Source organism: Erinaceus europaeus, chromosome 2 (assembly GCF_950295315.1).
Source record: "Erinaceus europaeus chromosome 2, mEriEur2.1, whole genome shotgun sequence".
Taxonomy (NCBI): domain Eukaryota; kingdom Metazoa; phylum Chordata; class Mammalia; order Eulipotyphla; family Erinaceidae; genus Erinaceus; species Erinaceus europaeus.
In genome coordinates, this window is record NC_080163.1 from 191,377,104 (window position 1) to 191,665,461 (window position 288,358).

A 288,358-nucleotide genomic window follows, 5' to 3' on the forward strand; every position below is an offset into this window, starting at 1 on the left:
CATTAATATCAGTCGTTAATATTCTCATCAGTTAATTTTTTTCTTCTTCTTCAGAGAATTGAGAGAGATTGTGTGTGGGGGGTGGAGAGTCCAAAAGAGAGATAGCTATAGCACTGCTTCACTGCTTGTGAATCTTCCCCGCTGAAGGTGGGGACCTGGAGGTTTGAACTTGAGTCCTTGCACATGGTCATGTGTGTGTCAGCCTGGTACATCACAACCTTGCACTTCTGAACAGGTTTTTAAACATACCTGCTTTTTGGTGAATGACATGCAGACACACTGTAAGCAGATTATTTGTTCATTTACTGATTCCACACCACTGCAGCACTCACTGAGTTCCTCCTCCCTTCATAATCTCCTTGTCAGATCTCTCTACTCAGGTACAAACAGAATCCTCTTTCCATGCTTAGAGCCCTGTCTCCCCAGCTCCTATCCCAGTGTCGGTTCTCCATCCTCACTGACCCCAGAAACTGCACCCTCTTACCTGCCAACAGGAGCCTCTCCCTGGATACACAGCCTCTGTGGACAGGGACCAAGTGTGCCTCCATGTGGGCTGCTGGCTGCTATGTCTTCCCTCTGAGAAAAGAGCTTGGGCTCCAGAAATGCTCCCAGCACAGCTGCTCCTGAGGTGTCAGCCCCTGGGTGCTTCCTCCCTCTGTGCTGAGCTTCCTTCTAGGGCAGAAGAACTTATGATGGTCAAGGGTGGGGTCATGGTGTTGGGAGGGGTCTCTGTTAGGACCTTATGTCTCCACCCCACTAATTTTCCTTTCTGTGTTCCTGTATCTCCTTCTTCTGTCTGAATGTTTGACTCTAGAAACTGTTTAGGCCTTCACCTGTGATTTTTCCATTACACACATACCACTATCAGCACGACCACATACCCCTGTTTACGTGGGTTCAAGCCAGGGTGACAGGTCACTGTCATTCCTCATGTATTATTAAGGTTCTCTTACTCCTCTGATTTTTCCCTTCTGTGCAGGAGCCTTAGTTCTACACTGGGAGGTCATAATACAGAGAAATCATCTCTGAGGAACTTAATAAAGATTGTTAATATACAAGAGACACCTTAGAAATGCAGTTCATTGGGGGTCGGGCCGTAGCGCTGTGGGTAAAGCACACATGGCACCAAGTGAGAGACTGGCATAGAATCCTGGTTCAAGCCTATGGCTCCCCACCTAAAGGGGAGTCGCTTCAAAGGCAGTGAAGCAGGACTGCAGGTATCTATCTTTCTCTCCCCCTCTCTGTCTTCCCCTCCTCTCCATTTCTCTCTGTCCTCTCAACTACGATATCAATAACAACAACAATATCTACGACAACAATAAAAAATAAGGGCAACAAAAGGGAAAAAATGCAGCTCAGCCGTTGCCCAGGTGGCAAGGGTGCCAAGCTAGGGGAGAACCCCTCATGTGGATGGGGAGCCCCCTGGCCCCATCCTCAGAATGGGGAGGGTCTACAGACCCTGGGAATTGCAGATTCTGCCCAGGCAGGTGTGAGGGAACCCAGAGTTTTCCCCCAACTCTCAGGGGGTGCTGGTCACACTGGATGTGAAACTCACTCTCACTGCAGGCTGATGACCCCCTCTTCCATGAGAAGGTGACCTGCTCTCCTCATGGTTACCCTCTGCTCTATCCTGGCCTGAAGTCTGTCAGCGCCACACAGAGACCTTGAGGTCTCTGAGCCTAGGGGATTGTTACCCTTTGTGACTCAGAAATTCAGCTGTGCATGGGGTCCCCTGAAAGTTCTCAGATACTCTGGGGAGGTTGGATTTTTTTCCCAACCAAAAGGTTCTACAGAAGACTTTGGGGTGAGACAGGGAAGGTGAGTGATGGCTGGTGTACAGAGAGCCGAGACTGAGTGTCTCAGGCAGTTGCTTGTGTGAGTGTATGTGTGAGTGTATGTCTTCTTTGTTTTTATAAGAGTGAACGGTAGAGATGGGAGCCTGAAGGCCTGAGATTCTGCTTCTTGGGTCATTGTTCAGGAAGATAGCCTCTCACTACATCTGTTGACTAAGCTGAGTCTTGATTCTGTTCATGTTTCTTCTGGATTGTCCCTGGATGAATTGGGAGGTCCTGCTCCCTGCACTGTAGTCACTCCTGCACTCCCCATGTGTGTCACAGAGGGAGCAGGAGCTGCACAGCCTGGGACCCTTCCGGGAACCTGCTCCTCAGGACAGCAGATTGAATAAAGCAGACCCCTGGGTGGGGGTCAAAGGGTCTGTATGATGTCAAGATGGAAATTAGGTTCGTCTTTCACCTAACCACCAAGTCAGGACTATGTTAACTTCCTGTGTGTTGCCACTGTTTCTTGATGTCACTCTCTGGAAGCCAAGAGGAGATCTGTACTTGGTGTCAGAGTTCCATGTACCAGGGAAGCTGGTCAGACTCCAAAGTAGGGAGCTGGCTGTGATGTGGGAACTGACCCCCAGGCTGAGGGTTATTGAACACATTTCCTGTCACAGTGATTACATGCACAGGGCTCGGCTTTAGAAGACGGGTATCATTTATAAGTCTGTTTCAGAGGTATTTCTACCTGAGGAGGAGGTCTTCATTCCTGAGTATATGAGTAGGGCTAGAGAGATGGGAAAAGGGTTCTACTATGTGTGGTCTTTAAAGACCAGAATCCTTTTTGTTCTTCATGTGTAGGATCTTCTGGGTCCAGAATGGCAGTTTTAGATGACTGACTGATGAGTCTAAACACACCCAGTCATCTTTTTTCTTTCTTTATTTTATTACCTTTATTTATTAGATAGAAACAGACAAAAATCAAGATGGGAGGGAGTGGTAGAGAGGGATAGAGAAAAAAAGATACCTTCAGCACTGCTTTACCACTTGCAAAGCTTCCCCCCTCCAGGCAGGTACTAAGGGCTCAAGTCCAGGTCCTTGTGCAAATCAACCAGGTGTGTCACCACCAGCTGGCCCCCCAGGCCCAGTGATCTTGCTCCATATTTTCATGGAGGTATTCAGATTCCAGAACTTCCAGTGTCTGTGGGCATGTTTAGAAATTGGTGCAGATCCTGATGGTGCAGATACTGAGTCACTAAGAGAAGTTTACTCTCAGACTATTGGCCCCACCAAGTGGACACTAGAACTTCAGGGCCTAGGAACACCATAGTTCTCTTTTGTGTCACATTCATTGGGTTGGTGCCCTGCAGTTGAATATGTCTGGGTTGCTCTGTAGTGACAATAGGCATCCGGATCTGTCTTCCTGGTAATGTACTTATTATTATTATTACTTATCATTTTATTGGAAGGTTAATGGTTTCCCATACAGTTGTTGGCATATTGGTACAGTTTCTCATCTTACCAAGATAAGTGTCTGCAATATAGTTTCACTCCCATATTAAGACTTTTTCCATCATCGTGTATTATATGGGAGTCATTTTTTAAATTTTATTTTATTAGTGACTTAATAATGATCGACAAGATTGTGGTATAAGAGGAGTGTAATTCCATACACCAAAGTTCTGTATCTCATCCCCTCCACTGGAAGGTTTCCTATTCTTTATCCCTCTGGGAGTATAGACCAAAGATCTTTATGGGGTATAGAAGGCAGGAGGTCTGGCTTCTGTGATTGCTTCTCTGCTGGACATGATCATTGACTGGTTGATCCATACCCCCAGCCTGTTTTTATCTTTCCCTAGTTGGGTAAGGCTCTTGGGAGGTGAGGTCCAGGATACATTGGTGAGGTCATCTGCCCAGGGAATTCAGGTCTGTGTCATAGTAGCAACTGCCACTTGGTGGCTGAAAAGCATTAAGATATAAAGCAAAGTAAACTTTAATAATTAGGAACCTAAAGGTAAGAATAGAGCAGACATGGGGTCTTTATGTTGGAAGAAGCTAGGAAGTCTATTTTAGGTTTATTCCAAGGGGCCTATGACTTTACCAATTTTTGCCAGGGGAGGACAGGAAACATGCTGCAGGTGGGCTAAAAGTATTGTCTGGTTGGCAGCATGGTAGCATCTGGAACCTGGTTGCAGAGTGATAAAGCTGGTGGGTTCACATTCCATGCCTGACGTCTCTGGATGCAGTCCAAAGTGAAACATACCGTTAACCGTAAACCTCAGCTATCTCACCTATGGCCCATGTCTACACGTAGTTAGCACAGGAACCTACAAGAGTCTTAATGGTTTTATTTTGGGTGCAATTCCACATTTACCTATTTAACAGAACAAGGGAATACTTTGATAAGAAATTCCTTGGGGAGCTGAGGAGATAGCATAATGGTAATGCAAAAAGACTACCATGCCTGAGGCACCCAAGGTCCCAGGTTCAATTCCCAGCACTACCATAAGCCAGAGCTGAGCAGTTCTCTGTTATAAAGCATAAGGACCCAGGTTGAGCCCCTAGTCCCCTCCTGCAATGGGGAAGCTTCATAAGTGGTGAACCGGTGCAACAGGTGTCTCTCTGTCTCTTACAGTCTCTATCCCTCCCTTCCCTCAATTTCTGACTGTCTGTATGCAATAAATAAATAAAGATAATAAAAACAAACAAAAAAGAAAATCTATCCTGAAATTGATTATTTAGAGACATGTGATGTAATAAATAAACAAATGTTGTGCAAGTGGTATTTTCACTTCTTCTAGAGGGAAATTTCTGGTTTTGTATTGGAAAGATTTTTTGGGGGGATATTTTGTTTAGAGAAGAAAGTCAGAAAAAATAGTCTTATAAGTTCCTAAAGGTCAGTATTTTAAAAAGCTAGATTGTGACCTTTGTATTATCTGAAATTCTTTCAGCTAGCTTGCAGGGTTTCATTTGAGACTAACAAGACACTATCTCTAGAAGAATCCAGCAATCCCGGAAGCATCCATTAAGAGCTTTACTTGTAAATTATTAACTCAAGATGTAGAGCTACCCCTATTCATAGGAATACACAGAGAATCTTAGATAATTCCCCAAGGGGAAAAATAGCCTCTGGGAGTAGTGGATTCATGGTGTAGGCACCCAGCTCCAGCAATAGCCCTGGAGGAAAAAAAAAAAGATTTGGGGTCTCTGTTTTAGAGATAGCTAGTAGGCCTATTTTAGTTATATTCCATTTATTTATAGACCATGACTCTACTAGTTTTCTCCTGAGACTGATATCTGATAATGCTGGTGGCCCCAAGTCATTGTCTGGGGAGAGGATGTCATGGCTGAAGGGTTAGAAAGCTGGATTGGGGAGGAAGAGTAGCTCTCAAATATGGGAAAGGTATATAAATATTGTTGACTGTAAACCCCATAGAATTCATCTGGGGCTCATATTCAGCATAGGAGTCTATGTAACCTCGGCATCTCTGTAGGTTTGAGCTCGCTTTCTGTGGTCATGAGTAGGAACATTTCAGCCTGCCCCTATATCAGGACCCATCTTCCTTAGGTGGTAGATAGAGTATGTTGTCTAGCCTCCCTTTGGAGGGTGGAACAATCTCTATTGTTGTTGATCCACATTGAGGGCAAGGTCCCTTGGGGGCCTACAAAGGGGTCTGTTGTGTTGTTCCTGATGTAGATGACCAGTGACAATGGAGAAAGGGATCTAGACTAGGTCTAGACCCATCATGTCTGTTTGACATTCTCAGGACTCTCTGAATAGGGGCCCAGATGCTAGGGTGGCCTGATAGTAACTGAAGAGTCATCATTAATGTATGCCAGTCTCTTGCCCTTATTCAGCTTTTGTAGTCCTTACTTTGATGAGGTTAGCTTTGGAGTGAGCAAGGGAAGTATAATAGGAAGTAGGTGAGGAGGGTATCTAGATCTAAGCAGAGGCTATTTCCCTAGGAACTTTATGGTGTCTTTGTAGGTCTTTCTATTTGCTTGCTTTATTTATTGACCCACTGCAGACTATTGTGCACCTTTGCTTTCAGGTATATATTTTGCCCTAATTTATGGATACATGTGAACATATGCCCTATCTCCTGGGACCTGGTCTATCTCTAATTTGGGACTTTGTTAGGAAGTGAACCACCCAAAATGGAATTAGAGAATCCAATGAGAAAGGAAAGGTCTCACTGGAGTAATGAGACTGAAGGGTTGAGAATCCATGCCTGACGTCTCTGGACACAGTCTGAAGTGAAGCATGCCGAGGTGGTACTCATTGCATTGATTAGGTTGGGATCAGCAGATGCAGTATCAGTTGGTATGAATTGAGAGAAGCGTGCAGGAAAGTGAGCCCCACCCTAGAGGTTCCAGGACTGGGGGAAATCTGAGTTTTATAGAGGAAGTGGGCGGATATAGTTATTGCTATAATCAATTATTTTCCCATTGGGTTAACTTTGACAATCCCATTTTTTAGGATTTGCTGTATCATACATGACATCACTATAATTTATATCCTTTGACATTCATTAACTTTCACATGCTATTCCAACACTTTATTTTTAATTTTCTTATTATCTTTATTTGTTGGATAGAGACTACCAGAAATTGAGTGTTTACGGGGCAATAGAGAGTGAGGGTGACAGAGAGACACCAGCAGCCCTGTTTCATCATTTGTGAATCTTTTTTCCTTGCAGGTGGGGACCCGAGTCTTGAACCCGGGTCCTTGCACATTGGAACATGTATGCTTAATCTGGTAAACCACCACCCAGCCCCCCAACACTTTATTTTTGACTCATTTATTTAGTCACTTTTTTATGACTCACTTTATTTTGACTCATTAGTGTATTGTCTTTTCCTCCTTCACATGTTATTCATTCTATCCAGTTTTAGAAAGACCACCATAATCCTTATCACTGCTCTTGGGCCTGACTGCAGCTGCTTTCTGCCTTGAGTCCAGATCCCATTTGTCAGCAGAGTCCCTGTCTCCCTAAATACTCACACACGATAGAGATCTGGAAAGTATCTGAGAGAGAGCAAGAAAGAGGAAATGAGATACTACTTCTATCTGGGATGATGGTGGATGTTAACAAATCTTTGGTGAAGATTTGGGAAGGTGGAGAAGAAAGGCAGAGGAAGATCCAGTACCATTTCTGGACAGAGCAAGAACCTTACTGTGGCTCACATATCTGAGGTCCTCCTGGGACAGTGTTCTTCAGGTCAAGTAGTGGCCCATCGAGCAGAGTCAATGATGGTTGCATCTTCTGACAGTGTCTGTCCTCTGTGCACACTCTCTGTCTGGAATGTGCTGTCTTGCCTGTAGATCCCAGACCTAATGCAGCACTCTGGCTCCAGAGAAATAAGTAAGAACCCTATGCTGATAAATGAGGAAATCTAGGAAACTCAGCCTTATCCCTTCCTACTGCCATGTGAGTCCTGAACCCTTTATCAGTCCTGGGAGGAGAGCTGCTGTTTTAAGTGTTCTTCAGAGTGTTGTAGGACTTGGCTCTTCCAAACATACTTCACAGTGAAACTTGGGCCTGGCAGGGTTGGAGGACTGGGACAGTAGTCTGTTCAGGCCACAGAGAAGTTAGTGCCTGCCAACCCAAGATGGACCATAGGGTCCTCATATTTTACAGTGTCCCATGGGCATTCCTGCCGGGCTAGCTTTGTGGGCGGGAGGCAGATGACCAGAGACTCATGGCTGAGCTGGGAAGCAGTATCTCTTTATTCATTTGGAAGGCAGGGCAATCTAAGCTATCTCTAATCACAATCCTGTCCTTATATATACTCGCCAAGTAGGGTGGAAACAGGATGTGACATAGAGAGGGTGGAGCGAAAAAAGACTGGTGGAAATCAGGGTATACTAGGAGAGGGGGCATCAAGAAAAAAAAAGACATCAAGAACCAGTGGGGATTAAACCAATGCCCTGCAGGCAGGGCGGTGCTTAGTTAACAGTGGTTATGTAAGTAGAATACAGTGTTAAGCAGAGGGGATTAAACCAATGAAACAGAAGCAGAATTAGAAGCATACCAACACATACCCTTGGGAAAGAGGGTCAACAGGAACTCACCTGCACCTTATAGTCACTTTCCTCAGAGTTTACTGCATTCATCTCCCTGGATGATATGGACATAGCTTCCTTCTGACCTCTTTTCCCCTTCTCCCTGTTTGTTCCAGTGCATTCCTCAATCCAGGTGGTTCCCTGGCCCTAGGTCTCTTTCCCCCAGATCCTCCATCCTACCAGCACATTCCACAGTAAGCTTCCAGAATTACACCACTGAGACCTCATGTCGCTGTCCCAAGAACCCACTTCAAAGATGTGAGCAGACTTCCTCTCTCTTCCATGTCCTGAGGGACTCAGTGAACTCTGTTGGGGGGAGGGGGGCTTTGAGTTCATCTCCAGTCTCCCTGCTAAGTGACCATTCTCTTGGTTCCCTAATTGTCACCTCTATGAATGTGGCATTGTCAGATAACTATGGGAAGGATCCACCCTGTGCTTTCCTGTGACTGTGGGGTGACCGTGTGGTGCCTAGGCGACAGTGTGGACAGAGAGATGGGCTCCTGGGGAAGGTTGGTTGGTGGAACTGTCGTGGGCTGGGGAGTTGAGGGAAAATCAGAGCCAGAGGACAGCCCAGGTGCTCACAGCCCACAGGCACTGGGAGGTAGATTCTAGGTCTGAGTGCCCCATGTTTTTGTTCAGTCCGTGGTCTGAGTGAGCAGTCACCGTAGACTCAGGACGAGTTTTGTAGCTGGGCTTTATGGCACACAGTTCATTTTTCTTGGAAAGGGTTCAGTATGAGTGACCAGTCACACAACAGACCTGTATGCCTCAGGTTCCAGAGGTCCCAGGTTGAATCCTCAGCACCATAAGTCAGAATTGAGCAGTCTGGTTAAAAAATAATAATAGGGGGTCGGGTTGTAGTGCAGTGGGTTAAGTACACATGGTGTGAAGCAGAAGGACTGGCATAAGGATCCCAGTTTGAGCCCTCGGATCCCCACCTGCAGGGTTGCTTCACAAGTAGTGAAGCAGGTCTGCAGGTGTCTATCTTTCTCTCCCCCTCTCTGTCTTCCATTTCTCTCTCCATTTCTCTCTGTCCTATCCAACAACAACGATATCAAGAACAACAATATTAACCACAACAAGGATAAAACAATGGCAACAAAAGGGAAAAATAATAATAAAATGGGGACTGGCAAAATACCTCACCTGGATAGTGTGCCAGATCTACCATCTATATAACACTGCAGAAACCTTTGGTGCTGTGGTGTATTTTTTCCTTTCTCTGTGTGTCTATAAAAGAAAATCTGTATAGGTGAAGTCCTGTTATAAACACCCATGGGAACATGCACACACACACATGCACACATACTACTCTTGAAGAGAAACGTGAGCCCCGATACTTGGAGGAGTTAATGTTGAGAATAAGACAGTCACTGAGACCCTAATTCAGTGACTTCTAGTATTTGGAGTTTCTATGTAGAATCCATCCATTGGGTCAAGGAATAGGCCAGAGTTCCTGGCCATGAAGGTGAGGCCTGCAGGGGGTGGAGAAGGTCACACAAGCCAGGCCTTGGGGGACCCCTCTAGTGTGATTCAGCCTCGCACCCCTAGAGAAGATGCATGGGCACATCTCTCTGGCGATGGCAGAACATCCTACAGAGGACCTTGCCCAGTGTGTTCCTCTGTGTTGGGCATCAGTGCAGGGGTTTGCTCCCCCTCCATTAGACTTAGGACCCTGATTATCATTGCCTTCAGGGTGCTGTCACCCAGGTGGGTTGAGGTGGGCTGGGCTCTGTAGATATTCCTGGAGCCTCCTTAAGTTCTATTGCTTCACTCAGTTTAGTGCCTTTTCCTGAAGACTCAGCTTGAACTAGGTCTTTTCCGACAGTTCTTCTTATTTTATTTTAGTATTTTATTTATCTACTTTGCTAGCTGGAAGCAGAGAGGTGTAGAGGGAGTGAAATAGATGACAGCCCAGTAGGTTCCTTCAGTGCCATAGGGGCAGGGCCTGAACCTGGGTTGAGCACATGTCAAAGTGACACAATATCCAGCCCTCAAATCTATCTTATCACTTCTTCATCAGGTTGATTTGGGACGATTATATATTTTAAGTGCATTTCTTCCTTGTGTTGTCACCCATATTCATGTTTTTGGTACCATCTATTCATCCCCCTGGAGGAGTGACAGAATTGTGATTCCTCGCTTCTTACCCACACTTGACGCACAACCCTTCCCCATCCAAGGGAGTCACATTGGCATCAATTTGCATATGGAGTAGATGTGTGACCTTAGTGAACAATAACCACAGTGTCTTGCATGTTGGTGCATTGACTTAACAAAAGTCTTCCCTCCTTCAACATATTGCTTACAGGCAGTTCTTTTAATTATTTATCCCATGACCAATATTTTGGACATAAAAGGATTTATTTCAGAGCTTGAGAATAGATGGGGAAGGAGGAGCATGATTTAGTACACATTCAACTTTACAGGCTCACTCTTGCTGGAAGTGACTTGGTTGGAGATCGTACAATGATATTCCCCAGCATCCTCCTTCCTGACGGGGTTGATGGTGAGGACGTGGTCATCCCACATCAACTTCATTCTCTCTGTGAGCTTCAACCTCTTGTTATTGTGGAACCATCGGAAGGAGACCTGTGATTTATCTGTGGTGCAGACCAGGACCACAGTTTCATTTTCTTTGGCTGTAGTCTTGCTGGCTCGGATGGAGGGTGCTGACACAGGCTCTATGGAGGCATAAATGAGGTGACTAAGAGTGGACCTTTGGTCATACTATTTACCCTGAGACCCAAATCCTTTATAAGAACCCAGCTCATCTACCAAGGTCACACAGACAATGGCCATGAGCCTCTCTGGGGGGTCAAGTGTCTTTTTCATGGGATGCTTTATAACATCATGACCTTTATAAAGCCTGCAAAATCAGTTGGCCTTACTCCCACTTCTATGGACATCTAATCTTTGATTAAGGGGGCCCAAAGTATTAGGTGGAAGAAGGAGGCTCTCTTCAATAAATGGTGCTGGGAAAACTGGGTTAAAACATGCAGAAGAATGAAACTGAACCTCCTTATCTCACCAGAAACAAAAATCAAGTCCAAATGGATGAAGGACATGGATGTTAGATCAGAAACTATCAAATACTTTGAGGAAAACATTGGTGGAACACTTTCCCACCTAAACTTTAAGGACATCTTTGATGAAACAAACCCAATTACAAGGAAGACTAATGCAAAAACAAACCAATGGGACTACATCAAATTGAAAAGCTTCTGCACAACCAAAGAATCTGTCACACATATAAAGAGACCCCTCACAGAATGGGAGAAGATCTTCACATGCCATATATCAGATGAGAGACTAATAACCAAAATATACAAAGAGCTCAGCAAACTTAGCACCAAAAAAGGAAATGACACCATCCAAAAATGGGCAGAGGATATGAACAGAACATTCACTACAGAAGAGATCCAAAAGGCTAACAAACACATGAAAAATTGCTCCAGGTCGCTGATTGTCATAGAAATGCAAATAAAGACAACATTGAGATACCACCTCACCCCTGTGAGAATGGCATACATCAAAAAGACCAGCAGCAATGAATGCTAGAAAGGCTGTGGGGACAGAGGAACCCTCCTGCACACTGGTGGGAATGTAAACTGGTAAAGTCTCTGTGGAGAACAGTCTGGAGAACTCTCACAACGCCCAATCAATACAATGAGTAACCTAATCAATGCAATGAGTAACATCTCAGCATGCCTCCCTTCAGACTGTGTCCAGAGACATCAGGTATGGAAAGCCAACCCTTCAACCTCATTACTTGGGTGAGACCTTTCCTTTCACGGTATACTCTAATTCCATTCCAGGAGGTTTACTTCCTAACAAAGTCCCTAAACCTAGATATAGATCAGGTCCTGTAAGATAGAGCATAGTTTCACATATATCCATAAATTAGGGCAAAATATATACCTGAAAGCAAAAATACACCATAGTCTGTAGTGAGTCAGTATAAAGTTCATAATGAAATAGTGTCTACTTAGACTTAGAAACCCTCCTCATCCACTTCCTACTACAGTTCTTTCACTCACTCCAAAGCTAACCTATCAAAGCAAGGACTGCAAAAGCTGATAAGGGCAAGAGACTGGCACACTTTAACCATGACTCTTTAGTCACTATCAGGCCATTCCATCAGCTGGGGCCCTAATAGGGAATTCTGAGATTCCCAAACAGACTTGATGGGCCTAGAACTCGAATAAATCCCTCTCTCTCATGTTACCAGTCATTTCTATCTGGAACAACAAAGTAGACCCCTTTGTGGGCCCCAGAGGACCTTGTCCTCAACTTGGATCAACAATGATAGAGAATGTTCCCTCGTCTGAACGGACAATGGACAACATAATCTATGCTACACCTGAGGAAGATGGGTCTATATTGGGGCAGCATGGAATGTTCCTACTCATGACTACAGAATGTGAGGTCCGATGTAGAGTGATCCAGAGGTCACACAGGCTCCTAAGCTAACTATGGGCCCCAGATCACATCAAATCAGTGGGGTTTACAGTCAACAATATTTATACCCCTTTCCCATATTAGGGAGCTACTCTCTTCCCTGATCCTTCTTTCTGGTCCTTTTTCAAGCCATGACATCATCTTCCCAGACTATAACTTGGATCCACCTGTATATCAGATTTCAGGACCAGAGGAAAAAAGAAAAAGGAAAAAAAAAAAAAAAAAACCAAAACTAGTATAGCCACTGGGATTTAACTAAAATATGCCTAGTAGCTATCTACAAAATGGAGGACCTCCCAACTCTTCATCTGCACTATTCCGGCCCTTAGGTCCATGATTGGTCAACAATTATTTTGGATTTGTATGTTAACTCTCTTGTCAACCACCAGATTGCAGATCCTAGCCTGATACCGATCAGACTTCCCTGGACATACAACCCCACCAGTGTGTCCTGTAGCCCCGCTTTCCCAGAGCCCTTACCCACTAGGGACAGAGAGAGACAGGCTGGGAGTATGGATCGACCTGTCAATGCCCATGTTCAGCGGGGAAGCAATTACAGAAGCCAGACCTTCCACCTTCTGCATCCCACAATGACCTTGGGTCCTCACTCCCAGAGGGTTAAAGAATAGCAAAGCTATGAGGGGAGGGGATGGCATACAGAGTTCTGGTGGTGGGAATTGTGTGGAGTTGTACCCCTCTTATCCTATGGTTTTGTCAGTGTTTCCTTTTTATAAATAAAAACTTAGAAAAAAAAGAAAAGTAAACAACTTCTTTTTCTACTTAAAAACAATCATTTGGCCTTGCCTTGCCAAGGATATCAGAGCTTTTATTCATAACAGCATTAAGTGCTAATTTTTTTAAGTTTATAATTTCTATCTTTGAGGAGTGCTGCTATATATCATAGGGCCCTTGGCAATAAAGATGTTACCCTCCCACCCCCAGTCTATAGAGACATGAAAACTAGCTATATGTGAATATATATATATATATATATATATATATATATATATATATATATATATATATTTCTATTGTGGGGCCAGCTAGTGGTGCACTAGGTTGATTGCACATGTTTGAGTACAAAAGATTCTGGTTCCGACATTCATGAAAGTTATCCCTCTATCCAGGTTCCACCACTCCTCCCCGTCCACCCCTGCCATAACCACCATAGTTCCTTTTGAAAATGTTTTAATTTTCTTTTTACTTCTTTGTGATTAATAGTATGTTACAAGATTGTAACATTATGGGACTGGGTGGTCGTGCACCTGGGTGAGTTCACATGCTCAACAACCCAGGTTTGAGCCCCTGGCCCCCACCTACAGTTGAAAAGTTTTGCAAGTGGTGAAGCAAGGTTGCAGGTGTCTCTCTGTCTCTTTCCCTCTCTGTTCCCTCTTCCTCTAGATTTCTGGCAGTGGGAACAGTGCGGAGTTGTACCTCTCTTAACTTGTAATTTTGTAAATCAATATCTAATCACTAGTAAAATTAAAAAAAATAATACAGTGCACACTAAATCTCAATGCACTGTTTTGCTCACGGCAATGTTTCCAGCACTGCATTTGCAACTCCAGGGAGCATGGATCAGCAAAGTTATCTCATGAAAGAACAAAGTGGGGGAACTTGTCCTGTTTGGTTTAATAGGTGACTACACAGTGATATCATCAATATGATAAAGATGTGATATAGACAAACTTTAGACCAATGGAATAGATAAAAATTCGTGAGTCAGGTATAGTTGTTATGGTCAAATATTGTTGACCAGGCTTCTAAGACTCTTCAATAGGGAAACTATCTTTAACAAATGTTATTGGGAAAGCTAGATAATCTGCATGCAAATGAATATAGACTAAGCCTTAGTTAAGCCCTTTTAGCATAATATTGATTCCATGTGGATCAATATAAAAAAAGAGTCAAAAGCACAAAAGCAATTGACAGAATCATAGAGAAAAATTATTCAAAATGGATTTGACAAATCACTTCTTAACATTTTTTAAGTTATTTGATAATGATTTACAAAATTACATGTCAATGAGGGTATAATTCCACACCATTCCCACCACCAGAGCTCTGAATCCCAAGTTCTTCCATTGCAAGCCACGATGGTTCTCCCAAGGTTGCAGATAGGGGTGACCTGTCATCTCTACAACTATCCTTCTATATTTGTACATATTTTCCCCTTTTTCTTCCAGTTCCAGTCCTCTCTTCCCCTCCAAGCCATACATCACCCTATTACTACATCCAAATATTTCTCTCTTTTTTGTCCCCTCTCTCTGATAGAGCTGGAGTTCAGAGCTGCATCACAAAGACAAGTCATTTCTTAAATATGACTTCTAGAGCACAGACAAAAGGAAATACTGCTTAATTGGGTTAGATCAGAATATTCGTATTTTCTTCTGTGCATCAAAGGTCAAAACCTTACAAGAATCAAGTCACTATCACAAGTATAATGATGCTCAAGGACTGTGAGAAAAAGTGTAAATCATATCTGACATGTTCATGTATCTACAAAGACCTTCTGTAATTTAATGATGACAGAAGGAAACTTGAAAATCAATACCCATTTTCCTTACCCAGAACAAAACCCCCTCCTCTAGATGGAACTTTTGGAAACTGAGACACTCCCTCTTCAAATACCAGGTTAGACCCACCTGTACCATGAGAAAACTGAAATCAAGAGGAGGAAGGGTCTGCAGTGCTGTAGTCTGAAGGCTCAGGATCACATTTGGCATTTGCTTGTGCCTGTGCAGGAGGAAACTTGTTGCAGACTGTTTCCAGAAAAGCAATAGACTGTATCCTAGAGCTTGGTATCCATCATCTTGGGAGGCACTTACCCTTGACTGCAAAAGTCTTGACTGCAGTCCTGTGTAAACGAGTGACAGAGTTGTAAACATAGCAGGTATAGGATTGATCCACACTCTTAGAAATGTTGGGGATAAAGAGCTCCCTGCTGAGTGTTTGAACTTTCCCATTGACCAGCCAGGTATACTCAGCAGGTGGGTCAGAGTCTGCATAGCAGGAGAGGTTGACTGATGCCCCTGGTGGGTAAAAGACGTATGAGGGGCTTATGAAGGGGGTGTCCGGGCCATCTGGAGAAAGAGAATAAAGTCACATGTGAAAGTTGACAGAGAAAAGGAAACTCCTGGTCTGTACAAGGAAATTCTGTCCCTCTGAACTGTTTTCACCCGTCTTAAAAATATCCTAATCAGGCAGTCAGTCAGTAGCTCAGCTGGTTAAATGCCAATTGGCACAGAACTCAAGGACCAGCATCAGGATCCCTGTTTGAACCCCCGGCTCCCCACCTGCAGAGGAGTCAATTCACAGGTGGTGAAGCAGGTCTGCAGGTGTCTGTCTTTCTCTTCCCCCTCTCTGTCTTCCCCTCTCTCCATTTCTCTCTGTCCTAGCCAACAACAAAAAATATCAACAGTGGTAATAATAGTAACCACAATGAGGCTACGACAACAAGGGCAACAAAAGGGGGAAAAAATGGCTTCCAGGAGCGGTGGATTCATGGTGCAGGCACCGAGCCCAGCAATAACCCTGGAGGAAAAAAAAAAAAAAGGATAGCATTGGTATAATCATGTACCATTCTCACCACCACCATTCTGAATCCCCATTTCCTCAACTGGTAGCTATAACAGTTCTTCCAAGGTTACAATTTTGGGTCCACTACTGTTTCTACAACTATATGTCTATATTTGTATATATTTGTAGGGCCTGAGTGTTTGGGACAAAGAATCCCATCCCTCCTTTTAGTCTTTACTCAAGACAGGGACACAGGGCTGGTGGACTCATAACCTCTCTTGGTTCATCACTGACCAGTCTGTCCTCAGAATCACACAAGGTGGAGACCTGGAGAAATTGTGGAGGTCACTCATTCCAGGCTGCAGGTTTTTGATGGGACATTTCTATTAGGTGATTGTGACTGACATGAGACAGTCACCCTCAGATGATAGATCCCATTCAAAACAAAAAAGGACCAGAAACAGGGGAGTTATGAGCTGCTGGTTGTGGCTGAACCCATGCTGCTGCCCTTGGAACATAAAAGTCTGTTCTCCCACTGCTGAGCACCATGAGTGTTTGTCCTGAATGCATGTAACTGATTTCAAATGATAACAGAGGACCAGTGGATCAGGGCTGATCTGTGGGGGGCACAGAGTGATTAATAATTTATTTAAATATACAGTCTACATTTGAGAGTAAGTAGATAAAAATTTGGGGAGAATAAGGTGTTTATTTTTTGAAAAGGGTTATAAACCCATAAATATGTAAGAAAAGTTTCTAGACAAAATACACAGTAGATGTTTAGGTGATTCAGTTATATATATATATATATATATATATATATATATATATATATATATATATATATATGGAAGCTAACAAATTTGTAGAGATGATATGAGACTTACAGTTTAACTTAGAGGTATCTAATAGTGCATGCTTAATAATCCATTGATTGATTAATCTAGGTACAAGTTGATGAGAATCTGTTGTTGTTCCACTTGTATTAACCATCACTACTAATCATTACTTTGAAAGACAGAACATTATGAAACTAAATCTTTGGAGGTTCAGGTAAATAGGGAGGGATGAACTAGTCATGTGACATGATTTCTTCGTTTCCATGTCAAGTATTCACATAAAGTGTATCGTATATATCTACATGAGTATTGTCTAAGTGAAAGGGCAGGGGCTGGTGGATCTCAGCATTAGAAGCTCCTCACCCTGTGGGGAAGGTGTCACCATGAGCACCATGTGTGTGAAACAGGCTGTAAGCAAGTTTGAGGGCTGAGCATCCTCACTTGGGAAGGTGCCAGAGCCCCTGGGAGGACAGGAGCTTCACAGCAGTGGGTCCAGAGTGTGAGAGGTGATGTGACACTTGGGGTTGGAGACCCTGTCCATCTGCCTCCTGCTTCCTGGTAGAATCTTGCAGATAAAGGGAAGCTAAGGAAGGGTTCTTATTCTGTGTCAGATGGGGTTTCTGCTGAATTTGGTTTCAGCGTAGAGGGGGCATGAATGGGAACACAGTAGGAACTTATGAATGAAACAAAAAGAAAAACCTGTCTTGTAATGGAGCTTCTAGTAGCCTGAGGGTGGCCCTGAAGCAGGAGTCTGTTTGAAGGGGATAGGACAGTCAGCCAATAGGAGGAGGTTCTGGGGAAGATTCAGGCAGAGCAGGCTGTGCAGAGTTGGGGATTTATGTTTAGAATGAAGGAGGAGCAGAAGAGAATGGACTGGGCAGATTTATCCCAAAACCCAAAGCCACAAGTAGGAGAGGTTACAGATGCCTCAAAGCCCTCATGCACAAGAGCCAGTGGCTGTCCAGATGCTGAACCAGTCTAACCCTGCCTAATAAGCAGATGCCAAGCCTGCCCCAGGCTCCTGAGTCACTGTGTCTGTCACAGGGGTCTTGGTAGTGAGCTCCTCTGGGAGGTTGGTCCTGAACCCAGTCTGCTGAGTCTTTGTCATGGTGACTGGGTTCAGAGGCCTGGAATGAGACTGCTGTGTCTTTGCTGCATCACCTTTTTACATGTGGAGGCTTCTTCTCCTCCTGCCAGTCCTACTAAGAACATTGCTCTGTGTCATTTCTCTCTACCACATGTGACATGCACTAAATAGTCAGTTCCATCCTGGGGACAGAGTATGGAGGGAGACAGAGGCAGATTCCAGGCCACCCAGTCCCATGTGTACAAGTTAGCCTCACCTACAAGTACTCAGAGGTCAGGGATGGATACTCACAGTGTACTCGCAGCCATGTGAGTACCTCTTCTGTTTGATAAAATGGCTTCATGACCTGGAAGATGTAGTATCCTGTGTGCTTCCGGGTGATGTTTCTGATCAGCAGAGAACTACTATGGCTGATTGTCTCCCGGCCAGTAAATGCAGGCCCTGGGAAGTTTTTTTTTGTATCTTTTTCATATGCCACGATCAGCTGTCTGAAGATTGAAGATCTTCCGATGTACCAAAAGTGGACAGTTGTGTCAATAGGCAGATTGCGGACAATTATATTCACATCATTTCCCTCAACAGGATTGGGTGGTGTCACTTCAATGGTCATCTCAGCAGCAGCAGATGACATCCAGATGGTTAAGAGTGAGACTAGGAGGGAAACAGAAATTGTTCAATATTGTATTTTGTGCACGGGGTGGAGACCTGCAGATCTGATAATCAATGAATGGGCTTAGAGGTAGCTCACCAGGTAATGAGCAAGTGTTGCCATGCTCATGGTTCAGTTCTAGGACCTGGCATCACATAATTGTGCCATGACCATGAGGAAGCCCAGTGCTCTGATTTCTCTCTCTCTCTCTCTCTCTCTCCTTCTGTTTCTCTCATTCTATGTGATTGAAAATTTTACTTCAGGGGTGATGAAATCACAAAAGCATCCACAACTGACTGTGAATCATGCTGTGCTTTTGTGTGAATGTCTGTCTTACAGGTTCAGGTCAGTTCATGATAATTAGAACACAGCCTCTGAACTTGTCCTTTCCTTTTCCCTGAGGTCTTTCCTCACCCCTCACAGCCCTTAGATTCCTGCTCACATTTGGGCATCCTCAGGGCTGCCTTGCCCTTGTCCACCTACTCTAAGGACCCTCGGTCTCATGTGGGGGACCTTTCCCGACTTTGCTCCCTTCACAATACGTGCCAGCTCGTGACCTCACATTCTGGAGTCTTTCATGTCTGCTTCCTCTCCTTAGAGTGTGAGCTCTGTCAGGGCAGACACTTGTCTCATCTTGTTGCCCTCCCTATTGGTGGAGGTGTGGGGGTGGGGGCTGTAACCATTTGTTGATGAATGAATGAGTGATGTTTTCAGGGTATCCATGTCCTTGTTTTTATTTGCTGTGTTCAGAGTTGGTTGAAAGGGCAATTTATTGACCCTTGCTGAAATTTTATTATTAGTACATTAATATCAGTCGTTAATATTCTCATCAGTTAATTTTTTTCTTCTTCTTCAGAGAATTGAGAGAGATTGTGTGTGGGGGGTGGAGAGTCCAAAAGAGAGATAGCTATAGCACTGCTTCACTGCTTGTGAATCTTCCCCGCTGAAGGTGGGGACCTGGAGGTTTGAACTTGAGTCCTTGCACATGGTCATGTGTGTGTCAGCCTGGTACATCACAACCTTGCACTTCTGAACAGGTTTTTAAACATACCAGCTTTTTGGTGAATGACATGCAGACACACTGTAAGCAGATTATTTGTTCATTTACTGATTCCATACCACTGCAGCACTCACTGAGTTCCTCCTCCCTTCATAATCTCCTTGTCAGATCTCTCTACTCAGGTACAAACAGAATCCTCTTTCCATGCTTAGAGCCCTGTCTCCCCAGCTCCTATCCCAGTGTCGGTTCTCCATCCTCACTGACCCCAGAAACTGCACCCTCTTACCTGCCAACAGGAGCCTCTCCCTGGATACACAGCCTCTGTGGACAGGGACCAAGTGTGCCTCCATGTGGGCTGCTGGCTGCTATGTCTTCCCTCTGAGAAAAGAGCTTGGGCTCCAGAAATGCTCCCAGCACAGCTGCTCCTGAGGTGTCAGCCCCTGGGTGCTTCCTCCCTCTGTGCTGAGCTTCCTTCTAGGGCAGAAGAACTTATGATGGTCAAGGGTGGGGTCATGGTGTTGGGAGGGGTCTCTGTTAGGACCTTATGTCTCCACCCCACTAATTTTCCTTTCTGTGTTCCTGTATCTCCTTCTTCTGTCTGAATGTTTGACTCTAGAAACTGTTTAGGCCTTCACCTGTGATTTTTCCATTACACACATACCACTATCAGCACGACCACATACCCCTGTTTACGTGGGTTCAAGCCAGGGTGACAGGTCACTGTCATTCCTCATGTATTATTAAGGTTCTCTTACTCCTCTGATTTTTCCCTTCTGTGCAGGAGCCTTAGTTCTACACTGGGAGGTCATAATACAGAGAAATCATCTCTGAGGAACTTAATAAAGATTGTTAATATACAAGAGACACCTTAGAAATGCAGTTCATTGGGGGTCGGGCCGTAGCGCTGTGGGTAAAGCACACATGGCACCAAGTGAGAGACTGGCATAGAATCCTGGTTCAAGCCTATGGCTCCCCACCTAAAGGGGAGTCGCTTCAAAGGCAGTGAAGCAGGACTGCAGGTATCTATCTTTCTCTCCCCCTCTCTGTCTTCCCCTCCTCTCCATTTCTCTCTGTCCTCTCAACTACGATATCAATAACAACAACAATATCTACGACAACAATAAAAAATAAGGGCAACAAAAGGGAAAAAATGCAGCTCAGCCGTTGCCCAGGTGGCAAGGGTGCCAAGCTAGGGGAGAACCCCTCATGTGGATGGGGAGCCCCCTGGCCCCATCCTCAGAATGGGGAGGGTCTACAGACCCTGGGAATTGCAGATTCTGCCCAGGCAGGTGTGAGGGAACCCAGAGTTTTCCCCCAACTCTCAGGGGGTGCTGGTCACACTGGATGTGAAACTCACTCTCACTGCAGGCTGATGACCCCCTCTTCCATGAGAAGGTGACCTGCTCTCCTCATGGTTACCCTCTGCTCTATCCTGGCCTGAAGTCTGTCAGCGCCACACAGAGACCTTGAGGTCTCTGAGCCTAGGGGATTGTTACCCTTTGTGACTCAGAAATTCAGCTGTGCATGGGGTCCCCTGAAAGTTCTCAGATACTCTGGGGAGGTTGGATTTTTTTCCCAACCAAAAGGTTCTACAGAAGACTTTGGGGTGAGACAGGGAAGGTGAGTGATGGCTGGTGTACAGAGAGCCGAGACTGAGTGTCTCAGGCAGTTGCTTGTGTGAGTGTATGTGTGAGTGTATGTCTTCTTTGTTTTTATAAGAGTGAACGGTAGAGATGGGAGCCTGAAGGCCTGAGATTCTGCTTCTTGGGTCATTGTTCAGGAAGATAGCCTCTCACTACATCTGTTGACTAAGCTGAGTCTTGATTCTGTTCATGTTTCTTCTGGATTGTCCCTGGATGAATTGGGAGGTCCTGCTCCCTGCACTGTAGTCACTCCTGCACTCCCCATGTGTGTCACAGAGGGAGCAGGAGCTGCACAGCCTGGGACCCTTCCGGGAACCTGCTCCTCAGGACAGCAGATTGAATAAAGCAGACCCCTGGGTGGGGGTCAAAGGGTCTGTATGATGTCAAGATGGAAATTAGGTTCGTCTTTCACCTAACCACCAAGTCAGGACTATGTTAACTTCCTGTGTGTTGCCACTGTTTCTTGATGTCACTCTCTGGAAGCCAAGAGGAGATCTGTACTTGGTGTCAGAGTTCCATGTACCAGGGAAGCTGGTCAGACTCCAAAGTAGGGAGCTGGCTGTGATGTGGGAACTGACCCCCAGGCTGAGGGTTATTGAACACATTTCCTGTCACAGTGATTACATGCACAGGGCTCGGCTTTAGAAGACGGGTATCATTTATAAGTCTGTTTCAGAGGTATTTCTACCTGAGGAGGAGGTCTTCATTCCTGAGTATATGAGTAGGGCTAGAGAGATGGGAAAAGGGTTCTACTATGTGTGGTCTTTAAAGACCAGAATCCTTTTTGTTCTTCATGTGTAGGATCTTCTGGGTCCAGAATGGCAGTTTTAGATGACTGACTGATGAGTCTAAACACACCCAGTCATCTTTTTTCTTTCTTTATTTTATTACCTTTATTTATTAGATAGAAACAGACAAAAATCAAGATGGGAGGGAGTGGTAGAGAGGGATAGAGAAAAAAAGATACCTTCAGCACTGCTTTACCACTTGCAAAGCTTCCCCCCTCCAGGCAGGTACTAAGGGCTCAAGTCCAGGTCCTTGTGCAAATCAACCAGGTGTGTCACCACCAGCTGGCCCCCCAGGCCCAGTGATCTTGCTCCATATTTTCATGGAGGTATTCAGATTCCAGAACTTCCAGTGTCTGTGGGCATGTTTAGAAATTGGTGCAGATCCTGATGGTGCAGATACTGAGTCACTAAGAGAAGTTTACTCTCAGACTATTGGCCCCACCAAGTGGACACTAGAACTTCAGGGCCTAGGAACACCATAGTTCTCTTTTGTGTCACATTCATTGGGTTGGTGCCCTGCAGTTGAATATGTCTGGGTTGCTCTGTAGTGACAATAGGCATCCGGATCTGTCTTCCTGGTAATGTACTTATTATTATTATTACTTATCATTTTATTGGAAGGTTAATGGTTTCCCATACAGTTGTTGGCATATTGGTACAGTTTCTCATCTTACCAAGATAAGTGTCTGCAATATAGTTTCACTCCCATATTAAGACTTTTTCCATCATCGTGTATCATATGGGAGTCATTTTTTAAATTTTATTTTATTAGTGACTTAATAATGATCGACAAGATTGTGGTATAAGAGGAGTGTAATTCCATACACCAAAGTTCTGTATCTCATCCCCTCCACTGGAAGGTTTCCTATTCTTTATCCCTCTGGGAGTATAGACCAAAGATCTTTATGGGGTATAGAAGGCAGGAGGTCTGGCTTCTGTGATTGCTTCTCTGCTGGACATGATCATTGACTGGTTGATCCATACCCCCAGCCTGTTTTTATCTTTCCCTAGTTGGGTAAGGCTCTTGGGAGGTGAGGTCCAGGATACATTGGTGAGGTCATCTGCCCAGGGAATTCAGGTCTGTGTCATAGTAGCAACTGCCACTTGGTGGCTGAAAAGCATTAAGATATAAAGCAAAGTAAACTTTAATAATTAGGAACCTAAAGGTAAGAATAGAGCAGACATGGGGTCTTTATGTTGGAAGAAGCTAGGAAGTCTATTTTAGGTTTATTCCAAGGGGCCTATGACTTTACCAATTTTTGCCAGGGGAGGACAGGAAACATGCTGCAGGTGGGCTAAAAGTATTGTCTGGTTGGCAGCATGGTAGCATCTGGAACCTGGTTGCAGAGTGATAAAGCTGGTGGGTTCACATTCCATGCCTGACGTCTCTGGATGCAGTCCAAAGTGAAACATACCGTTAACCGTAAACCTCAGCTATCTCACCTATGGCCCATGTCTACACGTAGTTAGCACAGGAACCTACAAGAGTCTTAATGGTTTTATTTTGGGTGCAATTCCACATTTACCTATTTAACAGAACAAGGGAATACTTTGATAAGAAATTCCTTGGGGAGCTGAGGAGATAGCATAATGGTAATGCAAAAAGACTACCATGCCTGAGGCACCCAAGGTCCCAGGTTCAATTCCCAGCACTACCATAAGCCAGAGCTGAGCAGTTCTCTGTTATAAAGCATAAGGACCCAGGTTGAGCCCCTAGTCCCCTCCTGCAATGGGGAAGCTTCATAAGTGGTGAACCGGTGCAACAGGTGTCTCTCTGTCTCTTACAGTCTCTATCCCTCCCTTCCCTCAATTTCTGACTGTCTGTATGCAATAAATAAATAAAGATAATAAAAACAAACAAAAAAGAAAATCTATCCTGAAATTGATTATTTAGAGACATGTGATGTAATAAATAAACAAATGTTGTGCAAGTGGTATTTTCACTTCTTCTAGAGGGAAATTTCTGGTTTTGTATTGGAAAGATTTTTTGGGGGGATATTTTGTTTAGAGAAGAAAGTCAGAAAAAATAGTCTTATAAGTTCCTAAAGGTCAGTATTTTAAAAAGCTAGATTGTGACCTTTGTATTATCTGAAATTCTTTCAGCTAGCTTGCAGGGTTTCATTTGAGACTAACAAGACACTATCTCTAGAAGAATCCAGCAATCCCGGAAGCATCCATTAAGAGCTTTACTTGTAAATTATTAACTCAAGATGTAGAGCTACCCCTATTCATAGGAATACACAGAGAATCTTAGATAATTCCCCAAGGGGAAAAATAGCCTCTGGGAGTAGTGGATTCATGGTGTAGGCACCCAGCTCCAGCAATAGCCCTGGAGGAAAAAAAAAAAGATTTGGGGTCTCTGTTTTAGAGATAGCTAGTAGGCCTATTTTAGTTATATTCCATTTATTTATAGACCATGACTCTACTAGTTTTCTCCTGAGACTGATATCTGATAATGCTGGTGGCCCCAAGTCATTGTCTGGGGAGAGGATGTCATGGCTGAAGGGTTAGAAAGCTGGATTGGGGAGGAAGAGTAGCTCTCAAATATGGGAAAGGTATATAAATATTGTTGACTGTAAACCCCATAGAATTCATCTGGGGCTCATATTCAGCATAGGAGTCTATGTAACCTCGGCATCTCTGTAGGTTTGAGCTCGCTTTCTGTGGTCATGAGTAGGAACATTTCAGCCTGCCCCTATATCAGGACCCATCTTCCTTAGGTGGTAGATAGAGTATGTTGTCTAGCCTCCCTTTGGAGGGTGGAACAATCTCTATTGTTGTTGATCCACATTGAGGGCAAGGTCCCTTGGGGGCCTACAAAGGGGTCTGTTGTGTTGTTCCTGATGTAGATGACCAGTGACAATGGAGAAAGGGATCTAGACTAGGTCTAGACCCATCATGTCTGTTTGACATTCTCAGGACTCTCTGAATAGGGGCCCAGATGCTAGGGTGGCCTGATAGTAACTGAAGAGTCATCATTAATGTATGCCAGTCTCTTGCCCTTATTCAGCTTTTGTAGTCCTTACTTTGATGAGGTTAGCTTTGGAGTGAGCAAGGGAAGTATAATAGGAAGTAGGTGAGGAGGGTATCTAGATCTAAGCAGAGGCTATTTCCCTAGGAACTTTATGGTGTCTTTGTAGGTCTTTCTATTTGCTTGCTTTATTTATTGACCCACTGCAGACTATTGTGCACCTTTGCTTTCAGGTATATATTTTGCCCTAATTTATGGATACATGTGAACATATGCCCTATCTCCTGGGACCTGGTCTATCTCTAATTTGGGACTTTGTTAGGAAGTGAACCACCCAAAATGGAATTAGAGAATCCAATGAGAAAGGAAAGGTCTCACTGGAGTAATGAGACTGAAGGGTTGAGAATCCATGCCTGACGTCTCTGGACACAGTCTGAAGTGAAGCATGCCGAGGTGGTACTCATTGCATTGATTAGGTTGGGATCAGCAGATGCAGTATCAGTTGGTATGAATTGAGAGAAGCGTGCAGGAAAGTGAGCCCCACCCTAGAGGTTCCAGGACTGGGGGAAATCTGAGTTTTATAGAGGAAGTGGGCGGATATAGTTATTGCTATAATCAATTATTTTCCCATTGGGTTAACTTTGACAATCCCATTTTTTAGGATTTGCTGTATCATACATGACATCACTATAATTTATATCCTTTGACATTCATTAACTTTCACATGCTATTCCAACACTTTATTTTTAATTTTCTTATTATCTTTATTTGTTGGATAGAGACTACCAGAAATTGAGTGTTTACGGGGCAATAGAGAGTGAGGGTGACAGAGAGACACCAGCAGCCCTGTTTCATCATTTGTGAATCTTTTTTCCTTGCAGGTGGGGACCCGAGTCTTGAACCCGGGTCCTTGCACATTGGAACATGTATGCTTAATCTGGTAAACCACCACCCAGCCCCCCAACACTTTATTTTTGACTCATTTATTTAGTCACTTTTTTATGACTCACTTTATTTTGACTCATTAGTGTATTGTCTTTTCCTCCTTCACATGTTATTCATTCTATCCAGTTTTAGAAAGACCACCATAATCCTTATCACTGCTCTTGGGCCTGACTGCAGCTGCTTTCTGCCTTGAGTCCAGATCCCATTTGTCAGCAGAGTCCCTGTCTCCCTAAATACTCACACACGATAGAGATCTGGAAAGTATCTGAGAGAGAGCAAGAAAGAGGAAATGAGATACTACTTCTATCTGGGATGATGGTGGATGTTAACAAATCTTTGGTGAAGATTTGGGAAGGTGGAGAAGAAAGGCAGAGGAAGATCCAGTACCATTTCTGGACAGAGCAAGAACCTTACTGTGGCTCACATATCTGAGGTCCTCCTGGGACAGTGTTCTTCAGGTCAAGTAGTGGCCCATCGAGCAGAGTCAATGATGGTTGCATCTTCTGACAGTGTCTGTCCTCTGTGCACACTCTCTGTCTGGAATGTGCTGTCTTGCCTGTAGATCCCAGACCTAATGCAGCACTCTGGCTCCAGAGAAATAAGTAAGAACCCTATGCTGATAAATGAGGAAATCTAGGAAACTCAGCCTTATCCCTTCCTACTGCCATGTGAGTCCTGAACCCTTTATCAGTCCTGGGAGGAGAGCTGCTGTTTTAAGTGTTCTTCAGAGTGTTGTAGGACTTGGCTCTTCCAAACATACTTCACAGTGAAACTTGGGCCTGGCAGGGTTGGAGGACTGGGACAGTAGTCTGTTCAGGCCACAGAGAAGTTAGTGCCTGCCAACCCAAGATGGACCATAGGGTCCTCATATTTTACAGTGTCCCATGGGCATTCCTGCCGGGCTAGCTTTGTGGGCGGGAGGCAGATGACCAGAGACTCATGGCTGAGCTGGGAAGCAGTATCTCTTTATTCATTTGGAAGGCAGGGCAATCTAAGCTATCTCTAATCACAATCCTGTCCTTATATATACTCGCCAAGTAGGGTGGAAACAGGATGTGACATAGAGAGGGTGGAGCGAAAAAAGACTGGTGGAAATCAGGGTATACTAGGAGAGGGGGCATCAAGAAAAAAAAAGACATCAAGAACCAGTGGGGATTAAACCAATGCCCTGCAGGCAGGGCGGTGCTTAGTTAACAGTGGTTATGTAAGTAGAATACAGTGTTAAGCAGAGGGGATTAAACCAATGAAACAGAAGCAGAATTAGAAGCATACCAACACATACCCTTGGGAAAGAGGGTCAACAGGAACTCACCTGCACCTTATAGTCACTTTCCTCAGAGTTTACTGCATTCATCTCCCTGGATGATATGGACATAGCTTCCTTCTGACCTCTTTTCCCCTTCTCCCTGTTTGTTCCAGTGCATTCCTCAATCCAGGTGGTTCCCTGGCCCTAGGTCTCTTTCCCCCAGATCCTCCATCCTACCAGCACATTCCACAGTAAGCTTCCAGAATTACACCACTGAGACCTCATGTCGCTGTCCCAAGAACCCACTTCAAAGATGTGAGCAGACTTCCTCTCTCTTCCATGTCCTGAGGGACTCAGTGAACTCTGTTGGGGGGAGGGGGGCTTTGAGTTCATCTCCAGTCTCCCTGCTAAGTGACCATTCTCTTGGTTCCCTAATTGTCACCTCTATGAATGTGGCATTGTCAGATAACTATGGGAAGGATCCACCCTGTGCTTTCCTGTGACTGTGGGGTGACCGTGTGGTGCCTAGGCGACAGTGTGGACAGAGAGATGGGCTCCTGGGGAAGGTTGGTTGGTGGAACTGTCGTGGGCTGGGGAGTTGAGGGAAAATCAGAGCCAGAGGACAGCCCAGGTGCTCACAGCCCACAGGCACTGGGAGGTAGATTCTAGGTCTGAGTGCCCCATGTTTTTGTTCAGTCCGTGGTCTGAGTGAGCAGTCACCGTAGACTCAGGACGAGTTTTGTAGCTGGGCTTTATGGCACACAGTTCATTTTTCTTGGAAAGGGTTCAGTATGAGTGACCAGTCACACAACAGACCTGTATGCCTCAGGTTCCAGAGGTCCCAGGTTGAATCCTCAGCACCATAAGTCAGAATTGAGCAGTCTGGTTAAAAAATAATAATAGGGGGTCGGGTTGTAGTGCAGTGGGTTAAGTACACATGGTGTGAAGCAGAAGGACTGGCATAAGGATCCCAGTTTGAGCCCTCGGATCCCCACCTGCAGGGTTGCTTCACAAGTAGTGAAGCAGGTCTGCAGGTGTCTATCTTTCTCTCCCCCTCTCTGTCTTCCATTTCTCTCTCCATTTCTCTCTGTCCTATCCAACAACAACGATATCAAGAACAACAATATTAACCACAACAAGGATAAAACAATGGCAACAAAAGGGAAAAATAATAATAAAATGGGGACTGGCAAAATACCTCACCTGGATAGTGTGCCAGATCTACCATCTATATAACACTGCAGAAACCTTTGGTGCTGTGGTGTATTTTTTCCTTTCTCTGTGTGTCTATAAAAGAAAATCTGTATAGGTGAAGTCCTGTTATAAACACCCATGGGAACATGCACACACACACATGCACACATACTACTCTTGAAGAGAAACGTGAGCCCCGATACTTGGAGGAGTTAATGTTGAGAATAAGACAGTCACTGAGACCCTAATTCAGTGACTTCTAGTATTTGGAGTTTCTATGTAGAATCCATCCATTGGGTCAAGGAATAGGCCAGAGTTCCTGGCCATGAAGGTGAGGCCTGCAGGGGGTGGAGAAGGTCACACAAGCCAGGCCTTGGGGGACCCCTCTAGTGTGATTCAGCCTCGCACCCCTAGAGAAGATGCATGGGCACATCTCTCTGGCGATGGCAGAACATCCTACAGAGGACCTTGCCCAGTGTGTTCCTCTGTGTTGGGCATCAGTGCAGGGGTTTGCTCCCCCTCCATTAGACTTAGGACCCTGATTATCATTGCCTTCAGGGTGCTGTCACCCAGGTGGGTTGAGGTGGGCTGGGCTCTGTAGATATTCCTGGAGCCTCCTTAAGTTGTATTGCTTCACTCAGTTTAGTGCCTTTTCCTGAAGACTCAGCTTGAACTAGGTCTTTTCCGACAGTTCTTCTTATTTTATTTTAGTATTTTATTTATCTACTTTGCTAGCTGGAAGCAGAGAGGTGTAGAGGGAGTGAAATAGATGACAGCCCAGTAGGTTCCTTCAGTGCCATAGGGGCAGGGCCTGAACCTGGGTTGAGCACATGTCAAAGTGACACAATATCCAGCCCTCAAATCTATCTTATCACTTCTTCATCAGGATGATTTGGGACGATTATATATTTTAAGTGCATTTCTTCCTGGTGTTGTCACCCATATGCATGTTTTTGGTACCATCTATTCATCCCCCTGGAGGAGTGACAGAATTGTGATTCCTTGGTTCTTACCCACACTTGACGCACAACCCTTCCCCATCCAAGGGAGTCACATTGGCATCACTTTGCATATGGAGTAGATGTGTGACCTTAGTGAACAATAACCACAGTGTCTTGCATGTTGGTGCATTGACTTAACAAAAGCCTTCCCTCCTTCAACATATTGCTTACAGGCAGTTCTTTTAATTATTTATCCCATGACCAATATTTTGGACATAAAAGGATTTATTTCAGAGCTTGAGAATAGATGGGGAAGGAGGAGCAAGATTTAGTACACATTCAACTTTACAGGCTCACTCTTGATGGAAGTGACTTGGTTGGAGATCGTACAATGATATTCCCCAGCATCCTCCTTCCTGACGGAGTTGATGGTGAGGATGTGGTCATCCCACATCAACTTCATTCTCTCTGTGAGCTTCAACCTCTTGTTATTGTGGAACCATCTGAAGGAGACCTGTGATTTATCTGTGGTGCAGACCAGGACCACAGTTTCATTTTCTTTGGCTGTAGTCTTGCTGGCTCGGATGGAGGGTGTTGACACAGGCTCTATGGAGACATAAATGAGGTGACTAAGAGTGGACCTTTGGTCATACTATTTACCCTGAGACCCAAATCCTTTATAAGAACCCAGCTCATCTACCAAGGTCACACAGACAATGGCCATGAGCCTCTCTGGGAGGTCAAGTGTCTTTTTCATGGGATGCTTTATAACATCATGACCTTTATAAAGCCTGCAAAATCAGTTGGCCTTACTCCCACTCCTATGGACATCTAATCTTTGATTAAGGGGGCCCAAAGTATTAGGTGGAAGAAGGAGGCTCTCTTCAATAAATGGTGCTGGGAAAACTGGGTTAAAACATGCAGAAGAATGAAACTGAACCTCCTTATCTCACCAGAAACAAAAATCAAGTCCAAATGGATGAAGGACATGGATGTTAGATCAGAAACTATCAAATACTTTGAGGAAAACATTGGTGGAACACTTTCCCACCTAAACTTTAAGGACATCTTTGATGAAACAAACCCAATTACAAGGAAGACTAATGCAAAAACAAACCAATGGGACTACATCAAGTTGAAAAGCTTCTGCACAACCAATGAATCTGTCACACATATAAAGAGACCCCTCACAGAATGGGAGAAGATCTTCACATGCCATACATCAGATGAGAGACTAATAACCAAAATATACAAAGAGCTCAGCAAACTTAGCACCAAAAAAGGAAATGACACCATCCAAAAATGGGCAGAGGATATGAACAGAACATTCACTACAGAAGAGATCCAAAAGGCTAACAAACACATGAAAAATTGCTCCAGGTCGCTGATTTTCATAGAAATGCAAATAAAGAGAACACTGAGATACCACCTCACCCCTGTGAGAATGGCATACATCAAAAAGACCAGCAGCAATGAATGCTAGAAAGGCTGTGGGGACAGAGGAACCCTCCTGCACACTGGTGGGAATGTAAACTGGTAAAGTCTCTGTGGAGAACAGTCTGGAGAACTCTCACAAGGCCTAATCAATACAATGAGTAACCTAATCAATGCAATGAGTAACATCTCAGCATGCCTCCCTTCAGACTGTGTCCAGAGACATCAGGTATGGAAAGCCAACCCTTCAACCTCATTACTTGGGTGAGACCTTTCCTTTCACGGTATACTCTAATTCCATTCCAGGAGGTTTACTTCCTAACAAAGTCCCTAAACCTAGATATAGATCAGGTCCTGTAAGATAGAGCATAGTTTCACATATATCCATAAATTAGGGCAAAGTATATACCTGAAAGCAAAAATACACCATAGTCTGTAGTGAGTCAGTATAAAGTTCATAATGAAATAGTGTCTACTTAGACTTAGAAACCCTCCTCATCCACTTCCTATTACAGTTCTTTCACTCACTCCAAAGCTAACCTATCAAAGCAAGGACTGCAAAAGCTGATAAGGGCAAGAGACTGGCACACTTTAACCATGACTCTTTAGTCACTATCAGGCCATTCCATCAGCTGGGGCCCTAATAGGGAATTCTGAGATTCCCAAACAGACTTGATGGGCCTAGAACTCGAATAAATCCCTCTCTCTCATGTTACCAGTCATTTCTATCTGGAACAACAAAGTAGACCCCTTTGTGGGCCCCAGAGGACCTTGTCCTCAACTTGGATCAACAATGATAGAGAATGTTCCCTCGTCTGAAAGGACGATGGACAACATAATCTATGCTACACCTGAGGAAGATGGGTCTATATTGGGGCAGCATGGAATGTTCCTACTCATGACTACAGAATGTGAGGTCAGATGTAGAGTGATCCAGAGGTCACACAGGCTCCTAAGCTAACTATGGGCCCCAGATCACATCAAATCAGTGGGGTTTACAGTCAACAATATTTATACCTCTTTCCCATATTAGGGAGCTACTCTCTTCCCTGATCCTTTTTTCTGGTCCTTTTTCAAGCCATGACATCATCTTCCCAGACAATAACTTGGATCCACCTGTATATCAGATTTCAGGACCAGAGGAAAAAAGAAAAAGGAAAAAAAAAAAAAAAAAAACCAAAACTAGTATAGCCACTGGGATTTAACTAAAATATGCCTAGTAGCTATCTACAAAATGGAGGACCTCCCAACTCTTCATCTGCACTATTCTGGCCCTTAGGTCCATGATTGGTCAACAATTATTTTGGATTTGTATGTTAACTCTCTTGTCAACCACCAGATTGCAGATCCTAGCCTGATACCGATCAGACTTCCCTGGACATACAACCCCACCAGTGTGTCCTGTAGCCCCGCTTCCCCAGAGCCCTTACCCACTAGGGACAGAGAGAGACAGGCTGGGAGTATGGATCGACCTGTCAATGCCCATGTTCAGCGGGGAAGCAATTACAGAAGCCAGACCTTCCACCTTCTGCATCCCACAATGACCTTGGGTCCTCACTCCCAGAGGGTTAAAGAATAGCAAAGCTATGAGGGGAGGGGATGGCATACAGAGTTCTGGTGGTGGGAATTGTGTGGAGTTGTACCCCTCTTATCCTATGGTTTTGTCAGTGTTTCCTTTTTATAAATAAAAACTTAGAAAAAAAAGAAAAGTAAACAACTTCTTTTTCTACTTAAAAACAATCATTTGGCCTTGCCTTGCCAAGGATATCAGAGCTTTTATTCATAACAGCATTAAGTGCTAATTTTTTTAAGTTTATAATTTCTATCTTTGAGGAGTGCTGCTATATATCATAGGGCCCTTGGCAATAAAGATGTTACCCTCCCACCCCCAGTCTATAGAGACATGAAAACTAGCTATATGTGAATATATATATATATATATATATATATATATATATATATATATATATTTCTATTGTGGGGCCAGCTAGTGGTGCACTAGGTTGATTGCACATGTTTGAGTACAAAAGATTCTGGTTCCGACATTCATGAAAGTTATCCCTCTATCCAGGTTCCACCACTCCTCCCCGTCCACCCCTGCCATAACCACCATAGTTCCTTTTGAAAATGTTTTAATTTTCTTTTTACTTCTTTGTGATTAATAGTATGTTACAAGATTGTAACATTATGGGACTGGGTGGTCGTGCACCTGGGTGAGTTCACATGCTCAACAACCCAGGTTTGAGCCCCTGGCCCCCACCTACAGTTGAAAAGTTTTGCAAGTGGTGAAGCAAGGTTGCAGGTGTCTCTCTGTCTCTTTCCCTCTCTGTTCCCTCTTCCTCTAGATTTCTGGCAGTGGGAACAGTGCGGAGTTGTACCTCTCTTAACTTGTAATTTTGTAAATCAATATCTAATCACTAGTAAAATTAAAAAAAATAATACAGTGCACACTAAATCTCAATGCACTGTTTTGCTCACGGCAATGTTTCCAGCACTGCATTTGCAACTCCAGGGAGCATGGATCAGCAAAGTTATCTCATGAAAGAACAAAGTGGGGGAACTTGTCCTGTTTGGTTTAATAGGTGACTACACAGTGATATCATCAATATGATAAAGATGTGATATAGACAAACTTTAGACCAATGGAATAGATAAAAATTCGTGAGTCAGGTATAGTTGTTATGGTCAAATATTGTTGACCAGGCTTCTAAGACTCTTCAATAGGGAAACTATCTTTAACAAATGTTATTGGGAAAGCTAGATAATCTGCATGCAAATGAATATAGACTAAGCCTTAGTTAAGCCCTTTTAGCATAATATTGATTCCATGTGGATCAATATAAAAAAAGAGTCAAAAGCACAAAAGCAATTGACAGAATCATAGAGAAAAATTATTCAAAATGGATTTGACAAATCACTTCTTAACATTTTTTAAGTTATTTGATAATGATTTACAAAATTACATGTCAACGAGGGTATAATTCCACACCATTCCCACCACCAGGGCTCTGAATCCCAAGTTCTTCCATTGCAAGCCATGATGGTTCTCCCAAGGTTGCAGATAGGGGTGACCTGTCATCTCTACAACTATCCTTCTATATTTGTACATATTTTCCCCTTTTTCTTCCAGTTCCAGTCCTCTCTTCCCCTCCAAGCCATACATCACCCTATTACTACATCCAAATATTTCTCTCTTTTTTGTCCCCTCTCTCTGATAGAGCTGGAGTTCAGAGCTGCATCACAAAGACAAGTCATTTCTTAAATATGACTTCTAGAGCACAGACAAAAGGAAATACTGCTTAATTGGGTTAGATCAGAATATTCATATTTTCTTCTGTGCATCAAAGGTCAAAACCTTACAAGAATCAAGTCACTATCACAAGTATAATGATGCTCAAGGACTGTGAGAAAAAGTGTAAATCATATCTGACATGTTCATGTATCTACAAAGACCTTCTGTAATTTAATGATGACAGAAGGAAACTTGAAAATCAATACCCATTTTCCTTACCCAGAACAAAACCCCCTCCTCTAGATGGAACTTTTGGAATCTGAGACACTCCCTCTTCAAATACCAGGTTAGACCCACCTGTACCATGAGAAAACTGAAATCAAGAGGAGGAAGGGTCTGCAGTGCTGTAGTCTGAAGGCTCAGGATCACATTTGGCATTTGCTTGTGCCTGTGCAGGAGGAAACTTGTTGCAGACTGTTTCCAGAAAAGCAATAGACTGTATCCTAGAGCTTGGTATCCATCATCTTGGGAGGCACTTACCCTTGACTGCAAAAGTCTTGTCTGCAGTCCTGTGTAAACGAGTGACAGAGTTGTAGACATAGCAGGTATATGATTGATCCACACTCTGAGAAATGTTGGGGATAAAGAGCTCCCTGCTGGGTTTTTGCACTTTCCCATTGACCAGCCAGGTATACTCAGCAGGTGGGTCAGAGTCTGCATAGCAGGAGAGGTTGACTGATGCTCCTGGTGGGTAAAAGACGTATGATGGGCTAATCAAGGGGGTGTCCGGGCCATCTGGAGAAAGAGAATGAAATCACATGTGGATGTTAACAGAGGAGAGAAAAATTCCTGGTGTATATAAAGACCAAAGTGTCCCTGTGAGACTGTCATCTAACTTTGAAAGTCCCGACTATAATATCTCACTCATTTTTTCTTTTGATATTTATTTATTCCCTTTTGTTGCCCTTTTTGTTTTACTGTTGTAGTTATTCTTTTTGTTGTTATTGATTTTGTTGTTGTTTGATAGGACAGAGAGAAATGGAGAGGGGGGTGAAGACAGAGAGGGAGGGAGAAAGACACCTGCAGACCTTCTTCACCACCTATCACGCAACTCCCCTACATGTGGGGAGCTGGGGGCTTGAACCGGGATCCTTACAGCCGTCCTTGTGCTTTGTACTACCTGTGCTTAACCCACTGCACTGACACCCAACTCCTTAGTCCAAGACTCTTACTTGCTCCTTTCATCACAGGTTGTTGAGCCTAAATCTTTGGGACAAATAACCCTGTCCCTCTTCTTAGTCATTACTCAAGACTGGGACATAGGGGTGATGGTCTCAGAACCTATCCTGGGTCTTCACTGACCAGTCTGTCCTCAGAATCAACACAAGGTAGAGACCTGGGGCAATGTTGGAGGTCACTCAGTCAAGACTTCTGGTTCTGGATAGGGCAGATCTGTTAAGTGACTGTGACTGACATGAGGCAGTGACCCTCAGATGATAGATCTGAATAAAAATTAAAAAAGGGCCAGAAACAGTGAGGGTAGTCATGAACTGCTGGTTGTGGCTAAAACCATGATGCTTCCCTGGGAACATAAAAGTCTGTTCTCCCACTGATGAATACCTTGAGTGTTTGTCCTGAAGGCATGTAGTTGTTTTCAAATGCACAACAGAGAACCAGTGGATCAGGGGCAGAGATAGGGGGGCAGAAGATTCGTAAAAGTTGACTTTCATGTACTAGCTACAATAGGTAATGAGTAGATAAATTTTGAGAAGTTAAAGTGTTTCTTTTTTGAAAATCATTATAACTGCATTAAAGATGTATGAGGAGTTTCTAGTAATAATACACTAATACACAATACATGTTTAGGTGTTTCAATAATATATATATATATATGAAAAACCAAATTTGTAGAAAAAATATGAAATTTGTAATTTATCTTAGAGCTATCTCTGTCACCAAATATAGAGACATTTGGGGAGATGGGGAGGTGTTCCAGTCAGTCTTGTGAAATTTCTTCTCCCTTTTTATATCTAGTAACTCATGTAGAGGGTATCATACGCGTCTACATGAGTATTGTCTAAGTGAAAGGGCAGGGGCTGGTGGATCTTAGCATTAGAAGCGCCTCACCCTGTGGGGAAGGTGTCCCCATGAGCACCATGTGTGTGAAACAGGCTGTAAGCAAGTTTGAGGGCTGAGCAGCCTCACCTGGGAAGGTTTCAGAGCCCCTGGGAGGACAGGAGCTTCATAGCAATGGGTCCAGAGTGTGAGAGGTGATGTGACACTTGGGGTTGGAGACCCGTCCATCTGCCTCCTGCTTCCTGGTAGAATCTTGCAGATAAAGAGAAGCTAAAGAAGGGTTCTTATTCTGTGTCAGATGGGATTTCTGCTGAATTTGGCTTCAGCATAGAGGGGGCATGAATGGGAGCACAGCAGGAACTTAGTCTCTTTATGACCTAAAAAAACCCTGTCTTGTAACGGATCTTCCAGTAGCCTGGTGATAAGCCTGGAGCAGGAGTTTGTAGAAAGGGAACAGAACAATCAGCCACCAGTTTCTGGGATGATTTGGGGGGATCAGGTTGTGCAGAGCAGGGATAGTACTGGGTGAATGAAGGAGGAGCAAAAGAAGAAAATGGACTGAACTGATTCATCCAAAAATCCCAACGTCACAAGCAGGGGAGGTTACAGGTGCCTCAAAGCCCTCAGCACCAGCCAGTGGCTGTCCAGATGCTGAACCAGTCTAACCCTGCCTAGTAAGCCAGAGCCATGCCTGCCCCAGGCTCCTGAGTCACTGTGTCTGTGCTGCAGGACAGGGGTCTTGGTAGTGAGCTCCTCTGGGAAGTTGGTCCTGAACCCAGTCTGCTGAGCCTTTGTCATGGTGACTGGGTTCAGAGGCCTGGAATGAGACTGCTGTGTCTTTGCTGCATCACCCCTTTATGTGTGGAGGCTGCTATTCCTCCCATCAGGGAATGTGATATCCTGACAATTCTAATAAGGACATTGCTCTGTGTCATTTCTCTCTACCACATGTGACCTGCACTAAATGATCAGATGCATCCTGGGGACAGAGTGTGGAGGAAGATGGAGGCAGATTCCAGGCCTCTGTCCCATGTGTGTGAGGTAGCCTCACCCATAAGCAATCAAAGGTCAGGGATGGATACTCACAGTGTACTCGCAGCCATGTGAATACCTCTTCTGTTTGATAAAATGGCTTCATGACCTGGAAGATGTAGTATCCTGTGTGCTTCCGGGTGATGTTTCTGATCAGCAGAGAACTACTATGGATGATTGTCTCCTGGCCAGTAAATGCAGGCCCTGGGAAGTTTTTTTTTGTATCTTTTTCATATGCCACGATCAGCTGTCTGAAGATTGAAGATCTTCCGATGTACCAAAAGTGGACAGTTGTGTCAATAGGCAGATTGCGGACAATTATATTCACATCATTTCCCTCAACAGGATTGGGTGGTGTCACTTCAATGGTCATCTCAGCAGCAGCGGATGACATCCAGATGGTTAAGAGTGAGACTAGGAGGGAAACAGAAATTGTTCAATATTGTATTTTGTGCACGGGTGGAGACCTGCAGATTTGATAATCAATGAATGGGCTTAGAGGTAGCTCACCAGGTAATGAGTAAGTGTTGCCATGCTCATGGTTCAGTTCTAGGACCTGGCATCACATAATTGTGCCATGACCACGAGGAAGCCCAGTGCTGTGCTGTGATTTCTCTCTCTCTCTCTCTGTCTTCCTCTCTCTCTCTCTGTCCTCTCCTTTCTTCTTTCTTTCTCTCTCTCCTCTCTTCTTCTTCTTCCTTTCCTCTCTCTCCTCTCCTTCATCTTCTTCCTCTTCCTTTCCTCTCTCTCTCTCTCTCTCTCTCTCTCTCTCTTTTTCTCTCTCTTTCCCCCTCCCTCCCTGTATTTTTCTAATCTTATCTGAATGAAAATAATCATCTTGTTGGTGATTAAATCCCAGAAGCATCCACAGCTGACTGTATATTATGTTGTGCTTGTGTGTGAATGTTTGTCCTACAGATTTAGAATCTTACCCTTATCATAGTTACAAAATCCTCCCTAAATGTTCCTCTTCCCCAGGCGTCTTTTTCACTCACCTCTCATGGCCCTCAAACCCCTGCTCATACTCAGGTGTCCTGGGAGCTGCCTTCCCTTCCCTCCTTTTCTAATGACCCTCTGTCTCCACTGTGGGACCTTTCCCTGCTCTGTTCCCTGCATGACACCTATCAGACCTGACCTTACCGTCTAGACATTTTGTCTGTTTTCCTCCCTAGGAGTGTGAGCTCTTTGAGGGCAGACACTTGCCTAATCTTGTTTCCCTCCCCATTGCTGGGAGAAGCTGTACAGATTTGTGGATGAATGCAAATCTGACTGACTGACTGATTTACCAAGACCAACTGACAGAGTAAATGAATGATGGCCTCATGTCCTACATGTTCTGGTGTTTATTTGCTATGTTCTGATGTTGTTTATAAGGAAAATTTCATACCTCCCCAGTTGAAAGTTTTGTTATTATTATTATATTCATATAAGTTACTATTTTCAGCAGTTAAAAAAAGTTTTTTACAGGACATAGAAATTGAGATGGAGGCTGGAGATATATAGAAAGAGAGACTGAAAGACACCTGCAGCACTGTTTCACTGCTTGTGAAACCTTCCCCCTGAAGTTGGGGTCCAGGGAGCTTGAACCTATATCCTTGCACATGATAACATGTGCTCAACCAGGAGTGCCCTCCTTATTTTATAGACATACCTGTTTTGTGGTGAATGATGTGCAGACACACAGTAAGCAGTTTATTTGCTCATTTACTGATTCCACATCACTAAAGCACTCACCGAGTTCCTCCTCACTCCATCTTCTCCTCATCTCATCTCTCTACTCAGGTACAAACAGAATCCTCTTTCCATGCTCAGAGCCCTGTCTCCCCAGCTCCCATCCCAGTGTCTGTTCTCCATCCTCACTGACCCCAGAAACTATGCCCTCTTACCTGCCAGCAGGAGCCTCTGCCTGGATACACAGCCTCTGTGGGCAGGGACCAAGTGTGCCTCCATGTTGGCTGCTGGCTGCTGTGTCCTCCCTCTGATAGTAGAGCTTGGGCTCCAGAAATGCTCCCAGCACAGCTGCTCCTGAGGTGTCAGCCCCTGGGTGCTTCCTCCCTCTGTGCTGAGCTTCCTACTAGGGCAGAAGAATTTATAATGATCTGGGCGGGGGACTTGGTCTTGGGAGGGGCCTCTGTTAGGACCCTCCCTCTTCACCCCACTAATTTTTCTTTCCTTGTTCCTTCTGCTTCTCTCTTTATGTTCTAGGAACAACATAGACCTTCAGCTGTTATTTTCCCATTCACATACCACTACCACCACATATTCCTGTTTATATGGGCTCAAACCTGGGGTGACAGGTCACTGTCATTCCCCATATACTATCTCAAGGTTCTCTTAGCCCTTTCACATTACCCCTCAGAGTAGGATCCTAAGACCTCAATAGATCTTATCACACAGAATTCATCTCTGAAGAACTTAATTAATATACAGGATTGTTAATATACAGGTGACTCCTTCAAAATCAGCTTCAGCAACTGCCCAATTGCTGGGGTGCCCAGCCAGGCAAGACCCCTCATGTGGGTGGGGATCCTCCCCCCCCCCCTCCGTCCTGTGCACAGGGCGGGTCTGCAGATTCAGGGAAGGTGCAGATTCTGCCTCGCTAGGTAGGTGTCGGGGACCTGAACATCTTGTCTTCCCAGCTCTCAGGAGCTGTGGTTCACACTGGGTCTGGAGCTCACTTTTTTTTTTTTTTTTAAAGATTTTATTTATTTATGAGAAAGATAGGAGAAGAGAGAGAAAGATCCAGATATCACTCTGGCACATGTGCTGCCGGATCGAACTCAGGACCACTGGAGCTCACTTCTAATGCAGAGCCGATGGTCCCCCTGTCCCAAGTGGGTGACCTGCCCTCCCCATGGTTGGACCTCGGCTGTTTACTGTAAGAGGACATCTCAGCACCTAACAGAGTAACTAAGGGGTTCTTAAACCCAGGAGACTATTACTCTTTGTCATAGTTGTAGATAATTAGTTGATGAGTGTAGATGGATCCAGTGGTCTTTCTTTCAAACCTTCCTGTAGGAATTCTGACTCGATAATGTTAAATTTCCTGGGCATGTCTGGAGATTTGTACACACTGTGCTGACTCAAAGTCAATAAGACTGTACCCTCCAACTATAGGCCCAAGCTTCCAGTTACCACGAAGCAGACACTGGAGCATTAGGGCGTAGGAACCATAGTTCCTCTGCCTTTAGAATAAAATATGACAGAGCATCAGATTATCCTGCTGATTCTTGCTGCTGCAGCCTATTGATCTTGGAGGTGACCCAACAACTATCCTCTTCCTGTTTGTGAAATTACTTGTTTCATTCATTCAAATTGTTGTCCTGTAGTTGCGTAGGCCATGTGGAAACAATAGGAGGCCTGTCCTGTTTCCTTCTTCTCTCTAGCTCTGCTACAAAAAAAAAGAGGTTCTGGTGGACACTTTTCTCTGGTACACTGAGGAAGCATGCTGTAAGTCAGACACCTGATGTCATTTTATTGTCTGTGACTCTCCTAGGTCAGAGCTGTGGCATGGCTCTTAGTCGAGGGACACCATCCTACCTTAGATCTTGGTCACTGAGAATCCTCTGACCTCAAAGTGGGTTCTTTTCTTTCTTTCTTTTTTTTTTTTTTAACTTTCTTTACTCCCATTTTGTTGCCCTTGTTCTTTTTATTTTGTTGTAGTTATTATTGTTGTTGTTGTTGTTATTGATGTTGATCATTGTTGGATAGGACAGAGGGAAATGGAGAGAGGAGGGGAAGACAGAGATGGGAGAGAAAGATAGACATCTCAGACCTGCTTCACTGCCTGTGAAGCAACTCCCCTGCAGTGGGGACCCCGGGGCTCGAACCGGGATCCTTATGCCAGTCCTTGCACTTCATACCACATGCACTTAACTTGCTGCACTACCGTCCTAACGCCAAAGTGGGTTCTTTTTTTAAATTTTATTTATTTTCCCTTTTGTTGTCCTTGTTGTTTTATTGTTGTGGTTATTATTGTTGCTCTTGATGTCATCGTTGTTGGATAGGACAGAAAGAAATGGATAGAGGAGGGGAAGACAGAGAGGGGAGAGAAAGATAGACACCTGAAGACCTGCTTCACTGCCTGTGAAGTGACTCCCCTACAGGTGGGGAGCCAGGGGCTCAAAGCGGAATACTTACGCCGGTCCTTGTGCTTTGCACTGCATGCGCTTAACCCGCTGCTCCACCGCCTGACTCCCCCAAAGTGGGTTCTTTTCACCAAAGTTGTGTCATTGTGTCTCTGTTGTTACACTATTCCATGGGTGCGGCACAGGGCATCTTCAGTAGGAGGGTTAAGGCACAGACTCAGAGTCAGGTGTGATCACAGGCTTCCCTTAATCCTCATGTAGGTGATGTTTTTAGTGAATCTGAGGAAAGAGTGGTGCTGCTACAGGTTTGTAGACAACTTGCCTGCTAAGGATCTCCCTTCTTCTCAGGGAGAATCCTTGCTGACCATATATAAATGGATGTGGAATCTTATTGCAGAATATTTTACTTTATTCACATCATTATCAGTTTTTCTACTTTCAGTGTGTGTGCTCTGAAAAGTAGTGATTGCACATTATAACATGTCTGTTTTACTGAGTGTGCTCGATGCCTGAACCCTCCTGAATATTACACGGCGCTGTTTTATGGTAGGTATAAGTCTATATACATTGTCACTACACAAAAGACATTCAGAACTGTTGTACATGGTGGATACCTAGGAGAAATCAACACTTGTGAATTCTTAACCTTATAAACTCAGTAGGTAAAGTCCCAATAGATATTTCACAGCCCCACAAAAATCTCTTCATGATAATGCATCACAAGCCCTTTCTTGTCCTGGGTAAATGAATGGCCACTAAGTGATGTAACCTAAACTGAACCAGCTTGTAGTAAATTCCGGAATTTTTTCATGGCACTTACCTTCTTACCCTTTTCTTTAATGAGGTCAAATCTCTCTCTCTTGATATAGTGTTTGAAATAAGAATTGTTACCTTGTTAAAAATTAAAAATAGTGATTAGCATTTTATTTATTTTTATTTTCCAAGCCTTTAAACAGTTTCAATTATCTTTATTTATTAGATAGAAACAGTCAAAAGTCAAGAGGGAAGGAGAGATAGAGAGGGAGAGAGACAGAGAAATAGTAGTGCTGCTTCACCACTCTCAAAGCTTTCCCTTGTAGGTGGGGAGCGGGAACTCAAAGCCTGGTCCTTACACATTGTAACACATGCACTCAACCAGGTGTGCCGCCACCCAGCCCTGTGATTATTATTTTAAAAAGAGGAATAAAGTTAATGGAAGAGAGAGGCCAAAGTAACATTCCATCATTAATATGTCTTGAATACCTTCCATTGCCTCAAGCATGAAAGGTAGTGGTACACCATCAAGCTACCTCCCCTATCTCAGTAATCACTTTTGAATGATCAAGACTCCTCACATTTGAGGAACAAAGTCAACTTTGTGGCTCTGGATTCATTTTGGTAGCATTTTTTAAAGGAACATTTCATCTATATTCTGAAAATGCCTATACTTTTACTCCTTTTTTTATTCGGATACAAAACATATTGCTACATAAAATGAATTAAAGTAAATATGTTGTTCTTCCTGTTCTCAGGAATGATTGTGTAAGGCTGGAATGAGTTGATGTTGGGGAAAAGAGGGCATTTCTAAACAACCCTCAGGTTATATCTCGGGCTGGCTCAATAATCAAATTATTGTGAGATATATATGTGGTGAAAAAGCATTTACTTGTGTCCTTTGCTTTGTGTAAATAAAGCCTAAAGCAGAATGCAGGTTTATATTCTGAAGTATTCACTGGGCCAACGGTCCTGATTTTCTACATTGGCCTATTTGTCTGAACACATCAAAAATAGCATGTAGCCAGATAGACTCTTCAGTTTTTTTTATTGAAACCTTTTGTAATGAATCTCATGTAGAATATCTAGTAGCATCTTAAGGATAAGTAATCACACCAACACCATGCCTTGACTTTCGTCTACAAAACTTGGGTTGGTTCATCTCTGCTTAATTGCCTCAGGTATTTTGTACTACTGAGCCTGACTGGAGACAACAACAACAACAACTACTACTACTACTGTTACTTCTTCTTCTTCTTCCTCTTCTTTTTTCTTTATTAGAGGGGATTAATGGTTTACAGTTGACAGTAAAATACAGTAATTTGTTCATGTGCAACAGTTCTCAGTTTTCCACATAGGAATTTAACCTCGTCAAAGTCCTCCTCTGGCATTATGTTCCTAGACCTGAACCCCCGCCCTCCACTAAGAGTGTTTCACTTTGGTGCAATACACCAAAGTATATACTCCAGTCCAAGAGCAGCCTTATGTTTTCCCTTGTGATCTTATTTCTCAGCTTCTGTTAACGAGTGGGATCATCTCACACTGATCCTTCTCTTTCTGTTTTATCTCACTTAAAATGAATCCTTCAAGCTTCACCCATGATGAGGCAAAAAAGGTGAATTTGTCATTTTTCATGTTGTTTTTTTTTAAGTTTTAAAAATTTATTAATAAAATAAAAATATGTTGACAAGACCATAGAATAAGAGGGAAACAATTCCCACTACCAGAGTTACCTATCCCATTCCTCCCTTGAAAGATTTCCTATTCTTTATCCCCGTGGGAGCATGGACCCAGGATCGTTATGGGGTACAGAAGATAGAAGGTCTGGCTTCTGTAATTGCCGCTCCGCTGAACACGGGCATTGGCAGCTGAGGAGCATTGCGTTGTGTATATATACCACAGCTTTCTCAGCCACTCATCTGATGTTGGACACTTGGGTTGCTTCTAGGATTTGGAATTGTGGAGCTGTGAACATAGGTATACACAGATATTTTTGGATGGGTGTGCTTGGTTCCAAAGGATATATCCCTAGAAGAGGAATTGCAGGGTTATTGACTTCTGAGAGTTCTCCAGACTGCTCTTCTCTGGGGTTGGACCAATTTGCATTCCCACCATCAGTTCAGGAGGGCTCCTTTGTTCCCATAACCTCTCCAGCATTTGTTGCTGCTACATTTTCTGATGTGTGACACTCTCGCAGGAGTGAAGTGGCATCATTGTTGTTTTTATTTTCATTTCTTCTGACAATCAATGACTTGGAACATTTTTCCTATGTCTGATGGCCTTTTGGATCTCTTTGGTGAATATTTTGTTCATATCCTCACCTTATTTTTGGTTGGGGTCATTTTGTTGTTGTTGTTGTTGCTGAATTTGGTGATCTCTTTATATATGTGTTGGTTATTAGCCTCTTGTCTGATATATGGCATGTAAAGATCTTCAAGGCTATAAGAATTCTCTTTGGGTGGTGGTTTCTTTTGATGTGCAGAAGTTTCTCAATTTGACGCAGTCCCATTGGTTTATTTTGTTTCAGTCTTCCTTGCAATTGGATTCATATCATTGAAGACGCCTATAAAGTTTATACAGAAAAGAGCTCTTCCAGTATTTTCCTCTAAATATTTGGCAGTTTCTTGTCTAACATCTAAGTCTCTGATCCATTTGGAATTTACTTTTATGTCTGGTGAAATGTAGTGGCTCAGTTTCATTTTTCTGCTTGTTTCAACCCAATTTTTCCAACACCATTTGTTGAAGGGACTCCTTGGGGATAACTTCTTTATAGGGTTGTTTAGGTGTAACTTATGAGGAAGGTATCATCAGGCTGATTTTTAATTGACTTGGAAAGTCAGTATTAGTTTCTTCAAAGAGTCTGGTCACTTCCAATGGAGGGGATAGGATATGGAACTCTGGTGGTGGGAATTGTGTGGAATTGTACCCCTCTTATCCTATGATCTTGTTAATCTATCTTGGCGTTACTCTGTCATTTCATGAACATCTCATAAAAACTGCAGCAAAGGTGGGCGCGAGGAATAACATCATTGCAAGACTGGCCAGCTCCTCATGGGGCGCGAGCGCTTCCACACTACGACCGATCATCATCTCTGGCATTATGCTATTCCACTGCAGAATACTGTGCCCCAGTATGGTTCCGTAGCCCCCATGTCCACTTGGTCGATTCCAAATTATATTCCTCCATGAGGATAATTTCTGGAACCATCCGTTCCATCCCGGTTCCATGGCTGCCAGTTCTTAGCAACATCGCCCGCCAGATATTCGTCGGGATGCAGCATCATCTAAGTTCATTTCCCACATCTACGCTCGACCGGACCTGCTAATATACCCGGATATCTTCGCCCACCCTGTCCAGCGCTTGACGTCTCGTCACCCAATCTGGTCCCCTACGCCTACACTGAACTTCTCTGTTCCAGACTCTTGGAAACAGAGTTGGCAGTCAGCTGAGGTAAAGAACAAACACCTCATCACAGACCCCTGCAAGCGTCAACCCAGCTTTGACCTAGCACGTTATGATCGGGCCCTCCTCAATTTGCTATCGAACAGGCCATGGCCGGTGCGCCGCTATGTTCCATCGCTGGGGATCCAGAGACGACCTGAACTGCCCCTGCGGCTCCAGACAGACTATGACCCACATAGTCAACGACTGCCACCTCTCCAGATTCAAAGGAGGTCTCGAAACTTTACATCAGGCTCAACCTGACGCTGTTGACTGGCTACGGAAGAAGGGCAAATGCTAGAAGAAGAATTATTAGATTAATTAAAAAATAAATAAAAAATTAAGTGTCTGGTCACATTTATACCTAGCATATTCTCAAATAAAATATTCCATTCAAAACCATACCAACAATGTCTTCCTTTAAGATGTACTCTTTTTGCAAAAGAGCAACTTTTATTGAATATGTTAAGTACATTACCATTCTTGTTTCTTAAGTTCCACCTAAGATTGAGATCACCCTATTGTCCCAGCAGCAGCGGCGGAGAGAGGATGATAGAGAAAAGCACATGGTGTGGTGATTTGCTCATTCGTGAATAAAGATTAAACTGCGTTCTCAGCCCAGCCATGTGTCTCTGGTCGTCTCTGTTATCCGCCCGTGAAGCCAGCCCGGATAAAACAACATCACCCCATATTCATCCTTCTCTTTTTGGCTTATCTCACATAACATGGTTCCTTCAAGCTCAGATCAAGATGATGAACAATATTGGCTGACTATTTTTTTCCCCAAACTAATGTTTCAATTCTCTATATACTGATTATGAATTTAATCATAAGGTAGTTGTACTTCACTTCCTTTCTTCACTACACACAGTCACCGCCAGTTCCATCAACCCTATCAAAGACCTTCAGAGAATTATGGTGGTTATCACTAGGGATGAGGAGCTGGGAGTACAGAGCATTGGTGGGAATAGTGTGGAATTATGCCCCTATTATCTTGTAAATTACTACTAAATCACTAATTAAATGTAAAGAATATGAAATTATCAATTAAAAAAGATTAGATGAAGAAGACGACTTTATCATTCTTAAAAGCTGATGACAAACCTGGACTGGGTCTCATTACTGTACCAAAGCAATGAACTCTGGAGAAAGAGAACAGGGTGGGGATTTGCAAAGGGTAGTTTTGGGATCCTGGTTCACAATGGTGTAAAATGACCCAAGTTGGAGATAGATAGTGCTTTGCTGACACCTATCATTGTGAGATGAGACATTTTACCCATGGGTTAACAACTGTCCTGTAAACCACTAACCCCACAGTAAAATGATTTTTAAAAGTACATTAAAAGGGCTGGGTGGAGGAGCAACTGGTTGAGTGCACATGTTACGATGAGCAAGGACCCAGGTTCAAACCGCTGGTCCCCACTGACAGAGGGAAAGCTTTGTGAGTGGTGAAACAGGGCTTCAGGTGTCTCTCTGTCTCTGTTACTCTCTATCTCTCCTTCCCTCCTGTATTCTGGCTGTCTCTATCAAATAAATAAAGAAAATTTTTTAAAAGTGTCAGCTGGGGGGCTAATCAGGAATTCTGAGATTCCCAAACAAACTTGATGGGCCTAGACCTCAAATAAATCCCTCTCTCCGGGGGAAAATTAATTGTATGTCTCGAAGTTTTTCAAAACACAAACTGAATCTTTTCAATATATAGGCTGTGTAATTGATATGCAGACTCTCTCAAAAGCCTAGACCAAGTAGATCAGAAGCAACCAATAGCACAGCTATATACAAGATACTGGGTACTGTACAGCAAACCCTAACAAAAGGACTTTTCAAAGTTAACCCAATTACCAAATAATGTGATGATAACATTAACTATCGATTGTCTTTTTGAACCCTAAGACAGCAGGAACCTCACATCTCCACTATAGAGTCTCCACTTCCCCCAGTCCTGGAACCCTTGGGTAGGGTCCACTTTCCCGTATGCCTCTCCCAATGCATATCAAATAATATTGCATCTGCCCATCACAACCTAACCAACACGATTGCCACCTCAACATGCTTCACTTCAGACTACGTCCAGAGACTTCACATGTGGAATGACAACCCTTCAGCTTCATTACTCGGGTAAGACCTTTCCTTTCATAGTATACTCGAATTCCATCTCAGTTGGTTCACTTTCTAACAAAGTCCCAAAACCTAGATATACACCAGGTTCTGTGAGAGAGAGCATATGTTCACATGTATCCATAAACTACTGCAAAATATATACCTGAAAGCAGAAGTACACTAGAGTTTGCAGTGAGTACCCCCCTAACACTTCCTCTCCACTATTCCAAGCTTTGGATCCATGATTGCTCAACAATTTGTTTGGCTTTGTATGTTAACTCTCTTTTCAGTCACCAGGTTCCAGATGTCATCAGGATGCCAGCCAGGCTTCCCTAGACTGAAGACCCCACCAATATGTCCTGGAGCTCCACTTCCCCAGAGACCCATCCTACTAGGGAAAGAGAGAGGCAGACTAGGAGTATGGACTCATCAGTCAACGCCCATGTTCAGCGGGGAAGCAATTACAGAAGCCAGACCTTCTACCTTCTGCAACCCACAATGACCCTGGGTCCATGCTCCCAGAGGGATAGAGAATGGGAAAGCTATCAGGGGAGGGGGGGATATGGAGACTGGGTGGTGGGAATTGTGTGGAATTGTAAATTCCACACAATTGTAAAGAATTGTAAAGAATTGTACCCCTCCTACCCTATGGTTTTGTTAATTAATCCTTTCTTTAAAAAAAAATCCCTCTCTACATTGTTACTGGTCATTTCTATCAGGAACAACAAAATAGACCCCTTTGTGGGCCCCCATAGGACCTTGTCCTCAACTTGAATCAACAATGATAGAGAATGTTCCATCGTCTGAAGGGAGGATGGACAACATACTCTATGCTACACCTGAGGAAGATGGGTCGATATTGGGGCAGCATGGAATGTTCCTACTCATGACCACAGAATGTGAACTCAGATGTAGAGGCATGCAGAGGTCACACAGGCTCCTAAGCTAATTATGGGCCCCAGATCACATCAAATCAATGGGGTTTACAGTCAGCAATATTTATACCCCTTTCTCATATTAGGGAGCTACTCTCTTCCCTGATCCTTCTTTCTGGTCCTTTTTCCAGCCATGACATCATCTTCCCAGACAATAACTTGAATCCACTTGCATATCAGATTTCAGGATCAGGCAAAACAAAACAAAACACAAAACACTAGTATGACGTCACACTAGTATAGCTACAGGACCTTTGAAATATAACTAAAATATGCCTACTATCTGTCTACAAAATGGAGGACCCCCCAACACTTCATTTGCATTATTGCAGCCTTTAGATTGTTCGACAATTTGTTTAGCTTTGTATATTAACTCTCTTTTCAGCCACCAGGCTCCCAGATGTTAGCAGGATGCAGCCAGACTTCTCTGGACAGACAACCCCACCAATGTGCATTGGAGTCCCACTTCCCCAGAGCCCTTCCTCACTAGGGAAAGAGAGAGACAGGCTGGGAGTATGGATCGACCTGTCAATGCCCGTGTTCAGTGGGGAAGCAATTACAGAAGCCAGACCTTCTACCTTTTGCATCCCACAATGACCTTGGGTCCATATTCCCAGAGGGTTAAAGAATAGGAAAGCTATCAGAGGAAGGGATGGGATATGGAGGTCTGGTGGTGGGAATTGTGTGAAGTTGTACCCCTCTTATCCTATGATTTTGTCAGTTTCCTTTTTATAAATAAAAAAAAATTTTAAAGGGTCATAAGACTAAAAAAAATTTTTTAAAGTACATTACTGGAAATAGAACATTTACTAAGAGTTTCCTAAATCTGGACGGAGCTATAGGGGAAAATGAATGTTATATTTGTATTCATGAAGTTATATTTATCTTCATTTACCTACAGAAATATTTTAAATATTTATTTTATTTTATTAGTAATTTAATATTGGTTTACAGAATTATGAGATAACAGGGACACAATTTCTTTATTTAATTTAATTTAATTTAATTTATTTAAGAAAGGAGACATTAACAAAACCATAGGATAGGAGGGGTACAACTCCACACAGTTCCCACCACCAGGTCTCCATATCCCATCCCCTCTCCCGATAGCTTTCCCATTCTCTATCCTTCTGGGAGTATGGACCCAGGGTCATTGTGGGTTGCAGAAGGTGGAGGTCTGACTTCTGTAATTGCTTCCCCGCTGAACACGGGCATTGACTGGTCTATCCATACTCCCAGTCTGCCTCTCTCTTTCCCTAATAGGGTGGGGCTCTGGGGAAGCAGAGCTCCAGGACACATTGGTGGGGTCGTCAGTCCAGGGAAGTCTGGTCGGCATCATGTTGGCATCCGGAACCTGGTGGCTGAAAAGAGAGTTAATATACAAAGCCAAACAAATTGTTCAACAATCATGGACCTAAAGGCTGGAATAGTGTGAATGAAGTGTGGGGAGGCACTCTGTGCAGACTTTTGTGTACTTCTGCTTTCAGGTATACATTTTTTCCCTGGTTTATGGACACGTGTGAACACGTGTTGTATTTCAGGGGACCTGGTCTATACCTAGGTTTGGGGACTTTACTGGGGAGTGGGACACCTGGAATGAGATTAGAGAATACTATGAAAGGAAAGGTCTCACCCGAGTGATGAAGCTGAAAGGTTGTCATTCCACACCTGAAGTCTCTGGACACAGTCTGAAGTGAAGCATGTTGGGGTGGCACTCATTGTGTTGATTAGGTTGTGATCAGCAGATGCAGTATTATTTGATATGAATTGAGAGAAGCATGCAGGAAAGTGGGCCCCACCCTAAGTTCCAGGACTGGGGGAAATATGGCTCTATAGTGGAAATGTGAGGTTCCTGCTGTTTTAGGATTCAAGAAGACAATGGATAGTTATTGTTATCATCACATTATTTGGTAATTGGGTTAACTTTGAAAAGTCCCTTTGTTAGGGTTTGCTGTATAATACCCAGCATCTTGTATATAGCAGTGCCACCAGCTGCTTCTATTCTCCCTGGTCTAGGCTTTTGAGAGAGTTCACATATCAAAGACTCAGCCTATGTATTAAAAAGCCTCAGTTTGTGTTTTAAAAAGTTCGAGACATATGGTCAATTTTTCTCCTCTCATATTAATTGAATAGTGGTTTTTCAATGACTACACTTTAATAGGAGTGTAGATAAACACCATTCCCACCACCAAAAGACTGTGTCCCATCCCATCCTCCCCACCCCCCCATTGCCTGGGAAGCTGAATGTCCACCCTCCCCCTCACCACAGGGGTACAATTTCATGCTGTTCCCCATTTACCCCACTGGAAACTGCAATTGTTCTCACATGGTCACAGATATGGATTGACAATTATTTCTATAACTATATTTATATATTTTTCTATTTTTATGATACTATCTTTTCCTTTATTTTTAAAAAATTTTTATTTATAAAATGGAAATAGTGACAAGACTTATAGGATAAGAGGGGTATAATTCCACACAATTCCCACCACTAGAACTCCGTATCATATCTCCCTTGAAAGCTTTCCTACTCTTTAACCCTCTGGGAGTATGGATCCATGATCGTTATGGGGTGCAGAAGGTGGAAGGCCTGGTTTCTGTAATTGCTTCCCCACTGAACCTGGGCATTGGCAGGTAGATCCATCTCCCAGCCTGTCTCTCTCCATATTGGGGTAGGGGTCTGTGAAGGTGGGTCTCCAGGACACATTAGTGGGGTTGTATGCCTAGGGATGACAGGTTGGCATCATGGTAGCATCTGGAACCTGGTGGCTGAAAAAGAGTTAAGATATAAAGCAGAACAAATTGTTGACTAATCATGAACCTAAAGGCAAGAATATTTCAGATGAAGATTTGGAGTATCCGTTTTGGAAAAAGTTCTATTTTAGGTATATTCCAAGAGGCCCATGACTTTACTAGTTTTTGCCTGAGCATGACATCTAATATGCAGGTGGATCCAAGTTATTGTCTGAGGAGAGAATGTCTTAGTTGGAGAAAGGACTAGAAAGCTGCATCAGGGAAGAGAGTAGCTCTAAAATAGTGTATAAATTGACTGTGAGCCCCATTGATTTGTTCTGGGACCCATATTCAGCATAGGAGCCTATGTAACTAACCTCTGTATCACCTTCTGTGGTCATGGCTAGGATCATTCCAGGCTGCACTAATCTCAGGATTCACCTTCCTCGAGTGATAGGTAGAGTATGTTATCTAACCTCCCTTTAGAGAATGGAACATTCCCTACCATTATTGATCCATATCAAGGGCCAGGTCCTGTAGGGGCCCACGAAGGGGTTCATTATGTTGTTCCTGATGGAGATGCCAGTGACAGTAGAAAGAGGAATCTGTTAGAGGTCTAGGCCCATCATGTCTGTGTGAAAATCTCAGGACTCCCTGATTAGGGCCCCAGACAATGGGGTGGCTTGGCAGTGACTAAAGAGTCATCATTTAAGTATGCTGGTCTCTTGCCCTTATTCAGCTTTTGTAGTCCTTACTTCTAAATGTCCTTCCTTTTTTCCTCTTCTCTCTCTCTGTCTTGATGGGATTGGAGTTCAGAGCCTTCTGGTCATCTTCCCCTATCATTTCTCCCCTTTTGGGGATGTGGACCAAAATTCTATATGGGGTGCAGAAAGTGAGAGTTCTGGCTTTGGTAATTGCTTTTCCACTGGACATGAGTGTTTACAGGTGGATCCATATCCCCAGCCACCTACAGAAATCTTATTGCTTGTATTTAATTCTTTAACTGTGAGTTTTCATTTTAATGCTTTAACCTGTTCAAGAGAATAACTGAATTTTGATAAGAAATTCTATGGTGACTTTGAGGTAGAGTTTTCAGTGTATGAAGTACAACCAAGTCTTTATTGGGAGATTTTGTAAATATAAGGGAAATATTTCCATAATATCTATGTGTAATAAAAAAAGTTTTATTTTGACACATTCTTTTTCTTTTAAACATCTGCCCATGAAGTTGATTTCTCAGACGCGTGGTGTGGCTAACACCTGAAATACAAAGGCAGTGTGAGTGGCATTTGCACTGCTCAAGATAGAAATTTCTGGATTTGTAAAGAGGAATAATTTATTTTCTTTTTGGGTACATTTTGCTTAGGGAAGAGAGTCATAAAAGTAATCTTATACATTCTTAAAGGTCAGTTTTCAATTAGGCCAAATTAGAACTTTTAATTTGGTGACTTGCCTACTATCATGTCTCCCAGTCATAAGCTTAATGACCTGTGACTCTCTCCATCCTTCCTGCTTCACTTATTTCCACTCTGGAGAGGAGGCACAGGTGGACATGAGGATATTAAGAGGATTTGTGTCTGTGGAAAAGAGAGTGAGGATGTGGGGGGTTGAGGAGGACCCCAGAGTGGGAAAGCAGTGGTACTGGAGAAGGAGTTCCGAGCAGTTCACCCTTGGAAGTGTTTGCTGTGCAGGAGTGGGTCACGTGAGGAGTGATTCTGTGAGGAACTTGGAGGCCCTGATGTTCTCTGAAATACTGAGAAGTCCTTGGACTCACTGGCATTGTGACACTCTGCTCCATCCCGATTTACAATGAAGAAATGAAGAAATAGTTGATTCTTTGGTTTTTCTGGAACTGAGAACAATCATATCAGCCATACATGGACTCTTCAATTTAACCACTTCCTTTTGGGATTCAAATACCTTTTAAGGAAAGTCTGAGCCCAGGGTCTTAAGATCATCGTGGGCTGCTTGCATGACTCTTTGCTGTTGTGTCCTCACAGGGAAGCTGTGTTTTCTGAGCAGGAAACTTGACTGTCTCCTTGAGCCAGGTCTCAGATTCCTGAAGCTTCTGTCAAGGACCTAGATCTGGGGCCAAGGGTGGGGATATCTTTAACTCTTGGCTCTGGGTCTGCTAGCAACCACTTTCCCTTAAGACCCAACAGGAACACTATTTTTTAAAATTAATTCATTAAGTGGCCCAGGAGGTAGTGCAGTGAATAAAGCATTGGACCCTCAAGCATGAGGTCCTGAGTTCGATCACCAACAGCACATGTGCCAGAGTGATGTCTGGTTCTTTTATTCCTATACCTCTCATAAATAAATAAAATATTTTTTAAAATAATTTATTAATTAATTTAAATACTAGAAAGGTTGAAGAAAAAGGAGAAGACAGCCAGTCCATCACTCTGGCACATGCAATATGCTAGAGATTGAACTCAGGACCTCATGTTTGAGATATCCTTTGCTTTATTCATTGTGCCACCTCCAGGGCTACCCATCATGATACAGTTTTACTTGTGTGCAAAGTCTCTGTGTCTGCCAAAAACCGAAGTGTGTTGGAGAGAAGGGTCTGAAAGAAGTCTGAGAAGATGAGGAAATGATACCCAAATTCCTTTTGAGATGGTGGTGAAATGTGATACATATATCCCTTGGTGAATTTTTGGGATTAATGAAGAGTTCAGAGGAACAGGAAAAACCCATTTCTACTACTGGGTAGAGAACATCTCTGTGTGAGTAAGAGTTTCCTAACTCTTAGTAACTCTTGGGATTCCAAAGACCAGATGGTGCTGTGCTCACCTCCTGCCACCCCTCAAGTAGAGTCAGGAGGTGTTCCATCTGCCCCATATGACAGAGCCCTGAACACGGCTTCTGTCTGTGATGCCCCACATAATAGCTCTCCAGCCTGAGGTCTCAGTGAATTTTCAGGATAGAAAAAAACAGGCTGCTCCCTGATGGATGATATAGTCTGGGCATAAAAGGTCAGTGGTTCTTGTAAACCAGGGGGATTTAGGAACTCCCAACTCCATGTTTTCTACCTGAGGAAGGATTATTTTCTGATATGTCCTTCATACATGTGTTCCAGTACTCAGTTCTTAAAAACATCTTTCATAATGGGTCCTGTACAGGTCAACGTTGAGTATGGACCCAGATAATGGCCTTGTAAAGGCAGAAAGAAGCTATCAATGCAGATAAGACAGGCAGAAACAGGGGCACTGCCTCTTAAATAGTGGCCCCAAGACATGGTTTGGGAAGGAGCATGATAGAGCCCCAAAGGAATCCTGTTTATTCGCTTTCGTCAGTTACTGTGTCACTGAAGGGCAAAATTCCCAAAATTCCCTTTCTTCTTTCTGCCTCTGTGCATTCCTCAGACCCAGGTCCTGCTCTGTCCCCAGGCTTCTCTCTCCTGCCCCTCTATCCTACCAGCACATTCCACAGCCACCTCTCAGTATCACAGCTTCCTTGTACTTCCTTTCAGGGTCCAGTTGTACAGAGTAAGACTCAGTTCAGAAAGGGCCTATAAATTGATTCCTAGTCACCTTCCTGAATAGATATTTTGAGGGTTCTGTACCTGGGTTGTCAGTTGTTGCCTGCTGTTTGTAGCCCCTCAGATGCCCTGTGAATAGAACCTTTCTTGTACTACATGTGGATACGTGGTACCTAGGGGCAAGTGTAGAAAAAGGGGTGCACATCAACAAGACGGTGGATTGGCAGGAAAAGGTGTGGTCTAAGGGATAGAAAGAGGGCTAGTACCACATGACAGGGTGATGACAATCTTCTAGGCACAGGGTCTCTATTCTAGTTGAAAGTGCCCAAGGAGGGAGTTGTTTAGCCTCCAGTGTCACAACTTAACATATATTTAGCACGTGCTTTCAGGTTGCTATTTTAGTTCAGTTCAGTTTAGTTTAGTTTAGTTTAGTTTAGTTTAGTTTAGTTTAGTTTAGTTTAGTTTAGCTGAGCTGGGAGCTCATCCATTTGAGATTTCACCGGTCTGTCTTTTTTTTTTTTTTCTTCACACAGAGAAGGACAGAGAGACTACAGCACTGCAGGTTCCTCTGATACCACAGAGTCTCCCAAGTAGCATCAGGGCTCAGATCTGGGCTGAACTCCTGGTACAACATCTGCATTACCTGGTGGGCTATCTTTCTGGACCTGACTGTTTTTTCTAAATGAATTTTAAGGCTGCAAAATCTGAGGGTTCTTAGGATAGGGGATAGTATTTCTAGCTCTAGGATTTGAAGGAGTTAATGGTAGAGATGAGGCTGTACCCCAGATGGTCAACCACTAAGACCCTCTTTTGGGGGATCTCCTAGAGTCCTGGTTCCCTGTGCAAAGTGTTCAATGAACCCAGAGAGGTGGTGTTGTTGATTACCCAGGAGCATGAGGCCAGTGGACAAGAGGATTGTGGGATGTCCCAGGGATTTGTGGTTCTCCCCTAGTGTCTATTACTCAGCCTCATCTCCACCTTCAATAGGTGCCTGAGTGCCATCTTCTAGATGATCACAAACCTCTGGTCTTGGTCTGAATTTGCCTCTATATTTCTGGGATATTAACCAAAAGGGTTCCTTTCCTTTCACAGACTCATGTCCCTGGCTTACATCAGGGATTAGCCACCCTGGTAGGATGGGTTGGGTTGCGGTATTAAGTATGGGTGAACCTCCCTTAAGAGTGTGCCCTCACTCAGTGCTATACCTTGTCCCAGGGTCTTGACTTAAACCTGGGTTCTCCAAAATCTTCTCCTCCCACCTCTGATCACATGACTGGATGAATCACTTGGTTTAGCCAGCCTCAAGCTTGACTTTCCCTTAATTGAGTCTAAGACCTGGTGCCATTGCCACCTGGCACTGGAGGATGGAAAGAGTTGTGATCACTGAAAGCTTGTCATATGTCATTGCCTTGTCATAAGACCACTACCCAGCCACTGAGAGCTCTGTGTTTACTGTGGATACTGTGAAACTGTGATCAATAAGAGGTGGCATCTATAGTGGATGTCACCTTCAATATATATATATTATTCACTCAGTGAAAGTCTTCCCAAGACACTTCAGTTTCATTCTGTTGCTTATACTTAACTATTTGAATAGAACTTACTATACACAGAATTTTATATATAAGAAAAAAAGATTCACAAAAGAGTTTAACAAGGATAGGAGGTGAGGAGTATGAATGATTTCCCATTCAACTCTAGTAGCTCACTTTTGCTGGAACTAATTATGTTGGAGACTGCACATTGATATTCCTGGGTGTCCCCAGTCTGGGTGAGGTCTATGGTGTGGGTACTCATCCAGGGATAGTATTGTCCTTTCTGTGAGCATGGACTCTGTTCATTGAAGAACCAGTGGATAGAGATTCTGGGTCATTAGTGAAGCAGATGAGGAACATGAGGTCATTTTCTGTGACTGTTGTTTTGCTGACTCAGATGAAGGACAGTATTATTGACTCTGTGGAGAAAGAGAAGAAATGGCTGACTGAGTGTGGCTGCATTCTGGGGCCTGGGGTCATGACCTTTCCTACAAGATTCCACAGGTGTTCAGTGAGTCTATAAAGGCCCCCCAGAAAATGGATGTGAATCTCTGTAGGAGGTCAAGTGTTTTTGTTCAGATCATGAGCTATATGGAGAGGGCAACAGATGATCTGATAAAACAATTCCAATGATAGTGACATCAATTGAATACAATATTTGGGGATAACGGGAAACAAACAAACAGCAGCAACAACAAAAAATATCCCAGTGAACTTGTACATAGAAATTTACAAAATGGGTGCTGGGCTGTGGTGCCCCTGGTAGATAGCACATGGTAGCAAGTGTGAAAATTTGAGTTGAAGTTTCCTGTCCCCACCAGCAGGGAGGAGCTCCTTATGTGGTGGAGCAGTGCTGGAGATGCCTCTTTTTTTTCCTTTTTCTCAGTCTTCTTCTCTCTCACCTTCTCTCTCTGTCTCTCATAAATGTATGGCCACTAGGAACAGTAGAGTTGTTGTCCAGGTACCAGCCTCAGTGATAACTGTGGTGGCAAATAATAATAATAACACTAATAATTAACAAATTAAATAATAATGTCTCAAAATGTTTATCAGAGACATTAAAATGCCACAAAATAAATGGATGAACACATGGATTCTTTCATAGCATTTTAAGATGAACATCTAAAGAGTTAGTTCACTCTCCATAAAATCTCAATGAAAGTCTGTAAATTGTATATGTTCAGCAATTCATATGCAATCTCAAACAGTACAGATTAGCAAAATAATCTCATAAAAGAAACAAACTGGAGGACTCATTCTTTGATTGAAAACTGATAGGAAAAACACTTATTCCTATTAACATGGACTATATATATATATAGTCCTTTTGTTAGGGTTTGCTGTATAGTACCTAGTATCTTGTATATAGCTGTGCTATTGGTTGCTTCTGATCTACTTGGTCTAGGCTTTTGAGAGAATCTGCATATCAATTACACAGCCTATATATTAAAAAGATTCAGTTTGTATTTTGAAAAACTTCGAGACATACAATTAATTTTCCCCCTCTCATATTAATTAACTAGTGATTTATATGACTATATTTTACTAGGAGTGTGCATAAACACCATTCCCACCACCAAAAGACTGTGACCCATCCCTCCCACCCACTCCCACCCCCACTGGCCCAGGAAGCTGCATGTCTACCCTTCACCACAGGGCTTTTACTTTGGTGCCCTACTTATAATTTGGTCAGGTCCTGCTTTTAGTTTCCCTTTCAGATCTTCTTACTCAACTTCTGTTGATGAGTGGGATCATCCCATACTCATCTTTATCTTTCTGACTTAGCTCACTTAATATAATTCCTTCTAGCTCTGTACAAGATGGTCAGAGAAGGTGGGTTCATTGTTCTTGATAGCTGCATAGTATTCCATTGTGTATATATACCACAGCTTTCTCAGCCACTCATCTGTTGTTGGGCACCTGGGTTGCTTCCAGGTTTTAGCTATTATGAATTGTGCTGCTATGAACATAGGAGTACACACCTCTTTTTGGTTGGGTGTTATGGAGTCTTTGGGGTATAACCCCAGGAGAGGACTTACTGGATCATATGGAAGTTCCATGTCTAGCCTTGTGAGAGTTTTCCAGACTGCTCTCCACAGAGGGTGCACCAATTTACATTCCCACCAGCAATGTAAAAGGGTTCCTCTGTCCCCACAACCTCTCCACCATTTGTTGCTGCTGTCCTTTTTGATGTATGCCATTCTTACAGGTGTGAGGTGGTATCTTAGTGTTGTCTTAATTTGCATTTCTCTGACAATCAGTGACCTAGAGCAATTTTTCATATTTTTGTTAGCCTTTTGGATCTCCTCTGTAGTGAATGTTTTGTTCATATCCTCTGCCCATTTTTGGATGGGGTCATTTGCTTTTTTGGTGTAAGTTTGCTGAGCTCTTTGTATATTTTGGTGATTAGTTTCTTGTCTGGTGTATTCTGTGAGGGGTCTCTTTGTTTGTTTAATAGTTTCTTTGGATGTGCAGAAGCTTTTCAATTTGATGTAGTCCCATTGGTTTGTTTTCTGCTTCAGTCTTCCTTGCAATTGGGTTTGATTAATCAAAGATGTCCTTTAGGTGTAGGTGGGAAACTGTTTTACCAATGTTTTCCTCTAAGTATTTGATTGTTTCTGGTCTGACATCTAGGTCTTTGATCCATTTGGAGTTGATTTTTGTTTCTGGTGAGATAAAGTGGTTCAATTTCATTCTTCTGCATGTTACAACCCAGTTTTCCCAGCACCATATATTGAAGAGAGCCTCCTTCTTCCATTGAATCCTTTGGGCCCCTTATCCAAGATTGGATGTCCATAGGTGTGGGGATTTATTTCTGGGCTTTCAATTCTGTTCTACTGGTCTGTGTGCCTATTTTTGTTCCAGTACCATGCTGTTTTGATGATGATGGCTTTATAATATAGTTTAAGGTCTGGGAGTGTGATGCCTCCATTTCTGTTTCTTTTCCTTAAGATGGTTTTGGCAATTCTAGGTGTTTTCAGGTTCCAGATAAATGATTGTGGTGTTTGTTCTATTCTCTTAAAGAAGCTTGGTGGAACTTTGATGGGTATTGCATTAAATTTGTATATGGCTCTGGGGAGAATATTCATTTTGATGATATTTATTCTTCCAATCCATGAGCATGGGATATCTTTCCATTTCTTGGTATCAGTTTCTATTTCCTTGAGTAGCGACTCATAGTTTTCAGCATACAAGTCTTTCACTTCTTTGGTCAACTTTATTTCTAGGTATTTGATTGATTTTGCTGAAACAGTAAAGGGGAGGTGAGGTGGGGGGGGGGTTGGCTACTTAGAAAGAAAAAAGGCCAGAGGTTTCAGAAGGGTATAGACTGGTATAGACTTAGAATGAATGATACTCCCTGGTGGGACAGGAATCTTGGTAGAGAAAGAAAGAGGCTCAGCAGGGGAGCCTGCTAGGAGCTGGTCCCCAGGGACTGGTTATGGGGGGGAATGGGAAGGAGGTGTGCTTAATAATTTAAAAGAAAGAAAATTTTTCCCCTTTTTTCTACTCTAATTTTTAATCCAAATTAAGTTATAGTCACCACCTTGGTGTCACCGCTAGGAACCCTTATTGACTGGCCTACTAAAGGCAGAAAAATCCTACCGTTTCCAGAAGATGTGGTCAGAGTTCAAGCCACTAGAAGCTTCTCAGTCTGCCATCTTCCAGGAACCCCCTGTAGATTTATTTTTGTCTGTCTTTGTCCTTATAAAATATTATTCCATAAAAGCAGGTACTTGTCAGATCTTATTGTCCCCTTGGTGGAGGGGAAGGTAGCAAACACCTGTGTGATGTCCCCAGGGCCTCCATCACTTGGTGTTTGTTTGCTGTGTCCTGAGGTTGGTTGTTAATGGCAATTTTAGATTCCCTAGTTAAAAATATTGTATTGTTTTATTTATACCATTTGTATTATCATCACTGATTTTGAAATATGCTTGCATTGTGATGAAGAATTTGTACAGTGCCAGCATATAAATTATCATCTCCTTGTCAATCCTTATCAACTGAGAATTTTCTCTCTGTGCCCATTATAGTCTGCTCCTAAAACTTTCCCCTCAGGTGAAGACAGAATCTGCTGTCTCCTTCTGTTCTCTGTCCTACCCAAGATGCCCAGAATTATCCCTTCTCACCTGCCAACAGGAGCCTCTGCCAGGGGACACACCCTCTGTGGACAGGGGCTGAGCGGGGCTCCATGGGGGCTGCTGCCTGCTGTGTCCTCCCTCTGAGAGAAGAGCTTGGGCTTCAGAAATGCTCCCAGCACAGCTGCTCCTGAGTGTCAGCTCTGAGGAGCCTCCTCCCTCTGTGCTCAGCCTCCTCCTGGAGAGCTTTGACCTGTGTGTACAAGACAAGGGGCAGAATCTGCCAGGACCTTTCTCCTGGGGCTATATCCAAAGACACAAACACACCAATCCAAAGAGATCTCTATATACCTGTGTTCATAGAAGCACAGTTTGTAACATTCCAGCTTGGAAGCAACCCAGGTATTCAATAACAGATGTGTGACTAAGAAAGTTGCAGTCTATATACACAATGGAGTACTACTCAGCTGTTAACTATGATGAAGTTGTCTCCACCTCATCTCAGATGGAGCTTTAAAGAATCGTGATCAGTGAGATAAGCCAGAAAGAGAAGAATGAATACTGAACTATCTCACTCATGGGCAGAACTTCAGCAACAAGATCAGAAAGGGGAAACACAAAGTAAAGTTAAACTTGGAGTGGGTGTGATGTATATTGCAGCAAAGTCAAGGGCTCTGGGGAGGTAGGGCAGTGAGAGTTCTGCAGGACAGGAGGCATTGGGGTTCTGGTTTGTGATGGTGGAAAAGGACCTGAGTTTGGGGTAAGAGTTGTGCAGACACCTGTCATGTTGAGATGAGAAATTTTACCTATGTTTCAACAACTGTACTGTAGGCCATCCCCACCTAATAAATTGATAAAAAATAAAGAAGAAAACCTAAAATTATAATATATCCAAGAATGTTTCTTGAAAACATATTTTGTTATACCTACATGGTAAAGATTATTCTTTGTGGAGCATTTTATTTACTTAACTTTAACAAGAGAGACACAGAGAGAAACACCAGAGCACTCACTGTTCAAATCTTGCCTATGGTAGTGCTGGGGATTGAACCTGGGACCTCAGAGCCTCAAGCATGAAAGGCATTTGCAGAATCATTATGCTTTTTTCCCAGCCCCATAAATATTATTCTTAATTTCTTTTTTATTTGTATTTATTTATTGGGGAGAGAGAGAAATTGAGAGGGAAAGGAGAGAGAGAGTAGAATAAGGAAAGTCATCTGCAGCACTATTTCACCTGCAGCTTATTCCCTACAGGTGGAGAGCAAGGGCTTGAACCTGGGTCTTGTGCATGTTGATATATGTACCTTAATGAGATGCATCACTGCTCAGTCCCCTATTCTTAATTTATTAAAATGTAATAACTATTATTCTGAAAACTACAATATGTTTGGTGCCACTTTGGGGGGGGTTAGTGTACAGTGTAGCAAATACTGATAGTATTTTTCATTTATTTGCCTTTAGGACTGTAGAGAAAGCAAATATATTTGTAAAAAAAATGAGTGTAAAAATTGAAATGTACCATCATACTACTTTTCCAGTTGACTCCATAAAATCAGCCTTAGTTCTTTTCAACTGTCTAGTCATGTTTAAATCTTAGTATATAGGACATTCCAGTCATAACCTTGATAATATTATCCTAGTTCTAGATGTAATCTCTTACAAGAAGAGTAGTTTTTTTTTTGTGTGTGTGTAAATAAATTCACTGCTGTGAAAAAAATTCTTGTTATGTTTTCTAGTTCTATATTGATTAAATAAGGAGAAAACTGAAATGCTTAATTTGTTTCATTAATTATCTTTTACCTACATTTACATATAAAAAATTAGGGATTTCATTTAATATTTTAGCTACAATCTCAACTCATGTTTATGAATGAACAACTGAATCCTTTGACAAAGTTATACAGAGGAGGCCTGGAACAGAGGGAGGGACGATAGATATTTCTGGGCAAGAACCAACCTTTGGCACTGAAACTCACTTTTAAAAAAAATTGATTTAATAACGATCAACAATACTATAGGATAAAAGGCGTACACTTCCCCATAATTACTACCATCAGAGTTCTGCATCCCATCCCCTCCACTGGAAACTTCTCTGTTCTTTATCCCTCTGGGAGTATGGACCCAGGATCATTATGAGGCATAGAAAGTGGAAGGTCTGGCTTCTGTAATTGCTTCTCCACTGAACATGGGTGTTGGTAGGTCATTCCATACTCCCAGACTGTCTTTCTCTTTCCCTAGTGAGATAGGGCTCTTGGGAGGTGGGGTTCCAGAAAACTTTGATGAGGTCATCTGCCCAGGGAAGTCAGGTTGGTGTCATCTGCAACTTGATTACTGAAAATCATTAGGATATAGAGCCGAACAAATTGTTTAATAATCAGGAACTGAAACCCACCTTTATGGCAATTTCCTGATCAAGGTTTTTAAAGACTAGCAGGGGCTTCTTGACTATCTCCTCAGTACTATCTCCACACAGGAGAATCCAGATGGTCTTCTCCCCAAGTTATCACCCAGCTTCTTGGAACCATTCCTCCTAGCAGAGACCTCCAGACCCCTTTATCTTCTGCTATTCCTTCTGGGCCTGATAGAAATAACTTCTACTTCCCTGAATGGCTCAGAGGATACTCTCCCATTTGTGGGCAGAGCTCTGGTTCCTCCAAACACTTACAAATGTGGGAGGGAAGGAACTGGAAGAAGGTGTCTGAGAAGGAGAAAGAGGAAATGGAACCCTGTTTCTTTCAGGGATGATATCCTTATTGGTATCAGAATAGAAGAGGTTAAGGGGGGGCTGGGTTGCACTTGGTTGAGCATACATGTTTTAAGCCCCTGGTCCCCACCCTCCACCTGGGGAAAGCTTCACGAGTGGTGAAGCAGGTCTGCAGGTGTTTCTCTGTTTCTCTCCCTTTCTATCTCCCTGTCCCTCTCAAAATCTGGCTGTATCTACCAAATAAATAAATACAGTAACATTTTTTAAAAAGATTAAGGGAACAGGGAGAACCCATTTCCTTTTCTGGGCAGATAGAACCTCACCGTGGGTCACAGAGGTAAGGGTCTTCTTGGGTTGTGTTCTGAAGACCAGACTAGCAAAGTCTAGTTTCCCGTCTCCTGGACAATCAGGCTCCTAGGTATCTATCTGTCAGAGATGTACTTCCCAGCAGCTCCTAGGCTTGATGTCTCCTGGGGGATTCAGGGCAAATGTACAGACCTTGTGCTGATAGATGATATAGTCTGTGATATCAGGATTCAGCAAGCACCTTTTGTAAAACATTAGGATCCAGTGCCACCAATACTGTTTCTTAGTCCTGGGGCTGGGGGGTTGCTTTCTGATGTGCTCTTCAGACATGTGCCCAAAACTCCTCCCAACATGCCTCCTCGTGAGGTATGGGCATTTGTGGGCTAGAGCAAGACAGAGCAGGACTGGCAGGATAATCAGTGGTAATGATGGTAGGCTTGGGCATAGGCACTTGCTATCGGGAAATGTCCCCAGACATGCCTTTGGGGAGGAGACTAGTCATATCTCAGAGAGACCCCATGCAAATCACTCTCCTCACTCATCACTTTTCCCCATCTCCTGGCTGATGACTGATGTCTTTCCCCTGTACTTCCTGTCTCCTCTCTGTGCTCTTGTGCATTCCTCAGACTCAACGTCCTTCTTGGTGCAGAAGTTCCTCTCTGCTGGCACCCCATTCTATCAGCACATGCCACAGTCATTTCCTAGAATCACAACCTCCTGACCTCACACTGTCTCTGTTATTCCCAGATCCCTGGGTCTTCTCTAAGGGGCTGAGAAACAGAGTGAGGCTCATTCAGGACAGTGATGGACCTATGATGGATGCATTTGCATCACCTCTCCTTATTCCCCAGTCATCTCTTTGCCAGGTGCTCTTCCTCAGATGTACTTTAGACAGGACATAATCTGAGTCACCTAGGAATATGGACATGGCCATGAGTTCTGTGGGTGAAGTTTTGACAGATTCACGGTCAGCCAAATGGTCAAGTGGTGGGAGCATCTGTGGCCTAGGTAGTAGAGAGAGGGCTACCTCCACAGACCATATTCAGGGTACTGAAAACTCCATAGAGACCAGATGCTTTTTTTTCTTTATTTTCTTTATTTTTTATTTATAAGAAGGAAAATTTGACAAAACCACAGGATAAGAGGCATACAACTCCACATAATTCCCACCATCAGAATTCAGATGTTTTATTCTTATTGAAAGTGCCCCTTGTATTTAATTCTGTGCCCTGCTGTGTCAGTTGTCAGAAAATATACAGGGTGTACTTTGTGAGTGCTCTTTCCAAAAGGGTCTTGGGGCAGTTATATAATTCCAGTGCTGCTGAGAGAAGAATCCAGAGAGAAAGAGAGAATGAAGGAGAGGAAAAGGGAGAAGAAAAGGGAGAGGGAGAGGGAGGAGGAGAAGGAGAGGGGGATAGAGAGGGAGAGAGAGAGAGAGAGAGAGAATACTTCAGTGCCCTAGGTTAGAGAGAAGCAGAAATGAGACCAGCTTCTACATGGATAACCACTGGGGCTCCCTCAGGGGACATCTTAGTGTCCTGGATACCTGTGGGAAGACTATTCTCTAAAGCAAAATATTTGGGGTGTCTTTTGCCTATAGAAGAGTAGATCTTCAGGAGATGGTGCAGCAAGGAGGAGGTGAGATATCCCAGGACTTTGGGGTTCACCTCCAATGTAGTTCAGTTTTGCTTCACCCATCAACATGCTTGAGTAAATGATGCCTGAGTGTGTCTTTCTGGGTGATAGTGGAACTGGATTTGGAGGTGGTCTTGTCCTGATGTGCTCCTGCCATTTTGGCTATGAGCTAAAGAGTAACTCTCCTAAGAGAAGACTTATTTCCCTGGTTCCCATCTGCCCTTTATGTAGATGCCACTCAGGTGTACTGAAGGGGGTGGGATCTGTAGAGTAGGTGAAACCCCCCACATTCTGCCCCCCACTCAACTGTGTCTTTTTCTAGGATCTTAACTTGAATCTGGGTTATTCAAAATCTCCTCCTTCCAACACTGACTGTGAATTTGGGCAGACTTCATTTTGTAACGTGCATTGCATCTTGGTGTTTTTGAACATAAGGGTGTTTTGCGTTTGTTTTCTTTTAAAAATATTACTTACTTATTTGTTTATTATTGGGTAAAGACAGAGAGAAATTGAGAGGGGAAGGGGCAATAGAGAGGGGAAAAAGACAGAGAGACACCTGACGCCCTGCTTCACTACTTGTGAAGCTTTCCCCTTGTAGATGGGGACCAGAAGCTTGAACCTGGTTCCATGTGCACTGTAGTGTGTGCACTTAAGCAGGTATACCATCACCTGGCCCCTGTCTGTTTACTTAAATAGATATGAGTCCAGGTACCCTCCACACCTTCCTTCTGGTAGAGGGACAGAACTGTGATTCCTGAGAGCTCATGTGCTCCTTCCTGTCACATGACCTCTGTCCATCCTCTGAGACACTCTCTGTCCCCTCCACTGTGAAGATGGTGCAACTGAGAGGTGGGGTATGGTGTGGGTTTGACATTATTCAATAATAATGACATTTATTTCACACTTTTTGTACATTTATTGACTCAGTGAAAATCTTTCCAGGACTCTCAGTCTCATTCCATTTTTTTTATTCACAAAAATTTCCCCAAAAGCACTGCTCAGCTCTGGCTTATGGTGATGTAGGGGATTGAACTGGAGACCTCTGGCTCCTCAGACATGGAAGTCGTTTGCATAAGCATTATGCTGTCTCCCCCACCCCATTCACAATTCTTCTAATAAAGAATATTGTAACTATAATTTTGTATTGAAAATTGTTTTATTTGGGGTTTAACAGGAGACAGAAAAAGAGGGATATGACTCATAACACAGTCAACTTTAAGGGGCCACTTTTGCAGGGACTGAGCAGGTTGCAGACCTCATGCTAGTAATTCTTGGACTCTTGTCCTGGGGAAGCTTCTTCCCCAGGACAAGAGTGAGCAGTAGGCTCTGCATGAAGTACTGGATGTATCTTTTGATCCCAGTCATCACCACTGTATCATCTTTTTTCTTTTTCTTTTTTTTTTTTTTAGCTATTTAATAATGATTAACAAGATTGTAGGATAAGAGGGGTACAATTCCATACAGTCCCACCACCAGGGTTCCATATCCCATCTCCTCCATTGGAAGTTCTCCTATTCTTTATCCCTCTGGGAATATGGACCATAATTATTTATGGGGTGCAGGAGGTGGAAGGTCTGGTTTCTGTAACTGCTTCTCAGCTGAACATGGATGTTGGCAGGTTTTTCCATATCTCCAGCCTGTCTCTATCTTTCCCTAGTAGGATAGGGCACTGGAGAGGTGAGGTTACTAGACACGTTGGCGAGGTCATCTGCCCAAGTCTGTGGCTTTTCTGTACTGATTGGAGGCTTGAACCATGGAACTGTGGAGAAAGAGAAAAGGTGATGACTAACTGCTTCCTCAATTCTGAGCAGGCAACTGTTACTGACATGAGACAGAGACCCTGTGAAGAGTAGAATAGATAGGAAATGACATAGAGAACATTGATAGGAGCTATTTATTGGTTTGAAAGCAGAACCATGGAATTTTCCCTTGAAACTTAAATCTCTGTTCTTGACATGAATGTTTTAAAACACAGAACAACTGGTGGGAAGTGGGGGTCAAGAACTTCTGAAAAATCTACTTCACATACTGTTTGTGTTAGGCAATAGAATGATAAAACCCACAGGTTAGAAGTGATACTCACAGTGTACTTGGACCTGCTCAATTACTTCTTCTGTCTGGAAAAACTTCTTAATCACTTGGAAAGTGTAGTATCCTGAGTCCCTCCGGGTGATATTCTCAAGCAGCAAAGATCCATTGTGATATATTGTCTCTCGACCACTGTAAGCAGGCCCTGGGTTCACTTTTCTCTTGCTCTTTTTGTATGCTGCAATTTGACGCCTTGTAATCAAACTATCTCCAGTGTACCAAAGATAGAGAAAAGCATCCTTGGGCACATTTTTAACATCTAGGAAAATACTCATTCCTTGAATGGGATAGGGTGGCATTATTTCTATAGTGAGCTGAGCTGTGGTCATTGATATCCAAAGAGTGACGAGTGAGGCTGAGAAAGAAAAGAGAGAAATTGTTCAGTATTAGTTTTTATGTATAGGGATGAAGAAAGGCAGCATTGACTTACTTTGTAAAAGAAGGGACATTTGACTATGATGGTCTTTAAATTTAGTTGGATGGGTAGCAGGGTGTGTTTATGCCTGTGTGAGATAGACATACACAAGTTTGGCAGTAAGACCACTGTTTCAACAGCCTCTCTGAATGTGTTGTCCATTCTCTTCTTCAGGTGTCTGCTATTCTCACCCCTCAGGCCCTCAGATCCCTACTAAAACTCAGATTTCCCAGAAGATGCCCCCCCCCCGCCCACCTGCTGGCCACCTGATGATGGCCTGTCATCACTGTGAGCCTTTCCTCTCTTGTCTTTGCTCTTTTCTTGAAGATTGCAAATACCTAATCTCACAATCTTGATTCTTTATTGTCTGGCTTTGCTTGTGAGCTTGTATGTGAGCTTCATGAAGATAAGTGCAGTTTGATCTTGTTGTCCCTTCACTGATGGGACAGAATGCAAAAGCCTCTCAGGAATGAGTGATAGTTAACTCCCCCACCCCGGACCTTCTATGTATTATTGCTTATTTTCCAAGTTCTGAGATTGACAGTTAAGGACAATTTTAGTTCCCCTGGCTTATAATCTTCTGTGCTAGACTCACACCAGTTGTTACTATTATCATCAGCTTTCAAATAGACTTCCATCATACTTAATAACCTGGAAAATTATAGTGAATGTATTATTTTCTCTTTATCCGTTCCATGTCACTAAGAATTTCCTTTCTGAGGCCCTGCGTCAGTAACACCCTGCTCCTTTGTCATCTCCCCTCAGATGCAAACAGAATCCTCTGTCCCTCTCAATGCCCTGTCCTCCCCAGGACACCTCATCCAGTCTCTGTTCTTCATCCTCCCACTCCCAAGGATGGTCCCTCTCACCTGCCAGTAGGAGCCCCTGCCAGGGGACACGCCCTCTGTGGGCAGGGGCTAAGCAGGGCTCCATGGGGGCTGCTGCCTGCTGTGTCCTCCCTCTGAGAAAAGAGTTGAGGCTCCAGAAATGCTCCCAGCACAGCTGCTCCTGAGTGTCAGCTCTGAGGAGCCTCCTCCCTCTGTGCTCAGTCTCCTCCTGGATCATATGGGATTTCTACATTACATGGTTAGGGGCGGTGTCTCTGCCAGGAACTCCCTCTCCTCCCCTCTTATGTCTCATTTGTGTTTTCTTTCCTTCTTCTGTCTATATTTAAGTATCTAGAAACTGTGTTCCTCATCTGTGACTCTGCTATACATGTGCATGGACACACACACACACACACACACACACACACACACACACACATTTCAGTTACCCTGTTTATAAAAGCATAAAAATGGGGTAGAGTAAACTAAGAATTCTCTACATTTTATAGTACGATGCTCTCTTCCCTCTGATTTTTTTTCCTTCACACAGGAACTCAGAGACTACCTCAGGAGATCCTGTCACAGAGATGTCACCCGTTTGGCTCATCAGTATTTCCTATGGAATTTTATCAAAGTGTTATTGTCCAGATGACACCTTAGAAATTCTGCTGCAGAGCCCTGCCCCACTAGGGAAAGCTAGATACAGACTGGGGGTATGGGTTAACCTGCCAATGCCCATGTCCAGTGGAGAAGCAATTACAGAAGCCAGATCTTCCACCTTCTGCACCCCATAATGAACCTGGGTCCATACTCCCAGACGGATAAAGAACAGGAAATCTTCCAGCGGAGGGAATGGGATATAGAACTCTGGTGGTGGGAATTGTGTGAGATAGTACCCTTCTTATCCAATGAGCTTGTCTATCATAATTAAATCAGTTAAAAAAAAAAGGAAGAAGAAATTCTGCTGCAGCAGCTGCCCAAGCAGTACAGAAACATCAAGTGGTCTTTATCACACAAGAGCAAGGAGTGAACAAATCTTCCAACTCTTCTGACAACAGGGCCAAGGGACAGGTGACAGGAGGGGTCAGATCTGGCTTGTGTGGTAAAGTGTCTTAAGCCTGTGTGCCCTCCATTTGTATGAGCTGATGGGTACTACGGGGACAGGATCTCACTAGAATTGGAGTGATTTAAACAGATTTGGTATTTTCAGTTCTTGGGTTGCCTGGGAAATGCTATTGAGCTAGATCATTCCTTCTACCAGTTGTAGTATCTCTGGAAGAAAAAAGAAGAAAAAGCAAATATATATATATACTATTTTTGTTTGTTTGTTTTTATTTTTGCTTTTTATTACCGCCAGGTTTATCACTGGGGCTCTGTGCCTGTACAGCAAATCTGCTGCTTCTAGTGATCATTTCCTGCCCTGCCCCCAATTCCATCTTCCCATCTCTCTCTCTCTCTCTTCTCTCTCTCGTATTTCCAGTGAATTCTTTTACTTTAGTGCATGCAGAAAGTCTTATTTATGTCATATACTTGATATCATCACAGTCACTTTAGTAAAGGCCTAGGAACCAGCTCATGTTTGTATCATGTCTGTAGTATGAGATTAGATCAGTGGGACTGGTCCTCTGGCCTAAGGGAGCAGGTTTCTTCAGAATCCTGTATCCCTATCAAGGGCATCTGTTTACCACTCCTGATTATGGCTCTTTCTCTGCCCTTGAGCTGTCCCCATGGGTGTGGTCCAGAAGCCTCAGTAGGAAGTTTGGGATACAGAGGCTCAAAACCCAGGTGATAATCATGGCCTTGCCTTGCTTCTGATACTTTTTTTTTTGCCACCAGGGTTATTGCTAGAGATCAGTACCTGCATGGTGAATCTACTGCTTCCTTTGGCCATCTTTTCCTTTTTTATTTTTCTTTCTGTTTTATTTGATAGAACAGAGAGACTTTGAATTGTACTTCTCATATCCTACACTCTTGTCTATCATTATTAAATCAATACAGTTAATTAATTAATTTAAAATAACAGAATTTGAGAGGGGAGGATGAAATAGAGAGGAAGAAAGAGGGATACCTGTAGATCTGCTTCACTGCTTGTGAAGCTGTCCCTCTTGCAGATAGGAAGGGGAGCTTGAACCTGGGTGCTTGCACATGGGTAATGTAATGTGTATGCTCAGCTGGGGTGCTCCTGATACAATGATGTTTGCCGTGGTTCTGTAGAGTATGGTGCTGCCAGTTTGTAGACTCCTTCATCAGCTAACACTCTCCCTTCTTAAGTTTGTCATTGGTTCCCAAGTTGACCAAACGTGAGTGCTGACATTTGTCATACGCAATTACTATTACTGTCAATTTTCTCATTACTATCATTTGTTTTTAGTCAGCGTGTCTCTGTTATAAAAATTAATGACTAAATTTTGGAGTCTTCTAGTTATTTTGAGAGAGAGAATTGGGGTTATTTAGGTACACTTTATAATTTTAGTACTTGGGTTGCCTAGGGGCTGCCTTTGGGACAGGTTGTTTCCTCTAGTAGGGAGGATTCAGACAGAAACCTACCAGTATCTGTGGATGAGGCTGAGCATGAAAGCATGACTGTGACCTTTGATGCTGAATCACTAAGAGGAGTGGACCCTGACACATGGCCCAGCATGTGGACACTGGGACACCAGGGTGAAGGGCAGCTATGTGCCTTCTGCTAACCCCCCCCCCCTTTCAAAGAATTTATTTATTTATTCATGAGAAAGATAGGCAGAGAGAGAAAGAACCAGACATCACTCTGGTACATGTGCTGCTGGGGATTGAACTCAGGACCTCATGGTTGAGAATCCAGCACTTTATCCACTGCACCACCTCCCAGACCGTCCTTCCGCTAACTTGATAGCAGAAGAGGCTCTCAGAATATCATGCTGCTGGTGTAGTCTGCTGATATTGGAGAGGACCAGAAGCTCCTCTGTTCTTTTTTTATTTTATTATTGTTTTTTAACTTTACTGCCACTAGGGTTATTGCTGGGTTATTTGGTGCCAGTACAATGACCCTTCTGCTTTTTTCCATTTCCCTTTCTTTTTTTAATAGGATATATAGAAATTGAGAGTGGAGGGGGATAGAGAGCAAAGAGAGATACCTGTAGACCTGCTTCACTGCTTGTGAAGTTCCCCTCTTGCAGGTGAGGAGTAGGGACTTGAACCTGGGTAACTGTGCACTTAACTGAGTATACCAGCACCTGGCCCTGCCCCTCTCTTTTTATTTCTGAGGCTTCCATGGACACTCACTGCAGCTGATAAGAGTCAGGTGCAGAGGTCTAGTCACTTCTGGGAACACCAAAAGAGGCCTGGAATGATTTCCTTATTCTCTTCAGGCCTACCACAGGAAGAACATTTCCAGTGACCCTTTTTATCCTCTGGTGCATTCAGGAAACCTAACTTGTGTTTCATACCTAATGTCACTTCTGAGTCATCTTAGGCTTAGTTTTTTGAAATTAAGTGGTCAAGTTTGCATTACTTCATTTTATTCTCTAAGACATCCCCATCAGAGCCTTACCACATTTACATGATCTTTCTTTTCACAATACATCCTGAGGTTTGTAGCTGAATGAGACAAGGTTCAGATAAGAAAATATCTGAGGCACATGGCAGTGTGAGTAGTATTTACAATGTCTATAGACAGACATACCCTGCTTTTTCTGAAGTGGAAACTATTTATTTTCCTTTTTGTACAGTTTCATTAGGGAAGAGCATCAGAAAAATATTCCTATCAGGCTGTGAAAGACAGTACTCAATTCTAACAAATGTTGGCCTTTTAGTCAACAACTTGTTTGGCTTTATATGTTAACTCTCTTTTCAGCCACCAGGTTACAGATGCCAACCAGACTTCCCTGGACAGACAGCCCTACCAATGTGTCCTGGAGCTCAGATTCCCCAGAACTCTGGCCCACTAGGAAAAGAGAGAGGCAAGCTGGGAATATGGACCGACCTGTCAACGCCCATGTTCAGCAGGGAAGCAATTACAGAAGCCAGACCTTCCACCTTCTGCAACCCTCAATGACCCTGGGTCCATGCTCCCAGAGGGATAAAGAATAGGAAAGCTATCAGGGGAGGAGATGGAATATGGAGTGCTTGTGGTGGGAGTGCTGGCATTGAGTTGTACCCCTCTTATCCTATGGTTTTTTCAGTGTTTCCGTTTTATAAATAAAAGAAAAAAGTGAAGGAAAGCAGAAGAAAACATAGATAGAAGTAAATCTCCACGATCAGAGATTTGGTAGTGGATTCTTAGATTAGACACTGAAAGCATGAACAATAAAGATAAAGGATCAATAGCAACATAACTACAACAATAGGACAACAAGGGCAACAAAAGGGAATAAATAATAAAATATTTTTTAAGAAAGTGAGTCGGGCGGCAGCGCAGCGGGTTAAGCGCAGGTGGCACAAAGCGCAAGGACCGGCTTAAAGAGCCTGGTTTGAGCCCCTGGCTCCCCACCTGCAGGGGAGTCGATTCACAGATGGTGAAGCAGGTCTGCAGGTGTCTATCTTTCTCTCCCCCTCTCTGTCTCCCTCTCCTCTCTCCATTTCTGTCTGTCCTATCCAACGACGACGACATCAATAACAGCAATGGCTACAACAATAGGACAACAAGGACAACAAAAGGGAATGAATAAATAATAAATATTTTAAAAAGAGAGAAAGGACACTGGGGTGCTACATAACTAGAAACTTTTGTGCATTATAGAGTGTTATTAAGAAAGTAAAAAGGCAACCAACAACAACAACAACAACAAAATGATTGTAGGGAGACAGGCAACACTAGCAGGGGAGGTTAGGAAACAGATGCTGCTATTGGACTCTGTCCCTAGACATGTCGTTGTGAAGGATAGTAGGCACAGCTTCAGAGAGGATGAACCCCAGCAACTATTTCCTTCAGTGCTCACTGAGTCATCTTCTGGCTGGTGAAGCTATATATTTCTCTAATATCTGCTCTGTGGATTTTTTTAATGGGGAGGGATTAGTGATTTACAGTCAACAGTAAATACAACTGTTGGTACCTGTGTAAAGTTTCTCAGTTTTCTGCAAAACACTCTAACTCCTGCCTAGGTCCTCCTTCACCATCATGCTCCAGGACCTGATCCTCCCGCCCTCAAGATTCCTTTGCTTTGCTGTAATACACCAAACTCAGTCCAAGTTCTGTTTTATGTTTACCTTTCTGTTCTTACTTTTCAATTTCTACGAGTGAGACCATCCCATATTTATCTTTTTGACTTATCTCACTTAACATTATTTATTTAAGCTCTATCCAAAATGAGGTGAAGAAGGTGAATTTGTCATTTTTAATAGCTGAGTAGTATTCCATTGTGCATATATATACCACAACATTCTCTGCCACCCATCTGTTGTTGGACATCTGGGTTGCTTCCAGGTTTTGGCTATGTCAAGTTGTGCTGCTATGAACATAGGTATACAGAAATATTTTAGAATGGATATGTTTGGTTTCTTTCTTTCTTTCTTTCTTTCTTTCTTTCTTTCTTTCTTCTTTTTTTTTTTGACCCCAGGGTTATTGCTGGGGCTCATTGCCTGCACTACGAGAATCCACTGCTCCTGGAGGCTATTTTTTCCCATTTTGTTGCCCTTGTTGTGCTTGTTGTAGTTGTTATTGTTTTCATAGCTGTTGTTGTTGTTGTTGGATAGGACAGAAAAAAATGGAGAGAGGAGGGGAAGACAGAGAGGAGAGAAAGATAGACACCTACAGACCTGCTTCACTGCTTGTGAAGCGACCTCCTGTAGGTGGGGAGCCAGGGGCTTGAAGGATGTGTCTGGTTTCCTAGGCTATATCCCCAGGAGAGGGATAGCAGGGTCATAGGGTTAGTCCATTTCTAGACTTCTGGGAATTCTCCAGACTGCTCTCCAAAGGGGTTGGACCAATTTACATTCCTACCAGCAGTTCAGAAAGGTTCCTTTGTTCCCACAACCTCTCCATCATTTTTTATTGCTATCGTTTCTGATGTATAGCATTCTCACAGAAGTGAAGTGGTATCTCATTGTTGTTTTTATTTTCATTTCTCTGACTATGACTTGAAGCATTTTTTTCCATATGTTCACAGTCACTTCCCAGAATCATATTTACCTGAGCTCATACTGCCTTACTGACAGCCTCCCTCAAAAAGTGGTGAAACACCTGGTTCTTCTCTGAGGATTTAGAGACAGAGAAAAACTCTTATCAGGTGTAGTCTGTGAGTCACCTTCTCAGACAGGTACACTGAGGGCACCTCTCATGGGTTCACATTGGTATCCTTTTTGAGTATGTCTCCTCAGGTAAACTATGGAAACGACCTACTTGTTCCATAGACCTACTTATGCTCACCTGGAGATGCTGAGGTAGCCACATGGTACTTTGGGGCAGTGTAGACAGAGGAGTAGGGCTCAACTTAGAGGGACAAATGATGAGAGCATATGTGGCCTGGATTTAGAGAGTCAGTGCCACAGACCAGACACAGAATGCTGGCATGGCGTGGATACAAGGTGTTTTATTTTATTTTTCTTATTTTCTATATAAGGGCACTCCTTGAAGTTGTTCTTTCTGTGTCATACTATGTCAGTTGTCAACATAGAATGAGGACAAGTTTAATGTCCTTCCAAATTAGTTTTAAGAGTTCACAGTTTCCTATCTCCCCAGAGGAGGAATTCCCATAGAGTGTGCCCCAGTACTCTAGGTGAGTGATTGTAGAACTGAAACCAACCTCCAAATGGCCAAGTACTAGGGCTCCATCTGGTGGATATCCTGGTGTCCAGAATTCCTCAGTAAAGACAATTCCCTGGAGTCAGGTGATGAACAGTGTTTCCTGGCTCAGAATAATAAGACCTGCTGGGACAAGAAGGCTTAAGATGATGTTCCTGATGGAAGTGACCAGTGATGGTGAATAGAAGGACCTATTAATGGCCTAGGCTTATCATATCTATATGGGAATCCAACAATTCCCCGACTAGAGCCCCAGATGATAGGGTGGTCTATCATTAAAGTGAGCCAGTCTCTTGTTCTTATCCTGATTTTGTAGTCCTTTCTTTATCTGACAGGGTTAGACTTTTTCCAAGTTATTAAGTCATTGAGTATCATTTGTGGTATACAAATTGGTTTTGCACATCAAGAGACTCCTCACATAATGGGAGACGATCTTTACATGCCATACATCAGACAAGAGGCTAATAACCAAAATATATAAAGAGCTTGCCAAACTCAAAAACAAGAAAACAAATAACCCCATCAAAAATGGGGAGAGGACACGGACAGAATATTCACCACGGAAGAGATCCAAAAGGCCAAGAAACACATGAAAAAATGCTCCAAGTCTTTGATTGTCAGAGAAATGCAAATAAAGACAACAATGAGATATCACTTCACTCCTGTGAGAATGTCATACATCAGAAAAGGTAACAGCAGCAAATGCTGGAGAGGTTGTGGGGTCAAAGGAACCCACCTGCACTGCTAGTGGGAATGTCAATTGGTCCAACCTCTGTGGAGAACAGTCTGAAGAACTTTCAGAAGGCTAGAAATGGACCTACCCTTTTTTTCCCCTGTATTAGCCCTTTTTTAAAATAGATTTAAAATTTTTTTTTGTACTTTTTAAATTTATTTACCTTCCCTTTTGTTGCCCTTGTTGTCTTTTTATTGTTGTTGTAGTTGATGTCGTTGTTGTTGGATAGGACAGAGAGAAATGGAGAGAGGAGGGGAAGACAGAGAGGAGGAGAGAAAGACAGACACCTGCAGATCTGCTTCACCGCCTGTGAAGCAACTCCCCTGCAGGTGGGGAGCTGGGGGCTCGAACCGGGATGCTCATGCCGGTCCTTGCACTTAGCGCCACCTGCGCTTAACCCGCTGCGCTACCGCCCGGCTCCCTGGACCTACCCTTTGATCCTGCAATTCCTCTTCTGGGGATACATCCTAAGGAACCCAACACACCCATCCAAAAAGATCTGTGTACACATATATTCTTAGCAGCACAATGTGTAATAGCCAAAACCTGGAAGCAACCCAGGTGTCCAACAACAGATGAGTAGCTGAGAGAGGAGGGGAAGACAGAAAGGGGGGGAGAAAGATAGACAGCTGCAGACCTGCTTCACCACCTGTGAAGCAACTCCCCTGCAGGTGGGAGGCTGGGGGCTGGAATTGGGATCCTTATGCCAGATCCTTGAGCTTTGCGCCACCTGTGCTTAACCTGCTGAACTATACCGCCCGACTCCCAGAATGAGGGTTTTATAACCCATCTTCCTCCTGCCTCTGACCAGGTAGACTCAGGCAGATCACATATTGTAAAGTTATTTTTGTCCATTGATGCACCTGAGAATCTTCTGTACATTCTTGTAACCACATCAGAGTTCAGGTACCATCTTGAGGAGTCTGGAGCTGTGATTCTGAGACCTTATCATGTGTCCCTCCCTTGTCAGAAGACCATTGACCATCCTCTGATGTAATTGAAGCCAACAAAAGATGAGACTTAGAGTAGATATGACCTTAAATCAACAATAATAACACTGTCAGTTTATGCTTTGGGGCATTTATGGACTCTGAAAAATTTTCTGGGAGTCTCCACTTTCATTTCGTTGCTAATTCACAATTCTTTAAAGTATTTAGTTACCACAGCTTTGCATCTAAGAAAATAATTCTAGGAGAGGACGAGCATGACTCCTCATATTCAACTTTAGGGAGTCACTTCTGCTGGTGCTGATCAGGTTAGAGACCTTCTGCTGATAAGCTCTGGTATTCTCTCTATTGCCATGCCCTATGGTGAGGGTGTGTGGTCCTAGGGCATCTTCATCCTCTCTGTGAGCCACACTCTGCTGATTGAAGAACCATTGATAGAGATCCTAGTGTCATTAGTGAGACAGCTCAGGACCATAGAGTTATTTTGTGACTCATTTATCTGGATGGAATGAAGAGATGCACCTTGGTCCTGTAGAGAAACAAGAGAGGTAAATTATTGAGAGTTAGCCTGAGACCTGGAACCATGCCCACTTCTCAGAGATCTCATCCCCTCAGAGGATGGCAGCGAGTCTGGGATGGTCACTCAGAAAATGTTCAGCCACCAGGTTCCAGATGCTACCATGATGCCAACCAGCTGTCCCTGGGCACACGACTCCACCAGTGTGTCCTGGAGCCCCATTTCCCCAGATCCCCGCCCCACTAGGGAAAGAGAGACAGACTGGGAGTATGGATCGACCTGCTAATGCCCATGTTTAGTGGGGAAGCAATTATAAGCCTGACCTTCTACCTTCTGTACCCAATAATGACCCTAAAGGGCCCATAATCCTAGAGGAATAAAGAATAGGAAAGCTATCGGGGAGGGGAGGGGATATGGAGTTCTGGTGGTGGTAATTGTGTAGAGCTATACCCCTCTTATCCTATGATTTTGTCAGTACTTCCTTTTTATAAATAAAAATTAAAGAAAAAGAAATTGTGCCATGTGAAATTGAGTAGAATATAGATTTGAACATACATCTGAAACCTGATAATTCTATAAAACAATGTGACATACAGAAAAAAATATATATCTAAAAAAGAACATCAAACTTACTCTCTGTGCAAGGTCGTATTTCTTTATTCAGTTGATGCATAAGAAGAGGCTAACAAACTAAAAAAAATAAAAAAACTGATTTCATTTATAGTAGCAATGCCTCAATAAATCACCTAGGAGTAACTGAAACAAAGAGACAATTGATTTGTATATGGAACTATACAATATATGCCAAAGGATATAAAGACAACACAAGTAAATAGCAAGAGAGTTGGGTTCTACCTTACGAAGACTTAATACAGGACATTTTGTCTGTTTGTGTTTCTAGACCCTGCTATTTTCAGACTGACTTTTCTTCAGTCTTTTAATTTCAGACATAATAGACATGGCAAAAAAAAATACACTACAGTTGTGTTTCACCCACTGGCGAGCTTCCCCCGGTGCTGTGATGCTTCCATGTGGTCCTGTAGTTAAACCTGGGGTGTGTGTGTGTGTGTGTGTGTGTGTGTCTGTGTGTGTGTGTGTGTGTGTCTGTGTGTGTGTGTGTGTGTGTGTGTGTGTGTTTGCCTCCATGATTATTGCTGGGGCTTGGTACCTGTACTATGAATCCACTGCTCCTGGAGGCCATTTTTCCCATTTTGTTGCCTTTGTTCTTACCCTTGTTGTTGTCATTGTTGCCACTCCTGCTGCTGCTGCTGCTGCTGCTGCTGTTAAATAAGACAGAGAGAAATGGAGAGAGGAGGGGAAGGCAGAGAGGGGGAGAGAAATATAGACACCTGCAGACCTGCTTCACTGCCTGTGAAACAACCCCCATGCAGGTGGAGGACTGAGGGTTCTAACTGGTATCCTTATGCTGGTCCTTGTACTTTGTGCCATGTGCTTTTAACCTGCTGTGCTACCACCTGGACCCCTGAACCTGGGTTTTGTGCATGGTAAGGTGCACATGCTGTATTATGAGCTATTTCCTGGCTCTTAAGTGTTATCTCTACTAATTTAATGCAATATTTTGCAGAAAAAGAAACTTAAAATAATTAATAGTCATATAGCACAAATTGGCAAACTAATCTTATCCAGTAACAAAGTTGGAGAACCCAAACTCTTTAATTTAAAAACTGATGCAGAGCTACACTCACAAAAAAAATATGTTAAGCATATGATATTGGGAAAGCTGGTTTGTCTACATGATAGTGAGTAAATGTAAATCTTTACCTTACATTATAAAAATTGACTTTCTATGTGTCAGAAATCAAACAGTATTCTAAAGTATAAGAATATTTAGAAGAAACCATTGAATGAAAATATTTTGGGGCATGGTCATGCCGATTATGTCTTAGATATGACAACAAGAGTAGAAACAAGTAAAGAAAAAGTAGATATGTTAGATTGCATAAAAATAGTTCTACTTTATTCTCTGTGTTAAAAGCCATAGTTAGAGGGCTGAGTGGTGGCACAGCTGGTACAGAGTACATGTTACAGTGCTCAAGGGCCTGGGTTCAAGCCCTTGGTCCCCACCTAAGGAGAAGAAAGCTTTACAAGAGGTGAAACAGTGCTGCAGGTGTCTTTCCCTCTCCCATTCTCTATTTTCCCCTTTCCTCTTTAATCTCTCCAGGTCTCTATTCAGGATTTATTTTTTATTAATGGTTTAATATTGATTTACAAAATTATAAGACAAAGGGATATAATTCTTTTTTTTATTTAAGAAAGTATTAATTAACAAAACCATAGGGTAGGAGGGGTACAATTCCACACAATTCCCACCACCCAATCTCCATATCCCAACCCCTCCCCTGATAGCTTTCCCATTCTCTATCCCTCTGGGAGCATGGACCCAGGGTCATTGTGGGTTGCAGAAGGTAGAAGGTCTGGCTTCTGTAATTGCTTCCCCGCTGAACATGGGCGTTGACTGGTCCATCCATACTCCCAGTCTGCCTCTCTCTTTCCCTAGTAGGGTGGGTCTCTGGGGAAGCGGAGCTCCAGGACACATTGGTGGGGTCTTCAGTCCAGGGAATCCTGGCCGGCATCCTGATGACATCTGGAACCTGGTGACTGAAAAGAGAGTTAACATACGAAGCCAAACAAGTTGTTGAGCAATCATGGACCCAAAAGGGGGTATAATTCTACACTGTTTCCACCAGCAGAATTCTGTGTCCCCATTCCCTCAATTGGAAACTGTGGTAGTTCTCTCAAGGTCACAGACATGAGTTTACTATTATTTTTATATCTATATCTCTCTATATATTTCCCACTTAAAAAATTTCCTCATTCTTATAATTTTCTATTGAGTAAACAGGCCTTAGTAGGTGGTATCAGACTTGCCATATTCTTTTTTTATTTTTTAAAAATATTTCCTTACGGGAGTCGGGCTGTAGCGCAGAGGGTTAAGCGCAGGTGGCGCAAAGCACAAGGACCGGCATAAGGATCCCGGTTCGAACCCTGGTTCCCCACCTGCAGGGGAGTCGCTTCACAGGCGGTGAAGCAGGTCTGCAGGTGTCTATCTTTCTCTCCTCCTCTCTGTCTTCCCCTCCTCTCTCCATTTCTCTCTGTCCTATCCAACAACGACAACAACAGTAATAACTACAACAATAAAACAACAAGGGCAACAAAAGGGAATAAATAAATAAAATAAATATTTAAAAAAAATTTCCTTACTTATTCCCTTTTGTTGCCCTTGTTGTTTTTTATTGTAGTTATTATTGATGTTGTTGTTGTTGGATAGGACTGAGAGAAATGGATAGAAGAGGGGAAGACAGAGAGGGGAGAGAGAAAGATTTTATTATTTTTATCCTCACCACTTGTGAAGCGAGCCCCTACAGGTGTGAAGCCGGGGGCTCGAACCAGGATCCTTACACCAGTCCCTGCGATTTGCACTACATGTGCTTAACCCACTGTGCTACCGCCCAACTTCCCAGACTTGCCATATTATATGATAATTTTAATTTGTTGCAGATTAATTGCTCAGACTTTTTGGAGAGGAGATGTCCAAGTGATCCGTACCTATTACTGTTTGCCTCCATGAGTCTCTCTCTGGTCTCATCCCTGGTGAATGATAATCTGTTAGGATTGTGTTCTCTGCTCTGTTTCTCTCTGGGGACACTGACCTTCTGGAGTTTCCTAAATTCAGATCATTAGATCATAGGTCTCAGAACCTCATCCTCGTGTATCTCCACACTGAGTCTCAGGTGAAACACCAGACTTATCCATGACCAGAAGTGGCTCTTAGTTCTGAGTCCTTCCTGGTCTAATTTAGGAACCTCACAACCTGGGTGTATGTGGGCCCTGCTCAGGAGGTCTAAGCATCCCAGTGTCACTGGAGTTAGGAGCCCTGAAAAAGGTTCCAAGCAGTGTCTTCCTGGGCCAGAACATCCAGTGAAATGTCAGGGTCCCCTCAGTCCAGGTTTGAATTAGTTTCTGAGGTTCTTTCTTATCAATGTCATGGAGAAGTGCTCAGGAAGCTGAGTAAAACTGATCTCAGTTTCCTGAGTTACCTTTCAGGTTCCTTCTTCTTCTTCTTCTTCTTCTTCTTCTTCTTCTTCTTCTTCTTCTTCTTCTTCTTCTTCTTCTTCTTCTTCTTCTTCTTCTTCTTCTCTCTCACTTTATCTCCCTCTCTCTCTCTCCCCCTCTCTCTGCCTCTCTTCCCTCCTCCTTCCCTCCCCCTCTTTTTTGTGTGCATGCATGAGAGACTGCTAGTCTACATTTTAATAAAGAATTTGTTCCTATGAGCTATGTCCCCACTGTGTGTGATTGGCACTAAATTCACAAACTTCAAGGTGGAGACAGAATCTGTGGAGAGGGATGAGGCAAAGACAAAGTCTGTCAACCCTGTCTGTGTAGTAGAATTCACCCAGCCACACCCAGAATTGGAGAGAAACATTCACATTACACACAAGATGAACAGTTATTTCTTCTGTTTGAGAGAATCTCCTCAGGACTTGGAAGGTGTAGTATCCTGTGTCATTCTGGGTGGCATTCTGTATTATCAGGGATCCATCAGGAAATACTCCCTGTCTTGCACTTTAGGCAGGCCCTGGGTAAGTCTTATATTTGTGTTTTTCATATGCTACAAGAGGTGTCTTGAGAGCAAGCTTTCCCCATAGTACCAAAAATAGACAGACACACGCCTAGGCAGATAGTGGACAAGAAGAAGAATGTTGTTTTCTTTGGCAGGATTGTTTGATATTCCATCAATACTGAGTTGTGCAGTGGAGGATGACATCCAGAAGATTAAGAGTGAGACTAGGAGGGAAGCAGAAAATGTTCGATGTTGGCCTGTATACATTGTAGTGGGACTTTGCACTATTGACATAATAATAATAATAATAATACAGATAGGGACTTCAGTTATGAGGTTTTTGGTTTTTTTTTTTCCCTCCAGGGTTAATGCTGGGGCTCAGTGTCTACACTGCTAATCCACTGCTCCTGTAGGCTTTTTTTTCTCTTTTGTTGCCCTTGTTTATCGTTGTTATAATTATTGTTGGACAGGACAGAGAGAGGAAGAGAAGACAGAGAGGGGGAGAGAAAGATAAGACACCTACAGACCTGCTTCACTGCATGTGAAGCGACCTCCCTGCAGGTGGGGAGCCAGGGGCTCGAACCAGGATCCTTATGCCGTCCTTGTGCTTCGCACCATGTGCGTTTAACCTGTTGTGCTACTGCCGACCCACAGTTCTATGTTCTTAACCTTCAGTTAGCTATGTATTAGGATGTATTTGCTTGTGTGTAAATGTTGGCCCTGTAGGTTCAGCATACCACCATGACGAAGATCTTTGTGAACTTTTCACACTCCAGTCCCCTTCCCCTGGTGTCTGCCTGGCTCAGTCCTCCTGACCCTCAGATCCCTGGGAGCTGCCTTCTCTGCCTACCTACTCCAAAGACCCTCTGTCACCACTGGAGGACCTTTCCCTGCTCTGTTGCCTTCGTGACACTTGTAAGTCCTAATCTCACAACCTCAAGCTTTTGTTATCTTTCTCCCCATGGAGTGTGAGCTCTGTGGGGGTGGACACTTGTCTGATATTGTTCCTCCTGCTCCTCCACAATGGTGGGCAGGACCTTATACACCTGTGAATGAATGAGTAATGTTCCAGGGTCTCCATGTCCTGTTGTTTCTTTCCCATGACCTGAGGTTGGATATTAAGGCAATCATATGCCCCTCATTGAAAGTGATCATTATTACCAATTGCTATTATTATCATCATAGTTTAAAATATGCAAGCCTTGTGATAAATAAAGAAGTTGTAGTAACTAGACTATTCTCTTACCAATTCTATGTCACTGAGAGCTTCCTAACTAGGATCCTCGGCCCATCTCACCCTGTTCTTAAGTCCTTTACCCTCAGGCACAAAGAGAAGCTTCTGTGTCTCTGAAATCTGATATGCAGGTGGATCCAAGTTATTTTCTGGGGAGTTGATATCATGGCCGGAAAAGGAATAGAAAGCTAGGTCAGGGAAGAGAGTAGCTCCTTAATATGGGAATGGAGTATAAATATTGTTGACTGTAAAGCCCATCGATTTGATTTAGTCTGGGGCCCATATTCAGCTTAGGAGCCTGTGTGACCTCTGCATCCCTCTAGATCTGAGCTCACATTCTGTGGTTATGAGTAGGAACATTCCATGCTGCCCCAATATCGACCCATCTTCCTCAGGTGTAGCATAAAGTATGTTGTCCCTCTTCCCTTCAGAGGATAGAACATTCTGTACCATTGTTAATACAAGTTGTGGGCAAGGTCCTATGGGGGCGCACAAAGGGGTCTATTTTGTTGTTCCTATAGAAATGACTGGTAATAATGAAGAGAGGGATTTATTCGAGGTCTAGGCCCATCAAGCCTGTTTGGGGATCTCAGGACTCCCCGATTAGGGCCCCAGCTGATAGGATGGCCTGATAGTGACTAAAGAGTCATCGTTAAAGTATGCCAGTCTCTTACCCTTATTCAGCTTTTGCAGTCTTTGCTTGCTAAGGTTACTTGTGTTATTTCTTTTCCCTTTTTTCTCTATGTGCCATTTTGTCCTACTAGTACATCCCACAGTCACCTCCCAGAATCAAACCTCCTGGCCTGACCTGACTCTGGATTCCTGGGATCTCATAGGTGTGAGCTCAGCTACCTGTGAGATGGAGTGTGTGTTGGGGGAGGGGATGTTCTCCTGGGTCTTTAGTTATTTCATACCTGGAGGTGGACCTAGAAGTGGCCCATATGTGCTCACAGGAGATATTGTCATCACAGCAAGGCTACAACAACAAAAGGGGAAAAAAAAAGGCCCCCAGGAACATTGGATTCATGGTGCAGGCACTGAGCCCTCGCAATAACCCTGGAGGTAAAAAACAAAAAAACAAAACAAAACAAAAAAAAAGGAGATACTGTCATGTGTTCCCTGAGACAGATTAGGCAGAATGAGTGAGCTCACCAAGAATGAAATGAAGGAAGCCGCTGTGGGCTGGGGTGGAGAGAGACCATCACTGCCACGGACCAGCTCAGGGTATTTGCAGTGTCACAGGCACTGGGTGACTCCTCTAGGTGATGCTGCCTTCTGGTGTTGTTGATTGTCTGACTGCCTGTATCAGCACATATTGAGGATAAGTTTAGGAGCTGCTTTTTCCAAATGGACTTAAAGGTACACCATCCGATTACTCCTGGGGGGAGGAGTTGCCAGTGAGTGTTAGCGTCTTGGAGAAAGTTAATGCTGTGAATATGCCCAGGACCCACCAGAGTCCTCTCTTAGAATGTCCTCCTCTCTCAGGATGTCCCCAGTATGGTTCCGTAGCCCCCATGTCCACTTGGTCGATTCCAAATTATATTCCTCCATGAGGATAATTTCTGGAACCATCCGTTCCACCCCGGTTCCATGGCTGCCAGTTCTTAGCAACATCGCCCCGCCAGATATTCGTCGGGATGCGGCATCATCTAAGTTCATTTCCCACGTTCTACGCTCGACCGGACCTGCCAATATACGCGGATATCTTCACCCACCCTGTCCAACGCTTGACGTCTCGTCACCCAATCTGGTCCCCTATGCCTACACTGAACTTCTCTGTTCCAGACTCTTGGAAACAGAGTTGGCAGTCAGCTGAGGTAAAGAACAAACACCTCATCACAGACCCCTGCAAGTGTCAACCCGGCTTTGACCTAGCACGTTATGATTGGGCCCTCCTCAATCGGTATCGAACAGGCCACGGCCGGTGCGCCGCTATGTTCCATTGCTGGGGAGCCAGAGACGACCCGAACTGCCCCTGCGGCTCCAGACAGACTATGACCCACATAGTCAACGACTGCCACCTCTCCAGATTCAAAGGAGGTCTCGAAACTTTACATCAGGCTCAACCTGACGCTGTTGACTGGCTACGGAAGAAGGGCAAACGCTAGAAGAAGAAGGATGTCCTAGTGGCCAGAGTCCCAGTGTCAAAGGTGTTTCCCAGTGATTTGGGCTTCCTTCTAGCATGATTCAAGCCCCCCATCAGCAGGTGCCTGAGTGCCTCTTTATGAGTGATGGAGGGACCTCAACTGAATGAGCCTCTTGTGTTGGCTGTTAACCAGGGGGACTGTCTGCAGAAGATCCATCTCTCTGATTCACTCCCTGCCCTTCACGGAGATGCCATCCAGATGGGCTGGGGTGAAGTGGAGTCTGTACATATGGATGGGGCCTCACACCATACCTTCAGTCAGCTTGCACTTTTCCCCAGAGTCTGAGCTTAAGCGTGTACTCTTCAAAACCTTCTCCCAATTCTCACCAAGTGGATCCTGGAAGATCACATTTTGTAAAGTACATTTTGACTTGGTGTTGTCACCCTCATGAGTGCTTTTATTTCTTTTTAATTTTTTTGGTATTATTTTTACTTATTTACTTAATAAAGACAGCCAGACATCAAAAGGGAAAGTGGTAATAGAGAGGAAGAAAGACAGAGACACCTAAAACATTGCTTAACCACTCATGAAGTTTTACCCTTGTATGTGGGTACTGGGAGGCTCAAACCTGGGTCCTTGCATATTATAATGTGTGCGCTCAACCAGGTGCACCACCACCCGGCCCCTACCCTCATGAGTGTTTTGGTCCATTCTTATAACCATGTCTGAATTCAGGTATCACCCACACCTCCCCATTGAGGAGAAACACAGTTTCTCCTGAAACCCAGTCATGTGCCCCACTCTCATCACATGACCACAGCTTATCCTCTCAGGGAATCCGTGTCCCTTCTACTGTGGAAATGGTGTAGTTGTTACCAACAAGAGGTAGGATCTGGAGTGATGAGACATTTGTCAATAATAACAACAATTGCCATTTCAGTTTTTTTGTGTGAATTTGTTGAGACCAACTGTCTTTCCAAAATGCTCCATCTTTATTCCATTGCTTACAACTCTTAGAATAAAGCATTATCCTCTCTAATTTCACATATAAGAGCTTTTCTTCAGGGTTTACTTATAGATAAAAGAGGAGGATCATGGTTCATCTCAACTCTAATTCCACTTTTGTTGGGACTGATGGGGTTGGAGGTTTCACTCTGATGATTTCCAGCATGCTCCCTCCTGAAGAGCCTATGGGAGGGTGTTGCTGACTCAGCACAGCTTCATCCTCTCTGTGAACCACAGACTCACTGAAGAAACATGGGAAGGAAGGAGGTCCTAGTGTCACTAGTGAGGAAGGTCATGGACAGGTCGCCATTTTCTGTCATTGTGGTTATACTGGCTTGACTGGAGACTTGAATCATGGTTCTGTGGAGAAACAGGACAAGTGATAGATTGAGAATGCCTCTTGGTCCTGCTTTCAAGCTACTTCCTGGGAGATCTTATACCCTCCCAGCACCTCCGAGAGTCTATAAAGATCACTCAGACTATGGCCAGGACCCTTTCTAGTAGGTCCTGGGTCTTTTTGCAGGGGAACATCTGTAGGATGAGGACAGCAAATTAATTTAAAAATATTAAGAAAATGATTCTATAATAGTAAGACCATTTGAGTAAGCCTGGAGACAGAAAAAAAATTATGCTAGGAAGTAAAATTGTTTTGTTTTTGAAAGTTATTATTCTCCATAGATCTAAGAAAGGTTCTGGAAGATCTACCACTAGGTAGTCACTTGATTAAAAAAAAAAAAAACAAAACTAAGAAATACCAAATTTATAGATACATACTTGGATCGTAATTTTAAAGAAGTTGTCCCTGGACAGTCAGGTGGTCATGCACTGGGTTAAGCACACATATACTAAGCACAGGGCCTTGCACAAGGATCCGGGTTTGAGCCTCCGGCTTCCCATCTGCAGGGGTACACTTCACAAGCAGTGAAGCAGATATGTAGATGCCTCTCTTTTCCTCTTTCTACCTCCCCCTCCCCCCTCCTCTCTCAATTTCACTCTATCCTATTCAATAAAATGAAGAAAGAAAAAAAAAGGCCACCAGGAGCAGTGGATTCATAGTACCGGCACTGAGCCCCAGCAATAACCCTGGAGGAAAAACAAAATCAGTGCCCTACCCCAAGAGAGAAAGATAGAAATGGGCTGGGGGTATGTCAAGGTCCATGTCAGAGGAGAGGCAATTACAGAAGCCAGACCTCTCACCTTCTGCTGCCCTTTAAGATCTTTGGTCCATACTCCCAGAGGGATAAGGAATAGGGAAACTTCTAAGTGGGTTGGGGGTGGGGGATATGGAGCTCTGGTGGTGGGAATTGAATTGTATGGATACTACCCCTCTTATCCCATAATTTTGACAATAATTATTATATCATTAATAAAAATATTAAAAAATAATAGAAGGAGCAGAGAGGTTCAGAAAAAGCCAGGGCCATAGAAGTGAAGCTTTTAAGTGATTAATATGTTCCAGATACGAAGAGCCGACTGAAAAACTACCAATGGCCAAGTAATTCCACAGTTACCATAGATGCCCCTTGTTAAAGGACTATAGTCAAAAGTTGCAACCCTGGTCTCTGTTTATGTGAAGAAAGAAAAGAGTCTTCTAGAACTCGGCCCCATCTTTGGTCTCCAAAGACTGGATCACCTGTTCATTCATTTATATGCCACTCACTCCTGCCTACTTCCTAATGGAGACACTGTGACTGGTACAGAGTGGGGAGTGAAATGGCCAATTTTCATAGCCATGATACCTCACATAAGAAAACAAGTAGACAGTAGCACAGCAGGTTAAGTGCACGTGGAGGAAAGCACGAGAACCAGCGTAAAGATCCCAGTTTGAGCCCCCTGCTCCCCACCTGTAGGAGAGTCGCTTCATAGGAAATGAAGCAGGTCTTGATTTCTCCCTTCTCTCTGTCTTGCCCTCCTCTCTCTATTTCTCTCTGTACTATCCAACAACAACAACACTAATAACTACAACAATAAAACAACAGGGCAATGAAAGGGAATAAATAAATATTTAGAAAAAAAAGAAAAGAAAACAAGTAGGTGACTTGTACAGGGAGAGGTGGACTATCCACTGGAAGGAAGGCCCTGGTTCTGATTCTCAGTGCAAGAAATTTAGTTTTCAAATCTTATAAGTTAATTTGCTGACACCCCCTGGGAGTCTTGGATAGCTAACAGGAAGCTCTGAACTGATGGCCTGTGCCAGTGTCCACATGAACTTCCTAGGACCCTGGCAGGGGACATGAGAGGGAATGTGTGTGCAGACAGACATCTGATCTGCCACCAGTGTTGTGAGGTTCAGAATTAGAGTATCTCTTTGTGCCTTAGTTTCCCCCGAATAAAACGTCTCTGTGACAAATGGTCTTGGACTAGCCTTGTTGTCTGTGACCAACCTTTAGTCATGTGTAATCACTTAAGTCTTTGTAGAAATGCTTTTTGATGGAACACTATCTGCTACTATTTGTTTCCATGAGAATCACTCCCTGGTCTGATTCCCAATTGGTAGGAGCTTTCAGGTTCATCTTCTTTCCTCTGTTAACCCCTGGGAAACCCCACTTTCCTCTGTAGTTTCCTAAGTCCAGAGCATTTGGTTAAATATCTGGGGTCCTTGTCTGTGTCCCCACGCTGACTTGCGCATTAAGGACCTGGCTCTATCTATGTCCGTATGTAGCTTTGAGTCTCATCTTTGGCTGGTATGTTGCTCAGGATCCTCAAAATTTGGACAACTGGAAAATCTCTATTCATAGTCATGTCCAGCTCAGGAGATCAAACCAATCCCTGACAGTCTTCCCCAGTGTCACTGCAGTCAGGAGTGCTTAGACAGGGGTCTGGACATGTGGCTGCCTTATATAACTTCTATGTGTGGATCTTTAGGTTAATTCAGGTCATGTCCTAATCAAGATCTAAATAGTCTTCTCAGAAGCCTTATAATGGGGAGAGACTCAAGCAGTTGGACACAGACTGATACCTTCTTTAATTTCCTCATCAGATTGGTCCTTTTTTCTACTAGAAATGTGACGCAGTGTGAATTTTAGTAAGGAATTTATTCCTGTGATTTTCTTTTTCTACTGTGTTTAGACTGCATGATGCTTGAACACTATCTTGGGATAAAATGCAGAGTGGCATGGAGTCATGGTCCAGGCTGGTGTGTGTGTGTGTGTGTGTGTGTGTGTGTGTGTGTGTATACAATACTAGCAGCAGTAGTTATGAAGTAATTCACCCACTAGTACCCATACTTAGAGAGAAATACTTACAGTAGACTCGGACATGCCTAGTTAATTCTTCTGTTTGATAGTGTCTCTTCATAACACGGAAGGTAAAGTATCCTGTGTCCTTCGCTGTGAGATTGAGAATTCCCAGGGAGCCATTGTCAAGTAGTTCCATTCGACTGCTGTAAGCAGGCCCATAGTATGTTCTTTTCTTGCGATATGAATGTGCTAAAATTAGTTTCCTTGAGTAGATACTTTCCCCCATGTACCAGAAATAGACAGATGCATCCGTAGATATGTTATTCACATATAGCAGAACACCTCCTCCAACATTGGGAGCTTTGGGGGCTACTTGAAAAATGAGCTGGGTAGTATAGTTTGGCATCCAGATGGTTAAGAGTAACACTAGTAGGGAAACAGAAATTTCATTATTAGTCTGTTATGTATAGAACTGGAAAGATGCAGCACTAACTTAATTTACAGAAAATATTATAAATTAATTTCTGAGTATATCATAATATTCCGTTGTTATGTATTAGGAAGTGTGTGTGTGTGTGTGTGTGTGTGTGTGTGTGTGTGTTGTCATACAAGCTTAAGATCAGCAGCATGACCTCCTTTAAATATTTATTTTGGTTAGAGACTGAGAGAAATTGAGAGGGAAGGAGGATATAAGAAGAGAGATAAACCTGTAGCACTGTAGGTAGGGCTGAGAGATGATCATTGTCATCACAGCAGATACTCCACCAACTTGCTCTGTTCCTTCACGCTAGGACACTGGGTTTTAACCCTCCTTTGCAGGTCCTTCCCCCCCTTCCTACTTTAGAGTCCTTCTGCAACAAATCATATCTGACTGAGTTTTACCCTGTATTTTTTTTCTTTCTTTGTTTCTTAAGTCACACCTGTGACACCATTTGGTATGTGTCCTTTTTCTGGATTATTTTCCTTAAAAAATTTCCTTCATGGCCCATCCAAGTTGTAACAAAAGAGAAAATTCCATCATTTCTTGATGAAGTAGTATTCCAGTACATATTACAACTTCCCTGTCATTAATTTTTAAACATATTTACTTTATAATAAATAACTTGGAAAGACACAGTCACTACATTATTCACTTAGTTATCAATTCTGTGCCATTGAGAACTGCCTGTCTGAGTCCAAATCCCATCATAAACTGTCCCTGCGTACTCTCCCTCCTGGAATAATCAGAACCCTCTATTCCATCATCCTTTTGAAGAGGCCCCAGAATCTCATTTCTGTTCTCTAACTACCCTCCCCACCCCAGGAATGGCCCCCTCTCACCTGCCAGCAGGAGCCCTTGCCAGTGAACACGCCCTCTGTGGATAGGGGCTGAACTGGGCTCCATGAGGACTGATGTCTGCTGTGTCCTGGTGTCCTCCCTCTGAGAGAAGAGCTTGGGCTCCAGAAATGCTCCCAGCACAGCTGCTTCTGACTGTCAGCTCTGAGGAGTCTCCTCCCTCTGTGCACAGCCTCCTCTCAAAGTGGCAGGTCTTTATAGGGTCACACAGTAAGGGGTGGAGTCTGGACCTTCCCTCTCCGCCGCCCTCCTCCACTCTCATTCTATCATATGTCCCTTGTCATCTTCTCTCCTTCTTCTATCAATAATTGGGTCTCTGGAACTTCTGGAGTCTCTACTTCCTCATCTATAATTCTCCTACATACATATGCATACATTTACATACCCCTGTTTGCAAACACAGACCTAGCATTACAATAAACCAGGCATTCCCTATCATTTGTTTCTGGAATTTTTCCTTCATATGAAGTTTACCTTCGTATAGGATCCAGAGTTGCTATAAGAAGATATTGTCAAAGAGAATTCACATCTACTGTCCACTACTCTCCACCAGTGTCTCCTGTGGATCATTAAAATCTTTTTTAATTTTTTAAATTATCTTTATTTATTGGATAGAGGCAGTCAGAAATTCAGAGTGTGGGGGGAGACAGAGAGGGAGAAAGAGAGGCACCTGCAGCAATGCTTCACCACTCAAAAAGCTTTCCCCCTGCAGGTGGGGGCCAGCGGTTTGAGTGTGGGTTCTTGCACATTATAATATGTGCACTAAACCAGGTGCACCACTACCCAGCCCCCATTAAAATATTTTAATGTATTTTACTTTTGTTTAGTTTAGATAGACAGAGTGAAGTTGAGAGGGAAGGGGAAGAGAGGGAGAGAGGTGGGGGAAGAGAGAGAGACCTGCAACACTTCTTCACCACATATGAAAATCCCCTTGCAGGTGGGGACCAGGGTCTTGAACCTGATCCTTTACACACAGTAATATGTGCTCTCATCCAGGTGCACCACTACCCAGCCTCCCTCCTCCTGTGAAATTTTATAAATAGTTCTAATGTCCAGGTGACACCATCAAAGTGCAGCTTCATTAGCTTCTCTGGAGGTACTTCAGGGTTACTTACTTCTACAATTTTGGTGTGTTAGAAGACTCAGGTGGTCCTTCTTACGCAAGATATACCAAATTATCTACATCAAATAAAGATTCAAGCATAGGCAAATAGGATGAGGGGATGAAATCAGTTTTATATTGTAGTGAAATGCCTCTAAGATGCTGTGACCTTAGTGTGTATGGACTGGTGGGTCCTGTGGGATAAAGTCTAGATGGGTGTTGGAAGGGTCTTGGAACACCTGGTGTTTGCAGTGCTTGGGCTATTTGGGAAATCCTAGTGAGATATGAACTAGGTCATTCTTTTTAGAAGGGCTTTGAATTCCAGCACTTCCCAATGTTGAGCACACGGCTAGATAGAGGTTCAAAATTCTGGTGGCTTATGGAATATAATCAGTATGAAGATCGGACACTGTTAATATTTTATGTTGGGGTCCAGGTGGTGGCACACCCAGTTGGTTGCACGTGTTACCATGCACAGGGACCCAAGTTCAAAGTCCTGGTCTCCACTTTTAGGGAGGAATTTCATGATCAGTGACGCAGGTATCTCTCTTTGTCTCTCCCTCTCTCCCTTGCATATCAGCTTCTCTCTGTATCTATCTCATACATGAATGAATAAGTAAAATGTGTAAAAATATTTTTACATGGTGAAAGTTAATTATTACTTTCTTATTTTTGTGTAGCTACTTGGAGATTGATAAAAAGAGAGAAGCATGCCAGGGTACTTCTCCATTATGTATTCTTCTGTGGAACCCACCCAGGGCTTCACATTTGAGAGGCATGAATGTCACTGATGAACCAATTCTTCACCCTCAAAGCTCAAATGCATTGGTAAAATATGTCTTGCTTTTGGGGGCATATAATCAACTTTACAGTTTTTGATAATACTACATAGCGGTATGTTTAGAATATTTCTTTTTTTTAAATTTCATTATGAATGACAAGTCTCTTGGATAAGAGGGGTACAATTCCACACATTTCACATCACCAGAGTTCTCCATCCCACTCCCTCCATTTTATGGTATGCACATATACATACAAAATTCAAAGACAATAAAACAAAAGGGGAAGTAGGGAAATGAGTTTGAACTGTGGTCTGTGGATTCAACCAGTGAGTGGAAGGCTCATGGCCTATTACTTACCTGGTACAAGAAGAGTAATAATCAATTGCATTAGCTTTTTTATTTAAATTTTTCTCCTTGTTGAAAATTTTGTAAGGAACTTCATGTAGAATATTTATTTTAAAATTTTTTGTTGTTTTTTTCCCTTTTATTAGGGATAACATTTCCCAGTTTTCCACATTATCAGCTTCCAGGACCTTAACTCTTTAAATTTTTAAATTTATTAGTGATTTAATAGTGACTTACAAGATTATAAAATATAAGGTTGTAGTCAGACATCACACCTACCACCAAAGTTCTGTGACCCTCCCCATGATAACTACCATAGTTCTCATAAAATCTGAGAGATACAGTTTGACTATGACTTTTTTTGCAAGTTTATGTATTTAAATTCTCTATGTCCCACTTATCAATGAAATCACTCAGGAGTTGTCTTTCACTTTCTTACTAACTTTATGAAGCACAATCACCTTCATTCCCACCCAGTTTGTTTCAGAAAGCAAAATATCGTATTTTTAAATGGCAGGGTAGTATTCTACAGAATATTTTGCCCATAATAGCATTCAAAGGTAAGTAAGAAGTTTCACTAAGGACTTTCATTCACATTTGTATACACTAACTACAGATTGGAAATAGTTTGTATTTTCTTCACATGCATAAGATATCTTGTGCTCCTGAGCCTAGCAGGAGATGACCTTCCCAACCCAACTATTTAGGTTGTCTCCAAGTAAGAAGAGAGCATGAAGCTGATAATGTTTGTTACTCTTTGCATAAATTCTACCTTTCTTCCTTGAAAGTGGTCATACTCACATCTGTACAATTTATTGTCAAATGGGACATTCCAGAGCATTGCTAAAGTAACTCTATTTCTAGGTGTATTCTCTTATAAAAAGAGCAGATTGTTTTCCTAAACTCTACCTTGCTTCCTTAATTCACATCTGTGCAATTTATTGTCAAATTGGACATTCCAGTCAGAGCATTGCTAAAGTAGCTCTTTTTCTAGATGTAATCTCTTGTAAAAAGAACAGATCCAAATAAATTGTTGAGCAATCATGGACCTAAAGGCTGGAATAGTGCAGATGAAGAGTAGGGGGGGGATCCTCCACTTTGTAGATAGCTAATAGGCATATTTTAGTTATATCCCAAAGGACCTGTAGCTATACTAGTTTTTTCCCCCTGAGCCTGAAATCTGATATGCAGGTGGATTCAAATTATTGTGTGATTGGTGTTTCCTTTTTATAAATAAAAAAAATAAAAAAGAACAGATCCTTATGAATGTGTGTAAATAATTACATTGCCTTGAAAAACAGAATACTTACTAAAATTTCCCACTTCTAGAGGTATGATGTAGAGTGAATAACAGAGTGTTTTAACTGTGTCCATAGAGTTATATATTTTTTTTACCTAAATTGGCCTACACCCATGTTTATACTGATACATTTAGCCATACGTTTGGTGCAGTGCTAAACTCATCCAAAGAGCTACTGGATCCTTTGATAAACAATCCCAAGGAGACTCTGGAAAGGCCAACATAGGTTTACCTATGTCAAAGCCATATAGAAGGAGTTCCAGGTCTTTAGTGAGAAAGATGCATACCTGAGCAGCAATCACCATAGCAACTGCTCACAATTAAAAGACTTTGTGGGAGCTGGCAAAGCAGTTCACTAGGATACTGCACTTTTGTTTCTATGTGTGCAGCTCAGGTGGGAACCTGGACCTCACCACACTGGAGGAAACTTTGGAACTGTGTTTCCTTGTTTTCTGTTTGTCTATCTCTATTTCTGTCTTTCTATATGAAAAAAGTAGGTTTTGAACAGTGAAGCAAGCCCCAGTGTCAACAGGGGAAAAGACTGAATATTTTTATCTTAATACCTCCATTAGGTATTTCAGAGAGGCATTGTTCATAGAGATAATATTTGAGATATGAAGCAATGTGGGTAGTAAAATATCTGCATTGCCTCTAGGTGGAACTTTGTTTCCTTGAGGTGGAACTTTAACTTTTTCCTCTGGTATATTTTTCTCAGATATGCACTTAGAATGAAATTCTCTTTTCAGTTGGGTCAAAATTATAGCATTAGATGATTATTTAAAAAATGATACAGCTCACTTGGATAGTGCACTGCTTTGCCATGTGTGTGAACCAGGTTTGTTCTGTAACTCATTGTATTGAAGGAAGCTTTAGTGTTATTCTCTCTCTCTTTCCCTATCTTTCTACCGTGACAAAATACATTCAAATATATAATCAATATTCAGTTCAGACAATTGGAAACCGTCTATGACACTGTTAGACAATACTAGAGGCACCCACAAAGATGTTTCAATGTTGGTTATCACACCGAGATCCAGGGCTACCCCTAGACATAGGAAATCTAAAAGACTTACACAGTTCCTCTATGGTCCTCCAATAGACCCTTGCTGCAACTCAAGTAGAAGTTACTTTTCTGTCCAATCGTTTTAGTTTTTAATTTTTTTTTTAGTTGTGACCAGGATTGTCACTAGGGCTTGGTGCTTGTTCCTCAGTGACCATTTTTTCTTTCTTTTATTCTTTAGGTCCTTGTACTGGGCAAAATGTGCATTCATCTGTGTGCACTACTGCTCAGCCCCTTTGTCCAGACTTACCTTGTTGTAAATGAGGTGCAACTCATAATCTGTTCATCTGTGTTTTGAATTGCCATCAGTGTTATTAAATTTCGACCCGAACTGACCCTGCGGCTACAGACAGACTATGACCCACATAGTCAACGACTGCCACCTCTCTAGATTCAAAGGAGGTCTCGAAACTTTACATCAGGCTCAACCTGACGCTGTTGACTGGCTAAGGAAGAAGGGCAAAGGCTAGAACAAGAAGAACTTGTAGAAGCTGCATGCCCAAGGCAAGAAGGAAAACAAGTCAGTTTTCCAGCACATTAAACTGGTTAAGCAAGATAGCAGTTGTTTTGGGATGAGACTCAGTTGATGCGGAATTGAAGATGAAAGGAAAGGACAACATGAAAATAATACAGCTTTCTTTTTTATTTATTTAAGAAAGGAGACATTAACAAAACCGTAGGATAAGAGGGGTACAGCTACACACAATTCCCACAACCTGATCTCCATATCCCATCCCCTCCCCTGATAACTTTCCCATTCTCTGTCTCTCTGGGAGAATGGACCCAGGGTCTTGTGGGTTGCAGAAGGTGGAAGGTCTGGCTTCTGTAATTGCTTCCCCGCTGAACATGGGCGTTGACTGGTTGGTCCATACTCCCAGTCTGCCTCTCTCTTTCCCTAGTAGGGTGGGGCTCTGAAGAAGCAGGGCTCCAGGACACATTGGTAGGATCATCAGTCCAGGGAAGTCTGGTCGGCATCATGCTGGCATCCTGAACCTGGTGGCTGAAAAGAGAGTTAACATACAAAGCCAAAGAAATTGTTGAACAATCATGGACCTAAAGGTTGGAATAATGCAGATGAAGTGTTGGGGGGGGGGTAATCCCTGCAGACTCCTGTGTACTTCTGCTTTCAGGTATATATTTTTCCCTGGTTTATGGGCATGTGTGAACATATGCTCTATCTCAAGGGATCTGGACTATAACTAGGTTTGGGGACTTTATTGGGAGTGGACCACCTGGGATGGAATTAGAGAATACTATGAAAGGAAAGGTCTCACCCGAGTGATGAAGCTGAAGGGTTGTCATTCCATACCTGAAGTCTCTGGACACAGTCTGAAGTGAAGCATGTTGAGGTGGCACTCGTTGCATTGATTAGGTTGTGATCCGAAGTTGCAATATTATTTGATTTGAACTGAGAGAAGCATGCAGGAAAGTGGGCTCCACCCTAAGGTTCCAGGACTGGGAGAAATATAGGCTCTATAGTGGAAATGTGAGGTTCCTGCTGTCTTAGGGTTCAGGAAGACAATGGATAGTTATTGTTATCATCTCATTATTTGGTAATTGGGTTAACTTTGAAAAGTCCCTTTGTTAGGCCTTGCTGTATAATACCGAGCATCTTGTATATAGCTGTGGCAGGGTAGTATTCTACAGAATATTTTGCCCATAATAGCATTTGAAGGTAAGTAAGAAGTTTCACTAAGGACTTTCATTTACATTTGTATACACTAACTACAGATTGGAAATAGTTTGTATTTTCTTCACATGCATAAGATATCTTGTGCTCCTGAGCCTAGCAGGAGATGACCTTCCCAATCCAGCTATTTAGGTTGTCTCCAAGTAAGAAGAGAGCATGAAGCTGATAATGTTTGTTACTCTTTGCATAAACTCTACCTTTCTTCCTTGAAAGTGGTCATACTCACATCTGTACAATTTATTGTCAAATGGGACATTCCAGAGCATTGCTAAAGTAACTCTATTTCTAGGTGTATTCTCTTATAAAAAGAGCAGATTGTTTTCCTAAACTCTACCGTGCAGTTTATCTCTGTCCTATCCAACAAGAACATCAATAATAACAATAATAATAACTACAACAACAAAACAACAAGGGCAACAAAAGGGAATAAATAAATAAAATATATTTTTAAAAAACTTTTAAAAAAGTTGAGGACTTTTTTATTTGTGGGGCATGCGATTATGTATTCCACATTAAAGATCATTGGTGAGAATGATCTCCAGGACATGTTTTTCAATCATGGTTCAACTTGATAAGAATTTATATGTTTTTGTTTATTTGTTTTACTTTGTTTTTGTCATGAATGTAGTTGGCATTCTAAGAAAAAGAGCAAAAGATGCAAAACTTATAGGTCCACTCAATAGAAATTGTCCTGAGGGGCCAGGTGGTGGTGCACCTGGTTGAGCGCACATGTCACAGTGCACAAGGACCCATGTTCAAGCCCCTGGTCCCCACCTGCAGGGAGAAAGCTTCATGAGTGGTGAAGCAGGGCTGCAGGTGTCTCTCTGTTTCACTATCTCTCTCCTGCTCTATCTCCCCTTTCCTCTCAATTTCTGGCTGTCTCTATCCAATAAATAAATAAAGATAATCAAAAAAATGAAAAGAAATTGGCCTGAGGATGAAAAAAACTTTGGTGGTTCTGTTATTCTTAATTGTTTAAAATTTTTCATTTTTCCTCTTGGAATGGGATATATAAACCCTGAAGTCTACCCAGTTTTCTTTGTGTCTTTCCTAAGCTCAGATTCACAAGCTCTTAAACTTTGTCAGATTCATATGGCTACCTGTATCTTGTGACTTATGATCAAAGATAATCATCTCATTAGTTATAATCATCACTTAAAAGGTAACAAAAGGGAAAGCCTATGTAGGTAACCTGTAATTATCACTTTTTTTTGGTCTTCTCTGACTTTTTCAGACTGTAAGAGTAAGACAGAAAGCTAGAGAGTAAAGGAAACAAACCACACACACACATACCTTCAATGGCATGGGGGCCCGGGTCTAACCTGGGCTGTGCACATGGTAAAGCAATACACTATCCAAGTGAGCTATTTTGCTGTTCTATCTTTCACTTTTGATTACTATTGATACAAAAGTCAGAGAAAAGTTAAAAATAAGCCTTCTCTTGGAGCAAAGGTATTCACATAAGTTCTAATTATTGAACCAAAAATTAGTTCATCAACATTATACCATGCTAATGTTAAAACTTTTTTTTATCAAAAGTGATAAAGTTCTACCACTCTCGCTTCTTTCAGAACCCTGAATATAGAGACCAAGAGACTGATGTCATAAGAATACTTACTATTTATCTGGCTAGAGGTCCAGAATCTCTTCTCTCTGGAGCAGATATCTCAGGATAAGTCTTATCAAGCCAGCAAAGTGTTTTTCTGTGATCACCAAATGGTAAGAGAGAGAACTGAGGGAAAATTCCCCACTTCTCTAGCATTTATTGCTTTTTGGTCTAATTTGAATAGATTTCATACTCTCTTATTTTGTTTTTTGCAAAGTACTTGGAGTAATTGGCATACACATCTATATATATATATCATATATATAGATATCATATGATATCTATATACATATCAAGTGTCTGATATTTAACGTTTTAAAATATGTATTTATTATTTAATTTGATAGTACAGAAAAAATTGAGAAGGGGAGGGGAGATAGAGAGGGAGAGAGAAAGAGAGACACCTGTAGACCTGCTTCACCACTTGTGAAGCTTTTCTCCTGCTGGTAGGAACCAGGGGCTTGAAACAGGGTCCCTGAGCTTGGTAACATATACACTTAATTGTGTGTTCCACTGCCTAGTGCCTGGTATATTTCACATTTTTATTGGCTAGTAACATACTGTACATATAAATAGGTGTCTAGATAACACCGATTCATTGACATTTGATATTTATTATTAAGTATCAGTCTTAATAAATGTTTAACTCACATGAAGAGAATGTCTTGCTAAATTTGAGTTGCTATGCTGTATTTTCTCCTAGTGGTTGTGGATTTCATAGCCATCACCTTGTAGGTATATATGTTTGATAGAGTGCTGATAAGTCTGTAAAATTAACTGCACAATGTAGACATTGAAGTAGTATTGTTACTACCTGCCAAAATCTCTTTGCCTGCTGGTTGACAATAAGTACACAGGATCTAAGATTTAGTATGGTAAAATGCAGGCTTATTTAGGTGTGTGATGCCTTAGAAGGTGACATATTTATTTTCCAGATAACACCTTGCTCCCGGGCTGTTATATGTGCTTACATAGGGACCGAGTAATAAGGGAATTTGAGAAAGTAAAGGGTGCTGGCATGGGGAGTTTGCAAAGGGGTTTAATCACACACTGAGATCTCTGGGGCTTGTGATCAGCATGTTTATTCAAACTTGCTGATGTACTTTTCTCTTTAAGAAAGCATTATATGTATGGTTTTCATCTGTAGGTCTATGGTTTTCATCTGTAGGTCTATGTAGGTTTTCATCTGTAGGTCTAACAGAGACTTGCCTGAATAACGTACCCTGTTTGTTCTTAATTTCTCATCAGTTCCTGACTCCCTAGTTTACTGAGAGCATATAAAGTTAGTGAAACATTCTTTTTCAAGTTCATATAGCAAATTAATAAATCTTGGAATAATGCTGAATGTCAAAGTCATTGATAATTATCAACTAATTAACTTTGTTGACTGGTAATTAGTTGGAAATTAAACTCATCAGTTTACTACACTTGCAATGTATTGATGATGCTTAAGCATTTTGAACAAACCATTTCATGTTCTTTTTTTTTTTTTTTTTTGCTTTGTTGATTTATTATTGGATAGAGGCAGAAAGAAATTGAGAGGGGAAGGGGGCATAGAGCGGGAGAGAGACACCTGCAACCCTGTTCACCACTTGTGAAGCTTTCCCCCTGCAGGTGGGAACCAGGGACTTGAACCCAGATCCTCGTGCATTATAAGGTGTGCACTCAACCAGATGAGCCGCCGCCTGGCCCAACCATTTCATGTTCTAAATGAAACATAAAAAGTGGCAAGTTCTTTGCCTGATTTAAGTTCCATTTTACTTTTGTCTGTTAAATTTCATGACTTTTGATTTGTTATGGATATTAAGTTCTTATTGGTTATGTAGAGAACTATAGGGAAATGAGAGATGGGTATAAGGTACCAATTTTAATTATAAAATGAATAATTTCTGAAACCCCTGCAGGAGGGAACCGGGGGCTCGAACTGGGATCCTTAGGCCAGTCCTTGTGCTTCGCTCTATGTGTGCTTAAACCACTGCGCTACCTCCTAACCCCCTCATTTTTTATTTCTTTAGGAAAGAATTTAAATTCTTCTAAAAATAGAGGAGAAGGTATATAGAGGGAGAGAGACAGAGAGACACCTGAAACACTGCCTCAAAACTTGTGAAGCTTCCCCCCTGTAGGTAGTAACCAGGATTTTAACATGTACCTTCAACCAGGTAGACTACCACCCAGGGCTCTGGATATTTCTTTTTTTTCTTTTTTTTTCTTTTCTTTCAGGGGTTATTGCTGGGACTTGGTGCCTGCACTGCGAATCCACTGCTCCTGAAGGTCATTTTTCTCATTTTTTTGCCCTTGTTGTTACCCTTGTTGTTGTCATTATTGTTGTTGTTGTAATTGCTGTTGTTGTTGCTGGATAGGACAGTGAGAAATCGAGAGAGGAGGGGAAGACAGAAGGGGCAAAGAAAGATAGACACCTGCAGACCTGCTTCACTGCTTGTGAAGCAACCCCCTTGCAGGTGGGGAGCCGGGGGCGTTTACCAGGATCCCTATGCTGGTCCTGCACTTTGCACTATATGCGCTTAACCCACTGTGCTACTGCCCAACCCCAGATATTCTTATATAAATATGATTTGTATTGTTTATTGTGCAGTGATTTTGTATTCCCTTTAGAAAAATAACATGAATTGTGACCATACCTTTCATGACTTCATTGTACTTTATACTTTTACAATCACCAATTCTTTTTAATTTTTTTTCTGTTGATTATAAACTTCATACTCTGTATAAATCAGGTGATTGAATAACAGAAATACTTATGTGTGCTGATCAATGATCACTCTTTATCAGGTTATTCTATATATTTGAAGAGAGTGTTTGTAGTTCTGGATTTTTAGTTCCAGTGCTCTAATATTGCCATCTGTTAGTTATGTGATTCAGGTTGTGTTCCTATGGAGGTATAGGCATGCTCGATTCCTGAAAATGTCTGTATAAATAAGTATGAATAATATAGATATAGAATTCAATCAGCTTACAAATTGGAAATATTAAGTGCTTAAACTAAAGGAATATGTACTCAGAACTGAAATCTAGTCAGTTAATGAACTTGATACATGTCCAATCTATTTTTCCTCTGGTATATTGAATAAATAGTAATTTAAAAGATTATAAATTAATGAGAGTATAATTTAACACTGGTTCCACCACCAAGAGTCTATGTCCCCACTCCTACAACCTTTTGGTGGACCTGAGAATCCACTTTCCTTCCAGTCTTACTTTGGCGTAATACTTCAATCCCAGTCCAAGTTCTGCTTTAAGTTTCTCTTTCTTTTCTTATTTCTCAACTTCTGTTCATGAGTAGGATCATCCCATATACATTCTTCTCTTTCTGGCTTATCTCATTTCACAGGATTTTAATTCACCTGCATGTTGACTCTCAAGCTCAAACAAAAATTACTAAAGTTATATCCCCCTAGGAAAATACCTAAAATAGACCTCCTATCTTCTCTTCACCCTAAGATCACTATTACCATCTGCTCTATTCTGAATTATTGGTTCTTGTTTATTATTCAGTTTTATTGTTTTTGTCTTGTATCTTACTGCCTTTCACCCACCAATTTTCAGATGCTACTACGATTCCATCCTGACTTCCCTGGGCAGGTGACCTCACCAGTATGTCCCAGAACCTCACCTTTCCAGAGCCCTACCTCACTAGGAAAGATAGAAACACGATTGACTTTCCAAAGCCCATGTTTAGCAGATAAGCAAGCCAGAACTACAACCTGCACTCCAAAAAGAATGTTAGTTCATATCCCCAGAGGGGGAGCAATGTTAGGGGAAGATGACCAGGAGACTTTGAATTCCAATTCCATCAAGATCCCAAGACCCAGAGAGAGAAGAAGAAGAAAAAAAGAAGGACATTTGGAAGTAGCAACAGGTTTGACTTAGAAAAGAAGGAAAATGATAAGTTTTCCATCCTTTCACTTTAAGTCTGTGTTTGTCTTGTTGAGTTAGGTGGGTTTCCTGTAGACAGCATATTGTTGGGTTGTATTTTCTGATCCATCTTCCTACTCTGTGTCTTTTAATGGGTGAATTCAGGCCATTGACATTTATTGATATCAAAGGTTGAAGATATTTAACCCCATTCTTGTAGAGTTTTAGAGTGTTCTGATATATGGCCTATTTATGATGGTCTGACTGTTTATAGAAGACCTTTCAGAACTTCTTTCAGGGCAGGCTTGGTGATAGTTGATTACTTCAACTGTTGCTTATCTGAGAAGGTTTTGATGCCTCCATCTAGTCTGAATGACAGTCTAGCAGGATATAGTATTCTTGGTTGAAAGCCTTTCTCATTGAGCACTCGATAGATATCTTGCCATTATCTTCTGGCCTGTAGTGTTTGTGTGGAAAAGTCTGCTGCTAATCTTATGGGTTTTCCTCTGTAGGTGACTCTTTGTTTTTCTCTTGCAGCCTTCAGGATCCTTTCTTTATCCTTATTCCTTTCCATTCTAAATATGATGTGTCATGGTGTCTTTCGGTCTGGGTTAATTCTGTTTGGGACCCTCTGGGCTTCTTGAATCGTTATATCTTTGATGTTGTCTAGACTAGAGAAGTTTTCAGCTATTATGGCCTGAAGAATGCTTTCTTCCTCTCCCTCTCTTCCTCTGGTAAGCCTGATGGCAATTAATACAAAGGGATAAATAATAATATAAGCTCACGTTTTTCTGTGAAATACAGAATTAGATCAGTGGTCATTTCTTGTTGTGCAAGAAAACTAAACTATAATAGCAAAAAAAGCTTTTATTTGATATTTACTATTTATGGATAGTCTAGGTCATTAATCTGTTCTTCTTTATAATATGGTACTTGTCATCTGTGCTTCTGGGAGCTGCCTTCCCTTTCCACCTGCTTTAATGGCATCTGCCTTCACTGGGGGAGGGGGGTTTCTTGCTTTGTTAGTATCTGATCTGATATTCTAGATTCTTTATTTTGTCTTCCCCCTTAGAGTGTGAGCTCCATGAAGCAGAGGCTTGTAATTGTGTTGGCCCTCTAGTCATGGAACAGGCTGCAAGACATCTGTAAATAAATATATTATGCCCCAGGCCCTCCACTTCCCGGTGTTTATGTTCCATGTTCTGAGATTGGTTGGAGGGCAGTTTTAGTCTCTGTGGTTGAAATTGTTGCTGTTGCTACACTTATACCAGTTGTTATTATTGTCAATAGTTTTTTTAGTGATTTAATAATGATTAACAGGATTGTATCATTAGGGGTACAATTATATACTATAACCACCAGAGTTCCATATCCCATCCCCTCCAGTGGAAGATTCCCTATTCTTTATCCCACAGGAGTATGAACCAAAATTCTTTATGGGGTATAGAAGGTGAGAGGTCTGGCTTCTGTATCTGCTTATTCAGTGAACATGGACATTAGCAGGTTGATCCATAACCCCAGCCTGTTTTTATCTTTCTTTAGTGGGATAAGGTTCTGAAAAGGTGAGGTTCCAGGACACATTGGTGAGGTCATCTGCAATTTAGGTAGAAAATCAGTAGCATATAAGGCAGAACAAATTATTTAATAATCAGTAATCTAAAGGTAAGAATAGAGCAGATGGAAATAAGGGTCTTCGTGTGGGAAGAAGCTAGGAAATCTATTTTAGGTATATTCCAAGGGGCCCATCACTTTAGTAATTTTTGTCCGAGCCTTATAGCTAACATGCAGGTGAGTTAAAAGTATTGTCTGGGAAGGTGGTGTCCGAGTTGAGAACAGGCCTAGAAAGCTGAATCAGAACAGAGAGTAGCTCCCAAATATGAGGAAAGTATATAAATACTGTTAACTGTAGACCCCATAATTTGGACCGGTAAAATGGCTAGATTATTCCCTCATATATAATTTCATGTCACTGAGATTTGATCTTATCCCATCATACTCTTGCTTCTTTGTCCCCTCTATTTCATTCAAAACCTTCTGTCCCTTGTAGCATTCTGCAATCCCCAAATCTCTGTTCCCCACCCTCCTTTAATTCCCCAGGGATGGCCCCTTCTCACCTGCCAGCAGTAGTCCTTGCTAGGGGACATACCCTCTGTGGACAGGGCCCTCCATGATGGTTGCTGGCTGCTGTGTCCTCCCTCTGAGAGAAGAGCCTGGGCTCCAGAAATGCTCCCAGCACAGCTGCTCCTGAGTGTCAGCTCTGAGGTGCTTCCTCCCTCTGTGCTGAGTCTCCTCCTGAGGCAGGAAGGTTTTGCAGGGGCATGTGTTGAGGTGAGCAGGTTGTATACCAAGACACTTCTTGTCCTTCCCTCTCATGTGTGTCCCTTGTATTTTTATTCTACCTTCCTCTGCTCATGTTTCAGTCCCTGGGGACTGCTGAATCCTCTGCATCTATGATTTTCCACCTGTACACACACACACACACACACACACACACACACACACACACACACACACACCATATCCATATTTGTATCAATAGTTGCACAAACACATAGTAACAGTGAACTGAGCAATTCTAATTTCTTTCAATGCCCTGATTTTCCTTTCAGAGTTGGAACCTCTTAGGTTCTATAGCAGAGGGTCTTACCACAGAGATGTCATCCCTGCTATGGATCAGTATCTCCCATGGCACTTTGTAAGGATTATTAATGTTGAGTCAGTGAATAGCTCCCTTAGATAGTGCACTTCCTTGTCCTGTGCACGACCCAGCTTTGAGTCCTATCTCAACTGCACTGAAAGAAGATACGGCATTGTAGTCTCTCTCTCTCTCTCTCTCTCTCTCTCTCTCTCTCTGCTTCTCTGTCTCTAATATTTATGCCTGTCCAAACACTTTCAAAATGATGCTTCAACACATGTCCAGGAAACAGCATGGATACCTCCCCCCACCACCCAGTCATTATAGGAGTCTCAGATAATTATTTTCACACTGGAGTCTGGGAGCAAGAAAATCCTGTGACATATGCAAGGCTGCCAGAAGCTGAGAGGAAGCCCAGGGTGTGTGGTCAGGCTTCTCTTGTGTTGTCAGGTCTTTGAATCTCTGTGACCTTCACACTCATGGACCAGTAGCTCCTGTGGGACAGAATCCAGGTGGGTGCTGGAGGGGTCTAGCAAACCTGGTGATCTCAGTACTGGGTCATCCAGGAAAACTGCTTGGGAAACCTGAGAAGAGCTGGGTCTTTCTTTCCCTGTAGGGACTCAGCTTAAGGAACTCTTGGGGCATTGCTGAATGTGGATGCAGATTTCTGGCAACCTTTAGGGCTGAGTTAGTGAGAGGGTGGACCTTCCAGCCCCATACTCCACACTCATCAGTCACCATCGTGTGGACACTGGGTCATCAGTTCCCAGGGAGCGTGGGGCCTCCTCCTCCTGACAACAAGGGAAGCTAGAGTCTCAGAGCCTCGTGCTGTTACTGTAAGTTGTTGATCTGGGAGAGGCCCTGTGGTCCCTGTTTTTGTTTTTGAGATTCCCATGGATCACTCATTCAGGCTGTCAGTCTGCAGATGCAGAGATGGAGCTGTCCTGGGACACTACAGGAGCAGGGCATGTTTTCCTCACTCCAACTCTGCCCCAGGAAGAATCTCTCTGCTGGACCCTTCCTCTGGTGCATTTGAGAAGACTACTGGGTATCACACACCTGAGATCACCTAAGTGTCACCTCAGCAGAGGCCTAGGAACCAGCATCTCCTGTACCTGAGGTCTCACTGTGGCTCCAGGATACTGAAGACATACCCTCAGCTATTGGGTTGAAATGGTCTTAGCTGGTACAACCAGGATTTGGGACCTCTCATAAAGCACTGGTGACAAGGGCTCCTGCACCCTATATTTAGTCTTTAGAGACCTGTTTGCTGCTATGTTCCTCAGGGAAGTGTCCCAAAGACTCACTTTCTGTAAGCATATTGCATACAGAGATCTGGTAAGTCTGTTCTAGAGAAGTACAGAGATTGTGCTGAGCAGGGCAGGCGGGGACAGTTCACTGGGCAAGAATGAGATACAAGCTGAAACACCCTGCCTCGACTTGGAGAGCTTCCTCAGGAAGAGAGAGCCTGCCAGGTCTCAGAGGGACCCTGTGCATGCACTTCCTCAGAACTCATAGTCCCCATCTCCCTGGTTGATGAGAAAGACAGGAAGAGAAGGGGAAAGAGCACTAAAGCTTGCAGTGAAGGGCCAGGCTCAACCCTGGATCGCATGCCTGGCAATGCAGGTGCACTACCCAGGTGTGCTATTTTCCTGACCTGGGGACAACTTTGTGTTTGTTGTTTTTTTTGTCCTGTGCTTTCCTCAGACCCTGATCTTGGATTCATACTTCTCTCTTTCTCTGCCTCCCTCTGTCCCAACAGCACATTCCATAGTCATGACAGTCACAGCATACTGACTTCTTGATATCTTCCTGAGAGCAAACCTTAGAGATATGGGCATATCGCCACATCCCCTGTGGAAGCCTGAGGGAGATCAAGACTCAGCCTTGCAGGAGCCAGTGAAGTCATCTCAGACAACCGTGTAGATGGGTACATAGGGCTGCCTATCCTTTGTCCCAGTTGTCTGCTCCCTACATGTGACTCCTCAGCTGGTCTGTGGATAGAACCTTCTCAGTGATCACCTGGGGACACTGAGGTGGTCGTGTGGTGCCAACAGTGTGAAAAAGGTTATGAAACTCACCTGGATGGCCAAGTGGTGTGGTCTGGGGAATAGAATAGGATCAGCACCATGGGCCAGTGTGGGGTGGAGACAGTTCCAGAGATACCAGCTGTTGTATTATAGGTGAGGGAACCCTCTGATATTCATTCTCTGTCACTTTCCTGAGATGCATAGGTTTAATGTAGTTGTTCTAAATATATATATTTAGTTTAGATAGAAAAAAGTGAGAGGGTGGGTCCGGGAGGTGGTGCAGTGATAAAGCTTTGGACTCTCAAGCATGAGGTTCTGAGTTCAATCCCCGGCAACAAATGTGCCAGATGATGTCTGGTTCTTTCTCTCTCCTCCTACCTTCCTCATTAATAAATAAATAAAAATATTTAAGAAAAAGAATATAAAAAAGAAAAGAGTGAGAGGGAAGGGGGTTATAGAGAGGGAATGTGAAAGTGAGACACCTGTAGCTCTATTTCACCCACTTAGGAAACACCCCCCCTTGCAGGTGGGGACTGGGAACTTGACCCCAGGTCCGTGTGCACTGTGATGTGTGTGCTCATCCAGGTGGAATACCACCCAGACCCTTCAGCTATATACACTTAAAAAAAACTTCAGGAGTCGGGCAGTAGCACAGCGGGTTAAGTGCAGGTGGTGCAAAGTGCAAGGACTGACCTAAGGATCACAGTTCCAGTCCCTGGCTCCCCACCTGAAGGGGGGTCGCTTCACAAGTGGTGAAGCAGGTCTGCAGGTGTCTAACTTTCTCTCTCCCTCTCTGTCTTCCCCTCTTCTCTCCATTTATCTCTGTCTTATCCAACAACAATAACATCCATAATAACTACAACAATAAAAAACAAGGGCAACAAAAGGGAATAAATAAATAATTTTTTAATATTAAAAAAAGCTTTATGGCTACTCTTTCCAAATGAATTTCAAAGGTACACAGCTTCCTTGAGCACTCCTGTGGAAGCAATTTCTGGAGAAGTAGGGAGAGAGAAGTAAATAGTGTAAATGAAGTTACATATTAAATGTCCAACTCATGTTCAATCCCTGGACCCTCACTGAGTGATGTCTAGTGTTAGAACCTCTGTGTAATTGCCATTCCCTGAAGCCAGGCACGAAGGGTGTATGTAGTTGGTTCATGAGAGTAAGGCCTGGTTCAGGGAAGGAGGGAGTGGTATATCTTAGGGCTTTGGGCTTCATCCCAGCAGGATTCAGCTTGCACTCCCATGAGACAGTGCCCAAGTCAACTTGTGGGTGGGATAATGAAGTCTCATGTAGAGGAAATTGATAACTCGCGCTTCTTTTTTTTTCTTTGCCTCCAGGGTTATTGCTGGGTCTCAGTGCCTGCACCATGAATCCATTGCTATTTTTTCCCTTTTTGTTGGCCTTTTTTTTAATCATTGTTGTGGTTATTATTATTGTTGTTATTGATCTCATTGTTGTTGGATAAGACAGAAAGAAATGGATAGAGGAAGGGAAAACGGAGAGGGGGAGAGACAGACACCTGCAAAACTGCTTTACCACTTATGAAGCAACCCCCTGCAGGTGGGGAGCAGGAGGTTTGAACCGGTATCCTTATGCCGATCTTGTGCTTTGCACCACCTGTGCTTATCCCCCTGCAGGTGGGGAGCTGGGAGATTGCACCTGGATCCTTGTGCTGGTCCTTGTGTTTTGTACTATGTGAGCTTTACAGGATGTACCACCTCCCAGGCCCCTGGGCAGATCGCTTCGCAAATTGCATTTCATCTTGATGTTGCTACAATCATAGGAGTCTTCTGTCCTCATAACTATTTCAGAGCCATGCACCATACACACACACACACACACACACACACACACACACACACACACACACACACACACACCAGAAGGCACAGAACTGTGATCCTGAGAGTTCATCATGTATCTTAACCTTAGCACATGATCAGTGAATATCCTCTGCGGGTCTCGATGTCCTCTGTGGAGATTGTGCGACCAAAACCAGAGTTAGGGCCTGGATTGCTTCTTATCTTAAGTAAACCTCAATGACAAAGTCGGTCACATTTTGTGCATTTATTGACTTCCCAGAATGCTCCTTTTGTTCCATTAGTTTTATTCTGTTGCTGCAACTCATTAATATATTTTTGCGTATAAGTAAAGGATTCTTTTCAGAGATTAACAAATAGAAGTGGAGGAATATGACTCATTTTACACTCAATTTTAGTGTGTCACTTTTACTGGAACTGACCAGAGTGGAGACCTCACACTGAAAACCCCCAGCTTCCTCCCTCCTGACAGGCGCTATGGTGAGGGTGCTATTGTCCTGGGATAGCTTCATCCTTTCTGTGGACCACAGACTCTGCCCATTGAAGAACCGCGGAGTGGAGACTTCAGTGTCACTAATGAGAAAGGTCCGGATGATTGGGTCATTTTCTGTAACTGAAATTCCACTGGATCAGATTGAGGGCAGTACCACTGATTCTGGGGAGAAAAAGAGGAGATGACTAATTGAGAATGAGCCTGGGACATGGGACCATGCCCCTTCCTATGAGAGTTTACCAACTCAAGGACATGTATCTGCTAGTCTCTAAAGGTCATGACCCCTAAGCAGTGACCCTATGCTGGAGACATAAAACCTTTGTTTAGAGGATGTTCTGTAATAGGAGGACAACAAACTGAAAAAAAAAAAATTTCAATTCCAAGACAATTCCAGTATAGTTACATCAGTTGAATAAATTACTTAGGATTAAAGTGACAAAGAGATCAAGAGATTTGTACATGGATATCTGCAAGTAATATTGAGAGATACAAAGAAGATACAAATAGATAACAGGCCAGTTGGGTTAATTCTTAGGAAAATTGATAATTAAGATGGTTATACTAGAGGGGCTAGGCAATGGTGTACCTGGTTAAGCAAACATTATAGTGCACAAGGTCCTTGGTTTAAAACCCTGGTCCCCACCTGCAGTGGGAAAGCTTCACGAGTGGTGAAGCCGGGCTGCATGTGTGTCTCTCTCTGTCTCTTTTCCCCTCTACCTCCCCCTCCCTTCTTAGTTTCTCTCTGTCTCTATCCAATAGTAAATGAATAAATAAATAAAAACATTGAAAAATGATGGTCATACTGCCCCCCCCCAATTTATAGATTCAGTATAATGCCTATCATCACAATGGAATGTTTTGCAATCTGAGAAATTTTGAACAATTCTTGTGAAATTTCAAACAGCATAAATTACTAAAATAATAAAGTTTTTGTTTAGTTCCATCTTTAATAATAAGTGAATGCTTCAACAAATCTTCTAGGTAATGGTGGGAATGGTGCGAAATTTCTATAGAGCTATCAAAATAGTTCACCTGGACAGTGTGCTCTTTTGCCCTGTGTGCAACCAGTTGGAACCTGGCCTCCAACACACTGAAGGAAGCGTCAGTGCTATGGTTTCTTTCCCTCTCTCTCTGTGTCTTTCTGCTCTTTCTATCTCACAAAACAAACAAATAAAAAACCAAACAAATGACAACGAAAAAACCCCAAAACTCCCAAGAAAGGTAAATACTTGGAGATGACAAAAAATTGTATAAATTGTGTGTGTGTGTGTGTGTGTGTGTGTGTGTGCGTGTGTGTGCGAGCATGTGTAAATGTGAAGACAGTGTCCTTATCACCAGACAGAATGCACAGGATCAGAGCAGGTGGAGGGGACAGGAGCCTCCCACCAGGACCAGAGTGTGAGTCAGGAAGGAAAGATAACATGGTGCCATAGATTGTGACTGAAGACCTCTCATCTGTCTCTTATTCCCTGGTGGAATCCTGTAGAAACTAGATTTGAGGGACATTAGAACCTGTCACATGAACACTTAGGATGGGACCTTGTCCTGATGATCCAAGAAATAGGCCTGACCTGGAACATAGTGACTTGTTCAGTTTATCTCTAAGTAGCTGGTTCTGTGCACTTACTTGGTGTCCTTTCCTGCTGCCCAGGAGTGTGAGCCTAGAACAGGTGTTACTGAGAAGGGAGCAAAGGAGGTCAGTCATCAGGGGAGGATTGGGGCAGGGTGGGGCATTCAGGGCTAGGTCGCTATAGACAGCTGCAGCAGAAGTGGCTGTTAAGAAGAGGAAGGAATAGGGGGAACAAAAAACCAAAACAAAACCAAAAAAATCACCTAAGCTATGACAGTGAAGGATATACCAAGATACCACGGTGCCCTAAATAGAGCCAGTGTAATCCAAACCCCTTTTAATGCTTGAGCAGCCCCACAGTCACTATGAGATGCCCCCTTCTTGGACTGACATAAGGACAGGTAGTGGGACCAGGCAGTGGCACACCTAGTTGCATGGACACGTTATAGTGCACAAGGACCTAGGTTCAAGCCCCTTGCCCCTACTGACAGGGGGAAAGAAATGGTAACGTAGAGCTTTAGGTGTCTTTCTGTTTCTCTCTGTCTCATCCACCCCTCTCAACTTCTCTCTGTCTCTGTCCAATACTAAATAAATTTATACAACATTTTTAAAAGGAGAAATAAAGTCTTTAAAATAAAAAAAAAAGGACAAGTAATCAGGAGTTGAAAAACTGGTATCTTCCCTGAAGGGACAGAGGGTCAGGGACAAGGAGAAGGAGAGCTGTGCCAGGAAACTCTTTGGACTCTGCTTCAGTTTTAGCCTCTATGAGACTGCGGACCATTTCACTCACTGACTCCTAAATCTTTTATTATAGAGAACTTGAGACTTGCTACACATGGACTTGGGCTGGTGCCGATGATGAGAGGGGAGAGAGAGATGTAAAGTCATTTCCTCTATTCCCCAGTGGGAGTGACACCCACAAATCAGAGGACAAATAGGCGATGGGGTCCAGTGCAGGGAGGTGTGGATCAGCCACCTGAGTCAGGGGGAGGGTGCTGCGCATTCCCAGCACTGACTCTGATTGTTGATACAGTGGACTGAGTTCTCGAGTCAACATGGATTCATTCCCCAGTTGTTCTCTCTCCCTGAATAATAATCTACCTCTGAGCTATGCACACATATCTAGAAATGTCCTGAACTTGCAGCTTGTGTCTGGATCCACATAGTAGCCTGACAGGGAAAAGCTGATGGGGTTGTGTTTGAAAAGAGCTATCTGTTGGCCTATCAGTCATGGTGGTGGAGAGCAGGGCCATGAGGGAAGAGAAAGAGGAAGGATGTACAGGAAACAGAAAAAGCAAAGGCCAAAGCATGGCCAGGGCAGGGTATAAGTGACCAAACTACATGAAAAACCCTTGTACAAGCCAGCGGGTCAGAGATTTTATCTGCTTGTGCCTTAACTTCCTTTAAATAAAAATGTTAAATGGCCCCAGGCTTGCCTTGCTGCCTATGACAAACTTTAAATCATTTATAGCTATGTGGCCAAGGCCTGTATAGAGGAGCTTTCCAAGAAATAATATCTGTTATGATTTGTCTCCAAGAGAGTTGCTCCTTCATCTGTCCCCTTGGGACAGGAAATTCTTGTAGGAGCATCTTCTCTCCTGCTTCTCCTTGTGGACATTGGCCTCTCTCTGGAGTCTCCCATGTCCAGGGAGAACTATGCCAAGTGTTGAGAGCCCTTACCATCTGTAGATGGACACTTGAGTCTCAGGTGAATGATTAGACACTGTCCTCTAGAGGTGGCTCTTAGGGATCGTCCCTGGCTGCTGTCCAGCTCAATAACCTCACTACCTGGGAAACTGGCTCACCTCAGAGGTCATGTCCCCCTGACACAGGCTCTTTTGAATGACTGGAGTGACAAGCCCTGGGGCAGGGTTCTGGTGATGGGCTTCTGAGCCAGAGCTTCTCCAGAAGGGTCCTATGGTCCCTTCAAGCCACATCCTGGTAAATCTCTGCTGGGTCTTTCCCAGGGCCATTGACCTGGGGAGGGAACTATGAGGCAAGCCTGAGACTGGTCTCTATTTGCCAAGCTAGCTCACTGCTTCTGTGCAAGTAGCATGCCATCTTGTGAATTTAAACACATGATTTAAAAAAAAAAATATTTGATAGGACAGCGAGAAATTGAGATGGGAGAGGAAGATGGGGTAGAGAAAAAGAGACACTTGAAGCATAGTTTCACCTGTCGTAAAACCTGCAGATTGAGTTTAAGACTGGGGCCTTAAACCTGGGCCCTTCACAGGGTAACATGTACAGCATGTATGATACTGCCTGGCCCCACAAGTAATTTGTTCTTACAATAGTTTTCCCCACTGTGTGTTACCTGCTGTAAATATTCAGACTCTACTCTGGGGACAGAGTGCACAGGGACCTGGAGGCTGAGCCCAGCCCTGTCAGTCCTGTGTGTGTGTGAAGTCACCCTCAACATCCAGAGATTACACCCTCAACATTCAGAAGAATACTCACATACTGTGATGAACTTCATGATTTTCTCTTCCATCTGATAAAATTTCAGTAGGGTTCCATTGTGATAAATGTGTGATCGGCCTCTGAAGGCAGGCCCTGGGAAATGTCTTCTCTTGAATTTGGAATATGCCCCGATTAGGTTCCTGGTTTCCAAATTTTCCCCATAGTACCAAAAATAGACATAAGCATCCCTAGGAAGATCTTTGGCAAGAAATAGATAACTTGATCCTTCATGAGGACCAGCTGATATTATATTAATAGACATCTGGGCTGTGGCAGATGATATCCAGTAGGGTAAGAGTGAGACTAGAAAGAAGACAAATAAATTGTATGGTATTAGTCTTCATATATTGTGGCAGAAAGATGTAGCTCTGACTTAGTTTTTAGCAGGTTTTAATCTTCAGGTGGGTATATCAGGACATGCTTGTGTCTGTATGTCCTGCAGACGTTAAGTTTAGTAGCATGGATATTATTACAACTACTCTGAATTTGTTTCGGATTTTCCCAATCTTCTTCCCCAGGTATGTGCTCACAGTGAGATATTCTGGGAGGTGCCTTCGCTGGCCATTTGCTCAAATGGAACCTTCCTTGCTCCATCCCCTTCATAACATTTGTCAGTACCTGACCTCACATCCCAGAATCTTTGTTCCTATAGAATGTGATCTCCCTAGAGCAAAGGTTGCATGCAGGACAGGCTGCAACACTTGTGAGACAGCAGCTGATGTTCCAAGGCTCTCCTTTATCAATTCCATGCCACTGAGAGTCCTGCCCCCACCATACTTTCTCCTTCTGAACATCTCCATCAGATGTAGAAACAACCCTTTAATCTCTCTGGAACTCTGTCCTCACTCAAGAGACCCCAGAATCTGTGTCCCCCACCAACCCCTAAGGATTATCCCCTCTCACCTGCCAGCAGCAGTGCCCACCAGAGAACATGCCCTCTGTGAGCAGGGACTGATGGAAACTCCATGGGGCCTCTGCCTGCTGTGTCCTCCCTCTGAGAGAAGAGGTTGGGCAGTAGAGTTGCTCACAGCACAGCTGTTCCTGGGGTGTCAGCTCTGAGGCATTTATCTCTCTGTGATAAGCCTCCTCCTGGGGCAGGAGGGCTTTGGATGGTCATGTGATCAGTGGTGAGGTCACTATAAGGATCTTCCCTCCCATAAATTCACATTCTGTTGCCTTGTATCCTTCTATCCTTTTTCTGTCTGTATCTAGGTACCTGGGAACTGCGTGGTCTCTGCATTCTTCCTCTATGATTCTGTCACCATACTCATACTATTACCCCTGTCGGTACAAGCACAAGCCTGAGGTGTAGATGAACTGATCACCCCCTACATTTTGTCCTGGATACATTCTGCCCTTTACAGCAGAAATCCGAGGTTTATGTCAGGAAATCTTGTCACAGGAATGTCACACTTACTATGGACCAGTATATCCTGTGGGCCTTCTTCTTTTATTTTTATTTATAAAAAGGAAACACTGATAAAAACCATAGGATAAAAGGGTTACAACTCCACACAGTTCTTACCACCAGAACTCTATATCCCATCCCCTCCCCTGATAGCTTCCCTATTCTTTATCCCTCTGGGGTCATTGTGGGTGCAGAAGGTGGAAGGTCTGGCTTCTGTAATTGCTTCCCTGCTGAACATGAGCATTGACAGGTCAATCCGTACTCCCAGCCTGCCTCTCTCTTTCCCTAGTGGGGTGGGGCTCTGGGGCTGGGGTTCCAGGACACATTGGTGGGGTCCTGTGCCCAGGGAAGTCTGGTTGGCATCATGGTATCATCTGGAACCTGGTGGCTGAAAGAAGAGTTAACATATAAAGCCAAACAGTTTGTTGACTAATTATGAACCTAAAGGCTAGAATATTGCAGATGAAGAGTTGGGTGTCTCCATTTTGTAGATAGCTAGTAGGCCTATTTTAGTTATATTCCAAAGGGCCCATGAGTACACTACATTTTTTTTTAACTTATTTATTGGGGGAATTAATGTTTTACAGTTGACAGTAAATACAATAGTTTGTGCATGTGTAACAGTGCTCAGTTTTCCACACAACAATACGACCCCCACTAGATCCTCTACCATTACATTCTAGGACCCAAAAACTTCCCCAAACCCATCCCAGAATCTTTTACTTTGGTGCAGTACACTAATCCTATGGGTATTCTTAAAGATTATCCACATCCTAGTCACATTTTAGAGAGACATCTTCAGCAGCTATCTAAGAAATAAGTCAGAAATCCTCCACTGCAGTGAAAAAACTTCATATGGTCCTTCTGCCATTAAAAGATCTGAAAGAACTCAATCCTCCAGTTCATATCAACTTGCCAGGAGTTGGTTTCCCTTATTTACTTACTTAGACTACCTGGAAAACATAGTAAAAAGGATAACGTCAAGCTAATTTTTCTTAATTTTCTTTACAAATTCAGCTTTAGTTGTTTGAGATTTTTCTGGTGGTGTTCGCATCTATGCATGTAATTCTCAAATAATACATTTCAGGAATATAACCATGTTTGGAAATATAGTCTCTTGTCATTATAGATTTTAATGCATTCAAGTGACTACATTGCTGTGAGAACACTAAGATTTTCCTAATTCCGGAAGGATCAATAGGGTAAGGAAGTGAAATGTTCCATCTTTGTACATAGTTATTTTACCTACATTTGCCTACAGACACCCATGACTCTGATTCATATTATAGTCATGAGTCAGGTGCAATCCACAACACATTTATTTATAAAAGAATAACTGGATCCTTTGACAAGTAATTCTGTAGTGACTGTGGAGCAGAGAAGCAAGAGAGGAACCTGCCAACATAGTTGCATAGATAAGGAGAAAGAGATCTAGATAACTTTCGATAATATCTGGCAATAACATTGATAAAAGCTAGATACAGTGAAACAAAAGTCACTTTGAGTATGTCTTCTCCCTTAAAATACAACCCTGAAGTCTTCAGTGAGATATAGTAATAATATAGTAAATAGCCATGACATGAGGATGTGTGGATGTTAAGGTATTTGCACTGTCTATAAATAGAAGTTTATGGATTCCTAGATCCAGTGTAAAATACTTCTTTTTCCACTGGGCACACTTTATTTAGAGTAGAAAAGTAAGTGAAAGTTCTAATCAGGTCGGGCTAAGTGGTGGCGTACCTGGTTGAGTGCACATGTTACAATGTGCTAGGACCCAGGTTTGAGCCCCTGGTCCCCACCTGCATGGGGAAAACTTTGCAGTTGGTGAAGCAGAGTTGCAGGTGTATCTCTCCCTCTCTATCACCCCTTCCCTCTCAATTTCTGTCTGTCTCTGTTCGATAAATAAATAAAGATAATACAAAAAAAATTCAAGTTCTAATCAGGTTCTGAACCCAAAATTTTTCCCAGTTTTAACATTGTGTTCTGATACAAAATCCTTGCAAAAAACTTGTCAGATTTTATTTAAAGACAAGAAGAAACAGTCTTAGGCACCAACTGGATAGCCCAGTTAGAAAATCTATGAGACAGTCTCAATGTATATTAACACACTAAGATCAAATATCGGTCCTATAAATATAAAAAAGACCTGGAGACTTAGATAACCTCTGTGACTGGAAAGAGACTTTTACTGCAAATGGAGAAGTACCTCTATTTTGTCTATTCGTTTCTAGTTAGAAATGCGGCATAATACAAAGTATGTGTAGCCATACACTTGGTTTTGAACTACATAAGCTGACTATAACAGGATGAAACTAAGCTGAGTTTTTTCCACTAGAAATGGATGGAGAAGTCTGGTAACAGCTGGTTCTGTGTGAGGAAAGAATAACGGCAAGTAGCGCATCTCCCATGGTTCCACCAAGTGGGAGTCTGTTAAATTAATTTTTAGTCTCTATTTGACTATTTCAGAAATACCTGGAAGTATTTCACTGAAAAATCTGTCAGAGTTCTGTACAGGGTTTCTCCTTTGAAGACTGATAGAGGGGGTGCTTCCAGGACCATTCACTAGGTAGATTCATCAGAAAGTACATTGATGAGAGATGGGATTTTTAAGTATATATTTAAAAACTCTGATCCCTAGTACCACATCTTCTAATAATTTTATTGAGGAAATATTGTCTTATTAGACTGATGCTATCTCAAAGGCACAATTTCTCATCTTTCTAAAATGTGTTAGACTACTAGACCAACCACTAAAGCACCATACCCCTCCTTAAGGGATTTCCTGGGACAAGCTGAGATAACTTCTTTTGAGTCTTTTATCAATTTGAGCTTCAAGAATGACAGCTGTTTATGATGAAAGACAAATAATTATTTTTCCAAAGTTAACTTTAAAAAAATTGGGGAGGGGTTGTATTGTGTATGCTTTTCACTTTGAAAGCTATTAATGAGTTAGAACTCCATAGGATATTTCCCCCAACATTTGCTCCCCCCACACCAAATACTTCTGGGTGTATTTCTGGATGCTTATGACATCCTGAGGGAGAGCAAAAATTCAGGCACCATACTTCCAGTAAAGCTCACTCCCATGTTTGGTATAATTAAAAGAGAACTATCTGGGATCCTTTTGTCCATGATAGTTATTTTAAGTTGCAGGGAATTTTGTGGTTTTCCTTTCTGAATAGAATACGGAGCCTCCAAAGTCTACTCAATTTGTTTGTAGGTTCCCTACACTCAGAATCACAGATTTTTAATCATCCTACCAGACACCTAAGGGCACATATTTAGTGTGACTAATTAACTAAAAGGAATTGTCTCCTTAGTCATAACCATCCTTCCCAAAACAACAAGACAAAAGATAAACATCAGATAAACATAAATCCTGGGAACCAGGAAAAGGGTGAAGATTCCTGGAACTAGCATCTATCACCCTTTTCCTGGTTCCCAGGATTTATGTTTATCTGATGTCCTTTAATAAAAATGCTAAGGCGGGAGTCGGGTGGTAGCACAGTGGGTTAAGCGCAGGTGGCACAAGGACCAGCATAAGGATCCCGTTTCGGCTCCCCACCTGCAGGGGAGTCGCTTCACAAACGGTGAAGCAGGTCTGCAAGTGTCTTATCTTTCTCTCCCCCTCTGTCTTCCCCTCCCCTCTCCATTTCTCTCTGTCCTATCCAACAACAAGGATAGCCATGGCAACAATAATAATAACTACAACAATAAAACAACAAGAGCAACAAAAGGGAGTAAATAAATATTTAAAAAAAAAGAATGCTAAGGCAATAAAGTGTCTGGTGATAGTTATTAAATATCATAGTAGAGGAAGGAGTGAATATCTCTGTTCCTTGGCAATTGTAGATACGACACAATTCAGTTGATTCAGATGGTTTGGGGGTTATTTCTCCAAGAAGAGGGTGAGGGAAAGGGAGAAGGAGATGGGGAAGGAGAGGGAGAGAGAAGGGGAGGAGGAGGAAGAGGGAGGCAGGAAGATGGGGGAGAAGGGAATAAAAAAGGGGAGGGGGAGGTAGAGAGGTGTAAGAGAGAGAAGGAGAGGCAGGAAAGAAGAGGGGAAGATAGGAAGAAAGACGGAGAGGGAGAAAGAGGAAGAAGGAAGAGTGAGAGAGGGAAAGAAAGGAAGAGAGATGGAGAGAGAAGGAGGGAGAGGGAGAGAGGATGTAATGTTACAGTGCCTTGGGGCATTAATGGTTGGAATGAAGTCAGGTCAATCAGGGGCAACTACTATCCTGAGCTCAGGGCAGTCCTGATGTCCTATGTCCCTGTGTAAAGACCACTCCTGGAACCATGGTAAGGCAGAGGTACCCGACCTGGGGTGTTAAGGTCAGCAGGGCTGGTGCACACAAGGAGGCAGAGATGGGACACGGTGTCCCAGGGCTTTGAGGTTCCCTTCCCCATGAGCACGTGCTTGGGGGGGGGCAGCTCTGGGTGATAGCAAACTTCATGTGGAGGTTTTCATGTCCCTCTCTATCACCGGGTATCAGGTGAGGGGTTCCTCTCCCTTTAGAAGCCTTATGTCCCTGGTTCCCTCACTGCCCTTCAGGGAGATGCCACTCAGGTGGGCTGAGGGAGTGAGATGGGGTCTCTAGATATGTGTGGAGAGCTTCTCTTGATCCTCTTCCTCCACTCAATAGTGCACCTTGTCCCAGGGTCGACTCTCCAAACACCACTCATAATTTTGGCTAAGTGAATTTGGGAAGCTCACATTTCGTCATTGTCACAAGTATGGATATCTTATACCTGTCCCAGTGACACCCACAGAACCACTAAAAGAGGGACAGAACTGCAATTCTTGGGTGTTTATCCTGTGTCCTGTCATTATTACCTCATCACAGCCCACCCACTGAGGCCCTCGGTGTCCTTTCCACTGGGGAGATGGAGACCAAGAAGATGAGGGATCTGGAGCGGGTGTGATAATGATTCCATCAGTTCCCATTTTTGTGCATTTATTGTCTCAATGAAAGCCTCCTTCTTCATTCCATTGCTTACTCTCAACTCAATAAATAAATTATATGGTTATATCAATTTTGCCGGAAGTCTCTTCAGAGCAGACCTAGGAAGGAGAGGAGCAGGACAGCTTAGTTCACATGCAGCTTTAGGACATCACTTTTTTTGGAACTAATGGGGTTGGACACCTGACACTGATAACTCCCAGCGTCCCCCTTCCTGATGCTGTTGATGGTGAGGATGAGGTTGTTCATGGATAGCTTGGCCCTGTCTTTGGAACACAGAGGGTAACCTTTGAAGAACCACTTGTGTGACGGACCACTCAGGCGGGGAGCAGCGGGAGTTGTCAGGGTCTGCTGAAGAGAGCCCCGGGTGGGTCAAGAGTCGGCGCAAGGGAGAGCAGATAGACACCACACTCTGTTGGAGGGTGAATCTGAACTCAATATTTATTAGACAGGCAAGCGTTTATATACTTCTTAAAGTATATAATATGATATTTTGAAAGCAGGAATCTGGAACAGAAAGTAAAGCATTTCTGATAATTGTGGTTATTTCAAGGGAGTGTCAAGCCCTGCAGGAGTAACCTGCAATGCATTCACGAGTAGGAGCTCTCTGTAAAAATTTAATTTTCTCCCTATTGTAAAAAATCTAACTCCCTCCTTAATCATGGAGGGGGCAGCATAAGCTAAGGCTTTGGCTTCTAAAGGGGAGCAACATATGTCTAATTGAGAAATTTTCTTAAAAGTGTATGTATGTCTTTTATTCCTGATACCTCTTCTGGCTCATTCCTTTTTAATATATTTACTAATTTTAATTTATCTACATTAGGGACTCTAGATCTACCGCAGTCTCTGTACCTGGTGCGCCACAAATGTGTCAATTGGGTATATAATTTATAACGTGTTCTGAGAGGAAGCAAACACCAAGAAGGTCTGCTTCTTGCTAATCTTTCTAAAAAAGGGCAAACTGTACCAGGATACATGAGTGTCATTTATACTAACTTTTCTGTCACCCTGCATGTAGGCACCGGTATAGTTTAAAGGGCGGTCAGTGGGCTTAGGTAAATATTTGCGGTAAAGATAGGGAGGAAACCACAGTCTACCACCCATGGGGTAAGCTGGTCCCCATTTGGTCATAACTGTAGGTGCTGGTCTGTGGTAGGACCCTCTGTCTGTTTTTCTAACTTGCTGAACTCTGGGTTTTTCTTCAGTTTCTATTTCTTGGAAATGTGAGTCATCAGGGACTGTATCCCAGGCTGGGCCTCCGGGAATTAGTGACTGAGTATCCTGGTCATTTGTTAATTAATCTATAGACCAGGGGAGCTTATCCCCACCTGTTCCCGCCAAACATAAGACTCACTGTGATCATAAGAATAAGGAATTGTAATCTAAATTTGATCGGCATGCCATGTCCTGTTCCCGGAATCAGTCTTCCTTGAAGATGTGGTTCCCGGGTGCTGACTTGTCAGACCCTTCATTTCTGGTTTGATAGGGACATGGCACACTTGATGGTGACATTAAGATCAGAAGTGAAGCAGATTATGTTCACAGTGTGCTGATGTTCTTTGACTATGATTTCCTTGCCTTGAAATTGGGACTTTGCAACTGCATCTGTGGATAGACCAAGGAGGTGACAGACTGAGAGTGGGCCTGGGTTGTGGGGAACACTCCCTCCTCAGAGGTCTCAGCTCTTTGCAGAACCTCCAAAATCTGTAATGGCCACCTGGATAATAGGTGTGAACCTATACCGAAGGCATGTGATATTCTTCAGGGAATGATCTATAAGGAGAGTGTAGTAAAATACATGACAAAATCAAGAAAATACTTCTCAATTATAGCAATGGCCCTTGAACAAAATTAGGAATAAACTGAACAAAAGATAATAAAATTATACAAGAAAACTTACAAAATACTGCTGATAGATACAAAGAAGACACAGAGAGATATCAAGAAAGCTGGATTTTATCCTAGGAAGACATGATGCTAAAATTAGATTACAGTTTAATGAAATAAACCCAGTAAAGTCCCTACCACATCTCAGTGAAATATTTCGCAGATTAAGAAATTTCCAACAATTCATATGTAACCTTAAACAACACAAATTAGTAAAAAAAATAATAATCCTAGAAAAGGACAAAATTTAAGGACTTATACCCTTTAATTTAAAACTAGTTTCAAAGCTTCACTCAGCAAAATAGTGTGGATCTGGTGTAAAGACAAGCATATCCGCTAATGGAATAAATAAATATCAGAAACCAACTCTGACACTTATGGTCAAATGACTCTTGATTGGGGTGTCAAAACATTCAGTGGGGAAAAAATGACAAAGGGCAATCTGGATACTTGTGAACAAATTAATAAGAGTGAACCCTTATCTAATACTATAAAAATGATTTAAATTAGATTAAGATTCAAGCAAAACAGTCTATAAGAGTATTAGAAGAAAATCACAGAGAAAAAAATTTGAATATGAATTTGTCAGTTAATTCTAAGATATCAAAAGTGCTGACAAGAAAGGAAAAGTTCATAAGCAGAATGTATCCAACAATTTCTGTGTTCTTCAGTGCATTAAAGGACACAATTAAACAAGTGCTTGCCACACTTGACACAGTTCGGGTTATGGCTTGTGTCTCATTTGACCTCTTCTGATCACCTGTAAAAAAAAAATTAAAAAAATAAACATCAATCTGTCTAGTCAAAAAAGTGCTTGAAATGTGCATAAATCAAATAAACACATCAATTACTAGAGTCATTCCAGACATAAAGAGCTGCAATACAGGGGCATAGGTAGATAGCACAATGATTATGCAAAAAGGCTTTCATGCCTGAGGCTCCAGAGGTACAAGGCTCAGTCTCCAGCACCACCATTAGGCAGAGCTGAGGAGTGCTAAAAATATGGAGCCCTGTTTCCCCAGAGCTCTGCCCCACTAGGGAAAGAGAGAGGCAGGCTGGGAGAATGGATCGACCTGTCAAAGTCCATGTTCAGCGGGGAAGCAATTAAAGAAGCCAGAGCTTCCACCTTCTGTACCCCATAATGACCCTGTGTCCATACTCCCAGAGGATAAAGAATAAAAAAGCTATCAAGGGAGGAGATGGGATACAGAGTTCTGGTGGTGGGAATTGTGTGGAATTGTGGTCTTGTCAGTGTTTCCAGTTTATAAGTAAAAATAAAAAAAAATTAAAAACTGCAATAGAACAAGCATAAGCAACTTGACAAAGAGGTTCCTTCTTTCTTCTTCATCTCAAAACTTGTTAATAGCTCTCTCCCTCTCTATCTCCCCTTCCTCTTTCCTCTCTCAATTTCTATCTGTCCTATCTAAAAAAATTGTTAATATATGTAGCCCCTTATAAAACTGAGAGGATCCCCTCTTCCACATTACAGGAAGGACCTTCCATGAGAAATCAAGAGGATAAAGAGTATGGAGGGGTATGAAACACAATATCCTGTTCACATCGTATCTAAGATTCCCTCTCCTCATAGACTGTAAAGTAGCTTCTTCCAGACTTTTCTCTCAAACCCTGAAAAACCACCCCCAAGCTTGGTGTGGATGGCCCAGGGAGCCACTTACCAAGGACAGTGATATTCTTGGTCACCTCCTTAAACCAACGGGTGAAATTATTGAAGACAAAGCAATTGTAGGATCGACTGTCATGTGTAGAGAGGTGTGAGATAAAGAGCTCCTGGGTGTGTTGAACTTTATTATTGACCTTCCAAAGATACTGTGCTGGTGGATCTGAGGTCTGTAGCAGGAGAGTCTGAGTTCTGTCCCAGTATGGTAATAGGACTGTGAGGGGGAGATGGTGGGGCCATCTGGGCCATCTGGAGCAGACAGAATAAAGTCACACATGTTGTTATCAGAGGGAAGGTAGGCCCTTGGTCAGTGCAAGGGCTGCAGTGTCTCTCTGATCTGGGGCTCACTTTGTTTTAAAGTTTTCAGTGATAATTACGCCGTGCTTACTCATCCTGCTGAGTCAGAGACAATAACCTGTTCCTCCATATCCTAGTCTTGGCTAAAGAAGTGATAGATAAAGGTAAGAGGGCTCTGCTCCAGCTCCATCAGCACTCAGAGAGAGAAAGAGAGAGAGGAGAGGGAGAAGGAGAAGCAGAAGGACAATATGAAGGTAGTTATGTTGTCATGAATGGTTTGGAGGGGGAAGAGAGGATTGAATAAAAAAATGGGGGGCAACTATGTGTAACTGTGGACAGATTGTTGTAGAGATGATGATTGGCCCATGTCTACAACCTTAGGAGAACTGTGATAGATTGCAGTGGGGAGACTGAAGATTCAGAAGTTTGGTGGTGGGAATGGTGTGGATTCAAATCCCTGTGGACATGTAATTCTGTAACATAAAAATAAAAAAATAATTTATATATAAAAAAGAATAGATCTCAGGCTAGGAGTCATAGCACCTCTCTTGATTCTTTTTTTTTTTAATTGGAAGGATTAATGGTTTGCAGTCAACAGTAAATACAGTTGTTGGTACATGTATAAAATTTCTTGGTTTTCTGCAAAACACTCTACCCTGCCCCCCAGCCTAAGTCCTCCTGTACCATAATGCACCAGGACCGGAAAGTAGTGCTCCCCCCCCCCCCGTGTCCTTTGCTTTGGTGCAATATGCCAAACCCAGTCCAAGTTTCCTCTTTTGTCCTTATTTTGCAAGTTGGTCCAGGTCCAGAGAGTTTATCTCCTTGTGTTTTTGTTTTTAGACATGTTCTCGTGTGTGTGTGTGTGTGTGTGTGTGTGTGTGTGTGTGTGTGTGTGTGTGTGTGTGTGTGTGTGTGTGTAGTAGCAGTAGTAGCAGTGGCAGCAGTAGACTAGTTGTAGTAGTAGCAGCTGCAGCAGCAGAGTAATAGTGGTGTCAGCAGAGTAGCAGTAGCAATAATAGTAGCTGTAGTAGTTGTTGTAGTAGGATTACCAACAAACAGTAACACCCAGAGGTCGGAGAGGAATACTCACAGTATATGTGGAGGAACTTAGATACACATGAGTATTCAGTAATATTCTGGATAGCATTTAAGTTGTAGTATCCTGTATCTTTCCGGGAGACATTCTGAATCTTCAGGGAACCATTTTTGTAAATTATTTCTCGACCACTGTGTCCCATTTGGGGTAAAATTCATTTGTGTGTACATCATATGTTCCAATTGTATTCCTCAATGACATGTATTCTTGCATGTACCAAATGTAGCCCTCAACACCCTTAGGCAGATTGTGGACAATTAGAAGAACATTGTCCCCTTCTACAGGATTAGGTAGTACTACATCAATAGTACTCCGGACAGTAGTAGATGATGCCTCCTAGTTAAGAGGATAACTAGGAGGGAAACAGAAATTGCTCATTATTTTGGGTGCACATATTGGTACAGAAAGATGGATCATTGTTTTAATGGTTTTTTAAAAACAAACATCAGGAATCCAGTCTTGAACATGTCCTAGTCCTCAGTTGCTTGTGCATTGGGGTGTGTTTGTATGTCCAACACATCCAAGCTCAGCAGCATAACCAGTCACTTCCACCTCTCTGATCTTGTGCATACCTGTGAGTGTTACAAGCCCTTCCCCAGGGATTTTCTTGGTTCAGTCCTCACAGTCCTCACTACCCTATCTGAGCCACCCGCTCAAACGACCCTTTGTCTCCACTCTGATCTTTTAGCACCACTCCTGACCTGGTACAGGCTGCTAATATATGTGGATGAGTGAAGGATATTCCCAGGCCCTCCGTGACCTGGTGTTTACTTGCTACCATCTCAGTTTAGTTATTAGAGGACATTGTAGTGTCCCCAGTGAGAATTTTGCTATTCTTACATTCATACCAATTCTTATTATCATCAGTGTTTATGTGTACATGCTTCACAGTGAATAACTTAGGCATGTGCATTAACTAAATTATTCTCTCCTTTACCAGTTCCTTGTCACTGAGAATGTCCTGCCTCCTGTCCTTGCTCCACCCCGCTTCTCGTTATCTCCCCTCAGGTATAAATAAATAGAAGCTTCTTTCTCTCTCAGAGCCCTGTCCACCCCGGACACCCCAGCCAGTTTCTGTTCTCCATCATTCCCAGCCCAGAAATGGTCCCTCTCACCTGCCAGCAGGAATCCTTGCCAGGGGACATGCCATCTGTGGATAGGAGCTGAGTGGGTCTCCATGGGGGCTGCTGCCTGCTGTGTCCTCCCTCTGAGAGAAGAGGCTGGGCTCCAGAAATGCTCCCAGCACAGCTGCTCCTGAGTGTCAGCTCTGAGGAGCCTCCTCCCTCTGTGCTCAGCCTCCTCCTGGGGCAGGAGGGCTTTGACTGGCCATGCGGTTGGGGGCGGGATCTCTGCCAGGACTCTCCCTCTCTTCCTTAATTTTTATCCATTCATTCTTACCTCTTTTTGTTTTCATTTAAGTCCCTAAGAACTGCAGTGGCCTCTAGGTCTTCACCTGTTATTCTGCACGCGCACGCGCATGCACACAAACACACACACACACACATACACACACACACACACACACACACACACACACACACCCTCTGTTTAAACAAGCATGGGCTAGGGTGAAATTGACTGGGGGATCCTCCATTTTGTCCCTGGATTAACTCTTGCTCTGATTTTCCCCTCAGAGCTCACCAGCAGTCATATGAGGAGGTTCTGTCATGGTGATGCCACCAAGCTATGTTCGAAAATCCCTTGTGGAACTTGATAAAGGTCATGAAAGCCTGAGTGACACCTATGAAATGCAGCTCAACAGCTGTCCAGGCAGCAAAGGTGCCCAGCCAGAGGAGACCCTTGATGTGGGTGGGGGCCCTCACCATGTCCTATGCACAGGGAGGGTCTGCAGATCCTGGCAAGTGTGGGGGACCCAAGAGTCTGTGTCCTCCCAGCTCTCAAGGATGCTTCTTGAAGCTTCCTCTTTGCATATGAGGACTGGGATCATGGATCCAGGTCCTTGTGCATGGTGATGTGTGAACTCAATGAGGTGTACCACTATCCAGTCCCCAGCACACACATTTTTAAAAAAAACCATGGCATCAAATTTTATTGCATGAATAGCATAATTAAATTAGCCAATCTCTTTTGTAGGATAGACCTTCAGATGTTTTTTTATGATACATTTGAAAGAAATTGAAAAGACTGATATGTAAATACTCTATTTTTAAAATCATTGCTTCTTTCTTTCTCTTTTTTACTTTTTTAAAAGGCTATTTGAAATGTGTTCATGATTACTACCTGGACTTTTCTTTCTTCTACATTCTTATTAGGAGATGAAGATTATTAGATTGCTACATAAAATGAGTAATGGAACATTTTAACATTTCCAAGTGTCTGGAATAATGTGTAAATTTGGAGTGAGTTAAATTTTATTTGTTTTGGAAATGAGAGACAAACATACTCGCATCCCTCTGAGAACTCCCAGGACTGAAAAATAATCAAATTAAAATCACATACCTTCTTGGAGAAATAAATACATTGAATTCTATTCCTACTGGGTCTGTGGTTTGGCCTGAAGAGTCAAAAGGCAGTAAATCAGAAATCAGACTTAACTTAAAAAAATAATAAAAAGGGAATAAAGCAGTGAAGTAAGGAATTTAAGAGAGAGGATGAAAAATCTTATGAACCATTGCTGTTCTATACAGAAGAGTAAATGTTGGCCACACTGACTCATAAATTTTCATAGCTTGAACTTTATTGTAAGGTGTCTCATTTTTAACTTTAATAGCACAGAGAATAAGAAGCCACACTAAATATGTATCTTCATTTTTGTGTTGTTGTTATCCCCACTGGGTCTTCACTGCTTTACTTTTTAGCTAGAAAGAGAGAGAAAAAGATGAGTAGAGTGAAGGAAAGAAACCACAGCCACCAAGTATGGCAGTGATGGTTTGGTTTAACCTGGATTGAACCTGGACCAAGTAGGCACTTCATACAAGTGAGCAATTTAACCAGCCCCGGCCTTCACACTTTTTGTACAGTCACCATAAATTTGGGTTAATTCTTCCCATCCTAAAGTTCCCAAGATATCCTGGTTTCCTGAGAGGCTGACTTTCCTTTCTGACCTGCTTAACTATTTATAATTCACAAAGAAAAGTATTGCCCTGGCTGATTATTTTTAAAGACTTTATAAAGTCAGTCTCAGCTCTTTAGAACTGACTGATCATGTCCTCAACTAGGATGTTTCAGTTTGTATTTCCAAGACATATAATACCTTTCCAAGTCAGATAATACCTGAGACATAAGGTTCTGTGTATGGTACAGCTATCTGAAATGCCTCAAGATGGAAATTTGGTGTTTTGTGAAGCGAAAGTATTCTCACTCTGGTTAATTTTGACTTTGGATATAAAGTCAGAAAATTTTTCTGTCAGACACTGGAAATCAATTTTGTATTAGCTCATATTTTAATAATTCATCTAGTTTTTGTGTTTTCTTTTAAAGAATCTAATGATTTATCCACTGTATGGCCACCCAGTCTGAGTTTTATTTGTTTGGTTTGGTATGTGTTTGTTTTTCTCAGTTTTTTTTAATATAGCTATCTTTCTGCCAGGACAAAAAGAAAGGGTGTCAGTAATAATAAGCAATCTGAGAGGCATCCAAAATGAATTTTCTTTTCAAATTACCTTTATTTACTTATTAGATAGAGACAGTCAGAAATTGAGAAAGAATGGGGGTGATAGAGGAGGCGAGAGATAGACACCTGCACCACTGCTTCACCAGTTGCAAAGTTTTCCCTCAGTGGGGGGCAGGGGACAGGGGGACAGGGGGCTCGAACCTGAGTCCTTGTCCATTGTAGCATGTGTGTTTAACCAGGTGTGCCACCACCTGGGCCCCTCCAAAATGAATTTTCAATATGTTATCACCAAGATTCAGAGACACTTCTGTGCACAGAAGAGACCCTGATAATGGCCCTGATATCTGAGGATAGACCCTTATTGCAAATGGGGTCCTAGCCCCTTTTCTGTTGTAAATGGGGTACAATACATAATCAGTCTGGGCATATTTAGAGCATCTACCTGGTGCTTCAAGTGCAGGCATGACCAGATCTCATTCCACAGCCTGGGTGGGAACCAAGTCAGGTTTCCAGCATATGAAAGGGACTGAGAAAATGGCAATAGCTGCTTCTGCTTCTGGGTGAGCCAGCTGTAGTGTATTTAAAGAGGGGATGAATCAAATGCCCTAACTGCAGTTGTCTGAGTTAGTGGGAGTTTATTAGTTGAAGTGTTAGATTCCCCATCGGCTAAAAGAGACTACCTGGAAGCAGGCTACTAGAAAACTCATCCCAAGTGTCAGATAGAGGTTGCTTCTTTGAAGGCAATTGTGGGGTACCTGTAAAGCTATTAACTACGTAGGCATTTAAGTAGCATGATTTCTTTACATTTAGTGTTATTTTTCTGTTATTATGAGAGAGAGAGAATAGGGTGAGAAAGGGGGAGAGAGAAAGAGATACCTACAGCCAGATTCACTGCTCTTGAGGCTCCACTCCAGCCCCCCAGAGATGGGGTCAGGGATCAAGCTAGAGTTCTTGTACATAGTTGTGTTCGTTACTGGTTGCGCCACTGCTTGACCTCTAAGATGTCTGAGTAATGTGTTTTTTTAAGCATATTTTTAAAACCTCTGATCCAAATCTTTATATCTCCTTAAGAGATTCCCTGGGGCTACCTGAGATGCCTCCTTTTTTTTTTTATCTCTTTTCCATTTTATCTTTGTATAGGTTCCTATGTGACAACTACTTATGACGGAAGACATCTGAATTGTTTTTCCAAAAGTAGGATGTTATCTAATTCAAAGGGCATGCCTGTGTTTAACAATTTGAAGAACAAAGCTTGGCTACTTGTTCTCCAGAGTCAACACATGGGGGTAGGGAAATTCATACAAATCTAGTGAAGTGAGTTTTGCCAGTAGTTATTCAAAACTAGAATAGAAATATCCTCTTGAGTTGGGCAGTAGTGCAGTGGGTTAAGCACATGTGGCACAAAGTGCAAGGACCTGCATAAGGATCCCAGTTCAAGCACCCAGCTCCCCATCTGCCAGGGAGTTGCTTCACAAGCAGTGAAGCAGGTAAAAAAAGAAAGAAAGAAAGAAAAAGAAATATCCTCTTACTGCCAAACTCCATAGTCAAATAATTTGGTTATAGCTATAACTATTTATTGCCTGCTTAAACCCTTAGACAGCAGGGACATCCCCCCTTCTCTATAAAGCCCGTATTTCTCCCAGTCCTATACTTGTCACACCTCCAAGGGAATAAAGACCAAAAAGTTGAGGTAACTCAGAGATAATATTTCCCCATGAGACCCATGAGAAAATGGACCCATGTTCAGGCATGCTTCTGCAACAGAACTTCCCATTCCCAGAAGAAGATCGTGAGGGGAAGTTATATTTATTCACAGCCTTTCAGGTGATGTACATGAAACACAGACAAGAAGAATCACACACACACAGACACACACACGCATACACACACGCACACACACACACACACACACACACTGGAGGTGGGAGACTTTGTTCTTCTCTCAGTGTTCAGGGCAGCATGTCAGGCTAATCCATCCATGATGCAGGAGGGTACCCAGATCTTTATTTTCAGTTATTGGAAAATCCTCAGTGTTGAGTTCAGTCACTGTCTCTGGCACCTGTTCCCTGGGTCTGAAGTCTCAGTAGACCACTGCTTTCAGCCTTTCAGTTTCCAGAGAAAACTAAGAAACCACATGTTGCTTCGTGTTGATCTCACAGTAAATGTTTATGTCTGCATGTTGTAATTCCTGTTAAAGAGAGAAAAAATTATTTTGAATCCTTTATCCTCTTGTAACCATGCCCTGCTTGTTATCAGCCAATCTCTGGCCCATCTGGGGCCACTCTGTCAACAGCCTGTTTAGTTTTTGTACTTCCCACCTCACTCAAACCTCTCTCTCTCTCTCCCTCCCTCTCTCTCTCTCTCTTTTTCCCTCTCTCTCTCTCTCTCATCTTTTTTCTCTCTCTCTCTCTTACTTGATACAATGGAGAAAAATTGAGAGGGGAGGGGAGATAGAGAGGAATAGAGAAAGATAGACACCAGCAGACCTGCTTCAGTGTTTGTGAAGCATTCCCCCTACAGGTGGGGAGCAGGGACTCAAACACAGGTCCTTGCACATGGTGGTATGTGCACTTAACGGGTTGTACTACTGCCTGCCATCCCCTGTCCTTTTCCTGATGTTTCCTAAATCTTTTGGTACATCCATGGACAGACTGGGGCTAATTCTTCCCTCTTGAACCAGCAGCACAGAACACTTGTCACTCAGCACACTCACCTCATAGATGGAGCCAGTTTGCATGATCCCGTGTCCAGGAACCTGGGCAGAGAAAGAACACAGGTGTCAGGATGGAGGGAAGAGGAGTCACTGCTCTTGAAGAGGTGTGAATTCTGCTCTGGAGTGCAGCCTACACCTGACGACTAGCCCTGCCCCTCCTGTAACCCTGATAACTGAGAACGCCCAACTGATGCCCAGAACATTCTCTGCCTTTGGTTAGACCCTAGGGTTCTCCTCACACTGACCAGGGAGCCAGTGTGGATTCAGGATAAGGTGCAGGTGGGACTTCAACACTGTCAGGTGTCTAGATCAGGCCAAAATGAGTCCTGTCTTTCTCTGCTGATCTGGGGTTTTGTGGTGGCTTCTCTGTGCTTTAGGGTTGAAGTGTCACCCACCCTCAAGATGATGAAACTAGGACCACAGGATGAAATAAAGAGGGAGAGGCAGGATGGACTCACCGGGTAGGTAAAGCTGGTGCAAGGAGGACGTCCTGGGAACAAAGAAAACAGTTAGCACCCAGTGCTGTGAAGAGCTTGGGCCCTTCTTCTGGAGTTTGAGGGTTTTATTTCCCAGAGAACCAGGGGAGAAGGAGTATCTTCAGAGGAGAGATCACTGACCATTGTTGGTCCAGGAAAATTAGTCAGTCAGTGACCTGTGACCCAGACCCTACCAGCTCAGGGTAATTGGATGCTCATGTTGGGAGAATCACACTGTCCCAAGAAAGAGTCAGTGACCAGGAATGACTGAGTGGAATGTACACTGGGCAGGACCAGGGGTTCCAGCCATTCCCTAGGTTAATGGACACTTACCAAGTACAGGCACTGGGGAGTGGTGGTGATCTCTGCAGTCTTTCTGTCCATGGGTCCTAGGGAAGGTCATCATGTGTGTGAGGGACACAGTGGGAGTCCCTGCTATGGTGTCAGAACAGGAACAAGGAGAGACCCATTTCCCACCATGGCATGCATGGAGTCCCTCTTTTTATCCAGTGCTGTTTAGGACAGAAGGACTCTATGAGGGGATTTGGGAAAGCCCTCTAGGAGCTGCATATACCCTGGGTCCAGAAGGAAAAGTCACAGAGTGCAGTGGGGGGCCAGGAGACAGTGACCCAAAGGAATCAAGAACCTAGGAAAGGACTCAGCCTACAAGGGTGCCTTGGCAGATGATCAGAGCCTCAGGGAAAGCAGGGCTGTGTGCAGGGCATAGAGTAGACCCAGATGTGGAAGTTCTCTGAGTGTGGTGTCCCTGCTATGGGCAGACCTTCCCTCAGGCCAAGAGATGCTGACATGCAACAGTGGCCTCTTCCAGCTCCATCTATCTTGCCAAGAGGCATCAAACTCATCCCAGGACCCTCCTCCTGTCTCACACATCAGGGCTGTGGGTCACACATCTGCCACACCTGGGCACCTGACACACCTGTCCAGGCTATTCCATCCTCCCTGTGTGACCTGGGCCAGAGCCCCCTCAGACCCTGAGGCTGTAAAAGCCCCTCACAGGATGAGTGGGTTTGAGTCCACAACAGGAAGTGAGTGCCCTTTACTGTGCCTTCACTTCCGGTCACAGAGCTGCAGTTTTCTGAGTGACTAGGATAACACTCAGGGGATTGGGTCTTCACTGTGCTGATTTTCAGCTGAGACTTTGAGCAGCTGCCCCAGTCAACACTGGTGAGGGAGGAGCTGGATGAAATGAGAAGAAAAGTCCATGGGGAAGGCAGGGACAGGATTAGCAAGTAAGAAAATGCCTTCATACCTTCTCTTATTTCTGAAGAACAGGACACATCCCACAAGAGTTGCTATTAGCACCCCAGTTGTGAACCCAATCACAGCACCAATAATAAGACAAAAGGGAAGAACTGTGGTGTTTCCTTCTGCTGAAAAAAGAGAAAGAGTTGATGAAGGCCAGTCCATTCAAGGTAAACCAATGGACCTTGCAGGGAAGAACTTGTTTATGTTGGAAGGAAATGTCACAGAGTTCTCAGTGTGGTTAGTGTAAGTTGTCATTGTAACCACCCTCTTTCCAAAACACTGCCAGCACCTTCATTATGTTGTTTCTCACACTTGACACCTTGGGCCTACTCTAACTCCTCACATTTCCCATACCTTTCTTCTGGTTCTTATTCCCTTTAAGACCTCTTCCCTTCCCACTTTAGCTCTCCCCTCAGTTCCTTCTTCACCATCACTATTAATGTTCTTCACATTGATTTGTAATAATCACCTTGGCTGGTCCTGGCACAGTGGGCATTCTTTACAGTCACCTCTGATCTTTCCTTCCTCTTGAGGAAGAGGGGATGTCATCCCCATTTTGTGTAAGATGTTGTGAACATTATACACTGGGATGTTCTACAGGGACCATGGAATTCGTGAGGTAAACAAAATGAAAGTCACATTCTGCTTAACTTTGAAGTTGATAACATAATCATAAAAACATTTCTGTTGGGGGTTGGGCGGTGGTGCAGTGGGTTAAGCGCATGTGGCGCAAAACGCAAGGACTGGATCCTGGTTCAAGCCCCCGGTTCCCCACCTGCAGGGGAGTTGCTTCACAGGCGGTGAAGCAGGTCTGCAGGTGTCTATCTTTCTCTCCTCCTCTCTGTCTTCCCCTCCTCTCTCTATTTCTCTCTGTCCTATCCAACAACAATGAACAACATCAACAATGGCAATAATAATAACCACAATGAGGCTACAACAACAAGGGCAACAAAAGGGGGAAAAATGGCCTCCAGGAGCAGTGGATTCATGGTGCAGGCACCGAGACCAGCAATAACCCTGGAGGAAAAAAAAAAACATTTCTGTTAGAACCCTGACTCTGAGAGAACCTATCTGAGGTCATTAACCTCTTTAACCTCCTGGTAATAATCCTCACAACAACCCTAAGATTGCAAAGCTCAGTTTCCTCCAATTCATTGTCGAGAAAACTGAGGCTCAGGAGGTGAGTGTTATGGCCATGGTCAAGCCTCTGTTGTATCAGAATAAGCCAACAAGTGCGGTCTAATTCCCGTTCTGAGTTACTTTGTTCTCCAAGGCTCTGAAGGAGGTCCACACTCAAGGCAATCCACTTCATAACCCTGGAAGTGGATCAGACAAGGGAGAAAAGGTCAGGGTTCACTCACAGCTGACTGCCAAGATGACGGTGTCACTTTTGCTGAAACTGACCATATTCATGGCCACACAGTGATAAATCCCAGAATTCTCTTTTTTGAAAGGATTTAGAATGAGGGTGCTCATGTCCTGAGATAGTTTCATCCTTTCTGTGATATATAGATTCTGATCATTGAAGAACCACTGGATGGAGTCCTCAGTGTCATTACTGAGGCAGGTCAGGACCATGGGGCTGTTTTCTGTGACTGTATATTTGTTGACATGGAGGGAGGGCTTTTTCACTGGCTCTGTGGAGACATAGAGGAGATGGCTGGCTGAGAGTGGGCCTGAGACTGGGAAGTCACAAATAAATCCTGGCAGATATAGTCAAATGCTTTTGACCAGGTCACCAAGACCATTCACAAGTAGAATAATTTAATCAACAGATGGCATGGTAAATCTGGATACCCACTGGAAAACAAATAAAAGTGAAAACTTACCTTAACACCATAACAGTGATTTACAGTGAATTAAAACTGAAATATAAGTACCCAAAGTGTAAAAGTATTAGAGAAAGTCATAGAGAAAACCAGCTTGAAAATGGATTTCTAAATAAGACACAAAAAAATCAGACAATAGAAGGAAAAATAAATAAGGTGGATTATGTCAAATATTTCACCATGAAGAGAATGACAGTAACCCACGACTGTGAATAAAACTTCATAAATTTTACTTAGCAAAAGGCTGGATATACAAGAATTATAGTTCATCAAACCAAAAAGCACCTTGAGCTTACTTTGTCAAGTGGTTGACCAAGGCATCGGCCTGTCCCTCACTGTACTGCGGGATGCTTCCTGCTCTAGTTTCTTCCCTTCTATCCCTTTGTCTTTCTGTCCCTGTCACTCTCAATCTGAAAAAAAAAGATGATTTCCAGTAGTGAGGATGACAAAATAAAAAATCTTGACATGTGAACTCTTCATCCTTCTCTCTCTCAAAGCCTCCTCCTATACATTAGCTTTTCTAGGACTAAGAGAAGCCCCACCACAGTGCCAGGATGGATCCAGATGTGCCTTGAGAAATCAGAAACAGGCAGGGCCAACATGGAAGGGCTCAGGGACAGATGTATGATTTGATTGTGTCATTGTTCATAGACTAGAAAGGAACTTCCACTAGATTTCCCCCCCCCCCCCGAAACACAGTAGGCTCTATCCAGAACTTGGTGATGATGGTTCAGGGAGTTACTTACCAATGATGGAGATAAACCTGAGTGCCAACAGACTGGCGCCAGTGGCAGAGTTAACAGCTAAGCAGCCATAGTATCCACTATCAGACACAGAGGTGTCAGGGATGAAGAACTTCTGTGAATAATTCTGTAACTTTCCATTCACTGTCCAGTAAAGCTTTGCAGGTGGGTTAGAGTCTGAGTGACAGGAGAGTTCAATAGATACCCCAGGACGGTAATAGGAGATTCTGGGGAGAATGATGGGCCTATCCGGGCCATCTAGAGAAAACAGAATAAAGCCACACACGACGTCAGTAGAGGGAAGGGAACTCTGGTTGTACAAGGGCCAACAGTGTCCCTCTTGACCTGGTTTCACTTTATTTTGAAAATCCCACTGTTGAGTTGGGAGATAATTCAGCTGAGAAGGCCTGCCCCTTACCAAGCTTGAGCCCTAGGTTTGAGGCCCAGCACCACATCAGGGGTAGGGGGTGAACAGTGCTAAGGAGTTCCATGAATGGTGGAGTAGTGCTGAGGACTTGCTCCCACTCTCTAAAACAAAGAATGACAAAATGAAACTAGAGAGGCTGCTCCTCAGTAATATGATACATGTGCCCAGTGTTCATTCCCCTGAAAAACAAAAACAAAATGTATTTTTTTAAAAGCCAAAATCTTTTTTTTTAATAATGATCCACAAATCTGTTGGATAAGAGGGGCACGATTTCATACAGTTCCCACCACCAGAGTTCCATATCCCATCCCCTCCATTAGAAGCTTCCCTATTCTTTATCCCTTTTGGAGAATGAACTAAAGATCTTTATGGGGTGAAGAAGTTGTGAAGTCTGGCTTCTTTAATTGCTTCTCCACTGGACATGGGTATTGACAAGTTGATCCATACCCCCAGCCTTTTTCTATCTTTCCCTAGTGGGGAAAGCTCTGGAGAGGTGGGATTTCAGGACACATTGGTGAGGTCCCAATCTTAACCCTCAGGTCACTCATTCTGAGTCTGAGACACTGACTTGCTCCTCCATCACATTGTTATCCCAGCCTCAAAGGGCAGGAGTAGCCTGTCCGCTAGTCTTGGCTCAAGGCTGTGTCTGCCTGGGGCAAGAAGTCAGGATGAGATCAGCCTGGATGTCCCTAGTGAGGGTGTAGGTACAAGCTGCTGAGAGGGACAGATTTGAGCAGCCCTCTGACAGTGTAGATTTGGGCAGCAGTTGCAGCAAGAAAAAATTACTCACAGAGCACATGCAAAGTGAATTGGCGGCTGTGACAGGCACTCACTGGGTTCTGGGTTTCACATTCATTTTTCATGTCATGGAGTAAAGTGAGAGTCCTGTTGTCCTTGGACAGCTCCAGCCTGGCACTGCCTGGGAGGCTGGGACTGTTGATGAACCACAGGTAGATTGTGTGCTATATCTCAGGGTCACATGTCAACACCACAGGGTCCTTGTGCTCCATGGGGTGGGGGTTGTTGCTCAAAGTGAATGGTTTTTGGAAACCTGTTGTGCAGGTAACAGGAAAAACACGACCTATATGGTACCTTTGGCTCCTCCAAAGTCACCATCAATCAATCACCATGTCTCAGATCTTAGCCAACCTGAGATATTAAAAAGCTAACAGACAGGTCTTTGTGACTCCATAGATTGTGTTAAGACCTGAACTCAGAGAAAGTGAGGCCAGCTACTCTGTCTTGGCGGGAAGCTGCCATGCCAGGTGCTTCCTATGCTGCAGTACTTAGAGGACTGGAGTCAGAGCTCCCATATCCACTCCCCCTTCTGGGGTGAGATGTGTGCTTTTGAACAGAAAGAACACACAGAGAGACTATAAGCAACCCTAGAGGCCATTTCAGTATGGACTACAGGAGCCCCGTGTGGGTGCAGGTGACTGTGACTGACATGAGACCCTATAAAGGGCAGAGCAGAATCCAGACAGGAAATGACCCAGAAAATAGTGAAGGGATAAGCAAGAGCTAATGGCTTTGGAGCAGAATTATGACGGTGTCCTTGAAACTTGAGTCTGCTCTCCCACTGCTGAAGTGGTGGTTATTTTCTTCAACTGCACATTATTGCTTTCAAGTGGGGGAACAGCAGACCAGTGGAAACAGCCACCATGAACCTGTTTAACAAAAATGTCAATCTATGCAGCTTTTAACAATGATGAGGTCATCTCCTCTGCAGTATCTTGGTCAGAATTTGAAGGTATCGTGTTGAGTGAGATAAGTCAGAAAGAGAAGGACCAATACTGAATGATCTCAGGCAGAACTTAAGTAAAAAGGAAAGGGGCCAGAGAGTGGTACAGCCAGTAACATGCAGGCATTACCATGCATGTGCCTGGGTTCGAGCCCCCACTCCCCACCTGTAGGGGAAATGTCTCAGCATCTCAGTATCTCTATCTATCTATCTATCTATCTATCTATCTATCTATCTATCCATCTATTATCTATATCTGTCTCCTCTTTCAGTCTCAATTTATTTTTACCCTGGTCAAATAAAAAAGAAAAGAAGAAAAAAGAAAAAAAACAGCTGCCGTGATGACACCAAGCCCCCAGCAATAACCCTGGTGGCAATTTAAAAATTAATTAATTAAATAGTTAAAAAAAAGATGATGAGGTCCAACAACTAACAACATCAACAATGGCAATAATAATAACCATAACGAAGCTACAACAACAAGGGCAACAAAAAGGGGGAAAAATGGCCTCCAGGAGCGATGGATTCATGGTGCAGGCACCGAGCCCAGCAATAACCCTGGAGGGGAAAAAAAAAAGATGATGAGGGAAAACATAAGGTGAAACTTGGACTGGATGCAGAGTATTACAGCAAAGCAAAGGAGTCTGGGGAAGGAGGGAGAGAGTCGGACTAAAGGGGCTTTGGGACCCTTGTGTTTGATGGGGGAGCGAGTGTCTCCCAGACAACTACCATAGGAAGATGAGGGCTGGTGCCTATATGTTAACGACTGTACAGTAAACCGTTAACCGCTCAATAAAATATATTTTAACAAAAAGAAATTTGATTCTAAAAAAAATCTGTGTACTATTATGTATGATAGTGATGAAATAAAAATTTGGGGATGAAGTTAACTTACTTTTTGAACGTGACTACTACTACCCCAGATTTAAAAGAGCAGTTTGCAGAGGAGCTCTATCAGGAGGAAGCCTGGCTGCTTCAGTGATAGAAGTGGAGTAAAGTGACATGTGTTGCGTTTCTGACTTTACAGAAGATATTCCTGTCACCAGACGTATAGACATCGATGCAAGTGGCAAGGGGCCAAAACAAAGGCACATGCGACGGTTTCTTATCTCCATCACCTCTCAGAATTCAAGCAGAGTTTGATCCACTTGTCTAAATGAGCAATGTCTCACTGAAAGGTGGATCTCACACCCAAGTGGGGTATTATCGTGAACATCTTGTGTGTGTGAAACAGTGTGTAAACCAGAAGGCACAAGGTCTGAGCAGCCCCACCTGGGAAGGTTTCAGAGCCCCTGGGAGGGCCAGGAGCCTCTCATCAGGACCAGGGTGAGAGTCAGGAGAGAAAGGGGTGACGAGCTGTGAGTCAGGGATGGTAGACCTATCCTCCTTCATGTTATCTTGTGGAATGAGGTGGAGATGTAGGGGTGCAGGTTCCTGCAGGTGACCAGCTTTGCATTTTGGCATCAGGGGTAGAAAGAGCCTTGGGTGGTGGCTCAGTGGAGACCCCTTCTCCTGGTGGCTGAGACTGGCCTGTGATGCAACCTAATGGGGACACTGGTGGTGTTGCTCAGGAGGGTGTGACTCGAGCAGAGCAAGTGCTGATCAGAAGGGAAAAGGTGTCAGCATCAAGGGGAAGAGGGACCTGGGGATGCTTTGAGAGGAGGAGGCTGTGCAGAGCAGGGGCAGTGCTGACTGGAATGGAGGAGAAAGGAGAGGAAGAAGGACCTCCCAGGAGCTGAGAGAGCAGAAAATCCCAAGGCCAGGAACGATGGAGCTTACAGATAATTAAAGACTCTAGGGACCAAAAGTGCACAGCTGTCTCAGGATGGGACAGTGTAGCCCTGTGTCCTCCCAGTGGCCAAGCAGCCCCTCACATGACCATCAGATGTCCCCTGTCAGGGAGAATACTAATGGTGGGTGAAGAGAGACTGTAACACCAGCCTCCGCCCCTGTGGAGAAAGGAAATAGCTCTGCCGAGAACCTCCTAGGAGCCCACACCATGTTGATTCTGTGAGGAGACTATGGATAATTTGTACCTTCCATTATCCACCAGTCACCCCTTCCTCATTCACAATAGAAAAATGAGATTTTATACATAAAGACCTGTGCTGTGTGCATACATCAAGAGGGGCGTGAGAAGAGAAAGTCCTGTGCTTTGTTCTCTAGAAGTAGTGACACGCACATGTCAGGACATAAGTGAATGATGGGGTCTGGTGCAAGGAAGTGTGAGGCAGCCACTAGACAAGCAGGGCCCTAACTCTGATTGCTGGTGCATGGAACTGAGTCTTAGAGTCAATAGCGTTAATTCCACATTTGTCTTTACTGCCCAGATGAGAACCTCTCCTCTGTGCTTGGGCTCCCTGAGGAGAAAGCACTTGTCAGTATCTACAGATTACTTACAGACAGTGGACATCAAATTGAGCTGTGTGTGCAGACAGACAGCCTGAGACTGACCTGCTACCCAGATTCAGAGATTTTATCTATTTCTGTCTCTGTTTCTCATGAGTAAAAAATACCTGAAGTGAATGATCTTAGACCCGCCGTGTTGTCTGTGATAAACCTGAAATTACTCATAATTCGCTGACCCAGGGGTGTCCCAGCTATTGTTTGTCTCCATGACATGCCCCTGATCTGATCCCTAGTGCATTCCAAGTTGCCTCTGCACATTTTCTCTGCTCTGTTCCTCCCTGGCATCATTGACCTTTGTCTAGAGTCTCCCAGATATCCAGGAAATAGGCTAACAGCCTGAGGACCTTCTCCATCTCAGGTGAAACCAGCCTCTGACCTTTCCAACCGGCTTTGGGTGTGTGCAGTTGGGAAATCACTGCTCCCAGTTAGACCTGAGCAGGAGCCTGACATGGGCTCCTTGGGGTCACTGAGTCCTAAAACAGGAATTTGGACAGAGCCATGTGGAACTAGGTCTGAGCTTCCCTGTGAGGATCCCAGAGCCCCCTTGGCCAAAGTCTTTACCAAGCCCTAGTAGTTCTGTCTCAGGTCCATTGCCACAGGGAGAGGCCTAGGGTGCACTAAGACTAATCTCCGTGCTGCATGAATCTCATTATATTGGCCCATCTCTGTCTCTGTGCAGTGAAGGTTACTTCATCTGAATGTGAGTGAAGATTTTCTGTGTGTCCCCTGTATGAAAAAGCTCACAATGGGATGAAGTGCTGAGAGCAGAGTTCAGGCTTGTCACTCCTGTGTCTGGGAAATAAATTCAGCAACCATCATCACAGTCAGAGAAGGAATACTCACAGTATATTTGGAACTCTGCAGTTGCATTTTCTTCATGATAATCTCTCTTGACGCTGAGGGTATATTTTTCTACATCACTCCGGGTAATGTTCTGGATCAGCATGGATCCATTGGGGTAAAACACCTCTCGCCCACTATATGCAGACCCTGGGATAAACACTGCCAACTCTTTCTCATACACTGCTATGACATGCCTCATAGTCAAGTTATCTCCAGCATACCAGAAGAAGAAACTGAAATTTTCTGGCAAATAATGAACATTTAGAAGAACATCCATTCCTTCTGTGACATTGTATGGTATTGATTCAATGATGAAGTTGGCACTGGTGGAGGACATCCAGATAGTGAGGAGTGAGGCTAAGAGGGAAACAAAGAAACTGATCACTATTTGGCTTTTTGTATTGCGAAGGGAGGGTAGAACATTGTGCTGGATTAAAAAAAAATTGAAAATTTATCCTGAGCATGTCTTAATCCTCAGAGTGTGTATTGGGGTCTGTTTATCTGTGAATTATTCTCCACTAGTGACTCACGGTCAGTAGCAAGGCAACCGTGACTTTAGTCCCTCTGACCTTGTTTTCTGTTTCAAATACTTTACCCCAGGTGACTACCTGGCTCACCCCTCACTGTCCTCAGACCCCTGCTCACACTCAGGCATCCTGGGAGCTGCCTTCCCTGCCCACCTGCTCTAAGGACCCTCTGTCTCCACTGTGGGACCTTTCCCTGCTCTTTTCCCTTCATGATGCTTGTCACCTCCTGACCTCACAATCTAGTCTTCGTCTTCTGTCTTCCATCTCAAAGAATGGGAGCTCTGTGAGAGCAAGAACTTGTCTGATCTTTTACCAATTTCGTATCACTGAGAATTTTCTCTCAGAACCCTGCTACCATCGTATCCTCCTCCCTGTCCTCTCACCTCAGGTGCAAACAGACCTATCTATGTCTCTGGGAGTCCTGTCCTCCCGATGACACCCCAGCCCATCTCTTTTCCACCCTCTTCCTACCCCAGGAATGGTTCCTTCTCACCTGCCAGCAGGAGCCCCTGCCAGGAGAGGCGCCTTCTATAGCCAGGGTTTGAGCGGGGCCCCATGGGGGCTGTGCCTCTGAGAGAAGAGCTTGGGCTCCAGGAATGTTCCCAGCACAGCTGCTCCTGGGCTGTCAGCTCTGCAGTGTTCCTCCCCCCTGTGCTCAGCCTCCTGCTGGAGCAGGAGGGCTTTGCAGGGTCATGTGGTTGGGGGTGGAGTCTATCACAGAAAAAAATAACACAAAAAACTCCCCTCCTTTCATTCCTGCCACTTGAGCCCTTTCTACCCTTCCTCTTGTCTAGATACCCATTCTCTTCAGCCTCTGTCTACACACACATACTCACCTATTTGACAAGCATTAGCCTGGAATACTCTGTCAGTACCTCCCCACAATTATGCTTTGGAGCAGCCATCAAAACCCCAACAGCTCTTAGAATTTCTGACTTTTTCCCTCTAGAGAAGGAGCTGCAACCACAGCCAGGAATGCTAGTACAAGGATATTATCTCATCTTTGCCGAGAAGCCCCCTGGGAGGTTGTTAAAGCTATGAAAGTTCAGGTGTTGCCTAAGTATTGGGCTTGGTGGCAGCACACCTGGTTGAGCACACATGTTACAATGGGCTAGGACCCAGATTCAAGCCCCCAGACCCTACCTGCAGGGGGAAAAGCATCGCAAGTGCTGAGGCAGGACTTCAGGAGTTTCTCTGTCTCTCCATTCCTCTCGATTTCTGGCTGTCTCTATCCAATTAATAAATAAAGATAAAAAATATTTAAAAACAGAAAACAGCTGTTCCTTCAGCAGTGGCCCAGGTAACAGAGATGCCCAGCAATCTGAGACTACTTATAATCCACCCCCTCCAAAAAAAATGTCACTAGTAAGTCTATTCATCCTGAATTCTCTGTTCAAGTCACAAGGAAGGGATTTATAATGGGAGCAGTCTTGGAGATTTTACCATGCCCATTCTCTTAGTCCAGCCAAGTTCTTAAGAATGGCTCTCTTTGTAACACCACCCTCTGCCATCTAGCATTGAAGAGGCTTCATCAGGGCACTTCCTGGCACAAGGGTTGAGGAGTGACCAACTCCTCTGCTTCATTTAAAGCCCCCGTGTCTGATAACAGACTTGTGGACAAGATCAGGTCTTTGCTGTGTGCAAAAGAGACTCCCAGCCTTCTATGACCTCCACATTTGAAGACTGGTGGGTCCTGATGGATCCTAGAGGACAATGTCTAGGGGGGATTTTTGTATGGTCAAAACAGATCTGCTGCTCTCAATTCTTTAGACTAGGAGCTGCCAGCAAGCTCTGAGTCTGAGGGTCATTGTTTTCAGCCAGGATTCCCAAATATCTCAATACCTGTGGATGCGGTCAGAGATAGAAGGAAGATTCTGGTGACCTTTGGAACTGATTCATGGAGAAGAGTGAATTCTCCAGTCCTAGTCCCAGATCCCTAATGTACCACTCAGGATCAGGTGGACACTGAGCCATCAGCACAAGGACCATTTTCACATGAGAAGCAGGGAAACTTGAGTCTCAACTCACCATTTTCCTGCTACAGTTTGTTGATCTGGGAGAGGACCTGTTTTTTAATTTCCATGGCTGACTCACTCAGGTTGATGGCCTGCTGGGTACAGAGGTCTGGCCAGTTCAGGGGACACCATAGGAGGTCTGGCATGTTTTCCTCACTGTCAGTCTGACACATGGAAAGTGTCAACGGGTGACCCTTTTCTCTGATGTCACCACCTCAGAGTCACCTTAGCAAAGGCCTAAGAATCAGCTCATCATGTCTGTGATCTGAGATCAGACCTGCAGAACTATCTTGTGCCCCTGACGAGCTTCCTACCTCAGACATTGATCTCTTCAAGACCCTTGGACTCCAAGCACAGCTTCTTCTCAGCCATCCCTCATGTGGCTCCCTCTCTCTGCCCTGAGCTGTCCCTGTCAGTGTGGCCCAGGGATACCCTCAATAGGATTGTTGGGACACAGAGGCTCAGACTCCAGGTTGGCGATCACACACAGCCTTGCCTCACTGCTGTCACGACTGATACTTTCAGTGATTATGGATCAGGTGTGGCATTGCTGCAGTTCTGCAGACACCTCCATCAACTAAGAACACCCCTTCTTTTCACAGTTTGTTATTGGATTCCATGTTAACCAAATGTCGGTGGGTATGAAACTTTATCACAGACCATCTTGTTTCTCTTCTCATCCTTTTGGGACAAAGTCAACCTTACATTTCTTGATGCACTTTGGTGACATTTGTTTATGGATAATTCATCTCTGTTCATAACAACTGCTTGAACTTTTGCCTCTTACTTTTCCAGTCTTGTCCCAACAAGAAGTCTATATTGCCAGATATGATGACTTAATGAGAATTTTTCATATATCTGTCCTTTGGAAGAGCTGTGCACATTTATGACTAGTTGATTTCTGTTGTGATGGGAAAGAGCAGGGGATTTCTCCATATCCTTTGAGTTCTTATTGGACAGGTCAGATAATCAAATTAATATCAGAATCACTTTCAGAAAAAAACAACACTTAATTACACCACTACCTGGCACACAGGTAAATATGAAAAATCCAAAGACAGAAGAGCTGAATGCAGTTGTAGCTTCTGAACTGTGGAATAAAACAGGGGCCAGGAACTCCAGTGAGAGAGAAGGGATATTCATGTGACCAAAGGTGATTTTATATGACAAAAAACAGATGGTCTGCAATTGGAATTTTCCTTTGTTATACTGATTACTTATGGAGAAAGAGCATTTTTTGTTAATGGCATAATTCTAGAGAAGATATTAACAAATCTTCTTCTGAATAATTAAGAAATTAATGAACATCTTGGGGCCAGTGGTGGTGCACCTGGATGAGCACACATGTTATAATGTGCAGGGACTTGCATTCAAGTTCTCAGTCCCCTCCTGCAGGGGGAAAGCTTCACAAGTGGTGAAGCAGGGCTGCAGGTGTCTCCCTGTCTCTCTCCTTCTCTAGCTCCCCTTCCCTCTCAATTTCTGTCTCTCTCTATCCAATATATAAATAAATAAAATTTAAAAAATTGATTAGTTGCTATGTGGTGGAGCACCTGGTTAAGCACACAAACTATAGTGCGCAAGGACCCAGGTTCAAGCCCCTGGTCCCCACGGGAGGAAAGCTTCACGAGTGGTGAAGCAGGGCTGCAGGTGTCTCTCTTGTCTCTTTCCCTGTTTATCTCCCACTCCTCTCTCAAATTCTCTTGGTCTCTATCCAAAAATAAATAAATATATATTAAACTATTTTAATTAATGAACAGCTCCATGAGCCTTCAGCCTTTACTTCTTCAACTCCAGTTACTTGGCAAAGTGTCATATCTTAAGATGTCTCTTCTAAACATAATAGGGAGGCAAGCATTTCAGTTCCACCTATTGAAACTCTTCCAGATGCTTCACATTTCAGAATCTAGCTGGGCCATTTACTCCATCTCACTGAAGCAGAATCTCAGTCCCAAGCTAGATCATTTCAGTCAAAAAGTTGACTGAAGCACAAGCCTGGGATATCTATAGGTATCTATCTGGGTTATCGGTGCAATTTGGCTAAAAAAAAAAAAGAGGGACACAGATGGTGTAAGCTATCAGGTATGTGATAAGAGGCATATCATTGGAAACAAAAGAAAAACAGTGTTTTTTATGACTGAATTTTTTTCTTAATTTGACACAGTTTTACAGTCTTATTAGATTTCATAGTTATATATATATATATATATATATATATATATATATATATATATATATGCAAGTCATCACCAAGATCATGTGTCCTCCTCTGCTTGCTGCCCCCATAATCACCATAGTGGTTCTCCTAGAGTCTGAGAGATAGTTTCATTACCATTTTTTTAATGAAAGGCATCTTTCTGGGCTTTTTTCCCCCAAGTTCATGTAAATCAGATCTCTACATTCCACATATAATTGAAACCATCAGATAGTCATCTTCATCTCCTTACATAGTTCACTGAGCATAATCACCTCCAGTTCCAAAATAACAGAAGGAAGCAGACCATTTCTAAGACATGAGAAAACTCCGGTGGTTATCTTTAGGGGATGGGAGGGTGGGGACCCAGAATTATGGTGGTGGGTGTGGTGTGGAACTATGCACTGTAATCTTACAATCCTATAAACTTCTATTAGTCACAAATAAATAAATTATAAAAATAAAAATTATAAATAATAGAAAGCAGTATTTAATAGAATCTTGGGTTCTGTGTTCTGAGGGCAGCCAAATGTTCAGACTCAAAGCATCTTCAGATGCCATGAAGGCAGCAGTGGTAATCTGTCAGACTTTCCCAGGATGCAGGCTGCATGTCTTGGATGACCTTTAAGAATGGTTTCCTCAGCAAGAGGCTTAAGGTTGTTTTTACATGAGCACTTACCATGATTTCTCTGATCTCTACCTTTAATGACTTCCAGAGAAAGAAGTACATTATCTCTCAATAATTCTGAATGAGAAGGAAGATGAAAAAGAAAACTATAAATCTGCACTTGAAGTCATTGGAGGGAGGCCAGGTAGTGGCACTCCTGTTTATGTGTGCACACACTACAGTGCACAGTGGCCTGGGTTCAAGCCCCTGGTCCCCACCTGCAGGGGGAAAGCTTCATAAGTGGTGAAGCAGGGTTGCAGGTGTCTCTCTGTCTTTCTCGCTCTCTATTTCTTCCTTCCTCCTCAATTTATGCCTCTATCCAATAATAAATAAATGAACATTTAAAAATAAATAAAAAAGACATTAGAGGACTTTGTAGAATTTAGAATCCAGTTCAGTTAAAAAGTACAAAATATAAAAGTTCAGAGTTTATTCAGATGACTAGAGTTTTTTATTCCTTACTGAAACAGAGCTACCCTTTGAGATTATCCTCAACTTCCACAAAGAAAATCATAGTATATCTAATTTGTTGGCAAATTAATTGCAGTTTTTAATTTTTTTAAAAATTTATTTTAAAAAGGAGACATTAATAACAAAACCATAGGATAAGAGGGGTACAACTCCACACAATTCCCACAATCATATCTCTGTATCCCATCCACCCCCCATAGATTTCGTATTCTTTATCCCTCTGCGAGTATGGACCCAAGGTCATTGTGGGATGCAGAAGGTGGAAAGTCTGGTTTCTCTAATTGCTTCCCAGCGGAACATGGACGTTGTCTGGTCTATCCATACTCCAAGCCTACCTCTCTCTTTCTCTAGTAGAGTGGGGCTCTGGGGAAGCAGAGCTCCAGGACACGTTGGTGAGGTCATCTGTCCAGGGAAGTCTGGTTGGCATCGTGCTGGCATCTGAAACCTGGTGGCTGAATAGAGAGTTAACATACAAAGCCAAACAAATTGTTCAACAATCATGGACCTAAAGACTGGAATAGTGCAGATGAAGTGTTGGGGGGTACTCACTGCAGACTATTGTGTACTTCTGCTTTCAGGTATATATTTTGCCCTAGTTTATGGATACGTGTGAACATAGGCTCTATCTCACCTAGTCTACATCTAGGTTTTGGGACTTTGTTAGGAAGTGAACCGCCTGGAATGGAATTAGAGAATACTATGAAAGGAAAGGTCTCACCCGAGTAATGAAGCTGAAGGGTTGTCATTCCACATCTGAAGTCTCTGGACACAGTCTGAAGTGAAGCATGCTGAGGTGGTACTCCTTGTGTTTATTAGGTTGGGATCGGTGGATGCAATATTGTTTGGTATGAATTGAAAGAAGCATGCAGGAAAGTGCGCCCCAGCCTAAGGTTCTAGGACTGGGGGAAATACAGGCTCTATAGTAGAAAAGTGAGGTTCCTGCTGTCTTAGGGTTCAAGAAGACAATAGATAGTTATTGTTGTCATCACATTATTTGGTAATTGTGTTAACTTTGAAAAATCCCTTTGTTAGGATTTACTGTGTCATACCCAACATCACCATAATTTATGTCCTTTGATATTATTTGTATATAGCTGTGCCACAGGTTGCTTCTGTTCTTTCTGGTCTAGGCTTTTGAGAGAGTCAGTATATCAAAGACTCATCCTATGTATTAAAAAGACTCAAGTTTTAATAGGCAACAAATTTTATTTCTCTAAGCACCAGAAGCATAACATGATTTTCCATATATAGGCTCCTTTATATTTTCTTTGCTGATAGTTTATAGAAAGTGTTTCAAGTTGAGGAGACCAGAAGATAGTTCACCTGGTAGAGGGCACGCTTTACCATGATTGTGAGCCTACATTCAAGCCCTTGGTCACCATATGGGAGCACTTGCACCAGGTAGGCTTCATGAATGGTGAAGAACTACTGTAATGTCATTCCTTCTCTCTCTCCATCCTACCCTCCCTGCTTAGCCCCCTTCTTTCCTCCTTAGCTCCTTCCCTTCATCTTTGTCTCTTACTCTCTATCTGTAAAAATAAATAAAAGCAGTCCATCACAAACAGAGCAATCATGCAGATATTAGTGACAACCCCGGTGGCAAAAAAAAAAAAGTCTCATATTAAACTTTTAATAGAATCTTAAGAGCAAGAGGTCACAGCAAGGACTTTGTCTCAGTAATTAAGTCCTTTATTCTTGAAACTCTCAAAATATGCTGGTTTTCTAGGCCTGCCTGGAGTTAACTTCCTTTTTACCTGGCTCAGCTGTCTGGAACCTGAGAAGTGGGCTGTAGGTTGATTTTTTTTTTTTTCTTGGTGACATTGTAAAGTCAACCTTAACCTTTAAAAACTGGTCACATTTAATTCTATGCATATCATTTTCAACTGTAGATTGCAGTAGAAATATTGCTAACACAGCCCTCTTTCAAGAACTAGATGTCTACAAAATGAACAAATTCTAACTGGATGAATCTAAATATTCATAGATACATTTTGGTGAAAATAAGCCTATTTCTTAAGAATTTCCCAGTTCCAGAGTGAAGAAAATAGGATATTATCCTTCTGTATTCAATACTTTTATGTTATTGCTTATTTTTAATGAAACAGGGATACAGAGAGAAAGATACAGTTAGAGAGACCAGAGCACTGCTCAGCTCTGGCTAATGGAGGTGCTAGGGACTGAACCTGAGGCCTCAGAGCTTCAGGCATGAAAGTTTTTTTTTTCACAACCTTTGTGCTATCTCTCCAGTCCTCTTCTTCTGTTTTCATAAAGTCATCTTTTTTTAAATTATCTTTATTTATTTATTGGATAGAGGCAGTCAGAAATCAAGAGGGGAGGGGATGATTGAAGGAGAGACAAAGAGACGCCTGAAGCCCTCCTTCACCACTCATAAAGCTTTCTCCCTGCACGTGGGGATAGGGGGCTCGAACCTGGGTCCTTGTGCATTGTAACATGTGTGCTCAACCAGGTGCACCACCACCCAGCCCCATAAAGTTATCTTTTATCTACTATGGGCTACAGATGTCTTATAGTTTTCATTTAATAATTTAGCTTTGACTTAGAATGCAAAATTCACTCTTTTATTAAAAAACAAAAAACTACATATTTTGGTGAGCAGTCCCATGGAAGCTGTGAAGCAGAATCTATGAAGGGAGTGGTCAGCTAGCATAGGTGGTACCTTGCCCAGTCCATGAAAAGGGAGGCCTGGTCATTGCTGAGAAGTATTATACATGACATACTTCCTGGCAGTAATGACCATAGCAGTTGCTTGTAAATGAAAGAAAAGGCTCAAGAGATATGTCACTGGTTAGAGTGCCTGCCTTTCCACATACGTGGGTTGAGTTCACAACCCCACACCACGTGGGAGTGCCTATGCCACTGGAAGGACATCTGGTGCTGTATGTTCTTTCCCACTCTCTCTTCATCTCCAGTGGAAAAAAAAATGACCCAGCTCAGTATGGCCCTGGTTCCACAAAATTGGTTTCACAAAAAGAGGGGAAAAAAAAAGATGACGAAGAAAAGAAACACAAGAGTCTGCATATTTTGGTGAAGCATATCTCCCTTAAGTTTATATTTCAAAGAGGCATTATCCAGATAAGATAGTGCCTGAGGGGCCAGGTGGTGGTTCACCCAGTGGAGCACATGTTACCATGTACGAAGACCCAAGTACAACCCCCAGCCCCCACCTGTGTGTATGTATGTCTGTGAGTGTGTGTGGGGGTTGCTTCACAAATGACGGAGTAATGTTCTAGGTGTCTCTCCTTCTCTTAGTGTCTCTTTTCCCTGTCTTTCTTTCTGCCTCTCACCTTCTATCAAAGAAAAGAATGACTGAAACAGAATTTTCTGTGGTGTTAACGTATCTAGTTGAGTTTATGTCAAAGCACTTAACTAGATGCTTTAAATTATTTATTCATAATAATTCTGTGCTCAAAAAATTGTTCAGAATTTCTTAAGAGTCTGGTTGAGATTTGGTTGCTGTTGTTTCCAGAGCACTCCTCAGTTCCTCAGTTCTCTATCGTGATACTGAGAATTGAACCTGGGATCTTTGGTGTCTCCAGCATTAAAGTCTTTTTGCATAACCATTATTCTATCTTAGCAGCCCTAATTGAAATACATATTTTACTTTCTTCCTAAGCTAAATATACCCAGAGGATAGAGAAACACATTCCAACTTGTAAAACAAAAACGTTAAAGTGAAAAAATAAGAGAACCTCACTTACTAGAACAACTGCAGGTGGTATACTTCCATTACAAATCCACACTTAACGGGAGTCAGGCGATAGTGCAGCCGGTTAAGAGCACGTGGCACAAAGTGTAAAGACAGGTATAAGGAGCCCGGTTCAAGCCCCCGGCTCCCCACCTGCAGGGGAGTCGCTTCACAGGCGGTGAAGCAGGTCTGCTGGTGTCTATCTTTCTCTCCCCGTCTCTGTCTTCCCTCCTCTCTCCATTTCTCTCTGTCCTATCCAACAATAGTGACATCAATAACAACAGCAATAATAACTACAACAATTCTTCTTCTAATAAAAACAACAAGGGCGACAAAAGGGAATAAATAAATAAATATTAAAAAATCCACACATTTGTCCTCAGCTGGAGTAGCTATTAATCTTGCTTAGCCCTTTTGTAAATAGCTTATTTATTTATTCCCTTTTGTTGCCCTTGTTGTTTTATTGTTGTAGTTATTGTTGTTGTTATTGATGTCATCGTTTTTCTTCTAGCGTTTGCCCTTCTTCCGTAGCCAGTCAACAGCGTCAGGTTGAGCCTGATGTAAAGTTTCGAGACCTCCTTTGAATCTGGAGAGGTGGCAGTCGTTGACTATGTGGGTCATAGTCTGTCTGTAGCCGCAGGGGCAGTTCGGATCGTTGTTGGATAAGACAGAGAGAAATGGAGAGAGGAGGGGAAGACAGAGAGGGGGAGAGAAAGATAGACACCTGCAGACCTGCTTCACCGCCTGTGAAGTGGATCCTCTGCAAGTGGGGAGCCGGGGCCTCGAACCAGGATCCTTACGCGGGTCCATTAATGCTTTGTGCCACATGCACTTAACCCACTGCGCTACCACCTGGCTCCCTGCTTAGCCCTTTTTATGTGCTAACACTGTAGCTATATTATGCCCTTCCTGGGACACGGGGTGTCAGCTTGTGTGGCATCTCAGTCAGCTTAAGAGTCCCAAATTCATTTACACAGATTATAAATCTTATCCCCATTTGCAGTTAGATATAGCTGGATAACAATGTGAATGCTGATTTGTAGCAAGGGTCCATTATCAGTCCTTGGTAGAATCAATGAAAACTTTTTTCTCTTATCCCTATGAATCTTGGAAAGATAATATCCATTGTATTTTCTTTTTAACTGTCCCTTGTTCCAGTAATTGGAGTTCTTTGAACTTTTTCACCTTATTTTTTATTTTATTTTTACATTTCAACTACTTTATTGGGATAAATAAAGATTTACAAGACAGCTGTTGGAATTGGGGTACAGAGCCCTCTGGTAATCTTTTAAAAATTTTTTTAAATTATCTTTATTTATTGTATAGAGACAGCTAGAAATCAAGAGGGAAGGGGGTGATAGAGAGGGGGAGAGACAGAGAGACACCTGCAGCCCTGCTTCACCACTCGTGAAGCTTTCCCCCTGCAGGTGGGGACCGGTGGCTCGAACCCAGGTCCTTGCACATTGTAATACATGCACTCAACCAGGTGTGCCACCACCCGGCCCTGTCCTCTGGTAATCTTGCCCTAATATTTCTTCTTCTCTGGGAGTATGGAGCAAAACTCTTCATGGGGCACAGAAGATGGAAGGTCTGACTTCTGTAATTGCTCATATCACAACTTTCTTAACCACTCATTTGACATTGAATGTTTGAGTTGTTCCCAGATTTGGGCTATGGTGGATAGTGCTTCTATGAACATAGGTATGCACTTTTCATTTTGGATAGATACCTAGAGATAAATGGCTGAATTGCATGGCAGATCCATTCACAGCAACCTAAGAACCTTTCAGTCTGCTGCCCATTTACACAGCTTGGACCAATTTACATTCCTACCAACAGTATAGAAGAGTTACTTTTACCCCACATCCTCGCCAGCTTGGGTTTCTGTCCTTCTTAATGTATGACATTCTTTCCGGTGTCAGTGATATCTTGTTGTCTTGTGTTTCATGTTTTCTCATCACCAGTGACTTGGAGCATTTTTTCCATGTGCTTAGTAGCCATATGAATCTCTAGTGGAGTGTCTGCTTGGTTCCTCTCCCCATTCTTAATGTGTCAGTTGATTTTTTTGTTGAGTGTTAACTATAAATTTTGGATATTGGCCTTTTGTCTAATGTATGTTAGATTTTTTTAAAAAAATCTCTCATTCAGCAGGATGTCCTTTTGTTTTGGTGATGGTTCTTTTTGCTGTGCAAAAGCTTTTTAGTTTGATGTAGTTAAAGTAAAATTTTGATTCATTTTTTTCTTTGCGGTTGGACTTGAGCCTTTGAAGTACTTTCCAAAGAATCTATACAAAATGTTCTGATAATGTTTTCTTTATGGTTTCCAGTCTAGCATCAGGTTTTTGATGCATTTTGATTTTGCTTTTATGCATAGTGAGATGTGGTGGCCCTGTTTTCATTCTTTCTTTTTTTTCCTTTTCTTTCCATCTTCCTTCCTTCCTTCCTTCCTTCCTCCCTCCCTCCCTTCCTTCCTTCCTTTTCTTCTCTCTCCCTTTCTTTCTTTCTTTCTTTCTTTCTTTCTTTCTTTCTTTCTTCCTTTCTATCTTTTCACCACCATGGTTATGTCTGGGGCTGACTTCCTGTACAATAATTCCACCTCTCCTGTAGACCATTTTTTCCCCTTTTTCCTTTCATTTGATAGAGAAATTGAAAGAAGTGTTCTGAGAGGTGGCATAGTGGCTAAGGCACTAGACTTTCAACCATGAGGTCCTGACTTCCATCCCCGGCAGCACACGTATCAGAGTGATGTCTGGTTCTTTCTCTCTCTCCTCCTATCTTTATCATTAATAAATAAATACAATCTTTAGAAAAAAAGGAGAGAAATTGAAAGGGGAGACACGGAAGGAGAGAAAGAGAGACCCCTGCACTATTTCATCACTCAGGAAGCTTCCCCTGACTTCCTAAAGGTGGGGACAAGGAATTTGATCCTGGGTCCTTTTACCCAGTAATATGAGCACTAAACAGTGACACACCACTGCTCAACCCCCTTGTGTCATTCTTCTATATATTAACACTCAATTCCCCCATTTGTTGAAAAGACTCTTAGTTCTCCATTTAATGTTCTGGGCCCTCTTGTCATAAATTGTCCATAGGTATAAAGGCTTATTTCTGGGCTCTCAATTCTATTCCACTGACCTGTGTGTCAAAGTTTGTTCCAGCATCTTGCAAATTCAATATTATAGCCCTCTAGGTGTGATACTCCATTCTTGTTCTTTCTTTCTTTAAATATTTATTTATTTTCCTTTTTGTTGCCCTTGTTGTTTTTTATTGTTGTTGTAGTTGTTGTTGTTATTGATGATGTCATTGTTGGATAGGACAGAGAGAAATGGAGAGAGGAGGGGAAGACAGAGAGGGGGAGAGAAAGACAGACACCTGCAGACCTGCTTCACTGCTTGTGAAGTGATTCTCCTGCAGGTGGGGAGCCGGGGGCTCGAACCAGGATCCTTAGTCGGTCCTTGAGCTTAGTGCCACCTGTGCTTAACCCACTCCGCTACCGCCTGACTCCCCATTCTTGTTCTTCCTTTTTTTTCTTTTCCTCATGATTACTTTGGTAATTCTTGGTCTTTTAGTGTTTCCAGATAAATGTATGTAGCATTTTTCCCTATTTTTTTAAATAAATTCCATGTGACTTTGATAGATAGGATTGCACTGAGTCTGCATATTTCTCTGAGTGAAACGGAGGTTTTTGACAATTTTAAAATGTCTCATTCATGAACATACCATGGCTTCCCATTTCTTTGTGTATTCTTCTATTTCCTTTATTAGTGACTCAATTTTCAATGTCAGGTCTTTCACCTCCTTTGTTAAATTTATATCTAGATACCCAATTATTTTTGCTGACATTAAAATTAGGATTGATTTCATCTTTTTCTTGTCCCATATTTGCTCACAGGGATGCCACTGATTTTCTGTATTAATTTATAGGGTTATCTTAATGCAATTTTAAGATTCCTTTTGGCTTTTAATGAGAATACCTGGCAGGAGGGTGAGGGATAGCTCACTTGGTAGGATGCAGCTATACCAGACACGGAATCGGTCTGACTCAGCATCACATGTGCTGTGGCATGGAAGGATGTCCCAGTGCGGAGCTGGGTCTTCCTCTCTCTACCTATCTCTCTGTCTCTGCATACACACAGAGATCTGATAAAATAATGAAAAAAAGTTGACCTTGTAGTAGTGACATCATGCATGTGTGAGGCCTCTGATGCCAGAAAAAGACAGAGAAAACACATGGATGCAATTTACTAGATAATTCATCAGTGTCCTATCAGTCCAGCAGAGGCCTGACTAAAATGTCTTTTTCTTTTGGTGGTAAATATCGGGGTATCTAGTGTCTGTCCACTCTAGTTGGGAAGAAAATTCTTCCAGTTTTTGTTTTTGTTTTTTGTAGATTTGGTAAAATTCTGACTGCACTACAGACTGTGTCTAAGGGTCTAGGAATAACAGCGACTGTGATAGTCTTCACTGTGGCTCTCTTGAGACTTTCAGCAGAGCTGTAGGTGAGGCAGGTGTAGGACCCACTATGACTCACAGCAAGGCTGGGGATGGTGAGCTCCTGTGTGGATTGAAGGGGCCTCTCAGTGACAGCCAGCAGACTATGCAGGCAGATTAGAGGCTTTGGTGTAATAGGAGGCTCAGGAGAAAAGCAGCTGAGGGTTTACCCTATGGAGCAAACAGACTAAAGACAATTAAGTGTTGGTAGCCTGTGATATAATTGGTGGTTGAGCTCAAAATGTCCACCTGTACATGCAAATTTTCAGGTAGGCTGTGGGCAAGTAGAATATCTTTTGCTTTGGGAGTATAGAAGGTCTGAGCAGTAGTGAGTAGATTCCTGAAGGTTAAGGGCAAGTAGGAGAGAAATAGACAAAACAGTCAGTGCTTGTGCATGTTTGTGTGGTTTTGGAGTAAGAATTCTGTGCAACAGCTTTAATTTTCTCTGTGTTTCAGCATTTTTGGGCTTCTTAATGTTCAACTCAGTATTTTCAGTTAGAAACTGTAGCCAGGGAGCTGAGGAGATATCCTAAGAGTTAGGCAAGCAAACTTCCATTCCTGGCTCTGAGATCCCAGGCTCAATCCTCAGCCCCACCATGGGCCAGAGTTGAGGGGTATTTCTATCTCTCTTTCTCTTCCCCCCCTCTCTCTTTCCCTCTCTCTCTCATCTCTATCTCTCTATCTATGACTCTTATTAAAATAGATTTACTGAAAAAGTAAAATAAAAACTTTAAAGGGGCCAGGTGGTGGCACACCTGGTTGAGTTCACACACTACAGTGTGCCAGGACCTGGGTTCAAGCCCCTGGTCCCCACCTGTGGGTGGTGGGGGAGTTTCATAAGTGGTGAAACAGGGTATCACTCTGTCTTTCTATCTACTCCTCACCTCTCAATTTCTCTCCATTTCTACCCAACAACAAACAAATAAATAAAACTTTTTAAAAAAGAATATAAAAGAAGAATGAGACAAATTATGAGTATTTGAATGTGTATTGGGCAGAGACTTGTTGCACTGCATGGAGCAACTCCTAAATACCTGCCTACATTTTGGCGATGCATGTTTTTTTTTTTTTTTGCCTCCAGGGTTATTGCTGGGGTTTGGTGCCTGTACCACAAATTGACTGCTCCTGGAGGCTATTTTTTTCTTTTTTGTTGCCTTTGTTTTATCATTGTTATGTTTATTATTATTGTTGCTGTTGTTGAATAGGACAGAGAGAAATGGAGAGAGGAGGGGAAGACAGAGAGGGGGAGAGAAAGACAGACACCTGCAGACCAGCTTCTCTGCTCATGAAGCAACCCCCCCTGCAGGTGGGGAGCTGGTGGGGGGGGGCTCGAACCAGGATCCTTTAGCCAGTCCTTGGGTCCTTGTGCTTTGCGCCATGTGTGCTTAACCTGCTGCGCTACCGCCTGACCCCTTCGATGTATGTATTCTTGCAGTGGGACCTTTCCTTGATTTTTTTTCCTGCTCTTTGGGACACTTCTGAGTACCTGACTTCACATTCTGGATTCTCTGTTGCTTCCCTTTCTCCACTGAGAATGTGAGCAAAATCAGGGCTGGCACTTGCCTAATCTTGTTTGTGCCCTTGGTGCAGGTGGGATGGACATTCCTGAGGAGGAATGAAGGTTGTTTAAAGGGCTTCTTCCTCCAGATGTCTGTCCAATTCTAAGGTTGTAAATAAGAACAGTGTCTGGTGTCCAGGATGTACATTTGTCTGGAATGAATTCTCTTACCTTGAAAAGAGAGCTAGGAAGTTGGTAACAAGTTTCTCCTCAGAGAGACTTTCTCAGGGCTGGGTGGTGGTGCACTTGGTTGAGTGCACATGTTACAGTGTGCAAGGACCCAGGTTCGAGCCCCTAGTCCCCACCTGCAGGGGGTATGCTTCACAAGTGGTGAAGCAGTGTTGCAGGTGTCTCTCTGTCTCTATCCCTCTATATCACCCCTTCCCTCTAGATTTCTGGCTGTATCTATCCATTAAATAAATAAATATAATTTAAAGATTGAAAGAAGTATTTAAAATAAAAAGAGAGACTGTCTCAGGGAGAAATATCTTCTCTTCAGGGAAACTCAACCAAGACTCAGTTTATCTGTGCTCTCTCTGCACTGACCCTGGGCCATCAGGTAGATCCCTTGTCTTACCCATATGGGTGATTCCGGACAGAGCAAAATGGAGAGATTCAAATTTCACATGGGAGAGACTCAAAGGGTCTATGTGAGCTCAGGTGGAAGCCAGGCTCCTTTGGCACCTCCTCTGTCCACTTCTTTTGTGTCTGTGTGTTTCCAGAAGTAACCACTGGAGGACGTGAGGGACCCCTCCCACCCCCAACTCACACCAGGGTTGTACCGGGAATGCTGACCTGATTCTAAAGGGTGGGGTTGCTTTAAGGAGGTTGGGGGAGCTGCCTGCAGAGGACAGGTATTCAGGTGGACAGGCAGGTGCCTGGATGGACTGAGGGACTGACAGACTCAGTATGAGAAAGCAAGTAGAACTATGCTAAAGGACTGGAGAGTCTGTGGGGCAGGGAGGGGGTGCAGCCCCTAGAGAGTCACCATGTGTGAAGTCTCTCTGCCGCCCTCTGGAGGACATGGGTGGAAATGCCAAGGCCACTGCCCAATAGTTTGTGCTCAGTAGTACTTCAGGCATTTGAGGGAGTTTATATATAACTTAAGAGAAAAATCGAGCCTTATGCTTGACTTTACAACCTTTCTCTTAATTACCATAATAAGATTTCATCAAGCTTTGGCTCCTGATCTGGGATAAGTCTGACTTTTGTGCACAGCAGGCAATCCAATTACAACATTCATGCCCCTGGGGCTGGACTAAGGCGCCAGTGAGTCAAAGAAGAATCCATGTCCGTGCGTCCTCCTGAGCCTGAGTTTTCAGTGGTGGACTGCATATTTTCACCTGCACTGGCCTAAGTGACACCAGGCCTTTGGTGCCTAGTCACATGGAGTTAGCAGTCTGGTGGTTCTTAACTCTGAGGCTCTCCTATCCCTACCTCTGTTCCCCTCAGTGATGTGGGCCTCTCTGTGGCAGGAAGGTGGTGGGTCCTATAACCCCCCTTTTGAAGAGTCGAGTAGCAGAGGAATATCAGGGTTCCAGTCTCCAAAACCTTAGTCCATGTCCTTGTCACCCTGTTTTACCTCTAGTCTCTCCCCATCCTCAAGTCCACAGAGAATGGGCTTTGTAAGTCTCTGCTCATGGGCTGGGTCCTCTGGCTCTCCATCTCCTTCTAGAATTAGAAGAACTTGGGGTTAGCCATTCTAAGGTTCCCCTCTTCCAGTAGTTCACAGGCAATCTCAGGCCTGGAGAAGAGAATGTCACACCCTAGTCTCACACTGTGAGGAGACCATCCTAGTGTAAATGTAGGAATCTGAACAAAAGTCACTACACCTTGGGGCTACTGGTAAAGAGTTTTTATTTTTGGCATTCCAAGCCCAGAATCAGCTAATGCCCAAAAGCTTCTGGGCACTGAGGTGCTATAACATTTCCCTTTCATAGTTAAAGAAAAGTTGACAAAAAGTAATTCACAATATGCATACAAGGACTAAAAGGTGGGCAGAGGTCATAAAGGTCAAAGGCTGTCAGGAGTTTTACAAACACCAGAAGCTGTCTTTAAATCTGCCAGGGCTCTTACAGACACCAAGAGGAAGAGAGGGTTCGGTTTTAGGATTTATACTGGTACAAGCAGTTGCCATTCGTTTCTGTACACTACTTCACTAGAAGCGGTGGCTCTGTGCAGAACTAGTGAGGTGAGGGGTCTCCCCATGTGAGAGCACTGGCTCCAGGTGAGGGCTTTCCTCACCCCTGGCGCAGTTAGCAGGCCTGGATGAGGTTGGCCTGGGTTGCCTGAGGATATCCGTCTTACTCACCTGAACCTGACTCATGTCCATCCCACTACCACAGGTAGGTTAGAAAAGGATTGGAATTTCTGAAAATTCAGATTCCTTGTCTCTCTTCTATAGTGTCTCTCTGTGCAATTGTGATAACTGAAGAATTAATAATTAATGAGCATTTAAAAAGTTATTCTCTTTATTTATTGTATAGAGACAGCCAGACATTGAGAGGGTAGGGAGAGATAAAGAGAGATACCTGCATCCCTGCTTCAATTCAAAAATATTTCCCTCTGAAGATGGGGGCTGGGGCTGGAACCCAAGTCATTATGCATTGTAACATGTACACTCAACCAGCTATATTTCCACCCAGCCCCTTAATGAGCATTTTTTTAGTCTTAAGAATTGATTACTGTATTCATTGCTAATTTTCATCATTTGAGGGTTGAAGAATCTCAAGATGCACTTCCTGTTTGTGTCTGTGTGTGTGCCCATCATACACACACACACACACACACACACACACACACACACACACATTGCTAGAGTGTTTAACATGCACTGTGCCCCACCCAGTGTGGATGAACTAGGCTGTACATTCTAGAGGTTTGAAGAAAGCTCAGCATTAGTCAGGGCAGTGTAGATGGTGTCTGTGCTCAAAATTCAAAAGTGAGAGTCTGCATTGTCTGTCTCCCTACCACATAGTGTGGGGCCTGGTCTGTGGGGCAGGCATGCGGGATCTGTGTCCACCTACAAGTTCAGAGATGGTTGGCGTCATGTCTCTTCAGAGACTGTGGCAGTCCCTGCCATTGAAGCTTTATGGTGAGAGCAGTACTACTTTCAGTTCATTCATTCATTTCATACACTACTTTCAGTTCATTCATTCATTCATTCATTCACTCATTCTTCTTCTTCATCATCTTCTCCTCCTCCTTCTTTTTAACACATTGCTCAGCTCTGTCTTCTAGTGGTACTGGAGATTGAATCTGGACCTTTGGTGCCTCAGGCATGGCTGTCCTTTTGCATAACCATTATGCTATCTCCCCAGCCTTTCAATTCATTCTTAACAACTAAGATTACTAACAAAGAAGAGGAGGAAAGAGTTGTAGGAAGTGGACTGGCCTCCATCATCTTAACTCTGGGTCAGTGAGGGCGCTGTGGACATCACTCCAGTGATTGACCCTCAGTCAGGATGACCCCGTCCAGGCTGCCCACTTACAGTTTGTAGTGAAAGAAGATGAATGGCAGGACCTTGAGAAGTGTGTAGACAGAGCAAGAGCCCTTCAAATGTGTCCACATCTTCATGCCCAGAATAACTTTGTGGCATGATTAAGGGAATATTCAGATTAATAGAGGACTGAATGACTGAGAGATTGTGGTGATAGTTTGTCCAGTTTTGACCAATATAATCACCAGGGACCAATTTTCTTTTATTTATCTTTTCCTTCCTTTCTCTCTCTCTCTCTCTCTCTCTCTCTCCTTTTATTGCCATCAAAGTTATTGATGAGGCTCAGTGTCTGCAGTACAAATCCACCACTCCTGGTGGCCATTTTTTCTGTTTTCCCCCTATTTTTTATTAGATAAGACATATAGAAAATAAGGGGAGGATAGAAATAAACAGAGACACCTGCAGACATGCTTCACCACTTTGAAGCATCCCTCTCTGCAGGTGGGGAGCATGAGCCTGAACCAGGGTCCTTGCACACGATAATGCGTGAGCTTAACCAGGTGCACCACCACCACTGCACCCCAACCAGGGACTTTTCTTATAACTACAAGAGGTAGAGGAGGCAGAGCCAGAGGAGAGGTGGTGTTAGAAGATCTCAAGATGTTCCCTGCAGTCTTTGAGGATGGAGGAAGGGGCCACCAGATTAAGAAAGCAGGCGGCTTCTCTCAGCATGAAAACACAAAGAACCAGGCTCTCCCCCCGCAGCCTCCAGAGAGAACACAGCTGTGTAGACACCTTGATTTCTATTCTGTCCACTTTGGTAATTTGCTTCAGTAGCGACAGGAAACTAATGGGAGGTGTCACCAGATCTAATCCAACATTATGAGTATGTGGGATAAGGGACTAGATGGAAGTGAACACGATTTGAAATGTCAGTGTCTTTCTCTTTCTCATCAGATGACACAGAGCACTTAGAAAGGGCAGGACCCCCTCAGAACAGTGGGCTCTGTGCTTTAGTGCTGGAGCCAGCTTAGTCTGTGCAAAGGTTAGCACCCTGACCAGAGTGGTTCTCCCTGGAGCACCCCTATACTGAGACCCTCAGGGAAGGACTGGGAACTGCTGGCAGACACATAGAGAAGCTGCAGGTGAGAACAGATGGGAGCCCTTGAGCCTAGTCAAAGTGGATGTATTGTCCTATCACATGGAAGCCTGAATGGGGACAGATGGTCATTTGTGGAGAGGAGGTTTATTTTGATGACTACACATTAGGGGGAAAGACAGATATAGATGGAAACTGCTGTGCTAGAGCTCATGGACATGCCTGGGAGAACCTTACTTACAATGTGAATACTGTGTCCTCCTACGTGGGTTCTTCAGTCAGCCTCTCCATCCCCCCAGAGGTAGCCAGGTCCTTGGGGCTTCTAAACCAAGTCCAGAGCCTGGTTTTGTAGATAGGTGTATTCATTTGTGGAGGACAGCATTCAGGGGTGGGCACCAGGGCCTGGGAGAGCAGGTTAAGGAGCACAGGAAACCAGGAATCTGTGAGATGCGCCCACTGTAACACAGGTGCCCCACCTGGTTGCTGCTTTGTGGCTCATCTGTCTGAGGACATCAGAGGGTCCCATTCCTGTGCTCCTGTGACCCGGTACACATCTGCCAAGGTGCAGACCTCTGTGTCCATAGCCTTATAGGTGGGCTGTGTGAGCACAACAAGAGCTCTCCTGGTGGACAGGGACTCTGAGCTCACCTTCTTGCTAAAATGTCCTCTCCTCCTCCTACCTTCTGGGGATAGAGACTTGGAGTTGGATAAATTAGAAGTGATTTTTTTCCTTTAAAAACCAAGAAAGAATGCTAATGGATTCAGATGAATCTCTTCTAGAAGAGTTCCCATTCTCAGAAAAAGAAGTAATGAGAGAGAGCAAGGTTGTCTTTATTCAGACCTTTTCTGTTGCATCACTGCAGATCACAAGCCAGGGAATTTTTCTTTGGGCTTTCTCTATTTCTGGTATATGAAAGCCTTTGTTCTGACCCATCTAAGGCTCAAAGCAGGAATCCAGAAGGGAACCCCAACTCCTGGGCCCAGGTTCCTGAACATCCTTTGGACTGAGATATGATTGATTTCTGACTCAGACTTCAACTGCTGGCCTCTACCTTCCCACTCACACACATGGTCTGAGGTCTCAATGGGTCCTTACCCTTCCTCATGCCATAAGGAGCAGTTTCTAGAGGAAACTAAGAAGCCACATAGTCCGTGGGGTTCATCTGGCTGTGTTTGTGTAGGAGTCTTTACATTCCTGTTAAAGAAAGAAGAGACTTCTGGGGGCCTATAGCCTTATCAGAACATGGGCCAGTGTTGTCCAGATCCTGGGGCCACCTGGGCTGCTCTGGGGACTGACCTACTTGGGTGTTTTCACATCCAAGACCTTCCCTCAGCCATGCCAGTCCAGCTTTTCTTATTATTATCTTAACCTCCAAGCCTGGTCAGGTATATGCTGAGGGCATTCCCTATAATCTCTTTGGCCAAGAAGACACAACACTTATTACCATACTCACCTCATAGATGGGAACCACTTGCCCAGGACTGGTTTGAGGGGGCTGGACTGGAGGGAGACATTGCATGTCACCTGATAAAATGGAGGGTTATTTCTTCTCTCAAGTGAACAGCTCTGTGTCCAGAGCAACTGGCTCTCAGCCTATAGCCTCGAACTCCAGTGATGGTCTCATCTTCTCCAAACCTTTGTTAACCCAGGACAGCTGACGGGACTCCAGCACCCACTGTGCTCTTGGCTGGACCCAGGGTTCTCTCATCAGGTTGAACGAGAGAACCATTGCGGGTACTGTTTAGGGTGAACAAGAAAGGTCTCTGCGTCCAAAGAGAGTTCAGCTCATGTCTAGCCTGAGGGTGTCTTGCTGTGAGGTCTGTTCTGTGGGAAGGGCCCCTCAGTAAGGTGACAGGAACAATTGACTTACCAGAGAGTGATCACTGCTGCGTGGACCACAACCTAGAACACAGAAAGGAGTTAGTACCCAAGAATATGGAGAGCATTATCACAGGAGGGACTGGGGGGTCTTAACACTCTCAGAGCCATGGGTGAACGGAGCAGCCCCTTGTTAGAGATGCCTGGCCACCTTAAGCCCAGTAAGTGTGAGGTGGTGACCTGTGACACAGATCCCTACCTGTCACTTCTGAATGAACACTTGTGTCCCCTGTGATGAAATGTTCATGAGTACCTTTCCAACCCCCTAGAGAAAAAGTTGGAAGGGGCAGGGATAGATAGCATAATGGTTACGCAAAGAGACTTTGTTACCTGAGGCTCCAAAGTCGCAGGTTTAGTCCCCTGCACTGCAATAAGCCAGAGCCAATTAGTACTCTGGTAAAAATTTTAAAAAATAGGGGGTTGGGTGATTGCACAGCTGGTTAAGCGCACATTTCAAGCCCCCGGCTCCCCACCTGCAGGGGAGTCACTTCACGGGAATTGAAGCAGGTCTGCAGGTGCCTGTCATTCTCTCCCCCTCTCTCTGTCTTCCCCTCCTCTCTCCATTTCCCTCTGTCCTATCCAGCAACAATAGCAATGGAAACAATAATAATAATAACAAGGGCAATAAAATGAGGAAAATGGCCTCCAGAAGCAGTGGATTCCTAGTGCAGGCACTGAGTCCCAGCAATGAACCCTGGAGGCAAAAAAAAAATAAATTAAAAAATAAAAAGATAAAGAGTTGGAGGTCCAAGGGTGACTCAAAGAATGGACAGACACAGAAGGAGGGTAAGGAGAGCACAGATACTCCCCAGATGAGTGGACACTCACCAGGGGTGGACACTAGGGTCCAGTGATGTCTGAGGTCATGCCTTCTACAGATCTTAGAAAAGATTAGGCATGGTCATGAGGGGGACAGGAGAGTTGAAGCTGTGGCATCAGAACAGGGGACTGGGAAGGTCCCATGTACAATCAGGATGTTGAGACCCCCTTTCTTTAACATACTGTTGGGGGAAGGGGAGAATGAGAGGGTGCTCAAGAAACATTTCAAGAAGTTACATCTGTACTAGACACAGGGGACAAGGCCCCATACAGTGATGTAGGCCCAGGAGAAAGCTGCCTCAGAAGAGACCCAGGGGCCAGGAAAGTAATCAACCCATAGACTTTGACTGATCAGAAGACTAGGGTCTCAGAGTGGAAGCAGGGCTGTGCAGAGTGTGTGCAGGACCCGGTGACTCCTCAGGTGTGGGGGCTAACTGAATGTGGTGCTCCTACTGTGGGCAGACCCTCCTTTAGGCCAGGAGATGCTGACATGCGACAATGGCCTATGGCCTCTTCTAGCTCCACCTGCCTTGACCAGAGCTGTCAAACTCATCCTAGGACCTGCTGCCTGGTTGGTCCTCCACCTCCTGCCTCACTCCATCAGGGCTGTGGGTCACACATCTGGCACAGCTGCCCAGGCTCTTCCATCCTCCCTGTGTGACCTGAGCCGGAATCCCCTCGGATTCGGCTGTAAAAGCCCCTCACAGGATGGGTGGGTTTGAATCCACAACAGGAAGTGAGTGCCCTTTACTGTGCCCTCACTTCCTGGGACAGAGCTGTAGCTTGCTGAGAGTGACTAGGACAGCACTGAGGGGGCTGGGCCTTCGCTATACTGAATTTTAGCTGAGAAGGCCTTGAGCATCTGCCTTGGGGCAGCAGCTAATGAAAGAGAAGCTAGATGGAAAAACAAGAAAAATCATGGGGAGGGCAGAGGTATGGGGAGTCCGACCTGGAATATGAGCTCAGTTTCAGCAGGCCAGCGATCATTCTAGGGAAGGATCAGCATGTGAGAAGTATTGGCATACCTCCCATTCTTTTTTAACAACAGGAAATAACCCAGAGTAGCTGAAAAAACCACCCTGACCAGGACTTCAATCAGAAAGGCAGTGATGGTTGCCACAGATAGGCCTGTGATGTTTCCTCCAGCCAAATGAGAGAAAGGGGAAGATGAAGTCCTTTTGGGGGTTGGGGAGAGAACATAAAAATGGAGAGTTACAGGAGAGGCCTTGGTTAGACAGGAAGGAAATGTCACTGAGTTCTGTGTTTGTCTAATGGGTTGTCACAGTGTCCCACCCTCACGCACACTGTCAGCAGCTGTGTCCTGTTGGGTTTCTCACATCTGAAACCTTGGACTTGCTCTGACTCCTCATATAACAGTACCACTTCCTCCTCTTGTTCCTATTCTTTTTAAAGCCTTTTTTCTTCTCACACTAGCTCTTTCCTCAGTTCCTTCTTTCCCATCACTACTGTTGGTCTCTGAGGGCAGAGCCTATACTAACTCCACACTGAGTAATACTAATCTCCCAAGTTGTTTCAGTGCCATCTATGTGCCAGACTCAGTGGGAATTATTTACAGTCTTCTCCTGCCATCCTCCCATTCCCATGAGGGAGAGGAGGTGTCATTCCTATTCTGCATAAAGAGAACCTAAACAGAGTGTGGGAGTGCTTTTCAGGGGTCAAAGTATGGGTAAACAAAATTTAAACCAAGATATGCTTGACTACTGGCTAAGAACTACAATGTCAATTAAAAAAAACATTTTAAAAGATAACATTAAGTGAGCCCTGACTCTGAATAAGTCTAATAGATTTCATCTCATCAACTGCCAAATAAACATCCTCACAACACTCAAATATCCAGTGTTACCAGTCCAGCTTGACAGATGTGGAAACTGAGGAATAATAAGTGAGGGTCTAGCTACATCGAAACAAGACAAGAAAGTTGACCTAACTCCATTTGTTAAGCGTGTATTCACCAGACTCTGAGGAGCCTCCTACTCCTCAGGGCTCCTCCATTTCACATTCCCTGAGAGTGAAATGTATAAGGAGGAAAGGTAGACGCGGAGTGTTACACCACACTGCCAGGGTGATTGAGTCACTTTTGCTGGAACTGATGGGGTTGGTGACCACACAGTGATAATCCCCATCGTCTTCTCTCCTGATGGACTCTATGCTGAGGGTGCTGTTGTCCCAGGACAACTTCATCCTCTCTGTGAGTCGAAGACTCGGCTGATTGAAGAACCACAGGATGGAGACCCCAGTGTCATTAGTAAGGCAGGTCAGGTTCACGAGGTCACCTTCAGCCACTGTAGTTTTATCAGCTTGGATGAAGGGCTGCACCACTGGTCCTGTGGGCACATGGGGGGTGGCTGACTAAGAGAGAATCTGAGTCATGCTCCTTCCTGAGAGGTGTCAGCATGTCACAGGGCCTCCGTGAATTGTAAAAAATCTCCCAGACAATGGCCCTGATGCATTTCAGAGAGTGGAATGGTTTTATCCAGGTAATGATGTACTGAGAGGGCCACACTGCTCCCCGACCATCCCAGAGTGACCACTGACTGGCCTCTGGACATCTGTGCTATCAGCATCAAAAACTCTTCTCAGCCCATCTGTGCAGCAGCCTCAACTTCAGGTGGAAATTCTCCCATGATGCTTGTGTGGTTTTCTAGAACTTTCAAAAATACTTTTTATGGAAAAAGAAAAATGAGAGATGAGAGAGAGAAAGAGAGAAGAACAGAACACTGCTCAGCTGTGGCATATGATGGTATAGGGGATTGAATCTGTGACCTCTGGAACCTCAGGCATGTATGCTGGTGTTCTAATAGACTGAGCTATCTCCCTGGCCCTGCTTGCTAGTACTTTGTAACTAAGTGCTAGATCCCCCCCCACACACACACACACATAAGCTCCTGTGTATGTTCAGAAGGTCAACTTGCCAGCCTCCCATCCGGTTTGGGGCAGCTTTCCAAAAAGTAGGAAAGGACATTATTTCCAATGAAATAGTTTTTAGAGAAAGAGAATGACGCTGCCCCATCTTCCTCATCTAGAACTTGATATTTTCCCATCCAAGATCATAGTGAATATGTACAAAGTAATTACAAATTTAACCAAAGTACTCCCATGCTCAAATATAAAAACTTTTTCTCTGCGATTGGGAAGAAAACTGAATTCCAGAGACACTGCACTGTTCAGTTTATACAGAAATCCAAGTCAGAACAATTAAACAAGAGAAAGAAAGAATGTACAAACTTGATAGACAATTACTCTGAGGCCTGTTTGAAGATGGTAAGGTTTTTTATGTCAAAACTGTTAGATCTAATGACTGGATGCAGGACAGCTCTAGATGCAAAATATGCACACACAGTTACAGGGAATTAAAAACAATTGCAGATATGGTGTCTTCAGAGCTGCAAAAAAAAAAAAAAAAACCTCAAGGGTAAATTGGCAAAGGAGGTAATAGAATTATACATTTTGGACATGGAAATCTATAAAGTTATTGAGAAAATAAAAGAAATGGTAGGGCACCTGTGTTCATGAATGAAAGAACTTCACATGCTTTATGACTCTATTCCCCACAAGAAAATCGCAGGATCTATATGATGCCTAGGAAATCTCAGTGAAGTATTTTGCAGAGATGAATTTTTTCAAATATATAATTATGCCCCAAGTAACCAAATTATTTTTGAAAAAGATCAGAAGTGGAGGACTCACACTTCCTGATTTGTAAAGCTGGCCATGAATCTTTAGTAACCAAAATTGTGGTAGAACAAACCCAGAAATAAATGCTGGCACCTACAGGCAAGTGGTTTTCAGCCAGCTATGAAAACCATTCTTTGTGGAAAAATCTACCCATCAAATGATTGTTAGAAGAGTAAATATTTCCATGCAAATGTATGCATTTTCACACTTGTCTTACACAGTAAAACCAACTTTTCAAGGAATCAAAAATCTAATAGATTAGAGTCAGAATTGTAAAAGTCCCAAGAGAAAACACTTTCTGATACATCTGCCAATGATTTTACAAATATTACACAAAAAGGGAAACTAATTCCCAGAATGTATGAGAAATTTGATAGTTTACCACAAAAAGAAACTTGACTCTAGTAGACTTTTCCCTTCCCCACCTGCAAAGTGCCACGAGGGTTCAGGGCTCAGGGCAGAGAGAATCCCTGCTTCACAACATCCGTGAGAAGCCAGAAAGCATTGGAAAAGGGGTCTGCAGAGGTTGGGTGGACCTCAGGAACAGGTTTGGGGTTTGCTTGTTTTCATGAGCTTAAACTGGAAGTAACTTCTTCCACATTTGTGAGCCAACAGGTTCCACATTAGAGCCTGGTGCTGATGGTCCAAGAGTCACTTCCAAGTAATAGTCTTAACTGTGGTTCCATTCATGTCAGTGGGTTAGTTGTAGGCAAAGAAATTATAGGATTGATTCTCACACCGATGTTGGGTGTGGGCCTCTCATTGACCCACCAAGAATACTGTGGCTCCAAGGAGCCTGGCAGGAGAGCCTGCTCTCTGCGCCTTTAATGGAATTGGAGTCTGAGGAGGAAATGTGAGGGCCATCTGGGCCATCTGGAGTAACAGAATAAAGTTGCTCTTGAAGTCATCTGAGGGAAGGGAAGGGGAGCACCTGGTCTGTGGTCTACTGCCCTTACTGATTCTATGCCCATTCCTGTTGCCTGGGAGGGTGGACATGGAATGGAGTTAGTGGGAAAGGAACATAGTCAGCCATCAGGGAGCATTTGAGCAGACTTGGGAGAGGGGGAGAGCTGTGCAGAGTAGGACCAGTGCTGATTGTATGTAATGAAGGAGGAACAAGAGGAGGGATATGGAAGAAGTAAAGAAAGCAGAAAAGTCTATGGACACGAGAAAAGTTACAAGTGACCTCAAACAACCCAAATATCCAAAAGCCCACAGCTACCCAGAAAGAGAAGCAGTGCCACCTGGCACCCATCCACATCCTAGCAGCTGAGCAGCTGAGCAGCCACGTTGTGTCCAGGACACAAGGCTTCTGAGAGCTTTAGGGCTGCTGATAAGAGAGGGGGCAGTGTGACCAGAATTTCCTGGGTCTCTGTCTCTAGTTTCTGTTCTTAGATGATTCATTTATTCATTTTTTTTTCAGTGACAGATGAAGACAGTTGTATATTTGGATGGGCTGACTCCCAGCTCAGGAGCCTCGGATCTCTGGGTTGATGGGAAATCTTTGCTCTGATCCAGGCTCCTCAGGGGCCCTGGAATCAGACCCCAGGAGCAGGGGCCTGGGCAAGGGCTATGTAGACTTTACCTCTCTGTGAGGATCCCATGGTCTACTCAGGTCAGGTTCTAAAAGCATCTTGATGGGTCTTTTTTAGGTTCATATTCATGGGGAAGGATACAGGAGGTTTCCATAGATCTCCCTCCCCCCACCCAAGTTGTTCCCACTACAAGTGGTCCTCACTGCATCTAATTTGCAGAGTTGAGAATCTGGGAAAAGAATTTGGATCCTATAGTGTTTTTCTCAGTGTGTGTGCCTAACATTAAATGCTCAAACCCCAAGATGGGACACTATATAAGGGGAGAAATGTATGTTTCATGCCTGTTGTATTTGAATTGGAGTTCTTTCCCTGGCAACCCAATAGCCAGAGGTCAGAAAGAATCACTCATTGTGCACATGCAGCTGTCCAGTGACTTTTTCAGTTTGAAAACCTCTCTTTATGACCTGTATCGTATAATATCCTGTGTCAGCGTTGGTGACATTCTGGAATAGCAGGGATGCATTGGTGTATGATGTTTCTTGATCACTGTGTGCAGGCCCATTGGTCATTGTTTGTGTGGCTATTTCGTATCCTATAATCTGATGGTCTGGCTCCACATTTTGCCCTTTGAACCAGCTGAAGCCTATGTGGTCTGTTGGCAGATTGTGGACGAGGAGGACATCCTCCCCTTCAGCAGCATTGGCTAGCGCTGACTCCACAGTCAGCTGCTGGTGGTGGGCGGGGTCCAGATCCTGAGAGAGACTAGGAGGAAATGAAATAGACTGATCAATGTTTGTTTTCAGGTGGAAATTCTTGTGTAGGTAGAATAGATGGAAATGTGCAAGAAGAAGCTGAAGGAGTTATAGATGCCAACTAAGAAGACCCCCTACACACACACACACACACACACACACACACACACACACACACACACACACACAAAAGTAGAAAGACACCCCACTTTAAAAGAGACTAAGTTGACCACATCCTGATTAAAGTAGGAAATACCCCACCAGAGAACACCAGACTTTGACACCGGTGCACAAAGAATGGCCTAGTCTCCTTATATCTGACATCTCCTCATCATACTGCCATCAATGAGCTTTGTAGTGTTTGCACCTCCACTCCTCTGTGAGCTTTTCTGTGTGCACTACAGGAAAGCACATGCACAGAACTGCTTATATAACCTAGCTTATCAATCCACCCTGTAAACTCACCTCATATGGTAATAGAGACTTCCCTTAGACCCCCATACCAAGGTGTACACTTCATCTCTGTGGAATGAGTCCCCACCCCCCATGTAAGCATACTGTCTCTTCAATAAAACTTTAATTCATTGTTGATTGTCAGAAGGCCAGAAATTGATCCTCTTCATACCTCTTCAAAGAAGATCATTAATCTACCAGTCTTGGCATATGTGTGGTATGGTGTGGTGTGGTGTGGTGTGGTGTGGTGTGGTGTGGTGTGGTGTGGTGTGGTGTGGTGTGGTGTAGTGTGGTGTGTGTTGGTGGTGGTGGTGGTGGTGGTGGTGGTGGTGTGTGTGTGTGTGTGTGTGTGTGTGTGTGTGTGTGTGTGTGTGTGTGTGTGTGTGTTAGAGCTGAAGGTCAGCAGTGTGACTACTATTTCTTCAGCTCCTCTGACTGTTTTTTTGAATCTCCTCCCCAGAAGTCTGCCCAGCTCACCCCTCACTGTCCTCAGACCCCTGCTTACATGCCGGCATCCTGGGAGCTGCCTTCCCTGCCCACCTGCTCTAAGGATCCTCTGTCTCCATGGGGGCCCTTTCCCTGCTCTGTTAGTTTATGACACTTGTCAGACCTGACCTCACACTCTACGTTCTTTATTTCATGTATGTTTGCTTCCTCACAGAACATGAGCTCCATGAGAGCTGGAACTTGCCTGATCTTGTCCCCCTAGTGGTGAACAGGCTGCAAACACTTTTATATGAGTGATGTCCCCAGGGCCTTCTTCTGGTGTTTGTCAGTTTCTAGTGGTGCTAAGAATGGACAATATTTAGTGTCTGCCTGATTTTTAAATAATGGTAATGCTCTAATAACATAACACATTATTATCACCAGTTTTCAAAAAGTATGGTCCAGTAGTAGGTAATTTGGAAACACACACAACATTTTGAGATTATTCTCCCTCTGCCCACTTCCAGATCATGAGAATTTTTGATTGCTGAGCCCCTGTTCCATCCTACCCTGCTCTTCTGTCATCTCCCCTCAGGTACAATCAGAACCCTCGATCCCTCTCAAAGCCCTGTCCTCCCCAGGACACCCCAACCAGTTCTCCATCCTCCTATTCCTAGGAATGGTCCCTCTCACCTGCCAGCAGGAACCTCTGCCAGGAGACATGCCCTCTGTGGACAGGGGATGAGGGGGGCTCCATGGGGGCTGCTGCCTGCTATGTCCTCCCTCTGAGAGAAGAGCCTGGGCTCCAGAAATGCTCCCAGCACAGCTGCTCCTGAGTGTCAGCTCTGAGGAGCTTCCTCCCTCTGTGCTGAGTCTCCTCCAGCGGATGGAAAACTTTGCAGGTCATGTGGAGGTCTTTCAGTTCTTTGCGAAGACCTTTCTCATCCCTTCTCCTTCCTGCCTGCTTTGCCTCTTACTTCCTCTTTCCCCTAGTCTGCATGCAGACACCCCTGGAGACTGATGAAACCTTGGCTTTCCTCAGAGTTCATTCCCAGTTTGCATCTGAATGAAAGTTTTATGTTGAAGTTCTAACTTGAGTGACTCAGAATTTTGAAATATACCCACTGTAAATGTAGGTAAGGTGCTGACATTGCTGGGGCGAGCCCCTAGATCCCCACAGCTCCTGCAATTAGAAATGGGGTATATTTAAAGAGGACAACCACTCTGGCGATATAAAAACAGACACCTCTAAGCTGGGACCTTCTAGTTGCTTCTACTGTCTTTTCATTCTTTTTTAAAACTTCTTTATTTGAGATTCAATAATGATTAACAAGATTATAAGAAAACAGGGGTACAATTCTATACGTCTCCAACCACCTGAGTTTCATGTTCCATCCCCTCCTGTTTTTTCATTCTTAATAACTGGACTTATTAGTGATGAAGAGGAGAGAGCTGCAGGGAGTGGACTCGTTTCCACCCCATCTATGAGGGAGCGAAGGTACTGTGGACATCACTGCAATAACTGACCCTACAGTCTGAGTAAAACAGTGCATTTTGCCTACTGCTAGTTTAGAGTAAAAGATGAGGAATATGACATTGAAAGGTGCTGGGGGGTGGAGATGGTGGCGCACTTGGTTAAGTGCACATATTACAGTGTGCAAGGACCCAGGTTCAAGCCCCTGGTCCCCAGCTGTAAAAGGAAAGCTTCACGGGCTGCAAGTGTCTGCATCTCTCCCTCTCTCTGTCTCTCCCTCCCCTCTCAATTTCTCCCTGTCTCTATCCAATAATAAATAAATAAAAGTTAAAAAGAGAGGTATGTAGGCAGAGCAAGAGGCCCTCACTGTAAAAATATCCTCATCCCCAGTGTCTGTAATTGGTATTTAATGATTAAGGGGCCTTGCAGAGTAGATTAGATTAATATTAAGTGAAATTCATGTAGATTCTGGTGTTTTATTTATCTTACAAAATATAAGACCACCAAGGCCATTTTTTTCTTTTATTTTCCCGGTCACTTCTGAGTTTTCATCAGAGAGAGCCAGAGAGAGATAGAGAGGGAATGATACCACAGCACCAAAACTTGCCCTGGTGCAGTTTGCACGCATGGCAGCACAGCTGCCCTCTGAGTGGAGCCGGAAGGATGGAGGAGAGGTAGTGGCGGAAGTAGCACAGTGAGCCCCAGATGCTGCTGCAGCCTTTGGGGATGGAGGAGGGGCACCAGTCAAGGAATGCAGACAGCCTCTCGCAGCATGAAACAATGAGGAGCCAGACTCTCTGCTGGAACCTCTAAGAAAACACAGCCATGTGGACACAGTAATTTCCATGCCCTACTGATCTGGGGCAATTTTCTTCAGTAGAAACAGGGGACTAACACGAGGTTTATGGGGGGGAAAGAACAAGTTAGAAGCAGTGTGAAATGGCTGTGCCATTAATTTTCTAGTCTTGTGAAAAGCAACACTCAGAAATGGTAGAACCACTTTGTAACTGTGGGCTCTGTATTTTGGTGCTCACTCCAACATCATTGGAGTAGCTTTCCTTGGAACAGGCGGTAGGAGTGTGGAGGGGCTGCAGGTGAGACTCAGCTTAAAGTATCTGGGTTAGGTGCATGGGGCCCAGGTGAGGACAGGAGCATGGCCCTGTACCTCTGGATGATCATTTGTAGGAAGGAGATGCGTTTCTATGGCTCCCCATCACAGAGAAAAGAAGAAACAGACGGAAAGTGCTAGACTGGAGGTATGGGCAGTGCCTGGGAGGGCCTTGCTCAGGACATGAATTCCAAGTCCAGCCCATGAGGATACCTCAGAATGCCTATCTCTCTTGCCCGCCCCCCAAGCCTCTAAAGCTACAGGCAAGGCTGGATTCTGGCTTTGGGGCCAGGCAGGTTCATCATGAAGACCACCTGTCAGGGTCACATGGACCCAAGAGAGGAGAATAAAGGCATCCAGGACTGCTACTTTCGGTGGGGGGAGGGGTCCTCAACTTGGGGAGAGCACCAGAGGGCCCCACTGACATCCAGTGCAGATATGCAAAGGGGAAAACCCTCGGAAGTGCCCATGGCATGGGGCATGGGGCCATGTGAGGACAGTGGAGAGCTCTCCTGGTGTGCAGAGCTTCTTGTGAGCTAATCTTTGTGTGAGCATGGCCGCTCCTCATGTGTATTTTCTCCCACCCTTCCTCCTGGGAGTGGAGATCAGAACATGACACTTGTGAGAACGAAGAGAGGACTGAAAAATCTCCAGGTAAACTCTTCTATAGGACTTGCCATTCTGAGAAAGAGGACATGAGGGCAAGGTTCTCTTTATTCAGACCTCTTCAAGCGGGCTGCTATGGGTCACAGGTCATGACAATTTCTCTGATTTACCCCCACACACACTTCCTGTATATGGGAGGATTTGTCCATGTCAGCTCAGTATTCAGGGTTCAGAACATCCTTAGTGTTAAGTGCTGGTTCTCTGAGACTGAATCCAAATTAGGCTTCCTTTCACCTCCTCACAAGTTTGAGGACTAGTGGGCCCCTCCCCTCAACCCATGAAGAGCTGTCCTCACAGGAAAGTGAGAAGTCAAATCTCTGTGGTCTTGATCTAGCAGTAACCATTTGTGGTGGGATCTTGCAAGTCCTGTGAAAGAAGGAAGAGGTGTCTGAGTTCCTGGAACCTCAGAGCAAGGCCCAGAATCTCCCAGTACCACTGTGGGGAGGACTAGCTGTGCTGGAGGGTGTACCTTCCCTCAGGCCCCACCCTCCTCAGCCACACCCTGCTACCCATTTGCTGCAGCTTCCTGAACTTGGAAGTTCAGGTACAGGTTTGTGGGGGGAGATCTGGAGTAGGACAGAGCCCCCCCACACCCCTACTCACCTCATAGATGGGGACTGCAGGTAGAGGTCCCGATCTGGGGTGCTGGGCAGGGGACAGAGAGCAGTTGTCAGGAGACAGGAAGGGAGAGTCATTGTCAAAGAAAAGCTTTGCCTCCAGATCAGCTGACTAAGCCCAAAGTGCAGTGACACCCCTAAACCCTTGTCAACCCAGAACCTCAGCACACACTCTGGTCCTGGATGAAGCCCAGGCTTTCACCAGGCTGGTGAAGGGACAGGGAGGGCTCAGCTAAGGGAGGGCTCTGGATGGGCAGGGCTCAGAGGGTCCTGCTACTGAAGAGGGTCCACTTCAGGGCTAGAATTATCCTGCTGTTCTGACCAGAGGGGTCTGTGCTGTGAAGTGGAGTTGGAGGGTCCCCCAAGCCTGAGCCAGAGTCTCTGTCTGGACCCCTGAATGAGGTGGCAGTGAAGATTGAACTTACCAAAGGTGTGTGGTTTCTGGTGGGACCAAATCCTGAGAGTAGAGACAGGAGTTAGCACTCAGGGGTGTGGGAAGCTTAGGCCCATCCTTCTAGGAGGGACAGGGGCTCAGGTACAGAGAATGTGAGGAGAAGGAGCACCTCCCAAGTAGAGGTGGCACTGAGATAAACTTCAGGTGTGGTAGCCACATGACCAGACTCCAAGTTCAAGGATGACTAGCCAGTCTTTTCCCTCTTGTAGGGACATTCATGAGAAACCCCCTGAGACTGGGGAAAGGGTCAGGCCCAGAGGATGAAGGGAGGAGTGGGCTCCAGCCATTCCTAGCTGTACAGACACTCACCATATGTTGGTACTGGGGCCTGGTGCTCTCTGACGTCATGCTGTTCACCGGGCCTAGGAAAGGTCAGGCATATTATGAGGGTGAATGGGGAGCCACAGGTATGGGGTCCGCACAGGAGACCAGGAGGATTCCATATCTAAGCATGGTATAGAGACCTCCATTTTCCACAGTTATATTGAGGAGGAAAGGTGACTGAAGAAGGACCCCAAGAATCTGCCCTGGGTCATGGTGGGAGAAGTGGATATCCAAAAGGGATGTAGAACCCAGAAAAAATGCTATGTGTAGGGTCTCCCTGAATGTGGTGCCCCTGCTGAGGGCAGACCATCCCTCAGACCAGGAAACACTGACAAGTGACAGAAGCCTCTCCCAGCTCTTATCTGCCTTGGCAAGAGGAAACAAGCTCATCCCAGCACCTGCTGTCCTGCCTGGTCCTCCTCCTGCCTCACTCATCAGGGCTGTGGCTTACACATCTGCTCTCTGCAGACACCTGTTCCACCTGCCCAGGTTCTTCCATCTCCTTGTTTCATCTGGACCAAACCCCCTCAAACCCTGAGGCTGTAAAAGCCCCTCACAGAATGGGTGGGTTTGTTAAGAGAAAACCATTCTGGCACATGTGATGCCACAGTAAACAAACTGATTGCGAATCCAGTGCACTATGTAGTGCACCCCTGCTAGGCCCCCTAGATCAGCAGAACTGAAACCTCAACAGAAGATTCCATTTACTAAGCCCTCACTTCCTGTCACACTGCTGCAGTTTGGTGAGTGATTAGGACAGCACAGAGGGGCGGGGCTTATAAATAGAGCTGATTTTTACCTGAGGAGGCTTTGAGAAGGAGCCCCAGGTCAGCACTGATAAGGCAGAAGTTGGATGGAGTGGAGGGAACTCTAGGGAGAGGTGGGGACTGTGAGGAGTCAGGCCTAGAGGCCAGGGATAGAGTTTCCTTCATTCTGGGCTGGGGAATGCTGTCATACCTGCTGGTCCTTCTGAAGAACAGGAAATAGCCCAGAGCAGCTGCCAGTGCCACTCCAGCTAGAACCCCAATCACAATGCCAGCAATGGCCCCTCCAGAGAGGCCTGTGGAGTTTCCTCCTGCTGGAAGGAAAAGAGACAGGGGGAGATGAAGTACAAGCAAGGGAAATGTCCAGGTAGAAGAGGACTTATCAAGTTGTGGCAACAACTGCATTAGTTTCTGATTGTCACTAAAACACGACATTTACTCTAGTTTCTCTCATTTCTCCTGCTCTCCCACCTCTGTGACTATACCTCTTGCTGTTCCTGTTCTTGCATTCACTCTTCCCACAGATTCTGCTTTTAAGTCAGTCTTTGTGGTCTCTGAATACAGAGCCTATAGCCTATTCCACATGTAGTAAGAATCATCTTACTTGTGTCAGTGTCTTAGTTGTGCCGTGCTCAGTGGGAAGACTTCAGAATCATCTCCTGTTATCCTTCCATCCCCATGAAGAAGTAGAGTGTCACCCCCACTTTGCATATATCATAAGAATACAAAGCATGGGAATTCTCTATAGAATTGGTGAGCTTTGAACACACTTTAAGCCAAGAAATGCTTGAATGTTAGGTGAAAACTACAATGTTAATTTAAGAAATAATGTCAGATGAGAACACTCTGACTGTGTGTGAATAAACCTAATGGGTTTAATCCCGTCACACTCCTAATAAACATCATCACAGTACCCTAACATCCAGCCATCCTCAGGATGAGAGCAGGGAAAGTTGAGGTTCAGTGAGTGAGTAACATGGTAATGGTATAACAGCTTCTGTATTAGAAAAAGGTTGGTCAAATCCATGTCTTAGCCATGTGCGCTCCAGACTCAGAAGGAGACTTCACTCACCATAGCTGATGTTTTCTCCACCCTCTGCCAGTGAAATGTATAGTGAGAAGAAGGAGAGGGTGAGGGCCAGGGTCACTCACAGCTCCCTGTCAGGATGATGAGGTCACTTTAGTGCAACTGAGTAAGTTGCAGTGATAATATACAACATGCTCCCTCCTGACAGGGGTCTATCATGAGGGTGCTGTTGTCATTAGTGAAACAGGCCAGGAGCATGCTGTCATGTTCTGTGACTGTGCTTTTGCTGACTTGGGTGGAGGTCCAGGCCATGGATTCAGTGGAGACATAGAGGACACGACTGACTGAGTGACAGTGGGCCTAGGCCTGGGGCCATGCTCCTTCCTCTGAGCTCTCAGCCATCACAGAACAGATCTGAGTCTGCAGGGACACTGTGAGGATGGCCCTGGCCACAGCAGAAGGTCCCATGGTTTGTCCAGGTAGCAATGTCAGGAGATGTTGTTTTTGCCAGGCTATGTTGTTTTTGCCGGGCTGGCTTCATGGGCGGGTAACAGACGACCAGGGACTCATGGTTGAGCTGTACGCAGTATCTCTTTATTCATGCAGGACGCAGCACAATCTAAGCCGAGCTAAGCTAAACTAAAACTTAACTAACTACAAACAATCTTGTCCTTATAAATATACTAGCCCAGTAGGGTGGGAACAGGATGCGATGCAGAGAGGGTGGAGAGAAAAGTGACTAGTGAAAATCAGGGTATGATAAGGAGAGGGGGTGGAGCAGGTGAGAATTCTATCACTGAACCACCAATGCCCTAGAGGGAGGGTGGTGCTTGTTAACAGCGGTTATGTAAATAGAATGAAGTGGTTAAGCAGGGGGGATTTAAACCAAATGAAACAGAAGGGGTTTTTAAAAGCAGAATTAGAAGATACCAACAAGGAGATGACATAATTATCCATGTCACTTCAGAGTGAGCCATGATGCCCGCATCTGACATCTCTGGAGCCTCTTCTCAGCCACCTCACCTATTCAGCCACCTCATTCACAAGTTGGACTTCTCCCATATCTCTTGTGTGACTGTCTTCTAGATCCTGTGACTGGAAGGCCCAGGTCTCCCCTGTAGACATCTGAGTATGCATTGAAGACTGACTTGCTGCCTGTCCACCCTGGAGTGAGAGATGCTTCACATATAGAGTAGGACAGGTCTTTACTTTTAGTGGATTAATTTATGGCAAATACAACAGCCACACCCAGTCATATGACCTTCAGACCTGGCGCAAGTTTCCAATCTTAAGAGTGTCTCAGTCTCAGCAAGTCTTTAACTTATCTCTGTGTCGGCTGTCCCAGTGAGGGAAATCTGTACGTGGTTACTTATTTACTAGAAGCCCTGCAGCTTCATCAAGAAGGAAACTGTTCCCACATAGTAGAGGCCCATAAGCAAGGCTCAGAGCTGACATCACACTTGGGATGGAACATGAAAGCTTCTCCCCTAAGAACAGGAAGAAGGCAGGGTGCCACCGTCCTTTCTGTCAAACTAGTTCAGAAGTCCAAGCCAGAGCAGCCAGGCAAGTAAAAGGAATAAAAAGCATCCAAGAAGGAAAGGCAGATATTCAGTGCGGTCTGTCTAAAGATGGTGTGAACGTCTATGTAGAAAGTTATAGAAATTCCACAAAAACTGTTGGAAACTAATAATCAATTTCAGGAAACCTCTATAGCACAAGCAAGCAAAATTATATGTGCTCATTAGTATTCAAAAAGACAGTCAGAAAAGGTACTTTAACTTTTTTTATTTATAAAAAGGAAACACTGACAAAACCATAGGAGAAGAGGGGAACAACCCCAGACAATAATTATATTATATTTTTATTGGATAGAGATAGTCAGAAACCGAGAGGGAAGGGGGAGTTAGAAAGGAAGAGAGAAAACTGCAGCTCCGCTTAACCACCTGTGAAGATTTCCCCCTGCAGGTGAGGACTGGGGACTTGAACCTGGGTCCTTGTGCACTGTGATGTGTGTACTCAACATGGTGTGCCACACCCAGCCCCAGAAAAACCGTTTTTTGATAGACATCCAAAAGTACAAAATACTTATACTCAAGGCTATTCAAAATGTAAAAAAAATCTATACACCTACTACTTCAAATATGTAAAAGTTTGAGCACTAAAGTAAAAATTATAAACATTCTAAAAGGAAATAAATTCTAGAAGAAAATAGTAGAGGATTTTTTTCATGTTGGATTTGTCAATAATTGTGTAGCAATAGTAAGAAAAGAGAAAGGAGACGACACAAATAGATCCAATCCAGAATATATAAGAATTTCTGCAATTTGGCACAACAAAATAAACCTGATCCTGAGCAGTGTGCTTCCTTCCCCATGTACTAAGCCTCCTAAAGTACAGGGAGCGTTCTAGAGCTGAGAGAACACCCTCCCACTGTCCTGGCCTAGGCCCCATTGCGTGAAGTCAGAAATCTAGGGAAGAAAGGGCCTGCAGAAGTGAGGTGGGAAGACTTGGGACACATTTGAGGTTTTTTTTTTAAATTTTTTAATCTTTTTATTTATTTATTTGTTATTGGACAGAGACAGAGAGAAATGGAGAGAGAAGGAGGAGATACAGAGGTAGAGAGACACCTACAGACCTGTTTTAACGCCTGTGAAGCGATTCCCCTGCAGGTAGGGAGCCGGGGCTCGAACCCTGATCCTTAAGCTGGTCCTTGTACTTTGTGCCACGTGCCCTTAACCCGCTGCACCACCGCCTGACTCCCTTGAGATTTGTTTCTTTCTGAGTTCATAGATTGGGTAGGAACTTCTCCCAGACTCTGTCCTGAAATATAAGACTCCACCCCAGAACTTGGTAGCAATGGTTCAGGGAGTCACACTGCAAATATTGTGAGAGTCTTGACTGTGATCCAGTCCATCCTCTGGGGAAACTTCAGTGGGGGAGGAAGCCCTGAGGAGCAGGGTTGAATCCGCTTAGAATGAGGGAGGAGGCAGAAGAGGGACATGCATTTATTTCATTGTTCTCCATCAAGAACAGACTGAAATTTCTTTCATACTTGACCCCACTGACTGTAAGTGGAAAATGCTGAGTGCAGGAATAAGTCTTTCTAATTTTCTCCAATGTGCATGACATCAATTCATCAAGAAACATACAAACTCACACTTCCTGCTGCAGGGCAAGGAGCATGCCAATAGGTCTCTCCTCGGGGAGTTAGCTGCCAACCAGCTCAGACTCTGATATTGGTGCAGGGACTTTAGTTTTAGAGTCAACAGGACTCTATCTTCATGTGTTTTCACCTTGCAGAGTGACAGAATCTGCCTGAGCTGGGGCTGTCGAGGATGTAAAGATCTGAACCACTGGTTGGATTCAGTGTCAGCAGTAAATAAAACTGTCCCAGAGGTAGAGGAGAGAGCCAGGTTGTGTCTCAAAGAGCACAGCTTGATAACCACCCCTGGATGATAATAATAATCCATGAGATTCTGATTTAGGGACTCTACCCCCTCCCCCCCACCACACACACACCTTAACTAAGCTTTCCTCAATAAAACCAGATAAATTTTCTCAACTTGACATATTAATTCACCTTAAACCACTTCAGATTTAATGCCCAAATAAACAGCATCTGTTTTTATTTGTCTCCATACAATTCGCTCCCTAATGGCTGAGGAGCTGCCATGGGATTCTTCTCTCCTTTGTCCCTGCTTGGAAAAGCTTACTTCTCCTGAAGTGTCCTTTGGCACTCAGCTAATGGACAGGGAACCTTGACCATCTGTGTTTCCAGTCACAGTCTTGATGAAGATCTGGTTTGTTCCCCCACCATGATATGATCATTTAGATAGAGCCCTGGCAGGAGGAAGTCCTTGCTGCCAGTCAGCCCTGGCCAGGAAGCTAAGTCCAACCCTAACACTGGCTCCCAGGGGCACTGGGAGCAGGATCTTGGGGCAGGGTTCTGGGCAGGGGGTGCATGGACTGAAGTTCTCTGTATCTGGCTGAGGTACACTGTCTTTCTCAGAGTCTTTGTAAAGGGAGAAGCCCAGGGTACTGATCCAGGTCTTCCTCACTGCTGTCAATCACATCCAGGGGTCCCCTCTGCATTGGATCTATAGGTTCTGGTAAACATTTCCTCCAGTGTGTGAGTTCTGCACTAAATGCTCAAACTCCAACAGAGGAAATAATGCATAACACAGAGGGACAGACTTTTACACATCATTCCCGAATGCCATGTGTGTTTGAAGTACAGGTATCTCCCTGCCTTTATCCCCCAACAGCCAGAGGTCAGAGAGAATCACTCACTGTGTACACGTAGCTGCCCAGTGACTTTTTCAGTTTGAAAACCTCTTTTTATGATGAGTAGCGTGTAGTATCCTGTGTCACCCTGGGTAACATTCCAGAACAGCAGGGACGCATTGGTGTATAATGTCTCTCGACCGCTATGTGCAGGCCCATTGGTCATTGTAAGTGTACCTGTTTCATATCCTATAATTTGCTGGTCTGGATCCACGTGTTCCCCTTTGTACCAGCCGAAACCTGTAGGATTCCCTGACATATTGTAGACAAGGAGGAAGACATCTTCCCATTCAGCAGCATTGGCCGGCACTGATTCCACAGTCAGCTGGGTGGTGGTGGGCAGTATCCGGAAGGCTATGAGAGAAACTACAAGGGAAGGAAAGAAACTGATCATTATTTGCACCTGAATATTGGGGTAGGCAGATTAGACTCTGGCTCCATGGAAGATTTTAATCCTTCATCTTAGTACATGTGTCTGCAGTGTGTGTGTGTGGGGGGGAAAGGTGTGCACGAGGATCAGCCCCTCTGACCTGGCTCTCACTCTGTTTCTAGTCCTCTTCCCCAGCTGTCTGCCTGGCTCAGCCCTCAGACCCCTGCTCACACACAGGTGTCCCCAAAGCTGCCTTCCGTGCCCACCTGCTCTAAGAACCCTCTGTCTCCACTGTTCCCTGCATGACACTTGTCAGACCTGACTGCACACTGTATACTCATCATATCATTCTCCCCCCACCCAGACTGTGAGATTTTTGTGGACAGGGACTTTACAGAGATTGTTATCACCACAGTGATGGGACGAGCTACAAATACCTGCAGGTGAACTACCTGCTTCCTCCCCTCCAAGTATAAATAGAGCCTTCTGTCCCTCTCAGAGCCCTATACTCCCCATAGCACCCCACCCAGCCTCTGTTCCTCATCTTTCCCACCCCAGTAATAGTTCCTCTCACCTGCCAGTAGGAGCCCCTGCCAGGGGACACACCCTCTGTGGACAGGGGCTGATCGGGGGTCCATGGGGGCTGCTGCCTGCTGTGTCCTCCCTCTGAGAGAAGAGCATGGGCTCCAGAAATGCTCCCAGCACAGCTGCTCCTGAGTGTCAGCTCTGAGGAGCCTCCTCCCTCTGTGCTCAGCCTCCTCCTGGAGAGCTTTGACCTGTGTGTACAGGACAAGGGGCAGATTCTGCCAGGACCTTTCCTCCCTCCCCTCCCCTCCTCCTCCCTACTGTGCCCTGCCTTCTTCTTCCCTCCTCTCTATGCAGGTGCTAGGAAACTGCTGAGGCTTAATGCCTTCTGCACAGTGTTTGTCTCCTAATGGAGATTTGTGCCTGTGCAAGTACCATCTGTTGGAATTTTAACTCCAGGTAACTCAGAGTTTTAAAGCGGGTCCACTGCATATGTAACTGAGATGACTTCTTACTAGAGTGATTCAAACTGAGTGATGCTTTTAGGGTACTTTGGAGATAGACAGACATGGGGGACACTGTACACATGAAGACCAGTATCTCTATGTCAATGGAAGAAGTTTGAAGGAGATTATTTCCCAACTCCTGATAATAATTTAACACTGCCAAACTTTGATCCTATATTTCCTAGATTTTGAACTGTGAATAGATGACTATCTGTTGCTTCAGTCTTTAATTTGTGGTACTTTATTTATCGATCTGTATCAACTTCATTGTCAACCCCTAGCAAATGAGTGTGACACCTCCCTCTCTTTCCCCTCCCCCTTCTATCTTTCACACCACACACACACACACACACACACACACACACACACTCACACACACTCATACACACACACATCTGAAAAGCATTTCTGACTCTCCCTTTTGAGCTAAGCAGTAGGGCTCCATCAGAAGGACTTCTTCCAAGGATGTCACCACACTGCACTGGGAGCCCCTGTGGAGTTTTATAAAGATCATGATGCTATCTGGGGTTCTAGTCAGGGACTCCTTGGATTCTCATGCAGATATGATGGGTCTAGCCCTCTAATACATCCCTCTCTCCACTACCACTGGTCACTTCCAACAGGAACATCGGGATAAGCCCTCTGTTCCTGAGACCCAAAGAAAAATCTGTAAAAGGGCAAATCCTGGGGAGTGTTCATGATTTTGGTCCCAGGTCTGGAAGTTCTGCTGAATACTATCCTGATGGATATGATCTCAGTTTCCTGTTAGCATGATGCCTCCCCATCCCCTCATAATCACCACCCTACTACTTTCTCCCGGGAAGCAGAAATGGTTTGTTGTAACTTAGAGATAATATTTTTTCTCCATGAGGCACAAACAGGAAATGGAACCAAGATGGGTGAGTTTCTGCTGTCAGAACTCCCCAAATACAGTAGAGAAATTAGCAAAAACAAGAGGAAAATTGTTTTTAATCAGACCCTCCATAGACCACAGTGGGTCAGAGGCCAGGCGAGTCCCTGGAGCCCCCACTCCCCAGGGCATGGATTACACCTTTGCTCTGCACTGTCCAGAGTCCAGACAGCCTCTCCAGGTCTCCAGAAATCCAGAGGGAGCCCCAACCTCCAGACTCAGGAACCTAAATTCTATGAGAACTCAGAGCTGGCTTTTGGGTTCTTGCCTCCAGCTCCAGACCGCTGGGGTCTGGGCTCACAATGGGTCCTTCCAGCCCTTAAAGACATCCTAGAGGAAACTAAGAAGCCATGTCTCCTTTGCGGTTGACTCTGCAGTAAATGTTTGTATCTGGTTGTAGTAAATCCTGTAAAAGACAGAAGAGGCCTCTGAGGACTGAGGAGACAGCATAATGGTTCTGCAAAAGAATCTCATGCCTGAGTCTCTGAGGTCTCTGGTTCAATCCCTAGCACCACCATAAGCCAGAGCTGAGCAGTACTCTAATCTCTGTCTCTTTCTTTCACATTTAAATAAATAAAATATCTTTTTAATTGGGAGGATTAATGGTTTATGGTAAACAGTAAATACAGTTTTTGCTGGATGTGTGTAATTCTTCAGTTTTCTGTAAAACACTCTACAACCCCATCATCCTCCACCATCAAGTATCAGAACCTGAATGCTCCCCTGCACACACACACACACACACACACCCCAAAGTCCTTTATTTTGGTGCAATACAACAAACTCAGTTCAAGTTCTCCTTGTCTTTCCCTTTCTCTTCTTATTTATAAAATTCTGTTTGTGAGTTTATATGGAACCAGAAAAAAAAACTAGAATCGCCAAAACAGTCTTTTTAAATTTTTTTTAAGAGCACTGATCAGCTCTGGCTTATGGTAGTACAGGTAATTGAACCTTTGACTTTGGAGCGTTAGGCATGAGACACTTGTGGTTTAGAGACTCTAGCTAGAGGGTCTCTTTGCATAACCATTATACTATCTACCCCTACCCCATTGCCAAAACAATCTTGAGGAAAAAGAACATAACTGGAGGCATCACACTTCCAGATCTCAAACTATATCACAGAGCCATTGTAATAAAAAATGTCTGGTATTGGAACAAAAATAGACACATTGACCACTGGAATAGAACTGAGAGCCAAATATAAGCCCACACACTTATGGGCCTCTAATTTTTGACAAAGAGGTCCAAACTATTAAAGGGAGAAATTAGAGTCTCCTCAACAAATGGTACTGGGGAAATTCAGTTGAAATGTGCAGAAGAATTAAACTAAACCCCTACATTTCACTGCACACAAAAGTAAACTCCAAATAGCCCAAGGACTTGGATGTTAGACCAGAAACTATCACACACTTAGAGGAACATATTGGCAGCACTCTTTGCCATCTAAAGTTTATAGGCATCTTCAATGATACAAATCCAATTGCAAGCAAGACAAAAACAAAAATAAACCAATGAGACTATATCAAATTGAAAAGCTTCTACACAGCAAAAGAAACCACCACCCAAACAAATATATAAAAGAAGAATTGGGAGTCAGTCGGTAGCACAGTGGGTTAAGCGCACATAGCATAAAGCTCTAGGACTGGTGTAAGGATTTAAGGATTCCCCCAGGATCCTACAGAGGAGTCGCTACACAGGTAGTGAAGTAGGTCTGCAGGTGTCTTATCTTTCTCTCCCCCTGTCTATCTTCCTCTTCTCTCTCCATTTCTCTCTGTCCTATCCAACAATGACAGGATTAATCATAACAACAATAATAATAACTACAACAATAAAAAAACAAGGGCAACAAAAGGGAAAATAAATAAAATAATTAAAAATTAAAAAAAGGAAGAAGAATTAGGAGACAAAGCAGACAACAGCAATGACAAGGACTCTGAGCTCTTGTAATCTTCTCAGAACATGGTCCAGGGATTCCCCTCTGCACAAATTTGCCTTCTGGGGGGACCTCTCCATTGTAGAGGTGGAGCTTCTGCTCCCAGGACCCTCCCTCTTCACCCCTACAACCCTTGCGATTTCCTGAAGTTGGAAGCAGAGCCAAGGGTGAGATGGGTGCACATCTCACACACACACACACACACACACACACACACACACACACTTTGGGGCTCCTCATCCACACTCACCTCGTAGATGGGAGCTGCTGGATTGAGACCCACTTGGTGATCCTGGGTAGAGGGAGACAGCAGAGGTCAGGGAACAGGGTTGGGAGGTCATTTCTCCTCACACAAGTAAGTTGCAAGGTCTAGCTTCAAGCAGATAAATCCAGGTCTGCAGCTTCAACCCCCAACACCATCCCTGGCTCCCCACCCCCATGTTAGCCCAGGATGCCTGACAGATGGTCCCGTGTCCTCTCTGCTATGGGCTCAGGGAGGGGACTCAGGAAGTCTTTCTTTCAAAAGGCCAAATTGCAGCTAGTGCTTTTTATTTTTTTCCTGGATGTTCTGAATGGGGAGGGAGTCAGTGCTGTGTGTGTTGGGGGGTGGGGTGGGTGGGAGATAGGGGTGGGAAGTGGGGGGTCAGGGGAACCTAGCTCTGAACTAAAGTAAGCTGGGTGCCAGGGAGCAGGACAGACTTACCGAAAGATTGATGTTGCTGTAGAGGTTGCAGCCTGGGAGCAGAGATAGTAACTTATCAGAGACAAGTCAGACAGTTACAGAGAACTTGGACCTGTCCCTTAGGTGAGAGGACCCTGGTCCACAAAGCAGGGCTGAAGGAACACCACCACCCTCACTGGAGAAGCCTGGCCGCTTCAGCTTCTGAGGGCAAGGACCTTTTTCTCTGATCACAAAATGTCTCTTTCTCTGGATGGTTCCTGAGAGTTCTGCTGAACCCCAGAGAAAGAGTCAGAGGATGGGGAGATTGGCAGGAGAGGCCAAAGTGCAGGAAAGGCCCCCAGCCACTCCCAACTGAACAGCTACTCACCAGGGGCAGACACTGGGGGCTGGTGCTGTCTGAGGTCACATTGTCCACAGGTCCTAGGAAAGGTCAGGTGTGTGAGGGGTACCAGGGGAGTGACAGCTGTGGCATCAGAGCAGGGGACAAGACATTGCCTTGTACAAGCAAGGTGCAGAGCCCCCTTTCTCCACAGAGCCATTTAGTGGGGGAGGAAAGATGACTCTGGAAAGCTCTCATGAAGACACATTTGTCCTGGTCCCAGAGGGGAAGGACCCATAGGGTGATGGGGATACAGGAGAAAGTTGGCCCATAAGGGACCAAAGACCCAGGAAAGGAACTAATCCACACAGGTAACTGAGCAGATGGATTAGGGGCTCAGGGAAGCAGGGTTGTGTGTACAAAACAGTGTGGACCCCCAAATGTGGGAAGACCTTCCCTCAGGCCAGGAGACACTGACATGTGACAGTGGCCTCTTCCAGCTCCATCTGCCTTGACAAGAGGCATCTCCTAAGACCTGCTGTCCTGTTCAGTTCTCCCTCCTGCTTCACACATCAGGGCTGTGGGTCATACATCTGCCACATAGGGACGCCTGATCCACCTGTCCAGGCTCTTCCGTCCTCTTTGTGTGACCTGAGCCGGAATCCCCTCAGACCCTGAAGCTGTAAAAGCCCCTCACAGGATGGGTGGGTTTGAATCCACAACAGGAAGTGAGTTCCCTTTACTGTGCCCTCACTTCCTGGAACTTCCTGCTGAGTGACTAGGACAACACTGAGGGACAGGGCCTATAAATCGAGCTGACTTTTACCTGAGGAGGCTTTGAACAGCCGCCCCAGGTCAGCCCTGGTGAGACAGGAGCTGGATGGAGTGGAGGGAACTCTAGGAGGAGGTAGGGCTGTAGGGAGTTAGGCCTAGAGCCCAGGGATGGAGTCTCTTTCCTCCTGGGCTGGAGTCAGTCCATGGGGAATACTGTCATACCCGCTGATCCTTCTGAAGAACAGGAAATAGCCCAGAGCACCTGCCAGTGCCACTCCAACCAGGACTGCAATCATGATGCCAGCAATAGCCCCTCCAGAGAGGCCTGTGGAGTTTCCTCCTGCTGGAAGGAAAAGAGACCATGGGAGATGAGTTTGAAGCCTAAGTCCATTTCCAGGGAAACCATAGTGGGCTTTGACACAGAGGGACTGGCTAGGGAGGAAGGAAATGCTATAAGCTTTGTGTGTAGTTCCTGTGTTGCCATCACAATATCTGCCAACCCTGACCCCATGCCAGTGGTTATATCCTGTTCTGCTTCCACATCTGAAACTGTTCTCACTCTTAACCCCGCACCTCTCCCTACATGGCTATACTTCTTGCCGTCCCTGTCTCTTTCTCACATCCATTCTTTTGTCAGCTCTAGATCCTCCTCCATCGCTGCTGTTGGTCTCTGAGGGTAGAGTCTACAGTAGTCAACTCCACCCTAATCAATAATACATTTTTTCTTTTTTGTGTTGCCACCAGGGTATTTGCTGGGGCTCGGTGCCAGCACTATGAATCCACCGCTCCCAGTGGCCATTTTCCTTTTTTTTTTTTTTTCTTTTACTTTCTATTATACTTGAAAGAGCAGAGAAAACTTGAGAATGGAGCAGAGATAAAGAGGGAGATTGAAAGCTAGGCCCCTGCATGCCCACTGCTTCACCACTCACAAAACTTCCCTCTGTAGTTGGAGAGTGGGGTCTCAAGCCCAGGTCCTTACTCATGATATTATATGTGCCACCGAAAAAGGTGTGCTAATGCCCACCCAGCCTCCCACAGTGGAAATGCTTTAAAATGTTGTCCTCCCATCCTTCCTTCCTCATGAGTGGTGGGGTACCACCCCCACTTTATAGAGGTTCTCTGCATAAAGAGAACTTATAGGACACAATGCACTCTCAAACCCACCCACATTTCCTCTGAGAATGTCAGCTCACCTTTCCCACGTTCAACAACTTTTTGTTCTCCCCAGTTTTCCAGTAAATCTGACCAACACAGTCCACCCCCAAATCTGCCCTCATTTCCTCTGAATGTGTATTTTCATCCATTTCCCCAATAAATCTAATCACTCACTTAAAGAGAAGATGTACATTAAGCATGGGACTGTCCTAAACAGATCACAGAACTGGTGAGAGGTAAAGAAAATGTAGTAAACCAGGAAATTCTTGACTTACAGCTGAGAACAAAAATGCCAATCAAAATGGTACTAGTTGCAAACATTACTGATCCCTAACCTTGTGTGTAACCTGTAATTTCACCGACATCCTCACAGACATTCTCTAAGCAGCTTTCTGATCCAGCTTTTCCTCCCAGTTCCTCATGGAGGAAATTGAGCCTCAGGAGGAGGTGGGTCTGTTGAGTCTGTGGTCAAACAACTGTGACATCAGATCAGGGCAGGACAACAAGGTTGGTCCAACTCTAGCTTTTAGCTGTGTTACCCTCTAGGCTCTGCAGTAACCCTCCGCATGTCCCACTCTTCAGGGCACATCCATTTCACCCCCTGCCAGTGACAGGGACAAGGAGGAAGGAAGTGTCACTCACAGATCACTTTCAAGGAGATGGGGTCACTTTTTCTGGAACAGAGCGAGTTGGAACACTGATAACCCCCAGCATCCTCTCTCCTGATGGGCTCGATGGTGAGGGTGCTGCTGTCCTGTGACAGTTTTGTCCTCTCTGTGAGCCGCAGACTCTGCCCATTGAAGAACCACAAGATGGAGACCGCAGTGTCACTGGTGAGGCAGGTCATGACCACAGGGTCAAGTTCTAAGACTATGGTATTGCTGGCTTGGATGGAGGGCTGGGTCACTGACTCTGTGGAGACACAGGGGTTAGAGAATGAGCCTGAGGCCTGGGGCTAACACTTTTTAAATTTTATTTCTTTATTTTGGATAGAGACCGAGAGAGATTGAGAGGGAAAGGGGAGAGACACCTGTAGCACTGCTATACTACTCCCACACCCCACGCAGATGGGGACCAGGGGCTTGAAGTCAAGTTCGTGAGCATAATGACATGTGCACTCAACCGGTGTATCACCACCCAGCTTGCCTGGGGCCATTTTTCTTCATCAGAGATGTCAGTCCCCTCACAAAATCTCAGCAGGTCTGCAAGGTCACCCAGAAGATGGCCCTGATACACTTCAGTAGTTATGTCCAGGAGATGGTGAATGGAGAGAGATCTAGGACTGAGGAGACAGCATAATGGTTCTGCAAAAGGATTTCATATCTGAGGTTCCCAGGCCCCAGGTTCAATGCCCCACCTCACCATAAGCCCAAGATAAGCAGTGCTGTGGTAGAAAGAAAAAAAAGCTAGGAAGGAAAGACTGCTTCACATCTGACTCCACATCACCCCTATCCCCCAGAACATCTATGTAGCACCAGCTCTAGGCATTTCTCCTCGCCTCACCCCACTAGTACAGCTAGCCCAACTCCAGAATGATATCCCCCTGAAAATGTCTACTAAATCCTCTTTAAAAATAATGTCATCATTGGATGGAACAAAAACATCAGGTTTCCCTGTAAATATTTGGTTTTACACCTTTTACACTGCAACCGTGTGAGTATTTTTATATAATAATTAAATTGGGAGGCAGAAGATAGCTCTCCCTGTAGGGCATGTGCCCGAACATGTGTGCAGGATGGGCTCAAATCTGGGTACCATATGGGGGGGGAGTGGTACCATGGCACCAGGAAGAGCTAGCACTGTGGTGTCTCTTCCTCCCTCTTTCTCTCTGTCCCTGTGTCTTTCTCTTATTCAAAATAAAAAAGAACAAAAATGTGGGGGTGATTTCTAACACAGTGCAAGGTGCATGTATAAGCGTGTCTCCTGAGGGGAAGCCTGAGTACATGCAGCTCTGAGTCTGGTTGCCAATGCAGGGAATTTCATGCTAGAGTTATTTCAGATACTTTCTCTTTTTGCTCTCACTCTCCAAACCAGTCTCTCTTTTAGCAACATGTATCTAAGAAACAATCTGATCCCTATCTGGTTTCAAGGTCCACACATGCAAGGTCCAGGGTTTGGGATGGAGGTGGGTCTCTTGCCTTTGTTCCTGGATGAGTACTGTTGTGGTCTTGCTTTAATGAGTATATCTCCCTATAACTTGGTTTCTTGCAGTAAAATCAGGTAGATAGTCCTGATTTGCCAGGTGACCAAGTAATAACCTTAAATCACCCAGAATCAACTGACCTGACACTGGTGTAGAGTTGATGCTGAAATAAACAGCATCTGTTAGTATTTGTCACCATGAGAGTCATTCTGTGGTTGGATGCCTGGTGAGTGAGGAGCTGCCAGGAGTGAGTTCCTTCTCTCCTTTGTTTCTCCCAGAAGTTTAACTCCCTGAAGTCTTCTAGATCTCACTAGGCAGTCTCAGCTAATGGCCTGGGGACCTTGACCATACGAGTTGCCAATCCCAGTCCTGGTGAAGAGCCAGGCTGTCACTGCCCAGGTGTGACTCTTGGCACAAACCCCTGGCAGGTGACCAGGTCAGGAGTCACAGCAGGAAATCCTTGCACTCAGTCCTGTGCAGGAGGCCAAGCTCAACCCTAACACTGGCTTGAGGGGCACTGCACTCAGGAGCCCTGGGACATGGCTTCTGAAGGGGCTGCCTAGAGCTGAGCTTCTTTGTGGGGATTCCAGGGCCCCCATCATATGACGCTGCACCTATACTCTACACTGTCTTTCTCAAGGTCCTGGTCACGGGAGGGGCCCAGGGTGCTTGTATGGGATGCTAGTAACTCTGCTGTGTTACTTCCGTCTATTGCCACTCTCCACGTTGAATCTGTGAGTTCTGGAAAGGGTTTTTAATTCTATGAAGTTTTTCCACAGTGTGTGAGTTCTGCACTAAATGCTCAAATCCCAATGCTGGGCATATGCATAACACAGAGGGGAAGACATGTGCCAGTCACTCCTGAGCACCCTGTGTGTATGAAGTGTAATTCTCTCCATGACCCCCCAACAGATAGAGGTTGGAGAGAGTCGCTCACCACAAACACGAAGCTGCCCAATGACTGTTTCAATTTGCAAACTACTCTTAATGACATGTAGCGTGTAGAGGCCTGTGTCATTCTTTCTGACATTCTGGAACAGCAGGGATCCATTGGTGTATAGTGTCTCTCGGCCGCTGTGTGCAGGCCCAGTGGTCGTTTGTTGTGTGGCTATTTCATATCCTACAATCTGATGGGCTGACTCCACACTTTCCCCTTTGAACCAGCTGAAGCCTATAGTGTTCTCAGGCCAATTGTGGACAAGGAGGAGAACATCTTCTCCTTCAGCAGCATTGGCCGGCGCTGACTCCACAGTCAGCTGGGCGGTCGTGTTGGCCGGCACAGACTCCACAGTCAGCTGGGCGGTGGAGGGCAGGGTCCAGAAGGCTATGAGAGAGACTACGAGGGAAGGAAAGAAACTGATCAATATTTGCACCTGCATATTGAGGTGGACAGCTGTGTGGTCGTGGGTGGGGTCCAGAAGGTTATGAGAGAGACTGCAAGGGAAGGAAAGGAACTAGTCAATATTTGCACCTGCATATTAGGATAAAGATTAGGCTTTGGATCCTGAGAAGCATGATAACCCGTCAGTTTGGAGGTGGTGGTGTGTGTGCTCACAGTATGTGTGTGAGAGGTGTGTCCTATAAGTACCAGTAAGCAGCATGAGCATGATGGCCAGTTGTTCTGAGCTAGTTGTGTCCTCTGTTTTGAATCCCCTTCCCCTGGTATCTTCCTGGCTCAGCCCTCACTGTGCTGAGACCCCTGCTGACACTCAGGCATCCTGGGAGCTGCCTTCTCTGCCTACCTGCTCTAAGGACCCTCTGCCTCCACTGGGGGAACTTGCTCTGCTCTGTTGTCACTGTTGGACCTGACCTCACATTCTAAACTCTTTGATTCTCCATTTGTCCCAAAGAGTGTGAGCTCCGTTAATTGTGACCTTGCTCTCCCATGTGTGGTGGGACAGGGTGCTCTCCCCTGTGGGTGAACACGTCATGTTCCAGGGCCTTCATGCCCTGGTGATTGCCAATGTCTAAGGGTGTTGATTAAGCACAATATTTAGTGCCCGGTTATTTGTTTTCAGGAACAATTCCTTACTAGTGTCATTTTATTACTTTCATAACTGTTCAAAACGTCATTATGAAAAGTAATATAAAAATACGGTAGTGGGAGTTGGGCGGTAGCACAGTGGGTTAAGCACATGTGGCACAAAGCGCAAGGACCAATATAAGGGTCCCAGTTCAAGCCCCCGGCTCCCCACCTGCAGGGAGTCGCTTCACAGGCGGTGAAGCAGGTCTGCAGGTGTCTATCTTTCTCTCCCCCTCTCTGTCTTCCCCTCCTCTCTCCATTTCTCTCTGTCCTATCCAACAATGATGACATCACTGACACCAACAGTAACTACAACAACAATAAAAAAACAAGGGCAACAAAAGGAAAAATAAATAACAAAAAAAACCTTATCAACAAGGGCAACAAAAGAAAATAAATAAGTAAATATTAAAATAATAATCATAATAAAAATATAGTAGTGGTGATGATTTGACCCCCTCTCTACCTCTCATGAGAATTTCCTGTCACTCACTTGGATTGTGTGCTGTTTTGCCATGTGAACAACCCAGGTTTGAGCCCAGGCCACTGTAATGAAGAAGTTTCAGTGCTGTTGCCTGTTTTACTCTTTCTTTCTCAGGGAGGAGGAAGAAGAGGAGGAGGACCTCTATGAGCCCCAATCCCATCCCACCTTGCTTTTCTGTCATCTCCTCTCAGATGCAAACAGAATCCTCTGTCCCTCTCATGGGGTCTGACCTCCCCAGGACGCCCCAGCCAGTCTCTGTCCTCCATCCTCCCACCCCCATGAATGGCCCCTCTCACCTGCCAGCAGGAGCTTCTGCCAGGGGACACACCCTCTGAGGACAAGGGGTGAGGGGGGCTCCATGGGGGCTGCTGCCTGCTGTGTCCTCCCTCTGAGAGAAGAGGCTGGGCCCCAGAAATGCTCCCAGCACAGCTGCTCCTGAGTGTCAGCTCTGAGGAGCCTCCTCCCTGTGTGCTGAGTCTCCTCCAGGGGCAGTTCTGTAGGGTCAAATGGTGAGAGTGAAGTCTCTTCCAGGGCTTTCTCTTCCCTCCTCTCTTCTTCCTGTCTGCCTTGCCCCTTCCTCTTTCCCTTCTGTCTACACGCAGGTTTCTGGGAAGTGGTTAGACCTCTGCCTTCTTCAGAGTTGCGTTCTTCCTTTTGATATGTATGCAAAATCATCTGTTGAAATTTTAACACTGAGTAATGAAGAATTTTGAAATAGGCCCATTATATAAGTAATTGAGATGATTTCCAACCAGTGTGATCCCCTACTTCAGTGTGACTATGCTTATAAGTGACCTTTGGAGACACGCTATCTGATCCATGGTCTGGTTAGAAAAAACAATAAAAAAGGAGAACCCCTCCCCCCCCAAATGCAGAACAGTAATTGCCACAAGGGAAGGAAGAAAAGGGGGTGGGGGAACTACATAAAGGGACCAACTGTATGGCGGTACGTGGGAACCAGAATTCCTGTGGCGGCTAAAATGTCTCATGCAGAGGTAATGACTTGAACATTACATACCAAGGTCAGAAAATAGCTGGCTGGGACTGGTGTGCTGCTTTGTCACGTCCACAGTCCAGGGTCAAGCCTGTCCCCCACTGCACTGAAGGACGCTTCCATGCTGTGCTATCTCTCTTGATCTATCACTAACTCTGTCTCTGATTTTCTGTCTGAAAAATAAGTTGACCCGGTTTGGTGAGGCCCATATGATGACAAAACAGACTATAGACCTGAAACGTATATAATGTTATAAACCAGCGTTACTTCAGCGGAGATATAATTTGACTACGTATTTATTTCCATGAAGACAAATATGCACAAAGATATTCCATCTCTGTGCTCTGGATTTGCCCTATACCCTACAGGTGTTTCAACTACTCAATTTCTATTTCCCCGGTCACCTAGAGTAGACTCATCTTGCTGGTCCAGTAGTTGGCTGATTAGTATCTCATGGTGATCAGAAGTGAGCTCCAGACCGGTGAGTCCACCACTGTTCCCACTGTGCTCACTGCTTGCTTGCCAACCCTGGAGTTTGAAGGTGAGGCTTCTCCTAGAGTCCAGCTCCCACTTTCTCTGTATCTGGGGTTCTCCAAGCTCTACCTGGGATCACACAGAGGCTTTTCCTTTTCCTGTCTAAAGGTTTTGGCCTTTCTGTGAATGCTAGCTGTTTTCTTCCTACTGAAAGTGTATTATTACTACTTGGTATGACTTTTTTTTTTCTGACCCAGATTGGAATAAGAATAACTTAGTGTGTGATTCTATGGACAGGGCTGTGACCAGTGGAAAGGCCTAAAAATGCCTTAGAAGTAGGGTCCCAGTTATTTGAACTCCCCTCCCTTTTGTTTTCTCATTTATTAGAGCTCTGCTCAGCTATGACTTGTGGTGATGCCAGGAACTAAACCTGGGACTCCCAGGCCTCCAGTACAGAAGTGTTTTGCATAAATTGATGCTATCTTCCTAATAGGATCCCAGCTGCTGATGTTTAAACACCTGGAGTCCACCCTTACGGGCATTCTTCACTAACTGAGTACACTTAGTCAATAGTAATTTAGTCTGCCTTTATAATAGACCAGTGGCACTCTTGTGTGGGCCCTGTAACACCCTGTCTTTCAACTGGAAACTGCTTCTTGGCCCCCTTGCCTGCCTTCCCCAGGGGCTGCAGACCCAGAGTCCTTTCTCAGTCTGACCACTCTGTGCTCATTGTCCTGTCTTGAGTTCCTAGACACCTTCTATTCAGTCTTCTGCCTGTAATCACCTCGGTCCCCCGGCTGAATGCCATTTCCTTTCCTTCTTGACTCCTGTCTCACATTTCTTGTCAGTTTGTACATCTCCCTCCTATTGCCAGTATGGGTACACTAATCTGTGCCTGTAAGAAATGGATACTTGCAGGGATAGACAGCATAATGGTTATGCAAAGAGAGTCTCCTGCCTAAGGCTCCAAAGTCCCAGGTTCAATCCCCTGCACCACAATAAGGCAGAGCTGTGCAGTGCTCTGGGGTTTCTCTCTGTGTCTTTCTCTCTCTGCATCTCTCTCAAAAATAAAGTAAATAAAATACTTTAAAAAAAGAAATGGATACTTGCTGAATGACAACTGCTTCATGATTTTGCTCACATGTGGAATATAGAGAATTGAAGCTCATGAGCTTGAACAAACATAGTAGGCAAACTGTCTCTAAGTCTTTGTGAGAAGCATGGTGGCTATTGCCGGGGATCATCAGGAAGGAGGGGCAGATCAGAGAGCACAAACATCAGTGGTGGGTACTGGAATTATTCCCCTATAGTCTTATAATCTTGTAAACCACTACTAAATAACTAACAAAGCAAAGCAAACTATTTGCAAGAAGAAACTGATACCTTCCCCTGTTCTCCTTATCTCAGCTCTCATGCCCACCCAGAGCTGGAAGAATCACACCCCCCAAGTTCCCCTAAACAGCTTCAGCTGCCCCTTCCTTAACTGGAAGGTCCACCCTTGGTAGGAAGCTACATCTCATCTTGAAGCCCCGCTGCTGCTGCTGCTGCTACTACTACTACTAATAATAATAATAATAAGCCCTGTTTGTGAGCTGCCCTTCAACCAGATTCCTCAATTTGTAAAGACAAGTAGGTGAGGCCAAAAGTCCACCCTAAGGGGAGGGAGCTCTGAGCCTGCACCAGGTGAGGTGCTCCAGGCAGCAGGGCACCCAGATATTTCCTCCATTAGAGGGCGCCTCCTACTGGCAGGTCTCTGGGGGGGCATGTGGGTGGCTTTTTAAAAAATGATTTTATAACTTACAAAGATTTGGATAATACAGAATCTATTCACCTCACCTCTAATTCCTCACCACATATGCCTATTTGGTACTATGATCTCTGTCTTTCTCCTTTTTTCTCATATATAAACTTTTTTTTTTTTTGGTCAAAGCACTGCTCTACCTGGGACTTTAGAGCTTCAGGCATGAGGGTGTCTTTGCATAATCATTATACTATCTCCCCCTTCCACAATGGTCTTTTTTTAAAGTCCAATTCTAGCCTTCACCATAAATTTGATCCTACTGCAAAATGAAGGAACATCAAGGTGAAAATTGCACCCAGCAGATTTAAAGAGGCAAAAATACTGATAAAAACAATACAATAGAGAAAAGAAACTGAACTCAACTTGCCTAAAACAAATGTAGGGCAGATTGTAAGAGTAAAGAGAGGAATTATTAAACCACCAGTGTTTGCTTGCCAGACTTTCACAAGAGCAAAGAAAAAAAAAACGGGGTGTGAGGGGGGGCTTAAATAGCATAATGGCTATGCAAAGAGACTCTCATGCCTGAGGCTCTAAAGTGGCAGGTTCAACCCACACACACACTGCATCAAACAAATAAAAGGATGGGGGGGGAGAGGGGGAGAGGGAGAGGGAGAGAGGAAAGAAAGAAGAAAGTAATGGACAGGAAAGGGGGGGAAAGAATTTTCGTAAAAATCCCAACAGTATTTCTATATCTTATTTGTAAACTTGCCTACCCATGTTACCTTCCCACTCTCCTCAGAAACTGGGTGGAGGGGCAGTATTTTCCAGGAATGTTAGATTTTGAAAGAGTAGTTCCAGAATCTTGAGACATTCCCTGGGGCCTGAATCTGGCCAGAGGCATTTAAGGAAACTTAAAGACACTTTAAATTTCAAAGAAAGCATCCTACAAATGCAAATGGCAATTATATTCCTAAACCATGGGGGTGGGGGTCAAGAGCCTGGAAGTCTCTAGGTCATGACAGATTCTAAGGGGAAGGAAAGTCAACTAAATATCTAAAGAAACTAAGGATCTAAATTCCATTTGTGCTTATAAAGAATTGTCTATGAGACTGTTACAATGAATCGATAGCTTCAGAGAAAAGAAAAGGGAGCTCTTTACAGGCGAATATTAAAGCACTGCCAAATTCCACATTCACATACGCCTAACTTACCATGTCTGGCAGGCCTTTGCATTCTCTATGAGTGGTGGAGCAGTGGAGCAGTGCAGGTCCTTCTCCTCCTCTGTCTCCCACTCATCTCTCAAATGCAGGGCATTGGGTAACAGTTATAAACTACTGCAACAAGAGTCCTGGAACACAATAATCTGAAGGATAAAACGTGAGTTAACCTGTTGTCCTCTCCCCCACAGTTTCTTTAAAAAATGCAGAGCTGGGGACAAGTAACATAATCATGCAAAAGACTTTCTTTCATGCTTGAAGCTCCAGGACTTAAAATTCAATCCCTGCACCACAAGCCAGAGGTGGAAAATGCTCCAGTGAAAAGCAGAAAAGAAAAAGAAGACAGGGAGGTGGGGTGGTGGGGGTGGGGTGGGGTGGGGTGGGGTGGGGTGGGGTGGTAGGTACACCATAGGTAGCACAGCAGATTTAAGTGCACATGGTGAAGGATCCCGGTTTGAGCCCCAGGCTCCCCACCTGAAAGGAGTTCATTTCACAAATGGTGAAGCAGGTCTGCAGGTGTCTGTCTTTCTCTCCCCCTCTCTGTCTTCTCCTCCTCTCTCCATTTCTCTCTGTCCTGTCCAACAGCAATAACAATAATGACAACAGCAAGGGCAACAAAATGGGGAAAATGGTCTCCAGAAGCAGTGGATTCATAGTGCAGGCATTGATAACCCTGGAGGGAAAAAAAAAGAAAAAAAAGGAAGACAGGGAAAAAATAACTATTGAATATATACTCACTAGATACTACTCTGCAATAAATAATTATATTGTACACTTTATACTTAGTGGAGTAAGGAGGTGGAAAGCAACTTCTGTGACTCCACCTTATATGTACAATACCGTAATGATTCCACTAAAAAGTCATAACTAATTCTCAAACTTATCAAAGTTATAAGGTACAGCATCAATAACTATTATTATGATTCTGCACATAAATAATGAACTATCGGAAAAGAAAATTATGAAAAAATCCAATTATAAAGTCATTAAATACATATAAATACACTTAAGCAAGGGTGCAAAAACAATTATACACTAAATCTACAAGAACAGTAATAAAAAAGACACAAATAAATGGAAAGACAACCTATGTTCGTTGATGAGGAAATCTTGGGAGTAGGATGGTAGCGCAGCAGGTTAAGCACAGGCAGCGCTAAGCTCAGGGAGCAGCATAAGGATCTGAATTTGAGCCCCCAGCTCCCCACCTGCAGGGGAGTCGCTTCACAGGCGGTGAAGCAGGTCTGCAAGCATCTGTCTTTCTCTCTCCTTCTCTGTCTTCCCCTCCTCTCTCCATTTCTCTCTGTCCTATGCAACAACGATGGCATCAATAAAAATAACAATAATAACTATAACAATAATAAAAATAACAAGGGCAACTAAAGGGAAAACAAATTAATTAAAAATTAAAAATAAAAACTTAATGGGCTTAAAAAGAAAAGAGGAACAAGAGGAGATCATGGTAGTAGCATACAGGACTTGCATTTTTAGAGGCCCCATGTTCGACTCCCAGCACCACCAACAGGCACAGCTGAGCAACACTCAAGTCAAAACAAAACAAAACAAAAAATTAATGACAATACCCTCAAAAAGATCCACATATTCCATGCAAAACCTCCACAATTCCAATAATACATTTTTCTCAAAAGTAGAAATATCTAAAAATTCATATGGATATCAAAAAACCTGAAGGGACAAAAGTAATTTTACAAAAACATAAAGTTGGGAGGGGTCAGGTGGTAGCACACCCTGGTTGAGTGCACATGTTACAGTGCTCAAGGACCTGGGTTTGAGGCCCCAGCCCCCACCTTCAGGGAGGGAAGCTTTGCAAATAGTAAGGAAATGCTGCAGGAATATGGCATGTTGATTTCTTTTCTTTGGGCTTGGGGAAGGTAGATTTTGATCACATATGTCTAAATGAGCAGTGTCGTAAGTGAACGCACAGTGGCTTCTGAGAGCACCCCATCCTACCTGGGAAGTTCTCAGAGGGACAGGAGCCTCCCACCAGGACCAGGATGAGAGTCACAAGAGAAAGGTGGTACGGTTTCATAGATTGGAACTGAAAACTGATCATTATGCCTCTTACTTTCTGGAGGAGTTGTGTAGAGACTAAATCTGAGGGACACTAGTTTGGTGGTTGTGTGAAAGAAGATCCATGACTGTGGACTTTGTGCTGCTGGCCCTAGAACCAGACAGACCTGAGTTGAAAGTTCCTGCCTTACTAAGTTTATCTCTAAGTGGGTGTTGCTCCTATGGCTTCTGGATCCTCTTTGCTGCCCAGCAGGTGGTGGAATGGATAAAGTGTTGGACTTGCAAGCATGAGGTCTCTGGCACTGCATGTGCCAAATGCTGCCCCTGTGTTTGTTCTCTCCGTCTCTCTGTCTTTCCCTCTCATTAAAAAGCAAATAAATAGAGGCCAGGTAGTGGCTCACCTGGTTAAGCATACCTGTTACAGTGCAAAAGGACCTAGGTTCAAGTCCCCAGTACTCACCCACAGGGGGAAATCTTCACAAGTGGTGAATCAGGGCTGCATCTCTCTCTCTCTCTCTCTCTCTCTCTCTCTCTCTCTCTCTCTCTCTCTCTCCTTCCTCTCAACTTCTCTGTTTCTATCTAATAAATAAATAAATATAATTTTAAAAATAAACTGAGTAAGAACATACTTTGTTAAAGAAAGTGAAGAGAGAATTCAGTGGTGTTTACTGGGGAGGTCTCAGCAAGGAGGAAGCTGGGGCAATGTGGGCATGGGGAGGATGGGAGGAGAAGAGAGCAGAAAAGTCCACAGTAGTAAGTAGTGGTAGTTTAGGACTCCACTCACCAGGAGTTCATGATTGTCTCAGGGCCAGGGTCAGCACAGCCCTGAAAATACTCCCAGAGTCATTCAGCCTCTCATCCACTGCTCCCAGTGCTAAGAGGATGGGGCTGAGCATCTCCCCTGAGGACAGGGAACACTTGGATTGAACCTCCCAGAACTGTGCATCTGAAGAGAACATCAATCACTCATTTACTATCCAGCCACCACTCACTCTTTCCTCTCTCCTCAGAAAGCTGCTGGTCTTTGTTACACATGTTTATACTGGGTGCAGGAGTAGGGTGAGAAGGAGAAGGCAGAGGTCTCATGAAAGACCATGTACACACGGCAGTCTCTTTACTACTGAGCTATACGCTGACCTGCCAACTGCTACACACACACTCACACAAGTTTTTTATTGTCGCTATGGTTTTATCACTGGGGATCCATGCCAGTACTATAAATCCACCACTCCGTGTGCTCATGTTTTTCTTTTCTATTTTATTTGATAAGCCAGAGAGAAATTGAGAAGTAAGGGGGAGATGAGAGAGAGAGAGATAAAGAGAGACACCTGCAGACCTGCTTCACCACTGCTGAAGTGCCCCCTCTGCAGTTGGAGCTCATGGGCTTGGACACAGGCGTGTACTCAGCAGGGTGCACCACTGCCAGGCAACCCTTCCCTTCCCCCCCACATTTAAAAAATTATTTTGTGATTTTATTTATCCATTTATTATTTTCTTTTTCATCAGTAATTTAATGTTGCTTGACAAAATTATGAGATAACCTGGGTATAATTCAATACTGTTCCCACCACCAGAGTTATGTGTCCCCATTCCTTCCATTGGAAACTGCAGTGGTTCTCCCAAAATCACAGAGATGGGCGGGCTATTATTTCTATAACTATCTATTTATATTTATGTATATCTGCCCATTTTTCTCCTGCGGTCCTGCCTTCTCTTCCTTTCTAAGGCACACCTACACCTGTTACTACTTCAGAGTGTCCTTCCTTTTTTCCTCTTAGGAATCTAAGGCAAAGTCAGTCCCCATCTTACACTTTCCTGCCTTTTTACTCTTCCTCCTGCAGCAACAGCCCACTAGAGGGCACTCATGCTCTTTCTGGAGGAGTTAAGATTTCACTCCTGCCAGGGCTGGAACCTGAAGTTAACTAAGTCTCAGATTGGTGAAGTGAGTTTAGGGATCATTTAGTCTATTGTCCAGTGCCCTGGCAAATGCTTCATGGGATAAAGCCAGCTGTTACAATATGACATTTTTCATGTTGACAAATTTTATAAGAGAGATACCCTGGGCTGATTACTTTAATGAGCCCAGGCAGAGTAAGGTGACATGCCTGTACTACATCTACACAAAAATTATAGCTGTGGAGCAGGGGTAGGTAGCATAATGGTTATGCAAAGAGACTTTCATGCCTGAGGCTCCCAAGTCCCAGGTTCAATCCTCCCATACCACCATAAGCTAGAGCTGAGCAGTGTTCTGGTAAAAAAATATATAAATAGGGGCCAGGTGGTGGTGCCCCTGGTCGAGTGACATGTTACAGTGCGTAAGGACCCGGGTTTGAGCCCCTGACCCCCATCTGCAGGGGGAAAGCTTTGCAAGTGGTGAAGCAGGGCTGCAGGTGTCTCTCTGTCTAACTCCTTCCCTCTCAATTTCTGGTTGTTTCTATCGAATAAATAAATTAATTAAAATATATATATAAATAAATAAAAATGAAATTGACATGCCAATTTCAATCAAATCAACAAAGCTCTGATTTTACCAACAAACAAAAAATTTTTTGAGAAGCTTGGGTTCAATTTTTTAAAGAGCCACAGGATGTTTAAGGGTGGGGGGAGAGGGGTATAAGCTGAAACTAACCACTCCTCTCCTGCACACAGTGTGCACTCTGCCACTAAGCTGCATTCCCAGCCAGGAATTTAAACTATCAACTGCATACATCTTTCTAAAGTCTTTTTAAAATTTACTAACTAGTTTGTTTATTGAATAGAGACAAGAGAAATTGAGATAGGAGAGAGAAGATACAGAGGGAGAAAGACAGAGACACTGGCAGACCTAGTTCACCTCTCATGAAGCTTTCCCCCTGCAGGTGGGGATGGGGCTTGAACCCAGGTCCTTGAGCACTGTAATGGTTGCATTCAACCAGGCCCCTAAGTGCATGCATCTTAATCCAATCAAGCATACATTTGCCAATGTCATCAGGAGAAAAAATATGCTATATAGATCTATAGCATTCATGGAAACACACACACAACAGATAAACAGGTACCTTAAGATCTTGTGGTGTTTGCTTACCATTCCTGCCTAGGTAGGCATAACACAAAACTCATCTATAGCAGAACAACTAGAGTTTTTTTTTTTAATCACTACCAAGAGAAACACTGGGGCTCAGTGCCTACACAACAAATCCACTGTTCCCGGTGGTCATTTTTCCCTTTGTTGTTGTTATTGTTATTTCATTATTATTATTATCATTATTATTTTGCCTCTGGGTTATCACTGGGGCTCAGTGCCTGCACTATGAATCCACTGCTCCTGGCAACCATCTTTTTCCCGTTGTCGTCATTGTTATTGGTGTTGTTGGATAGGACAGAGAGAAATTGAGAGAGGAGGGGAAGACAGAGAGGGGGAAAGACATCTGCAGACCTGCTTCACTTCTTGTGCAGCAATCCCTGGAAGGTGGGGAGTCAGGGCTCAAACTGGGATCTTTATGCCAGTCCTTGTGCTTTGCAACATGTGATCTTAACCCAGTACATCCACACCCAGGCCTCCCTCTTTATTATTTTTATTTTTTCTTTATTTGATATGACAGAGAGAAAACAAGAAATGATTGGAAGATAGGGAGAGGGAGAGAGAGAGAGAGAGAGAGGCAGGCCTGCAGTACTTGCTTCATCATTCCTGGAACACCTTCCCCTGTCTCTGCAGGTGGCCTCGACCCAAGTCCTCAAATATGATACTGTGTGCATTTAACCAGGGTCTCCACTGCCCTTCCCCCCCCACAACTGCATGTTTTAATGCGCCATCTCATGGAGTTTGTGAACCTGAACCTGGGCAAGAAAGGGGAATCAGCATGGATGCACTCATGCCAAAATCAGGAGGACAGTGTCCCAGGCCATCGCTGAGAGGACACCCAGGTATTCAGACACACACCTGAGCAGCAATTAGGCAACAGTCTCCTCAGCAGTGTTATGGGAATGAATTCTCCACACTGACATCACAATACTCAACACTAGTGGTCCTGTCAGGTGGTTGAGTATTGAATTTTATTAAACCACTCAGCTGAGGGTTCAAGTCTTAGGAATAACTCACTCAGGAGCCATCCAAGAACTGAACCCTGAGTATGACTGCAAATACCTTCCTATTACTTTTTAGTACAATAGAAGCATTATTTGCACAGCATATTTGCACTATTTCCAGGGCAGCTGGGTCCTGTTTATCTAAAGTCTATAAGAAAATTGTCAGGGGGGTTTAGGGCACCTTGCATAAAAACCATGGTGTAAAAACATCCTGTCCTAACCAAAGCAGCTGGGTTGACAGAAGCTAAACATGACATTATTTCTAGGTCAAGCAAAATTAACCCCTTCCTAATTAGGGTGCCTTAGCTATCATCTGGGTGGGCATCTAAGTCATGCTAGTGTTTTCTTTATTATGTGTGTATACATCCAGTTTCTCACATTCCCACTTTTGCTTGTAAATCTGTGGGATCACCAGATTCGATACTCTGCTTCCAAGTCTGTAATAGCAAGGACTTGGTATTATTGCCTGCACACCAGGAGTTTTACTACTTCTGTTCTGTTATGTAGGAACCTGACAATGGCATTTATTTAGCAAGGTCCTATGAGCAGGCCAAGAAAGATTAAGATCACTGGTCCTGCCAGGGAAGAGAGGAGAGTCATTAAGCAGGGAGACCAATTAAACCAAGACGCACACCAGCTTTGATTTGCTTCTCCTTTTCTTTGTTAATGAGGCTCTCTCTGACCTCAGCCAGTGTTTGTCTAATTATTCCAGATTTATTAGCATAAGAACAGCAAGTTTCTCCAAGTGCCATCCAAATTCCTCCTTGTCTGATGAACAGCAAATCTTGTCCCCTCTGATTCTGGAGGACAACTTCTGCTAGTGAGTCGACCTCTGACTCTAACTCATGTATGGTATATTTAGTCATTTTAGGTCGGCATCTACCTTTTAGCTTAGACGGTTCAGATTCTGGTTTCCTATGACTAGTACTCAGGCCCCTATAGCAGCTGAGCCTGTTACCCCTAATCTTGGAAGAGGGGGCCGAGAATGGGGGCTGCCCACCTAGGTTGCACTGGATGGGTCCTGCTTATGCTAAGGTGCTCCCAACCAGCCTCTCCACTATAAAGGAACACTTGGGGGAAGACTGTAACTAACACACAGAGCTCATGTACATCTGAGGAACTATTAAATCAGTTTTAAAATATGCAGGGGGTTAGTCCTGAAAGGCAAGCAAACCAAGGGTTGTTAGGGCTTTTAAAATAGTCTCAGGAGTCGGGCAGTAGCACAGTGAGTTAAATGCACATGGCACAAAGCTCTAGGACTGGTGTATAAGGATCCCGGTTCAAGCACCCGGCTCCCCACCTGCAGGGGACTCGCTTCACAAGTGGTGAAGCAGGTCTGCAGGTGTCTATCTTTCTCTCCACCTCTCTGTCTTCCCCTTCTCTCTCCATTTCTCTCTGTCCTATCTAACAACGATGACATCAATAACAAAAACAACAACAATAAAGCCAACAAGGACAACAAAAGGGAAAATAAATATTTTTAAAAAGTAAGTTTCATTATGTTGTGGCAGCTCAGGAGCAAACTGGTATTATTACAGCCAGGGAGTGTAGCCCTACATGTCCTCTGGTATCATTACAGCCAGGGAGTGTAGCCCTACATGTCCTCTGAGGCCCTTACTTGGGACTCAAGTTCCCGAGGCTTGTATGTCTCCTAGGTTTAATTTGGGCTGCAGACTCCAAGGACATTGAGTTAGGGACTCATCAAAGGTTATCTGGGGGATCTCATTAATGGATATATCTACTGCCAAGCCAACATAGTGTGAGGGCTTCGGGTCTAGACACATCCAGCAGTCAGCCACCACTTGTGGATTGGCTGCATTTGCAAACTTGTGAACTTCAGGTAGATGTCCTACTGGGGATGTTTAGGATGAATTTCTAGGAGCTTGGATACTTCAGGGACAATATTGGTCATGGTGGGCATGACTGTCGGACTCATGGCCCTAGGGGCTGGAGTTGAGTACTCGGACTCTGGGGCCAGCCTTTTTCTCACATCTAAGGAGGTGTTGACCAAGGAGCCAATGGGCAAAAAAAGAATCATGTCCTTGAGGGCTCTGAGAGAACAGAGTTTCTGGATTGTTAAGAGTGCTCCAGGGTCTTTCCCAGTAACATATAGCCTGAGCCCCCAGGTCTTTCCTAGCTCCCGCATGTTAGTTGGGATCGAATTTGATAACCTTCACCATAATTGGATTACAGTTACCCAGGGTACAGCCTTTTGGTTGAGGCAAAGATGCCAGGCTAATGAATTTATTGTGGTTATGGGGCCTACAACCAGTGGCAAGAGTCTCACAGCACCAAGAAGCTCAGTGAAATTGTCCATCATCTTCATAGGAGCTGGGTCTGTTGGACAGGCAGGCATACAGCTGTGTTCATTCTAGTTATCATTTAAATTTGAGTACTGCACATCCATACCAACATGAGTGATATACTCATTTACTGTTTGATTGATGACTTCCTAGACTGGGAATCAAGGTACATAGGTCAAAGATGAAGGAGTAGCGCTTAGTACCATTGAAGGCACTTATCACCTTTCTAGTTTCTTTCTGAATCAGGGTCCAGTGGCTATAGTAGGCTTGATGCTGGACCATCTTTCTTCCTTGAACCGCAGGGTTCCACAGAGTCAGAATTAGGAGCATTGTCCAACTTGTTTTATAATCTTGAACTTTAATTTTTCTTGGATGCCTTGTACTGTTGGTATGCATGAGACCCCTTCTGTTTCATTTGGTTTAAATCCCCCCTGCTTAACACTATTCTATTTACATAACCACTTCATTCTATTTACATAACCACTGTTAACAAGTTCCACCCTCCCTCCAGGGCATTTGTGGTTCAGTGATAGGATTCTCGCCTAATCTGCCCCCTCTTTGTCACACTCTGATTTTCACCAGTCACTTTTCTCTCCACCCTCTCTATGTCACATCCTGTTTCCACCTTACTTGGCAAGTATATATAAAGACAGCATTGTGAGTTTTACAGTACAGTACCTTTAGTTTAGCTCAGCTCGGCTTAGATTGGGCTGCCTCCTGCATGAATAAAGAGATACTGCCTACAGCTCAACCATGAGTCCCTGGTTGTCTGTTACCCGCCCGTGAAGCCAGCCCGGCGAAAACAACATAACCTGTCGAAAACAACATTGTACCCTCCATTTTTCTTGTCTGGAAGGGCCAGGATCTGGTACTTGTTTGATCTGGGTCCAGTGGATCCATGGCCCCAGCCCAGCCACCTTGATGGCAGAGGGAGTGGACAGAGTAACAACATAAGGCCCCTTCCATTTTGGTTCTTATTTTTTGGGTTCATGTCTCTTAACCATTACCCAGTCACCAGATGTCAATTTTAACCTTTCTGTAACAGACAGTCGCTTGGCTCTGGCTTCTCTATTTTCCAATTTTCTTGTACTTTGTGGAAAACCTGTAGGGAAATCAACAGCTTGTCAGCTTCAAAATCAGTCATTAATTCTGCATTTAGTATTTGCAAGAGGGGTAGCGCCCTTCCAAGCACAATCTCAAAGGGGAACAGTTGTATTATATAAGGGGAACATCATACTCTCAGCACCACCATAGGTAGGAGAAGTACCCAGTTTTGGCTGGTCTCAAGGGCGAATTTAATAAGCGCCTCTGTTAATGTCTGATTCACATTCTCTACCTGTCTAGAACTTTTTGGTCAGTATGCACAATGAAGCTTTCAGTTGATGCCCAACAAGTTAGCCAATTTTGGAGGTGACGGATGCCACAAAGGCCAGTCCATTGTCTGACCCTATACTCAAAGGCAAGCCCCAGCGTGACACAATCTCATCTAATAACTTCTTGGCCACTGCCTCTGCAGTGGGGAACACCGCTACTCATCTTGAAAAAGTATCTATGAAGACCAGAAGGTATTTATTTGTATCTTTACATCCCTGGCTGTATTTTAGTAAAATCAACTTCCCAATGTCTTCCTATGTGTCCTTTTCTGCCTCTCTCAAACTCTGGCAGTTTTGTTCCTGACCTAGCATTAACCTACCTACATGTTTCACAAGTCTGACATACCTTGTTAACTTTTGTCACTTATCTTAGTCATGAATAACCTTTTATTCAACAATTCAGTCATTTTATTTTTTCCTAGATGAGTACTAGTGTGCATTGTCCATTTTAGACTTTCTTTTATATTTATTTTTGTTGCCCTTGATGTTTTTCATTATTGTTGTAGTTATTGTTGTTGTTATTGACGTCATTGTTGGATAGGACAGAGAGAAATGAAGAGAGGAGGGGAAGACAGAGAGGGGGGAGAGAAAGACAAACACCTGCAGACCTGCTTCACCACTTGTGAAGTGACTCCCCTGCAGGTGGGGAGCCGGGGGCTCGAACTGGGATCCTTATATGCCAGTCCTTGTGCTTTGTGCCATGTGTGCTTATCCCACTGCGTTACCGCCTGACTCCCCATATTAGCCTTTTTTATAACCACCCTGTCAGCTATACTCTTCCTTCAGAATCTGTGCACATCTGTTGTCCTTTTCTATCAACCCTAGTTCTTATACTTTTTGTTCTTCTTCTGCACTATATTTGGGTTCCGAGGGCAAGCTGACTGGGGGCAGTACCATGGGGTGACCAGACTTAGAGGTTTGGAGGTGGCTTCATGAGCTACAACATCCATGGCCTGGTTTCCCTTTGCTTCAAGTGATTGTCCTTTCTGGTGCCCGGGACAATGAATGACAGCTGCCCTTTTTGGCTTCCACACTGCCTCCAGCAACAGGAGAGTGTGTTCCTTGTTTTTTATTTCACTCTGGACAAGGTGAACAGTTCTCTTTCCCTGTATAGCACCCTGTGTACATGTAGAATGGTAAATGCATACCTGCTGTTGGTATAAACATTAACAGTCTCACCTTCCGACATCTTCAACGCTTGAGTCAGCTCGACCAGTTCAGCTTTCTGAGTGGAAGTTCCAGGGGTGGCGGGTGCTGCTTTCCAAACAATCGTCCCTTTCCTGTCCATTAGGATCTCCCTCCTCCCATAGCCCATTCCCAATGAAGTTGCTCCCATCAGTGAAAAGAGAAAAGTGCACTGGCGATGGGCTGATCAGTCAGGTCTGGCCGAGAGTTGCACACAACCTCAGGCCCCTGGCTGCAGTCATGGCAGTGCCTAACAGGAGCTCCCAGACCTGATGTCAATTTTTGGGAATAAGAATTTGTTGAATTCCCTGAATACACCCATTTGACAGCTTTATTTTCCCTTCTGTCAGCCTATACCCCAGGTACATAACTTCTGCCTTACGTATTTGTGCCTTTTTAGCTGAGACCTGGTACTCCAGCCTTTCAAGAGTCACTAGCAAGTCTTTAGTAGCTTGTAGGCACTCATCATAGTATTGCCCTGCTGGCAGAAGGTAATCTACATAGTGGAGCAGTTGGACGTTAGGGTGCCCATTCTGAAATTCCCTCAAGTCCCAGGACAACATCTCTCCAAATATGGTGGGGGAGTTCTTGAACCCTTGTGGTAGCTGGGTCCATGTCCATTGTCCTGATTGACCAATATCAGGGTTGGTCCACACAAAGGAAAATACAGGCTGATTCACCAGGGCTAATGGGATGCTAAAGAAAACATCTTTTAAGTCTAAGACTGTGTAGGTTTGCAGAGTAGGGGAGAGCAGCCTGAGGAGCATGTATGGGCTCAGGGCCATAGGGTGCAGGACCAGAACTCTCTGTTTCACCTCTGTCAAATCTTGCATGAGTTAAGAGTCCATAGCTCCAGGCTTCTGAACAGGCAGTAAAGGAGTGTTCCAGGAGGATGTACTCAGGACTAATATCTTTGACTCTCTCAACCTCTCAATGTGGACCTGTATGCCTTGAATCACTTTTCGGAGCAGTGGATACTGCTTCACAGTTACCAACTGGGGACGAATTTCTAGTGTCACAACTGGGGGAACATGGGACGCTAAACCCTGGCATCAGTCTCTGTCCAGGCTCCTGGGACTTTGGCCTGGAGTTTCTCTAGGACAGGGTTCCCCTCCTGTGTTGTGTTCCTGGGTGGCTTGACAGGTAACCTTCTGACAAGGGCACAGTCAGTAATAATATGTTGGGGGCAGTCAGGGTACTAAGGGTTTCAATTGGTCAACTGAGATAGAGGCCATCAGTTTCTTCAGCAGGTCATGTGTGCCCAATTAAAGGGTACAGGCTTACTGGCATCAACAGAAGTTCATGATTGACAGACCCAAAGCCCAAATCCACTGTCCAGGTGGGGGTCCAGGGGTAGGCAGATATATTTCACGTGAATCCTTGTAACAAAGTTTTCTTTTTGCTGATTGGTCCCAATGGGATTTTTAAGACTGAATTTGGGTCCCACATTTCTACCAAGAAGGAGATAGGGATCCCCCAACATTCATTGTAACCGGTGGCTTTGCAGGGAGTAAGGGGCCTGAGAACCATCAGTCATCTTGAGCCAAGACAAGGGTAGCCTTCTGTACCTCTTTCTGATTTCCTTTTAGACAATCAAATTTCCTATTTTTATATTTGTATTTATAAAATAGATATATTGACAGGACTACAGGATAAGAGGGGTACAATTCCATACAATCCACCTCCAGAGTTCCATAAAATGTCTCACGTTTTCTTTTTTTGGGAGGGGGCGCTAATAATTCCACAGCATTCACACCACCAGAGTTCTGTGTCCTTCCCCATTCCTTCAACTGGAACTGCACTAGCTCTCCCAAGGTCAAAGAAATGGATTCACTATTATTTCCATAACTATCTATCTATCTATATATATATATATATATAGATATACATAGTTGTTCCATGTTCCTGCCTTTGAAAGTATTGCTACTTGTGAGTGGTCTTCCTCTTTCCCCCTTCTCTCTCTAGGGCCAGATGGAGTTAGAGTTCAGAGACCTCTGCTCATCTCGCCCTAACTTTACCCTCCCTGGGAGCTGCCTCCCATTCTAACCCCATGTCCTGCTTTCTCACAACTTGTTCTTTGATTCTTGGTGGGGGGCCTTGTCACCTTCCACTAGGCCTATTTTTAACTATCAGACTTCCTCTATTCTCTGAAATGGGTAAAAACTGAAATTGCTCCAGATTCTATCAACTTTTTTTTTTTTGAGACAAGACAGAAGAAGTTTCAATACTGAATGAACCTACTTATAGGTGGTACTTAAGAAGCAGGACAAGGGAGAAAGGGTGAAGTTTGGACTGGCTGAGATGTATTTGGAGTAAAGCAAAGGCTTCTGGGCTAGAAGGAGATGGTGGAGAGGAACTTTGGACATACAGTCTATGATGGACAAGAGTGACTTGGGCAGATGTAGACACCTACTACAGGAAGATACCAAAAAAAAAAAAAGTACCCTGTTTCAGGGGGAAATGAAACTGTCCCCATGCTTCAACAACAGTTCTATAAGCCATTATTTCCCCCAATAATGTGGTAAAAGCTAAAGAAAAAAAAAAGCAGAGTTAAGGCCCAAACTATTTTCAATTACATGAAACATCTTAAATTGGCAAGTTGTAAAACTTTGACAATTTCCAATATTTTTATTTGCTTTTTAAAAATATTTTATTTATAAAATGGAAACATTGACTAAACCAAAGGATAAGAGGGGTACAACTTCACACAATTCCCACCACAAGACCTCATTATCCCTTCCCATCCCTTGATAGCTTTCCTATTCTTTCACCCTCTGGGAGTGTGGACCCAAGGTCATTGTGGGATGCAGAAGGTTGAAGGTCTGGCTTCTGTAATTGCTTCCCCACTGAAAATGTGTTTTGACAGATCAATCCATACTATCAGCTTGTCTCTCTCTTTCCCAGGTGGGGCAGGGCTCTTGGGAAATGGTTGTCTGCCCAGGAAAGTCATGTTACTATCATGGTAGCATCTGGAACCTGGTGGGTGAAACAAAAGTTAACATACTAAGCCAAACAAATTGCTGAATAATCATGAACCTAAAGGCTGGAATAGTGCAGATGAAGAGGAAAAGCTAGCAGGTCTCTTTTAAGTATATTCCAAGGGCCCCATGACTTCACTAGTTTTTTCCTTAGCCTGACATCTGATAAGCAGGTGAACCCAAATAATTGTCTGGGTAGATGATGTGATGTCTGGAAAAAGGGCTAGAAAGCTGGATCAAGGAAGAGAGTAGCTCCCAAATATGGGAAAAGTGTATAAACACTGTTGACTACAAACCATGTCAATTTGATCTGGGGCCCATATTCAGCACAGGAGCCTATGTAACCGCTGCATCCTTATAGGTCCGAGCTCACTTTCTGTGGTCATGAGTAGGAGTGTTCAGGATGCACCAATTCCAGGACCCACCTTTCTCAAGGTGGTCAGTAGAGTATGTTATCCAACCTCCCTTGGGAGAATAGAACAGTCCCTACCAGTGTTGTTCCACATGGAGGGCAAGGTCCTACAGGGACTCCAAGGAGGTCCATTATGTTGTACATGATGGAGATGCCCAGTGACAGTGGAGAGAGGGATCTATTGGAGGTCTAGGCCCATCGTTTCTCTGTAGGAATCCCAGGACACCCCAATATGGTCTTAGGTGATGGGGTGGTCTGGTACATTCATGATGTTTAGGAACAATTTCATTGCTGAATCACATACTCAAGGACATGCTACTGCATGCCATGGCCACCTAACTGCTGAATAAAAAGATGCCACATCTACCACAGTGCATGATAATATACATGGAAAAAAGTACTCATTGCTCAGACAGACATGTGGATTTCTGGTGGAAAGTATTCTTTTAGGGCTACAGAGAAAGATTGCTGCTCTTGCAACTTAGGGATACCAGACAACGTCACTCATTTCTTCAAGAAAAAGCCTTGTGAAGCCATTCATACCATGACAATTTAAAGGAGACAAGAGAGGATGGGAAACAGAGTTCTGGTAGTGTTAACTTTATGAAGTTGTGCCCCCTCTTATCCTATGGTTAAGTCAGTGTTCCTTCTTATAAATAAAAAAATTTTTCTAAAAAGGAGACAAGAAACACCTGTGGGAATAACAAAGATTGAAGGTCCGTTCCTGGTTTTCACTAGTAATAACATAGAATTGATCATTGCATTTCATCATGACTTTAGGAGGCAGATAAACTTTATGTCTGTATAGGGATGTTTTTAATGGTGATCTCATAGAATCCATTGACAAAGAATAAAGAATACAGACTTCCATAATAAAAAACAAACAAACAAACATGATACCCAGTGTGAATTTTTACTTTTCTGTCTGTTTCAAGAGCAGAACAGCATCAATGCAGGGAAACACATGTTGTCAACTATACTCAGATAATCTTTATTCATTGTTTCATAGAAGAAATTAAACAAAAAAACAAATAAAACCAAACTTTAAAGCAGATTACCATATGGTAACCCCAATATCCATTAGAATGATATATGAAAATTTAACTCTAGGCACGAAGGTCATCGGAGAATGTAAACCTCAAGCCTTCAGGCAGAAATGAAACTATCCCCATGCTTCAGCAATTGTTCTATAACCATTAATTAATTCCCCCAATAAAGTTGTAAAAGCTAAAAAAAAAAAGAAAAAAGGCAGAATTAGGCCCCAAATTATTTTCAATTACATGAAACATCTTAAACAGGCAAGTTGTAAAACTTTGAGAATTGCCACTATTTTTTTGCTTTTTAAAATTTTTTTATTTATATAACGGAAACATTGACTAAACCAAAGGATAAGAGGGGTACAACGTCACACAATTCCCACCACCAGAACTCTGTATCCCATCCCAACCCCTGATAGCTTTCCTATTCTTTAATCCTCTGGGAGTATGGACCTAAGGTCATTGTGGGATGCAGAAGGTGGAAGGTCTGGCTTCTGTAATTGCTTCCCCTCAGAACGTGGGCGTTTACAGGTCGATCATACTCCTAGCCTGCCTCTCTCTTAACTTAGTGGGTTAGGGCTCTGGAGAAGCGGAGCTCTGGGACACATTGTTGGGGGTTTCTGCCTAGGGAAGTCTGGCCAGCATATGCTAGCATCTGGATCTTATGGTTGACAAAATAGTTAACATACAAAGCCAAACAAATTGTTGACCAGTCATGGACCTAAAGGCTGGAATAGTGCAGATGAAGAGTTGGGGAGTCCTCTAGTTTTTAGATAGCTAGTAGGTATATTTTAGTTATATTCCAAAGGGCCTTCGCTATACTAGTTTTTTTTTTCCCTTTTTCTTTTTTCCCCTGAGCGTAAAATCTGATATGCCATTGGTTCCAATTTATTGTCTGGGGAGATTATGTCATGGCTGGAAAAAGGACCAGAAAGCTGGATCAGGGAAGAGAGTAGCTCCCTAATATGGGAAAGGGGTATAAATATTGTTGACTGTAAACCCCATCCATTTGATGTGATCTGATCTGGGGCCCATAATCAGCCTAGGAGCCTGTGTGACCTCTGCATCCCTCTAGATCTGAGCTCACATTCTGTGGTCATGAGTAGGAACATTCCATTCTGCCCCAATATCGACCCAACTTCCTCAGGTGTAACATAGAGTATGTTGTCCATCCTCTCTTTGGAGGATGGAACATTTTTTTTAATATTTATTTTATTTATTTATTCCCTTTTGTTGCCCTTGTTGTTTTATTGTTGTAGTTATTATTGTTGTTGTCGTTGTTGGAGAGGACAGAGAGAAATGGAGAGGGGAGGGAAAGACAGAGAGGAGGAGAGAAAGACAGACACCTGCAGACCTGCTTCACCGCCTGTGAAGCGACTCCCCTGCAGGTGGGGAGCCAGGGTTCAAACCGGGATCCTTATGCCAGTCCTTGTGCTTTGCGCCACCTGCGCTTAACCCGCTGCGCTATAGCCCGACTCCCGATGGAACATTTTCTACCGTTGTTGATCCAAGTTGAGGGCAAGGTCCTATGGGGGCCCACAAAGGGGTCTATTGTGTTGTTCCTGATAAACATGACTGGTAACAATGGAGAGAGGGATTTATCTGAGTTCAAGGCCCATCATGTCTGTTTGGAAATCTCAGGACTCCCGTATTAGTGCCCCAGCTGATGGGGTGGCCTGGTAGTGACTATGGAGTCATCGTTAAAGTATGCCAGTCTCTTGCCCTTATTCAGCTTTTGCAGTCCTTGCTTTGATAAGGTTAACTTTGGTCCTGCCAACTTCGGTTGGTTGTTTCTGTCTAAGCATAAACTTCAGCACAAAGAATATTGGTCATTAAAATTTATTTTGCAGGGAGTCGGGTGGTAGTGCAGTGGGTTAAGCGCAGGTGGTGCTAAGTGAAAGGACCAGCATTAAGGATCACAGTTCAAGCCCACTGCTTCCCACCTGCAGAGGAGTCACTTCATAAGTGGTGAAGTAGGTCTGCAGGTATCTGTCTTTCTCTCCCCCTCTATGTCTTCCCTTCCACTCTCCATTTCTCTCCGTCCTATCCAGCCACAACAACAGCAACATCAATAATAACTACAACAACAAAACAACAAGGACAACAAAAGTAAATAAAGGAAAAAAATCCAAAAAATTATTTTGCAAAATGTCTTAATAAGCTACTCATGGTGTAAGAATCATTGAGTATACAAATATAAATTTAAATATACAATTTTAAAACAATCCATAAAAACTAAACAAAAATAAAACAAAGTAATAAAAAGGTAAACTACAGAATTGATAACTCATATCTACAAAATAATAAAATTTTTAAAATAGTCTTAAACTCACATGATAAAAGCCAGGTGTGTTTGTACTTTTATAGAAGACTATTTAAGAGCCACCAATCTGATTTAATTTATTCTGTGACAGAACATTTAATTCTATTAGGTATGAGTTGGCTTATAAGAGATTCTTTTAGGAAGTTTTACTTTCTCCAAGATTTGAATTTCCATTAAATCTTTTATGTACATTAAAATTAGTTAAAGTCATAATGAATATAGGAAAAGATATGTTATCTGATTTTTTTCTTTTTTAAGGCATGTTTATCCATATCTGCTCAGAAGAGAATGTTTTGAAACAGATATTGTGTTTTTATTCAAGTGCTTTTATTTTTTATAGTTATCCATGAGCAATACACAGAGAGAGAGAGATAGAAATACTAGAGTCCTACTCAGCTCTGGCTTATGGTGGTTCTGGGAATTAAACCCGGAACCTCAGAGTCTCAGGCATGAGAGTCCATGGCATGACCATCATACTGTGTTCTAGCCCCTCAGTAAAATGTCTTTTACTATTTGAATTTACTGTGTTTGCTTCTATTTTATTTCCCCCCCTAAGCCACTTTTTCTGTAAGCCATTTTTTACTTGTAATTAATAGTGGTTTACAAGATCTATAAAAGTAGAGCTTATAGCTTCACACCACACCCACCAACCAAAATTCTGTGCAGCTGCTCAGGGAAGACTGGTCCTGAAATGAGTGCAACCTGCAATGTTCCCAGCTGTGACCATGCACTGTGAGATTAGACTGACAGGGACTCTGAGGTTACGCAGGTCTCTGTGCTGAACAGGAATATCTATAGGCCCTCGGTAAGATCAATGGGGTAAACAGTTAATGGTATTTATAACTTTCCTCATGTTTGGGAGCCACTCTCTGCCCTAATCTAGCTTTCTAGCCCTATTCTCAACTCTGAAACCATCCTCCCAGACAATATTCTTAGTATATCTGTATGTTAGCTATTAGACTCAAGCAAAAATTACTAAAGGCATGGGCCCCTAGGAATATACCTAAAATAGACTTCCTAGTTTCTTTCCACTTGAAGACCCCTAATTTCATCTGCTCTATTGCTACTGTGGTTCCTGTTTATTCAGCAATTTGTCCTGCTATATATCTTACCACCTTTCAGCCACCAAGTTGCAGAAGCTACAATGTATGGTTCCATCCTGACCTCCCCGGGGGAAGATGACCTCATCCAATGTTTCCTGAAGTCTCACCTCTCCAGAGCCCTGCCCGATTAAGTAAAGATAGAAACAGGCTGATGGTATGGACCAACCTGCCAATGTCTACAGCCAGTGGAGAAACTATTTTTATTTTTGAGAAACCATAAAAAAAAAACAAAGCCAGACCTGGAATTCGGGCAGTAGCACAGCGGGTTAAACACACGAAGTGCTAAGTGCAAGGACCGTCATAAGGATCCTGGTTCCAGCTTCCGGCTCCCCACTTGCAGGAGAGCTACTTCACAGGTGGTGAAGCAGGTCTGCAAGTGTCTATCTTTCTCTCTCCCTCACTGTCTTCCCCTCGTCTCTCCGTTTCTCTCTGTCTTATCCAACAACAACAACGACATCAGTAACAACAACAATAACTACAACAAAAGCAACAAAAGGGAATAAATAAAATAAATATTACAAAAAAATTGGGAAAAAAGCCAGACCGTCCACGTTCTGTACCCCATAAAGAATTTTGGTCCATATTCTCAGAGGGATAGAGGATAGGGAAGTTTCCAGTGGAGAGGATGGGGTACAGAAGTCTAGTGGTGGGAAATGTATGGAATTATAGCTCTGTTATCCTAAATCTTGCTAATCATTATTAAATTTTTAAATTAATTACCACTAGGGATATTGCTGGGGATGGTGCCTGCATGAAGAATCCACTGCGCTGAAATAGTATTTTCTTTGTGTCTTTTGTTGGTAGAATCAGAGAGAAATAGAGAGGAGAAAGGGAGGTAGAAGAAGAGGCAGAGAGACCTGTAGCACTCCTTCACGGCTCATGAAGCTTCTCCCCTGCAGGTGGGTTCCTGGGCCTTGCACATAGTAATGTGTGCTCTCTACTCCAGGTACCACTGCATGACCCACAACACCTATTATTACAAAGCTGCCTTGAATCCCCAGAGAGACTCTTCCACCAATCACAGAGGTCTGTGTCCCCATCTCCACCCCCAGGATAGCCATTGTAGTTCTCCAACCGTCATGGAAATAGGTTGATTTTTTTTCACCTTTATATATATTCAATTGTGTATGCTCTGCATATGAGTGAAACCATTCTATAGTTGTCCTTCACTGCCTTTATCACTGAGCATAATCTCCAATTCCATCCACTTTATCCCAAAAGGACACAAATCATCCCTATTTATTGCTGCATAATACCCTGTTGAGTGTATGTCCCATAACTTGTTTATCTAGTCATCTGTGGAAGGACATTTTGGTTGTTTCCAAGGTTTTGCTATTCTGAATAAAGCTGCTATGAGCATGGGAGTGCATGTGTCTTTTTGAGTCAATATTATTACATCTGTTGAGGATATGCCTAGCAGTGGAATTGCAGGGTTATGTGGCATTTCCATTTGTATTTAAGGATTCTGCATGCTGTTCTACAGAGTATTAGCACCAGCAATGCAGTAGAGTTTAAAACCAATTTGTTTAGATACATTTCTTAGAAAAGTTTTATTTTCTGTCACATAATGAATTGTCATTTTTTAAAGTTTTTTTTAATGAGAAATATAGGAAGAGAGAGAAAGAACCAGACATCATTCTGGCACATGTGCTGCCAGGGATCAAACTCAGGACCTCATGCTTGAAAGTCCAAAGCTTTTTCACTGTGCCACCTCCTGGAGCACCATAATGAATTTTCATTGTACCTCATTTCTACATTTATTGCTGAAGTTTTACTCATATATGTATATCAAGAAGAGGAACTGTTCCTCATAAAAGAATTTTTCAGAGTGTCATGACTTTGACAATTGTTTGAAACGTGTTGCCTTGCCAGATCATGAAGTTGTTTCTAAGGGGGAGGTGATAGCATTGAGGTGATAGCATTGCTCAAGCTGTCAAATTCTCTTGTGCTTTGACTTAGGGGTTCACAGATATTTGATCAGTATAAAACATTGTATTTTTATGTAAAATATATGAAGCATTCATGCCACTGGATAGTGATTAGGCATGTTGATATAAAGTTAAATGGCCACATTTTAAAATATACATAAAACTAAAAGCCAAAGTTGAAATATAAAGGAATAGAAAATTAAATATTATAAAGCATGACATATAATTTATTATTGCTATATAGAAAAGAAGAAAGTTGGTGAAAATTTAAATGAAATTTCAAACTTAAGGGATCAATGTCATGTGTGTAAATAGATTTATTTTTCTGAGAGACATGTATGATATTTTATTTATTCTGTGAGTGCATTTAAATAGTTTTCCACATGTATCGCAATGGCTTAAATGTTTAGAGGATAATTGATGGAGAAAGCTTTACTTGTCTGACAAGATTTGGATTTTCATCATATCACACATGTACATGTATAAACTGTCCAAGTTATTACTGTGATGTGACTTTTCCCTTTCTCTTATATTAGTTATTTATTGCCACTGCTTCTCTGTATTCGCTCACAGGAGTGGGTGTTTATCAGAAGGCTCAAGACATTCTCATATTATCTGCAGGGAGGGCTGATTTTTTTGTTGGTATTTTCTCCACAGACAGCCATCACATAGTACAGTCCCCTAGAGAGTCGGGGCTCACCCAGCCCTCTTTGCCCACATGGCTGAGTACTGACTGATAGTGTAGAGTTGCTGTTTTTTTAGGCAGAAGCCTTCAGCCTGCTGTGGATGCTGTTTTCATATATCAACTTCAAGTAATACTTTAGTTGCACTAAAGTTGTGATTTTGATCTATCAGAGAAGAGGCATAACCCTCAGGAAAGTTTGGGCTCAGTTAAAGTCTGACTTTGGTAGACTGCTGAACCTGTTTACTCCTCTCTGTTGGGGAGAAGGTTTACATAGGGGACATGAAATACAGAATGTCCTGCTCAGCAGTTTTAACTTCTGCTTCTTCCTAGCAGTTCACAGGCATTTTGGTGGTGCCAGAAGTTTTATTCTCTGTAAAATGTCTTGAGCAGTCAAGTTATCAGAATAATGATTTAGAATAAAAGGTATAAAATGAAATCAGTTTATATTAACCAATAAGAGAAATCAGAAAACAAAAACAACACAGTGAGATAGAAGTTTTAATACGGAAAGCAGGATACAAAGTCTCTATATACAATAAGAACAAAGTGGCTAAATATAATAGTTTCAAACTCAAGTGACTAACAGTCATGTGTGTTCATACTTTTTACAGAAGCTTTCATCTAAGGGACAGAAAAGTTCTTAAAATCCTTCTGTAACAGATCATTTAAAATTACTTGATTAGAAGACATTTGTTGGTGAAAACTGTATTTCCTGTGACAAGATGGGTTTTTCCTAGTATTGTGTCTGCACATTTCTAGTTGTTTCTCAGCAACAATCTGTAAACGCCTCTTGCCTTTTGTTCACAGCTTGTTTGTCTGTTTCTGCTCAGGATGTGTGTGGTCAGAGAAAGAGGTCATGACTTTTTCATAATATCTCCTTTGCAGGTTATTTTATATACTTATATTTATATATTAGCTGTTTTTTATTTCTGCCTCTGAACATTTTTTCACAAATAGCCAGCACTTAAGTCAGGTTTTAAAGCAGGCCATTCAAGGCTTCTCTGAACATATGAGTAAGTATATCTTTAGAATTTGCTGGTTTTTAAATTAATTAATCTTCATTATATGCTTCAGCAGGTTATTGAATCTGTTTCATATGTCAGGATAGAAGATATTATTCTCAGAGAATGGAGTGGGTATTTTTCTAAACCCGAGAAAAGAAGTTGGTTTCTCATGAAAGACTGTTGTTGAATAGCATGGGTTTGGCAAATGGCTGCCTTTCTGCCTTTAGGGTTCCTGAGAAGTTCTCTTAAAGGGAGGTGATATCACTCAGTGTCATGTTCAAGCTGACTGACTGTGTTGTGCTTTGGCTAGTCACTCACAGGCCATTTGGTCAATACAAGAAGTTGTATTTTCTGTAAAATGTATTAAGCATTCACGTCATAAGTATAATGACAAGGCATTCAGTATAAAATCAAGTAACTACATTTAAACCATATATAACAATTAAGAGGATGAAGATAATTTTAAGATATAAGAAAATTAAATAATGTAAAGCATGATCTATAATTTACAGTTAATATGTCACATAAATATAAAATGGTTTAAAAGTTTAAAATACTAATTTCAAACTCAAGTGATCAAAGTCTTTTGTGTATATATATATATATATGTATATCAAATTTATATTTTTAAAAGACATGATGTCTATTTGATTTATTCTGTGAGACCATTCAATATTTATTCTCATAATGGGGTATGGTAATTTTCTGTAATAAGTTTAATTTTCTGTGTAGGGTTTGAGATGTTATCATATCACACTTGTACAGTTCTGACTGTCCAGGGAATAATCTGACAAGATTGGGGATTTTCAGGGCAGGAGGAATAATCTGTAATGTGACTTTTTCTTTTTCTTTATTTATTTGCATTGCTTGCTTCTACCTGCTCAGAAAGTCTGTGGCCAAAGATAGAGTTGCTAATTTTTCAGTAATACCTCTTTTACAGTGTTCTTTTTGATTCATTGCATTTTCTTATCTTATCTTTTTTTATTTGGCACATTCACAAAGAACCATCACTTGAGTGTAGTCCAGGGATCAGACCCCTCAAATGCTGTTTGCACATTAGAGTAAGTCCTGATTCATAGTGTTGACATTGCTATTCTTTTAGTTTTATGCATTCGGCAGGTCCGGGGAGCCTGACACATATATAAACCAGTCATATTATTCTTTGTTGCTTGAGTTTTGACTTTGATCTGTCAGAGAAGAGACATTTTTGTGTAAGAAATACCTGCGTTGAGGTAAGCTGTGACTTTGGTAGGTTGCTGGAACTCTCTGCTTCTCTGTGTGATGAGAAATTTCTTATAAGAGGAAGCCTGTAAAATATGCACTTTAAAATATTTTTAAAATTTATTGAATGATGTCCTTGATAGAGACAGTGAGAACAACTAGAGAGAAAAGGAAGCTGAAGAGGGAGAGTGACAGAGAAGCCTGCAGCCCTGCTTCAGCACTGAGTCAGAGCTGTCACTGCCCAGCCTCTCTGTGCAGCAGCCTTCCACCTCTGCTGCCACTCAGTGGCTTACAGGTACTTTGATAGATGCCAGTTTAATTTTCTATAAATCGTAATATGCATCAAATTCATAAGCATGATTATGAACTAAAAGTGTCAAGTTAAATACATTTTAGTATTTTATGTATTTTATTTCTTGGATAAACACAGAGAGAATTTAAGAGGGAGAGAGAGAGAGGCATCTGAAAATTGCTTCACTGCTATGAAGCTTCCCCTCTGCAGGTGGGGAGCAAGGGTTTGAACATGGGTCCTTGAAGACTAATGGGTATATGCTCTACCGAGTGGGCCAAAAATAATAATTTCAAATTCAAATGATTAACTGTCATGTGTGTGCATAATTTTTACAGAAGCCATCATCAAAAGGGCAGAAAAAAACATTAATGTATTGTATATTAGATCATTTAAAACTTACTTGCTGGACAGGGGTAGATAACATAACGGTGATGCAAAGAGACTCTCCTGTCTGAGGCACCCAGGTCCCAGGTTGGATCCCCACCACCACTACCACCATAACACCATATGCAAGAGCTAAGCAGTGCTCTGATTTTAAAAAAAAACACAATAATTTAACTTGCTAATTAGACATATGTAGGAGACTGCTTTAATTTCTGTGACAAAAATCTGAATTTTCATAATATTGGACCTGTACATTTACAGCTGTCAGTTTGAACATTAATGTAGGCACCTCCTGGGCAAATTATCCTCAGAGCCACCAGGAAAGAGGAAGGTGGAGCTTTGTGGGGTGATTAGCATGCAATTGGGAGGGGGTGCGATGTACAAGCTGAGGACCAGAAGAGCTGGACTGTGATTGGTAAACACTCAGTTTATGGCAGGGAAAACTGGACTGAAGCTTTCAAGCCTGTGTTTTGCACAAGTGCTCTCACTTGCTCTCTTGCTCTGCTGGGCTGCACACTGCTTGGGCTCCTGTCTCCCTGTGGTGCAGGTGCTTGGCTGAAGAACAGACAGCTACAGATTTAGGATTTACGCAGTGAAGCTGCTGTTTAAGCCTTTTTCTCTCATTCTCAGTGTAACTTAGGTTTTTTTTCCCCACCGGAAACTAAGACATTACAGAGGCTTCCTGAAACCTAATAGAACCGTTGGCCTTAACTTCCTCAATATGCCAATCTTTTTTATTTTTTTAACAGGATCCCAAATGTGCCTTATTTCTTTTATTAAGGAATTTCTTGTTTGTATCTGTTTGTAAGAGTGTGTGTTCAAAGAAAGGCCATGCCTTTCCCTAATATCTCCATTGCAGGTTGTTTTTGCTGTGTTTGCTTTTCCCCTCTGCATTTTCATCACACAGGGCCATGACCCTGGACAGGCTCTTCAAGTCCTCTTCGCATGTATAAGTAAGTACATAGTCACTGTGAATTTATTTTTTTAAATTTCTTTATTGGGGAATTAATTCTTTACATTGGACAGTAAATACAATAGTGTGTACATACATAAAATTTCCCAGTTTTCCTTATAACAGTATACCCTCCATTAGGTCCTCTGCTATGAATTAATTTAAAAAATTAATTTATGTTGGTCGTATACATCATGAGGTTGTTGAATCTTGGTTTCATCTATCAGGTCAGAAGACATTATTCTTAGAGGATGTAGTGGTAGTTTGATAGATCAGAGAAGAGGAATTGTTCTTTTGAAAGACTTTTGTTGGGGGCTGTACAGTGGCACAGTTCAGCACTTTCTTTTTAGCACAAGGACTGGGTTAGAGCATAGATAACTGTTCCCCACCAGCAGAGGGGAGGCCTCCCTAGCAGTGAAGCAGGTCTGTAGGAATCTCTTTCTCTTTCCCTCTCTACCTTCTCCTGCTACTCTTTCCAATTTCTATCTGTCCTGTAAGAAAAAAAAAATGCTTCTGAGAGAGCAGTTCATTCTTAGCGGAGGCACCTGGTGCATTAGGAGAAAAAAAAGACTTTAAAGACTTCTTCTGAGTGACTGAGTGACATGATTTTGACCTATCAGAGAAGACACATTGCTGTATAAGAAAGATATATGTTGAGATTAGTAGTGACTTTGGTAGATTGCTGGAACTCTCAGGCTCTCTGAGGGTTATGAGAAATTTTCTATACGAGGAAGCCATGCACTGTAAAATATTTTAAAAAATTATTGATGCGTGTCCTGGATAGAGACAGTGAGAAAAACTATAGAGAAAAGGAAGCTGAAGAGGGAGAGGAAAAGAGAGAAGCCTGCAGCCCTGCTTCAGCACTGAGTCAGGGTTGTCGCTGCCCAGCCTCTCTGTGCAGCAGCCTTCACCTCTGCTGTTACTCAGTGGCTTACAGGTACTTTGATATGTCAGGAGTTTTATTTTCCATAAATTGTAATGTGCATAGAAGTCACAAGATTAATGATTTTCCTGGAGCTCCGATTCCCCTGAGCCCCACCCCACTAGGGAAAGAGAGAGACAGGCTGGGAGTATGGATTGACCTGTCAATGCCCATGTTCAGCGGGGAAGCAATTACAGAAGCCAGACCTTCCACCTTCTGCACCCCACAATGACCTTGGGTCCACACTCCCAGAGGGAGAATTGGAATAGGAAAGCTATCAAGGGAGGAGATGGAATACAGAGTTCTGGTGGTGGGAATTTTGTGGAGTTGTACCCCTCTTATCCTATGGTTTTTGTCAGTGTTTCCTTTTCATAAATAAATAAATAGAATAATGACTAACAATAAAACATGTAAAATTAAATAAATACATTTTATGACTTTATATTTTTTTAATTTCTTGGATAAACACAGAGAGAATTTAAGAGGGAGAGAGAGAGAGGCATCTGAAAACTGCTTCACTGCTGTGAAGCTTCCCTCTGCAGGTGGGGAGCAAGGGTTTGAACATGGGTCCTTGAAGACTAATGGGTGCATGCTCTACTGGGTGGGCTAAAAATAATAATTTCAAATTCAAGTGATTAAATGTCTTGTGTGTGCATGATTTTTACAGAAGTCATCATCAAATGGACAGAAAAAAAATTAATGCATTGTATATTAGATCATTTAAAACTTACTTGCTGGACACGGGTAGATAGCATAATGATTATGCAAAGAGACTCTCCTGTCTGAGGTGCCAAGTCCCAGGTTGAATCTGCCCCCCACCACCAAAACACCATAAGTAAGAGCTAAACAGTGCTCTGATTAAGAAAAAAAAAAAAGTTAATTGCTTAGTAGACATTTGTACGAGAGTGCTTTAATTTCTGTGACAAAATGTGAATTTTCATTATATTGGACCTCCTGGGAAATTATCCTCAGAGCCACCAGGAAAGAGGAAGGTGGGGCTTTGTGGGAGTGATTAGCATGCAATTGGGAGGGGGTGCGATGTACAAGCTGATGACCAGAAAAACTGGACTGTGATTGGTAAACACTCAGTTTAAGGCGGGGAAAACTGGACTACCACATCTGGACTGAAGCTTTAAGCCTGTGTTTTGTGGAAGTGCTCTCTTGCTCTCTTGCTCTGCTGGACTGCTCACTGCTTGGGCTCATGTCTCCCTGTGGTGCAGGTGCTTGGCTGAAGAACAGACAGCTACAGACTTAGGATTTACGCAGTGAAGCTGCTGTTTAAGCCTTTTTCTCTCATTCTCAGTGTAACTTAGGTTTTTTTTTTTTTTTTTCCCCACCAGAAACTAAGACATTGCAGAGGCTTCCTGAAACCTAATAGAACCATTGGCCTTAACTACCTCAAAATGCCAATCTTTTTTTTTTCATTTTAACAGGATCCCAAATGTGCTTTATTTGTTTTATTCAGAATTTCCTTGTTTGGATCTGTTTGTAAGAGTGTGTGTTCAAAGAAAGGCCATGCCTTTCCCTAATATCTCCATTGCAGGTTGTTTTTGCTGTGTTTGCTTTTCCCCTCTGCATTTTCATCACACAGGGCCATGACCCTGGACAGGCTCTTCAAGTCCTCTTCCCATGTATAAGTAAGTACATAGTGACTGTGAATTATTTTTAAAAAATTAATTTATCTTGGTCATATACATCATGAGGTTATTGAATCTTGGTTTCTTCTATCAGGTCAGAAGACATTATTCTTAGAGGATGTAGTGGTAGTTAGATCAGAGAAGAAGAATTGTTCTTTTGAAAGACTTTTGTTGGGGGCTGTACAGTGGCACAGTTCAGCACTTTCTTTTTAGCACAAGGACTGGGTTAGAGCATAGATAACTGTTCCCCACCAGCAGAGGAGAGGCCTCCCTGGCAGTGAAGCCCGTCTGGAGGAGTCTCTCTCCTTCCCTTCCTAGAGTGAATTCTTAGTGCAGGCATGGAGCCCCAGTGAGGACCCTGGCTTCGGGAAGAAAAAAAAAATTTCTGAGTGACTGAGTGATGTGATTTTAACATAGTTGAAACCTACTGCCTTGCTGCCCTTATAAGGTTATGTCTGAAGGGGATATGGTTATCACTCAGTATTCTGCTCAAACTAGTAGATATGGTACACTTTAACTTAATAGTGCAAGGGCATTTTGGTCAATACATGAAGTTGTCTTTTCTGTAAAATGTATTAAGCATTCATGTCAGAAGGATGATGAATAGGCATATCAGTGTAAACTAAATAGCTGCATTTTAAAGTTTAAATAAAAATAAAAATACAAGGATAACAATAAAATAGTAAATAAAATAAGTTCAAGTATGATAAGTATATATATTTTTTCTTTTCAGTTTGCATCTGCTCAGAAGAATGTGTGCGATCACATAAAGCAGTGAAAGCTTCTCCGTCACATTGCCTTTGAGGGTTATTTTTTTCATTTGTTGTTTTTACTTAGTTGTTTTTTCTTTCTTTTCTCTTTGTCTCTCTCTGTTTCTTTTCTTTTTCTTTTTTTTTTTTGTATTTTTTTCACAAATAACCATCTCTCAAATACAACACCCCCAACAGGCTCATCAGGTCCTCTTTGCTTCTGTGGGTAAGTACTGACTGGTAGAGTAGAAATTGCTAGGATATTGGTATATGTCTTTAGCAGGTTGTGGAAGCTTGGTTTCATGTATCGACCTGAAATATTACTGCTATTTCCATGATTGTTATTTTGATCTATCAGAGAAGAGACATCGTTTTATAGGGAGGTTGGGGCTAAGTTAAGCTCTGACTTTGGTAGATTGCTGTAACTTTTGTTTAGGAGAAATTTTTCCTAAGAAGAAGTGAAATTATTAATGTCCTGTTCAGCAGTTTCAACTTTTAACCAGAAGTTTTACTTTCTGTAAAAACGTCATGAGCATCAAGTCATAAGAATAATGATTATGAGGGCAGAGGGTAGATAGCATAATGGTTATGCAAACAGACTCTCATTCCTGAGGCTCCAGAGTCCCAGGTTCAATCCCCTGTACCACCATAAGCCAGAGCTGAACTGTCCTCTGGTTGAAAAACAAACAAACAAAAAACACTCACATGAATAACGATTAAGAATAAAATGTATAAAATGAAATAAATACACTTTAACCAACAAGAGAAATCAGAAGAAGTGCAAAAAACATAGTGAACTAGGATATTTAATAAGGAAAATATGATACGAAATTTCTGTATACAAAGATTAGAACATTTTACAAGCTAAATATAATCATTTCAAAATTAAGGTTATTAATAATAATGTGTATATACATTTTTCTACAGAAGCTTTTGCCTGAGGAGAACACAAAATGTATTAAATTCATTCTATATCAGGTAATTTAAAACTTACTTGATTAGGAGACATTTGGTGGTGAACATTTTATTTTTGTGACAATGTGTTCATTTTCATTATATCTCATCTGTATACTTAGAGCTGTTAGTTTTTCCGTGACAATATGGGCAATGGTGTGATCTGCAAGGAGCCATCCATCCCCCTTTGTTCAGGACTTGCTTGTCTGTTTCCATTCAGATTGTGTGTGGTCAAAGAAAGAAGCCATGAGTTTTTCACGGTTTTACTTTACAGGTTTTTCTTTACCATGTTTGCCCTCTTTATTTCTATATTTTCTCCACAGACTCCCATCACTTAGTAGTAGCCTGGTGCAGACCCTTCCAGCCTTGTCCTCTCTTCACATACGTGTAAGTACTTATTCATAGCACAGAAGTCTGCTTTCAAGAATTGTGGCCCAGGAAGTGTCTCAGTGGGTAAGGTTTTGGACTCCCAGCACAAGGTCCTGAGCTTGATCCCCAGCATCATGTGTACCTGAGTGATACTCTGCTGCCAATCTCTCCCTCAGTTCCTCTCTCATAATTACATAGATAAATATTGAAAATGTATACACACATATACATATATGTAATATTTATCTGTCTTAGTCATAGGCTTCAGCAGGTCATAGTATCAGGTTAAATGCTTAGAGAATGTATTGGTATTTTGATATATCCGAGAAGAGAATAATTTTCTTCATGAAAGAATTTTGTTGTATGTCATGATTTTAGCCATGGTTGGCTTTCTGCTCTTATGTTTCATGTGGTTGTGTCTGAAGGGAAGATGATATCAAGGAATGTCTTGCTCTGGCTGGTAGGGTCTAGAGTGCTTTGGCTAATGATGCATTTTGCTCCATACAAGAAGTTCTATTTCTGTGAAATGTATTAGGCTTTTATATCATAAGGATAATGATTGGGAGGTTTGGGCATTGACAATCCAGGTTCAGCACACATAGAATGACTCGAAAGGATTCCAGTTCAAGCCACTGGCTCCCCACCTGCAGGACGCTCACATCACAAGGGGCAAAGCAGGTCTGCAGGTGTCTATCTTTCTCTCCCCCTCTCTGTCTTCTCCTCCCCTCTTAAATTCTCTCTGTTATATACAGTTAAATAATAATAATAATAGTAATAAAGACCACCAGGAGCAAGGGATTTATAGTACTGGCATTGAGCCCCAGCCATAATCCTGGAGGCAAAAGAAAGAAAGAAAGAAAGAGAGAGAGAAAGAGATAATGATTAGGCATCTCATATATAAAATTAAATAACTTTATTTTAAACTATACCTAGAGTACATATAATTTTAATTCACTAGAAAATAAAATAATAGAAAGTTTTTAAAACTCAAGTGATCAATGTACCATATGGTATATTCATTGACAGAAGCTTTTTTTTATTTGTAAAAGGAAGCATTGACAAACACATAGGATAAGAGGGGTACAACTCCACATTTCCTGGAGGGCAGCCTCCCTGCTCTGATGCTGTGGTCTATTTACATAATCATTGTTTTGCTGAGACCCACCCTGCCTGCAGGGTATTGGTTAATCCCACTGGTTAGAACTTTTGCAGCAGCTGCTATGGAAACTTTCTACCTTCATACTCTTTTCTCCACCCCCTCTCCTAGCCATTTCCTTTTCTCACTTGCAACTTCCAGTTAAAGATATATATATATATATATATATATATATATATATATATATATATATATATATATATATATATATATATATACATATATATGGCCAGAGGAAGGAAGCCTGGATTGAGAAACATGTGCGGCCGTGCAAGATGTGATTTTCGGGGACCCTGGGCACCCAGATCAGATGCCGTATATCGAAGTCTGGACGGGTATTATCCATGACCAGCCTAAGTACAGGAATGTCAGAGGAACCCCAAGGAGAAAAGCAAGCCAGGAGTGTACATGGCCCGGGGGGACAGGAGAAATGGGACTCTTAGGAGACCTACCTGTCCTGTTCTCCCGAGTCTCCCTGAAACTCCCCCAAGACTGAGAAGGTGGAGGAATGGAAACCCCCCTCCATATTCTGGTTCCCTTAGGGCCACTGCTCCCAAGCCGGATTCCACATCTGGGGTCCCGCCGGGTCTCTTAAGTCTGCCCCACACCAGAGCGGGAATGACCTTTGGACCCCAGACGGCACCAGTGGGAACTTTTCCTTTAAGGGAGGCAGGGGAGTCGGATGCCAGGGGGAGGCCGCTGAGGGTGTGTGTCCCTTTCACCACCTCTGACTTGTGTAACTGGAAGAACCAGAATCCTCCTTTTTCAGCGGATCCAGAGGGAGTGGCTACCCTGCTGGAGTCTGTCTTTTATACTCATCAACCCACTTGGGACTTTTGTCAGCAGCTGTTAAATACTTTGTTCACCGTGGAGGAAAGGGAAAGAATTAAGCAGGAGGGAAAGAAACAGGTCCGGGACCACTGAGGAGAACAACCTACAAACCAGGACATGGTGGAGGAGGTGTTCCCCGAGACCCGCCCCAAGTGGGACCCCAAAACAAGCACCAGATCTGAAGCCCTTGGTAGGTACCGCCAGACACTGTTGAGAGGCATTCGGGCCGCAGGCCGAAAGCCTACTAATGTGTCTAAGGTGACCGAGTGTATACAGGGTGCGAAGGAGAGCACAACTGCTTTCCTGGAGAGGCTTTACCAGGTGTATCGAACCTGGACCCCCGTAGATCCTAAAGCCCCCGAGAATGTGCAGGCTGTCGTCCTCCACTTCGTAGCCGAATCTGCCACAGATACTAGAAAGAAGCTGCAGAAGTTAGAGGGTTTTCAAGGGACGTCTCTCTCTGAATGATTGGCAATAGCCCAGAAGGTTTCTGAAAATAGGGAGGACCCGGCGAAGGCCACGGTGGAACTACATAAGAAGATGACCCGGGTCCTGTTGGCAAGGGAAACAGGAGGAGAAAAAGGTTGGGGACTAACAAGGAAGCCAGGAAGGGCCAAGTTCCTAGGAAAAGATCAGTGTGCATTTTGTAAGAAAGAAGGACACTGGAAGGATAAGTGCCCAGAACTGAGAAAAAGGGAAGGGGCCTAGCAGAGAAGAAGAAGCACCCCTCCTGGTCCTAGATTATGAGGGTCGGGGCTCCCCCAACCCCTGGGAGCCCAGGGAAAAACTCTTGGAAGGAGGAGAGCAGCCGCTGCCCTACTGATGAAAGAGACTACTAAATTGACTTTTAGACAAACTCTGGAGATTGTAACTACCCACAATCTGGCCAGCCTACTTCACTCTCCCTCCGGCCAGTGGATGACTAACTCTCAGGTCACCCATTACCAGGTGCTGTTACTGGATCCTCCCCCGTATCACTTTTAAGCAGACTGCGGCTTTGAATCCTGCCACCCTGCTCCCCAACCCGGAGGAGGAAGTCACCCATGACCATGGAGAGATCCTGGAAACCCTGACCTCGCTGAGAGCTGATCTGACGGAGGTCCCGCTGCTGGATGCACAGGACGGTGTACGGTATGCAGGGGATGCCATAGTCACAAACCAGAAGGTCCTGTGGGATGCATCATTGCCACAAGGGACTTCAGCCCCAAAGGCAGAGCTGATAGCTCTCACGCAAGCACTCAAATGGGGAGCAGGGAAGAAGATAAATGTGTACACTGACAGCAGGCATGCCTTTGCCACTGTTCATGTTCATGGGACACTATATCAAGAAAGGGGATTGTTGACTGCAGGGGGAAAAGCTATCAAGCATGCTCAAGAAATATTAGCCCTGCTGGCGACTGTATGGGGACCAGAGAAGGTTGATGTGATTCACTACAAAGGGCACCAAAAAAAGATGACTCTGATGTCGCATGGGGTAATCAGTTCGCTGATAAAACCGCTCGGGAGGCGGCCCAAAGACTAGTGGGGACCCATGCTCAGCTAGTGGTGTCTTCGCCAGAGGAGATACTAAAAGAATGGAAACCAGGATATTCAGGACAAGAGGAAGAATTGGGTAAAAGGCTCAGAGGAAAACCGAGTGAAGATGGATGGATCATCCTCCCTGACGAGAGGATTCTGCTTCCCCAACAATTGGGAAGACAGGTGGTAACACTGGCACATGGAAGTACTCATACCGGGGGAGACAAACTGGCTGAATTAATCAATAAATTTTATTTGATAGTAGGTTTACATAGGATCTCCCGAAGTGTGGCAAGGTGCTGTGCCACATGCGCCAGGGTCAATGCCAACCCCGTCCAGGTTAAGGGATCTGGAACCTGGTGGCGAGGGGAGGAACCCGGAGAGCACTGGGAATTGGACTTCACTGAGATGCCTGCGGCTCCAGGAGGCTATAAGTATCTCTTAGTCATGGTAGACACTTTTTCAGGATGGGCTGAAGCCTTCCCCACTAGGAAAGAGACTTCCCAGGTAGTAGTAAAGCAATTGGTCTTTGAAATTATTCCAAGGTTTGGACTTCCTTATTCTCTGGGGTCAGACAGTGGCCCGGCGTTCATCGCCAAGGTCACCCAACAATTGGCTGAAACTTGGCAAATTAAATGGAAGCTGCATTGCATTTATCGCCCCCAGAGCTCAGGGCAAGTAGAAAGGATGAATAGGACACTTAAGGAAAGTTTAACAAAATTAAAAATAGAGACTGGTGGGAACTGGGTTTCCCTTTTACCCTTTGCATTGTTAAAAAGTAGAAATACCCCATACCCTACTAGGGAAAGAGAGAGGCAGACTGGGAGTATGGACCGACCAGTCAACGCCCATGTTCAGCGGGGAAGCAATTACAGAAGCCAGACCTTCTACCTTCTGCAACCCACAATGACCCTGGGTCCATGCTCCCAGAGGGATAGAGAATGGGAAAGCTATCTGGGGAGGGGGTGGGATATGGAGATTAGGTGGTGGGAATTGTGTGGAATTGTACCCCTCCTACCCTATGGTTTTGTTAATTAATCCTTTCTTAAATAAAAAAAAAGAAAAGAAAAAAAAAGTAGAAATACCCCATGTGTGTCTGGATTCACCCCATTTGAAATTGTGTATGACAAATTGCCTACTCATGTGCCCAGGCTAGGGGCCGAGAAATTGGCCGAGGTGGCACCAGGTAATTTCCTAGAGTCCCTACAGGCTTTGCAGGTGGAGCGAAGAAAGGCCAGCTCGCCATCTGGAACGTGAAGCCTGGAACCCAGAGGGAGGAAGGCAGGGACCGGATCGCCCCCCCTTCTTCGAGCCTGGTGATTCCGTGTTGGTGGAGAAGTTGCATCCTGATCATCTTGAGGCCCGGTGGGAAGGACCGTACACCGTGGTCCTAAGCACACCAACCGCTGAAAAGGTTGCTGGGAAGCGACATTGGATTCACCACACACGCTTGGAGAAGTTTGCTGTGGACCCCCCAGAGGCAGACGGCCGAGAGGATGGCGCACTGTGTCTACCGTGGACCAAATGAAGATCCGACTGCTCTCGGGCTAGTCCTGGTGCTCCTGCTTTGCTTTGGCTGGAGTTCTCAAGTGTCCTATCTGTATGTATGGAAGGTGGTGAATGAGAATGCAAAGGTGGTGGCCATCCAGCTGACTGCAGGACCACCGATACTCACTTTTGATCTATGTGACCTGCTTGGAGCAGACTGGGACGCGCAGAAATGGCCCCTTGTCCGGGAAAGGGAGGAACTGGACCAGTCAATGGGGAATTACCAATGATGGAGGGTGTGGCACTATCGACTGAGAGATCCGCCTTCAGAAACTACCCTTCTATGTCTGCCCCAAAGAGGATGGGGTCCAGGACACCGAATGCCAGGGAGAATCTCACTTCTTTTGTGGCCAGTGGGGAGCATGCTTGACTATATCCTCTGAGATGAACAATGACAATCACATAACATTGTCAAAGGCGAGCTATCCGACCACCCCCACCTGCAGCTCTACAGGAGAGTGTAACCCTGTGGAGGTAAAAGTTAAGACTTGGTATGAGACTGACCTTTGGGTAAAGGGAAGGGTGTGGGGCGTCCGATTGATATTTACCGGGAAGGACCCCGGTGCATTTTTTACTATCCAGTTGCAAGTGCTACCATGTACCTAGAACCCTATTGGACCTCTGAGACCAATTATTACTCTGGTCTCTATGATCCAGAAAATCAAGGATTTGATTTTCAGCTAAGACTAGTGGGGAATGTGACAGGCGGTAACAAGTGGTTACAATAAAAAACCCCTCTCTGAGATGCAACTGAGTAGATTTTAAGTTCCCATTTTTGTTTTAGGTCTTAAGTTTTAAGTTCCCCTTTTCTCTTAGAAGTTAAGTTGTTTGCTGAGTGGAGTGAAAAGTCTCTTGCCCTTTTCCCTTTGAAAAACAGGACTAATCAGTGGAGGCCATCGGGTGTTTTTGCAGAGTTCTGCATGAGGGCTAGCCTTATGAGGACCTTTGCACAGATTAGAGGTATACTGGTCTCCAGATGGTATGGTCAGAGGAACGTGGGGACCTAGACGCTGGTTAAGTCCCATTGGTTGTGTGGTTTTGCAAGGTTTAAAATTTGCCCGCGCTTTCTTTGAATGGATCCCTCTTTTTGCTTGGTTTGAAATAATTGGATTCCGCACTTTCCATATGATGTAATTGGATATAGATTGTTAAGATGTTGTGTTCCCCCTCCCTGAGTGTATTTTGAATTCCTATAAATTGTGTGGTTTGAGCCCGATTCGGGGTCGAGCTGGTAGGCTGTTACTAGCTGCCACTTGGCCCGAACTCGAGTTTGTGAATAAAGATCTTTTGCTTCCTTGCAGTGCATGGTGGTTTGATTTTGCTCGTTAACACCCATTAGATAAAAAGTTTAAAAGAACTGTCTTAGTCAGAGGGCTTCATGTCTTCCACCAGGAAGTTTACACATAGATGGCAGGACTGAGGAACAATTCAAAATCCCGCAAAGTATTAGAATATAATTGTTCTCAATTGTATATTGTATATCATACTACTAGGAAAAAGAAAGGGTCAGTTCTAGGAAGGGGAAGCTGGCTGTAGGCATTCCAGCAGATACCCAGGTGGCCTCACTGATTGCAGACCTGCCAGGGGAGCCCCCAGCAAGGTGCTGAGAGGAGCCCTGAGCTCCTTAGCAGCTGAGCAGGGTGTAGACAGGGTGCTGCCTGGACCCCGCTCAGAGAGGTCTGAGATGGTCCATCACTGCGCCTTTCTGTAGGTGTCACTCTCCCAGCTTGAAATTAGGAGGCTGTCCTATTGTCATGCCTGAAATGAAACACAGAGAGCTGTCTTAGTTAAGTCACATTCTCAGATAGTAGCTTCCTCTTGATTCCTGAGAAATGTATTATCCCAGGAGAAAATGTCTCCAAGGAGATGAATGCATCAAGGGGCTGTGTGGTGCCCACCTGGTGAGCACACATGCCACAGTGAGCAAGGTCCTCGGTTAATGCCCCTGTGCCGACCTGCAGAAAAGAAAAGCTTCAGGAGCTGGAAAGCAGAGCTGTAGGTGTCTCTCCTTCTCTCCTTCTCTGTCTCTCCCTCCCATTTTAATTCTGTCTCTAGCCATTAGGTAAATTGAATCATTATCAAAAGAGTTAAATATATTAAAACCTAGTCAGCACAGAGTAGAAACCTTTCCTTTTAACACAATACAGCAAATTTCTGCAGCCCCCACCCAGACTGTGCTGCCAGAAGGATGAAGTCCTGCCATTGTTGGGATGTGATTCTCTTGACTTGTTTCAATCAACCAGAACACCGTGCGTCTCACACAGACTGGTTGCTAGACTAATCTCACATGGCCTAGGCTCACCCAGACTCATGGTGTAGATGAGCAGTGTCCAGGAGCCTGGTCACCTTTGTACCACTGGCATCAGTCAGGAAACAGGCGCCTACCTCTAGCAGAACAGGGACCAGGATGGAGGGCCTCACTCCTCCCTCTCCTCCTCGTTAAGCTCTGTATGTTTGTGGGTGCACAGCACGGCAATGAGGCAGGAGAACTGAGTGCGGGTGGCCTCCTTCTTCTGGTGGACCAGATGGACACAGTCCCTGATATCCTCCACTGCCAGGTTGACGGGGATGATGGGGTTGCCCAGGGCATAGTTGTAGAGTGACACCTTGTGGGTGGCCCTGTCCCCATAGCCCATCAGAGAGTCAACCCTGAGCTCAGAGGCGGTGAGGTCCAGCAGAGGCAGCCATGAGAGGGCCCCGTGCAGACGGGTGGACACGGAGCTCTGCCAGATGCTTTCCACATCATGGAGGGTGGTGACAGTGTCACTCCTCTGGTCCACAGCCACCAAGATGCCCTTCTGGCGGCCTCTGCCAACAGAGCTGCCCAGGGTCCAGGTAGAGTCACCTCCAGTGCAGAGACCTGTGAACATAGCAGTGGGTTTAGCAGTGGACAAAGGAGGCGCCCCAGGCAGCAGAGCAGAGGCAGTGAGAGGATGAAGGACTCAGAGAACCAAGGGGCCGAGGGTCCACTACCTCACTGACACCATTGCAGAGGGACTGATGGGGAGAGCAAGCCCAGGCTTAAATCTAGGAGACGAGTCCTGCATGTCAGCAGGAAAATGTTTAATGAGAGTTGAGACAGGAGACCAGGACTCCCTAATTTTTACTGAGTTTGAAGGTGTGGAACTGGAGTTGGCTTTTTAATTGAGAACTTAAGAGGTTTCTGTAAACTTGGCACTGGAAGTTATCATGCTGGGTCATTGTTAATTCTGGTGTATATTCTGGTCCTATTTCCCCAGGGAGTTTGGTTTTCAGTGTCCTGAGCTTGTTTTCAGGAGGGGATAGATGTCCAGAGAGGTGGCACTTGCAGCAAAGGGTGCAGTTCCCCTCTCCCCTGCTGACCTGACCTGGGGACCTGGGCTTGAGGAGGAGCTGACCTGGGGTGTCCTCTAGTAGCTGCTCCATAAGGAAGGACTCCTGGCAGCTGGAAGCTGAGCTGGAGTCTTCCTGTTCCTGTGACAGGTCCTCAGTCACAGGCGGTGGTGCCATTCCATTTTCCTGGTGATACCCACAGTCTGTGAGGAGAGAAATCCAAGCATAGGTTCAGGCTGAGGTGCCATGATGAGCCCATCATGACCACATAGTGTTCCCACAGCATGACAAGGGAGCTGTGTTTTTCAGGGAGACGTGCATGGTTTCTGGGGACTACTGGGTTCCTTCCAATCCTGTGTCCCTCCCATGGGATTGGTTTTCAGGGTCATGAGCTTGTTTCAGGAAGGAAGATCTTACCTGGTAGGAGGCATTTACAGGAACCCAGGGGGTCCCCTCTCCCCTGATGGTCTCCACATGCCAGGCTGGGGGAATCATCGACTTCAAGTGGAAGCTCCTCAGTGGCCGGCATTTGGCCCACTTCATGCTCCTGCAGATGTTTGCCATCTAGATGGAGAGAAACCTCAGTCTAGGTCCAGGCTGACCATGAAGAGATTCACCTCATGTAGAATATGACACACGGACCTTCTCCTGGACCTTCTGTGCTAAGAAGGCTGTGTCTCTGTGTCTCTGTGTCCCTGAATCTGACAGGAGACCCTGCCCTCCAATGTGCCCAAGAAAAGAGTTGACAAAGAGGAAGATGCTCTTATACATTCCTGTGCCTGGAATGCCATGAATTCCTCATGAGGAAGAGCTCTACAGAGCAGCCCAATCTGCCACAGAGAAAGAAGCAGAGAAGCAAGGACTGTCCCTAGAGCCTGTTACAGAGCAGTGAGCTGGTCACTGTCTACTGAATGCACGGAGGCCTGTTGCCTGCGCTTTTCCCTGTCAGAAGGTATTGAAGCGAAGCTGGAAACCATTTACTCTGAGTCTCTGCAGTTAATGTCTCACTCCAGTCAGCCTCTTCTCAGATTGCCCTGACACTCACCTGCAGGTGGCTCTGTGGTTTCTTCCATTCTGAAACTCACAGGTCCCTGATCATCTTCCTCAGAGTCCTGGGAGAGAAAGAAGTTATGGTTACAATAAACCTTGGGAGTGAGCTCTGGAAGAACACATTTCCCAGCAGCTCTGTTTCCCCAGAGAGAGAGAGAGAGAGAGCCCTGTGTCCAGCAACAAAGCGACTTGAACCCTGGGGGTGACTGTGGTTTAGAGTCGACACTAGAGTTTAGTGATTCCTTGGGTTTTCAGTGCATGTTCAGAAGTGTGTTGACAAGGATATGTGGATTTCTTCCTGCTTGCTCTCTAGTCTCAGGATATACACACAGGTAACTCCCAGTTGAGTGAGTAATTTGTAATTTGAAGTGTCAACTCTCTTGTGAGTCCGGCCTTAGCGTCGCAGGTTAAGCAGACATGGCACAAAGCACAAGGACTGGTGTAAGGATCCCGACTCGAGTCTCTGGCTCCCACCTGGAGGGAGTCACTTCACAAGCAATGAAGCAGGTCTGCAGGTGTCTATCTTTCTTTCCCCCTCTCTGTCTTCCCCTCCTCTCCCCATTTCTCTCTGTCCTATCCAATTATGATGACAACATCAATCATAACTACAGACATATAACAAGAGCAACAAAAGGAATAAATAAATATTTTAAAAAATTTAAAAACTGTAAAAAAATGTCAACTATCTAATCAAATTATTGGAAAGAAAAAACCCACAATTCCCCCAATGTGATGAGAAGCATTGCCTGGTATATGAAGAAGCAGGAAAGTGTCGTCAATGCTGCAGAGTGAAGGCCAACCCTGACATGATGCAGATGCTCAAATTATGCAAAAGAAAAAAGAAAAAAAACACAAACTTCTACTCCACCTATTGACATGATATAAATAGAAATATATGCATGATGGATAAAAATTAGCAAAGAAATTGAATTAATTTAAAACCAATCATTTAGTAGCTTAAAAAATATCTGAAATTCACATATATATAGTCCTTATTTAGTCCCACCAGCATTATTACTGGAGCTTTGGCAGGCCCCACTGCCAGTGGCCATTTTTTCCTTTCTATTTTATTTGATAGGACAGAGAGAAATTGAGAGAGGAGGGGGACTGCGAGAGAGAGGAGACAGAGAGAGACACCTGCATGACTGCTTCCAGGCTTGTGATGTCTCCCCTCTGGGTCACTGTAGATGAGGACTTGTGTGTTCAACCCGCTGTGTTAACTGCCCAGCTGGAAAGGCTTATTCTTTATTTAATTTAATTTATTAGAGACATCCAGAAATAAGAGAGGTATGGGGTAAAGAGAGGGGGAGGAGAGAGAGAGAAAGAGACAGAGGGTGGGGAAGAGAGGGAGAGCTGCCTCTCTGCTTCACCACTCACAAAGCTTTTTCCCTGCAGGTGGGGACGGGGGCTGGTACCCAGGTCCTTACACATTATAATATGTTAACTCAAACAGGTGTGTGGAAGGCATATTCTTGACACACTAAGTTGCTAGTGGAGACAAGAGTGGAAAGAGTAATTGGTTTTATAATAGATCAGTATAAATCATTCCACCATAAAGGTAATAGAGAATTGAACAAAGAGCACACAGTGCTCAAGGAACCTGCATGCATTATCAAAGGGTCTAATATATCTGTAAGCAGGTCTCATGAGAACAATACAGAAAACAGGGAAGAAGAACTACCTGAGCTCATAATGACTAAAGGTTCCTAACTCAGTGAGAGAAGTCAATCGACACATTTGAGACAGATACTCAAAGTTTCTATGCTCAAGTTCACATGACTCATTTCTCTATATTCCATAAATGTGTGAAGCCACCTAATAGCTTTCACCTCCTCACTTCACTAAGTGTAATCACGTTCAGTCTTCCCCCCCCAAAAGGAAGTGTCAAATTATCTCAATGTTTGTGAGAACTATGGAGTTATCTCTTATGGGAGACACAGAGCTTTGGAGTGGGGGGAGCATGGAAATCTACCCCTATATTTATGTGAGCTTATTAACCATTATTCAGTCACTAGTGAAAATGTAGGCAAGAGAATGTCTTTGGAGGGCCAGGCAGTGGCACACCTGGTTCAGCACATGTAGTATTAAACACAAGGACCAGAGCAAGGACTCGGGTTCAAGGCACTGACTCCCTAGTTGTAGGTGGATTGCTTCACTAGCAACAAAGAAGGTCTGCAGTTGTCTCTCTCCTCCCCACTCTCAATTTCTGTCTGTCCTATCCAGTAAAATGGAGAAAAAAATACGGATTCCAGGAGCAGTAGATTTTTAGTGCTGGTACTTAGTCCCAGCTATAAACTTGGAGACTAAAAAAAAAAAAAAAAAACTTTGTTCTTCATTATAAATATCTTGGATACATAACTGCAATTCCAGAAATCAAATGATACACAAAGAAGTATATTGCCACCAGGGCTTGGTGGCTGCATCATGACTCCACTGCTCCTGGCTGCCATCGTCGTCTTCTTTTTTCATTTTATTTCATAGAGAGGAAACAAGGGGGAGAAAGGGGCAGAGGACTAGACAGACACCTGCAGTACTGCTTCACCTCACAGGAAGCTCCCCTGCTGCAAGTAGGACCCAGGGCCTTGAACCCAGGTCCTCTTGCATGGTCACGTGTGCACTCTACCAGTGTCTCACTCCACACCCTTTCTTGCTTTTTTCCAACTGAATAAAGAATACTGGGGTCAATATTTTCTCTTCACTTACAAGTGTCACCCTGTCCAGGGGTAAATAATCTACTGGAAACCACACAGACCACTCTGTATACGCAACAGTCAACTGGGGAAAAAATCCATGTGCACAGAAAAGCTGTCTCCTGAAAACAGTTCAGTACAAGAGCCATCAAGGATTGACACAAGAAGCCTTCTGGAAAAAATTGTGACATTTCAGGTGCCATGGTCTCTCCATGTTTAAGTCAAATTAATTATTGTTGCATATAGTCCCAGCTTCCTTTTCTGTGTATACACAGACCTGTGTGTCTGCAGGAAAATACACTTTCCTGTCTGGTAATTTCTGGATTCTTCCCTCATCTCTAGACCTCTTTCTGTCCAAGGCAGGAGCTTGGAATGTACGTTCTAGTCTTAGAAACACTTACAATGATGTCATCCTCCGCAAACTCCAGCATGGCGTCCACATAGTCCATGTTCTCACTGTAAATGTTGCTAATCAAGTCCACAGTGACCCAAAACAGAGGAAGAATAGCTGTTAGCTTGTTTGCTAATCAACTTATGTTTTGGCTGATTACTTCAGTATTTTCCACTACTTTTTCAAGATATCAACTTTTTAAAGATATATGCTAGATCTAATGAGAGAAACTGTATGCAAATGTATTTTTGGAGAATGGACAGATACCAGGAAAAGAAGAAAAAAGCTATATTGTCAGGTCACTGAGACCAGGGCTGCAGATCCCGTCCTCACAGCTTTCCTGCCTGGAGTCCAGGCCAGAACCTCCCTGGCCTGTAGAGCTGGCAGGGGCATTTGCTTTGAGAACCACCCCACAGACACACCTGTCCTCAAAACACGGCAGTTTAATACATGGTCCGGGGTGATGTTAGCTCCCATCACAGCATGGAGAGAAGGGGGACAAGAGGGAGAAGCATTGACTGCTAGGACTCTGCATTCTGACAACTTGAAGATTTGAAGTACCATGGCCTGGGAGATGGCACAATGGATAAAGTACTGGACTCTCAAGCATGAGGTCCTGAGTTCAATCCCCAGAAGCACATTTACCAGAATGATATCTGGTTCTTCCTCTCTCTCTCCTCCTTTCTCAATGATAAAATGAACAAAATATTCTTAAGAAATGATTTGAAATATGTGAAATAATGACATACCTACAAAGCTCCTTATACCATTGCTCCATCCTCTCAGCTGATCTGAAATCCAAGAGGAGAAAGAAAGTTAGAATGCATAAAATTCACACAAACATATTGTGATTGCCAGACAGTGTAAACATTGATGTGGTGGTTATTGGTGGGACTGTGTGAGTCTGGAGGCCTGTCCTGCTACTGGGTGGTGAGGGCCCTGCTGTTTGACAGACAGCATGCTGGGTTGGAAAGAAAAAATTCTAGATGGAGGATAAATTGTGTTGGGTGTTGGGCAGTTATACTGGTGGTTAACTGCACATGTTACCATGCACAAGGATGTGGGTTCAAGCCCCTGGTCCCCACCTTCAGAGGGCTTAGTAGTTGCACGTGTTTGCCTGAATCTGAGCCATTGGGGACAGTTGAGAGCACACAGATGTTTTTGAGGGGGTCAGCGCACGTTTGGCTAATAGACCCCCAGATGGAGCTGTGCTCCCCCTTGAGAGTCATGAGGAGAGAGATGCCAGGCTGCAGTCTTACTTAAAAGAGACAACGAAGCGGCGGTCAGCCCAGCCCAAGACCAGCGATGGGCGGACTCTTGTGAATTTCTTGGGTTTCTTCAAGTTGCATATCACCCACATGTCCAGCAGGGGCACCGTGTACTTGATTCTGAAGTGACCCTTGAACCTGAAGAGGGAACAAAGCACAAAGCAGTCAGCTGGCATCTCCAGCATTCTGGGAGCAGCTAGGTTTCTCCTGGGGAGATGGTGGGTGTGTTTCTGTGGCTCCTTCCCCTCTGAGCTGAGCCTTGAGAGCACAGCAGAGGGAGGGCTGGGGCCTGAGTGCTGTGTCCTGACTGGAGCCCGGCCCAGGATGTCCCTGAACACTCCTTACCAGTGGGAGGAAAGCAGCCATTTTCCTGAACATTGTAGAACAATTAGATACCCCCCCGTATATTTATGAGCTCGCTAAGAGAACCTTTCACTCAGTTAGCATCTTTCTATGTCGTGTCTTATTTGTTAATCATAATGATCCATGATCATATTTCCCTTATTAATTGTATGAAAATTGTAATTAACTTATTAGGTAATTATTGTTACCCTGAAAGTGCTTGAGGATACAAATGAAATAAGTCATGCATTATAAGTTCAGTTAAATATATTTTCTATGAGACTGAAAGAATTAAGATGTATTTTCCATGTCACTTTGCTTTAATTGCCACTGGGGTTATCACAGTGGCTGCCTGATGAATCCACTGTTGTTACTGATCATTCCCCTGTTTCTGTGTGTTTGTTTTTGAGAGGACCGAAAGAAATTGAGAGGGTGGGAGACTGAGTTGAAGAGAGGAATGAATTTGCTGCCCTGCTAACTGCTTATGAAGCTTCCCCTGCAGATGAGGAGTGGGGATTGAACCTAGAACCTTGGGCATGGTAACAAGTATCCACACTGAACCAGGTGTGCCACCAGCCAGCCACCCAGTCTCAGTTTCTAAGGGCTGTGCACACCTTTCCATAAGTTAGAGCGAAAAGATTTACCTCAAAGAAAGCGTGCACATGTTTACAATGAGCCAATAAATGCAGCAAGCAAGTAGAAAGAAAAATAAAGGCACCATAAAGTATTGAATCAAGTAGTTTATACTTAGACCTAGATACCTCTTCACCCACTTCCTATTTCACTTCCTGGATCACACTAAGGCTAAACTTGTCAGACAAAGTAAGGACAACAAAAGCTGAATAAGGGCAAGAGACCAGCAGACTTCAATGATGGCTCTTGGTCACCACCAGCCCACCCCATCTTCTGGGGCCCAGTCAGGAAATGCTGGGATTCCCACATAGACACGATGGGCCTAGACCGCTGACAGAGACCTGTCTGCACTGTCACTGGTCATCTCCATCAGGAGCAACACCATAAACCTCTTGTGGGCCTCTACAGGACCTTGCCCTCAATGTGGAACAGCAGTGGTAGGGACTGCCCCACTCTCCGAAGGGAGGCTGGCTCAACATACTCTGCCACTGGAGGAAGACTGGTCCTGACATGAGTGCAGCCTAGAAACATAAAGGAATCATGTGAGATAAGCCAAAAGGGGAAGGATGAGTAGAGATGATTTCACTTGTAGGCAGAACATAAGGTTCAACAACAGAAAGGAGAAACACGGAACAGAACGTGGACTGGTTTGGTGTATTGAACCAAAGGGAAGGACTCTAGGGAGGGAGGGCAGGGAGAGGGTTAGGCTGGGGGTGGGGACAGGGCTGATTGTGGAGTCCTGGAGCATGATGGGAAAGGACCTAAGTCAGTGAATAGAGTGTTTTGCAGATACCTATCTAGGTGCAATGTGAAGATTACCTTTGTGTCAAGAACTGTACAAAACCATAAACCTACAATAATATTAGTTTAAAAGATAAAAAGTCAAGTTGCTTCAAACTTGCTTTCTTAGTGTTTTATTCATAATATTTCACTCAAAGTCTGGCCAAACGTAAAAAGCTGCTTAAATGCTGTGCCCATCATAAAGCCAGGCAGAGGCTCATGTGCCATGGAAAGGACCTTGTGCACGAGCAAAGGGAGCTGCATAGTGGGAGCTGTCACTGGGTGTCTCTCCTCTCTGTTCCCTTCCCCATATCCTTCTCTTGTCTCTCAGGTACTTTCAAAGTAATTTGAAGAGGACTTTGCTCAACAGTGTTGTCCACTGACTGAATTCATTGCCTTGTGTCACACAAAATAAATTCAGTGAATGAATTACTCATTCCCTCACTCCCAGGTCCCTGTTACCATGTGCAGGCTGGGAATGCAAACACTTTGCAGAAATTCAGTGTGAGTGTCTGTGAGTCCCGGGAAGCATGTCTGGCATTGGCTTGTCCTGTCTCCCTCGTGCCCAGTTGGAAGAGCAGGCCAGTGGTGGGTCCTCCAGGCTGGGTCCCCGCTGGCCTCTGACTCTGCATCTCTCCTTCAGCCTCTCCACCCTGGCTGCCCTTCCCCAGAACTCGGGGCCTGGCCAGTCTCCCTGCTTCCCCTCTGCTGCCTGCCCAGTGCTGGACAGAAACCTTGCAGAAAAGCCACCTCTTCTGTCCTCAGGGCAGCAGAGAAGAGGCAGCTGTGGGGTCAGGAGCAGGAGGAGCAGGTACGCACTTCGTGTTGGAGATGAGCAGCACGTTGGAATATAAGATCATTTGTCTTTTCTGCCACTTCCGCCCCTTCTGGAATTTGGCAGGGCCGAAGAGCAGGATGCGGCCACGAGGCATCACTAGGATGTTCTCCTCTTGCGGGCCGCTCTCCTCCACAGAAGTCCTGCAACACAGCAGACCCACAGGGCAGCTTGTCAGCAGGCATTCGGGACACAGGGGCTCATGCTGATGCCAGCACTCACAGCATTACAGAGGAGTCTTAGTCCCCTAGAAGGACTCAGCACCCCCACTCAGGAGTCCTGAGCTACACAGAGCTCCTGTGAGAGTTGAGGTCAGTCAGGGCCAGTGGAGATGGAGGGCAGCTTGAAGGACAGGACACAGGGGCTGTGACTTTAGTGTCAGGGGACAAGGAAGCAGCAGAGTCACTGGACCTGGGAGAAAGGAGACACTAAGAGGGAGTGAGGGGGAGTGAGGGTTGGGGTCCTGGTGCTTGGTGCTGTGAAGGAGCTGAGTGAGGGGTGAAAGTGTTCTGCAGATCCCTCTCATGGGGAGATGAGAAATCTTACCTGTGTCAACAATCCGCACTGTAGTGAATTATCACTGACCCCCAATATAAGAATAAAAAAAAAAGTAAGGGGATGCTAGAGGTCAAAGGAGAGAGGATGAGAAATGTTTCAAAGAACCAGTTCGGGGCCAAGGCCTAAAGGCAGCACAGTGTCTAGAGTGTTGTGGGAAAATCATCAACCCCAAGTAGCATCTGCAGTTTTTGCCTCTGTGACTCTGCTGCTCTCTCTCTCTCCCCATTCCTCGCCCCCTTTTCTTTCCTCTTCGCTTCTTTTCTCTTCTCTTCTCTGTCTCTCTTCCTCTGTCATGAAAATAATTTTAAACAGATCCATGTGGGACCTATAGAGGTCAGATTGCATGGCCTCCAGGAGCGTGAAGAGGTCATTCCACTGTGGTCTCACATTAACATACACACTTAGATAACAGAATTATTGAAAACTGACTCTAATCTTCTTTAAGTCAGTCTTCACTTTGGGGCTGAGGGGGGCAGGAATCCCACAATCAGCAAATAATAAATCAAACATCCAAATGTTTCTCAACTCAAGGAAGTACAAAGCTATTTGTGGCTGTGCCCTGAGTAAGCCCACAGGACTCTGATCCTAGCAGGTCAAGTCTGCTCTCTGGCATCAGCAGGAGGGAATCTCATGAGCACCAGTAACCGTTCATGAGACCAGGGCTGAAGCTGAGGATTCTGTCAGTAGGCATCACACAGAGCACGTCCTGCGACTGCCCTCCTCCTGCTCTGCCGGACACACAGGGCATGTGAACAGACTCTACCTGAAGCAGGACAGACAGCCCAGACACTCTGAAAGCCGCAAAGACTTTCTGGTAGATGCAGACATCCTCTATTCTTCACTCCTTGACGCTAAAGAGAGAGCTGGACACAGCACTGCTTGTACTGTCAGCTCAGTCTCCAAGACTGAAGATTCTGCTGTAGCCAAGGTCCCTGGGCTGTGATGTCATCGGTCAAAGGTCAGTGTCATAACTGACCAGCTGACAGCATGACTGACTCCCTGAAGCATGTTACACCACCCCTCTTTATTAAAATAGTTTTCTTTTGAGATGACTGTAGACTTTCAGGCATTTACTAGAAATAATAGAAATGTCACAAGCCTTGCCCCATTTCACACAGTAGTTATATCATTATATAATTCTAAACAGTAAATATCACAGCCAGATATTTACATGGGTGCTGTCAGAGACACAGTATTTCCAGGAGCATAAGTAGTGTGTGTATGTGTGTGTGTGTGTGTGTGTGTGTGTGTGTACATAATGGCATTGTTATCTCCATAAACCCATTTTAAAAATAAACAATCCAGTAGCAAATGAGTTGTAGATATTCCTTTCTTTAGTTTATTTATTATTTATTTATTTAAATTTCTTTATTGGGGAATTAATGTTTTACACTCTACAGTAAATACAGTAGTTTGTACATGCATAACATTTCCCAGTTTTCCATAGAACAGTACAACCCCCATTAGGTCCTCTGTTATCCTTTTTGGACCTGTATTCTCCCCTCCACCCACCCCAGTCTTTTACTTTGGTGCAGTACACCAATTCCAGTTCAGGTTCAAGTTGCACATATTCTATGATGTCCTTCAACTCTAGTATAAAGATACACATCCGAGTAACCACTAGAGGACTTGTGTAGCCTAGAATAGATAGATGCCTTAGCTTTTTGCTATATCTTTTCTCTTTTTTATTATTAGGTCTTTCATTTTCTTTTTAATTTGCTATTAATTTTGTTACAAGATTGTGATCACATTGTACAGTTCTGCACCACCAGAGTACTGTATCCCCTCTCTCCCAAAGACAACCACCAGAGTTCTCACAAGTCTCACAGTTTCCTTGCTTCTGTTTTGCTTGGATTTTTTTTTTTTACAAGTTCAGTGAATCATATCTCCAGATTCCACATATGAGTGAAACCATCTGGTAGTTGTGTTTCATATCTTCACTTATTTTGGTAAGTATGATCACTTCAGTTCCATCCATTTTGTCGTTTTTGATTGCAGAGTAGTATTTCATGGAACATCTATCCCATGAGTCCTTATTCAGTCAAGTCATCTGACGATGGGAATCTAGGTGGCGTCCACTCTTTTTCATTTTCTCTTTAATCATCATTTTATTATAGCTCACTGGGCAGGGACAGAGAAAGTGAGAGTGAATGAGCAGATGGAGAGATGGAGAAGGAGAAGGAGAGACACCTGCTGCACTGCTTCACCTGCTTGTGAAGCTCTTCCTCTTCAGGGGGAGCAGTGTCTTGAACCCAGCAGCTTGTCACTAGTGCTCTGAGTCAGGTGCGCCCCTCTCCTCCACCCCTCCAGCACTTCTTTCTTAAACAGCTCAGGTAAGATGCACTCCATCTGCTCACAGGCAAGAAACATACAGATTAACATCGGTGAGAGAATCACTGGTCAGAACAATCAGGGTGCTGAGCCCCAGACAGGTGTGTTTGTGTCTGTGTCTGCTTGTGTGGGGAGAGGTGGGGAGAAGCCTGTTCTCACTGCCCTGCTGCATCGTCTGAGTGCTGGACCAGGCTGAGGGCTTCCTCAGACTTCTCTTTCTTTCTTACCTTTTCCTTAGTATCCTGTGAACTATTTGAAAGAAAATACGATGTGATGCTTGAACAGTGCTTTCCTCACTCAAGTCATGATATATGAGACAGATGTTTTGTGTCCTAAAGAAAAAGATTAAGAACAAGAGGAATTGAAGCACACATCAAGGATTTCCCAGTGCTGCTGGGAAATGGGTAAAACACGGTGAGGTGCCCCTGGTTTTATTCGACTGCTTACGTCTCCCAGTGACTCCTTGGAACACCACCTCTAAAAGGTCCAGGGAGATTTGCTTTAGCTGCTGCATCCCCTCAATCTTCCCTGTGACTATGACCAGGAGGACACAGTCCAGGCCACCTGAGTAAAGTGGCCTTGCTGGGCCCTGCTCTGTCCCCTTCCTGCTCCTGCTGAGATTCACAGCCCCCTCCTCCTCACCCCTGTGGCATATCCAGGGGACTCTGTTCCCTGCTCTCACTGAGCCTCGGCCTCCTGCTCTTGCACTGCTGCCCTGAAAGGATGTGCAGGGACCTGGGGTTGGGCCACTGCACCCCGGGTCCTGCAGGAGCTGCTGACCCCCAGGGTAGCCGAGTAGCAGGGTAGCTGAGTGCAGATGTGCTCGGTGGTGGGGTCCCGAAACCTCAGCCACAAGGCCATGTCACTGCCTCCCCTTGGAGCTTACAGGAGCTTCTTCTCTGCTTTCTGAGGACCGGGGACCCGGGAATCTCCATAGGTTACAGGGAGGGCAGGTGGGATTGTGCCTGTGTGTCAGTGAATGAACTGTGAACCATGAAGCCCCCTGTAAGGTAATGAAAAAAAAGGCTGTAGAGACGGAGGTTGGCCCATGTCTACAACCTTAGGGGAAGTGGGGTGGCTCGCAGTGGGGAGACTGAGGAGTCAGAACTCTGGTGCTGGGAATGGTGTGAATTCAAAGCCCTGTCGACAGGCAATTTTGTAAAATTAAAAAATGAATCAATTAATTAAAAAATAGACAGCACATGGTAGGCAATAGCAAGGTGAACACAGCACACCTTTAATTTCATTAGATGTTTAGCGTGAAGTGGCCTTTTCTTCCTGCTCTTTCCACACCACGGTTATTGCTGAGGCTCATTGCCTGCCGGACTCCACCTTTCCTGGAGACCTTTTTATTTTTTTTATTCTCTTTATTTCTTTCTTTTTTTTTGTTCCATTTTTCTTTTGATGGTGACACAGAGACAGGGAGAGAAGACAAAGGGGAGAGACCCTTGCAGTACTGCTCATCAGCTCATAAAGCCCTCTCTCTCTCTCTCTCTCTCTCTCTCTCTCTCTCTCTCTCTCTCTCTCTCACACACACACACACACACACACACACACACACAGGGACCCGGGACTTGAACCGCAGCTGCACCGTGGTGGTAACACGTGCACTCTTCCAGCTGAGCCACCACCTGGGGGTGGTCTTTGCACTGAGCCCTCTGTTTGCACACACCAAGGACAGTTTGTGCACTGTGGTGGGTGACCGCCCGGGTGTGAGACACACACAGACAGACGCACAGACACACACAGCAGGCAGGCAGCAGGCAGGCCTCGTCCCCTGTGTCCTCCCCAGTGGAAGCTGCCTCACCCTGAGGCCTGCAGTGAGAGCTCTGTTTCTCCTTCCCTGTACCTTCTATCTCGCCCTCTCTCAGCCTATTTCTCTCTGTTTCTGTCATAAAAAAATAATGAGTAAAAAACAATGAAATGACAGCTGGCCGCTGGGAGCATTAAATGTATCACACAGACAGCAACCCCCATAGAAAACCCATGTGGCAAAAATGAAGAAATAAATGCATTTAAAATTTTATAAAATCAGACTTCATATGACAATTAAATGTGTTATATTGAAGAGGTATCAATACAACTAAATATTAGGATGAACTCTGTGTAGGAAATCGTTGCCTCCACCAACTAGGTATTTGGCCTGTGGATACAAAGGTACTCAAGGAAGTCCTTTGCTCCCTCCCTCCCTCCCTTCCTTCTTCCTTTCTTTGTTTCTTTCCTCCCTCCCTTCCTTCCTTCCTTCCTTTCATAATATCTCTATTTTTATCATGCCTAGGGTCTCACTCCAAAGCTGTTTTGTTTTGTTTTGTTTTTCCCAGATAAGGACAGAGAGGGGAAAGCTCTCAGCACTGCCTGCCGTCTTCTACAGTGTGGTGAGGCCCAGGCCTGAGCCCAGGTGGTGCACAGGGCAAAGCGGGCAACTGTCTGGCTCGGCCATCTTGCTGGTCCGGAAGGGTCTTTCCTACCTCTATTCTAGCTTTTACCTCATTTTATAACACTTCAACACACTAACTGCCAGACAGTTCTCATCTCTTTCTTATTTACTTTTAAATTTATTTTTAGTTTTTTTATTAAAGAGTTAATATTCATTCACAAAACTGTAAGGTAATAGGGGTTCAGTTCCACACGGTTCTCACCACCAGAATTCAGTGTCCTGACTCCTCCATTTCACCTGGGTGATGTTGGGAGTGTTTGTCACCAGGAATCTTGTTTTTATAGCTTCAATGAGAGGGAAGCTAATGTGCAAAACACCAGAGGAAGCTATGCACAGTTTCACTTATCTGAGAGAAAAGTTCTCCCAAGATCACCAATATAGGCTGATTCTAAAACTAATCTATCTGTGTGTGTGTGTGTACCCCTGTCCCCAATTTTTATAGTGGTCCTGCCTTTACCCCCTTTCTAGTTCACCCCCTGGCATCTATTACTACTTCCAGGAGTCTTTTTCTCCCCCTTATCTCTCAGATAAGTGAAACTGTGCAAAGCTTCCTCTGGTGTTTTCCAAATTTGCTTCCCTTTCATTGATGCTATAAAAACAAGCTTCCTGGTGACAAAAAGTTTGGATGCTGGTGGAATAGTGGTACAGAGCCCTCTGGTTCACTTCCGCTCCCATAAATCCCTCTGGGAGTCTGGACCAAAGATCTTTATGGGGTGCAGAAGGTGGGAGTTCTGGCATCTGTAATTGCTTCTCCACTGGACATAGATATTGGCAGGTTGATCCATACCCCTAGTCTGTATCTGTCTTTCCCTGGTGGGGCAGGGTTCTGGAGAGCTGTATTCTGGGTCATGTTGGTGAGGTTGTCTGCCCAGGAAAGTCAGGAGGGTAATACAGTAGCACCTGGAACTTGGTGACTGAAAGTCAGAAAGATGGGAAGCAGGACAAAACATTTAATGAATAAGAACCCTCAAGTACGTGCGATGCCTTCTTTAGAAGAATTCCACTAGAATTCCAGGCTTGTGAGGTCTGAGTCTAATCGGGAAGGACTATGAAGGACTCTTGTCTGAGGCATGTAATTGCCCCTCACTTATGGGGACATGTACACCTGTGCCCAGCATCCTAGGCCCCAGCCTATGTCTACTCTGTAACTTTGTTAGAAAACGTGCTGTCTACAGCCATACCACCCTGAATACGCCTGGTCTCGTCTGATCTTGGAAGCTAAGCAGGGTTGGGCCTGGTTAGTACTTGGATGGGAGAAAACGTGCCGTGGAAATGGAACTAGGTGGTCCCATGAGTGAGGAAAGATCTCACCATAAGAGGAGATGGGAGGTTGACATCTCCGACTTGGTGTCTGTGGAGACAATCCACGGTAACAAGTCAGCAGCAGCACGTAGTGGCCTGGTGGCTCAGGTGGTGTTGATTGAGCTGAGGTCCACAGAGGCATTACGACAAGGTGAAGCATCGGAGAGAACAAACAGCAAGAAATACTAGCAGAGTCCCCGAGGCTCCAGAATTAGGAGAAATACGGAACTTGAAGAGAATGGGAGTAGTCTTCTTTGTAGTCTTAGAAAAAGTTCAAAATAGCAGTAGTTCAGTTGGGAGCTTGTTTTTCTTTGAAATTCCAGTGGTTAGGATTTACCGTAATATACTTGACCTCACTATGCTTTCTGCTGTTTAAGGGTGTCTGCTAATAACAGTATCTTAGATACTGACAGGGCCAATTGATTTTGATCTATCTGGCTAAGGTTATCGGTAACTTAGGTACTTATACACACACACACACACACAAATATATATATATATACACAAACTTATTTTAGACCAAACCCAGTGTTAGAACTTGTTCATCTTACAAGTCTGAAACATGAAATATTGGGCCGATGAAAAGATGTATACTGAGATTTATGACCTAGCTGGTTAGAGAACTTGAAATAATAAATCTCTTTTCCCCTGACATATTGGGTTAATAGTGTTTATAGGACTATAAATTGATAGGAGTATAATCTGACACCATTCTCCCCACCAAAGTCTGTGTTCCCCTCCCAGCCTCTTAGATAGACTCTAGTTTTCCCACAGTCGTGGATGTGGGCTGACATTTTTTGCTCTCTGCTGGTTTTCATGTTTGTGTGCTCAGTTGTCTATATTCCACATGTGAGGGAAACCATTTTGTAGCTGTCCTTTACCTCCTAACTTCTTTTTAAAATTTTAATATTTATTTTTTAGTGATTTAATAATGATTAACAAGATTGTAGGAAAACAAGGGTACAATTCCATACCACCAGAGTTCTCTGTCCCATCCCCTTCATTGGAAACTTCCCTATTCTTTATCCCTCTGGGAGCAGGGACCCAGGGTCATTATGGGGTGCAGAAGGTGGGAGGTCTGGCTTCTGTAATTGCTTCTCCGCTGGACATGGGCATTGGCAGGTCAGCCCATACCCCAGCCTGTTTCTGTCTTTACATCACTGCTGGCAAACACACCTGTGACATGAAATTGCATCTTGTGAGGGCGGAAGATGCTGAATGGAGGTAGTGAGAGTGGAGAATTTCTCTGAAGGAGGGACTACTGCAAGGTGACTTTCTAATCAACCATTTAAAAAGTAAGGGCGGCAATAAACATATTCTTAAGCCCAGCAGAGCATTCCTGGACACCACCATAGACATGTTTTTTTCAATTTATGTATAATATCTGCACTCTACTGTCATACATAGGAGAAAGGTCATCTGTTACTTCATTTACACGCTGCTCTTCCTGCTGATCATATCTGTAAAGAAACCGTGTCTGGGTCTGGGAGCCAGCTCAGCAGGAGAGTGAGCACTCTGCCCTGTGCAGTATCTGGGTTCTACCCCCAAACCACCTGGGAGCATTTTGCACAGGGGAAGCTTCACAAGGGTGGAGCAGTGCCCTGGTGTCTCACCTCTTGTCTCATCTCCTCACGGAGGTGTGTGGGATGCATTGGATCGACCTTCTCGTGGTGCATCCCGTGAGTACCCATTCATTGGGGAAACTGACGATCCTTCCTAGCCGACTGAATCCACATGGATCCCAGTCAGTTTCAAAGCCAGCAACAAGCAGCTCCTGACAGCTTTCAACCTGACCTGTTGACTGGCTACGGATGAAGGGCAAACGCTAGAAGAAGAATGGAGGTGTGTGCTGTGCCGGCTCTGCTCCCTGTCACTGCCTCCTACAGATAGACACAGGTGTTTAGATGTCAGTGTGGACAGAGAAGGCAGAGACAAATGGAGCTGTGCAAGAGAAGAGAGAAATAGGATTCAGCAGTTCTTCAGCATGAAGAGGGAAAACAAAGTTAGCCCAGCAGGAGTGGAATGAAAAGGACCCGGCACCCAGCGTCACCAAGCAGGCATGGGAGGGCCTAGGGAGGGACAGAGAAGACTCAACAGTGCTCGTGTTCCTGTCTCTGTGCAGTGAACATTCTTTTGTCTTGAAATCTGACCGGGCAATGGTCAGTAGAGAGGTCATCTCTTAGCTGTGGTCATCTCCCGGAGTTCATGAGTGTGAAGTACCTGCACCCGCCCTCCTCCAGAACACCCTCTCTCACAAGGACTTTTTCCTCACTGGTGTGGACAGACTCACCCTCTCTGACTCACTTTTCTTTCTTCGGAGGAAATTGGTCAGTCTCCTCTTGGATACAAACTGGCCATTGTGATACTTAGACTTTTCTTTTTCATAAAATGCCACGTGTTTATAACTAGAAAGCAATGACTTATGCACTTTGCTGTGTGTAAGGGAATCCAATCACCAACAGACTCCCAGAGAAATGTCAGCAGTGCCAATGCAGATTCACCTCTTACAGTGACTTCTGAACTGAAAGGCAGCCGCCGACATTTGTCATGCGATGGCTCAACAGGTATCTATGATGTCTTCAATTGCATCCCGCTTGGGAACCTGGCCCTAATTATTACTTACTATAGTCTGTGTCTGTGGGAAACCTGAGTGTCTTGTTGCATTCAGAAATGACAAGCAGGGCCGTGTGGCTGCTGTAGAGAATACCAGCTGCCCTGCGTCTGCATGGCCGAGCACGCGGGAGAGATGGGGCTTTCCAGCGCATGGCTGCACTGATGGGTGACACCAGAGGCAGTCTTTGCCTCCAGCCTCTGCAGCTCTTCCTGGGGACTTTACCTGCTTTGGGCTGAGCAAGGCCTGTCCCTGGCCGGGACGTCCGACCTGAGGAGTCTCAAGCCCCTTCGACACAAATAGAATCTTAGTTCTAAATCTCAGGTTTAATGTGATGCCTTGGGAAAGGCTGGTGATATTTTATGTTATTATTTTTTTTAAAAAAAATTTAAGCCTGTCTTTAAAATTCAATCAGCTTACCAGTTTGAAACCATAAGTGCTTAGATTGAAGGAAAAATATATCCTCATAACTGGCATCTATGCATCAAAAAGCGGAAGACATTCAATGTTTTTCCTCTCTCAGCTGATTACACAGTGATTTATAAGACTATGAAAGTTATAGTAGTGTATATTAAAACCATTCCCGCCACCAAAGTTCTGTGTCCTACCCCACCCCACCTACAGTGGAGCTGAAAATCTACCTTCACCCTTCACCCAGAGTACTTTACTTGGTGCAGTTCTCCAAGTTATTTTATTTTATTTATTTCCATAGCACTGCTCAGCTCTCACTTGTGGTGATGCTATGATTTGAACCTGGAACCTAAATGCCTCATGCATGAACATATTTTGCAGAATCATTAAGCTGTTTCTCCACCCAAATTTTATTTTTTGAATTTGACTAATGTCAAGCTCTTTGTAAATTAAATTTTACACGATAAGTTATGATTCAATATCACACAACATAATTAAATTATTGGATATTAAAACATGCTATGTAACTTCAGGAGTAGAAGCTCTAGTTCCCTCCTCTGCAGCAAAATCCAGCTGTGAATGCTGTTTTCTGACATTTGTAGGAGACGCGCGCCCTCTTGTGGCTGATTGATGATACTGCGAGTCAAGTGATGCTCCCTCTACACTCCTCATCCCTCCGCAGTGAGTCCTAGAAAGCTCGCCTGGTAGTCAGAGATTTTTGATGAAATTACAGTTTGTTGTGTGTATTCTTTGTCAAAGCAGCATCAGAGATGACCACTGCTGCCTATAAATGTGCACTTGTTCTTAACGTTGTTAAACTTTCTTTAGGGAAAAAGACAAAACACCCGGAATATTTTTATTCCTTGATTTTAGAAATCATGTCTTTTAAGTATCACATTTTGATTAAGAATACAATTAATTCTCTGTTAAAATTAAAGTTTCATTTATTTATTAGAGAGAAACCTTATCATGGATGGGGAGTGGGGTAGACAATATAATGGTTATACAAAGAGACTGTCATGCCTGAGGCTCCGAAGTCCCAGGTTCAACCCCCAGCATCACCATAAGTCAGAGCTGAGCAGTGCTCTGGTTAAAAATTGAGAGAGAGAGAGAGAGAGAGAGAGAGAGAGAGAGAGAGGGGAGTCCTCCCATCACCCTGGCATACTGTCTGCCAGGGAGCAGCCTGAGCCTTCATGCAAATAATCGTGAGCTTTGCTGCCCAGAGTTCTCCCAGTCCTCTGCAACTAATGTGAACAGCAAAGGAAGACAGACTAGCAGAGGAGTTAGTAGCACGAGACAGCTTAAATTACTGAGATGAAAGAATAAAAGAAAATGCCTTCTTTCTGAATCTCCCCCTCTTTTTAAACATTTTTTATTATCTTTATTTATTGTTTAGAGACAGACAGAAATTGAGGGGAGGGAGAGAGACATAAACACCTGCAGTCCTGTTTCATCAACCATGAAGCTTTCCCTCTGCAGGTGGGGACTGGGGGCTTGAACCTGGTCCTTGAGCACTGCAATGCGTGCACTTACCCAGGTGCACCACCACCCGGCCCCTCTCTCTCTTTCTCTATCTCTTTCACACACATACAGACACCAGACAAGCATATGCAAAAAGAAACAACCAAAAAAATCCTCACACTTCTGATCAGTGGTTGGTAGACTGACTTTTTCTCTGCATGTTTTTTTTTTTTGTTAGCCAACAATAAAGCTCCCTTAACCTCAGTGAAAATAAAGAGGGAAAAATGCAGATGGGAAATAGCTATAATCCAAGTTACAGCAATTCTGCTGATCCTCAGATTCCTTACAATAAAGCAGAAGTGACGAAATTTTAATTCAAACAGTTATTGTGAGAACAAAAGATAAAGTCTCTGAAATATGTTTTCCTTGTAGATAAATTACTTAGTAATGATTTAATTTTCCATATTTCTACATGTCTATGTCTATACATACAAATGCAGTTATTTCTCTGTCTCTCTTCCCATTTGTGTGTTACCAGAGAGAGACTGAGCAATCAACAGCAAGGTCGGGAGAAAACTCTCACAAGAATAGACTAAAAAGTTGTGTGTCCGAGTGTTTATTTGGAGTTATTTGTGACTGCAACCATATAAGAGGGTTGGAAAAAAGCAGTGGATACCAGGACTCACTATTAGATATTTTCACTATTAGACCAGATTTCACTATTAGACATCAGTGATCTATGTTGCTAAGTTTGCTGATAACCTAGTCTACCAGGAAAAGTCACTCTGCTTGTGTTCCTACATTAATGATTTTAAACAACACTATCCACTGTTTTCAATAACAAAAGATTCATTTAATTCTACAGAACTTTCTTTTTTGAATGTTTTATTTATTTATTAATGGGAATGATAGGAGAGAAAGAAGCAGACATCACAGTGGTACATGTGCTGCCGGGAGTTAAACTCAGGACCTCATGCTTGAGAGTTCAGTGCTCTATCCATTGCACCACCTCCTGGATCACTAATTCTACAGAACTTTCAAGGAATGATTAATACCTATTCCCATACCTTCTTATTCAATGATGTGTTATTGGCTATTAGGTTGCTTTCCTGTTTGGCTAGTATAAGCAGTGCGGCTGAGAACAGGAGGCTCAGATACCTTTTTTTTTTTTTTTTGCCTCCAGGGTTATCTCTGGGGCTGGGTGCCTGGGTCCACTGCTCCTGGAGGCTATTTTTCCCACTTTGTTGCCCTTGTTATTGTTGCCATTGTTATTGTTGGATAGGACAGAGAGAAATTAAGAGAGGAGGGAAGACAGAGGAAGAAAGACAGACACCAGCAGACCTGCTTCACCCCCAGTGAAGCAGACCCCTCCCTGCATGTGGGGAGACTGGTGCCTGGAGCCAGGGGCTTGAACAGGGCTGGAACCCATCCTTGTGCTGGTCCTTGCACTTCGTGGTGCTCTGTGTGTTTAACCTGCTGCAATACTGCCTGTCCCCCGGGCTCAGATATCTTTGAGAACCAGTGCTTCCATGTCTTTGGATAGAAGCCTAGGGGTGGTGTTGCTGGATCTTAAGGCATTGCCATTTCTGTTTGTTTGAGGACTCTCCCTGCAGCTGTCCAAAGGGGCATCACCAGTTTGCATTCCCACCAGCAGTGTCCCTTCTCAGGGCTCCCTTTCTGGGCACCTTCCCTGACACAGGTCCTCAAGGGTTTGTTGAAGTCTGAGCTGGAGGCTCACTGTAGTCTGAATCTGCATTTGCAAATGTCCCTGTAATGGGCTGGGGAGTCAGCAGAATTGTTCTGCCAATGACTCAGAAGCCTGAGGCTCTGAGCTCCCTGGTCCTGTTTCAGCCCCAGAATCAGCCAGAGCAGAGCATCCAGTGAGCAGCTGAGAAAAAAAAAATCTAAGGCCCCTGTAACCTCTGAGGTCGTGACCTCTGCTGTGTTCCTGGCCCTTGACTTGGGCCAGTGCTGGTTGGGGACCTGGGTCTCCCCTTCCAGGAGCTTCTGGGGGAGATGCTGGGCTTTGACAGAAGACCTGCCCCTGCCTGCAGCAGCCCCTCTGTTTTCTCTGTGATGGTGGCCAGGAGGGCATAGTCCAGGGCCACCTGAGTGAAGTGACACTGCTGGGCCTTTATTGGGGATCCCCCCACCTACTCACAGCCCCCCTACCACACCCCATTATTAAAGTGAAAATGGGGGGCATCTGTCCCCCATTCTCAGAGTTCCTCATGCCAATCTCAACAATGAATTGAAAAGAGAGCATGATCATCCAAGTAAACTAAATGTTATTGAAAACAAAACATGTTAGGGTGAGAGAGAGAGAGAGAGAGAGGGAGAGGAGAGAGGGAGAGGGAGAGGGAGAAGGAAAGGGAGAGGGAGAGGAATGCAGTCACTTACTTTCTTGTTGCTCACATGCTATTCCCCAGAAAGAGAGCAAGCCCCCCAAAGGTTCACCCCTTTTAAAGCCAAAGGCCCCACCTACAGCTGTAACCACTCCCGTTTCTGGGCGCTGCCTTCTCTCCCTCAACACCAGGACTCATCCAGGGATGACTCACCCCTGCTCTCTCTCTGCCCTGAGCCTCTGCCTCCAGCTCCTGCTCCTGCTCCTGCTCCGGCCTGATTTCCTGGATCACATGGGTCTGCACTTCTGCTCTGAGAGGAGGCGCCAGGACCCGAGGTTCAGAGACCACACCCAGCAGGAGTCACAGTGCAGAGGGGGACCCCGTCGTCCTGCTGGAGGGTGAGAAGGGGTGTGCTCAGTGATGGGGTCTGAGACCTCAGCCACGGAGCCACGTCCTTGACATCACTGCTTCCCACCTGGAGCTTCCAGAAGCTTCTTCAAAGGCGCTTCTGCTTTCTGAGGGCAGGAGGCCCGGGTGTCTCCATAGGTTACAGAGACAGTGATTGGGAGTGTGCCCGTGTGTCTGTTGACTCTGTCCTGTAAACCCTGAGGCCCCCGCTAAGATGATGGCAAAAGGCAAACAGACAAACAGCAGAAGATAGAAGGAAGGCGACAGTGAGGTGAACATGAACCTTTGAAAGTTCACTGAAATGTTCAGAGTGAGGCGCCCTTTACTCTGTGCTCCATTTTGTCCCTCCAGGGCTGGGGCTCCACCCCTGACAAGTTCACCATTCCTAGAGGCTGTTCTTCATCATCTTTCAATGGAGGTGATACTGACCAGATGGATGGGGGAGACAGTGGTGCACACTATAAAGCACAGCCGCTATAATGTACGAGGAGCCAGGTTCAAGCCCCGGATCATCACCTGGGGGAAAGGAGGCTTCACAGAGCAGTTAAGCAGAGCAGCAATTGTCTCTCTCCCTTTCATTTGTTTCTTTTTTTAATTTTTAAAATATTTATTTATTTATTTATTCCCTTTTGTTGCCCTTGTTGTTTATTTATTTTTCTTTTTTTATTGGGGAATTAATGTTTTACATTCAACAGTAAGTACAATAGTTGGTACATGCATAACATTCCCCAGTTTCCCATATAACAATACAACCCCCACTAGGTCCTCTGAATCCTTCTTGGAGCTGAGCAGTGCTCTGGTGAAAGTGTGAAAGGAAGGGAGGAAGGAAGGAAGGAAGGATAAACTGAGTTTTTTTCCTCTATTTGTCTCAAATGCCAAGGAACCAGAAACCCCCAGCACATCTGGCTGTAGACCAGTAGTGACTGAAGATGTTCCTGATTCTTCAAGCAGGGGCAGGGGGAGATGCAGTCTCTCACTGTGGAGTGGGGGTTGGCACAGTGGAGCATGTCGTAAATTCAATCCCTGGCACCACATATGCCAGAGTGATGCTCTAGTTCTCTATTTCTCAATCTCTCTTCCTCTGCCCTCCCCTTACTCCTCCTCCTCCTCTTCTCTGTCATACATAGAGAAGAACTTATACTAAAAATAATAATGGTCCAGGAGGTAAATTCTCAAGCATGAGGTCCTGAGTTCTATCCCTGGCATCATGTGTACTTGAGTAATGCTGTGCCCCCCATATTAATCAACAAATAAAATCTTTTAAAAATAATTATAAATAAAAAGACATTAATTCACAAGAGGGAGAGCTAGAGCTAGAGCCCTCACCCCTGCAAGTTCTGTGCTCTCCCTGCTGAGTCACCTCACCAGCTGCCAAGCTCTCCTTTAAGGAACTTCAAAGAAACCACATATCTCGTCCAAGATCACACAGGAAAGAGAGAGCAAAGTCTCCCATCCCGAGCACAGAGCCAAGATGGCTGCATGAAGGCAAGCCCGGGGAACCTTCTGCCCAAGAGATCTCTTCAGGTCCTGATCTTCCTGACCAGAAAGGCGATTCCAGAGGACAAGAGGAGCCTCAGAAAAGGGAAGGCAAAGTCTCCCATCCCCATCTGAGAATCTCTAATTTCTTTCTCAGGAGCAATGGAATTTTCTTAGCATTTAACTAGATTTACTTATTTATTTATTTGTTTATTTGTGTGAGAAAGATAGAAAGCCAGGAGTATACCATTCAGCTACCCCCAAGGCAATGGTATTTATAGCCTTGTGGGTATTTCCTGAGATACTTTAAGCACCAGTGGCAGTCCAGAAAGCAGCACAGTGACTAGAGCACTGGATTTAAAATGACGACGTCTCAAATTCAATCCCAGGCAGCACACATGCCAGAGTGACGGTTGGCTTCTCTCTCCTCTCTTTGGAGTTAATACGAATTGTTTAAAAAGCACATAGAAACTTTAACATTAATTAATTAAACAGAGATGACTTTCCTTAACATAATGGCATTCCCACTATCATGGATTTTACTTTTTTTTTTCTTTTTAATATTGTCATCAGGATCTTTGCCAGTTAATAACATCTAAACTTGGAGGCTGGTGAGATAGCTTAAAGTTTATGTAAAAAGCCTTCATGCCTGAGGTTCCAAGGCTTTAGGTTGAATCCCAAGCTCTCCAGCATAAATCTGAGCTGAGCAGTGCTCTGGTCTCACTCTCTAATCCCCCCACATTTATTTATTTGTTTATTTATTTATTCTTTATTTTTTACAAGATCCTTGCTCAGCCCTGCATCATGGTGAGGCAGGACCCTCAGAGCTTCATATGAGAGTCTCTGTGCATCAGCATTATGATATCTACCCCTGTCCATCTCACTCTTTCTGTATCTTTCTGTATCTCTAGCTCTCACTACTAAACATAACAATAAAATAAATTAAAATGTTATAAAATGGTAAGTAATTAAGGACAGCTTGGGCAGAAGTGATTGACTCATAGTCATCATCTTTCTGTATTTATACCTATCTCTCATTACTAAAGATATTTTAAAAAGTAATGAAAAATAAAAATATTTTTAAAAGAAGCCCTTGGGGGGAGTCGGGCTGTAGTGCAGCGGGTTAAGCGCAGGTGGCGCAAAGCGCAAGGACCGGCATAAGGATCCCAGTTCGAACCCCGGCTCCCCACCTGCAGGGGAGTCGCTTCACAGGCGGTGAAGCAGGTCTGCAGGTGTCTGTCTTTCTCTCCTCCTCTCTGTCTTCCCCTCCTCTCTCCATTTCTCTCTGTCCTATCCAACAACGACAACAACAATAATAACTACAACAATAAAAAACAACAAGGGCAACAAAAGGGAATAAATAAATAAAATAAAATAATAAAAAAAAAATAATAATTTTTTTAAAAAGAAGCCTTTGGGCTGAGAGACAGCTTAGACATCATTCTCTTTGTATCTCTGCCTCTCTCTCTGTCTCCATAGCTAATTATAATAATACAGTAAAATATAACTATTTAAAATAAGAGGGCAGGGATAGATAACATAATGTTTATGCAAAAATACTCTCATGCTTGAGGCTCCAAGGTCCCAGTTTCAATCCCCAACACCATCATAAGCTAGAGCTGACCACTGTCCTGGTTAAAAAAAAGAAAAATTATACCTTGTGTGACCCATATTTGAATGTGGGATGAGTTCATAAAATAAAATAAGAAGACCTTGTGCTTAGGAGTTCTGCCAAAGATTTTCATGCCTGTGGCTTGAAGAACCCAGTTTTGGGGGGCCAGGTGGTGGCGCACCTGGTTAAGTGCACACATTACAGTGTTCAAGGATCTGGGTTCAAGCCCCTGGTCCCCACCTGCAGGGGGAAAGCTTTGCGAGTAGTGAAGCAGGTCTGAAGGTTTCTCTCTGTCTCTCTTCTGCACTAGTCCCTCTCCCCTCACAATTTCTCTCTGTCTCTACTCAAAAATCAATAAAAAAATTGAAAAGAACCCAGTTTCAGTTCCCCACACACCCTTCTGTTTGAGCTGACAGTGTTCTGGTGTTTCTGTGTCTGCTTTTCTCCCTGGATCTCTGTCAGGAAAAGCAAATGAAGACAATATTGGGAGAAACACAGGAGCCCTTTGGTTGGCTCTAGTCTCCCATAAGGTGCATTCTGCTCCGTGTCCACAAGGCGGCGACATAACCCAGCAGGGCCCCTGCTGGGCGGGCCTTGCTCCCACTGCACTGCGCCTTGGTCTGGACTAGTTGTTGCTTTGGGCAGGGTGCTTGCAGTCTGTCCACAGGATCTGTTCTAGCTTCCTTCCCAGGAGCTAGAAAGAGAAAGGAGACAGGGTTCATTAGGCCGACCACTAGGGTTTTGTGGCTGAGACACCAGGTTCCCTGGTCTGGTGGGGTGTCCACAGAGACAGAGGGTCCTGGAGCTCTGCCTTTGCTCCCCCTGTGTCTGTGTCATGGATCGATCCCCTTCCGTTTCCTGCACTGCTCCCACCCACTTCCGGGAACAATGATTTGAGCACCTGTGATGAGCTGCTGGGCTGTGAGGAATCTGCTGGAGTTCCCAGACTTCTGTGCACAAGGACCAGGGTTGGAGCTCCGTAAGTTCCCCAACTGCATGGGGAAGAGAGGTAAGGCAGGTCTACGTGTGTCTCTCTCTCCACGTCTGTGTCACTCCCCTTCCTCTCAATTTCTCAGTGGACTTGAAAGAGAAATAACAAATGGGAGGTGGTCGCGGGGGGTGGTGGCAGGAAATGCTGCCCAGCATCCCTGGTTTCCTAATGCTGGCACAGAGCCTCAGCACTCAGCCTAGTGGTATCCAAAATAAAATGGGAGATACCATAATGGTGATGCCAAGACACTTTCTTGCATGAGGCTCTGAAGTTCAGTGCCATGTACGAATACAAACCTGAGCTTATCAGTGTTCCACTTAAAAAAATAAAAAGAAAAGAAAATTAAAGAAAGTAAGAAAGAAAGAAGTGGAAGGGGGGATAAAATAGAAATGATTTTGTGTTGCACCAAAGTAAAAGACTGTGGTGGGGTTCAGGGAACTTGCTGGCAGAGGAGGACCTAGAAGGGGTTGAATTGTTATGTGGAAAACTGAGTTTATAGATGACTGTATTTTATTGCCAATTCTAAACCATTAACCCCCCAGTAAAGAAATGAGAAAAATAATTGACAAATAAAAAAGACAACAAAAGGGTTATAATTAATAATAAACAAGTACAAACAAAAAGAGATATAAAAGGAAGTCAGGAATAGGAAATGGGGGGAAGCACATGTACAGAAACCCTCACAGGTCCTGCTGGGGATTGAACTGCTAGAATGAAGGAGTTGGCCAGTGCTTGTCATTGGACCAGCAAGCAGAAACTGCCATAAACGTTCCAAGCTGTGCACAGTGCCTGGGGTCAGGGTGGAGGTCACCCCAGCTGGAATCCTTGTAGGGAGTTCATTCCCTTGGGGCTGTTGACTCAGGGAGGCTCTGAGCTGCCCCCCTTTGATACAAAGGTCTGGTATCCCAGAAGGTGGGTCAGTGCACAGGGCCTTGGGTGGTGAGTTCCTCTGACATTTATCTGAGCAAGAAACACGCTCTCTCTGACTCTCACTCTCTTGCTGTCTTTTTGAATGAGGCCTCTCCTGCCTCCATTGCACAGACGTCTAATATTTTCCTCTTTAAGACTAGAAGATAGGAGGAGCAGGCCTTCGAAATCATTGACTTTGTGGTTTATTAATAAACCGGAGTGATTTTGGTTCATTACAATGTACGGGTTTCAGAATTAGCCATTGAAATCAAGTTCACATTGTTTGTACTTTTTAAAAAAACAGATCATTCTTAGCTCTGCCTTGTGGTGGTGTAGGAGATTGAACCTAGAACTTTGGAGCCTCAGGCATGAGAGTCTGTTTGCAGAACCATTATGCTATCTACCCCCACCCTCAGGTTGACATTTTCTCTACCAAGTGTGTCAAGCACTGGTGCGTGAATTGAGTGCAGATATTACTGTGTGCTAAGTGCTGGGTTCAAATCCTTGGTCCCCACCTGCAAGGAGGAAGCTATACAAGCCATGAAGTGTCGATGCAGGCCTCTCTCCCCGTCTCCCTCTCCCTCTCCCTTTCTTTACCCTGTACCATCTCCCTCCTGGTTTTTCTCTATTCAATAAGATAAAAATAAGAGAGGGGTGGACAGTGGTGAACCATGTGAGTACACACAACACATGCAGGGTCCTGGGTTCAAGACCTAGCTCCCCACTTGCAGGCAGAAAACTTCATGAATAGAGAAGCAGAGCTCTCCCTAACTCCCCCTCCCCCTGATTTTTTCTCTTACTGTTTGGGATTAATAATGGGTTACAAGACTGGAAGATTACAGGGTCTCGCTCCACACCACTCCTATCACTCAAATTCTGTGTCCCTACCTTGCCACCTCGGAAAGATCGTTATAGTTCTCACAAGATCTTAGAAACTGTTCATTTCTGTTTTATTTTAAAATTTCATGAGTCCCAGGTCTCTAGATTTCACATACGAGTGAAAGCTTCTGATCCTTGCCTTTTATCTCTTGACGTAGAATGATCATTTTCATATTGCTGCTTCTTCCCATCCAGGAACAAGGAGTTTTCTTCCATTTCTGTGTGTCAGTCTCTCTCTCTTTTAGCAATGTCTTAGAGTTTTCTCCTCTGTGAGATTTACTCTGAGGTATTTTACCTTTTAGGGTTTGTCAGTGGAATTTAATCTTTTATTTCTCTTTTCTCTGACTCTTTGTATAGGGGGAATCTCAGTTTAGTTTTTTTTTAATCTTTAATAATTTCTTGAGTAGAGACAGCTAGAAACCGAGACGGAAGGTGGCGATAGACAGGGAAAGAGACAAAGTGATACCTGCGACACTGCTTCACCACTTGCAAAGCCTTCCCCCTGCAGGTGGGGACTGGGGGCTCCACGCCAGGTCCCTGCGCATTATAACAGGTGCGCTCAGTCAGGTGCGCCACCACCCGGTCCCCTCAGTGTAGCTTTTATTGGCCTTTGTCTCATAGCAAGTGATGTGGAGCATTTCTTCCTGTGTCAGGGGCCATACATACCTGTTACTGGAGAGCTGCCTGTTCAGTTCTTTGCCCCACTTCTCACTGGGTTATTTCCCCCTCTTGTTAAGCTATACCAGTTCTTTCTAAATGATCAGCATCAATCTCATTTGTCTGATCTGTGATGTAGAAAGATTAGCTTTGGGTAGTTGGATTTTGATGTGTACAAGCTTCTGAAATCAATCTTGTCTCATTCATTTCCTCTTGTTGTCATCTCAAATGCCCAGGGATTCGAGTCTCCAAATAGGACCCAGAGAACTCCAGGCATGGGAGTCTCTTTGCATCAGCATTATGATTAGACCCGCGCCCACCTCACTCTCTCTATATCTCTAGCTTCCATTACTAAACATCAGAAGAAAATAACATATGAAAATATATTAAATACAAAGGAGAGCTTGGGTGAAAGTGACTGCCTTGTAGTTATCAGCTTTCTCTCTGTAAACCCGTCTCATTACTCAGAGTAGTAACAAAGTAAAGTAAAAATATTTTAAAAGAAATTCCTTGGCTGTGAGACAGTTTCATAGGTACCATCATTCTCTCTGTCTGTCTGTCTGTCTCTCTCTCTCTCTCTCACACACACACACACACACTCTGTCTCCCCATAGCTAAATATAATAATACAAGAAATCACTAATATTAAAAGTAAAAAAGTCCTTAGTTTATGAGCTATCTTAAAGAGTTCTTCTACCAGGGTCTTTCATGCCTGTGGCTTCAAGAACCCAGTTTCATTCCTGGTCCCACCGTTAGCTCGAGCTGACCGTGTTCTGGTGTTTCTCTGTGTGTTTCTCTCCCTGGATCTGTGTCAGGAAAAGAAAATGAAGAGAATATTGGGAGAAATACAGGAGCCCTTTGGTTGGCTCTAGTCTCCCATAAGGTGCATTCTGCTCCGTGTCCACAAGGCGGCGACATAACCCAGCAAGGCCCCTGCTGGGCGGGCCTTGTTCTCACTGAGCTGCCCCTTGGTCTGAACTAGTTGTTGCCTTGGGCAGGGTGCTTGCAGCCTGCTGACAGGATTGGTTCTTGGGAGCTTCCTTCCCAGGAGCTAGAGAGAGTCAGGAGACAGGCTTCACTAGGCAGAGCACCAGGCTTGTGAGGCTGAGGCGGCAGGTTCCCTGGCCTGGTGGGGCGGCCACAGAGACAGAGGGTCCTGGAGCTCTGCCTTTGCTCCCCCTGTGTCTGTGCCGTGGGACAGTCCCCTTCTGTCTCCTGCACTGCTCCAACCCCCTGGCAGGAAAAAAGTGATCTGAGCACCTGTGCTGGGCTGCTGGACTCTGAGGAACCCGCCAGAGCTCCCAGACTCCGTGGACAGGAACTTGGATGGAGCCTCGTTCCTTCCCCCCTTCAGGAGGAGGAGAGGTGAGCCATGCCTGCGGGGGCCTCTCTTTCTCTCCACATCTCTATCTCACCTCTTCCTCTCCACTTCTCAGTGTACTTTCAACTCAGAGAGAACAAACTCACACTCTGATACACACATTTATTTATTTATTTTATTTTATTTTCCAGAGCCTTGCTCAGCCCTGAGTCCTGGTGTTGCAGGAACCTCAGGGCTTCAGGTTGGACAGACTTTGCATCAGCATTATGGTGTCTGCCCTGCCCATCTACCTCTATCTTTCAGTATCTCTAGCTCTCATCACTAAACATAACCATGAAATAAAATGTGATAAAATAGTAAGCAAATAAAGAGCTTGGGTGGAAGTGACTACCTAGTAGTCCTCATCTTTCTGTCTCTATAATTATCTCTCATTACTAAAGATATTTAAAAAGTAGAGAAAGAGAAAGATATTAAAGGAAGCCCCTGGACTGGGAGACAGCTTAGTAGCTCTCACCATTCTCTCTGTATCTCTCGCTCGCTCTCTCTCTCCCCATGGCTAAATATAACAGCACAATAAATATCTAAACTATGAAGGCCTTGTGCTAAGGAGCTATGCTAAGAGTTCTGCCAAAGACTTTTATGGCTTGGGTCTCAAAAACCCAGTTTGAATGCCCAGCACCACCATTAGCTTGAGCTGAACAGTGTTCTGGTGTTTCTCTGTCTGCTTTTCTCCCTGGATCTGTGTCAGGAAAATAAAATGAAGACAATATTGGGAGAAATAAAGGAGCCCTTTGGTTGGCTCTAGTCTCCCATAAGGTGCATTCTGCTCCGTGTCCACAAGGCGGCGACATAACCCAGCGGGGCCTCTGCTGGGCGGGCCTTGTTCTCACTGTGCTGTTGGTCTGGACTAGTTGTTGCTTTGGGCAAGGTGTTTGCAGTCTGCTCACAGGATCTGTTCTTGAACCTTCCTTCCCGTAGGCTAGAGAGAGTCAGGAGACAGGGCTCACTGGGCAGACACCGGGCTTTTGAGGCTGAGACACCAGGTTTCCTGTTGGGATGACCACAGAGTCAGAAGGGTCCTGGAGCTCTGCCTTTGTTTCCCCGTCTCTGTGCCATGGGTCAGTCCCTGTCTGTCTCCTGCACTGCTCCAAATCCATTATAGGGGAAAAAATTATTTGAGGGGGCTGCGTGGTAGTGCATTGGGCTAAGCACTCGTGGCACAAAGCGCAAGGGCTTGTGTAAGGATCCTGGCTAAGCCCCCTGCTTCCCACCTCTAGGGGTGTCGCTTTGTAAGAGGTGAAGCAGGTCTGCAGGTGTCTAACTTTCTCTCCCCTTCTCTGTCTTTCCCTGCTCTCCATTTCTCTCTGTCCTGTCCAACAGCAATGACATCAGTAACAATAACTACAACAGTGATAAAACCAGGAAAACAAAAGGGAGGAAAAAATAGCTTCCAGGAGCAGTGGATTTGTAGTGGAGGCACTGAGCCCCAACAATAATCCTAGAGGCAAAAAAAAGCGATTTGAGCATCTCTGCTGTGCTGTTGGGCTGTGAGGAACCTGCTGGAGTTCCCAGACCTCCATGCACAAGAACCAAGTACTTTCTTCTGCCAAGTACTTTCAAGCCTGTGGCTTCAAGAACCCAGTTTCATCCCCTGGCACCGCCTTTAGCTACAGCTGACAGTGCTCTGGTGCTTCTCTGTGTGTTTTTCTCCCTGGATCTGTGTCAGGAAAAGAAAAGCGAATATTGGGAGAAATACGGAAGCCCTTATTGGCTCTAGTCTCCCATAAGGTGCATTCTGCTCCGTGTCCACAAGGCGGCGACAAGGAACCCTGCTGGGCAGGCCTTGCTCCCACTGCACCGCCCCTTGGTCTGGACTAATTGTTGCTCTGGGCAGGGTGTTTGCAGTCTGCTCACAGGATCTGTTCTTGGGAGCTTCCGTCCCAGGAGCTAGATTGAGGCAGGAGACAGGCTTTACTAGGCAGAGAACCAGGCTTGCGTGGCTGAGGCGCCAGGTTCCCTGGCCTGGTGGGGTGGCCACTGGAACAGTAGTGTCGGGGAGCTGTGCCTTTGCTCCCCCTGTGTCTGTGCCATGAGTCAGTCCCCTTCTGTCTCCTGCACTGCTCCAACCCCCTGCCAGGGAAAAAGGGATTTGAGCACCTGTGCTGGGCTGCTGGGCTGTGAGGAACCCTCTGGAGTTCCCAGACTTCTGTGCACAAGGGCCAGGGTTGGAACCCCGTTCCCCACCTGCAGCTGGAGGTAAGGCAGGTCTGTGGGTGTCTCTCTTTCTCTCCACATCTCTATCTCACCCCTTCCTCTTAATTTCTCAGTAGACTTTGATTTCAGAGAGAAAGAATAAATGGGAGGGTGTTGGGGAGGGGTTAGGGAAGCCATGGGCCACCCTGGCTTCCTAGTGCTGGCACAGAGCCTCAGCAATCAGCCTAGTGGCATCCAGACTAGAAAAGCTGGTGGAGGCAGATAGCAGAATGGTGATGCAAAGACACTCTCCTGCCTGAGGCTCTGAAGTCCCAGGTTCAATAACCCCACCACCATATCAGTGCTCTAGTTTTAAAAGAGAGAGAAAGAATAAGAAGGAAAAAAACAGTGGAAAAAAGTACAGATCAGAACAAATGGAAGAAAGAAAGACAGAAAGGGATAATTGGGGAAAAGCATATTTGCAGTAACTCTCACAGGTCCTGGTGGGGATTGAACTGGTAGAATGAAGGACAAGGCTGGTGCTTGTTATTCAGCCATGAAACAGAAAATGCATCAAAGTTCCCAAGCTGTGCACAGAGCCGGGGGTCAGGGTGGAGGTCATCCCAGCAGGAATCCTTCAGGGGGTTCATTCCCTTGCAGCTATTGACCCAGGAAGCTCTGAGCTGCCCCCCTCCTTCATATAAAGGCCTCTGGTGTCCCAGGAGGTGGGTCAGTGCACAGGGCCTTGAATGGTGATGTCTGAGTTCCTTTGAGCTTTATCTGAGAAAGAAATGCTCTGAATCTCTCTCTCTCTCTGTTGGTCTGTGGTTGTAATAAATAACATCTTGAAAAGGTTACATCCTAGATTGATGCTATTTGAAAAAAAATCAGAGAGAGACAGTGAGGGAGAGAGAGAAATCCCACTGGCTCGGGTTGCTCAGTGCTAGGAAAGGAGAAAGTCCATACAGCAGGAGCAGAGTTTGGGGCAGTACAAGGGGTCCTTGTTGGCCAGGGAGCTGGAGAGTTTATTTGCCATGCCGCACAGGAAGTCACTCTTTTCTACAGGGAGAAACAGGTTTGTGTATTTAGCCAAGTAAGTCAAGAAAGGGGGTGCTCACAGCAGTTGGGCCTGGGAAGGGCAGGGAATGGAACTGGGGCTCTCAGGTGTCAGCATCAGTGCCCTGCATTGAGCAGTGTGTCAGGCTGCTCCATTCTGGGCCTGAACCAACACACTGGGCTCCTGTAGATATAAGTCCTTGGGGTCTGGAGAGGTAGCTTAATGGTTAAGAAAAAAGCTTTCCTGCCCGAGGTTGCGAGGCTTCAGGCTGAATCCCCGGCTCTCCAGCATCAGTCTGAGCTGGGCAGTGCTCTGCTCTCAGTCTCTGCTATACAGATACATAGGATATAAATATGGTTTTTGTTTCTTTCACCAGAGCCTTGCTCAGCCCTGAGTCATGGTGTTGCAGGACCCTGAGCTTCGGGTATAGAGTCTCTTTGCATCAGCAGTATGCTATTTGCCCCTGCCCATCTCCCTCTCTCTGTATCTTTCTGTGTCTCTAGCTCTCATCACTACACATAACAATAAAATATATCCAAGTAGTGAGTCAAAAAGGAGCTTGGGGAGAAGTGACTGGCCAGTGGTTGTCATCTTTCTCTCTTTGAACCTACGTCTCATTACTAAAAATATTAGTCAATAAAAATATTCTAAAAGAAGTCTTGGATTGGGGGACAGCTTAGTACCTAGCATCAATCTCTCTGTATCTCTGTCTCTCTTTTGATAGTTTAATATAATAATACAATGAAATATAAATATTTAGAATAAGATTACCTTGTGCTTAGGAGCTATCTTAGGAGTTCTGCCAAAGACTTTCATGCCTGTGGCTTCAAGAACCCAGTTTCAATCCCTGGCTCCACCGAGAGCTTTAACCAGACAGTGTTCTCTTGTTTATTTGTCTGCTTTTCTCCCTGGCTCTGTGTCAAGAAAAGCAAATGAAGACAATATTGGGAGAAATACAGGAGCCCTTTGGTTGGCTCTAGTTTCCCATAAGGTGCATTCTGCTCCGTGTCCACAAGGCGGCGACATAACCCAGCAGGGCCTCTGCTGGGCGGGCCTTGTTCTCACTGTGCTGTCAGTTGGTCTGGACTAGTTGTTGCTTTGGGCAAGGTGTTTGCAGTCTGCTCACAGGATCTGTTCTTGGAAGCTTCCTTCCTGTAGGCTAGAGAGAGTCAGGAGACAGGGCTCACTGGGCAGACACCAGTATTTTGAGGCTGAGGCGCCGGGTTCCTGGTGGGATGACCACAGAGTCCTGGAGCTCTGCCTTTGTTTCCCCGTCTCTGTTCCATGGGTCAGTCCCTTTCTGTCTCCTGCACTGCTCCAACTCCATTATAGGGAAAAAAAATGATTTGAGCGGGCTGCTTGGTAGTGCATTGGATTAAGCAGTCCTGGCACAAAGCACAAGGGCCAGCATAAGGATCCTGGCTCAAGCCTCCTGCTCCCCACCTCTGCAGGTGTCTATCTTTCTCTCCCCTTCTCTGTCTTCCCCTATATACAACAATGATAAAACCAGGGAAACAAAAGGGAGGAAAAAATAGCTTCCAGGAGAAGTGGATTCATAGTGGAGGCACCGAGCCCCAACAATAACCCTGGAGGCAAAAAATAATAATAAAAAATAGCGATTTGAGCAGCTCTGCTGTGCTGCTGGGCTGTGTGGAACCTGCTGGAGTTCCCAGATCTCCGCGCATGAGAACCAGGGATGGAGCCCCGGTCCCAGCCTGCAGCGGGAGGAAAGGTGAGGCAGGTCTCAGCTGGGCCTCATGGGGGAGTGATTAAGGTTTGCAAAGACCTTCAAACGAGTGAGCTGGATAGATTTCACCTGGGGGAGAAGCCTGCTAACCAGAGGGGAAGGAGGAGAAAACACCTAAGAGACGCCGGGACGGGACAGACAGGAGACAGTGGTGGAAGAGGAGCGGCGTCTCCACAAAGGACAACACAGTATGTGCCGTCTCCTGCCTCTGTGAAATCTTCTGTAGCAAAGCAGAGATGGTGCAGCTGTCCTGTTTGTTGGGGGTGAGTAGCGGTGGGGGCCCTGTCAGCAGTCTTGCAATGGCCTGGGCTTTCCATGGGGCAACCTTGGTCTCAGCAGCCCTCAAACTCTTCCCCCCACAGCCAGAAACCTCAGATGAACCCTATGGGTCCCTGGGACACTTGACTATAGTTCTCTTGGTCCCTCAGATGCTCCTGAATTTTTAAATCTTCCTCCTCAGAAAAGCTCTAAGATGTGTCTCTCGGCTGCACTCAAAACCCCGGTACCAGCTGCCGTGCCGGGTAGTCAGAGAGCCGGTGCCGATCCCGCAGTGCCCGGGACACAGGTCAGGTTTTATTCTGGGACCCATTTCCTGCCCTGTTCCAGCCTGTCCTTCCCCCTCTGGGGCTGAAAATTAAAATCATTAATGACTGGTTGTGTTCACGGCAGACTTGTTGCCGAGAACTCAGGGAACAGCAGGGCTGGGATCTCCCTCACTTTTATGTTATCTCTGCTTCCTGCTGTGTCACTCAGCCCCTGTCCCCTCCTGCCGCTCTCAGCCGTCTGGATGGCAGAGGAGGCTGGAGTCAAGCTGCAGAGGACAGAGGACGCCCTGCAGACACTTGCAGTTTCTGCCTGAAAAACAAAGACCTGGAGAGGTTTAATGGTTTTTAAGTTTCTCTGTGGTTTAAACAACAGGTTTCTAGGGGCCTCCCTCCTCTCCTGGTCTTTACTGAACAAGAGTTCATGAAAATAAAACACGTTGACAAAAGTAAACTGCTTCATGTTGTCAGTGCAATTCCTACAGCAGCTTGAACTGGAGACCTGGGACTCGAGGTAAGTCGCCTCCACAGGGCTCTTGAGCCAGCCGCCACCCTCCGAGGCCATTTGGGTCTCCTCCAGGCTGCTGGGGCTAAGGCTCAAGCAAGTGTGAAAAAGTTTCTGGGGGTGTCCGATCCTGAGACCTGGGACGTGAGAGGCGAGAGCTCTCTCAGTGTTCCTATGGGGCCTCCCTCCCACCCTCCTCAGACTTTTGCCCACAAGTGTCCTGCAGGACCCAAGAAGCAGGAAAAACACTTGTCTCCTGGGGGGATCCGATCCCGGGACCTGGGACGTGAGAGGCGGGAGCGCTGAGCATGTTTCTATTGTCCCTCCCACCCACCCTACGTGGATTTTTGCCTATAAGTCTCCTTCAGGCAGCAAAGCTTGACCAAGTGTTAAAAGCATCTGGGGGTCCTAAGTGTCTAGGGGATCCTGGGGGGGTCCTAAGTGTCTAGGGGGATCCTGGGGGGGTCCTATCAGGGAGGCTCTACCTACCTACCTCCTTACCTACCTACCTACCTACCACCTCCTTCCCTACCTACCTACCTACCACCTTCCCTACCTACCTACCTACCTCCTAGGTCCTACCTCCTACCTTCCTACCCTACTACCTCCTACTCTACCCTACCCCCTTTCCCTACCTACCTCCTACCCCCTTTCCCTACCTCCTACCTCCTACCTCCTACCCCCTTTCCCTACCTACCTCCTACCCCCTTTCCCTACCTACCTCCTACCTCCTACCCCTACCTACCTCCTACCTCCTTTCCTACCCCACCTATCTCCTTCCCTACTTCCCCCTGCGGGAGGCAGGGGGAAAAACACTCGGATCCCGGGGATCCGATCCCGGGACCTGGGGCGTGAGAGGCGAGAGCGCTAGCAGTGTTCCTAAACCCCCCGCCCACCACCTTAGGCGGATTTTAACTTACTTAGCTCTCCACCAGGTCTCATCTCTAAACCTCAAACACATGTGAAAATGCTCAGAGCACCGTCCTGACTGATCCCGGGAGCTGGGGGTGAGAGGCGAGAGGAGTCTACTGGGCTAGTCACCCGCCTCCTGGACTTTTTCCCCAAGTCGCCTCCAGGCTGCGGGGAGGGGGAGCTGAGGCCTGAAAAGCTGAAAATGCTTCACACACTGGGGTGGCGGGGTTCCTAGGGGGACTGACCCCCAGACCCGGACATGAGAAACATTCGAGTTCCTGGGACATCCCCCCAGCACCCCCAAACTGACTCTGACAACTCCTCCAGGCTGTGACAACCAAGGACTGAACCCAAGGCTCCGGGGTCCCTGGGCTCAGCCCCCCACACCCACACAACTCCCAGCTTCCTGCAGGTGAACCCCGATACAGCAGCCCCTGCTTGGGGAAGGGGCGACAGGGCGAGAACTGAACAAAGTGGTAACCTAAGGGGAAACTCTCAACCCCTGCAGGTGTCTGCAGGCCAGGGGCTGGGGAGGCCTCAGGGGACGGGTGGACGGCTTCACCCGGGTCAGCAGCCTCGGCCAGCCCTGGGCTGTGGGGACATGGCCACATCTGCTGACTCTTGGAGGCTGGTGCCCTGCTCTTCAGTTCCGTTACCCGTCTGCCCAGCATTCTCTCTCTCTCTCTCTCTCTCTCTCACACACACACACACACACACACACACACACCTGCTTTGCTGTCTGATGGGACAGCGCACAGCACACGGATGCGGCCCTGCCGCCACAAGCCAGAGCTGATGGGCTCTGGACGAAATGAAAAGCACATCAAAAAGGATCATTTTTAAAAAGCTTTATTAGAGAATGAAGCAGAGTATCACTCCAGCCTTGGCAGTCGCTGGGATCAAACTCTGGGCCTCACACATGCGAGTGCTACCGCCCGGCCCCCTGTCCCACTTTTCAATCTTTTTCTCAGAAAGCTCCCCTGTGAAGCAAGTAAACCGTGTGAAAGGAAGAAAGACCCCGGTGCGAGAAGGAATACAGTGGCCCAGAGGTGCCATGTCCTGGCTCCTCAGCCCTGCTGACTGGGAGATATGTGGACCCACAGACATGACAGGGACAAAAAAAATAAGTCCTACACACTGATTTTTAATCTTGAAAATATAAAACATGACAGCATGGGTGGGGCAGTGCTGGTGTGTGACAACCAGGTTCAAGGCCCTCAGTCCCCACCTGCAGGCGGGAAGCTTCCAAGTGGTGGAGCAGGGCTGCAGGTGCCTCTGTCTCTTTCCTACCTTTCCTCTTGATTTATGACTCTCTCCAATAAATAAAATATAAAAAAATAAGTGGAATGTCAAGGAGGCTCATTACTCCATATATTGGGGTGGGGCTGGAAGGGGATCCGCATCCCCTCGTGGCGCTCAGACCTGAAGTGCAGGTGCAGGAGCCAGAGGAGCTGGGCTGCAAAGGTCCACCGCGCCCCAGCTCTCCCGCTGACACTGTCCTCCGCTGACTTGGGGACACAGAGGACCCCTGGCAGCGTCACCGCTGGGTCCCCTCCCTCCATGCCTGACCTTTGACCCGGGCAGTGACCTCCCACCCGCGCCAGGGCCCCCAACCCCCGGCCAGCCCCCGCACAAGGACTCACCACGCTTCCGGGTGTGGGGGGCTGCGGTGGGGCCGGTGTGACCCCTTAATGGTCCAGGCTGTTCCCCCAGTGCAGACGGCACAGTCCTGTGTCCACACTGAGGACCCACTGGTGGTAAGTGGGACAGGGCTGCAGGGATGCCGTAGCAGCCGGATTCTTGTAGGCCACGCCCACACACGCTGGGGTGTAGCCTTGTCCATGCACACCAGGCCCCGCCCACCAGGGTCTGGCCCACCCACCAAAGGCTGGCCCCGCCCCCAGTGCTGGCTCCACCCATCAGGATCTGGCCGCGCCCACATGACCCCCAGCAGGTGGAGGGCGTGGAGCCTGGGAGAGTAACCACACCTGAGGGGGCCACAGCCTTGCCAATCAGCACGTCCCCAGGAAAGTGGGAAGTGACTTAGGAGACATTCTGTACTGTCTTGGCCGTAAGTGTAGCCAAGGCAAAGGTGGGGAGAGGGGCCAGGTGGTGGTGTGCTCGGAAGAGTGCACTCGGTACCATATACTTGGACCCAGGTTTAAGCCCCAGGTCTCCACCTGCCTGGGCAAGATTCAGGAAGAGTGGGTCAGTGTGCAGTGCGCTCGCTCTCTCTTTCTCTCCTCTTCCCTATTAAAAAGAGAAAAAGGAAAAGAGGTCCGCGATAGTGGAAGTCATTATGCAGTCACCAATCCCCAATGACAACCCATCCATGCTTGAAACCTAGCAACTGTTCTCAGGCAATGTTCCTCCAGTGACATGGTAAAAACAAACACATGTCTGCAGTTATGTGAAGCTGACCTCCCTCTTCTATTCATCTTAAATTAAAAACTTTGAGTTACAGTCCTCTAGAACTGGGAAGACTTAAAGGCAATTGCTGTCTCGTTTGGTTTCTGGGGAGAATTGGGGGTGTTAGTTTGCCACCTTGTGGACACAGAGTAGAATGCACCTCAGGTCACAAGACTGCGGAACACCCAAAGGTAGTTTCTAGAGTATTAAACAGACCTGTCCATTGCTTGGGATGAAATAGAACAGCCAGGCTCAGTGGAGGGCAGCAAGACTTGCTGATGTGAGGGCCCAGGGTCCTAGGCTGACTGCCGTCTGTTCTCTATCTCCTTTGTGAAATGCATGAATACTTTTCTAAAAGAATGAATATAGGCCCAGTGAGGAAAAATCAGGCTTCAAGAACACAGAGCACCTCATTTTGCAGAGATCAGAGAGCAGAGTCCTCCTCTCTCAGCCGAGTTTTCTCTCCTGAGACCACAATCTTGCATTATGTACAAGGACCACATCTGGAGCTTAGATATTGAAGAAGGAAATGTACTTCCTGGGTCATGATTAAAATAACAGCTCTGATTATTTGAAGGGGGCCTACCTCTCCTTTCACCTCAAATAACAAACTGAGTTTTAGAGCCATGGAGTGTGGGAATCCCGAATCCAGGTGCTGGCAGTAAGGTCTCTGGGGAGTATGCACTGCCTCCTCACAGAGAACTACGGTTCTCAGCCCTTCCTTAACCTGAGGAAGAGAAGCTACTTAGTTCTCTGTGGGGTCCGTGTTAACCTGATCCTTGTGCTCTTCTTTATCATAAAGACACTCATGAACAGTCGACCTCTGAGCGGAGACAGTCCCTGCTTAGATAGTGTGGCTGCTCTTTTCTAACTGTTTCCTCAGCTCAATTTTATATTGATGAATTTATCAAGGGAGGGGGATGAGCACAGCTCAGTCGCCTACGACAACTCCAGGGTATCCAGAGTGCAGCTGCCCTGTTCTAAACTCAGAAACCCACCCAGGAAATTTCTTTCTCTGATTCTGTTTACAGATTTTACCATCTTACTGTGTGTGTGTGTGTGTGTGTGTGTGTGTGTGTGTGTGTATACACACACATATACACATATATGTATGTATATATGAAAGAGTTATTCATCTTAGAAAATAAGCAGTTTAGCCTTGCAGATGAAGTGTTCTCAGGTCCCGCAATGTGCATGTTGAGGGTCCTCCCCAGCCCCTGCCCCCAGGGCTCCATTGCTCCCTTTAAAGTCTGGAGCAGAGTCTGAGTGAGGGGAGGGAAGAGGCCTCAACTGGTCACATTGTTTCCCAGTTCCAGTCCCAGCTACTCCTGTGACAATTCTTGAACTGACCCCCCCCCCCAATCTCTCATTTTACTGGAGAGGTTGATCCTCACTCAGGAGACAGAGAGTTAGTTACATGAGAAATAGAGAGAGAAGCCAGAGCTTGCCTGACTCTCTCTAGTTATTTAAATAAAAAATGAAATGAGAAACCGAGTTGGGAGAGGGGGAGAGAGCGTGATGATGATGATGCAAAAAAATTCTCCTGAGGATCTGAATTCCTGTGTTCAGTGGCCTTCACCAACATAAGCCAGAGCTGAACTGCCAATAGTAAAATCAACAAAATTATCAAACAACCAAACCAGTTGATGAAACAAACAAAACACTGCAGGCTGGGGATAGTGGTTCTGCAAATGACTTTTTTTAAAAACTTTTTTTTAATTAAAAAAAATTATTTATTTTCCCTTTTGTTGCTCTTGTTGTTTTATTGTTGTAGTTATTATTGTTGTTATTGATGTCATTGTAGTTGGATAGGACAGAGAGAAATCAAGAGAGGAGGGGAAGACGGGGTAGAGAGAAAGACACCTGCACACCGGCTTCACCGCTTGTGAAGCAACTCCCCTGTAGGTGGGGAGCTGGGGGGCTTGAACCAGGATCCTTACGCTGGCCCTTGTGCTTTGCGCCATGTGCGCTTACCCTGCTGCACTTACTGCCCGACTCCCCTGCAGATGACATTCGTGCCTGAGGCATTGAGGTCCCAGGTTCAGTCCCCAGCACCATCATGACCAGAGCTGAGCAGATAGGGACCAGGGGCTTGCACCCTATTCCTTGGACATTTAATATGTGCTCTCAACCAGTGCATCACTACCCCCAACCCCCAACCCAGAAGTGCTTTTGTAAAAGAATTGACATGTGGGGCCAGGTGGTGGAACACCAGGAAGAATGCATGTTTTACCACAGTCAAGGGCTGGGTTGGGTTCGAGCCCTGCTCTCCACTGGAAGTGTGGACCTTCAGGAGTGGTGAAGCAGCTCTGCCAGTGCCCATCTTTCTATCACAATCTATAGTTAACCCACCTCTTGATTTCACTCAGCCCTATCAAGACAGAAAAAATAAGCAGGGAGTAGATAGCATAATGCTTATACAAACAGACTGTCATGCCTGAGGCTCCAAAGTCTTAGGTTCAATCCCCCATATCACCATGAGCTAGAGCTGATCAGTGCTCTGGTAAAAATAAAAAAGTTAATAATAATAAATTTAAAAAATAAACACAATCTTAGGGAGATAGCATATTGTTCTGCAAAAGTTGTCCATGCCTGAGGCTCTGATGTGCCAGGTTCAGTCCCCAGAACCACCATAAGCCAGAGTTGAATGGTACAAAACAAAGAGCAAAATAAAACAGACTAGCAAACAAACACCGGATCATCTGGCCCCAGATATCCTAGAATGTGAACACCTGAGCCAGGAGAGGCCAGGCGTTGGTGCAGCCGGATGAGAACATAGATTGTGGCGTTATGTCGCCGCCTTGTGGACACGGAGTAGAATGCACCGGGAGGGGGAGAGGTCAGCATAAGTAGATTAGAGAGTATTAAACAGACACGCCAAATAAAAATATTATTTATAAGAATTGGCCCAGTGGTGGAGAACAAGAAGTGCTGGTGTGAGGCGCCAGGGTCAATCCCCATCCCTTCTTGGCCTGACTGCCGTCCTGCTGCTCCTATGGGGTGGGGAGGAATCTGGAGCCTCTGGCACACAGGCCCCAAGCTCTGAGGTGCAGTAGTTCGCCTGCCTCTTTTCAGTTTGTAAAAATGAAAGAAGGTTTTCAAAACACATCTGAGTCGATTGGCTCCACACATCCTAGAAAGTGAACACATGCGCCCGGAGGAGGGTGGGACACTCAGGAAAAACCGACAGAAATCAAGAATTGCAGTGCTATGTCGCCCCCTTGTGGACACGGAGTGGAATGCACCCCACCAGACAAGACTTCATAAACCCAAAAGCCATTATCAATATTAAACAGGCACACCGTTTCCAAAAACAAAATAGAGCAGCCTGGCATGGGGCTCACTATGGACAGCAAGTTTTGGGTATGTGAGCTCACAGGTTCAGTCCCCGGCCCTCCAGCCTGACTACTGCTGGAACCCTGCACTTCTTTTCCTAAACATCCTTCTCAAAGGCTGACACAGAAAACGAAATGGATCGATAGAGTTGAGGCAAAATTTTAAAATATCACGTGTATAAAACCTGTATATATGCTGCTTTAAAGCATAATTGCAGATAAATGAGCATATAAATACTTATCTCCCATATCTATAGTCAACTTGGCTAAGGTGGTGCTGGGAACTGTAACTGGGACCTAAAGCGTCAGGCAGGAAAGTCAGGTATTGGGCCAGGTGGTGGTGCAAGGGTTTGAGCGCACATGTTACAACACCCAAGGACCGATTCGAGGCCCTGGTCCCCACCTGCAGGGGGAAAGCCTTTTGAGTGGTGAAGCAATGCTGCAGGTGTCTCTCAACCCAGTCACTCTGCTAACCCCAAGGACGCCTTCAGCTCGAGCAAGCAGCCCAGGGGACTCAAATCTCCAACCGACTGGGCCCTGGGCTCCTGGGCGAGCGGCGCTGGGGCTCCCCGTCCCCCGCAAAGTGCAGCGTGGCCAGCGCCGAAGGGACACGGTGGGCACCGGAGTGGCCGCTGCAGGCGGCAGCCCCGCGCTGTGCAGGGAGTGTGCGGAGTGCTGCTCCCGCTTCTCTTCTCCATCTTTCCTTCCCCTGTGAAACTAGTGAACTGTGAAAGGACAGGAGGACTTGGGTGCGAGCGGGAACACAGGAGCCACAGTGCCTGGAGCGGCCATGTCCTGGCTCCTCCCTCCTCGGCCCCACTGACTGAGGGACATGTGATCCCACAAACATAACAAAGACAAAAAATAAAACCCTCCGCATACTGGAGGCTCCCGGGGGACCCTCGTAGCTGGGGGAGTGCTGGCTTTACCACCCTCCATTGGAATTAGCAGTCAAACCACAAAGATCAGTAAATTCATAGTGCAGGCACCAAGTACCAGCGATAACACTGCAGGCAAAAAAAAAAAAAGGAAATAAAAAATGAAAAAGACTTATATGCCTGGGGGTCAAAAACCCGAGGTCCGTCTCCAGGAGCATCATACACCATACAAAGCATTTTTCCCCCACATCTTACTGAAGATAGGCATTGAATTTGGGATTTTGGAACCTCGAAAAGGAAAGTACCATTGCATAACCATTATGATACCCATGTATTTAGCCCCACAAACATTCTGGAGGTTCCCGGGAGAGTGCTGGCTATACTACCTTCCATTGGAATTAGCAGGCAAACCTGTGCCTGCTGGAAGTTCCTTAGCCTAGGACCTGCATCTGGGACACCCATCAGTGGCATTGGCCAGAGAAAAACCTGTGGCCAGATACTCCCAGGAGTCATCCCCTAAGTGGTAGAGTCTTGGCCTAGCTAGCTAGTGCTGGAAATACCCTACCATCATACAGGCCAGGAAGGAAAGAATGAAGGATGCCTGCATCCACCTAAGAGCCCTCCAAACATCGGGGCTGTCTCCCCTGTCCTCCCTGCTGGAGAGGTACCTGACCCGGACTGGCAGTCAGCTAGGGCTTCCTGCAGGAGACGACAGCTGAGCTGAGCTGAGCTGAGCTGAGCTGAGCTGAGCCTTAAAGAGCAGCTGGGTGGCCCGGGGGAACTAGATGGATGGTGGAGTGGTGCAGTGGTGCATCTCCTTTCTGTTTGTCTCCTCTCTTTCTCACTCTCTCTGTATTTCACTCTGTGTGTGTGTGTGTGTGTGTGTGTGTATTTCACTCTAAACTAAAGAATAGAGCTGGAGAGATAGTATATTGACTGCAAAATTTCATCCCTGAGGCTCCAAAGGACCCAGGTTGAATCTCCCACACCACCAGAAGCCACAGCTGAGCAGTGCTCTAGTGAAAGGGTGAAAGGAAGGGAGGAAGGAAGGAAAGAATGAAGAAAGGAAGGAAGGAAGGAAAGGAAGGGCGAACTGAGATGTCTTCCTTTCTTCTTTTTTTTTGTCTTTTTTTAAAAGATTTTATTTATTTATGAGAAAGATAGGAGGAGAAAGAAATAACCAGATACCACTCTGGCACATGTGCTGTCAGGGACTGAACTTGGCACCTCATGCTTTAGAGTCCAAAGTCTTATCACTGTGCCCCCTTCCGGACCACCACACTATTCGTTAATTCCACAAAGAACATACTTTAGCTTCAGAAAGGTGGAGAGCACCTCATTCTAAGAAAGACATTATTTTTCTTTTTAACCAGAGCCTTGATAAGCCAACTGGCTGGTGGTGGTGTGGAGGACTGAACATCACACTTCAGAGCCTCAGGCACAACACTCTGTTTATGGGGGCTGGGTGGGCGTGCACTGGGTGAAGTGCGCATGTCAAAGTGCAAGGACCGGCTTAAGGATCCTGGTTCTAGCCCCTGGCTCCCCACCTTCAGGGGCTTGTTTCATGGGCAGTGAAGCAGGTCTACAGGGATCTGTTTTTTTCTCCCCCATTCTGCTCCCCTACTCTCTCAATTTCTCTGTCCTATGCAACAATGACAACAATAATAATAATAAAGACAACAACAAGGGTAATAACAAGGGCAAAAAAATGGGGAAAATGGCCTCCAGGAGCAGTGTATTCCTAGTGCAGGCAGGGAGCCCCAGCAATAACCCTGAAGTTGAAATAATAATGATGATAATAATAACAATAATAATCCCAAGAGGCTGGATATGGTTGAGCAACCAGAGTGGAATATAACAGAGGCACATTTTCCTGCTGAACCCACCCGTCACCATATTTTTGCACTGCACTCCAAATGTATATTTATGTCACCAGGGTTATCTGCTCACTGCTGGTGAACCTTCCTACACACAAGCTTAGGAGGTTGTGGTGGTAGCCAGAGGGATTGAACTCTCCTCCCTCTGTGCTTTACTAGGGAACCACCCCACCCCATTTTACATTTAAAAAAGAACAAGTGTGGGGTGTGGGAGTTAGCATAATGGTTATGCAAATGTAAGTCTAATTGCAAGGCCTGAACACAATCCCTCATAACAACATATGCTAGAGCTAAGCAGTATTTTACTTTAGTAAAAAAAAGAAAGAAAGAAAGAAAGAAAGAAAGAAAAAAAGAAAGAAAGAAAAGAAAAGAAAAGTAAAGAGGGACAGGAGGTGGTCCACCTGGTTGAGTACACATGTTACAGGTTCAAGTCTCAAGTCCCCACCTGCTGGGGAAAGCTTTGTGAGTGGTGAAGCCTGTCTGCATGTGTCTCTCTATCTCTCTGTCTCTCTCCCTATCACCTCCTAACCTCTTGATTTCTGGCTGTCCCTATCCAATAAATAAATAAAGATAAAAAACAGAAAATACAAAGAGCAAAGTATAACTTAAAAATCAGCAACAATGCCTCGTGAAATAGCTCACTTAAAAGCTTTTTTTTTCCATGTGTGCAACTCAAGTTTGAGCCCAGCCTCCACCACATTGAAAAAAAGTTTCAGTGCTGTGTGTGTTTTCTCTCTCTCTCTCTCTCTCTCTCTCTCTCTCAGATATACACACTCCCTCTGTCTCTGTTAAATTAAACTAAAAGCAGCATGGATACAATGAAATACAGCCCCATAGTTTAAAAAGATGAGCCTGTGTCATTTGAAAAAAAAAACTGATAGAGCTGGTGGCTATGCTAAGCTAAAAAGAACTGAGAGACAAGTCCAAGATAATATCCCTTACATGTGAACTTATAGAACCAAAGCAAAGCAATTTACAAGAAAAGGATCACCACACAGGAAGCTCTGCCCCAGAGACCCCTGGTGCACCGGGCCCACCCACCCAAATGCCCGACTCTAATTCTCACCTACATGCCCCACCAGGGGTCCCCACACCTCCTTAAAGCAGAAAGCGCCCCCCAAGGTGCTCTCCAACTCAGAAATCCACCTAGAGCATGACTGACCTGGTGCATGTGGCTTTCAAAGCGGCAGACAAGTCAGGGAAACACTAAGTGTAAACACTTCAGTTCAGTCACGCAGCTCACAAGATCTTCAGCAGCAGACAGAGATGGTGGCCCACTTGCCCCATGCCTTGTATCTGTGGCCAGGCTGTAATGTCTTCTGGGGGTCAGCCATTTCAAAGCCATTTCTGCTTCCCTAAAGCAGACCAAGCCTTGCTCACCTCTCCTGGGAAAGCCAAACCAGATTTCAGTCAAAACAGGCCCACTCACCTATCAAATCCAGGCTGACATTTTACAGTGTCTATAGGGGTGGTGCTGGCAGTGAGGGTTAAGAACGTGGAGGCTGGGGCTTGAATTCTTAACTATGCATCTGCTCAGAAGCTAGCCTGCTGCTTCCCCTTTGCATAGGTTCCCCTCTGGGAGCTGGGGTTGGGGGCTGGGGGTTGGGTTTTGGCTTTCTGGGTAGTTTCTTTTCTCCTCTTCTAACTGCTCCTCTTTCTTTTCCTTCTTGTGACCAGAAACTGCTTGGCTAGGTTTTATGGTCTGCTGAAAACTGAACTGGGACTTCAGTGCCTCAGGCATGAAAATCTATTGCAGGGAGTGGGGCAGTAGCATAGCAGGTTAAGAGCACCTGGGGCAAAGCACAAGCACTGGTAAGGATCCCGGTTCCAGCCCCTGGCTCCCCACCTGCAGGGGAGTCACTTCACAGGCGGTGAAGCAGGTCTGCAGGTGTCTGTATTTATCTCCCCCTCTCTGTCTTCCCCTCCTCTCTCCATTTCTTTCTGTCTTATCTAACAACGATAACAACAACAATAATAACTACAACAATGAAAAACAACAAAGCAAGAAAAGACAAAATAAATATTAAAAAAGAAAGTCTGTTACATACAATGCTCTGAATAGTTTTTATGACTGTCTTCAAAGCACTAATTTCCAACTTCATCTGTTCTTGACATTAGTAATAGCCAATGTATAGGTCATACTGCAAATAGTTGTTTTTCATCTCTACCAACTTGTCATGGGTCTTCCTATTTATTTATTTACCAGAACACTGCTCAGCTCTGGCTTCTGGTAGTGCTGGTGGATGGGTGCAGCTTGAGCCTGACTCTCTGAAGCCCCAGGCAGGAGAGTCTCTTTGCATATCAATTATGCTAACTCCCCACCCTAAGTAAATCTAAAAAAGAAAGGTAGGACAGTCAATAGCTCCCTGGAATTGCACTGCTGTACCCTGTGAATGGGCCAGGTTTGAGCCTGGACCCCACATCACTAAAGGGAGCTTTGGTGTTATGGTCTCTTTCATTCTTTCTGCCTCTGCGCTCTCTGTCTAGATCAAAATTAAATCAATAGGGGACCAAGTAGTGGCACATCTGGTTAAGTGCACACAGCACAGTGCACAAGGTCCTAGGTTCAAGCCCTCGGTCCCCAACTGCAGGGGGAATGCTTCATGAGTGCTGAATCAGGGCTGCAGGTGTCTCTCTGTCTCTTCCCCTCTACATCGCCCCACCCCCTCTTAATTTCTCTCTGTTAATCCAATAATAGAGAAATAAATAGACATTTTTAAAAAATAAATAAATAAAGAGAAGTCATGAAATAGAGACTCAGTGGGAATTGATGGTGCAACTGAACACATAGTCACTATTCTTCAGTTCCAAATGGATGAAGCAGGAGGTGACTATACCCCTGTTCATCCCCCCTGGAGCATTCACAGATGACTTTCTGCCATTCACCTTCCCCATCTGTGACCAGTGAATTTCTCTTCACTGACAGAGGCAGGTTTTGCAACAGTCAGTTCCCACATTCTCCTGCACCTCGACTCCAGAGCATTCTGGTCCTGCCTTGCCCAGATAAAGACACTCAGTCCCCTGTGTGTTCCTGGGGAGAAGACATGATGCTTCTGCATAAAGCCCCATCTCTGAGCCCACATCCTGCCATAACTATAGTCCTTGCTGGGAGATTCAATTAGTATTTAATCCAAGTATAGACGGCATGGTTATGCTGGGTAGTGGCACATTGCATAAAGACCATTAGTGTCTCAAGGATGAAATCCCAGATTCGATCCTTGGCACTACACAGGACAGAGTAATGTTTTCGATATCTATCTATCTATATCTCACACACACACATCTTTTGAGAAAATGTAATGTGTTTTTATTCAGTTTGGATAGACACCGAGACGGAAAAGGGAAATTGGGAGTAGAAGAGAAACACCTGCAGCACTGTTTCACCATTCATGACGCTGCCTCCCTACAAGTGGGGACTGGAGACTTCAACCCAAGTCCCTTTAAATGGTCACAGGTGCACTCAAGCAGGTGTGCCGCCACCCAGCCCCTTTCATTATCTTTCTAATATACAGACTAATAAATCTTTATAAAAACTGGCTGTCATTGATTCGTAGGTACTTGATAATTTTCATAATCGGACTTCTATATTTCTTGTAGAAATCACATGTACATTTTTAGGATTGTGGAGAGGTTGCCTGTTAGTCAACCCAGCTTGCTATATGGAGAGCAGATGAGATGGAGCATGCTCAGTCTGCTGTGGCTGTAGACTCTGTGAAGAACAGGAAGGGCCTTCTGGAGTCCTGGGATCCTGTGCAAACCGTGTGACTGAAGGTGTGATTCTGCAACCAGCGGAGTTGGTTTTCTCTAAACTCTGGCTACTGCCAACACTTATTCAGTCTCTAATGGGAACTTTCAAGATCTGATGGTCAGAATGTGTCTGTAACTTCCTTGAAGAAAGGAAAACAAAATGCAAACTAACATTTAAGGTAGGACAACATTTATATGTGTTTCAGAAAGTAAGTCCCGTCTTAAATGTATATCTTGTGGTGCTAGGGACTGAACCTGAGACTTATGGTCCCTCAGGCCTCAAAGTCTTTTGGCGTAACCATTATGCTGTCTCTTCAGCCCCTCATTGGTTTTTAAAGTTGCAAAATTAGCACGTGAGGTTTAAAAGTCCATATCAAAGCAAATAATGGGTGGTCCAGGAAATCGTGCAGTGCATAAAGCATCGGATTCTTGGCCATAAGGTCCTGAGTTCAGTCACTCACAGCACAAGAACCAGAGTGCTGTCTGGTCCCTTCTCTCTCTCCTCTTCTTAACTTTTTCATGAATAATCTTTCAAAAAAAGAAAAAAAACCTGGAGCTAGGTGGCGGTGCACCTGGTTGAGCAGAGATGTGATAAAGCACAAGGACCCATGTTCAAGCCCTGCATCCCACCTACAGGGGAGAAGCTTTGCAAGTGGTGAAGCAGTACTGCAGATGTCTTTCTGTCTCTCTACTTCCCTATCCCTCTCCATTTATGGCTGGCTCTATCCAATGAATACATAAAAATAATAAAATTATTTTAATTAAAAAATAATCATTAGCCTTAAAACTATACCCAAACACTGTAGAGGTGTGTGTGTGTGTGTGTGTGTGTGTGTGTGTGTGTGTGTGTGGGTGTGTGTGTGTACACCGTGAGCAGGTGCTTGAAGTAGATTTCTTAAGTTTCTTTAAGATGTCATCATAAATGTAAATGGTGATACTTGTTTTTTTTATACTGCCTGAGTATCATTCAAATTTTGTACTTGCCTAATTCCACTGGTTGTGGTAGACTTTATATTCTTTTGTATTATTAATGTATTATTTATCAGTTATTTAATATTGTTACAAAAGTATAAGAAAATAGGGGTATAATTCATACAGTCCCAACCACCAGAGTTCTGTGTCTCTGTCCTCTCCACTGGAAACTGCAGTAGTTTTGCCATGATCACCAACATGGGCTAACTTTCTATCTGTCTATATCTTTGTGTCTTGATACTTATCTGGGGGCAACATGAAACTGTCACTGTTGTGACAACAGTCTTATGAATCAGTATTTCCACCATACAGTACTCGGGGGGGGAACTAACTATAAACTCTAGTCTCCAAGTACAAATCCATCTCCTGTGTTTTCCTGTCACTGTGCCTGCCTAATTCCACCACTCACAATAGACTCCCCCCCTTCTCTCCAAATAGTGGGAGAGAGAGAGAGAGAGAGAGGGGGGATGGAAGGAAAACAGAGAGATGACATAACATGGATTCTCCCTGACACGGTGCTGCCAAGTGCCAGTGGGGACTTGAACTTGAGTCCTAATGCACAATAAAGTATGCAGTGTTGGGTATCATCACCTGTCACCCTGCTCAGTCTTTACGTCTCTGCTTATTTTTATTGTCATCTAGGTTATCACTGGGGCTCAGTGCCTGCACTACAAATCCACCCCTCACAGTGACCATTTATTCTTTTTTATTTATTTATTTTTCTAATTTGGATTAGGACAGAGAAAATTGAGACTGGGAGATTGGGAAGACACACCAGAAGACCTGCTTCACCCCTGGTTCCTGCAAGCCCATAATCCAGCATGCACAAAAGAGAACTACAACTCCCAGAAGGTGCCAGTCCTGGAGGTCAGGTCCCCATGGAAACGAGAGCTGTTGACATCAGGCAAAGCCGTGATTGTTACAAATGTTGGAAATCCTGGTGATGTGCAGGTAACATGTGATGTGACAGGTGGGGGCTTGTGTGTTGGGAAGGAGGTGCTGCCTGCAGCCCCCAAGGGCCAGGCCTGAATTGGCAAGTTCTGACCCGTGGGCCCGAGCCACGCAGGGTGACAGGAGGTGACCAGAGCAACGTGGGTGTTGCAGGGTGTGAGGGTGGGGGCGGGGAATTGCCAGGGGCTGCAGTCCGCGCGGAGCACGTTGGGAGATAGAGTCGAGTGGGGCAGGGCTGTCGGTCAGTGCGCATGCGGGAAGAGTGACAGCACAGAGCTCCGAGGTCATGGTGGGGCCTGGTGTGGCTGGGCTCCAGTGCCGGAAGCTGGGCTAGGAAGTTGGCTGCTGCTGGGGCCCCGCCACCAATTGCCAAGAAGCTTGGCCTACCCTGGAACTCAGAACGAAGTCGCCGCCAGGCCTTATGGGGACTGTAGTCCAGCCTCTGCCTGGCTCCACTGTAAGTTGGAGGATGGGAGGTGTGGCCATGTACGTCAAACTTTTTTTTTTTAGAAAAAAAATTTATTTCATATGAGCTAGAGAGTTCCACATGCCCCAGCAAGAAATCAGAAGACCACTCTCAGTCTGTTACATGCAGCTCTGATGAAGCAACTGGGAAGCAAAGACATCCGGCTCCCAACCTATTTATCCACTGAGCTATTTCTCCATCTGTCATTAAGTCAGATTATTTTCTTTCTTTCTTTTAATTTTTTTTCTTTATCTGATAGGACGGAGAAAAATTGAGCTGAAAGGTGGAAACAAAGAAAGAAGCAGAGAGACACCTGCAGGCCTGCTTCACTGCTTCTGAAGCTTCCTCCCCGCCACTGGTGGGGGCCTGGGGCTCGAACCCAGGTTCTAGCACATGGCAATAGATGTGCTCAACCAGGTGCTCCCCTGCCCAGCCCCAAATCAGATTCTTTTCACAAAGCCCACTTACCTCCAGCTGTAGTATTCTAGGGAGCCTGTGGCCTGACAAGTCATGGGGCAGAAGGACGGAAGCAGAATCCTAGGCCTTATGTGTGGACCTGCTCCCAAGACTCCTCGCAGCCCCTCTGTGAATGAAGAGGCAGATGATGGGTCTCTGTGCAGTGTGACCCGAATGGCTCAGCATGGAGCCATGGAGGCTGGGGGCTGGGGGCTGGGGGCTGCCTGGCTATTGAACCATACAAGTGAACTGGCACAGATGGAGCCCATGGGGAGGGGTGGGCTGAAGGCCTGGCTGGCAGAGTGGGTGAGCCATGGAGGACTGAAGAGGGCTCAGGCAGAAGCTGGAGGTGGTGTAGGGAAAGAGCTTCAAGGCAGGAATGGTGGTGACACAGAAGCACCATTTTTAATTTTAAAAGGAGAAGGAAAGAGAGAAAGAGAGAAAGAGAAGAAAGAGAAGAAAGGCAACACTAGAGAGAGGGAGGGAGAGAAGGTGACTCCAGGCAGGGAAGCAGCCTGTGTTTGGAACAGAGGAGACCCAGCCAGAGGGGGCAGGGACTCCAACTCACTGAGGCTGGACATCGGAGCCATACACTGCTACTGTTTGCCTGGTGCAGCAGCCTCACTCATCTGATTCTGCCCCCAGGGACTGACACTGGCCTCATGGCCTGCTCTGATCTTACACTGCTCTCCCCCATGATGCTGAGAGACCAGTGCAGATAAAGCTAGAGGACTCCAGGAGAAGGGTTAAGCTGTTCTGTGGGACCCTGGTCCAGAGGCTGCATCAACTTTGAGCACTTCTGCTATGAAGTAGTGGGTTGCCACGTGGCCATGACTATGACCCTGGCCTGGCGGCTGGAGCTGTGCTGCTGCTGGCTGCACCCCAAGGAGCAGATGCTGGAGCTGCTGGTGCTGGAGCAGTTCCCGGGCAGGCACTGTAGTGCCCCTCAAGATCCAGGCCCAGGTGCAGGCATAGTGGCCAGGCAGCTCCAAGGAGGCCGCTTTCCTGGTGGAATGGCTGCACTGAGAGCCAAGAGGCCCTGGAGTCATGCCACTGAGCCAGCTTCCCTGCAGCGGACTCCAGGGTGTGTGGGGTCCCTAGACAGCACCCCTCAGCCTCCCTGCTCAGCTGGTGTCAGTGAGTATGGGCAGGAGTGCAGGGT

At 44.4% G+C, this 288,358-nt stretch overlaps 2 protein-coding genes and 2 long non-coding RNA genes across 4 annotated transcripts; 1 reads left to right on the plus strand and 3 right to left on the minus strand.

Annotated features, from left to right (window-relative positions):
• Window positions 1–29,459: 29,459 nt before the first annotated feature.
• Window positions 29,460–193,251, minus strand: LOC103127621 (uncharacterized). Its single transcript, XM_060186434.1, is given in 50 exon segments — window positions 29,460–29,737; window positions 34,338–34,592; window positions 35,408–35,534; window positions 36,925–37,319; window positions 38,792–38,976; window positions 40,010–40,090; window positions 52,628–52,811; window positions 54,528–54,616; window positions 55,406–55,497; window positions 66,370–66,458; window positions 66,783–67,142; window positions 89,098–89,457; window positions 90,842–90,863; window positions 94,038–94,104; window positions 94,803–94,941; window positions 109,166–109,271; window positions 110,737–110,882; window positions 113,140–113,445; window positions 119,667–119,777; window positions 121,207–121,284; window positions 123,075–123,246; window positions 124,423–124,622; window positions 124,625–124,805; window positions 128,486–128,612; window positions 130,167–130,231; window positions 130,757–130,798; window positions 131,215–131,246; window positions 131,566–131,621; window positions 132,503–132,623; window positions 135,074–135,328; window positions 140,491–140,847; window positions 156,044–156,162; window positions 161,751–161,849; window positions 162,526–162,557; window positions 164,161–164,246; window positions 165,449–165,697; window positions 167,788–167,870; window positions 168,989–169,345; window positions 170,908–171,040; window positions 174,843–174,895; window positions 175,815–175,935; window positions 180,939–181,298; window positions 181,877–182,078; window positions 185,427–185,468; window positions 185,958–186,124; window positions 186,226–186,278; window positions 187,174–187,294; window positions 188,749–189,018; window positions 191,187–191,585; window positions 193,053–193,251. Coding segments are annotated over 50 exon segments (8,088 nt in total). The 5' UTR covers window positions 193,117–193,251.
• Window positions 86,250–90,546, minus strand: LOC132536832 (carcinoembryonic antigen-related cell adhesion molecule 8-like). Its single transcript, XM_060186060.1, has 3 exons — window positions 90,352–90,546; window positions 89,098–89,457; window positions 86,250–86,383 (listed from the first exon to the last, which is right to left on the minus strand). The coding sequence occupies exons 1-3, from the start codon at window positions 90,413–90,415 to the stop codon at window positions 86,265–86,267; spliced, it is 543 nt and encodes a 180-aa protein (XP_060042043.1). The 5' UTR covers window positions 90,416–90,546; the 3' UTR covers window positions 86,250–86,264.
• Window positions 174,092–174,943, minus strand: LOC132536833 (uncharacterized). The gene is made up of 3 exons (XR_009548372.1): window positions 174,843–174,943; window positions 174,505–174,536; window positions 174,092–174,107 (listed from the first exon to the last, which is right to left on the minus strand). It is a non-coding gene; the product is annotated as an uncharacterized LOC132536833 (long non-coding RNA).
• A 76,890-nt stretch (window positions 193,252–270,141) lies between the features above and the next one.
• LOC132537046 (uncharacterized) lies at window positions 270,142–271,142 on the plus strand. Its single transcript, XR_009548555.1, has 2 exons — window positions 270,142–270,334; window positions 270,926–271,142. It is a non-coding gene; the product is annotated as an uncharacterized LOC132537046 (long non-coding RNA).
• Window positions 271,143–288,358: the final 17,216 nt, after the last annotated feature.

Excerpts from the sequence above, each read along its gene's own strand:
- LOC132536832 (XM_060186060.1), bottom strand. The coding sequence starts at position 90,415 with ATGGAGCCCAGTTCAGCCCCTATCCACAGAGGGCGTGTTCACTGGCAA. Across the intron at positions 89,458-90,351 it reads GCAAGGGCTCCTGCTGGCAG|TGTTACTCTTAACCATCTGG; the intron begins GTGAGAGGGGGC and ends TTTCCCTACTAG. Across the intron at positions 86,384-89,097 it reads TAGGCATGTCCGAGTCTACT|ATGTTCCCCTGCAAAAAGAC; the intron begins GTAAGTATTTCT and ends CTCATCCTACAG.